Source organism: Scyliorhinus canicula, chromosome 18, assembly GCF_902713615.1.
Source record: "Scyliorhinus canicula chromosome 18, sScyCan1.1, whole genome shotgun sequence".
Taxonomy (NCBI): domain Eukaryota; kingdom Metazoa; phylum Chordata; class Chondrichthyes; order Carcharhiniformes; family Scyliorhinidae; genus Scyliorhinus; species Scyliorhinus canicula.
This window is the reverse complement of record NC_052163.1, coordinates 99,805,674-100,094,031: the sequence shown is the minus strand read 5'-3', so window position 1 is coordinate 100,094,031 and position 288,358 is coordinate 99,805,674. Positions and strand designations below refer to the sequence as shown.

General features: G+C 47.6%; 4 protein-coding genes and 1 pseudogene across 5 annotated transcripts; 2 read left to right on the top strand and 3 right to left on the bottom strand.

Annotated features, from left to right (window-relative positions):
• Window positions 1-16,157: 16,157 nt before the first annotated feature.
• On the bottom strand, window positions 16,158-29,662 carry ccl25a (chemokine (C-C motif) ligand 25a). Its single transcript, XM_038777973.1, has 5 exons — window positions 29,333-29,662; window positions 26,391-26,490; window positions 22,550-22,673; window positions 21,296-21,425; window positions 16,158-18,097 (listed from the first exon to the last, which is right to left on the bottom strand). The coding sequence occupies exons 2-5, from the start codon at window positions 26,452-26,454 to the stop codon at window positions 18,092-18,094; spliced, it is 324 nt and encodes a 107-aa protein (XP_038633901.1). The 5' UTR covers window positions 26,455-26,490; window positions 29,333-29,662; the 3' UTR covers window positions 16,158-18,091.
• A 112,410-nt stretch (window positions 29,663-142,072) lies between these two features.
• Window positions 142,073-155,383, bottom strand: ndufa7 (NADH:ubiquinone oxidoreductase subunit A7). 2 transcript variants are annotated; one of them, XM_038777247.1, is made up of 4 exons: window positions 155,274-155,383; window positions 153,619-153,668; window positions 144,082-144,231; window positions 142,073-142,387 (listed from the first exon to the last, which is right to left on the bottom strand). In XM_038777247.1, exons 1-4 carry the CDS (start codon window positions 155,322-155,324, stop codon window positions 142,291-142,293), a joined length of 348 nt encoding a protein of 115 aa, XP_038633175.1. In that variant the 5' UTR covers window positions 155,325-155,383; the 3' UTR covers window positions 142,073-142,290. The 2 variants fall into 2 exon arrangements, with proteins under 2 accessions (XP_038633175.1, XP_038633176.1); XM_038777248.1 differs by having other exon boundaries at window positions 142,073-142,384.
• A 220-nt stretch (window positions 155,384-155,603) lies between these two features.
• Window positions 155,604-164,498, top strand: LOC119953222 (40S ribosomal protein S28). Its single transcript, XM_038777250.1, has 4 exons — window positions 155,604-155,758; window positions 157,335-157,382; window positions 158,084-158,209; window positions 164,400-164,498. The coding sequence occupies exons 1-3, from the start codon at window positions 155,720-155,722 to the stop codon at window positions 158,204-158,206; spliced, it is 210 nt and encodes a 69-aa protein (XP_038633178.1). The 5' UTR covers window positions 155,604-155,719; the 3' UTR covers window positions 158,207-158,209; window positions 164,400-164,498.
• Window positions 164,499-174,181: 9,683 nt separating this feature from the next.
• On the top strand, window positions 174,182-174,309 carry LOC119953784 (annotated as a pseudogene).
• Window positions 174,310-175,108: 799 nt separating this feature from the next.
• Window positions 175,109-282,060, bottom strand: LOC119953217 (KN motif and ankyrin repeat domain-containing protein 1-like). The gene is made up of 11 exons (XM_038777241.1): window positions 281,862-282,060; window positions 206,653-206,756; window positions 203,703-205,646; window positions 202,993-203,092; window positions 199,117-199,371; window positions 191,551-191,638; window positions 188,496-188,715; window positions 185,643-185,785; window positions 181,929-182,129; window positions 177,015-177,110; window positions 175,109-175,375 (listed from the first exon to the last, which is right to left on the bottom strand). Exons 2-11 carry the CDS (start codon window positions 206,687-206,689, stop codon window positions 175,364-175,366), a joined length of 3,096 nt encoding a protein of 1,031 aa, XP_038633169.1. The 5' UTR covers window positions 206,690-206,756; window positions 281,862-282,060; the 3' UTR covers window positions 175,109-175,363.
• Window positions 282,061-288,358: the final 6,298 nt, after the last annotated feature.

The following is a 288,358-nucleotide window of genomic DNA, read 5'->3' as shown; positions in this document are numbered from 1 at the left end:
CAAAATGATATTTACAGAGATCAAATCGATGAAGTCACAAAATGTACAAAAGTTCAATCTATAGATTTAGTCATTGTGGTGGGCAATGAGTTCTTGTTGATCGCCGCAGAGGTGGATCAGGAGCCGCCTGCACATGGATAGGCGGGATCGCTGCCATCGCGGTGGTTGCGTGGGCCGGCAGGATTGCTGGTAGATCGGTGGCTATCAAGGTCTGGAACATGGATGGCTAGAGCTGTGGTCCTCAGACTGCGATTCATGAGCATCTGCGCTGGAGACAACCCAGTGGACAGTAGGGTTGCCCTGTATGCCAGCATTGCCAGGTTGAAGTCGGAGCCTGAGTCTGCAGCTTTGCACAGCAACCGCTTTACAATATGGACCCCTTTCTCGGCCTTCCCGTTTGACTGCGGGTAGTGGGGACTGGAGGTTACGTGACGGAAGTTGTAGGACTGTGCAAAATCAGACCATTCCTGGCTGTAAAAGCAAAGGCCGTTGTCGCTCATTACAGTGAGCGGTATCCCATGCCTGGCGAACGTTTCTTTGCAGGCTTTGATTACTGCATTCGACGTGACATCGGACAGTTTCACCACCTCTGGGTAACTGGAGAAGTAGTCGACCAGGAGTATGTAGTCACGCCTCTTGGCTTGCAAAGGTCTACACCGACTTTGGACCATGGAGAGGTCATGATTTTGTGCTGCTGCAACGTTTCTTTGGGTTGAGCTGGCTGAAACTTCTGACAAATAGGGCAGTTGAGGACAGTGTTGACAATGTCCTGGTTGATACCCGGCCAATAGACCGCCTCCCGAGCTCTGTGTCAGTATGTCCCGACCCCAGGTGACCCTCATGGAGTTGGCCCAGCACCATAGCCCGCATGCTCTGAGGAATTACGATCCTGTCAAGATTCAGAAGGATGCCTTCCACCACCGTCAGGTTGTCTTTTACGTTATAGAACTGGGGACATTATCCCTTCTGCCAGCCATTGGTAAGGTGCTGCATCACACGCTGCAGCAGAGGATCATTGGCTGTTTCCTCACGAATTAGGACCACCCGCTCGTCAGAGACCGGAAGGTTGGTGACACACAACTGCATTTGCACTTCTATGTGGCAGATTAAGTCAGTTTGTTCACACGGTGTGGTAATGGACCTGGATAGGGCACCTGCAACGATCAGCTCTTTGCCTGGCATGTAGACAAGTTCGAAGTCGTAGCGACGTAGCTTAAGAAGAATTCGCTGTAACCGAGGTGTCATGTCATGTCCTTCTGGATTATGTGGACTAGAGGCCTGTGGTCCGTTTCTACCGTGAATTTTGGCAGGCCGTAAACATAGTCGTGAAACTTGACTATCTCTGTCAGGAGGCCCAGACATTCCTTCTCAATCTGAGCGCACCGTTGCTCAGTGGGCGTCATGGCCCTGGAGGCATGCGCCACTGGAGCCCAGGACGAGGAGTCATTCCGCCGAAGGAGCACCACCCCAATACCGTCCTGGCTTGCATCAGTTGATATCTTGGTTTCCTTGGTTGGGTCGAAGAACGCTAGAACCGGGGCTGTGGTGAGCTTTGCTTTCAGCTCACGCCATTCCTCTTCATGAATGGTCAGCCACTGGAATTCCGTCGGCTTCTTGACGAGATGGCGGAGGGCCGTGGTGTGGGATGCCATATTGGGAATGAATTTCCCAAGGAAGTTGACCATCCCGAGAAAGTGGAGGACCACCTTCTTGTCCTCCGGGGTCTTCATGGCGTTGATCGTTGAGACCTTGTTTGTATCTGGCTGCATGCCCTGCTGCGAGATGTGGTCACCTAGGAATTGGATATCCGATTGACCAAATGAGCACTAGGCCCTGTTGAGCTGGAGACCATGTTCATGGATTCTCTGGAGTACCTTCTTGAGGCGAACAATGTGTTCCTGGGGCGTTGTGGACCAGATAATGACATCGTCAACATACACTCACACCCCCTCAATGCCCTCCATCATCTGTTCCATGATGCGGTGAAATACTTCGGAGGCAGATATGATGTCAAAAGGCATCCGGTTGTAGCTGTAGCAACCGAATGGGGTGTTGAACGTGCACAGCTTGTGACTGGACGCGTCCAGCTATATTTGCCAGAACCTCTTGGAGGCGTCCAGCTTCGTAAAGAATTTGGCATGAGCCATCTCACTGGTCAACTCTTCACGTTTTGGTATCGGGTAAAGCTACCGCATGATGTTGAGGTTTAGATCCTTGGGGTCAATGCAGATTCGAAGCTCCCCTGATGGCTTCTTGACCCAGACCATGGAGCTGACCCAGTCTGTTGGCTCTGTGACCTTCGATATGATGTCCTGGTCTTGAAGGTCCTGTAATTGCTGCTTCAGACGATCCTAGGGGGGTGCCGGCACCCGGCGTGGTGCATGAATTACAGGGGTGGCGTTCGGCTTGAGCAGGATTCTATATCGGTATGGGAGCGTGCCCATTCCATCGAATATACTGTGGTACTGTGTGATGATGTCACCTATGTTGGCTTGCAAGTTTCCATCAGGCGAGGCCGTCGCCGGTGATGATGACATGGTGTGGACTCACTGAACCAGGTTCAGGAGCTTGCAGGCCCGAGCACCGAGCAGGGATGCTCTGTCAGGCCTGGCGATTTCAAACCGCAGCGTCGCCTTGATCGCCTTATTGGATACCCCTTGTTGACACGAGCCACTGGCAGCTATGGCATTGCCATTGTAGTCAAGGAGCTGGCAGGCCGGTGGAAGAATACTTGGTCTGGCACGGATGGTGTCGAGGTCTGATTTTGAGATGAGGTTCACCGATGCGCCGGTATCCAGTTTGAACCGGATGCGAGCTTTGTTAACTGTGACCACTCGTCGTCGGGATCCACACTGAGGATCGAGAGGCGCTTTGCCGTCGTGGTGGAAGGCAGCGCATGCGTCGTTATGATGCCCACCCAGTATGGGGACTTGAGGCACTCAGCATCAGGGTCTGTTGGGCTGTCGGGATCGGAATCTGGCATGCCTTGCTGTATTGAACGGACACTTCTGCACCGTGGCTGGGATCGCTGGCTGCTGGGCGGTGGAGCAGATCTGCAAAGGGCTGCGTAGTGGCCAAGCTTGCCACACCTATACACCAGCGTCCTTTTGCCGGACATTGCCACTTTAAGTGGGCAGAGCCACAATTTGGACACGTCATGACGCTGACGTCAGCATGTTCCGTGCGCCATCGCGCATGCGCAGTGCGGTCGATCAACGTACGCACCTGCGCAGTCGGGTTGTTGGTCTCGTCGTCCACTCGGTCGTGGCGCGCATGCGCAGGGACCCGGGAAAAGTACGCGAAACGGCCGCTCTCCTTGATGCTCCGGCCCTGCATCTGTGCGATGGCCTGCACCCGTTCCGCCTCGTGGGAGGCCAGCTTTGCATTCTCTGCCGCCCTGATGTGGGAGTAATGATTCTTAGCATGCTCATGGACAACGCACGTCTCGATAACAACAAGGAGGGTCAACTGTTTGACTTTCAGGAGTTGCTGCCAAAGGGAGTCGGAGTGGACCTCGAAAACCATCTGATCCCGGATCATGGAATCAGCCGTCGAGTCATAGTTACATGACTGCGCGAGGATGCGGAGATGGGTCAAGAAGGATTGAAAAGGTTCATCCTTACCCTGAAGCCTCTGCTGGAAAACGTACCGTTCAAAGCTCTCATTCACCTCAATGTCGCAGTGGCTGTCGAACTACAGCAGGACTGTTTTGAATTTCGTTTTGTCTTCGCCTTCAGCGAACATAAGAGAGTTGTAGATGTGGATGGCGTGGTCCCCCGCGGGGGAGAGAAATAGCGCAATCTTCCTGGCATCCGATGTGGCCTCGAGGTCGGAGGTCTCGATGTACAAGAGGAACTTTTGCTTGAAGATCTTCCAATTGGTGCCGAGGTTGCCGGAGATGCGGAGCTGCGGAGGAGGCTGGATGTTTTCCATGTCACTGGATGCTGCTTGCTGGTCAATGCTGATTCACTCAAGGTAGGTCCGTCAATTTCAGTAACATTCTGGTACCATGATGTGTTTGGCAGGTTGATTCGATGTGGACTGCACTTGATGCAGTGAAGCTAGAAACAGTCCTCTAAATCTGGAGAAGATCCAACACGGTTTTATTCAACGATAGAACTAATATACATATTCAGCTGTGGGTCGACACTATACTGAACTGACTGGAGACCTAGTACTAGCCTGACCAGACTTACTAGCTACCGCATGGTGTTTGCACTGGCTAGCTCACGAGCTCTGACTGTCTCAGTGGCTGGGTCCAGAGAGAGCGGGAAACCTAGTGCCCTCTGGCTTTATAATGGTAGTGTCCTGTCTGGTGATTGGCTGCACTGTGCTGTGTGCTTATTGGTCACCCTGTGTGTCAATCACTGCCTGTCTGCACTTCATTATGTACATGAGTGGATATTGTAACAAACCTCACACACAGTGTATCCCTATTTAAACCTGGAAGGGAAAACTCAACACATTATATAACAGAGACAGTCAGATTATCAGCACAGGTTCTCATTCAGGCCAGAGTTCAATCCAAATCAGCGTTGCATAAAGTCTGAGGTCAGCATCAAGCACACAGCAAATTCTTCACTTCCCCCCTCACTTCACGTCCCCCTCACTTCGCCCCCCCCCCCCCCCAACTTCATTATTCATATTTGCTCTGTGGGTGCCTCCGAAAAGACTGGTATTTATTCCCATTCTTGAGAAACCAACGTCTTAAACCACTGCAACGTCAGGGCCTGGTAGTACGGAGGTGAGAAACAGGACGGTTCTTAGGAGTTGGCATCCACCCTCATGTCCAACAGGTACAAGCACCTCATGGACTTTTTGCCATGCTCTGCTGCCTCTGCTGTTTCCCTCTCTTTCTCCAGGCTAAGTGGCCTAATCTCCTCTATGGTACTCTCTGCCCTAATCCACACCTTTCTCAATTTCCTCCTCTTTCCAAGCTCATCTTACCCATGAGACCCTGCGTCCCTTCAACTGCTGAGCACCCCAACTTTCATTCCGGGCCCCCAAGTTAGCCGATATTATTGACATTTACCTCTTCTCATCAGCTAGCCCCCTCTCCATCAAATCCACTATCATCACATCACCCCTCTCCTTAAACAAAGAATCAACCCTTGGACCCTCAGTCTGTCATTATATGAACCCATGCACATCATGAAGTAAAAGCAGGCAGTGACAGACACCCAGGTGAGCCAATCAACTTACAGAACAGAACACGACCAATGACCAGACAGAACACCAGAGGGGGGCTTCCAACTATAAAACACACGAGGCATCAGCACTCCGCCTCTTTCCACTGGTGACAACTGTAGTGACAGTCAGGGTGTATGGATCATTCAACACCTTCTACACGTGGATCAGAGTTGGCCTGGTCTAGATAGCTAATGTTAGTTTACTTAGAGTAGTAGAGAGTCAACCCACAGGCAGCTGTGTGCTTTGTTACTGAAGTTCTATAAATCTTATATTGAACCAACGCCCACGTTTGGTGTATACTTGATCAGCTAACTGCATCATGTGCAATCCATGTTGCCCCAGGGTGAACAACACGACATGATACCAGAAGTGGCTACTGCTTCTAAGTAATTTACCTTCTAAAATTCACTGATGACCACCAACTGCCTTCCAGTGACATGGAAAAGATCCAGGCACCTCCGCAGCTCCGCATTTCCGGGAACCTTGGCGCCAACTGGCGGGTCTTCCAGCAGAAATTCAGTCTATGCATTGAGGCCTCGGGCCTCGAAAGTGCCTGCGATGCCCGAAAAATCGCACTGCTGCTGTCTACAGCGGGGGATCAGGCCATCCAAATCTTCAATTCACTCACTTTTGCCGACGGTGAGGACAAGACCAAGTTCCAGACCGTCTTAGCCAAATTCGACAGTCACTGTGAGGTCGAGACAAATGAAAGCTTCGAGCATTATGTCTTCCAGCAGCGTCTTCATGGTAAGGTCGAGCCTTTTCAGTCTTTTCTCACTCATCTTCGTATTCTAGCGCAATCCTGGAACTACGGTGACACCGCTGACTCCCTCATCAGGGATCAGATTGTGTTTGGCGTCCACTCCGACGCCCTGCGGGAGCAGCTCCTAAAAATAAAAAATATGACCCTGCTAGCGGCCATCGAGACATGCAAAGTCCACGAACAGGCAAAAAGTCGCTATTCCCGCCTTAAGTCGGCAGAGAAGGACCAACTTGCCCCCCATGAGGCTGAGAGTGTACAGGCCATCACCCGAATGCGGGGCCTGAGCTTCGATGAAGGTGGCCATTTTGCGTGCTTTTCCAGGGGTCCCACGCATGCACACCACGGTCGGGAAAATGAAGCAGCCGAAGACTACCCTGCGCAGGTGTGAGCAGCGGCTGACCGCACTGCACATGTGCCGACACGCCGGGCGTCACAACGTCGACGTGATGATGTGCCCCAACTGCGGCACCGCCCATTTAAAGCGGCAATGCCCTGCAAGAGGCAGGCGATGTCTCAACTGCAAGAAGCCTGGCCATTATGCAGCTTTGTGCAGGTCTTTCCAACAGGGGCCAGCTATACCAGTTCTAACGCAGACGGGTTTGAAGTGTGCAGCAAGGGCTGCTGGACCTGGAACTGGATCCCGTCACCAATCCAATGCCCGGAGTCCTCATATCGAGTGGGCATCATCACCATGCATGACAAGGCCTCCTCACATTCACCAACACACACACCCATCCTTAATGTGGATTATGCGGACGAGTGGCATGCCACAGTACACGTCAACAATTAGCATCCGGTTCAAGCTGGACACCGGTGCTTCGGCCAACCTAATATCCCAAGCAGATCATGCTCGTATCCAAAGGCAGCCTCCCATTCTTCCGCCGGCCTGTCAGTTGCTCGACTACAATGGAAATGCCATCACGGCGTTAGGGTCCTGTCACCTGCATATATCCAACAAAGCCATCAAGGCCACTTTGCAGTTTAACACCGTCAAGCCCTGCAAGGCTTCTCTGCTGGGTGCCCATGCATGCAAGCTACTCCATCTCATCTATCTTGTACATGCCATGTCCTCTGCCAACAGCACTCTTCGATCCGACATTGAGGAGCTACTATTGCAATACCCGGATGTGTTCAGTGGGATGGGTACGCTGCCCTTCAAGGACCGTCTAAAGGCGCAGCTGTAAGAGCTCCAGGATCAAGGAATAATATCCAAGGTGACGGATCCAACTGACTGGGTCAGCTCGATGGTCTGTGTGAAGAAGCCCTCTGGAGAACTGCGCATTTATATCGATCCCAAGGATCTGAACCGTAACATTATGAGGGAACACTACCCGATCCCGAAGTGGGAGGAGCTGACGGGTGAGATGGCACACGCCAAATTCTTTACAAAGCTGGATGCATCGCATTGTTTCTGGCAGATACAACTGGATGAGTCCAGCAGGAAGCTCTGCACGTTTAATAAACCCTTCGGAAGATATTGCTCCAACCGCGTGCCGTTTGGCATTGTTTCGGCCTGCAAAATCTTTCATCGAATAATGGAGCAAATGCTCGAGGGCATTGATGGTGTGCGGGTTTATGGTGACGACGTCATCATCTGGTCCACGACCCCGGAGCAACATATTTCTCGTCTGCAACAAGCCTTCAGGCGCATACATGCCAACGGCCTGAAGTTAAATAAAACCAAATGCTCCTTTGGTATGTCGTCAATTAAGTTTCTGGGTGATCAGATCTCCCAGCAGGGCCTGCAGCCAGACTCGGACAAAGTCAAGGCAATCAACACGATGAAGACCCCAGAGGACAAGAAGGTGGTCCTCCGCTTCCTGGGTATGGTAAATTTTCTGGGAAAGTTCATTCCCAACCTCGCGTCACACACTACAGCCCTCAGACACCTGGTGAAGAAGTCCACCACTTTTCAGTGGCTATCTGCACATCAAGCAGAGTGGCTTGAGTTGAAAGCAAAGCTAACCACCGCTCCTGTTTTAGCTTTCTTTGACCCAGCGAAGGAGACTAAAATCTCCACAGACGCTAGCCAGGACGACATTGGGGCGGTGCTCCTGCAGAAGGCCGACACCTCGTCCTGGGCTCCAGCGGCCTACGCATCAAGGGTCATGACCCCTACTGAGCAACGATATGCTCAAATAGAGAAAGACTGCCTGGATCTTCTCACTGGCATTGTGAAATTCCACGATTATGTCAATGGTCTCCCGATCTTTACAGTAGAGACGGACCACAGACCCCCTAGTGCACATTATACACAAGGACTTAAATGACATGGCACCCAGGCTCCAGTGCATTCTCCTTCGACTCCGCAGGTATGATTTTGAACTGGTTTACACGCCTGTAAAGGAGCTAATCATCGCGGATGCCCTGTCGAGTGCCATCACCTCGCCATGTGAGCAGGTAGACGTCACACACGACATTGAGGCGCAGGTGAAACTGTCTGCCAGCACCCTCCCGACATCCGACGAACGATTCATCATCATTTGAGAAGAGACCACCAAGAAACCTCTGCTGCAGCGGGTCATACATCACCTCACGAATGGCTGGCAGAAAGGGCAATGCCCCCAATACTATAATGTAAAGGATGACCTAACTGTTGTCGAGGGGATCCTCCTGAAATTGGGTTGCATCGTCATTCCGCGCAGCCTCCAGAGCTTGGCGCTCATGCAGATACACAAGGGACACCTCGGTATTGAGAAGTGCAGGTGCATACCCGGCAGGCTGTCTATTGGCCTGGCATCAACTAGGATATATCAAACATGGTCCTCAATTATGCGACCTGCCAGCACTTCCAGGCTGCTCAGCCCAAAGAAACGCACCACCAGCATGAGATCATGACCTCTCCATGGTCTAAGGTCAGAGTGGAACTTTTTCACACCAACGGGCGAGACTATGTCCTGATAATTGATTACTTTTCCAGTTACCCCGAGGTAGTGAAACCGTCCGACCTAACATCCAGGACTGTCATAAAGGCCTGCAAAGAGGCATTCGCCAAGCATGGAATCCCGCTCACGGTCATGAGCGACAATGGTCCCTGTTTCTATAGTCAATAATGGTCCAACTTCGTAAAGCAATACCACTTCCAGCACATCACCTCGAGCCCGCAATCCCCGCAATCTAATGGGAAGGTCGAAACAGGGGTCCACATCATGAAGCAGATGCTCTGTAAGGCTGCGGACTCAGCTTCGGACTTTAATCTTGCTCTTCTGGCGTACAGGGCAACCCCTCTGTCCAACGGTATGTCTCCGGCACAGCTCCTTATGAATCATAACCTGCGGACGACTGTATATCCATGTACCTGACCTGGATCACCTTCCAGTGCTGCAAAAGATGCAGCAGATCAGAACCCGGCAAAAGCTGACATATGATTCTCATGCTACTGATCTGCCCGCGCTCTCTCCGAAGGACGCTGTTCGAATCAAGTTGCCTGTTGGAGGCTGGTCAGCTCCAGCTGTTGTTGTTCGAGGCTGCTTCCAGGTCGTTCGTGGTTCGCATGGCTGATGGATCTATTGTAAGGCGCAACAGAAGGGCACTACACAAACTTGCCTGCCCACCACCGGATCTCACGTTCCCAGATGTTGTTCTGCCTTATCCGGACATCTCGCTCCACGAGGCCACCAATCTGGATGCATGCCAACCTGTTAAGACGCCATCATCCTCACCTCCACCTCTCAGGCGGTCCACAAGAATCCGACGACAGCCCCAACGGCTGGACTTATAAATAGTTCCTTTGTATATATGCCGTTATGTTTCTGAACGCTAGACACTTTACATGTACATATCCATTCACTCACCAATTGCTGTAAATATTTACTTTTGTAAATATGTCGTATATGCTCTAAGCAGCCGACAATTCTTTTTTAAAAAGGGGGATGTGATAATATGCACCCATGCACATCATGAGGTAAAAGCAGGCAGTGACAGACACCCAGGTGAGCCAATCAACTTACAGAACAGAACACGACCAATCACCAGACAGAACACCATAGGGGGGGCTCCCAACTATAAAACACACGAGGCATCAGCACTCCACCTCCTTCCATTGGTGTCAACTGTAGTGACAGTCAGGGTGTACAAATCATTCAGCACCTTCTACACGTGGATCAGAGCTGGCCTGGTCTAGATAGTTAATGTTAGTTTACTTAGAGTAGTAGAGAGTCAACCCACAGGCAGCTTTGTTACTGAAGTTCAATAAATCTTATATTGAACCTATGCCCACGTTTGGTGTATACTTGATCAGTTAACTGCATCGTGTTGCAGTCCGTGTTATCCCAGGGTGAACAACACGACACAGTCCTTTCAAACCACTGCCCTACCTCCAACCTCGCTCTTCTATCCAAAGGCCTCCCAAATCCGTGCCCATTTTCCCGAATTCCATGTTCAAATCCATCTTCAAATTTCCACCCCTGCCTCAAGACTAAATCAGCTTTTAGCAAAATCACAAATGACATCCTATGTGGCAGTGACTGTAGCAAGCTGCCCCTCCCCATCCTTCCTGTGCTGCGTCCAGCCTTTTACACCATTGTGCACACTAAACCAGGGGCTCGCTTGTAATGCAGAACAAGGCAGCATGGGTTCAATTCCCGTACCGGCCTCCCCGAACAGGTGCCGGAATGTGGCGACTGGGGGCTTTTCACAGTAACTTCATTGAAGCTGACTCGTGACAATAAGTTATTATTATTATTATCCCTTTTCCTGTGATCTTCAGTTTGGTGGAGCTGTACTTACCTGATTCCATTCTTTTCTATCTCAGCATAGTCAGAGAATCACCTGAAGCAGCTTCTCTTCACACTTTTGCATCATTATCTCCGGTTTATTGTGTAGCAGGATACAGTCATCAAGTTAAAAGGATGTTCTGCCTATCACAAAATTAATAATATGGTATATGAATTTTATTGCCAGTGTGATTCCAGGTATGTGGTGCTGTATGTCCCTTCTACTGTCATGGTGGGAACAAATACTGACCATGCCCAAACAGTCTGTGTTTGCAAAACACAAAACATAGTTTATATGTGATTCATGTGATTGGACAACACTTGCTGAACAATCCTGATTGTGCTAAGAATTACACTGAATAAATTTCGACTAGCTGGGGGGAACGAGCTATGGTACCTGCAACTTAAAAACTTCCTACGAAAGGAGACAAGGACATACCCACAACCGCCACGACAGACACTACTGGAAGACCTACTGGACGCAAGTATCCTAGAGAAAGGGAACTGTAGCGACATGTATGACCGACTGGTAGAAAGGGACGACACCGTACTGGACGCAACAAGAATGAAATGGGAGGACGACCTGGAGATGGAGATAGGGTGGGGACTCTGGAGCGAAGCACTGCATATGGTCAACTCCACCTCCACGTGCGCAAGGCTCGGCCTGACGCAACTAAAAGTGGTACATAGAACCCACTTAACAAGAAACCGTATGAGTAGGTTCTTCCCGGAGGTGGATGACAGATGTGAACGGTGCCAAAGAGGCCTGGCCAACCACGTCCACATGTTCTGGTCTTGCCCCAGACTTGTGGAGTACTGGACAGCCTTCTTCGAGGCTATGTGCAAAGTGGTGGGGGTGAGGGTGGAGCCATGCCCGATAGTGGCGGTCTTCGGGGTTTCAGACCAGCCAGATCTATTCCTGGGGAGGAGGGCGGACGCCCTTGCCTTTGCCTCCCTGATCGCCCGCCGTAGAATCCTGTTTGGCTGGCGGTCAGCAGCACCGCCCAGAGCTGCAGACTGGCTGTCCGACCTCTCGGAATCTCTCCAAATGGAGAAAATCAAATTCGCCATCAGAGGGTCAGACGACGGCTTCCACAGAACGTGGGAGCCATTCATGCAATTGTTCCGGGACCTGTTTGTGGCCAACGAACAAGAGGAAGAATAGTCGGGTGGCCAAGAATCAGGGGAAAATGGACGGGAATCGAGGGAAGGTAGCCGGGGGGGGGGGGGGGGGGGGGGGGGGGGGGGTTCGTTATGGGGGCTTGATGGCAAGCTAAGGCCCAAAACCAAACTATAAATAAATGCCTATAAACATGTGCCTCGGCCATATTGGGGAATGTAAAATATGTATGCCGGCTAAAGGGAGCGGCCACAATTGTTATTATGAAGATGCTTACCTGTAAATATACATGTTAATTTTTGCGTGTGTTTTTTTTTCTTCTCTAATGATTTGTAATATGTTGTATATAAAATATGAAAACTCAATAAAAAAACATTAAAAAAAAAGAATTACACTGAATATCACTTTAGGATTATCAGTCAGGCTCGCAGTATGGCCCACTTAAGCATGCAGGAAGCTACAAATATTCACAGGCAGGACCTTGTGGGCATGCAATAATAATCTCTATTAGTGTCACAAGTATGCTTACATTAACACTGCAATGAAGTTACTGTGAAAATCCCCAAGCCGCCACATTCCGACGTCTGTTCGGGTACACAGAGGGAGAATTCTGAATGTCCAATTCACCCAACAAGCACGTTTTTCGGGACACGTGGGAGGAAACCGGAGAGCCCAGAGGAAATCCACACAGACGTGGGGAGAACATGCAGACTCCACACAGACAGTGGTCCAAGCTTGGACTCCAACTGCGGTCCCTGTGAAGCAACAGTGCTAACCACTGTGCTACCATGCCGCCACACACTTGTCCCTGTTCTGCCAATAACACATTCTGATCTCCTAATATGCCACTATCAGTACCCTTCTTAGACATTATCAGAACCATTTACATTCCCTTTGGGCGTGCCTCACATTGAAAAATTTGCATATCTGGTTTCGGGCGTGTTTGTCGGCAGCTGCAGCATCGAGAAATATCTCCCTACTCAATGGTACTTTGCCATTTTTTTGGGCCTTGGGGAGATTTTCACAGCCGAGGCCACACTTCGAGAGATTTGCTGCTGGTGAACTTCAGGTCTCCAGCAGGAGAGGCTCCTCGCAGATCGGGGTGCCATTTTGGAAGGCTGTCCCAATTCCCCCCCCCCTCCCGGTTCCTCAATTCAGGCACCCCCCCGTATTCGACCCTTTCCTCCCCCCAATCTTGGGGAGGCCCCCAGGAATACCACCTCACACCCTTCTACCTGGTAAGGTCGCCCGTACCCAATCCCTGGCACCCTGACACTGCCAATCTGGAAGTGCCCCTACTAGCTTGGCAGTGCCACGCAGACACTATGGCAGAGGCACCTGGGTGGCACTGAAGGATGCCAGGCTGGTAGTGCCAAGGTGCCAGAGGGAGAGCCAGGGTGCCACGCTGCTCTTTCCACAACCATCTGGGGGTCTCCAATGGCCTGGGGGACCCCTAGGTGCCATTACACCTGGTCCACTTTTGTGTGGACCAGTACTAAACGGCGCCCTGACGAGTTCCTGCAGGCACGGTTGTTGAGTTTTGAGTGCTGGGAGAATCTAGCAAATGTATATTTAAATGGGCCACACCGAGTGAGGTCCATTGAATTTCATGAGGTGCTTTGAGCATTCCAAATCCCATGAGAGACCTCTTGCGAGATTCAATGGCCTTGACCCGAAAGCAAGTTGGGCATGGCGAGGCCGCTGAATCGCGCCTGTCCATGATATAGAACATATAAAACATAGAACATACAGTGCAGAAGGAGGCCATTCGGCCCATCGAGTCTGCACCGACCCACTTCCACCCTATCCCCGTAACCCAATAACCCCATCTAACCTTTTTGGTCACTAAGGGCAATTTATCATGTCCAAACCACCTAACCTGCATGTCTTTGGACTGTGGGAGGAAACCGGAGCACGCGGAGGAAACCCACGCAGACACGGGGAGAACATGCAGACTCCGCACAGACAGTGACCCAGTGGGGAATCGAACCTAGGACCCTGGCGCTGTGAAGCCACAGTGCTAGCCACTTGTGCTACCATGCTGCCCTTTGGCAATCTGGCCCTCTATCCAGCCCCACTGCTGTATGTCGCCGCAACAGTATAAATCTAATCCTATTTCCAGTTCTCTCCAGCTTTGACAAAGGGTCATCCAAACTCAAAACATTAGCTCCCTTCTCTCTCCATAGATGCTGTCAGACCTGCTGAGATTGTCCAGCATTTTCTGTTTTTGTTGCCTGTGTTCTATCTTTTACTTGCATAGTAGCTCAAGAACATACTTTTTTTTAAACCTCAAGAAAGCCTGGTTAAATTGGCTCCTTTTGAAACATAAATATTGAGACTGGGAAGAGCGATCCGTGAAGGGAAGGGATACTTTTCAAATTAATCTTGTTGTGACGAACTGAGGGGCTGAATAATCAAAAATAGCCAGTTCATCTCTCCTCACCTGGGGTATAATAAATCTCACCTGGGTGAACAAAATTTGGCGAACCTCACTAAGGGACCACTCGTAACAATGTGCTAGGCCACGCAAATAAAGAGGCCTCTGCACACCTCATAGCCAACACCCTTGACACCAGGCACCATCCTGGTCTCTTTGCACTCTCTCCAAAGCTTCCACGTTCTTTAGGTAATGTGGTGACCACTACTCCAAATGTGGCCTAACCAATATTTTATACAGCTGCAACATGATTTCCCAACTCCTGTACTCAATGCCCCGGGTGCTGAAGGCAAGCATGCCACATGCCTTCTTAATCATCATGGCCACCTGTGTTGCCACTTTTAGGGAATTGTGGACATGCAGGCCCAGATCCCTCTGTATGTTATTGTTCCTAAGGGTTCTGCCATTTAGTATAATTCATACCTAGATTTGATCGTCCAAAATGCATCACCTCGCATTTGTCCGGGTTAAACTCCATCTACCATTTCTGTGCCCAAGTCTCCTATCTATCTATATCCTGTTGTATCCTCTGCACTATCAGCAACTCCGCCAATCTTCATGTCATCCGCAAACTTACTAATCAGACCACCCACATTTTCCTGCAGATCATTTATATATACTACAAACAATAGAGGTCTCAGAATTGATCCCTGCGGAACACACTGGCTACAGATTTCCATTCTCTAAAACACCCTTCCACCGCTATTCTCTGACTTCTATAACCAAGCCAGTTCAGTATCCATCTAGCCAGCCCACCCCGAATCCCATGTGATTTTAGTTTTTGTACAAGTCTGCATGTGGGACCTTGTCAAATGCCTTACTAAAGTCCAAATAAACTACATCAACAAACCTTCCCTCATCAATTGTCTTTGTCACCTCTTCAAAAAACTCAATTAAGTTGGTGAGGCATGACTTGCCTTGTACAAAACTATGCTGCCTGACACTAACTAGTCCATTTTTCTCCAAATGTGTATATATCTTGTCTCTTAGTATCTTTTCCAAAATAATATAGCGGAAATTACAATAACCCCTTCCTACTATGCTTTCAATGTAATACCACGACACCCCACAACCCTGCCATGGCAATCTCTGCAAGACGTGCCAGATCATCGACATGGATACCACCATTACACGTGAGAACACCATCCACCAGGTACGCAGTACATATTCATGCGACTCGGCCAATGTTGTCTACCTCGTACGGTGCAGGAAAGGATGTCCCGAAGCATGGTACATTGGTACATGCAAACGCTACGACAACAGATGAACGGACATCATGCGACAATCGGCAGGCAGGAATGTTCCCTTCCAGTCAGGGAACACTTCAGCAGTCAAGGGCATTCAGCCTATGATCTCCGGGTAAGCGTTCTCCAAGGCGGCCTTCAGGACGCGCGACAACGCAAAAATCGCTGAGCAGAAACTGATAGCCAAGTTCCACACACGAGTACGGCCTCAACCGGGACCTTGGATTCATGTCACATTACATTCACCCCCCACCATCTGGCCTGGGCTTGCAAAATCCTACCAACTGTCGTGGCTTGAGACAATTCTCACCTCTTTAACCTGGGATTACCCCCTATCTCTGGATCTGTAAAGACTTAATTACCTGCAAATGATCACATTCAAAGTATCGTCTTGCATCTTTGATTTTGTCTAATATATATATATATATATGTTTCTGGAACATACCTCTTCATTCACCTGAGGAAGGAGCAGTGCTCCAAAAGCGAGCGATTTGAAACAAACCTGTTGGACTTTAACCTGGTGTTGTAAGACTTCTTACTATGCACACCCCAGTCCAACACCAGCATCTCCACATCATGATTTGTTTTGTCATGTCAAAAACCTATGCAGGCTAATTTTTGATTTGTCAGGCTTTCTGCGCTGTTAGCATTCAGCCCGAATGGAGACCGAAGGGAACACTGGATACAGTTTGATAAAATGATCAAAATTTATTGAAACGTAGAAGAAATCTCAACCATGTACATAATCAGGGTTATTCCAGCAGCTACAGTCTGTATAAAGCTATGCTAGATAATCAGAATCGATCAATAATTGTAATGCAGAAACTAGACAGGTTGGCCACGATTATACGTTATGTGCGGCCTACAGGCTAGGGTTCTGGCTCAGATTGCAGCTCAGTGAAAATTGCAGCAACAAACTTTGGCTCCTGTAATGTGACTGGAAAAGCTGAGGCTGTAATTGTTGTCACTGTTGTCATCAAGAAGACTTTCCTCTCGTGAAGTCCTGTCGCGCCAGTCCCCTCCAGCTCAAAGTACAAGCACTTAAAAATCTGAAAGGTTATGTGAGGACCATTTTCAGCACTGTGTTCTGATATTAACTATCCTTCAAGATGACCAGGTGATCGTCAAGGTCTTAAGTTGAAACACCAGTGTAGCCCATGTTTTTTTTTAAATTTAGAATACCCAATTATTTTTTTTCCAATTAAGGGGCAATTTAGCGTGGCCAACTCACCTACCCTGCACATCTTTGGGTTGTGGGGGTGAAACGCACACAGACACGGGGAAAATGTGCAAACTCCACACGGACAGTGACCCAGGGCCGGGATTCAAACCCAGGTCCTCAGCGCCGCAGTCCCAGTGCTAACCACTGCACTACTTGCTGTCCCCAGTGTAGCCCATATTGAACACAAGAAACCATCATGGTAAAACAGCTGAAATCTACACTCAGCTGGCCAGAGGTTCATCAGCTGGGGCTGTTTAGCACAGGGCTAAATCGCTGGGTTTGAAAGCAGACCAACAGCACGGTTCGATTCCCGTAACAGCCTCCCTGAACAGGTGCCAGAATGTGGCGACTAGGGGCTTTTCACAGTAACTTCATTTGAAGGCTACTTGTGACAATAAGCAATATTCATTTCATTCATTAAGGAGCAGATTGACACTTGAAATGCCTGCTATCACCCCTTAAAGAAGCTGCAAGGCCAGCGCTTCAATTATAATGCTCCCTCATAAACAGCAACCGGTTACTTAAAGGGATACTTACTCATGCTCTCTCTAAGCTGCATGGTTCCACAGAAACCTCAGAAGTTACCATGCAAGTTTTTCCCTTTCAGGTACCGCATTTCTCCGCAAAAACATTGTACCATGCACTTAGCTGGATAGGTCAAGCATAGCAAAATAAATTCATGAGGTGTTGACATTTCATGCTCACTGCTGCTGGAGCCTTGGGGGGGAACCTCAGAGGAACTTTGTCAAAACTCCACCAACACTCGTTTTAGAAATTATTTGAGGCGTTCAGATGCAAAACCACCTTAAAAGGAGTCGACAAGTCAGTGGGAGTGCATGGTCTTGATGGGGAATGGGAGGTAGGAATGTGTCCAGGCACAGCAGCAGCTCCTAGAGGGAAGGACACAAGGGCAAGTGGTGTTCTACCCATTGTGGGTACAGGGCATCCTCCTCCATTGGATTTTTTGATTTTGTATTTGTCTTAACTTGTCAAAAATATATTGATTCTTTTGAGTGAATTATACAGGTTAACAAGCTAACAAAAAACAACTATACAAGATAAACAACATGCAGCAGCCAAGAGGTCAGAGTGGAGCTGTTTTGCAGTTAAACATAATGATTGCGTTGCTGATTTAATAATTATGATTCAAATGTGTAATGCTTCAATGGTAACAGCATGTCTGGTGATGTGTTGTCCTCAACCCTCTTTAGTCGAGTTTGGCAGTGGGGGGTTGGTGATGTCTTTATTATGTTTTAGCTGGTGGAAGCATCGACTGCTCTTAGTGTAACCATATCCAATCACTTTGGTCTTTATTCAAAGACAAGTTGCAGAGAAGAAGTGGCCTCAGGTTGGGGAGGGTCTTGGATCAGCTCTCCTCTTCCCTGCTCCTCACAGCCTGGTTAATGCTGAAAAATGTAAAGCGAGTGGATTTTCAGAAACGTATTGTACCATCACCACACACAATGGTGGAGGGAACAGCAACACTCTTATTGGGACCTACCCCATATAAATAGAACAGTACAGTTAGAATAGGAACACGGTATTAGACGTAACACCATAAGAATGAGGCCATTCGACCCATAAGAGTCTGCTCCGCCATTCAATCATGGCTGATATGTTTCTCATCCCCATTCTCCTGCCTTCTCCCCATAACCTCTGATCCCCTTATTAATCAAGAACCTATCTATCTCTGTCTTAAAGACACTCAGTGATTTGGCCTCCACAGCCTTCTGCGGCAATAAGTTCCACAGATTCACCACGCTCTGGCTGAAGAAATTCCTCCTCATCCGTTTTAAAGGATCGTCCCTTCAGTCTGAGGCTGTGCCCTCAGGTTCTAGTTTCTCCTACAAGTGCAAACATCCTCTCCATGTTCACGCTATCAATCGGATATAAAACTACAATGGAATGCCAGGTTGTTTTATTTGTTACAAATTTATAAGAAGGTGAAGAATAGGACAGTCTGGCTCCCATACCACCCAGGGCTGATAGCACTACACGAGTTAGAGCACTACACAAGTTAGAGCACTACAAGCTCACTCATGATTTACACTTTACTATTCAGTCTGTTAAAGAGTTTTGTATTTAATTTGTACGCATGAATTATTAATTGCACACTCGGGGAATTGAGTGTGAGGAGTTGGGGAGGTTTACAGAATAAGATGACCATAAACGAATGGTGCACTGCAGCCAGAAATTCACAGCCCTTCCTGCCGCAAGTCTGCCAGGAATGGGCCAGAGATGGTGGGAAAATCAGAAATACCTGTCCCGCTGTTACCATGGCGAGCCCAGGACTTTCCCAGGGAGGTGGAATAAAATTCCCCCCACCCAAGTTTCCAGATTTAGATCAGGGATTTTATGGGGCCTAGTGTGGGACAGCAGCTTTGCCCATACCTTACAAAAGCTGGGGGCGAAAGGAGGGGACTTGACTGGCAGTGGCCTGGTGTCATCAGCATTGTCTGTTACTGCATGATGCATTTGACAATTACCTGGGGTTATGGCCTGGATATCCTGACGAGATTTCAACTTTTTTGTCATGTAATGAAGCAAGCGCAGAAGGGATAAGACCATAAGACATAGGAGCAGAATTGAGCCACTTGGCCCATCGAGTCTGCTCCGCCATTCAATCATGGCTGATATTTTCTCATCCCCATTCTCCTGCCTTCTCCCCATAACCCCTGATGCCCTTATTATTCAAGAACCTATCTATCTCTGTCTTAAAATCGGTCTTAGTGAATTGGCCTCCACAGCCTTCTGTGGCAAAGAGTTCCACAGATTCACCACCCTCTGGCTGAAGAAATCCCTCCTCATCTCGGTTATAAAGGATCGTCCCTTTAATCTGAGATGGTGTCCTCTGGTTCTAGTTTTTCCTGCAAGTGGAAACATCCTCTCCGCGTCCACTCTATCCAGGCCTCAGTGTCTTGTACGTTTCAAAAAGATCCCCTCTCATCCTTCTAAACTCTAACCAGTACAGACCCAGAGTCCTCAAATGTTCCTCATACGACAATTTCTTCATTCCAGGGATCATTCTTGTGAAACTCCGCTGGACCCTTTCCAAGGCCAGCACATCCGTCCTTCGATACGGGGCCCCAAACATTTCACAATACTCCATATGGGGTCTGACCAGAGCCTTATACAGCCTCAGAAGTACATCCCTGATCTTGTATTCTAGCCCTCGACATGAATGCTAACATTGCATTTGCCTTCTTAACTGCCGACTGAACCTGCATATTAAACGTTAAAAGAATCGTGAACAAGGACTCCCACGTCCCCTTGTCCTTCTGCTTTCCAAAGCATTTCCCCATTTAGAAAATAGTCTATGCCTAGATTCCTCCTTCCAAAGTGCATAACCTCACACTTTTCCACATTGTATTTCATTTACCACTTCATTGCCCACTCTCCTAGCTTGTCCATGTCCTTCTGCAGCCCCCTTGCTTCCTCAATGACCTGTCCCTCTACAGATCTCTGTATCATCTGCAAACTTAGCAACAGCGTCTTCAGTACATTCTTCCAGATCATTAATGTATATTGTAAAAGGTTGTGGTCCCAGTACAGACCCCTGAGGCACACCACTGGTCACACGCTGCCATCCTGAAAAAGATCCCTTTATCCCCACTCTTTGCCTTCTGCCAATCTAAATAAATCACGTCCAATGGTTCTCCATTGTCTAACTTGGTTGTTCCTCCTCGAAGAACTCTAACAGATTTGTTGGACACGACCTCCCTTTGATAAAGCCGCGCTGACTGTCCTATTTTACCATGCACTTTCAAGTGCTTCACGATCTCATCTTTAATAACAGACTCTAAAATCATACCAATGACCAAAGTCAGGCTATCCGGCCTATAATGTCCTGTCTTCTGCCTCCCTCCCTTCTTAAAGAGTGGTATCATATTAACCAGCTTCCAGTCCTCTGGGACCTTTCCTGCCTCCAGTGATTCCTGAACGATCATCACTAAATGCCTCCACAATTTCCTCAGCTATCTCTTTTAGGACCCCAGGGTGTAATCCATCCGGTCCAGGTGACTTATCCACTTTCAGACCTTTCAGTTTCCTGAAATTTGCTACCACATTCCCAGGTGGCAGATGAAGGGATTCCTGAACCTGCTTGCCCATTGCCCCCACAACAACATTCCCGCCGATGGATAGTGCAGCAGTCATTGGATTATCTGACATATTGGTGTTGGTGAGTGGCCTTGACATTCCCTTCCTGGCATGGTTCTGCAGTCAAGATATGGAAATGTGGTGACATCAGGCTGACCCACAGTTACAGCAACTGGTCCGAGAGATAGATAACCAGCAGCAATTTCTTGGCACTTGAATCAGAATAGGATCCCCCCCCCGGACCCTGCCTGATTTTAGCACAATATTCATTAACATATCCAGGTGGCTGCGGTGAGGATTGCCCATCTTGATGTTGGATTCCAAAATTTCTTGTCCCTAACCATTCCCTGGAATTTCTGCTGTTTTGAACTGGATTCTACAGACCGGAGCAGGTCCTGACACTGCATGCCCATTGTCAGCTTGTATCTCCCAGAGTCCCACAGTCGGTCAGTGAGCTGAACTCCTCACTCAATCTAACCAGACTCTTGTGCACTGTTTCCACTTACTGTGTTCCGATGTTTACATGGTCGATAAATATCCCGGCATTTTCTTCCGTGCTTTCTATCTCTTTTGATGTAGTCTTTGACCCACGGCACATTTGGATTCACACAAAGGGTCACACGCCTCAACTTTAGGCTGCAGAAATGGGGAAAGATTCATAGAATCACAACAGTGCAGAAGGAGACCATTTGGCCCATCAAGTCTGCACCAACCCGCTGAAAGAGCACCCAACCTAGACCCACACCCTCACCTTATCCCCGTAACCTCACCTAACCTTTTAGACACCAAGGGGTAATTTAGCATGGCCAATCCACCTAACCTGTGCATCTTTGGACTGTGGGAGGAAACTGGAGCACCCGGAGGAAACCCAGGCAGACACAGGGTGAACATGCACACAGACAGTCACCCACGGTTGCAATTCAACCCAGGTCCCTAGCATGGTGAGGCAGCAGTGCTCACCACCGTGTCGCCCTATTATAATATAGAAATACAGTCCGACACTGGGGAGGGGTGGAGACTCACAGTCTGACACTGGGGAGGTTGCCACAGTCTGACATGAGAGAGTGGGGGCCACTGTCATGACATTTCAGCTATAATCAGCTCAGCTGTCATGGGGCTTGTCATGTTTTCATATATTTACACTATTTTTCCACAAAAGAATTTTGCAGGAAGAGTTTTGGCAACACAGGTTTTGGGAAATAATGGCTAACTGTGATGAATAGACTTTTCTATGGGCACGAGGAGCCGGGCTCTGACACGCCGCGATTGTGTGAGAAGCCGGGCTCTGACACGCCGCGAGCGTGCGAGGAGCCGGGCTCTGACCGCCGCGAGCGTGCGAGGAGCCGGGCTCTGACACGCCGCGAGCGTGCGAGGAGCCGGGCTCTGACACGCCGCGATTGTGTGAGAAGCTGTGCGAGGAGCCGGGCTCCCTCACGCCGCGATTGTGTGAGAAACTGTGCGAGGAGCCGGGCTCTGACACGCCGCGAGCGTGCGAGGAGCCGGGCTCTGACACGGCGCGATTGTGTGAGAAACTGTGCGAGGAGCCGGGCTCTGACACGCCGCGAGCGTGCGAGGAGCCGGGCTCTGACACGCCGCGATTGTGTGAGAAGCTGTGCGAGGAGCCGGGCTCCGTCACGCCGCGATTGTGTGAGAAGCTGTGCAAGGAGCCGGGCTCCGACACGCCGCGAGCGTGCGAGGAGCCGGGCTCTGACACACAGCCAGTGTGCGCGGAGCCGGGCTCTATGTAGTTTTGTACTTACACGATTGCATGTAAATTGCAGCTTCCACCTGTGGTCTGCTCGTAGTAACTGACAATGCGCTTCTGGAGTCTACTGGTATGTGTTCCTTTGTAATAGTGCAAGCAGCAGTCTTCAAACGAGTTTGCTGTTAAGAGATAAATGATGTAATCTGGTCATGTAAAAGCAACAGCTCAGCGGTCAGTTTGAGTCTCCCTTCATGCTGTATTCCCAATGGCAGCACAGCAAGGTGGTTTTTGCTTAATGCATGATGTACCATCAATTGGACTCGAGACACGATGAAGATCCAAACTGTGGCTTTAATCAGCTAGTTGTTAGCCCGGTGGTCGACTACAGAGAAAGGCCGACTGCCAGGAACTCTGGGTACTTATACCCCGCCTCGGAGATGGGGTCTACTTGCCTCTCGACCAATTGGTGAGCAGTCAAATGACTAGTCCCAGCCAATCGGACGAGAGGCACATGACCAGCTAGAGCCAATGGGAAACCAATGCTCTGCACCAATGGCAGTGCTCACATTCATACCACCACAATGCAATTATACGTTTCTTAAAATTGTATTTATTTCTGATAATACAACACATTTTCCCTTTCTCCTGGTGAGGCTGAACCTTACTAGGATAGTTTTCATTGTCAATCACCTTCATGGTGCAATTGATGTTGGTGAATAATTACAAAGTGAGAGATTTTTGTTTAAATTTCCAAATGAATTGAAAATGTTGCTCTCTCACTGAAACCCCAGTAATTGCAATTTTTAAAAAACCCCAGAGCATTGAAGGCCATCAATCAGAGACGTAAAATGGTTCGAGAGATAGAGAGAAGAAGGGGGGTGCGTTGGGTACAGCTCTCAGGAAACAGTCCAGGTGCGTGCATCGAACTCACCCTGGAATGAGGCTCCCAGAGGGAGGGGGGGGGGGGGGGGGGGGGGGGGGGGGGGGGGGGAGTGATGGAGTGTTAAAGAGATTCCGCAGGTCACTAACGCAAGGGGTTCTCTCTGGGGCCTCCTATTTATACAAAGTGGGAGATTTTAATTATCCCGCTTTAAATCCCACATTGTCTCCGATTTAAGTGTCCAACCACTGCTCAAACCCTAACACTACACATCACAATAAAATTCAGCTCAAGGCCCAAGCAAACCACCGGCATTTTAACTAAGGCTTTCATCGTTCTCATAGCCAGACTTCCATTTTGAATTGGTTACAATGATTTTCTTTTAGAATACCAGAGTCAGAGATATGAGCCTGCAAGACAAACAATTGTAATAGTTTGGTCACACTTGAATCTGTCCCTTGGCTACTTGCAGTCATAAACAAAGTGTTAGAAATTGGACCATTATTAAAGCCACAGTCAGGCCTGATGGGAAGTCAAAAAGCCAAATGTGAATAGACTGGACAGCTGCGGCAAGTCTGGGCTTGCTCTGTAAATAAGACATTGGAAGTTTATTGGCCCCATTCAAATAGATCGATTGTTGTGGATTGCCCAGATGAAGTCAGACTTTCTGGCACCTGGATCACCTTATGTGGAATAAGGTTACATGCAGAAAATATGTCAGAGGGTGGTCTACTTGACTGGGGTGTGTGAGGGGGAGGAGGGTTCATGGTGCCCTGCGCAGTTGCAATCTGCAACTCCATTGGGTGTTGAGACTCCCACCCAGCGACCTCATTGTCTGAGGACCAGAGAAGCTTCTGGAAGGACGTGGAGGGGTATAAGAAAGAGGCATCCAGAGACCCTCCTAACAAAGATTCAATGCAGAGGCATTGGAGAAGACTCAACGGCAGACCAGAGCGCAGAAGGGAGCAGAATGTGAGACCCAGCTTCGCAGACGAAGGCCCCGAGACAACCGGGACTCAGAGGATTGGATCCACAGCTCGATCCAGCTCATCGGCACAGGTAGTATTAAGGATCTTGGGCATATTATAGTTGGGATAATTTGGGGGTTAAACTGTTTTATTGTGTTTGAAAATAAACAAGGGTTGAATTGTAAACTTGTGTCTGCCCATATCCCCTATGTCATCCCTTTTTAATTAATTTATTTTATTGATCATTATCTTTATTCAAAACAGCATATATGAACCAGTTTCACCTGGGTGAGAAATCTATGTGAAGAGGAAAAGTATAGTTTTCTCATGTTAGACTGAGTTTTATGAAGAAACCTATGTTGATGGCAGATTGGTGCCAGCTTCATTGCCAGACTGATTTCACCACATGAATAATTGTAGCCAGCACAATATTACTGGGATAAAGGGGAGAATCAGCCAGGAGTTTTGGTCCTGATTATTGTCCAGCCAGCTTTGCTGAAAGGTGGCTGTCATATGTGGACTTGCCGGAGCTCGAATCCTTTACCTGGTTAGATAACTTGCTCAATACTCATCTCTGCTCACACAAGAAGCTGGAGGTATTGAAAGGCTGTGGGCACAAGGTGCCATAGCACAGCGTTTTGGGAGACAGTAGGGCTGGCAACCCTCCAGGAATTTATCACTGAGCATTCAGGAGAAAAAACATTGGGACATTTTAAATCATTGTGTGTTGCTGTTCTTTCTCATTTCCAATGAACACTTCTGTTTATCAGTTATAAAATTGTTGGCAGTGGAAAGCAAAATGTTAATTGACCAGAGAGGGCAATCGGACGTGAAAGTTCATACGATGTGACGTCCAGGAATCTGTCCAACCAAAGTTGGTGACCCAGAGAAGAAAATTGCAAATTAAATGATTTTTAAAAAAGTTTGCATCATCACATTTCTTTCACCTTCACCATTGTAATGTAAACTGAAGGTGAGGATCACATTAGGAGCAATCTAGGTCCCACTGCTAGGTGCCAGGAAGCTGTAGCCCACACAGGGCTCGTTCAGCAACTGCTGGAGAACTGAGGTTGGGACTTCTGTCCTTGGAGGGAAGTGTAAAAGGTGTTCTTAATCAAGAGAGTGCTGGACAGAGTAGACAGAGAGAAGCAGTTCCTGCTTGTAAAAGGATCAAGAAAAAGTGATTTGCAAAAGCAGCAAATGTGATGCGACTTTTTCACACAGCGAGTGGTTCGGGTCTGGAATGCACAGCCAGGAGTGTGGTGGAGGCGGGTTCAATCGAGGCATTCAAGAAGGAATTAGATTCTTATTTGAATCGAAGCAATGTCTAGGAGTACAGAGAAAAGGTAGGGTGCCAAGTCATAATGCTCATTTGGAGAGCTGGTGCAGGCAGATGGGTCAAATGGGCTCCTACTGCAGCGTAACAATTCTGTGATTCTGATTCTGAGATCCAGCAGTGGCAAAGTTCCAGAGCCCAAAGATCGTGCGGTGAAAGACACGGAGAGGAATTTACTGACCTACAAATGGTCTTGGCTCTATGAGATGCCAAGACCAGCGCAGGTTCCAGCACCACTAGCTTCATGAGGCACACAGAAAAGTGAAAATAGAAGACTGTGAATATTTCCTCCTGCCTTATCTGTCTGTCAGCATTGGACATGAGAATGTCCAATGCTAACATTGCAGGATGTCCCCAGAAATCCTAGGCCAGTGCCAGTACCATACAGACTCCTGATACAAACCACAACAAATTTTTCATCGGCATCTCAACAGGATCCCAGGGACAGCAAACAAAAATATTTACCCTCCCATTGATTATAAGGAAAGTGAATTATCAAACCGCACTGCCCTTAACCGCAGAGTGTAACAAATCCCTTTGCTCCACTGAACATGTCAGCAGTCCAGGTGGAAAATCTTAGCGTCGTGTGTGAGGCCAGTGCTCTAGACACACAACAGCTGTGTCAGCTCCCTCACAGCACGAGTGTAGAAATAGTATCCTTCTCCCATTCGCAACGACAACGGAATCTTGCAGTTAGTATGTGTGCACTTACCTTGTGAAGTGCTCAGGTAGAAGCAGGCGGCCATCAGGGTGAAGGTGAATATCGGGAACCTCATTCTTCTCCCCGGCTATGAATCCCCAGTGACGAGATACTAGATGGGAGGGAGGCAATTCTCAGGTTCTGCAGCAAACAGCATTAACCGCAAATCTTATAAAGTAAAACCAGAAAATGTTGGATCGACTCGGCAGCACCTGTGGAGAGAGAAACAGAGTTAACGTTTCAAGTCCACGTGACCCACCTATAGAATTCTGTAGAAATGGACTTGAAACGATAACTCTTTGTTTCTCTCTCCACAGATGCTGCCAGACCTGTTGAGTTTATCCAGCATTTACTGTTCTGATTTCAGATTTCCAACATCTGCAGCATTTTGCTTTTCGCTAAATGCTTCCACACCTTATTGTCACTTCTATACACTCTATTGCTGTTGTGTCTCACAACCCTGTCGACAGGGTCTGTAATCTTTCTGAAACTGCACAGTGAACATTTTCCTCTCACTTTACTGTGTCTCAGCAGTATTATTAAGACTTCATGTGGTGTTTTTCAACCCACGTTCCCTGAGCATCCCTAAAGGAGTTCGCAAAATATCAGGTCTCTTGAAATTTGTACCAATTTTTTTTTGCACTATTTCATGATATATTTAATTATTGAATGTTATTTTGCTTTTTTAAAAAATGTTTGTTCTATAATATATACACACTGTGAGGGGAGAAGGGCTTCCACAGAATTTCACAATTTCTCTGGGGCAGCACAGTGGCACAGTTGTTAGCATGGCTGCATCACAGAGCCAGGGACCCGGGTTCAATTCTGGTCTTGGGAGACTGTGTGGAGTTTGCACTTTCTCCCCGTGTCTGCGTGAGTTTCCTCCGGGTGCACCAGATTCCTCCCCTCATATTATCAATAGGCAGCACGGTTTTGTGAAGGGGAGGTTGTGTCTCACTAACTTGATACAGTTTTTCGAGGAGGTCACAAAGATGATTGATGCAGGTAGGGCAGTGGATGTTGTCTATATGGACTTCAGCAAGGCCTTTGACAAGGTCCCTCATGGCAGACTGGTACAAAAGGTAAAGTCACACGGATCAGGTGTGAGCTGGCAAGATGGATACAGAACTGGCTAGGTCATAGAAGGCAGAGAGTAGCAATGGAAGGGTGCTCTTTTGATTGGAGGGCTGTGACTCATGGTGTTCCGGAGGGATCAGTGCTGGGACCTTTGCTGTTCGTAGTATACATAAATGATTTATAGGAAAATGTAAGTCTGATTAGTAAGTTTGCAGACGACACAAAAGTTGGTGGAATTGCGGATAGCGATGAGGACTGTCAAAGGATACAGCAGGATTTGGATCATTTGGCAGAGAGATGGTAGATGGAGTTTAATCCGGACAAATGTGAGTAAATGCATTTTGGAAGATCTAATACAGGTAGGGAATATACAGTGAATGGTAGAACCCTCAAGAGTATTGACAGTCAGAGATCTAGGTGTACTGGTCCACAGGTCACTTAAAGGGGCAACACAGGTGGAGAAGGTAGTCAAGAAGGCATACGGCATGCTTGCCTTCATTGGCCGGAGCATGGAGTATAAAAATTGGTAAGTCATGTTGCAGCTGTATAGAACCTTAGTTAGGCCACACTTGCCGTATATTGTTCAATTCTGGTCATCACACTACCAGAAGGATGTGGAGGCTTTAGAGAGGGTGCAGAAGAGATGTACCAGGATGCTGCCTGGTATGGAGGGCATTAGCTATGAGGAGCGGTTGAATAAACTCTGTTTGTTCTCACTAGAACGACAGAGGTTGACGGGCGATTTGATAGAGGTGTACAAAATTATGAGGGGCATAGACAGAGTGGATAGTCAGATATTCAGAGACTTTTTCCCAGGGTAGAGGGGTCAACTACTAGGGGGCATAGGTTCAAGGTATGAGGTGCAAGGTTTAGAGGAGATGTGTGAGGCAAGTTTTTTTTTTTTTACACAGAGGGTAGTGGGTGTTTGGAACTTGCTGGCGTAGGAGGTGATGGATGCAGGGATAATAGTGACATTTAAGGGGCATCTTGACAAATACATGAATAGGATGGGAATAGAGGGATACAGACCCAGGAAGTGTAGAAGATTGTAGTTTAGTCAGGCAGCATGGTCCCTGTGCTGTACTTTTCTTCGTTCTTTGTTCTCCCACAGTCAAAAGATGTGCAGGTTAGGTGGATTGGCCACACTAAATTGCCACTTAGTGTCCAGGGATTTGCAGGTTAGATGGGGGAGCGGGCCTGTTCTTTCAGAGGGTTGATAGTGACTGAATGGGCCGAATGGCCTCCTTCTGCATTGCAGGGCTCTAAGTCATAAGATAGGGTTCTTTAAGGTTGAAATCCACTGCCCTATGGTCATTTGTTGGGGGGTGCAGGGGAGGGTGCTGATGGACGTATTGTTCGGCCACTCGGTTTGTGTCACAATATCACTCACTACCTGTCATTTCTCTCAATGTCAACAGCATTGCTTTGTGATGCAGGTTCGGGCCACAACCTCCAGGGGGCAGGAGTAAGGAGCTGAAATCTCTGATCTCCCTTTCCTCCGCTGAGATCTGACTGGATCGGACTGTACAAAGGTGACTGGGTTGGGCATCTTGGCTGAGTTCTTCGCCCAGGCTGTGTCAAGAATAGTGCTGTGGTCATTACCCTCAAAGCTTTAACAGCACAGGGGAATGGCAAAAGCCGAATCAACAGCTCTTTGCCTATCGGGGGGGGGGGGGGGGGGGGGCTTATTTTGACACAGAAATAATAAATCAACTGAACACCTTGGAGGGAATAGAGCAGAATCCGTCAGAGTGTATGTCACATTAGAAAAAAAGACCAGTTGAATAGTTTCCTATTAAATCACTGACAAGTTGCTAACAATTGTGAGAACTTTTCTCTTCCCTTCCACAGACGGACATTTAAAAAGTTTCACTTACCTTACGGGGTGGTTGCCTCGTTCTCACAGGCTGTGGAAACACGTTTTGGACACAAGAAACTCTCTTTTTATAGATCTCGCTGGCCCCTCCCTTCCAGCTCTGTGAGAATCTGTCGGCTGGGATTTGTCAGTCGACACTCCTTTATGTAATCGGGGGTTTCGTTGCACGGTTTGCTGCAGAAAGGAGATTTTTTTTTGTTTTGCCAAGCGTGAGATTCAAAACAAAGCAGCGTTGTAAAGTATCCAAGCGAGGTTTGGATCAGTAACTGCACATGCTGAAATGTACACAGTGCATACATCCGACAGGTAGCCAAGTGTAGCAGCAAACAGACCCTCTCCCACTCATTACACAGACACCTGCTTCAATTGGCAACTTGCTATTTAATGCAATCACTGGAATCCAATTTTGGACTAAACTCCTTAACCTCTTCCCTCTCACCTCACTAATCTACCCCAAACCCACTCCAGCCCTTGATCGTCTAAGTTAATGAGTTGCTCATTTTGCACTATGATATTACTCATTTAGTGAGCATGTGCGAAAGTGCATCATTTTAAGTATTCCAACTTTCTGTGCTCATGTGTGTATCAGGTCTTACTGTCTGGAGTCCAGGCTGAACTTCATTCAGTCTTTCTGGCTGCTAAAAAGTGTCAAGCTGGACTGAGTTGCGCCAATGAAGAGTGAGTTACTCCTTTCAATCTCACAAAGAGCCGCTGGCACCAGAAAGTTTGTTGGCCAGTCCATTGGTTGCTCTCTTGTTTCTCCTCGGTGCACCAGCACACTCCCTGCCCTCTGTCACAGCTGTACACCAACCCTCCACAACCACCTCTGGTTAAAGTAACATGGCTCACTTTGCCTCCCCTGACAGCACAACCCTAAGACCTTTTTCTCAGGGCTAGATTATAATACCTCTCACTTTGCCTGCATTGTGTGTCTTGACAAACATTCCACAGCTGCATTCCCAATCTGAAACACCTCATACTCCACAAGAAGTGTGCTCAGTCCTCTACTGTACTCCCTATACACGCACAACTGCATGGCAAGATTTAACTCCAACTCAATCTACAAGTTTGCAGATGATACGACGGTGGTGGCCCATATCTCAAACAACGATGAATCAGACTACAGGAGGGAGATAAATCATGTCACACGGTGTACCAAAAACAACCTCTCTCTAAATGTTAGAAAGACCAAGGAACTGATCATCGACTTCAGGAGGCGTGGCACGACACACACTCCCATCTGCATCAATGGCACTGAAGTGGAGATGGTCAATAGCTTTAAGTTCCTGGGGGTCTCCATCACCAACAGTTTGCCCTGGTCCACTCACGTTGATGCAACAGTCAAGAAAGTGCAACAACGTCTCTACTTCCTACAGCAGCTAAAGAAATTTGGCATGTCTGCGTCGACTCTCACAAACTTCTACTGATGCGCGATAGAGAGCATCCTATCCAGCTGCATTACAGCCTGGTATGGCAACTGCTTGGTCCAAGATCGCAAGATACTGCAGAGTATGGTGAACTCAACCCAACGCATCACATAAGCTTGCCACCCACACATTGATTCTGTCTACATCTCCCGCTGCCTCAGGAAGGCAGACAGCATTATCAGAGACCCCACCCACCCAGACATTGCCTTCTTCCAGACCCTTCCATCAGGCAGAAGGTACAGAAGTCTGAAGACCCGCACATCCAGACATAGGAACAGCTTCTTCCCTACAGCTACAAGACTCCTTAACGACTCCTCTCTCGGACTGATCTGTTCCCTGTAAGAACACTATTCACGATGCTCTATGCTGCTCTTGCTCATGTATTTGCAATCACTGTTTGTCGATGTACCATTTGTCAATGTTCTCTGTTGATTATTCTTTTGTCTACTATGTACGTACTGTGTATGTTCCCTCGGCGGCAGAAAAATACTTTTCACTGTACTCCGGTCCATGTGACAATAAATCAAATCAATAAATCAAAAGTCATGGAGCTCATTGAGAGGGGCTTTCTCTATCGGAGTGGTGAATGCAGGCTCAGCATCTGCACTGTCATCTTTATTTTTCATGAAAGTTGGAATCATATCTGAGGACATCATGGGCGGCATGGTAGCACCATGGTTAGCACTGTTGCTTCAAGCGCCAGGGACCCGGGTTTGATTCCAAGCTTGTCTGTGCGGAGTCTGTACATTCCCCCTGTGTCTGCGTGGGTTTCATCCAGGTGCTCTGGTTTCCTCCCACAAGTCCCGAAAGACGTGCTGTTGGGTGAATTGAACATTCTGAATTCTCCCTCTGTGTACCTGAACAGACGCCGGAGTGTGGCGACGAACTGATTTTCACAGTAACTTCATTGCAGTGTTAATGTAAGCCTATTTGTGACACTACTAAAGATTATCATTGTAGCTCATTCATTTATGGATGTTCTATGAGACAATGGCTGATGGCATAGTCATATGAGAGGAAAGAGGTCTGATGTATATTCACATCCTAGACTTGGCGTTGACATCGACTGCCCCTCAGTTTGTGGATGACGTCTACTCCGGGACGTGAGTTTCTCCCTTGGGACTTCATGTGACTGGACAGTCAGATTCCCGACTTGCAGGTTTTTGGAAACATGGGGCAGCATGTCCCATGAGGTAGGGGGATCCAGAATTCAGGATTTGCTTCCTTTTCTTTCCTTCTCTGTTGCTGCTCCGTCTGAGCATTAAGATGTTGTCACTCAAAGTGTGTGATCCAGCTTGATTGACAAGTTGTTGCCATTCTCAATGATTGCTGGAAAACTCTTCTCAGTCTTTAATGTCAATGTTACTGTGGTCCACGGAGAGCTTCAAAGTGTCTTTGAAGAGGTTTCTTTGTCCTCCAATGATGGTTACCTGAGAGTTGATAAAACAGCACTAAAAAGGTGGGGAAGACGCTTTTCAGCCATTTGGACAGTATCCGGCCCATCAATGTTGATTTTGCAGGAGTTTTGCCTGAACTTTTGTGGAGCTGGCATCGAGAAGGGCATTCTTCCCATTGAATCTGGAAGATGCGACAGAGGCAATGCTGATGGAATTTCTCTAGCTCTGTCGGCTAGGTACCAGCTTAAAAGAATGGTCACTATTCCAAGGTGGGAAAGAAAGAACCGAGACACTTGTATTCAAGATTTTAAAAAATTCATTCATGGGTGTGGGTGTCACTGGCTAGGCCAGCATTTATTGTCCATCCCTAATTGCCCTTGAGAAGGTGGTGGTGCACCACAGTACTTGTGGTGTGGGTACTCCCAGTGCTGTCAGTCATACCATGTGTGTGCTCTGCCCATGAGGAAAGTTTTAAACCATTGTCTGCTGGTGCCCCATTCTCGCCATTTCCTTGGCAGTTTTTCAGTGGCTTGCCTTTGCCTTCCACTCTCAGGAGCAGGACAAGGAAGGGGTCCCAAATTTTCCTCAACCACAGTGGGAATTGAAACACGCATTAGCCATCTAGTCAGTTCCTCAGGGATCTTTACAAGGACCTCAGCTTTGCACCATATTTATCAATCCCTCCCTTTCTTATAACTAATGCAGATGTACAGCAATATGTTGTCTGTAAAACTCAGACGCTGCGACCAGTTTACTATTCAAACGCTTTACCCGGGGTACCCTTACTTGAGAGTTGAACAAAAGACCTACAGAAGTTCACAATTCAACCCTTGTTTATCTTCAAACACAATAAAAGTTTATCCCCCAAATTAGCCCAACTATAGTATGACTAAGATTCTTAATCCTACCCATGCTGATGAACTGGATTGAGCTGCAGGTCCAATCCTCTGAGTCTCAGTCATCTCAGGGCCTTTTTCTGCAAAGGTGGCTCTTGCATACTGCTTCCTTCTGTCCTCTGGTCAGCCATTGAGCCTTCTCTGATCCCTCTGCATTGAGTCTTCGCTGGTGAGGGATTCTGGGTGTCTGGTTCTTGCCCGCTCTGCGCACCCTTTGAGAAGCTTCTCTGGCCCTCAGTCAATGAGGTCATGGGGTGGAAGGTTCCAACACCCAATGGATTTGCCAATTGCAACTCTGCGGGACACCAGGTCCATCCCCTCAGGGATGCATCTTCGGATGCATTGTTTGCACGAAACCTTAGCACATGTACGGTAATAACGGGAAATCTAGCTGCCAGAAAGTTTAATTTCATCTGGGCAAGCCACAAGAATCGATCCATTTGAAGGGGACCGATTATCTTCCAATACCTCCTTTGCAGGTCAAGCCCACACTTGCCCCGGCTGCCTTTACCTGTCCAGTATATTCGAACTTGGCTGTTTGAATTCCAATCAGGCCTGTCTGTGGTTCAGACTGTGGTTTTAATTTAAAGTGTCCAATTCTTAATTTAACCTGTCCAATTTCATGTCAGGCCTAAAATTCAGGCCATTGCCCATTTTACCACAAATAACTATCATCGTGCCTTCTGGTGGTGTTAGGTGTAGCAGAGTACATCACTGTGATATCTTCTATATATCTGTGAATCAGCCATTGCCATTATATGTTCTATGGTCTGTTCTGAGTGAGCGCAGGCAGACACCAGAGAGGTTTTCATTTTTCATTTGTGTGGGTGAGGTTTGCCTATTAGCATTCTACAAGAACAACAGCAGCAATCTTCTGCACCAGCTCTTTCACGAGGTGCACTTATTTTCTGCATTTCGCTTCCAGCGTCAGCAGTGACTGGAAGTTGTTCAAACTGGTTTGGAACTAAATATGTTTCAGTTATAGCATCACTGGCTTATTGTTTGCATTGCCCGTACAGCTATAGATAGTTATTATAATTCGTAGGGAGATTAGATGATTCCAATTGTCCTCCAAGATAAGCAAGGAAAGGGGTTGGCATCTGTATAGCACTTTTCACAACTTTAAGACGTCCCAAAACACTTTACAGCCATTGAAATGCTTTGGAAGTATAGTGAAGTAGAAAAACGCAGGGCATCAGTTTTTGTGATGTTGCCAGAGAGATAAATATTGGACAAGGCACCAGAAGAACTCATCTGCTCTTCTTTCAATATGACCATGAGATCTTTTCCGTATTACTGGAACCAGTCAGCTCAACTGCCCCTAAAGGAAGTGGGAGGCTATTGGCCCAGTCTAATGAGCTGGGGTTGGGTTTGCCAAATTAAATTAAATTGGCTAAGGATCTTTCCAATTAACGAAGGAGATTTTCATGTCATCTTAAAAAAAATCAGGAGGTTTTCCAAAACAACTTTGGCAACATACAGGGCCTTAAAGCAAAGATTTCCGTGGGTCTGGAGGCTCAACCTGTCCCCTATGCCTTAAATAAGAAGGTTTTGGCTGAACTCAAGTGACGAGAAGAATTAGGCATCACCAAAACCAAAAATTGGAGATTTATATGATTAATTAGCAGGAGGTTAACTTACATCAAATTTGATACGGTTCATGCGTATCAACAATTAGAGTTAGATGAAACCTCCAAGGAATTTGTTCCCATAAATATCAACAAAGGCTTACATCAGTATACCCAGCTATCTTTCAGAATGTCACATGACTGTGCGATATTCCAGTGCACGATGGAAAGTATACTGCTGGACCTACCCAAGGTGATTGTCTATCTAGATGATGTTCTGATTACAGGAACATCTGAAGAGGAGCACCTAGCAAATATCAAAGAAGTCTTAGAAAGATTTAAGAAGGTCAGAGTAAGGCTGAAAATAAAAAAATGTGCGTTCCAAGCTCATGAAGAAATATACCTCGGATTCAGGGTAGTCACCAAGGACTGCACCCTATGGAGGAGAAGATGCACTGGACCCCAAAGGTACGTCGGAATTTAAATCCTTTTTAGGAATGGTGAACTATTAGGGCAGATTTATTCCTAATCTTTCCACATCGTTGGCATCCTTACACACACTACTCAAGAGATGGTTTTGGAAAAAGCATCAGAAAGAAGGTTTTGAACAGGTTAAACTAGCTGTCATCCAGTCATCCAGTCTCTTGCTGCATTCTGACCTATCAAAAGAGATGATTCTTACCTGAAATCCATCACCTTACGGAATAGGAACGGTTTTGGCCTATAAGATGGAAGATCGTGCAGAAAGGCCTATTACCTATGCCACGAGGACTTTGGCTAGTACTGAACAAGCTTGCTCCCAAATTGTAAAGGAGGGACTAGCCATAGCATTTGGAGTCAAAAACTTCCACCAATCCGTCTATGGACAACATTTCACCAACCACAAACCCCTGTTGGGGTTATTTAGGGAGGATCAGGCAAATCTTCCCCATGGCTTCAGTTGGGGTCCAACGCTGGGCCTACAAGTGTACATATCAATGTAGGCTGGGCACCCGCATTTCAAATGCGGACGCTTCGAGCTGCCTTGCCCTCCCTCCGAATATAGCGCTGCCATCAGCACTACAGGCGATCGTTCTTGCTTTGCACTTCCTTGGTACATTGCCAGTGTTCGTGAACAGGTCAAGCTTTGGTCCTTTATTATCTTGAGTCAAGCACATGGTCCTTCACAGCTACCATTATGATAATGGGCCTGAACTGCTACGACTCTTTCAGATAAACAAAAATTAGTTAAGTTGTGAAGGTGCCATATTATTGTGGGGAGCCAGGGTGGTTGTTTCCATCCCTGCAAGGAAGCTATTGTTACAGGAACTACACTGTGCTCATCCTGGGATGACAAAAATCAAGATGTTTGCCTAGCAGTTTCATGTGGTGGCCCGGGATGGGCATAGAGAATCTGGTCAAATAATGTGACCAGTGTCAAATGTAGCAACACTTACCATCTACGGCCCTCATGCACCCTTGGGAATGGCCAGGTTGCCACTGAGTGAGACTATATATCAACTTTGTGGCCTGTTTAAGGCCACCATGTTCTTACTTATTGTTAATGCTCGCTCCAAATGTTTGGAGATACACAAAATGAAGTCCATGACCCATCAGCAACAGTAATGAAATTGCAACAGACATTTGCCATATGGGTTGCCCAATGTTCTGGTCTCAGATACTGGGACTGCTTTTATGAGTGAAGAATTCCAACATTTTATGATGTTACAATGGCACTCAACATATTCGAACTGCCCCCTACCACCCTGTTTCAAATGGACTGGCTGACAAAGCCATCCAAGCATACAAGGCCACCATGAAAAAGGTTATCAGCCCCTTTACAACTCAGACTGGCCCGGTCCCTACTCACTTACCATACTACACCTCATACTATCGCAGGTGCTACACCCACCAAGTTACCAATGAAGCATATGCATTAGACGTGATTGGATCTTATATTTTCAAATTTGGCGGGGTGGGTGGAGGCTAAATGGACAGAAAATGCACCATGACTCAAAGAAAGTTGAAAGAAGATTTGTGGTGGATGATTTAGTTTATGTGAAGAATTTTGGTGCTGGCCCTAATTGGATCCCAGGGACGATCGTGGCCAAAACAAGTCCAGTGTAATAAGAGATAGAGGTTCAAGGGAGAAGGGTTAAAAAAAACAGCTGGACCACTTAAGAAGAGAACTGCACACCAAACTAGTGAGACAACCTGGCCCTTGTAGAATTGTCAGTGATATGGCTACAGATGAAAGTGATGCTGCAGCAAGCAACCCAGAGGACAAACCCAGTATTGTTCTCGGGGGAACTGAGGAAACCAGCTGCATGGATGCACCTTCGCAAAGCCAGAGCCAGCCCATTAAGGTTCAAATCCAAGTCACCTCTACTACTGAAGCACCCGTCAATGAGTTGCGTTGCTCTCAAAGGATTAAGAAGTCTCCTGGCTGACTGACCATATAAGAGACTGTTTTTTGAGCCACTCCATTTTTGCAAATAATTTTGTTGTTATTTGACGAATGTTAATCAGAAAGTTAAAGGGAGAGGAATGTGCTAGTGTGTCCCTTTAAGAGGGCGAGTTCCTGGAGGATCCTATCACCCGATCGGCCAATGGGGCCGGAGCGTGGGAACTCTGACAGCATAGCGCGGGCTCCCAGTCAATTAAACGTTTGGAGCCTTGGAACATGGTAGCTTTGATCTCATTCTCTGTATACAGTTTCTTACTTTAATAAACCATTCATTCGTTAATCTACCTGGTGGTCACCCGTCTGTCAGGATATTACAATATCCAAAACTACTTCTTAGTTCAGTGTGTTTCTAATCCAATAGGGAAAGACGATGGTTTGGGAAAACAAAGAGGACCAAAAGTAGTTGCTGTGAGATTGGAACATAACTCGACATTGATCCTAATACAGTTTACTGACAGAAAAACAGTGCGGTACATGAGACAGATGGATCCATCTATCTGGTCATACTCCCAAAGGACCATAGGCAACTCTCACCATTAGAGCTAGACATCTCGGCAACTTGTAGCTAGAGGGGCACCACTCTGCACGTACAATAAGGAGGCAGAGCCTCCATGAATTATCATAGCCAGGACTAGGATTGGACCTGTGCTGTTGATACCACTCGGCATCACACAATAGCCAACTAGCCAGCTGAGCTAACCGGCATCCACATGAAAGGGTTAAAGTCTATATACTTACAGAAGTAAAGGAAGCATCATAGTAAGCATTATAGTTTCATGGATTTACAGAGATTAAAATGAAAAGAGAACTTAAAAGGAACACAAACATTGCCAAGAAGAGTAAAGAAGTATTGTGAGGAAATGAACAAAAAGATCAAAAGTATTAAATAGCAATAATAAAAAGAGCTATGACTGGGAGATGATTCAAAGGAAATATTAAGCGCTTTTACAATCTCATTAAAAGTAAAGGGATAGAATTGTTTGTGGGGTTCTAGTTATGGAGGATGACAATACAGAGGAGAGATTAAATAAATGTTACACATTGATCTCTGGGAAATAATGGTTGAATTAGAATCTTAGATGTACTAATGGAGGATGTAAAAATATTGTTCGAGAAAACTGGATAAAAAAAAGAAAACAATCAGAGAGAATATCCTGATCCCCCAATCCTTGAACTAGACTGTTCCTGCCCAAGGCCAAAAACATTGGGATTTCCAATTTCAGGCTTTAATTTGACCTACATTTTCTCCATGTCTTCCAATGATTTAAAGATATTTGGTTCAAAATCCTCTCCCTATCTCTGTAATATTCTCCAGGCTCCAATCCTCCAAAATCCTTAACTGTTTCACTCCACCGTTACTGGCGGTGCCTTCAGCGGTCGAGGCAATAACCTCAGTAATAGACCTTTCCACCTCTCTACCCCTCACTCATCATTTAGGATGATGCTTAAAATCTACCTCTTTGACAAAAAACTGGCAAAACATCTCCTTTTGCGGGCGAGTGTAAAATTATGTTTGATATCACTCTTTTAAGCACCTTAAGATACGTTGCTACTTAAGTTATTACTTAAATATAAGTTGTTGCAGGCGAGCAGGCCCCAGCGCAGCCTTTCCTCGCCCTGGGGGAAGTCCTGGGCAGCCTTTCCTTCTGAGAAAATGCAGTCACCAGTGGATTAAATCATACAGAGGCCGGTAATGTTTTGGATTTTGTTAATAAGGATAGATCTAGGCGGGATGTTCCAGACAAATTCTCTGGCGAGATCTTCTGCTCCCGTCAACAGAGACCCCCCCCCTATTCCAAAAGTAATAGTTCCCCAGTGGCAGAGCTTTCAAAAAGCAGGAAAACCCGCCCAGAGAGTCCAAGAGTAAAGAAATAAAGATGTATTGTACAAAGCATTGGTTTGGGCTTACCCTGAAAAATCTGTGTAGCTCAATTAAACAAAGTATATTCAAGCCATTGTGGAGGTTTAGTGTAGAACCACTAGGCCGGTGCCAGGCGTCGGAAGCTGACGCAAAGCAAGAATTGGGAAAACAGGAATTGGAGTAGAGAAGATCTTTACAGATTGTACAGGGAAACACCACTTTATCTGGTTGGAGAATAGTGACTCAGGATTAAAGGAAAACTGAACAAGTATATGAAGCAGAGGAAGATATGGGGAGCGAGCAGAGTAGAGCAGGTCAATTTGTTTAGGATTATTCTGCCAAAGTCACAGTGGGTTGAATGGGCTGTGCTATGGATATCTATGGTTCTGTGATTCTTTCCAAAAAACTTTGAATTGTAAATGAGTATCCCCATATTGTCACATGACAGAAAGTCCAATTCTAAAATCCATATGACAACACATACAAACAGGTAAATGGTAGGAAATATACTGTCGGAGAAGGACGCATACCTCAGAAATAAAATGGAAGATTCTAACACGCTGCACCATCATCTCTTGATGAGAGATCCTATTCCAAAGGTAATAGTTCAGCTTCTAATAAACTGCACACCCCTATCGAAATCAGGGACCTTCATTTCAGAGGTGAAAGGACAGCGTCTAAGACATTACTCAGTGTCAGGGTTGAAGCACTTTACTTGAGCACCAAATACAGCTAAAAATTCGAAGCCGTTCTGGGTCACCGTCAAAGACCTAAGGCAAAGGTGGTTGAGTCTTCAGAGATGCAATGAAGCTTATAAAGTAAATATAAGGATGAGAGATAACCTGAAGCACAACTAATTGTTGCTGAGAAAGTCTTTTATCTGCAGCACCTGCGGTATTAGAACATCATGTTCTAATGGTTGCCTGTTTACATGGGAAATGCCTTGATTCCTTAAATACCTTTAGTTTCCTTAATACCCTTAGAATCCCTTGAGGGCAGGAGGAAGTCATTCGGCCCATTGAGTCTGCACCGATCCTCCGATAGAGTACCCTACTTATTCCCAATTCCCTGCCCTACCCCATTACCCAAGTTAACCTGCACATCTTTGGCCATGATGGGGCAATTTAGCATGGCCAATCCATCTAAGCTGCACACCTTTGGATCGTGGGAGGAAACCGGTGCACCCAGAGACACAGGCAGAACATGCAAGCTCCACAAAGACAGTCACCCATGGCCGGATTCAAACCTGGGTCCCTGGCATCGTGAGGCAGCAGTGCTAACCACTGTGACACCGTGCTGCCCTCTAATATCCTTAACTCCTTTAATACTCTTGATCTCAGCTTTAAAATGATTAATTCAGGATGGTACAGCTCTGACAGGAGAGAGTTCCACAATTCTACTGTCCTTGACGTGAAGAAGTCTTTCTTAATTTCTTTCCTGAACTTTAGTGGTTCCGATTTTAAGGTGATGTGCCCTTCTCTTCACTAGTGGAAAAGGGTTTCTCTATCCTATCGATTCCCTACAAAATATCACTAATCCATTCTAAGGTGCAGTGTGTAGTAGACTGTACTCCAAATGCATTCTAACCTCGGTTCTCAATGGCGTTAGCAAAACCTCCTACCCTTTGAATTCTAGCCCTCGAGATCTAAGGGATAACATTCCACTCACTCTTTTGATTGTTTTTTTGTACCCGACCGTTACATTTCAGTAATCTGTTTGTGTGGCCCCAAAAATCCCTTTGGAGTTCCACTGCTTTGAGATTTTAACCAGTCCATCTGCCACAGTGTATCCTACTCATTTAATCTATCCATGTGGTTTTGTAACTTTATGCTCCTCTCTACACTTGCTGATCCACCAAGCTTTATGTCATCGACAAACTTGTTTGTATAGCTCTCTATTGTGTTATCTAAGTCATTAATAAATATAGTGAATAGCTGAGGCCCCAGCACAAACACGTCTAATTAATTCCTTCTAACTGAAACACATAGCCATTACTCTGCCTATTTTCTATCTATTACTGCCTTAGCAATCTCTGAAGCAGGTCGATAATTTCCTTCCGTTCCATGTACTTTAATTTTAGGCAGTAGCATCTTATTGAATGCCTTCTGGAAGTCCATACAAAATACATCTATATATTCCTTTGCTGACTACTTTAGTCTTACGAGTATTGTTGAAAAAAGAGACATGCTGTCCAAGCTTTTCATCTTACATTCACCAGGACAGATGCAAGCATGCCAAATTTCAAAGGGAACAAACAACAAATAACTTTAGTTACTGCCACAAAAAAAATCATGTAGGTTCCTTAGACATGACCTACCCTTTACAAAAGGAGGATAAAATCAATCCAGCCAATTACCAGCCCCATCCATCTCCTTACAATCATCAGCAAAGTGATGGAAAGTGCCATCGACAGTGCTATCAAATGCCACTTACTTAACAACAACCTACTCATCAATGCTCAGTTTGGTTCTGCCAGGGCCACTGGGCTCATAACATTATTGGGCCAAACATCAATGAGAGCTGAATTCCTGAGGTGAGTTGTGAGTGTCAGCCCTTGATAGCAAGGCAACATTTGACTAAATGCAGCAATAAGGAGCCCTAGTAAAGCTGAAGTCAACAGGAATCCAGGGGGAAACTGTCCACTGGTTGGAATCATACATAGATCAAAGGATTGAGGTTGTTGGAGGATAATGATCTCAGGGTGACATGGTGACAGAATTGTTAGCCGTACTGTGTCAGAGTGTCAGGGACCTGGGATCAATCGGGCTTTCGGTGACTGTGTGGAATATTCCTGTTTTCCACGTGTCTGCGTGAGTTTCCTCCGGGTGCTCCGGTTTGCTCCCAAAGTCCAAAGATGTGCAGGTTAGGTTGATTTTCCATTATTGTCCAAGGATACACAGGTTATGTTACGGGGATAGGGAGGGGTGGGCTGGGGAGTTGGCCTAGGTAGAATATTCCCTTTCGGAAGGTTGGTGTAGATTTGATGGGCCAAATGGCCTTCTTCTGCACGATAGTGATTCTATGAGTTCCTCAGGACAGTATCTTGGGGCCAACCTATTAATTACATATTAGTTATGTTTACTTGTATGCAGGTGGTGGGTAATAACTTTATTTAGCACATATATAAAGGCACTTATTGACATTTTAGTGTGATTCAGTTAGTTGGTGATGTTTAACTCTGTAAATTAATGAAAAAAATTGACTCTGGCACTATCTTTCAACAATTAGCCATTCAAGCTACAACACAGCCATCTTGAGTTGTTTCGTCAATCGCCTTCCCGTCATCATGAGGTCAGATGTGGTATTTTCATTGATGATTGCACCAGTTTTAGTTCCTCAGATACGAAAGCTGTCTGTGTCTGCATTAAGCCCTGGACAACATTTAGGCTTGGACTGATAAGTATCAAGTAACATTTATGTCACACAAAAGCCCAGCATTGACTATCGTCAAAAATAGAGTATCCACCTCCCCTTGACATACAATGTTTTTGCCATCATGGAAGTTCCCATCATTAAGATCATAGGGAATCACCATTGACCAAAAACTTGACTAAACCAGCTAAATGAATGCAGTGGCTACAAGAACGGGTCAGAGGATGGATATTCTGTGATCACTGTCTCGTCTTCTGATGATCCAAATCCTGCCCACCATCTTCAGGACACAAGTGAGGAGTGTGATGGAATACCTGGATCAGTGTAGATCCAACAACACTTGAGAAGCTAAGTATCATCCAAGATAAAGCAGCCCACTTGATTGGCACCCACCCACCACCTTAAATATTCACTCCTCCATCCCTACTTCACCATGGCTGCACTGTGTGCCATCTACAGGATACATTACAGAAACATGCCAATGAATCTTTGACAGCACCTTCCAAACATGCAACCTCTACCACCTGTCATGTGAGTGTCCCTTTAAGAAAGGTTTTTGTCTTATCACATGGCTTCAGTGATGTAATTTTGTGGGTGGAGTAAGGCTGTGGCTGTGAGGTGAGAGGAGGGATTCCGTTTCAGTTTCAGTTTGACTGCTGTGGACTCAGAAGGAGAAAGAAGTGTATTTTCCTGTCTTTCTATGTTTTCATTTTAAGGAGCTGTTCCAGTAAAAGGCCCATTGGGTGCGGCTGACTGCCTTGTTAACTTTAAAGACATAGTTGGTTTCCGGAAGGAGTTTGAATCTTCTGTTTGGAATTGTATCAGAATTTGAGGAAAAGGACCAATCCCATTCAAATGAGAATACAGTGTGCTGGCCCACACCCTTGAAACGGGGTTTTGGTTTAATTGGATTTTGTTTTTGAATTGGAACAGCTAAGGAGGATTTCATTAAGTGTTTAACATAGATTAATGTAAATGTAGCTGTGTGGTGTCTTTATGTTTGTAACTGATATAAATTTTTGCTGTGTTTATATATATATATATCATAGAATCTAAGAATGTATGTTAACTACATTCTTAGAATAAACCTTGTTTGGATTAAAATGTCTAGGAAGGTTTTTGTGCCCATCCTAGCCAAATTCAACATAAAGGTCAGGTGAATTTCATAATACACTTTGGGGTTTCTAAGCCCTAGCCCACAACACACCTTAAAAGACAAAAGGAGGAGGCACTTGCAAACACCACTGTAGTGATCTCTGTATTCAATAATACATAATCAGACTATGTTAAGCAAGTACAGGCAATAAACACTAGATGGCCACACTTTGAGGACCTATATAAATATTTTCCCGCTCTTTCTAGAGGAGTGTGTGTCAGGATTGTAGAGAAAACAGAAGTGAAAAAGCTGGAGAGAAGAAATTATTAGTTATCAGAGCTTTATATCAACTTATTTAATAATTAATATTCGACAGTTGTTTATTTGTTTCCCTAGTTGAGTATTAAGTAAAAAGTACTCATGAGATTATTTTATTTTACTCAATAAATTACTTAATCATTGCTGTGGAAAATTACGGCTATCATTTAACAACTTGGCTTGCTTAAGAGAGTAATAAATAAAGTACATATCGTAATATAACAACCACCACTTCCAAATTTCCCTCCAAGTCACACATCATCCTGATTTGGAAGTATACCAGCGTTCCTGCATTGTCACCAGCTACTGAACCCATGATGTACCTCCATCACACGGCTTGAAGAAGATGACTCACCACCACCTTCTCAGGATAATTAAGGCTGGATTACAAAATCCTGCTTCACCAGTGATAGCTACATGGCACGTATGAATAAAAAAATCAATGTTGTTTCCCTTTAATCAGCTCAAATTTCTCCAATGCGCAGTCACTCTGTCCTTAATTGTAGATTCAACTATCTCTCCCACAATAGATGTTAGATTAACCATTTTATTATTTCCTGGTTACGTGTGAAATTTTCCAAGCAATTTAATACACCAAAGTGAAACTATCAGGTCCTGAGTGTTTGGCAATTTGCACTGCTGCCTTTTTACCTGATTGCTACAAGCAGGTAAGTGATGGGCAAACAGGGAGAAACTGGGAAAATACACATAAAACATCTCTGGATTCACTATACAGATCTCGAACCACTCTGCCTGCTTCCAGAAAAAGAAGAGTTGTTTTAGGGTGAAAGTTCAATCTTCTCAATGCCAGGCCCACTGCCCCCTTCAATAGTGAAACTGAGAGTGAAAAAGAAAGGCATTGTTAAGTTGTGGGTATGTAAGCTGTTGCATTTGAGGACTGCAAGAGTGCAGCTAGTGAGATACACACTGGCAGAATTGTGCATCCCATTCTTGCATCTCACACCTAAAGAATTGTGTGTCTCACAACTGCAGAATAGTACATCTCATACCTGCAGAATAGTGCATCTCACACCTGCAGAATAGTGCATCACACACCTGCAGAATAGTGTATCTCATACCTGCAGAATAGTGTATCTCATACCTGCAGAACTGGGCATCTCACACCTGCAGAATAGTGTATCTCATACCTGCAGAATAGTGTATCTCATACCTGCAGAACTGTGCATCTCATACCTGCAGAATAGTGCATCTCATACCTGCAGAATAGTGTATCTCATACCTGCAGAATAGTGTATCTCATACCTGCAGAATAGTGTATCACATACCTGCAGAATATTGCATCTCATACCTGCAGAATAGTGTATCTCATACCTGCAGAATAGTGTATCTCATACCTGCAGAATAGTGTATCTCATACCTGCAGAATAGTGCATCTCACACCGGCAGAATAGTGTATCTCATACCTGCAGAATAGTGTATCTCATACCTGCAGAATAGTGCATCTCACACCTGCAGAATAGTGCATCTCACACCTGCAGAATAGTACATCTCACACCTGCAGAATAGTGCATCACATACCTGCAGAATAGTGCATCACATACCTGCAGAATAGTACATCTCACACCTTCAGAATAGTACATCTCACACCTGCAGAATAGTGCATCTCATACCTGCAGAATAGTGCATCACATACCTGCAGAATAGTGCATCACATACCTGTAGAATAGTACATCTCACACCTGCAGAATAGAACATCTTACACCTGCAGAATAGTGCATCTCATACCTGCAGAATAGTGTATCTCATACCTGCAGAATTGTGCATCTCACACCTGCAGAATAGTGCATCACATACCTGCAGAATAGTGTATCTCATACCTGCAGAATAGTGCATCTCACACCTGCAGAATAGTGTATTTCACACCTGCAGAATAGTGTATCTCATACCTGCAGAATAGTGTATCTCACACCTGCAGAACTGTGCATCTCACACCTGCAGAATAGTGCATCACATACCCGCAGAATAGTATATCTCATACCTGCAGAATTGTGCATCTCATACCTGCAGAATAGTACATCTCACACCTGCAGAATAGTGCATCTCACACCTGCAGAATAGTGTATCTCACACCTGCAGAATAGTGTATCTCACACCTGCAGAACTGTGCATCTCATACCTACAGAATAGTGCACCACATACCCGCAGAATGGTGTATCTCATACCTGCAGAATTGTGCATCTCATACCTGCAGAATAGTAGGTCTCACACCTGCAGAATAGTGCATCTCACACCTGCAGCATAGTGCATCTCACACCTGCAGAATAGTGTATCTTACACCTGCAGAATAGTGCATCACATACCCGCAGAATAGTGTATCTCATACCTGCAGAATTGTGCATCTCATACCTGCAGAATTGTGCATCTCATACCTGCAGAATAGTGCATCTCATACCTGCAGAATAGTACATCTCACACCTGCAGAATAGTGTATCTCATACCTGCAGAATAGTGTATCTCATACCTGCAGAATTGTGCATCTCACAACTGCAGAATAGTACATTTCACACCTGCAGAATTGTGCATCATATACCTGCAGAATAGTGTATCTCATACCTGCAGAATTGTGCATCTCATACCTGCAGAATAGTGCATCTCACACCTGCGGAATAGTGCACCACATACCTGAAGAATAGTGGATTGTATTCTCTGATTCTGCGGCTATGTCCACAGGATCCGTCTGTTCTTACGACCAACAAGTCGGTATTGCCCCCGCACCGATGCTCTACCCGGTGCAGGGCTAGCAGCTGTACTACGTACCTGCCGATATGGATGCATAATTACTGGGTCCCGACTGTGTGGGCCGTACTCCTTGAGTACGCCATCTTTGATGGGGCAGGGCATCGGAAAAATGGCGCACACACTATTCCGGAGTAAAAATTGATTCTCCAGCCGATCACCGAACATGATTTCGGCGTCGGCGTTCGGAGAATCCCGCCAAATGTATCACATACCAGCAGAATGTTGCATCACATATCTGAAGAATAGTCATGATGTGGAGATGCCGGCGTTGGACTGGGGTGAGCACAGTAAGAAGTCTTACAACACCAGGTTAAAGTCCAACAGGTTTGTTTCAAACACGAGCTTTCGGAGCACGGCTCCTTCTTCAGGTGAATGGAAAGGCTTGTTCCAGAAATGTTTATATAGACACAGTCAGAGATGCCCCGGAATGCGAGCACCTGCAGGCAATCAAATCATCAAAGATGCAGAGAGAGAGGTAACTCCAGGTTAAAGAGGTGTGAATTGTCCCAAGCCAGTTCAGTCGGTAGGCCTCTGCAAGTCCAGGCTTGTTGGTGGGGGCCGAATGTAATGCGACATGAATCCCAGATCCCGGTTGAGTCCGCATTCATGCGTGCGGAACTTAGCTATAAGTTTTTGCTCAGCAATTTTGCGTTGTCGCGTCTCCTGAAGGCCTCCTTGTAGAATGCTGACCCGGAGATCAGAGGCTGAATGTCCTTGACTGCTGAAGTGTTCCCCAACTGGAAGGGAACAGTCCTGCCTGTTGATAGTCGCACGATGCCCGTTTATTCGTTGTCGCAGTGTCTGCATGGTCTCGCCAATGCACCACGCTTCGGGACATCCTTTCCTGCAGGGTATGAGGTAGACTACATTGGTCGAGTCGCACGAGTATGCGCCGCGTACCTGGTGGGTGGTGTTTCCACGTGTAATGGTGGTGTCCATGTCGATGATCTGGCATGTCTTGCAGAGATTACCCTGGCAGGGTTTTGTGGTGTTGTGGTTGCTGTTCTGAAGGCTGGGTAATTTGCTGCAAACAATGGTTTTTTTGAGGTTGCGCGGTTGTTTGAAGGCCAGTAGTGGGGGTGTGGGGATGACCTTGGCAAGATGTCCATCCTCGCTGATGATGTGTTGGAGGCTGCGAAGAAGATGTCGTAGTTTCTCCGCCCCAGGAAAGTACTGGACGATGTCTGAACACTGGACACTGCGACAACGAATAAACGGGCATCGTGCGACTATCAACAGGCAGGACTGTTCCCTTCCAGTTGGGGAACACTTCAGCAGTCAAGGACATTCAGCCTCTGATCTCCGGGTCAGCATTCTACAAGGAGGCCTTCAGGAGACGCGACAACGCAAAATTGCTGAGCAAAAACTTATAGCTAAGTTCTGCACGCATGAATGCGGACTCAACCGGGATCTGGGATTCATGTCGCATTACATTCGGCCCCCACCAACAAGCCTGGACTTGCAGAGGCCTACCGACTGAACTGGCTTGGGACAATTCACACCTCTTTAACCTGGAGTTACCTCTCTCTCTGCATCTTTGATGATTTGATTGCCTGCAGGTGCTCGCATTCCGGGGCATCTCTGACTGTGTCTATATAAACATTTCTGGAACAAGCCTTTCCATTCACCTGAAGAAGGAGCCGTGCTCCGAAAGCTCGTGTTTGAAACAAACCTGTTGGACTTTAACCTGGTGTTGTAAGACTTCTTACTGAAGAATAGTGGGTGGGATTCTTCACCGCGAGATTCTCCATTCCGCCAGCGGCGCACCCACGGCCGCGGGTTTCCCGGCAGCGTTGCGTGGCCACAATGGGAAATCTCATTGACAGGTGGCGGGGACGGAGATTCCAGCTGCTGGTGAGTGCGAGTCGCCGAGGAACATGCGGCTGGCGGAGTGGGGAAACCCGCCCAGTGTATCTCACACCAGCGGAAAGTGTATCTCACACCTGCACATTAAACCAAGGAACAGGGTCTGGGGCTGGATTCTCTGCCGGCAGGATGCACCGTTTTGCCGGCAGCCCGGGAGTTTCCCGATGGCTTGGGGCTGCCCCACAATGGGAAACCCCATTGACTAACCAGCGTAACGAAGCTCCAACCGGCGGGGTGAAATGGAAATGTGGCGGTGCGGAGAATCCAGCCCCTGGTCTTTTATAAGCAATCAACCTTTTCAAATCTCTCAGCTTTAACCCTTTGATGATGTGTTACATTCAATCTTTCTGCAAATGCTTTTGGGCTTTAAATCAAAAATATTTATATAAAGGGTGTGATTCCCTCGAAAAATTACTAAGTGTAATTTTAGGTGGGATTCGTGGGGTGATTTGCGCCGGCTGCAATGGCACGATCGAGATCGGTATTCATCCGCACTTAGTGCAACCTGCCATGCCAGAGTCTCCAGGTATCTGTTTGACTTGACTCACAGCTCAGCTGCACGTAGCTAACAAGGGGAGCATCGTTTAAACAGCCCCTCAGCACTCACTCCCAGTCAAGCCAGGAGGATGGTAGTGTGACGACCAGCTCCTTGATTTGGGGATGCCAGTCCTGGAAGCCCCCATTGTCTGCACCATGGTATCGAAGCCCTCAGCGATGGTCCTCTGTGACTGTGCCGAAATCTGGAGTACCCCCTGGATCTGTCGCATCTCAGCGATGATGGCAAGTCCTGCAGCACGGGCACCTCGGTGGGCCTGGTCCAGGTCGAAGGTGATTTAGTCGGATGCCCGGGCATACAGATCATCTGTCACCTCACAGGAATTGAAGAATTTGGATTGGGTGCGGCTGTTGGATAATAAATCAGCATCGGACATGTGGGAGTCTTTCAAGCGACAGTTAATTAGGATTCAGGAAAGTCACGTTCCTGAGAGACTGAAGGATAAGTATGGGAAGTTTAGGGAGCCTTGGATAATGAGGGATATTGTGAGCCTCGTCAAAAAGAAAAAGAAGACTTTTGTACGGTCCAGAAGGGTGGCAATAGTCAAAACCCTTGAGGAGTATAAAGAAAGTAGAAAGGTACTGATACAAGAAATTAGGAGGGCTAGGAAGGGTCATGAAAAGTCCTTGGCAAGTAGGATTAAGGTGAATCCCAAAGCTTTTTATTCATATGTAAAAAGCAAAAGGGTGGCCAGGGACAGGATTGGACCACTTAAGGACAATGGGGGGAATCTATGTGTTGAGCCAGAGGAAATGGGCGAGGTACTAAATGAATACTTTGCATCAGTGTTCACTAAAGAAAGGGACTTTGTGGAAGTTGAATCTTGGATAGGGTATGTGGACAGTCTGGATCATATTACCATCAAAAAGGAGGAGGTATTGGGTCTTTAAAAAGACATTAAGGTCGATACGTCTCCTGCGCCGGATGGGATTTACCCCAGAATACTGAGGGAAGCAAGGGAGGAACTAGCGGGGGCCTTGACTGACATCTTTGTATCCTCATTGGCTACTGGTGAGATCCCAGAGGACTGGAAAATAGCTAAAGTGGTACCGCTGTTTAAGAAAGGTGGCAGGGATAATCCACCAAACTATAGGCTGGTGAGCCTTATGTTGGTAGTAGGTAAATTATTGGAGAGAATTCTCAGGGACTGGATTTATACCCAGTTGGAAACAAATGGACTCATAAGCAATAGACAGCATGGTTTTGTGAAGGGGAGGTCATGCCTCACTAACTTGATCGAGTTTTTTGAGGAGGTGACAAAGATGATTGATGAGGGGAGGGCGGTGGATGTTGTTTACATGGACTTCAGTAAAGCCTTTGACAAGGTGCCTCGTGGCGGACTGGTTCAAAAGGTGAAGTCACATGGGATCAGAGGTGAGGTGGTAAGATGGATACAGAACTGGCTCGGTCACAGAAGGCAACGGGTAGGAGTAGAAGGGTGTTTTTCCGAATGGAAGGTTGCAACGAGTGGTGTTCCACAGGGATCGGTGCTGGGGCCTCTGTTGTTTATGGTGTATATAAACGATTTGGAGGAAAATGTAGCCGGTCTGATTAGTAAGTTTGCGGATGACACCAAGGTTGCTGAAGTGGCAGATAGTGTTGAGGATTGTCAGAGGATACAGCAGGCCATAGATCGGTTGGAGACTTGGGCAGAGAAATGACAAATGGAGTTTAATCTGGACAAATGTGAGGTAATGTATTTTGGTAGGTCTAACATAGAGGGGAAACATACCGTAAATGGTAAAATACTTAGGAATATAGAAAGTCAGAGAGATCTGGGCGTGCAGGTCCACAGATCTTTGAAGGTGGAAACACAAGTGGACAAGGTAGTCAATAAAACATATGGAATGTTTGCCTTCATTGGACGGGGCATCGAGTATAAAAACTGGCAAGTCACGCTACAGTTGTACAGAACCTTGGCAAGGCCACACTTGGGATATTGCGCACAATTCTGGTCACCACACAACCAGAAGGATGTGGAGGCTTTGGAGAGGGCGCAGAGGAGGTTTACCAGGATGTTGCCTGGTCTGGAGAGTGTTAGCTATGTGGAGAGGCTGAATAGACTCGAACTGTTTTCATTAGAAAGACGGAGATTGAGGGGTGACCTGATAGAGGTCTACAAGATTATGAGGGGCATGGATAGAGTGGATGGGCAGGCATTCTGTCAAAGGGTTGGGAGGAGGGGGGGGGGGTCAGTCACCAGGGGGCATAGGTTTAAGATCCATGGGCAAAGTTTAGAGGAGATGTGCAAGGCAGGTTCTTTACACAGAGGATGGTGAGTGCCTGGAACGGATTGCCAGGGGAGGTCGTAGAACCAGATACATTAACGCCGTTCAAAAGTCATATTGACAAACACGTGGATAGGATGGGTATAGAGGGATACGGCACAAGGAAGTGCTGTGGGTTTTGCAAAGGCTTGGTATCATGACCGGTACAGGCTTGAAGAGCCGAAGGGCCTGTTCCTGTGCTGTATTGTTCTTTGTTCTCACAGATGCACCTGACAATTGTGAGATGCCACACAGGTTCCCACTTGAGCCTTGGAATGCCCCGATGGTGTAGAAATTGAGGGCTACAGTGATTTTCGTGGCCACTGAGAACGAGTGTCCTCCTCCTCCACAGGCTGCCATGGCCACCATAATGTGGCATAGGTGCCACACTGTCTCCCTTTGAAGAAGCAGTCTTCTGTGGCATATGTTGTCCGGCAATTCGTAGTGCGACTATCGACTCATGTACACCATGGCACGTCTCCCCTTCTGGTCCCTTCCTCAGCCTGATGGGTGGCTGAGTCTTGAGGGCGTGTGGCAGCCCCCTGCAGATGTTGTGCCACCTCCAGCCTGCATTGGCCTTGATGCACTCAGCGAAGTCGGCCTGCCTTGGATACGACAAGCCATCGGGGTGGGCTGCGAGCTTGGCAAACTGGCGCCCAGCGCGAATTACGTTTTTGGCCTCGCCGTTATTCACCTGGTGTAATGGGATCAGTGCCCGGCACAACGTGGTACAAAAATCGCCTGCAACATCTTTATAATATTCTTTATAATACCTTTATAACCGCAAGATGTCCCAAGCGCTTTGCAGCCAATTAAGTATTTTTAGTATTTTAGTCACTGATAATGCAAGAAACGAGGCAGTCAATTTGTGCAAAGCAAGGTGCACAGACAATTAAATAAAGGAGCAGATCATCTGTTGTAGGTGTTGGCGGGATGGTGGGGGAGGGTGGGGGGGGGGGGGGGGGGGGGGGGGGGGGGGTTTAAAATTGGCAAGGACACCAGGAAACAAACCCCTCTGTTCTGGTTTTAGTTTGGCTTCCCTATCAGCACTTTAGCGAAGATCATTGTTTACTGAGAGCTCTCCCCTGAGGGAGCGATCTGTCATCAGCTAACTCATGTTAAATACTTGGATTGCCAAAAGTTTGGCTGCCGGTCAAACCCATTAATATTTGATGTTTGATTCAGGCTGAATGCTGTCACTGCCTAAAATGAGAATACAAACACTCTTGATCATGCAGCGCTGAGATGGTTGATAATTGCTCTAACTGCACCCCAATCCTTCTTACTGTTGAATTCTCATCCTCCACATACACGTGCTGCCTTTTCAGTGGCTCTACCTGGATTTTGTGGCTCTGCAGCACCTTCCCTCACAAAGAGATTGCTATAGCGTCTCATGACAACACAAAAAGGCTTATCCGCTTCAACAAAATTGGCAAAACAGCCCAGGGTTAGATTTATATTCAACAAGTTACAGGATGTAACAGAATATCTTGTTCACAGGCACTGGTTGACAATAATATTATTTACAAGGAGACGGGTTTTGACAGGATTGTACTCACACCCTCTGAAAGAAGAGTTTTTCAGGAAAATTCTGTAGTTTTGTGAGAAATGTTGAGAATTAGTCAAATGCCAAATAATACAGCAAAACATTTTGTTCAGATCAGTAAGGAAACATTTAATTTTCATTGAACCATGCCAACATTCATCCAGTTAACTCAAAAACTGTGGGCCGGGATTCTCTGAAACGGCGGCTAGGTGTTGACGCGGCGTAAACACCTAAGCGTTTCATGTTGGCGTCAACGGGCCCCTTGGCCAGCGATTCACTTACCTGAAGGGGGCCAGCAGGGAGCCGAGTGCTCTGCGTAGCTCCGGCTACAGATACAGGACCCTTCCGGCAGCGGGTCCGTGCACGCGTGCGGCAGCGGCCCCGCACAACATGGCAAACCCACACAGCAAGCCAGACCCCACAAAATAGTCCCCCCCCCCACAGATTGCATGCACCCACCGATCGGTGGCATCCGATCGGAACCCTGGCCGCCCTGGAGGACCCCTCCCCCCCCCCCAAGGTGACGGATCCCCCGCCCCCAACCAGGGCAGCCGCAGCAGCTGCCACTCCAAGTGCCCGCCGGGAGGAACTATGTTAGAACTACGCCAGCGGGAACTTGGCCAGCTGCTGGCGGAGAAATGCCGCGGGGGCCTCTTTCAATGGCCCCCGACCGGTGCCGCGTCGACCGCGTGCACACGACTGCCGGCGATTCTCCAGTCCGCGGAGAATCGTGGGAAGGCGCCGGACCCGATCACGGGTCTGACGCCCCATTCTCCGCCCTCGCACCGAGCGCGATTTCGGCACAGAGGCTCGGAGAATCCCAGCCGTGACTCCAGTCCAGCAGCCCTTATTCCTTGAACCTGACCAGGCTTGACAGCATAGATGGGACAATTTTATGATACTCAATCCTAGCAGCCCCTGATCATAAGTGTACGTTTAAATGTGCCATAGTTACCGTAACATAAAAAATATGGTCAGCATTGGGAAAGCGTCCTAGGCCCAACCACCTTTAGCTGCTTTATCAATGGCCTTTCTTCTGCCATCTGGTCAGAAGTAGGGACGTTTGCAAATGACTGCATGATGTTCAGCACCATTTGGGACCCCTTAGATCAGGCATTTTCAGAGTAGGGGTCACAACCCGCGGGTGGGTCGTGGGTGGGTATCGGGAGGGTCGTGGAGCCGTCCGTCGCGGCGCTCCCGATGGTGCAAATTTGCGTGCAACAGCTGCAGCAGCTGGATTTTAACAATGCCAGCTGCAAGCAGCCTTCAAAATGACGGCTGCAACCATGTACAAAAAATGCGGGCGCACTGCGCATGCGTGCCCACTCATTGGTCCGCATGCGCAGAACCGCGTGGCTCTTCCAAAGAACTTTCCAAAGTCAGAACCACAATCATCTAGAAGTAAAGGCAGCAGACACATGGGAACACTACCACCTGGAAGTTCCCCTCCAAGTCACTCACCAACCTGACTAGGAAAATATAGCCGTTCCTTCACTGTCACTGGGTCAAAATCCTGGAACTCCCTCCCTAACAGCACAGTACCTACATTATATGGATTGCAGTGGTTCAAGAAGGCGGCTCACCATCACATTCTCAAGGCAATTAGCAATGGGCAATAAATGCTGGTCTAACCAGCGATGCCCACATCCCATGAATGAATACAAAAAAGTAGTGGGGAGGACTTTGAATCCCGCAGTGTTTTTGTGTAATGTGTGATGGAGTTAACCGTTGAGGTTCCATAGCCTCTAGCTATGTCTTACTCAACCCAGTCAGTACTCATGCTTTTCAAGTATAATCACTGGAACAAAAGGTGTCACAACCGAATGTCCGCCAAACTAAACAGTGGATTGAAATAAATTCCATGGAAGTTCCCAGGTCCTTGGTGCTGCGAGGCACCAGTGCTAACCACTGTGACACCATGTCACCCGGAATGTTTAATAAGCTGTTCTAAGATGGGTCCTTCTATGTTGGATTCCAGGAGTGGTATTTGGTTCTTAGACAGATCGTAGACATACTCTGGTATCTGATGAACACTTGTTTTTTGCACGCCATCTAAACAGATGACAAAATAGGTATATTGCTCCTCGGCATGATTCCAAACTCTCTTTTTCGAGCATGTACGTGACTGACAGATGTCAGAAGTACATCATAGTTTACGTCGGTTTAGCTCAGTTGGTTGGACAGCTGGTTTGTGATGCAGAGAAAGGCCAACAGCACGGGTTCCATTCCCGTACTGGCTGAGGTTATTTATGAAGGCTCCGCCTTCTCAACTTTGCCCCTCGCCTGAGGTGCCGTGATCCTCAGGTTAAATCATCACCAGTCAGCTCTCCTCCTCAAAGGGAAAGCAGCCTATGGTCATCTGGGACTATAATAATGATAATTGCTTATTATCACAAGTAGGCTTCAATGAAGTTACTGTGAAAAGTCCCTAGTCGCCACATTCCGGCTTTGTTCGAGGAGGCTAGAAGGGGAATTGTACCCGCGCTGCTGGTCTTGTTCTGCATTACAAGCCAGCTGTCTTAGCCCACTGTGCTAAACCAGCCCCTGGCGACTTTAGACTACATAAGTAACTTTCCAAGAGACAGCAAATTCCATCAGTTTTCTAGCACATAGCTATATTTTTAAATCGACACATAGTGCTCCTTCTGCTTTAAGAACCTCAATATTCCACTTAGATTCCAAGTATAATATTAGCGGGCACCATATTTGCCCTCAACTATCTTGGTGAGTTCTCTGTGTCAGTGTTGTCTCTGATTGACTGTTCGGCGTTGAGGGCAGAAATCTGCATGCAGCTTCAGGTTTTAAAGAGCTGCAGTAGCTGAAAGGGAGTCAGCACAGCAGAAATTGTTGGCACAGCAAAATTGCAACTGAGGTTTAGCCTGCAGCAGTGATGTTGGCCACCTCAGTTTCAAGGTCGGAGAACCCCGCGGGGGACGGCGCCCCGCCAGTCCGACGCCGGCTGCTGTATTCTCCGACACCGGTTTTCGGGCGGGGGTGGTGTTCACGCCATGCCGGTCGGGGCCCGATGGGCCGAGCGGCCGTCCATTCTTGGCCAGTCCAGCCGGCGTGGGTTGCCGCATGGTCCCACACGGTGGGACCTGGCAGGTAAGTCGGTGGGACGGTCCTCGGGGGGGGCGCGGGGGGATCCGACCCCGGGAAGTGGCCTGGCCCGCAATCGGGGCTCACTGATCTGCGGGCAGGCCTATGCTGTCGCGGAGAAGAGAACCCCCCCCCGCACATGCGCCAAAACACGGCAGCGGTTCCGCGCATGCGCGAGATCACGCCGGCCCTTTGGCGTATGCGTAAACTCGCACAGTCCCTTTGTCGCCGGCTGGAGCGTCGCCAACCCCTCCTGCGTCCACTTAGCCCCCAAGAAAGGTGACAACTCCTTCACCTTGGGCCCGTTGACGCCGGCGTTGTTGGCACCAGTTTTACCGCCGGCGGGGGCACTTAGTCCCCGGAAAAGAGAATCCCGCCTGTTGACACACAATCTGGCCACTAGGGGTACTGTGGACTTGAGTCTGGGAAATCACATAGCAACTGGCAACACTGCAAAAAAATGTGGTAAGCACTCAGATAAAAAAAGATTAAAACTTTGGTTGCACGCATTTTATAGTGTGAACACTGCTCGTGGCCAAAGTTTGGAAATTGCTTGAATCAGGTGTAATGGCTGGAAACAGAATGATTTGCATTGTGCATGAAAATGTCAAGCGTAAGGTCTATGATCAGACATAAGAAGGATACAACGGTGATCGTGTTCATTTTCAACAGAGAACTGCACTGAAATGAATTACATTTTCAAATTAGAGAGCTGCTTTGCAGCAGACCAAGCACGGACATGTGGACATGAGAACATGAAGTTAAAATGCTGCAGTGCTCCAGTGAAGCCCAATGCAAGCTGGAGGAGCACCACCTCATCTTCCGATTAGGCACATTACAGCCCTCAGTACTCAACATTAAGTTCCACAACTTCAAACTGTGACCTTTCTCCTCCACCTTAAACCTTTAAAAAAAATATCCCATACATGTATTGTCTCAATTATGCACTCCATTCCTCTCCCATACCAAGCTTCATACGCTGGACCTCATCTTTCCTTGTACAACAACAACCCATATTTATATATCATTTAGTTACTGACCTGGCTATTACTACAACACTTCAAAAATCCTGAAGGCAATGCATAAGGTTAATAATTTCAAGTATTCATACAAAAGCAAAGTAACTCCAGACTGGAAAATCTGCAATAAAAACAGAAAATGCTGAAAATACTCTGCAGGTCAGGTAACATCTGTGAAGACGGAAATGGCTAGATTTTCATCCTCGAGGTAGGGTAGCAGAAGTCATGAAGATTCCCCGCTCAGCCCACCCAACACTTCTCTCTTTCCCCCCAAAAAACTTTGGAATTGGACAGTTTTTCACTGCCGTGATTTGTTCACCTTTCACTGCCCAGGTTGGCCATTTGGTCAGAATGCCCCGATTGGATACAACAAAGGATTTGTATGGGGCTGGTTTAGCACAGGGCTAAAGAGCTGGCTTTGAAAGCAAACCATGGCAGGCCAGCAGCATGGTTCAATTCCCGTACGAGCCTCCCCGAACAGGCGCTGGAATGTGGCGACTAGCGGCTTTTCACAGTAACTTCATTGAAGCCTACTTGTGACGATAAGCGATTTTCATTTAATTTCATTTTCATTTTTTCATTTTGTTGGATGAGTGCAGGCTCTAGCCACAGTAAAGGAAGTCTTTGATTAAACTAATCATTTTGAGAAGCACAACTTTACAGCTTCAATGCCAAAAAATGGAAGAATCGCTCGGGTGGAAAAGGAAACCTCAACTGACAAAATCATTCTATAAAGTGAGTTTCATGTATTCCCTTTTAGGGGAGAAATTACTGACTGATTTGTACGTAAGTAACGCAATTGCCCTTAAGGACCAGGTTGCAAAAAGAAAAAAAATACTGCAGGGATTTTAAGTGAAGACATTCTAATTAGTTAAAATTGCCCAGCGCCTAGGGCAAGGACAAAATAATCTTAGCAAATTACTGCGGATGCTGGACTTTGAAGCAAAAACAGAAAATGCTGGACAATCTCAGCAGGTCTGACAGCATCTGTGGAGAGAGAACTGAGCTGACATTTCAAATCTGGATGACTCTTTGTCAGAAATAATGTTCGTCAAATGCGAAACAGCAACACTCTAATCCAGCTAAGATTGGATAACTCATCAAAAATGAAAGGTTGCTTTTTCCCTATTGGTAACAGGGAAAGGGGATACGTTGCAATAAGGTAGACACAATTGGACCATGATTTAATGAGCAACATTTCTTCAATTGCATTTCTTATATTGTTATGGGCCAGGGTTTAGAGAACCCCAAAGTGTATCATGAAGTTTACCTGACCCACAACTTTTAATGGATTGTGGTATGGGAGTAGTACAGCAGAAATGGAAAAGTAATTTTTAAAGCAAAACAATGTTTATTCTATGAACTCAAGTTAACCTTTTTGAAACAAACAGTAGACATCTGAGCAACCATTTATTCAAATACAACCCCCAAAGAGTACAACACTAAGTAATGCTTACACTGTCTTTTTAACATCCAGAAGACTTAAAACACCTTTTAACAGATGCACATTATGTTTACATTCACTACTGAGAACATTTATAATTCTGAATTCACCAAATGATCAAGAGATAGTCTTTTGATGGCAGAGAGATCAACAGTGCACCTGCTTGGTTTGATTCAGCTCCAACACTGAAAACTAAACTAAAACACACCCTGCAGCAAACAGCTTAAAACGAAAGTAAAAATCTGACAGGTAGCCCAGCTCCACCCACACTCTGACATCACTGCAGTAAGAAACGCCCATTTCTTAAAGGTACTCTCACTACAGATATTTATATACACACACATTTATAAACACCCATTTCTTAAAGGTACTCTCACATTACTATATTCAACATCACAACATAAAATGGCATTTAGCTAACAGTGTCAGAGAGAGTGGGAAACATTTGTGTTGTGTCCTGTTAAAAATCAACCGGCCTCAAAGCAATGGTGCGACTCCAAATTTATCAATCGACTGATCCAATCACTTCCTTTCAAAGTGTTTCCACTATTTAATTTTCATGGACATTTTTGTCCTTTCCATTGTTTTAATAGGAGATTTATTTTGCTTTGACTTGAACCTAAACAAGTCTCCAGAATGCCAGATTGTCCAATCAGACCATTCTGACCATGTGGTCAATCTGGGCACTGAAGGGCGCACCAATCAAGGCAGTGAAAAGCTGTCCAACGCCAATGTCTTTTGGTGAATATGACGGTTGTGGTGCAGCTGCCTTAGGAGACAGTGTGGGAGCTGCGGGCTGCAGTCAGGCCAGCCCACCCAGGAAAACGTTCAGAGGGTTGCAGGATATGGGCTGTTTAAAAAGCACACCTTGGTGCAACGTCATGCCCCCACCCACCCTTTATGGTCCCTCATGCATTCCATTTCCAGCCATGTCCCGAAACAACCTCTGTGGATTCGCAAGTCTCTTTTCCAAGACATGCCCCCCCCAAACTATCCCTTAGACCCCTCATGTGCCCATGTCAATATATGTCCCGGCGGCACCTAATGTCCCCCATGTCAAGGAATGCCCCCAAACAACCTCATGCCTGCATATTAAGGCATGCCCTCCCTAACAATCCGTATGGCCTCTTATGTTCTGCCCCATGCCAAGGTATGCACCTTGTCCATTCGCTATGGCACCACATGCCCACAAGCCAAGCTATGTCACGACCCATTCCCTACCGGTTCCCTACAGCCCCTCCTGCCCCATCCCCATGCTAATCTATGACACTTCCTTACCCATTTATTCACTATACAGTGTGTAAAATCAATGAACAGTATAGTGACTGTGGGATATTTAAAATAAACAAAAAAGTTATTCATTGATAACTTTCAATTTCTTGTAAAAAATACCCTTTTACTACAGGCAAAGAATGTCAATTATCCAGATCATTTAAAATTCCAATAACTTTTCTTTTATTCCTTCATGGGATGTGGGGGTCACTGGCTAGGCCAGCATTTATTGCCCATCCCTGAGGACATTTAAGAGTCAACCACATTGCTGTGGATCTGGAGTCACATCTAGGCCAGACCAGGTAAAGATGACAGTTTCCCTTCCTGAAGGACATTAGTAAAGCAGACGGGTTTTTTAAGACAATCCAAAATAGCTTCATGGTCACCTTTTAGACTTCTAATTCCAGATTTATACTGATTTCAAATGTTACTATCTGCCATGGCGGGATTCGAACCCAGTTTGCCTGAATATGGCTTTGGGTGTCAGGATCATGAGTCCAGCGATAATACCACTGGATTATCACGCTACTGCCTCCCCGTGAAACTGCAAGCAGTGAAACTGCAAGCACTGGAAACATCTTTTTTTTTTATAAGAAGATGCAAGTGTTTCATCAGAATAATGGATTTCTGAGCTCTCAGCCAAGAATACCTAACGAAGCTTGACCTATTTTGAATTTTCCTTTCACAAGGTTCCCTAATTAGGAATATGGTCCATGAGGTGCCATGAAATATGACTCAGGAATGCTAGCCTGGCTCCATGTTATTTGCGGAGGACTAAGACATGCCAATTCCTGCAATGGAACTGGCGAGGTTGGGTGTGCAGTGCGTAGGCTTGTGACCCAAACCAGCCTGCACCTTTACAATGCATTCCCAAAAATTAAAAACCCTGGGAAATCTGAAATCCTAGAATTGGGACCCACTCGTTACTTTTTAAAGAATTCCTGAGTAATTTCGACTTGGGGAAAAAACCAGCCAATGTCAGGATGAGTTCCGATGAATTGCACTTTTCCCCAAAAATATGATTCATTCATAAAACTTGTCAAGGTACATTACATACAGTTCAAATTTGACATTACATAAAGTAAAATGTTGATCAGTTTCTTTAAATGACGTATTTGAGGCGCGTTGCTACACTTACTGCTGGCATGAGGCCTCATGTGTACCGGCAGCACCTGTCATTCGAGGACCTACCGGCCCTGGCATTCCCAAGACTCCAGCTGAGCAGGGAGAGAATGCGACATGTCGGCTAGAACATGGCAGACCTTGGAATCGCAGAGGTATGGGGGAGGATACTTGCTCCCGGTGGCCATCAAGGTGATGGTCACCCTGGACCTTTACGCCACGGGGTCCTTCTAGGTGCCGAGTGGGGACCTGTCCAGGATCTCACAGATCTCGGTGCACAGGTGCACGCGTTTCATCACAGAGGCCCTATGTGCCCAGTTGGCTCAATACATCCATTGCAATGTGGACCGAGCCCACCAAGGTGCCCAGGCAGCGGGGTTTGCCAACATTGCCAACTTGCCCAGGTCCAGGAGGGTGATCGACGGGATGCATGTTCGCCTACGAGCACCTGCAGATGACAGGCTGCTGTACACAATCCAAAAGGGGTTCCATTCGATGGAAGTGCAGCTCATATGTGACCATCAGATAACCGGGCAGTGTGCATGACGCCTTCATCCTGGCACATCGACGATTCCTGACCTGTTGGCTGGGTGGTTGGCTCCTGGTTGACAGGAGTTTTCCATTGCGATGGTGGCTGATGATGCATATCGGAGGCCATAGACCAACGCTGGGACCCGCTACAATGACGGACACACAGCAAGCATGAGTGTGATCTGTGTTGTTCCTTGTGTCTTAATAAAGCTCGTAGTCTTAAAGTTGAAGTAGATGCTTTATTGTCAGTTCGTTCTCTCTTCAGTGCTTAACTTAAAGTTACATCTGTGCTGCTAGTCTGTCTTGCTGCCAGCTCCCGTTCCTGTGACGTGTGTCCTGACTTCCTGTTCATGTGTATTTATATCTCTCCCGTGCTCCCTCTACTGCTTGCTCAGTTGTATTGCATCTACTCAGATATACAATCACCACATCCCCCCCTTTTTCTTTACATATTTTCTGTACATTGTTAAAGAAAATTGTACAAAACAGTTAGATTACTTATGATATGTTTATCTATACAAGTGATGATGATATTGGATATTTTACAAAGCCAATTAATATTTATGTGTCCAATCTTAATAAAAACATTTATGAGTCCAAACTTGATGAATTTGTTCGTTGAGTTTTTCCTTTTTTGTTGTTGACGTGGTGATATTGATATTGCAACTCCATTTTGAATGTTGTCGGTGTTCTTGTTTTTAAAGTAACCAATAAGTCACCCCGAAGTGTTTGAATGGTCGAACCACTGATGTTGACTGACATGGACTTTTTTCTCTGCTTGTGGTATCGATTTAGTGTGTCATCGGCCTTGAAAGCTGGCGTGCTTGCTTGTTCTGGAGCAGATGTGAATTTGTGAGATTCGTTGCCATGCCATGGCATGTTTGTAGTCTTCTCATTGTTTTGCAGTGTGCTGTGGTATTGTCCTTCATGTGCAGAGTTGTACCATTTTGTACAGGTCGTTGTTTCATTGTTGTTGTTTCTATCATTTCTCTTTGTTGTTTTCGTTGTCGTTCTTGTTGCTGTTTTTGTCGTTTCTGTCTTTGTTGTTTTCATTGTCGTTCTTGTTGCTTCTGTTTTTGCTGTTTTTGTCGTTGTTCTTGTCGTCCTTGTTGTTGTCTTTGTTATGCTTCTTGTTGTTTTTGTTGTTCTTCTTGTAGTTTTTGTTGTTGTGCTTGTAGTTTTTGTTGTTGCTGTTGTTGTTCTTGTTTCTGCAGTGCTTCTTGCGATTTTTGTTGTTCTTATTGCGCTTCATGTTGTTCTTGTTCTCACTGTTTGTTCTTATTTCTGCTGTGCTTCTTATGGTTTTTGTTTTTCTTGTTGCGCTCAATGAGTGTCCCGTGTGGATAATTTGAGTCATTGTCACAGTTATTGGTGCGAGTGTCCTTTGTGGTATCTGTTACATTGAACGTTTTGTCTAGAGAATGGTGAGAATGATCTGATGTTGCATTGATGTTGGTGACATCAGTCATTTGTGGTGGATTTGATTCCTCTTCTTTGCTTCCTTTGTACTCCTCTTCTGGAGTCATTTGTGGTGGATTTGATTCCTCTTCTTTGCTTTCTTGGTGCTCCTCTTCTGGAGTCAAAACCTTCACGATTTCATTTTCTTGTTGGTCTTGGTGCTCCTCTTCTGGAGTCAAAATATTCACGATTTCTATTGACATGGTCTCTCTGGACTCATGAGTAGCCCTACTCTGTGCTTCTGTATAGACGAGCTGAGATCTGTCAGTCTCGTTGTGATCCTGCACATCCTGTATGTTGAGTGTGATCACATTGTCACTGTTTTCGCATGCAGTGGGTAGATTTACATTGTCTTCTTCTTGATTATGTGAGCTTGGTAGACTTTCATAGTCTGCTTGCGGTTGCTCAGATACGGTGGGTTGACCTTCTTGGTCTTGTTCATGCATGGTGTTCGCTATGGAGTGTTTGTTTGCTTTCATTTTGGAGTCTTTCAACGAGCTGTTTGTGGAGGCTTGCGTCACTCTCTTTGTGGAGGCTTGCGTCGCTCTCTTTGTAGAGTCTTTCATCGCTCGCTCTGTGGAGTCCTTCATCGCTCTCTCTGTGGAGCCTGTCATCGCTCTCTCTGTGGAGTCTTTCTGTGCTCTCTGTGTGGTGTCATCTTCATCTTGGGTATTGCTGTCATCCAATGTATCGACGATCTGCCATGGCACCATGGTATTGAATTAATCTACCATGAGTAGAGTCGTGTTGAGCTTTGCGACCGTGTTGCTGATGCTGTGATCAGCATATCCGAATAACTCAACCAACTCAGCCATGTCTGAGTAGTATTGTTCGAAAAACAAATCATCTTTTTTTGTTTCGGATTTGGTATCGTTCTCTTCATCTTTTTTTGTTTTGGAATTGTTATTGTTCTCTTCACTTTAGGTGATGCAGACTGCTTGTTCCAGGGTGTTGTGAGAGTTATTTTCAACTGCTGGTATAAGTTCAGGTGTTGTTCTGTCTTTTGAGGTAAGAAAATTGGGTTTTACAGCTTTAAGTTTCTTGTTTTCAATTTCCGGGCATTTCCCTTTTAAGTAGGCGTGGTCCGGGTCCTCTGACATCATGACGCTCGTGACATCATGCGTAGGAATCGATTGCGCATGCGCAAATCGATCTTCCTTTACTGTGCGTTTTTTTGTCCACTGCGCATGCGCGGAACCATCTTCGAATGGTGTGATCTTTCCTTTCAACTGGGCATGCGCGGCTTGCGCATGTGCAGAACGATCCATTACCAAAACTTCTTCTACCTGCGCATGCATGGTTTGCGCATGCGCAGAACTCAAAATGGCTGATTTTACAGTCTCCGGGGAACAAAAGATGAAAATCTGCGTCTACGCATGCGCAGGAAACAGAAGCCACGCATGCACAGACGCAGATTTTCGTCTTTTGTTCCCCGGAGACTGTAAAACGTGCTCAGACGCCATTTTACAGTGGATTTCAGTGTTTTTACTTTGCAAAAAGTTCAAGTTACTTTTTCCTTTCGATCTGGACTTTTCACTCGCGATTTCTGGACTGAACCCTTTCTGTTCTGATGGTGATTGTTTGAGTTTTGCATCACTCAGTCCCTGTGCAGTTTGGTCTCTTAGCATACAGTACTGTTCAAATTCCATACAATGCTCTTCAAGTTTTTTTAGTATTACTTATAATTTGGTGCTGTCTTCACCTTTCAAGTATTTAAAGCAATTATATATTTCTCTAGCTTCATGTCCTGTGATGAGCAGTACTATTTTCATTTCTTCTGAGGCTGCTTTTAAATAATTAGCTATGATATATATATATCGAACGTTTATTTAAATATTTTCTATTCGTTACTTAAATTACCGGTTGTGTTCAGCTGAGGTGGTGTTCCAATCAATATCATCGAATTAGCGAAGTCTTCCCACGTCGAATGTCCGGTAGGAGTTTTCCTTGCCATTTTGGTCTTTCCGTGTCTGCAGCTTGCGTAATCTTATAGTAAGCATTCTGAAGCAAGTCCTGGTACCATGTGTTGTTCCTTGTGTCTTAATAAAGCTCGTAGTCTTAAAGTTGAAGTAGGTGCTTTATTGTGAGTTTATTCTCTCTTCAGTGCTTAACTTAAAGTTACATCTGTGCTGCTAGTCTGTCTTGCTGCCAGCTCCCGTTCCTGTGAAGTGTGTATTTATACCTCTCCCGTGCTCCGTCTAGTGCTTGCTCAGTTGTATTGCATCTACACAGATATACAATCACCACATGATCGAGCGGTGCTCAGACCTCCTGAAGTTGCAGTTCAGGTGCCTGGACCGCTCTGGAGGGGCCCTCCAGTATGATGCTGAGTGGGTCACCCGCATCATGGCAGCCTGCTGCGTCCTCCACAAAATCGCGCAGCAGCGGGGCGATGTGATGAAGGAGGAGGATGAGGAGGAACGGCAGGCTTCGTCCAACAAGAAGGATACGGGGGAGGGGGAGGATGGGCAGGACATGGGGCCCAGACAAGTACGGGAGGCCGCACGACGTGTGCGCCAGGGCCAACGCACACGGGACACTCTGATTGCCTCCAGGTTCATCGACTGGGGGTGGGGGAGACTGGCACCATCAGATTCCTGGGGTGACAGTGGTGGGGACAATTGGGGAGGGGGAGAGGGGAGGGGGGAGGGAGGGGGAGGGAGGGAGGGGTGGGAGCCCAGACCAAGCAAATGTCCACCCATTACACCTCCCCCTCCCACCTGCACCCCCTCTCTGGCCTGCCCAGACCAGTCCACCCCTCACACCGTTCTGACAGAGCACCAAGTCAGGTTGCAACACTGTGAACAGGTGACAACGTACATACAGAGTTGTGCTCAAGCCCCTACCACTAAACTGTATCTGCATCTGTGCCAACGTAATTGGTGTCAAACATTTTGGCAATACAAGCCTGAATGCTACGTCTTGGTGGATCCCCAAATGGTACATCAGGATTTGAGGTGGTGTGATGTGATTCCCGCCCTGTGACCAGTGTCCCTGTTGGCGGGTGTTTCTGGGGTGACCGGGCTGGATGGGCTGCTGTTCAGGCATCCCTGGTGGCATGGTGCCACCCTGTTCGCCCACTTCCCACCCGATGTGCCAGGGACAGGGAGGTTGGAGTCCGAGGTGCTGCGGTGTTTCGGTACCTCCCCTGTGTGAGTCACCGGCAAGGGCCTTAACACCACCTCCTCTTTCAGGGTGCCCGATGATCCCGGGGCTACTCCATGGGATGGGGATGGAAGCGGAGCTATCCACTGAGGCTCCCTGCCATCTTGCTCTGCCAGTCCTGGAGGCCCGCTCTGATCCCGACCAGGGTCTGTATGCTTGTGGCTATTGAGCACATGGAGTGGACCATCTCCGTCTGGGCCTGCGCCACATCACCCATTGACTGTGCAAGCACCTTCTGGGTCTGTGTCACATCTGCCAGTGACTGCGCCATTTTCCTCTGAGACTGGGCCACCTTCCTCTGTGTCTGCGCCACGTCAGCCTGCACTTGGGCAAACTCGCCGACGTTCCCAGCCATGGGCTGCTGTGACTGGGCCACACTCAGAAGCGCCGCTTCAATTTGCAGGTGGCTCTGGCACATGGCTGCCTGTGAGGTGGAAATCGTGTCCTGGGTCTCAGCCAGCGCCTGCACAGAATGCCCCAGGCCTTGGACATGGAGATCCATAGCCAAAACCTTCGCCCTAATGCCTCCACCGCGGACACCACCCGTGCAGTGTTGGTCATGGTGGCATGCATGGCCGGCTCCGCCTCCTGCTCCTGCAAGCAGTTCAACTCCTCCTCTTGTGCCTGCGAATGCTGGATGCCCGCCAACAACCCCTCATGCAGTCCCTGCCTCTGAGGCTGCATCTCCACAATGGATGGGACTCTCCATTCCAGAAAATGATTCTTGGGTAGGGTGTGTGGACAGTCTGGATCATGTTGGCATCGAAAAGGAGGAGATATTGTGTCTTTTAAAAGCTATTAAGGTAGCTAAGTCTCTTGGGCCGATTGGGATTTACCCCAGATTGCTGAGGGAAGCAAGGGAGGAAATTGCTGGTGCCTTGACTGACATCTTTGTATCCTCATTGGCTACAGGTTAGATCCCAGAGGACTGGAGAATAGCTATTGTGGTACCGCTGTTTAAGAAAGGTAGCAGGTGATGTGTTAGGCAGGTCGACGTGGACTGCACTTGATGCAGTGTGGCGAGAGACAGACCGCTAACACTGGAGAAGATCCAACATGATTTTATTCAACGATATAACTAATATACATGCTTAGCTGTGGGTCGACACTATACTGAACTGACTGGAGACCTAGTACTAGCCTGACCAGACTTACTAGCTACCGCATGGTGTTTGCCCTGGCTAGCTCGTGGACTCTGACTGTCTCAGAGGCTGGGTCCAGAGAGAGCGGGAAACCTAGTGCCCTCTGGCTTTACAGTGGTAGTGTCCTGTCTGGTGATTGGCTGCTCTGTTCTGTGTGCTTACTGGTCATCCTGTGTGTCAATCACTGCCTGTCTGCACTTCATTATATACATGAGTGGATATTATGTCATCTCCCCCCCTTTTGTTTTAGATCAATATATATTAAGGTGTGCGTGTGTATATATTTATATATATATATGCCTGACTATATACAAAAGGTGTGGAAATAAACATATATACATAGGAAGGTGTCGATAGTGCAGATACATGGCAAACAAAACAATATTTACAGAGGTCAAATCGATGAGGTCACAAAATGTACAAAAGTTCAGTCTACAGATTTAGTCTTTGTGGTGGGCAACAAATTCTTGTTGATCGCCTGCACTTGGATAAGTGGGATCGCTGCCATCGCGGCAGTCGCGGGGGCCGGCAGGATTCCTGGTAGATCGGTGGCCTCGTGGTAGGGTACATCCGGAGGAAGCATCATGGACGGTGGGGCACTTCGGTCAGGTAGCGAGCGCAGAACTCTTCGCAGTGCCCGTCTGTTGCGCCGTAGCAGGGAGCCATCAGCCATGTGGACAAGGAATGATCTTGGGGCCACTTGTTTGATCACCACAGCTGTGGATGATCAGCCGTCCTCAGGCAACTGGACACGAACATGATCAGTTGGGACCAGATCAGGTAGATCCGTGGCATGAGCATCGTATGTGGCCTTCTGTTGGGCCCGTGACTGCTGCATTTTCTGTACGACCGTGAGGTGGTCAAGGTCTGGAACATGGATGGCTAGAGCTGTGGTCCTCAGACTGCGATTCATGAGCATCTGCGCTGGAGACAACCCAGTGGACAGTAGGGTTGCTCTGTATGCCAGCATTGCCAGGTTGAAGTCGGAGCCTGAGTCTGCAGCTTTGCACAGCAACCGCTTTATAATGTGGACCCCTTTCTCGGCCTTCCCTTTTGACTGCAGGTAGTGGGGGCTGGAGGTTACGTGACGGAAGTTGTAGGACTGTGCAAAATCAGACCATTCCTGGCTGTACAAGCAAGGACCGTTGTCACGCATTACAGTGAGCGGTATCCCATGCCTGCCGAACATTTCTTTGCAGGCTTTGATCACCGCCTTTGAAGTGAGGTCGGACAGTTTCACCACTTCTGGGTAACTGGAGAAGTAGTCGACCAGGAGGACGTAGTCACGCCCCTTGGCGTGGAAAAGGTCTATACCGACTTTGGACCACGGAGAGGTCACTCACTGTCTTATGTTGCTGCAACGTTTCTTTGGGTTGAGCTGGCTGAAACTTCTGACATGTAGGGCAGTTGAGGACTGTATTGACAATGTCCTGGCTGATGCCCGGCTAATAGACTGCCTCCCGAGCTCTGCGTCGGCATTTCTTGACCCCAGGGTGACCCTCATGGAGTTGGCGGAGCACCATAGCTCGCATGCTCTGAGGAATTACGATCCTGTCGAGTTTCAGGAGGATGCCTTCCACCACCGTCAGGTCGTCCTTTACGTTGTAGAACTGGGGACATTGTCCCTTCTGCCAGCCATTTGTAAGGTGCTGCATCACACGCTGCAGCAGAGGATCCTTGGCCGTTTCCTCACAAATTTGGATCACCCGCTCATCAGAGACCGGAAGGTTGGTGGCACACAACTGCACTTGCACTTCTATGTGGCAGATGAAGTCAGTTTGCTCACACGGTGTGGTAATGGACCTGGATAGGGCATCTGCAATAATGAGCTCTTTGCCTGGCGTGTAGACAAGTTCAAAGTCATAGCGGCGTAGCTTAAGAAGAATTTGCTGTAACCGAGGCGCCATGTCGTTGAAATCCTTCTGGATAATGTGGACTAGAGGCCTGTGGTCCATTTCTACCGTGAATTTTGGCAGGCCGTAAACATAGTCGTGAAACTTGACTATCCCTGTCAGGAGGCCCAGACATTCCTTCTCAATCTGAGCGTACCGTTGCTCAGTGGGCGTCATGGCCCTGGAGGCATACGCCACTGGAGCCCAGGACGAGGAGTCATCCCGCTGAAGGAGCACCGTCCCAATGCCGTCCTGGCTTGCATCAGTGGATATCTTGGTTGGGTCGAAGAACTCCAGAACCGGGACTGTGGTGAGCTTCGCTTTCAGCTCACGACATTCCTCTTCGTGCGTCGGCAGCCTCTGGAATTCAGTCGACTTCTTGACGAGATGGCGGAGGGCCGTGGTGTGGGATGACATATTGGGAATGAATTTCCCGAGGAAGTTGACCATCCAGAGAAAGCGGAGGACCACCTTCTTGTCCTCTGGGGTCTTCATGGCATTGATCGCCAAAACCTTGCCGTCATCTGGTCGCACGCCCTGCTGCGAGATGTGGTCACCAAGGAATTTGATGTCCGATTGACCCTGTTGAGCTGGAGACCATGTTCACGGATTCTCTGGAATACCTTCTTGAGGCGAGCGATGGGTTCCTGGGGCATTGTGGACCAGATAATGACATCATCAACATACACTCGCACCTCCTCGATACCCTCCATCATCTGTTCCATGATGCGGTGAAATACTCCTGAGGCAGAGATGATGCCAAAAGGCATCCGGTTGTAGCTGTAGCGACCGAACGGGGTGTTGAACGTGCACAGCTTGCGACTGGACGCATCCAGCTATATTTGCCAAAAACCCTTGGAGGCAGCCAGCTTTGTAAAGAATTTGGCATGAGCCATCTCACTGGTCAACTCTTCACGTTTTGGTAATGGGTAATGCTCCCGCATGATGTTGCGGTTTAGATCCTTGGGGTCAATGCAGATTCGAAGCTCCCCTGACGGCTTCTTGACGCAGACCATGGAGCTGACCCAGTCTGTGGGCTCTGTGACCTTCGATATGATGCCCTGGTCTTGGAGGTCCTGTAATTGCAGCTTGAGGCGATCCTTGAGGGGTGCCGGCACCCGGCGTGGTGCATGAATTACAGGGGTGGCGTTCGGCTTGAGCAGGATTTTATATCGGTATGGGAGCGTGCCCATTCCATCGAATACGTTGTGGTACTGAGTGATGATGTCATCTATGTCAGCTTGGAAGTTTCCATCAGGCGAGGCCGTCGCTGTTGATGATGACATGGTGTGGACTCACTGAACCAGGTTCAGGGGCTTGCAGGCTCGAGCACCGAACAGGGATGCTCTGTCAGGTCTGCTGATTTCAAACCGCAGCGTCACCTTGATCGCCTTATTGGATACCCTTAGTTGACACGAGCCACTGGCAGCTATGGCATTGCCATTGTAGTCAAGGAGCTGGTAGGCCGGTGGGAGAATACTTGGTCTGACGCAAATGGTGTCGAGGTCGCATTTCGAGATGAGGTTCGCCAAAGCACCGGAATCCAGTTTAAACCGGATCTGAGCCTTGTCAACTGTGAGGACCGCATACCACTCGTCGTCGGGATCCACACTGAGGATCGAGAGGTGCTTCGCCGTCATGGTGGAGGGCAGCGCATGCGTTGTTATGATGCCCACCTGGTATGGGGACTTGAGGCAGTCAGCATCAGGGTCTGTTGGGCTGTCGGGATCGGAATCTGGCATGCCTTGTTGTATTGTGCGGACACTTCTGTGCCGCAGCTGGGATAGCTGGCTGCTGAGCGGTGGAGCAGATCTGAAAAGGGCTGCATAGTGGCCAAGCTTGCCACACTGTAGACACTGGCGTCCTTTTGCCGGACATTGCCGCTTTAAATGGGCAGACCACAATTCGGACACATCATGACGCCAACGTCAGTGCATTCCGTGCGCCATCGCGCATGCGTAGTGCGGTCGATCAATGTACGCACCTGTGCAGTCGGGTCGTCGGTCTCATTGTCCCCTCGGTCGTGGCGCGCATGCGCAGGGACCTGGGAAAAGTACGCGAAACGGCCGCTCTCCTTGATGCTCAGGCCCTGCATCTGTGCGATGGCCTGCACCCGTTCCGCCTCGTGGGAGGCCAGCTTTGCATTCTCTGCCGCCCTGATGTGGGAGTAACGATTGTTAGCATGCTCATGGACAACGCACGTCTCGATAGCAATGGTGAGGGTCAACTGCGTGACTTTCAGGAGCTGCTGGCGAAGGGAGTTGGAGTGGACGTCGAAAACGATCTGATCCCAGATCATGGAATCAGCCGTCGAGTCATAGTTGCAGGACTGCGCGAGGATGCGGAGATGGGTCAAGAAGGACTGAAAAGGTTCATCCTTACCCTGAAGCCTCTGCTGGAAAATGTACCATTCAAAGCTCTCATTCACCTCAATGTCGCAGTGGCAGTCGAACTTCAGCAGGACTGTTTTGAATTTCGTCTTGTCTTCGCCTTCAGCGAACGTGAGGAAGTTGTAGATGTGGATGGCGTGGTCCCCCGCTGTGGAGAGGAATAGCGCGATCTTCCTGGCATCCGATGCGGCCTCGAGGTCGGTGGCCTCGATGTACAAGAGGAACTTTTGCTTGAAGATCTTCCAATTGGCGCCAAGGTTGCCGGAGATGCGGAGCTGCGGAGGAGGGTGGACGTTTTCCATGTCACCGGATAGCTACTTGCTGGTCAATGCTGATTCACTCAAGGTAGATCCGTCAGATTTCAGCATCACTCACTGGTACCATGGTGTGATGGGCAGGTTGATTCGATGTGGACTGCACTTGATGCAGTGTGGCGAGAGACAGACCTCCAAAACTTGATAAGATGCAACACAATTTTATTCAACGATATAACTAATATACATGCTTAGCTGTGGGTCGACACTATACTGAATTGACTGGAGACCTGGTACTAGCCTGACCAAACTTACTAGCTACCGCATGGTGTTTGCACTGGCAACTAACAAACTCTGACTGTCTCAGAGGCTGCGTCCAGAGAGAGCGGGAAACCTAGTGCCCTCTGGCTTTATAGTGGTAGCGTCCTGTCTGGTGATTGGCTGCTCTGTGCTGTGTGCTTACTGGTCATCCTGTGTGTCAATCACTGCCTGTCTGCACTTCATTATATACATGAGTGGATATTATGACAGCAGGTATAATCCTGGAAATATAGGCTGGTTAGCCTCATGTTGGTAGTAGGTAAATTATTGGAGAGAATTCTCAGAGACTGGATTTATACGCGTTTGGAAACAAATGGACTGATTAGTGACAGACAGCATGGTTTTGTGAAGGGGAGGTCGTGCCTCACTAACATGATTGAGTTTTATGAGGAGGTGACAAAGATAATGGATGATGAGAGGGCGGTGGAAGTTGTGTACGTGGGCTTCAGTAAAGCCTTTGACAAAGTGCCTCATGGCAGACTGGTACAAAAGGTGAAGTCAAACAGGATCAGAGGTGAGGTGGTAAGATGGATACAGAACTGGCTCGGTCACAAAAGGCAAACGGTAGCAATAGAAGGGTGTTTTTCTGAATTGAAGGTTGTGACTAGTGATGTTCCACAGGGATCTGTGCTGGGACCTCTGTTGTTTGTAGTGCACATAAACGATTTGGAGGAAAATGTAGCTGACCCAATTGGTAAGTTCGTGGATGACACAAAGGTTGGTGGAGTGGCAGATAGTGTTGAGGATTGTCAGAGGATACAGCAGGACATAGATCCGTTGGATACTTGGGCAGAGAAATGGCAAATGGAGTTTAATCTGGACAAATGTGAGGTCATGCATTTTGGCACGCACTCAGATCTTTGAAGGTGGCAACACGAGTGGACAAGGAAGTCAAGAAAGCATACGGAATGCTTGCCTTCATTGGACGGGGCATAGAATATAAAAACTGCCGTCATGTTACAGTTCTATAGAACCTTGGTGAGGCCACACTTGGGATATTGCGCACAATTCTGGTCACCACACTACCAGAAGAATGTGGAGGCTTTGGAGAGGGTGCAGAGGAGGTTTGCTAGGATGTTTTAGGGGCTGGTTTAGCTCACTGGGCTAAATCGCTGGCTTTTAAAGCAGACCAAGCAGGCCGGCAGCACGGTTCAATTCCCGTACCAGCCTCCACGGACAGGCGCCAGAATGTGGCAACTAGGGGCTTTTCACAGTAACTTCATTGAAGCCTACTCGTGACAATAAGCTATTTTCATTTTCATTTCATGTTGCCTGGCCTGGAGCGTGTTAGCTATGCGGAGAGGCTGAATAGACTTGGACTGTTTTCATTAGAAAGACGAAGGTTGAGGTGTGATCTGATTGAGGTCTACAAGATTATGAGGGGCATGGATAGAATGGATGGGCAGGCACCTTTTCCCAGGGTGGAGGGGTCAGTCACCAGGGGGCATAGGTTTAAGGTCCATGTTTAGAATTTAGAGTTTAGAGGAGATATGCATGGCCGATTTTTTACACAGAGGGTGGTGAGTGCCTATCATGACCGGTACAGGCTGAGAGGGCCGATGGGCCTGTTCCATTACTGTATTATTCTTTGTTCTTTTGTTAAGCCCAAAACCCATTTGGACGGCAGCTAGTCCCTGGCCCGCCCTCCGACCATCCACCCCTTTGTGAGTTCCTACCAGCACCTGATGTATCAGAGCATGTGTGTGGTGTACACCAGATACTGTACCAGGAGCATCTTCTCTAAAGTGTCCACCCGAGGTGAGTGCCTCTGGGGTGGTGGTGAGTGTTGGAGACAGCTGTGACGGGAAGTCTGTGTCAGCATCCGATTTGAGTGTCCCGAATCTCGGGTTGAGGGCTGCAGTCCGAGCTGCTCTCCTCGTCAGTGCTCGGCTCACGGGGAGGGTGGGCGGGGGGGGGGGGGGCCTCCGGCACTGGCACTGGTTGAGCCGGGGAACACCGGATGGACCCACCCAATCACCAGCAGGTGCTGCAAGACACCAGACAAGCCACATGATTAGACCGAGGGCCGGGCGGAACAGTCTGTCCCTCAGCGAATAGTTTTACATTTGGAATGTGCCAATCTGTAGCACTCGGTTATTGGCAGCTATTACACTGGAAGACAAATAGGTTTTGGACAAAGTATTTTTCATCTAGTTGATGGCCCTCCAACAGCAGTTGATGCTTGTCTCTGCTAGGTCCCTGAGAGCAGCCCTGTGGAGCACAAAGTCCTGCTTCATGGAGACCTTCGGGATGCCAAAAACGACTGCATCGCTTTCCAGATGTGCTTTGCAAATCCCAGAACAAGTTGAGCAACATTCCTTTCCCCACAGCACCTGCCTCTGGGCACACAGAAAGGATCTGGCAGGGAGGGCCTTTCTCACCACAAACCAAGCTACAGCTTGGTACTTGTTTGGACGTTTTGACAACAAGGTGTTCTGTCAAATGACTTTGGCAGTCTGCCCGGAGAACTATCTCACAGGATCCACCACCTCCTTTTCCCACAGGACTTTGAGGATGTTATAGGTGCACGGCTTTGAGGATGTTACAGGTGGGCCACTGCCTGACAGACTTATTGAAGGCGTTTTTCAACAAAACTTTTCTACAAGGAATGGATCTGTGACAAAGTGGTCAGACCCATCCTTCACAACACTGGGGCCAAATAGAACCTCAGCACTTGGTGTTTGTGTACCCAGGGTCCATGCACACCTTGATATAGCTGCATACAAAAGTGGTCATCAGGAAGAGGGCAATGTTGGCTCAACGGTTCCTTGTGGATAAGGTCCGTTTCTGACCTCCAGATAAAGCGGAAGATGGCTCGGGGGAAAACCAGATGTTGCGGTGGGTTAGAATCAATGAATAATAGAATGGTGACTGCACAGATGGCCTGTCAGGTCTGTCCTTGGCCTCTGAAGGAATAATTCACCTAATTCCACTCTCCTGCCTTTTTCCCTGTAGCCCTGCAAATGTTTCTTTTTCAGATACTGATCCAATTCCTTTTTAAAAGCCTCAGTTCACCCAGCTTCCACCACATTCTCAGGCCATGCATTCCAGATCCTAACCACTCGCTGAGTAGAAATATTTGTCCCATGTGGCCATTGCTTCTTTTGCCAATTGCCTTCAATTTATACCCTCCAGTTCTCGATCCTGTTAGGCACCATTGGCTGTGTTCAGACCCCTCATGGTTTTGAATATCTGTATCAAATCTCCTCTTAACCTTCTCTTCTGCAAGAAGAAGAGTCCAAATTCTCCAACCGTTCTGCATAATTGAAGTTCCTCGTCCCTGGAGCTATTCTGCTTAATCGTTGCTGCACTCTCTCTAATTTCCTTGCTAGTGGTAGAGCATGCACATCCTCCCTGAAGTATGATGCCCAGACAAAGTATTCCAGTTGAAGCTGACTAAGTGCTTTATTGAGGTCGAACATGACCTATTAATACTCTGTTTGCCCTATTGATAAAACTCAAGGTGCCGTAGGTTTTGCTAACCATGCCTGTCAAGTTCAATGATTTGTGCACATATACACCCATTCCTTCTGCTCCTGCACTGCTTTTAGAATTTTCCCTTTATTTTATATTGCCTGGGGAGGAGAATCCTGTCCGAGGTCTTTAATATATATCAGGAAGTGCAGGGGTCGTAATATCGATCCCTGGGGAATTCTACTATGAAACATTCTCCAATCCGAAAAGCAACAGGTCACCACTACTATTTGTTTCCTGCCACTCAGCCAAAATTCACATCCATGTTGCTACTGTCCTATTTATTTCACGAGCTCTGACTTTGATCATAAGTCTGTTGTGCGGTATTTTTTCAAATAACTTTCCAGATCCATGGCCAGAATTTTACATTCCTTGAGTGGGCACGCCACCAACCTGGAAGCGGGCGCAATTGCGGGAGAAGGTGTCCGGCATGAATCCTAACATCACCGCGCACTCACACGGGTGAGATAGCGCCAGAGTCAGAATTGCGCCGCCGAGCCATCAAGCAGCCAACCTAACCCATTAAGGGGCCAATTGGAAGCAATTTTACGTGACCTGTCTGCTCTTGTGACCAGTCCGGCGGGCCGGCCAATTGGCCAGGCAGCTTTTATGTTTTAGCTGCTACCTCAGTCCAGGGGGCAATGGAAGGTCAGGGCTGAAATAAATTAAAAAGGTATCTGAGGACTGGGGTTTCTGCATGAATGTGCTGCCTTTACCCCCTTTGCAGCTTTTCTCCATTGCAATTTATTTTTCACAGGTCCGCAGCTGCCTGAGACAGCTCCGCAGCGGTTGTCTCCATGAGGGAGCACAGTAGAAGTGTCAGCCCACACCCTCCCTTTTCTTGGCGACCGCCCTCTCTGGCAGCAATGGGCCTTTCCCCAGGACATGATTTATGCTAGCTGCCCGTTAATTGGCCAGCCAACGTGAAATTCCTTTCTAGGGCCCGTCATGGCCAGAAGTGTGTTTTGCATCCACTTCCGGACCCATCAAGTGCACACACCTGATAGCTGGAAAATTCAGGCCCATGTGCATCATATCAACATCATTAACTTCAACAGCTCTCTCTGTTACCTCTTCAGAAAACTCAAGCAAAGTTAGTTAAATATGATTTTCCCTTAACTAAGCCTGTGATGGCTTCCCTTAATTAACCATATTTGCAATAGTTTTTTTTATTTTTATTTTTCCAATTGAGAGGCAATTTGGCCTGGCCAATTCTCCTACCCTGCATATCCACGGATTGTGGGGGTGAGACCCATGCAGACACGCAAGAATATGCAAACTCACACGGACAGCGACCCGGGGCTGTGATCGAACCCAGATCCTCGGCGCTGTGAGGCAGCGGTGCTAACCACTGCGCCCCATGCCACCCCTCGTATTTGCAATAGTGACTATTAATTTTGTTTCTGAAAGCTTCCCCACCACCAAAGTTAATCTGACTGACCTATAGTTGCTGCGCTTACCTTTACACCCTTTTCTGAAGAAAGGCGTATTATTTGCCATTCTCCAGTTCTCTGGTATCACTCCTCAGTTGAAGAAAGATTGGAAAATTCTGGACAGTTCTTCTGCAATTTCCACCCTCACTTCCTTCCGTATCCTCGTCTGCATCTCATCTGGTTTATCAATATTAAGTGCAGACAGCAGATCCAACACCCCCTCCTCGTCAATTTTGAACACTTCAAGTGTCTGGACTACCTCCCATGACCTAGGCAGCATCTTCTTCTTTGGTAAAGACGGATCCAAAGTATTTACTTATTATCCCAGTCATGCCCCTTTCTTCCCTGTATAAATCTCCTTTGATCTATAATTGGTCCTCCTCTTACCACCATTTTATTATTTATATGCTTGCGGAAGACTTTGGATTCCCCTTTATATTAGCTGCAAATCTCTACTCATACTGTCTTTATGTTTCTCTTGTCTGCTTTCTCGCTTCCCTCTGAACCTTCTACATTCGACCAGGTTCACCTGACATCTCTCAGAAGCACACTTTTTCTGTTTAATTTTAATCTCTACCTCTTGTTTGTCCTGCATTTCTCCTTTTTAGGAATATACTTTGGCTGTTTTTGAACTAACACTTCCTTAAAGGCAGCCCATTGTTTGGTTACAATTCTATCTGCTAAGCTTGGATTCCAATTTATCTGGGCCAGATCCATTCTTACCCAATCAAAGTTGGCTTTCCCTCAGATAATTAATCTTTACTCTCGATTGTTCCTCGTCATCTTCCCTAGCCAACCTAATCCTTATGATACAATGATCACTGTCCCCTAATTGTTCCCCTACTGACACTTCATCCACTTGGCCCTTCTCATTCGCAAGAACGTTTCCTTTCTTGTTGGACTGGAAACAGTCTGCTGCGGAAAATTGTACAGGTTTGGTGGGGTTACGGGGATCGAGTGGGGGAGTGGGCCTAGGGAGGATGCTCTTTCAGAGGGTCAGTGCAGACTTGATGGGTTGAATGCCCTCCGTCTGCACTGTAGGGTTTCTATGTTTCTATGGTTTGATGGCAGGAGCAGTTCTGTGGAGAAACCTCCATTGAAATTCAACTCTTGGACCACAATTTTGAAAACTGGTGCTGGGGGTGGCATCAAGGGAGCTTCAGCCTATGGGCTGTACTTTGGACAAGCCTGGTTTAAACCATCTACAATACCACTAGCAAGGAAATTAGTCCTGGCTCTGTGTAAGTGAAACCCATCTGGCCTATACAGGTTCCATCTCCCCCAAAGCTCAACCCAATGTCTGAAGAATCGAAAGCCTTCCCTACTGCACCATCTCTCCAGCCACACATTCATCCGCTCTATCCTTTTTCTATGCTCGCTCTTGGCATTGGGAGTAATCTTGAGGTTACTACTTTTGAGGTCCTGCTTACTAATTTCCAACCGAGCTCCCTAAATACAGACTGCAGGGCCACATCCATCTTCCTGCCTTTGTCCTTGGCATTCATGTGGACTATGACTGCTAGCTGTTCACCCTCCCCACTCAGGGTGCTCTGCAGCCGTTTACTGACATCATTGACTGGGGAACCATGAAGGCAACGCACCATCCTGGATTTACACCTGCAGCTGCAGAAATGCCTGTCTGTAGCCCTAACTATTGAATCTTTTATCACTATTGCTCATCCAGTCTTCTTTTTGCCTCCTTTAGAGACACCCATGGTGCCAAGGACCTGGTTCCTGCTGCACTCCCCAGATCACCCATCACTTTCATCGGTACTGGTTGGAATGTGAGGGAACTCCTGCACTACCTGCCTATTTCTTCTTGACTGCCTGGTGGTCACCCATTCCCTTCTTCCCTGCATGCTCTTCAGCTGGTTATCTGCATCAGCAACTCACCAATCTTATTTCCCACACATTCACGTGCATGCCACTGTAACCCTAATGTAGTCTTTATTGTTTTCCCTCTTACACTAAACCCATCCAACTATCTACTATTTTCAAATATTGTACCCAGCACAATGATCTCTGATAACCTAACACTACTAAGATACTTCATTGCCCACATGCAGGACAGGGAGTGGGCACCTGTACCATCTGCCTCTCTCAATAATGTATGGGATGATCACATCTATAAACATGCTGTCCATAGACCTGTACGGGTCAGTCCTGTGCTATGGAGAGCAACACTGAGAACACCTCACACCTCATGTTCACTTTATGCCCAATGGAGGGGGAGTGTCGCTCCTACATGCTCAGTTTATGTTCCAAAATGGCTGCATACTGTGTCCAGTTTAGGACACATACCCGGTCCTTCTGAACCATATCCCCAGCACCTTCAGCCCATCTGAGCTGAAGGTGAAGGGGAAAAAGGATCGGATGGCTCATTTCTCAAAGAACACTGCCTTGCTCTTGCCAGTTTATCCTTGCTCCTAAGGCCAGTGTGAACTGCTCACAGAAGTTCATCAGTCTGAACAGATACTGAATGTGAGCAGAAGATATCCAATGCACAGGGGGACTTTGGCCCACTGCTTGGGATTATTACCCTTTTTACACTTGCATCCTTCCTGCTGGACTCAGCAAAGGGATTGACACAACACATGAACAAGACAGGAGAGAGCAGAGCCCTGCACGCCACCAGATTTGATTGGAAAACTTTCTGATTCCCACCCATTGACTGAAATTGCGCCTCTGATGTTTCTGTAGGACAGTTGGATGCAATTGTGGATTCCTTCCCAAACCCCACATTGGAGAGAACATCCACTGCACACGTGTGTGATATTCGGTCAAAGGCCTACTCCTGGTCCAAGCTGATGAAGCAGGTGCCCACCCCATGTCCTGCACGTGGGCAATGAAATCCCTTAGTAGTGTTAGGTTATCAGAGATCATTGTGCTGGGTACAGTATATGTCAGATCAGAGTCAATCATTCTTATGTATTGTTCTTTGTTCTCTTTAGGGTTTTAGCCAAGGTTGATATCATGACCAGTACATGCTTGGAGGGCCAAAGGGCCTGTTCCTGTACTGTATTGTTCTTTGTTCTCTTTGTTCTTTGTAACAACCCCAGAGCAGAATTGATCTGATTGGTGAATACCTTGGACACAATTTGGTCGCCCATGTAAAGTCGTGAAATGGGCTGCCAATTCTGATTTCATCCCTCTACACTCTTCACTGGTAGACAAGGATGATGATACCTTTCCTCAGGGATTCTAACAAATTGCCTGCCAGGAGCACACTCTTGTGCACTTCCAGCAGGTCTGGGCTGAGTCAGTCCCACAGAATTGAATACAATGCGGCTGGTAAATCAACACTTCTAGGAGTTTTACTGATGTCAAGGATCTGAAGGCCTTTTTCAGTTCATCCAGGGTTCGTGGCTTGCTCAGGCTCACTCCTATATTGTCATCTAAAACCTCCTTGAGAGAGAATGAAGATTGACAAGCCGTTTGTCTGTATGCTGCATGTTGTACAGCAGAACATAAAAGGATTTTCTGATGAAATGAAAAAAAAATGAAAATCGCTTATTGTCACGAGTAGGCTTCAATTAAGTTTCTGTGAAACGCCCCTAGTCGCTACATTCCGGCGCCTCTTTGGGGAGGCTGGTACGGGAATGTGATGGTTGGTATGTCAGGCTGCAGTGACACCACTGGGCCTTCCTCTTCCTTCAGACTGAGGATCACAGAGCTCTCTCTCTCTTTCCATAAGATCATAGAACATACAGTGCAGAAGGAGGCCATTTGGCCCATCGAGTCTGCACCGACCCACTTAAGCCCTCACTTCCACCCTATCCCCGTAACCCAATAACCCCTCCTAACCCTTTTGGTCACTAAGGGCAATTTATCATGGTCAATCCACCCATCCTGCACGTTTTTGGACTGTGGGAGGAAACCGGAATACCCGGGGGAAACCCACGCAGACACGGGGAGAACATGCAGACTCCGCAGAGTGACCCAGCGGGGAATCAAACATGCGCCCCTGGTGCTGTGAAGCCACAGTGCTATCCACTTATGCTACCGTGCTGCCCATTAAATGTAGGAGCAGAAGTAGGCCATTTGGCCCATCCAGTCTGTTCCACCATTTAATGAGGTCATGGCTGATCTGCTATAATCCGCAACACCACTTTCCCACCTAATCCTCATGACCCTTGATTCTTTTACTAATTAAAAACCTGCATATCCCAGTTTTGAACATGCTTAATGGCCCAGCATCTACAGCTCTCTACGGTAAAATATTCTATAGATTCGCTACCCTCTGAGAGAAGAAATTCCTCCTCATCTCTGCTGCCTTAAATGGGTGACCTGTTACTCTGAGATTATGCCCTCTGGTTTTGGACTCTCCCACAAGAGGAAACTTCCTCTCAACATCTACCCTATCAAGCCTCCTGAGAATCAATAAGGTTGCCTCTCATTCTTCTAAACTCCACTGAGCACAGGCCCAACCTACTCAACTTCTCCTCATAATGAAAACCCCTCCATACTCGGGCTCAACCAAGTAAACCTTCTTTGGACTGCCTCCAATGCCAGTATAACTTTCCTTCGATAAAGGGATCAAAACTGTTCACTGTTCTCTCTCTATGCATTTAGGAAAAAGAAATGTGAACAGGCCAAATCCTGGTCCATGGTGGGAACTCTGGATTGGAACCTAATCTTGAAGAATTTTGTATCAAAGAGCGAGATCCTCCTTGACATCATCTCCCATCAACAGCATCAGGAGCGGATTTTGCCTACTTTCCCGGAGTCGGGACCTTTCTCATTGCCCCTCTCTCGTTTTCTAAACACCTTTGTGGAAAATGAACCTCATTTCTGAAAAATGCTTGGCTCTTTATTTCAGAGTCTCTACTAATAAATAACTACAAGTTTTTGCTGTTGTTGTTGCTATTTAGAACCTGGAGTCACAAAAGCGCACTCCTAGTACTGGAAATGCGCCAGAACACATTCATGATGTTGTGGGATCGAAGTAAATTTGTGTTCCCAAGCTTTAACATTACCTTGAGTCTTCACTTCTCAGGATTCAAAAGCCAAATGACTCATTTTCCAATTTGGATCACTTTGTACATACTATTTTGATCAACAAGTTTACATAACGAGTCTGGCTGTTGTCAATACACATTATCTTCCAGTATGCTTTAATACCGAGCCAGTTTTGTTTCAGATGATTAATACTTTCGCGGCACTTTTGAAATGCTTTTCGGTTGCCAATTCCCAAGTTTCAACCACTACCAGCTCTCAAACCCATTCTTAGCCTGGGTGCCAACTAAAGATCAGCCGGAGGACTCTTGGACAGTAGTGTGTGGTATTGCCACTATTACAGATCTGGCTGGATTTACTCATTCCTCCTCCATTAAATCTGAGCACAGCCTCCGACCAAAATACATACCTAAAGATGGGGATAATTAGATCAATGCTACTGTTCTGCTGCCACTTTATTCAGCTCACACTTATTGTCCATTCCTCACTGACACCACCTACCATTATGCCCTTGGACTTTACCAGCAAGTTGATCAATGTTCCTCACAACATTTCCCTCGATGACTCTATAACTATTCCTGACTCAGCATTGTGCAAAGATTTAAATTATTATTAGAACCAGGAGGTAACAAGAGTGTTGTATTTTATTGTTTGGCTTATTTGACTAGAAGATTGCTTCCTATTTTCAGGGATTTTTAAAAATTTGATTTAAAGGATGTGGGCCTCACTGGCTATGCCAGCATTTACTGCCCATCCCTAATTGCCCTTGAGAAGCTGATGGTGTGCTGCCGCCATCCATGTGGTGTAGGTACACCAACAGTATTGTGAGGGACGCAGTTCCAGGACTTAGACCCAGTAAGATGAAGATGAAGAAATAGCGATATATTTACAAGTCAGGATGGTGGGTGGTTTTGGGGAACTTCGAGGTTTTAGTGTTCCCATGTGTCTGCTGCCCTTGTCCTCTAGATGGTAGCAGTCGTGGATTTGGAAGAGGCAGACTAAGGAGGCTTGGTGAGTTCCTTCAGTGCATCTTGTAGGTGGTACAGACTGCTGTCACTGTGTGTCAATGATGGAGAGATTGACGGCTTCTGGATAGGATGGCAATCAACTGGGCTGCTTTGTCCTTTTGAAAATGAAATGAAATGAAAAATGCTTATTGTCACGAGTAAGCTTCAAATGAAGTTACTGTGAAAAGCCCCTAGTCACCACATTCCAGCGCCTGTTCGGGGAGGCTGTTACAGGAATCGAACCGTGCTGCTGTCCTGCCTTGGTCTGCTTTCAAAGCCAGCGATTTAGCCCCGTGCTAAACCAGCCCCTCTTGGTGCCAAGCTGCACTCATCCAGGCAAGTGGAGAATGCCCCATCACGCCCCTGACTTGTGCCTTGTCGATGATAGACAGGCATTTGGCGAGTTCAGAGGTGAGTTACATGCCACAGGGTTCCCAGCCTCTGACCTGCTCTTGTAGTCACAGTAATTATGTGGCTAGACCAGTTCAGCTTCTGGTCAATGATAACTCCCAGAATGTTGATATTGTGGAATTCAACAAAGTCAATGGGAGATGGTTTGATTCACTGTTGTTGGAGATGGCCATTGCCTGGCATTTATGTATCACAAATGTTACTTGCCACTTGTCAGCCCAAGCTTGGGTATTGCCCAGGTCTTGCTGCATTTGTTCATGGACTGCTTCACAAGGTAATCATGAACGATGCTGAACATCTCCACTTCTGACCTTAAGATGGAACGAAGCAGCTGAAGATTATTGGGCCTATTTTAAGAAAACAAAGGTAATTTTGAGGGATTTATATTTGTATTGGTAAATATTAGAAATAAGGCATTGTTTTAAGTGGGTTTAATTGAATGTTTCTGTGCCTATAAGTGTAAAACCTATAGTTAAATTCATGCTGGACAAAGGTGTTTGAATGGGGAAGGGTTGTTTTCAATTCCAACTGCGATTCTGTTGCGTTTAGAGAGGGTTATGGTGTGAAGCGTAAATAAAAGTAGCAGTGATTGCTCAGCAACTGGAGGCCTTTTGAGGTTGAAATGTTTTTAAGTTTTAGTTTTTTATTGAAATGTTTGTAGTTGGAGATAGGACACTGGGGAGTGAACAGCTCTCAACTCTGCCAGAAGAAAGACTGGACCGGACAAGGGAGCTGAAGATGCAGGCTTCCCAAAGAACCAGATACAGTCCAGAGAACCAGGGCATTAGGGCATTAAAAATGTCTGAAGAAGACTCAAATTAAAAGAACAGTGACAAGGTATTGTTCGGGAGAATTCAAGAGATAAATAAACAAAGTGCTTTGAGTTAAAGAGACTGTTGCAGTAACCAGATTTAAAGTGGGAAAGCAGACTTGAGAGATAAATGAAAAGTTTGATGCCACCTTAATAGAGTCTAGGAATCGATAGCTAAAGCAATTGTGAACAGTTTGCACTATATGCAAGACAAAGAAGTACTAAAGGGGAAGTGGTGAACCCAAGATACTAGATTTGTTGTTAAAAGTGAAGCCTTGTTTAAGACTCATTTGGAAAACCTGGACTGGATTTTGGAATGCAAACCACTAATAATAAAAGTAATCTTTATCATCACAAGTAGGCTTACATTAACACTGCAGTGAAGTTACTGTGACAAGACCCTAGCCACCACATTCCGGTACCTGTTCAGGTACACAGAGGGAGAATTCACAATATCCAATTCACCTAACAGCATGTCTTTCAGGACTTGCGGGAGGAAACTGGAGCACTTGGGGGAAACCCACGCAAACACAGGGAGAACGTGCAAACTCCACACAGACAGTGAGCCAAGCCGGGAATAGAACCTGGGAACCTGGAGCAGTGAAGCAACAGTGCAAACCACTGTGCTATCATGCTAGAAAGCATTATTATGAAAGAGGATTTTAAAGTGTTTGGCTGCTTTGGGTGTAGAATTTGGAAACTTTGATGAGACAAGCATCTGGGGAGATTTTGAGGAGAATCTACAGACATTCACTTGGGGTTCAGAGTGGAGAGTGCATTTGACCACAGCCACCTTATGTATTTAAAGGGACATTGTATTACTGAGACCATTGTAGCTTGAAATATACTTTGTAATCCCTGTTAATCTTAAACTCCGTATGTATTGGTTAAGATAAGGCGGAGAAATGGAATATTGTATCATAATTCAATTTTCTCATGTTAAAACTAATTAGCACTCCTCTGAAACTGTTTCTCCATGCTTTTTAAAAAAGTTAAAGTTATGGAGCCAGGGTTCCATTCTGGAATCTTCCTATCCAGTTATAACACCAACTGGGATTGTAACACATAGGATACTACCTTAAGGAACTCCTGCAGTGATGGCCTGGAACTGAGATGATTGCCTCCAACAATCACAACCTCCCTTTGTGCTGGGTATAATTCCAACCAGCAAAGGGTTTTCCTCCCGATTCCCATTGACTCCAGTTTTGCTAGTGTTCCTTGATGCCATACTCGGTCAAACCGGAAAATATTTCCTCTTGCCTAGATTTAACTTATAGCCAGAGAAGACGCCAAAGGTACCTTCATTATGCCATCAATGGAGTGGATTGGGTCTGCAATTTTTAACAGTTGGTCATCCGCATAAAGAGACACCTGATGTTCCACCCCATCTGGATTAATACTCCTCCGCCTGCACAATATCAAACATGGTGATGTCTAGTGTTGTTCCTTTTGTCACCATGCCAGGTTCGAATAATGTGCCACGTGAGTAGCCACCTGTATTATGTAAATGTTAATTAAAGTAGCAATTAAAGTCATTAAAGACCCAAAGGAGTGCCATATACGCTCTGAAGCCAAAAATACACTTTGAGAGTCAGAACCACACTATGTGAGAATTCCAATTTTTCAAGAGTCAGCTTGTTTGGGCAGGTTTAAGATCTGCAGTTGAGATCAAGGCCTCAGCTTAGCCATTAGTTCAAATGACCACAGGGAACACTCATTTGAATGAGCAGTCAATCCACTCGAAATGTCATTTGAGGTAGAGGTCTTTTCTCTGTTGTGGAGTGCTCTGTTCAGTGCTAGATTTTGTTCTTGTCCACATCCCCAGGCTCTAAAATCTCTGACAGATTAGCATTGTAGTCTAGGGGAGGCACAACCTCCAGCGAGGAGGGGAGAAGAATGAGGGGAAGGAGAGTGAGAGGAAAAAAGGCAGAGCGAGAGGCCCAGGATGCACTGCTTGAACGGACACAACAGTGCCGAACTTCATGGGTCAAGAGGCCCTTAGAGACCTTCAGCAGTGACAGTCTTATGTAGCCCCTAGAGTTTGCAGGCGGAGTTTGAGCCACCTGCAATTGTCAAGAATTCAGGCTCTCAAGAACCAACATCACATTCCTTTTTGAGATGCTCGCAGGGTGAAACATCTTTGTGACAGGTGTTTTTCCATTCATGGTATATGGGCATCGCTGGCTGGGTCAATATTTATTGCCCATTCCCGAGGTCATTTAAGAGTCAAATATATTGCTATGGGTTTGGAATCACATATAGGCCAGACCAAATAAAGGCAACAGATTTCCTTCTCTAAAGGACATTAGTGAACCAGATGGCATTTAACGACAATGGACAATGGTTTCATGGTCATCATTAGACTTATAATTCCAGATTTTTATTGAATTCAAATTTTGCCATCTGCCATGGAAGGATTTAAGAATAATAATCTTTATTGTCACAAGTAGGCTTACATTAACACTGCAATGAAGTTACTCTGAAAAGGCCCTAGTCACCACATTCTGGCACATGTTCGGGTACACAGAGGGCGAATTCAGAAGATCCAATGCAGCTAACAGCAGGTCTTTCGGGACATGTGGGAGGAAACCGGAGCACCCGGAGGAAACCCACGCAGACACAGGGAGAACGAGCAGACTCCACACAGACAGTGACCCAAACCGGGAATCGAACGTGGGACCCTGGAGCTGTGAAGCAACAGTGCTACAATCTTGTCCCTGTGTCTGCGTGGGTTTCCTCCAGGTGCTCTGGTTTTCTCCCACATGTCCCTAAAGACCTGCTGTTAGGTGCATTGGATCTTCTGAATTCTCCCTCTGTGTACCCGAACAGGTGCCAGAATGTGGTGACTAGGGCCTTTTCAGAGTAACTTCATTGCAGTGTTAATGTAAGCCTACTTGTGACAATAACTTCATTGCAGTGTTAATGTAAGCCTACTTGTGACAATAAAGATTATTATTCTTAAATCCTACCATGGCAGATGGCAAAATTTGAATTCAATAAAAATCTGGAATTATAAGTCTAATGATGACCATGAAACCAGAGCACAACCCTGGGTCTCTTAAGTTACCAGTTCAGCGACAGCACCACTACGTCACTGCCTCCCCTACCTTCTTCCAGGCAGCCTGTAGAGAGCTGAGTGGTATCATACACCACTGCATAAAGGTCTTCACTGATATGTGTTGTTCCAAAGAACAGAGAATCACATTTCCTTCACAGGATATTCAGAGTTAACTAGATAAAGCCAAGGATTTGCAGCAATTGCAGTTTTCCCGAAGGAGCAGGAGCTCTTTGACCATAAATGTTCCTGCTGGACAGCCGTGAATCTGCATCAACAGGAAAGGTTTCCATTTGCTGAACATCCAGGTGGTCTGCGATCATCATTGGCAGAAAGGGGCCAACATTCTCCGATATCGCGGCCAAGTGTTGACGCCGACGTCAAAACCGGCGTGATGATGCCAGTGTCAATGGGCCTCCAGGCCCAGTAATTCTCCTCTTCTTCGGGGGCTAGAACGGCGCTGGAGAGCTGTGCGCTGCTCCGGTGCCGAAAGCCAGCCCTGCACGGCCGCCACGGGTCGCACATGCGTGCGACGGCCGTCTCCGCGCCGGCACATGCGTGTGGTTGCCGTCTCCGTTCCGGTCCCTGTGCAACATAGCGGAGCCCCACAGGGACCCGGCACGGAGAAACATAGCCCCCCCCCCCCCCCCCGGAATGAGCAGGTTCGCCGATTGGTAGCCCCGATCGCGGGCCAGGCCACCGTGGAGGACCCCCCCCCCCCCGGAGTTGGACGGCCGCCGCAGCCAGAACGCCGAGGTCCCACCCGGTGGGGCCATATGTAAACCACGCCGGCGGGCACTCGTCCCATCGAGCGCGGAGAATCGTGGCTGGGGCTGCTTTCAACAGTCCCCGATCGGCGGCGAGGTGACCGGAGGGGCACGATTGCCGCCATTCTCCGGTCGCCGTAGAATCGGCGGCCTGGTGTCGGAGTGGCATGACAGGATTCCCGCACCCCCCCCCCCTTCCCCCCACCCCCCCCCCCCCCCCCCCCCCCCGGCGATTCTCTGACCTGGTGTGGGCTTGGAGAATACTGGCCCATGAGTCTAGAGATCACTAACAACATGGAAGGACCTAGAATAGAGTTCACCACATACCGACTAAATATGTATATAGTTCAGTATTGTTAATAAAGATTTCCATGTGGGACTTCCGGTGGTGGCATGTAGGAGATGGTCACACATTGGAAGGCTCCTGCTCGAGGCTTGATTTTTTTAGTTTAATGCCCGGTCCCAGGGGCAATTTTTGGTTAAATAAGTGCAGGAAGACATAAGGAAGAAAGATGTCCAAAACCCAAAGGAGAGCTGCTGTGAAGAAGGGGGCGAATGAAGGTTCGTCACGAGTGGAAGGGTCGGCTCGGCAACTGGAAGAATGGCTGAGGCTGGTTCGCTGGGCGAGGCTTCACTGTTCACGGCAGAAAAGATGACCGAGGTGATGGTTGTGGAACTTGAAAAACAGTTTGCAAAGCACATGGAGGTGATGATGAAGGAGATGAGGGCAGTATTGATGATGCTGATGGAAGAGGCAATTGCCCCGGTGGAGGCGGCGGTGTCGAGGGCATCGGCCGAGGTGCGGGAGCAGGGGGAGAAACTGAATGGAGTGGAAGAGGCATTGTTGCAACACAGCGATCAACTCACCTCGATGGGTGAGGAGCTGCAGAGGGGGGTGGAGGCCAACAAGGGTCAGCGATCCAAAGTGGAGCACCTGGAAAACAGATCTAGGTGGCAGAATCTGAGGATCGTGGACCTGCCCATAGGGGTGGAGGGCCCAAGGCTGACGGAGTATTTTGCCAAGATGTTGGCAGAGCTGTTGGGGGAGGGAGAAGATCCCTCTCAATACGAACTGGATCGAGCTCATAGGGCGTGGAGACCTAAACCAAAGGCGAATGAGCCACCAAGAGCAGTGATTATTTGTTTCCGTAGGTGCCGCGTGAAGGAGAAGGTCCTGTGTTGGGCAAAGTAGAAGCGGGAGGTGCAGTGGGCTGGAGTTCCTATGTATATACCAGGACTTTACTGTGGAATTGGCAAGGAGGTGGGCAACCTTCGGCCGAGTGAAGATGGCACTGTATAACAGCAGGATGGGGTTCGGCATGATGTACCCAGCTAAACTGAGGGTGACCTAAACTCCAAAGACTTTAATTTCAAGACCGTGGAAGCGGTGGAGGCGTTTGTGAAGGCAGAAGGACTGGGACAGAAGTGAGAATGGGACTGAGGATTGGCCTAGGACTGAGGGTAGGGGGGGGGGGGGGGGGGGGGGGCGGAGGAGTGTATGTAACTCTATTTTTCACCGCGTATTATATGTGCTAAATGAGTTGACATTGCCAATTTGGACAAGGCAAAAGTTGGGATTTTCTTTTGCAATAATGGTTCTTTGGGGTTTGCATGTTTACACTGGGGTTGTGTATTGAAGGGGATTTCTTTGTTTTCCAGGGACTGGGCAGGGAGGAGAGGATTGGAGGGGAGTGAAGCCTGGGAAGGAGCCTCCACACTGGCTAGCTCAAGCTGGCCAGTAAGCTGGAGTGTGGTGGGGGGGGGGGAGGGGCTGTGGCCATCAGAGCCTGGTAGAACAGGTTCTGATGGGCCTAGGAGGTGTGAACGTTTTGGGGAAGGGACCGATATTGGGTGAGGTGTTTTCGAGAGAAAGTGGGAAGCAGGATTCTGTGAGGGGGGGGGGGGGGGGGGGAGGAGCTCAATGGTAACAATGGGACAGGATGGGACCAGCCCAGTGGGCAGGGCTGGAGTTATATGATGGTGGATGAGAGGGGAGGGGGGGTTGAGAGACACCAGATGGGATAGCTACGTGGAATGTGAGGGGTTTGTTGGAGGGAGGTTTTTCAGGGTCATCTCAGGGGTAGTGCTCATGAACTTGGAACCAGGGACCCGAGAAGCCATTTTTGGGGGTTCGGACCAGCTCGGGTGGCGGGCGGGTGTGGGGCCAGATGTTAGCCTTTGCCTCGCTGATTGCCTGGAGGCAGGTCCTGTTGGGGTGGAGGTCAGCTTCTCCACCCAGTGCACAGCTTGGCAGGGGGACCAACTTGAATTCCTTTGACTCTCGGGATGAAGGGGATGAAGGAAGGGTTTCACAATTCATGGGGGCTGTTTATTGTGCACTTCCGAGAATGGTTGCCATTGAATATTAGGGAGGGGGGAAGGGGGGGTTGGCGGTATTATTGTGTTTGGTTACATTGTTTACGGATTGTTAATTTGTGGTTGTTTTTAACCTGGAATGTCTGGGTTGATGTTTGATCTATTTATTGAGCGGGGGTGGGGGTCAGTTTGTGTGTGGGGAATTGTTACTGTATTTGTTTTTGTTTGTTTTTTCTTTGGTTGTTTATTGATGAAAATGTTGAAAATGAGGAGAATAAAAAGATTTTTTAAAGAAAAATCATTGGCAGATCATGCCAGTGTGCGGCAGGTACCCGGGCAGCTGCTACCACTGTTTCAATTTTTGGAACCCACAGGTGCCAATGGCCCTGATTCGCTGGATAGAAGGGCATTCATTAAAGGGAGGGTGTCAATAGCCAGAACAAAGGTGGAAAGGAGGTACAATGAGAGCTACGCAAGTGCCAGGGCCCTGGTGGAAGAGAGTATTGCCCTCCTAAAGATAAGATTCAGATGCTGGACAAATCTGGAAAGGTATTGCTGTACTCCCGCCTCACATGTGTCCCTGATGGTCGGGGTTTGCTGTACAGTCCAGAATCTCGCAATCCAAAGAGGAGATACTCTGGAGGATAAAGGCACATCAGATAGGGGCTAATCTTCGGAGGATGAGCATGACGATGAGGTCAGGGAACATGGACATGCTCTTTGTTGCAGGCCCTGCCCATGATCGCACAGATGGCTGTGATGCCAAGGATGCTTTATTATGCCAGAGGTTTCCATGGTCTGTGATGTCACTGGATTAGAACTATTTCTGAGCCACGTGGACGATCCCTTGCCCATGTGTTATGAGCGCATCCTGCCACCATCCAAATCACGGTCAATCTACTGCTCTACATGGATACACAATTCCTCCCGCACACCCTCAAAGTTTGCAATCTTCCCTCAACTTCCAGATACTATTGACACAGCCACAGCAGATAATTAAAACTTCAGAATGAGGGAATGTGAGGTATGGTGTTATTTACAGAGTACAAACAGCAAAAAGCAAACGCTCATCCATGTGCCCCTCATGACGGATGTGGGTATTTCTTTTAAGCGTTCACCAGTCTTATTGCTTAATGTCTACCCTCCATCAGATTTCCACTAGCCCCGTTCCCCTTTTGTATCTGATTGAGTCTTTGCCATGTCAGCAGACCCAGGCTATCCTCCTAACTCGCCTCTGCCTATATTCCTGGATGGATCATGTTCCATGAACATTAGAACCTCCTCTTCAAAGAGATTCAGCATCTCCAGGTTTGGCAATTGCCCACCTGTACGAGCTGCTCTCACAAGTGATGTGTGCTCATTTCTTCTGAAAAGGATTTGTAAGTGTGCATTCATTAACAATTCCAATTAACATTATTGCAACCCATTCTCAGCTCAGTGTGTGCCAGCCTGGTTGACATTTTCATGTGCCATCTTCTCCCTACAAACCCCCTGCACGAGAATTGGACCACTGCTTGAAATGCTCAATGACGACATTGAAGTCAGCGGCGTCCTTGTTGAATCATACTGCCTTTGACGAGCAGCCATACTCATTTCCCTTCTGCTTTCAAGGGCATGCCCTGTAGTATACTGGCTCGAGACTGGTCTTACTGAGGCCATACTCATCATGGCCGGTCTCATTCAGTCATTGACCCTTTTCTGGTATAGGGACCAAGTCCTTCTGACCAAGCCCACACCATTAGCTATCTCGGCCACCTCCTCCCATGCTGCTCATGGTTGGCAGCAGCGATTCACTTTGGTCCGAGACTGCATGTAGGAGCGTTCTGAGTGTGTCCTCGCAGATTCTAGCGGCTAGTTTGGCCCTCCTAGCTCACCTCTCCCCTCACTCCAATGGCACTGACACCCATGCATGGAAACATGTAACAAGCATACTATCCCAACTGCAAAGGCATGAGATTTTCTGAAGTTTAAAAATCGTGGCAGCTATGAAGAGTGCTAGAGTTGCGAGACAGAAGTCCAAATTGGATTCTCTCACCTTACAGGCCTGCAACAGGCTTCACATTCTTCTGCATCAGCTCGGCCCCTGGACACCGTCCCCTGCCAGGAGGCCCTTTAAAGGGCTGTCCGTGACATTGCTCTGAGTCCCGCCAATGACCTCAGGGACTGGACATCCTGCCCTCCCAGCGCTCATTGAGCAGGATGGAGGCCTCAGATCCGCCCTTCAGCTTAATGAGACCCATTCTGTGTATTTATTGGGCACCTTCTGAAGGTAGGCCCGGAAATTGGAATGCCACCGACCTCTGGATGTAAAACCTGCCCTCGGCGTTCCAGGGTGTTATTCCTCCCGGAGTGTGAGAGCTTTGGAAGGAAACCAAAAAAAAACTTTCCAGATTGACAAGCAGGGCTACCAACTGTCATTAAATGTATCCTTCGAGGATTCATCACATGTCTTGTCCCACCCTCCAGCTACTAGTCGACCACCACATCCATCCTTGTGATGAACTGCCTTCTTACGGCAATTCAAAAGCAAAAGACTCATTACCCCAATTGGATGATGTTTAACTGTCAGCAAAATAGCAAACCCCCACCGCCCCCATTTTCACTATTTTCACCTATGATGAAGTGAAATGTTCAAAGAAAGTGACCAGAACACAAAAGTTGTTAATGTCTGATGCACGGTCAATTCCACAAAGACGAGAGTTGAATACAACTGAGGCTTTATTACACTAAGATGTGTGGCCTCCTACAGCAGCTGGCGAAATGGCTGCTGCACGGGGAGCACACATATTTATACTCTGCCTACTGAGCGGAGGCAGCAGGCAGTGACTACCCCCGTACCTGTAGTACAGGGCCTTACCATACATACCCTAATATATACAGCAGTGGTTACTACCACAATGTCCTTATGATTTCTCCAGGGCTGCACACAGCAGTGTCCCGGCGATTGACTTTCAATTCTTGGAGACTCCAGGCCAAGTCTGGGGTGTCGGCAACCTTATAATGATGATCGCTCCTGTTCCTTCAGTTGGAAAAACCTTGAACTTTGGCCTTAGAGTATGTGGCTGTGAATGGATAAACAATTAAAATTGCGATTTAAAAAAAACGACCCATTTAAATTCTGCAGAATAAAGGGAGAACAAGGATGAACATATAATTTGGAAACAGTTTAATGAGTGCCTGTAGGGAAAAATGTAGAGTCAGGCAAAGAAAAAACTGGCAAACACAGAGCCGGGCAAACACAGAGCCGGCCAAACACAGAGCCGGGCAAACACAGAGCCGGGCAAACACAGAGCATGACAAACACAGAGCAGGACAAACACAGAGCATGACAAACACAGAGCAGGACAAACACAGAGCAGGATAAACACAGAGCAGGATAAACACAGAGCAGGACAAACACAGAGCATGACAAACACAGAGCATGACAAACACAGAGCAGGATAAACACAGAGCAGGATAAACACAGAGCCGGGCAAACACAGAGCAGGACAAACACAGAGCAGGACAAACACAGAGCAGGATAAACACAGAGCAGGATAAACACAGAGCAGGACAAACACAGAGCAGGATAAACACAGAGCAGGATAAACACAGAGCAGGACAAACACAGAGCAGGACAAACACAGAGCAGGACAAACACAGAGCAGGATAAACACAGAGCAGGACAAACACAGAGCAGGACAAACACAGAGCAGGACAAACACAGAGCCGGGCAAACACAGAGCCGGGCAAACACAGAGCCGGGCAAACACAGAGCCGGGCAAACACTGAGCCGGGCAAACACAGAGCATGACAAACACAGAGCAGGACAAACACAGAGCAGGACAAACACAGAGCAGGGCAAACACAGAGCATGACAAACACAGAGCAGGGCAAGCACAGAGCTGGACAAGGAGCGAGCAGGATTAGGAGATAGCCAGGCAAAAAAAGTGCCGGCCAATGCAAAGCTGATCTGAGGCTGACATAGACTGAAATCTGGGAGAAGAAAGTGTCGAGAGAAGGCAAAGAATCAGCGGAGAAGCATTACAGTCAAAATGTATTTCTTATAATACACCAGCGAATGGATAGTCAGAGAAAGGTAAGAATAATAAAAGATGCAAATTGACGGGAAATTAAGGGTGAGCATAAAATAGAAACTATTCTGAATGGCAACTTCCTCCAAATATTCATAGAGACAAAAGCAATCATTTCCCTCATTGAATTTCTTCAGCACTGGATAGAAAAGCAGGCAGTTGGCAAAGTTACTGTCATCTGAACACTCGTGTGAAACAGGTCAATATTAGTGTCAAAACATTCACTCCGGATTTGACGGAAGGGCTCGAGGGGTAGCGGTACTGGTCAGCAAAAGGGTATGGTTCCAGATGGAGAAGGTGGTGGCACATCAGAGGGGTAGATATGTGACTGTGACAGGGGTGCTGGAGGGGAGATTAGTGGCGCTGTTAAGTGTATACGGTCCCAATTGGGACAATGTGGGATTCGCAAAGAAGGTGTTTGGAGCCTTACCCGACTCGGACATACACGAACTGATTGTAGGGGGGGGGGACTGGAACTTGGTGCAGGAGCCAAGGTTGGACAGATCACGGCCGCGCTCGCTGGTCCCGTCAGGGGGGGGGGGGGGGGGGGGGGGGGGTGCGAAGGCGCTGTCTGGGCTAATGGTGGAAATGGGAGGGGTGGACCCTTGGAGGTTCCTGCAGCCGAGGGAACGGGAGTACTCGTTTTTCTCAGCAGTCCATAAGGTATACTCGCGGATCAACTTTTTTGTGGTGGGGAAGGCTTTTCTGGCTGGGGTCAAGGGGTTGGAATACTCGGCAATTGCAGTGTCAGAGCACGCTCCGCATTGGGTGGATATGGTACTGGAGAGGGGGTAGTGTAGAGACCGGGGTGGGTACTGGATGTGGGGCTTCTGGGGAATTAAGTGTTCTGTGAGAAAATTGGAAAGGTAATTAAGAAATATGTAGGTTTCAACTGTACGGGTGAGGTGTCGAAGGCAGTTGTCTGGGAGGCTCTAAAGGCGGTGGTGAGGGGTGAGGTAATTTCATTTAAGGCCAGGGTGGGCAAAGAGGAGAGGTTGGAGTGGCAGAGGGTAATAGATGAGATGTTGGAGGTAGATAGGAGTTATGCAGAAGATGGGGACCCAGCAAAGCTGGAAAAGAGGAAGGAACTAGAGGCAAGCTTCGACCGACTGTCTACCAGGAAGGTGGTGCGCCAACTGAGACGAGAAAGGAGTGCAGTTTATGAACATGGAGATGTTAGCAGGTCAGCTCCGGAGGGAAGCAGCGGCAAGGGAAATTTTTCAGGTGAGGGATAGGGCAGGGAAGTTGGTGGTGGCTCCGGATCTGATTAACAAGGTCTTTGAGGAGTTTTATGAGAGGTTGTACAGATCAGAGCTACCTGGGGGAGACCGTGAGATGCAGGAATTTCTAGATGGGTTGGAGTACCTGAGGTTAGGAGAGGGGGACAGGGCTACATTAGAAGGAGCAATAGTGGAGCAGGGGAAAAAGGATATGATTGGGAGGATGCAGTCGGGGAAGGTGGCAGGGCCGGATGGGTTTCTGGTGGAATATTATAAAAAATTCAAGGATAAGTTGGCACCCCTGATGGTGGGGATGTTTGAAGAGGCAATAGGGAAGGAAGTGCTGCCGCAAACCTTGGGGCAGGCATTGATTTCACCATTGCTAAAAAAAGATAAGGATCCGATTGAGTGTGGGTCGTATAGGCCCATTTCACTTCTTAATGTGGACGCAAAAGTATTGGTGAAGGTACTGCCGGGTAGGCTGGAGGAGTGCTTCCCGAAGGTGATAGGTGAGGATAGATAGGGTTCGTGAGAAGGAGTCAGCTCTTTTCGAACATTAGGAGGGTATTGAACGCCGTTATGGCACTGGCAGAGGGGAAGGAAAAGAGGTGGTTGTGGCATTGGACACTGAGAAGGCATGTGACCGGGTAGAATGGCGGTACTTGATGGCAGTTCTGGAGCGGTTTGGGATTGGACCAAGATTTGTGAACTGGGTAAAGCTACTATATAAGGAGCCAAAGGCGAGTGTCCGCACAAACAACATCAGCTCGAAATACTTTTCTCTCCACCGTGGGATGAGGCAGGGATGTCCTATGCCCCCCTGCTGTTTGCACTTGCGATTGAGCTGTTGGCCATCGCATTAAGAAGTTCGGGAGCATGGAAAGGAATAGTGCGGGGAGAAATAGAGCATATGCCGACGATTTGCTGTTATACGTGTTGGAACCGAGTGTGTCGATAGGGGGAATATTGGAGCTGCTTCGAGTATTTGGGTCTTTCTCGGGGTACAAGCTGAATCTAGACAAGAGTGAGTATTTTGTGGTGTCCCGGCCAGGGGTGGGAGCAGGGCTGGGGGGTCTGCCATTCCGTAGGGCAGGGACTCACTTTAGGTACCTGGGGGTGCAGGTGGCCCGGGAGTGGGGGAGGCTTTGCAGGTACAACATCACTAGTTTGGTGGGGAGAGTGAAAGGCGATCTGGCAAGGTGGGATGGTCTCCCTCTGTCACTGGCGGGTCGGGTACAGGCGGCTAAAATGAATATGTTGCCGCGATTTCTGTTTATTTTTCAATGCCGACCGATTTTCCTGCCAAAGGCTTTTTTCAGAGAGATTGAGGGAAGGATTACTTTGTTCACATGGGGAGGGAAGGTGGCCAGAGTGAGAAAGGTGCTGCTACAGAGGGGAAGGCAGGCAGGGGGTTTGGGTCTCCCGAACCTGATGTACTACTACTGGGCGGCGAATGTGGAGAAGGTGCAGAGCTGGGTCAGAAGGGTTGATTCCCAGTGGGTCAGAATGGAGGAGAGTTTGTGCAGGGGGTCGGGGCTGAAAGCACTAGCAACAGCGCCGCTCCCGATAGCCCTGGAGAAATACTCAGGGAATCTGGTAATAATAGCTTCATTTAGAATTTGGAGGCAGTTTAGCCAACACTTCGGGTTGGGGGCAGGGTCAAGGGAAATGCCGATTCGGGGGAACCACAGATTTGAGCCAGGGAGGTGGGATGGAAATTTTCGGAAATGGGAGGAGAAGGGGATTAAGACGCTAAAAGATTTGTTTCTTAGGGGGAGGATTGCAGGACTGAAGGAGCTGGAAGCGAAGTATGGGCTGGAGCAGGGGGAAATGTTTAGATACATGCAGGTTCGAGATTTTGCCAGGAAGGAGATTCAGAACCTCCCGGAGGAGCTGGCCTCCACATTGCTGGAGGTGGTGATGACGACAGGGGGGACTGGAGAAGGGGGTAGTGTCAGCGGTTTACAGAGCTATTTTGGAAGAGGATAAGGCACCACTAGAAGGGATCAAACCAAAGTGGGAGGAAGAGTTGGGAGAGATTCTAGAGAAGGGGGTTTGATGTGAGGTGCTCCGGAGAGTGAATGCCTCCACCTTGTGTGCGAGGTTGGGGCTGATACAGCTCAAGGTGGTATACAGAGCACACCTCACGAGGGCGAGGATGAGCCGATTCTTTGAAGGAGTAGAAGATGTGTGTGAGCGTTGCATGGGGAGCAGGGGTGGGGGCAAATCACGTTCATATGTTTTGGTCCTGTCCAAAGCTAGATGATTACTGGAAGGAGGTTTTTAGGGTAATTTCCAAGGTGGTGCACATGAAACTGGACCCGGGCCCGGGAGGCCATATTCGGGGTGTCGGACCAGCCAGGGTTGGAAACGGGTCCGGTGGTAGATATTGTAGCCTTCGCCTCGTTGATCGCCCGAGGGCGGATCCTGTTGGGATGGAGAGCAGCCTCTCCACCCTGTGCCCTGGCGTGGCGGGGGGACCTGTTGGAATTCTTGATTCTTGAGAAGGTTAAGTTTAAACTGAGGGGAACGATGGAGGGGTTCTACAATTAATGGCAATTGTTCATCATGCACTTTCAAGAACTGGATAACATCGAACATTAGTTGGGGGGGATTGGTGGGAGGTTTGGGGGGAGGAAGGCTACATGTATTAATGGTGAATATGGGTGATTCCTGATTCCTTTTTGTCATTTGTTTATGTAAACATGCGGGCTAATGTTTAAGGTTTGGTGGGAGGATGGGATCGTTGTTATTGATATGAGGATTGACATATTTGTTACTGATTATTGTTTATTGTTGGTGGGTGTAAACCTGGGAGAAAATGTGAAGAAGGAGGAGAATAAAAAATTTTTTTAAAAAAAATTAGTGTCGAAACATGTAGATTGCATACCTACCGTTATGATCCACAGAATGATTCCACGTGATGAACATTTGGCACATTCCTTTCCACTGAATCCTCCCTCGTGTTCATATTTTCACAGTCTATAAATTATCCCTCAGTTATGCATCTTGTCTTGTATTGAAATTAACGTAACACCTCAGCTGACCTGGAGCACAGGAAACTAACAGGTGCGCACATGGGTATTACACAACAAAATAATGAACCCCACCGTCTAAAGTAGCAAGTTGTTGAAACACTCTACTATTGTGCAAATGTCATTATTTCCAAGAGGCTCTGAACAAAAGTGCCCAGATGTACAAGGCTCCCACTAACATATTCAGATGATTCCCCGATCCCAATATCTGTAATGTAGGAGCAGGGGTAGGCTGCACATTCCCTCGAGCATTTCAGTTTGCTGCATGAACCAATGCCAAATAGCAAATAAATCCTCCAAAGAGGATTTAGACCTACTGAAGAAAATGGTTTGAGTTTTCAAAAGGTTGATCACTTCTTTTTTGGCAATTTATTTCCTTAGGCCATAGAAAAACCCAAATTTTGAACCTTCACGGGTGGGCGGCGTCAGGGGGCTGCCCATACTGGCAGATTGAAGATTTTATTTTGTACTGAATGGAAGGAAGAAATTGTTTCTCCTGTAAAATAATTTTCTGGTGGCAAGCTAGAGAGCTCTGTGCTCAATGCTGACATTGTGAAGGGTGAGTTACTGGAACTCCTCCAGCTAATATTGTAACTGCACTGCGCTTCACCTCAATTAGGAGCAGGAGTAGACCACTCCGCCCATCGAGCCTGTTCTGCCATTCAATGCCATCATGGTAAATCTTCGGCTTCAAATCCGTTTTCCCGCCCAGTCTCGATATCTCTTAATTCTGTGAGGCATCAAAAATCTGTCCATCCCAGCCTTAAATGTATTCAACGATGGAGCATTCACAACTCTCTGAGGAAGATGATTCTGAATTACTCAAAGTCCATATGCGGCCACTGCTTTGAACCTAACCTCAATGTTTCTAAACATCTAGGTATGATTGACAGCTTCTGACCACATCAAATGCAGTTAAGTGCTTTATGCTGAGAAAAAGAGGAAGTGAAAGCACTTAACTCAGGGGTGGGCAAACTTTTCCGTGCAAGGGCCACATTCAGAAATTCACAATTTTAAAGGGCCGCATAGTATATTAAGTAAAATAATTAATATTTTAAATAGCCAAAATAAAAGGTCTTTAAAGAAAAAAAAGCACATTTATTTGAAAAACAAAGTAAATCAGTAAGTAACAGAACAATGTCAATGAGAATGATGCATCTGACTGCAGTAATTTACCAGTTTGTTGAAATCAGGTGTCAAGTTGCTTGTGCTGATCCTTAACACTGACAGAAGCACAGCCTAGCCGAGTCAACGATAAAAACGCGCGTAGTGGGGTGGATGAGTGGGGCTGCCTTATTGGTCGGTTTAGTTGGGTGTGCGACCAATAGGAGTCCAGGTTACAAACAATAATAAGGCTTATTGTTTGTAACCTGGACTCCTATTGGTCGCACACCCAACTAAACCGACCAATGAGACAGCCCCACTCATCCACCCCACTACGCGCGTTTTTATGCAGCCCGCCAATGAGGTGCCCGGAATCATAACCGGCATTTTTGAAAAGCCGCCGGGGAAAAGCCGCTGAAGTAAATGCGCTTATTGAATAAGCGCATTTACTTCAGCGGCTTTTCCCCGGCGGCTTTTCAAAAATGCCGGTTATGATTCCGGGCACCTCATTGGCCGGCCGCATAAAAACCTTTGTCGGGCCGCATGCGGCCCGCGGGCCGTAGTTTGCCCACCCCTGACTTAACTCCTAGATGTTTTTAAACATCGAGGTTAGGTTCAAAGCAGAGTACTTGACATGCATTCAAATATGAAGGGAAATGAAAATAAACAATCCTGACTCCTGACTGGAAGCTATTACTCTGTCAATTAAAGGCTACTAAAAGCTATATCTCTTTGAAAGTGAATAGAAGCATTGCAGCTCGAAGGATCTGAGGGAATTTAAAGCCTTTTTATGTGCTTTTGGCTGTCTATGAAGTAACAGCTGCTGTTTTCTACACATCTGTCTGAGACTGCAGGTGTAACGGACAGGTTAGTGAAAAAGCAATGATTCATCACTGTTTCTGCCAGGACTCCTTTTAGTTTCCAGGCAGGGATGAGTGATGAGGGTGGGGGGAGGGGGGGGGGGGGGTGAAGAGGTTGGCCTCTGATATGGGGGAGTCTCTGATGGGGGGGGGGAATCTCTGATGAATTGTCTGATGTGGGGTCTCTGATGGGGGGGTCTCTGATGAGGGGGTCTGATGGGGGTCAGGTCACCCTCATGCGTGCATGGTGTAGGGAGGGCTGACCTACCAATTGTGTGCTGGGGGGGGAGGATGCCCCTACTCATCAGTTGGGGGGGGGGGGGGGGGGACAGCATTCGCACTGTGGGGGGCAGGGGACCAACCTTCAGACTTCAATATCGGGCCACGCATTGAAAATGGTGGCACAATAATGGAATTTGCAATGGAATCCATTGCGTTCCCCGCCACGCATAAATTTGCATGGCAAGACAGAGGGACTCACTTCTGCCCTCTGCTCCTAGCGCTAGCGCAAACCAGAAGCGATTCAGTTCCAGCGGGAGAACATAGTCCCCCAAACAAAGAATCCGGCCCAGGATTTATTGTATTGGATGGAAACCAATATTGCAACTAGTAAGAGTGAATTAACTTTAAATTGTTTATATCAATTCGCTGAATAAATGCTTTGCAGAATCATTTGAAATCCTGATCAACCCTCCGTCACTTAAACAAGCTTTGACTCGCTCTAAGGTTATTGTGATTTAGCCCACATTCCACATACTCTTAAGCAATCATCACTTCTGACAGCACCTCATCAACAGTCATAAATTATGTTGTTCTAATGTAGGTCCAACCTGCTGCCTGTGTCTCAGTACATTTTAAGAATTCAACTTGATACCTGTATATTTCCATTTCAACTGCCCCACCCAATATCATACTTCATATTTGACAGTACTTTCAAACCATGCTTTATTATAGAGCTGTTCTGCATTTTGTTGCTAACTTTCAAATTAAACACAGGACAGTTCACTTGCATTATAGCCTACTTTTGCGATTCAAACCCTCTTTAAAGTGATAACCTTTGCCTTTAAAAAAATGGAATTGAAAGCTAGACTGAGTAATGATGGAATGAAGCTATTAAAAATTGACATAAAAATCCATTTGGTTTACTAATGTCCTTTAGGGAAGGAAATTTGCTGTCATAGAATCATAGAATCCTTGCAGTGTAGAAGGAGGCCATTTGGCCCATCAAGTCTGCACTGTCCCTTCAAATGAGCACTCCACCCATGTCCACACCTATCCACATCATCCTATCCCATTCCTGAAACCCCATAACCCACCCTACACATCCCTGGCAACACAAGAGGGAATTTAGCACGGCCAATCCACCTACCCCGTACATCTTTGGACTATGGGAGGAAACTGGAGCACCCAGAGGAAACCCATGTAGACACAGAGAGAATATACAAACTCCACACAGACAGTGACCAAGAGAGGAATTGAACTTGGGTCCCTGGCGCTGTGCCAGCCTGTCGCTCCAAAGAATAGCACCCAACATGGGGCTCAAACCCACGACCCTGATATTAAGAATCGCATGCTATGCCGACTAAGCTAGCTGGGCAGCCAAAAAGGGTACTATACTCAGCCCACTCCCTCGCCCTATTTCCGTAACCCCGCGCATTTATTATGGCCAGTTCCCCTAACCTGCACATCTTTGGACTGTGGGAGGAAACCGGAGCACCCAGAGGAAACCCACACGGACACGAGGAGAAAGTGCAAACTCCACACAGTCACACGAGGCTGGAATTGAACCAGGTCCCTGGCCCTGTGAGGAAGCCGTGCTAAGCACTGTGCCACCTCGCTGCCCGAAGCTTGTATTTTAGCTTTTGGTTTCCTGTGGTAGAAATGTCCTGTTCTACAAGGGAAAGGTCCATGCTCAATCATTGTTTAATTTATTCAGTATTTATTACCCATCCCTAATTGCACTTGATAGGGGAGGTTAAGAGTCAATGGCATTGCTGTGGATCTGGAGTCACATATAGGCCAGACCAGGTAACAATGTCAGATTTTCTTCCCTAAAGTACATTTGTGAACCAGATGGGGTTTTCTAACCATTGACAATGGTTTCATGGTCATCACTAGACTTTTTACTGAATTCAAATTTCACCATCTGCAGTGGCAGGATTTGAACCTGTGACCCCAGAGCGGTATTCTGGGTCACTGGATTACTACTCCACTGACAATACCACTACGCCACCGCCTCCCCTTAATGGTCAATCAGTAAGACGATGAGCTGAAGCAGCAGCACAAATCCTGTTCCTTCAGAGTCAAACAATTAATTTACTACACCCAAATGGAATGTCAAAAGAGCATAATCCCCCTACTTTTCTCTCATAAAACTCCTTCTCAAATCATTAAGGTACTGATGCCAGAGTCTGGATATAACTTAAGTTGCAGATAGATTGGAGAAGTTGGAATTATTGTGCTTGAAGAAAGTTGATAGGAATTTTGATAGAGATATTCAAAGTCAAGAGGGTCTGGGCAGAGTGGGAAAAGGTGACACCATTGAAAACTGCATGTGGGAGCAGATTGAAACCCTCCCGTAGCATTCAGCATAATTGGTTAGCCATGTCACAAAACTACCCAGACTCACAGGAACACAAAAGCAAACTATTGTGGATGTTGGAAATCCGAAATAAAAACATAAAATACTAAAATGCTAGAAATGCTCAGAAGGTCAGGCATTTGAGGAGAGAAACAAAGTTCATGTTTCAGGTTAATATGATCTTTGATCAGAACTGACAGAAAATCGAAATGTACGTTTATAAGCCAGTGATGGGGGAGGGGCTGTTTTGTTCTTGGTCTTGTTGCTTTCTTTATCCCATCATGTTCCATTCAGATGTTCTTTATGTAGCCAATCACCACTGCCTTTAGCTGTTGCATCAGGAAATCTGTCACAGACCTATTTTGTTCTTTCTGTCCCCTACCCTTCCATCATTCCCTGGTTCTGACGAAAGATCATTTCAACATGAAACGTAAACTCTGCAGACTCCTATCAAGATTGCTCACAGCAGTGAATTGACAATGCAAAGAATTCCTCATAAGTGCCTTCAGAAAAGGAAGAAAATGAGGTGAGAAAGGTATTTTGGATTGTAGTGACATTTGAAGCTTTAACTCCATTGCAGAACACACCAATAAATTTTTCAGCCGTGGCAAAATGCTGCTGCAATACATTTTCCCCACAACTGACTGGCGATGGAGTAAGTGCCACTTGGATAGTGATTTACAGCAATATTAATATTCAGACTTTATGTCACCCGACTGGAAGGCGTCTTCTTCTAAAGACAAAGTCTATTTAAATAAACCCTGGCAAGTTACCACAGGCAAAAAGTAAGGAGAAAAATAATTTGTATTTTATATAATGGCCTGAGATTCTAAAGCCAATACAGTATTTTTGAAGTGCAGTTACTAAGGTAATTTAACATGGCAGCCAATTTGTGTACGCACAATGACTAGATGTATCTGTTTTAGGGAAGTTGATTGGCACATACATATTGATAGAGATAAATATTGGCAAATACAGTGGGCGAATTCCTCTGTTTGAAAGTATCAGAGGATCCTTCAAGTGCACCTGAGAGCAGTCATGACGTAAACAGCAGCACCTCAAGATAGGCCTCCCTTACCTGCACTGGCCTACATGTGACTCCAGACTCACAGCGATGTGGTTGACTCTTAACATGCCCTCTGATATGGCCTTGCAAGCCACTCAGGCACATTCAATCACAACAAAGAAAATACAAAAGAATGAAACCTGGCGTCGACCTGGACACTGGATACAACAACGGCAAATCCAGTGCTGTCAACCCAGCAAATTCCCCCTTACTAACTCAACTAGAGCTGCCCCACAGACTAGTTGAGCAACAGTCTGACATAGTCATACTCGCAGAATCATACATTACAGATAGTGTCCCAGACATCACCATCACACTTCCTGGGTATGTCCTGTTTCACTCGCAGGACAGACTCAGCAGAGGCGGCGGGGCAGTGGTATACAGTCAAGAGGGAGTTGCCCTGGGAGTCCTCCTGGTTTCATGGAACCAGGTCAAACATGGACAAGGAAATCTCCTGCTGATTATCATGTACTCAGGGCCGGCTCAAGGCACCGGCAACTCGGGCTGTTGCCCGGGGCGCCATGTGCTAGGGGGCGCCAGACTCGGGTCCCGCGCATGCGCAGTTGGGCCGGCGCCAACCAGCGCATGCGCGGTGGCCGCACTCCCCCAGGGTGGCCGCACTCCCCCAGGGCGGCCGCACTCCCCCAGGGCGCCCCACCCCCCCCCCCCCCCCCCCCCCCCCCCCCCCGGTCCGTCCCCCCGCTCGGTCCGCTCGCCCGCTCGGTCCGCTCCCCCCCCCCCCCTCGGGTCCGCCCACCCCACCCCCCCTCGGGTCCGCCCGCCCCGCCCCCCCCTCGGGTCCGCCCGCCCCGCCCCCCCCTCGGGTCCGCCCCCCCCTCGGGTCCGCCTCCCCTCGGGTCCGCCCCCCCCTCGGGTCCGCCCCCCCGCGGGTCCGCCCCCCCCCCTCGGGTCCGCCCCGCCCCCCCTCGGGTCCGCCCCCCCGGGTCCGCCCCCCCTCAGCCCCGCCCCCCCTCTCGGCCCCCCCTCTCGGCCCCGCCCCCCCCCAAGGGCGCCGAAGTTCAGCTTGCCCGGGGCGCCAGCAACCCTAGGGTCGGCGCTGCATGTACTACCCCTTTCACCTGATGAATCAGTACTCTCCATGTTGAACACCACTTGGAGGAATCATTGAGGGTGGCAAGGGCACAGAATGTACTCAGGGTGGGGGACTTCAATATCCATCATTAAAAGTGGCTTGGTAGTACCACCACAGCCGGACTTGACGGTTCCTAAATGACATAGCTGCTGGACTGGGACGGTGGCAGGTGATGAGGGAACAAACAAGAGGGAAAAACATACTTGACCTTATCCTCAGCAACCTGCCTCCCCAGATGCATCTGTCTATGACAGTATTGGTCGGAGTGACCATTATATAATCATTATGGAGACAAAGTCATGCCTTCACATTGAGGATATTCATCACCATGCTGTGTGGCATTACCACAGTGCGAAACGGGAAATACTTCAAACAGATCGAGCAACTCAAGACTGGATATCCATGAGGCATTGTGAGCCATTAACAGCAGCAGAATTGTACTCAACCACAATCTGTAATGTCATGGCCTGGCATATCCTTCACTCTACCATTACCACCAAGTCAGGGATAAACCCTGGTTCAATGAAGAGTGCAGGAGGGTCTGCCAGGAGAAACACCAGGCATATCGAAAAATGAGGTGTCAACCGACTGAAGCTACATCACAGGACTATGTGCATGTCAAACAGCATAAGTTAAGTGATTCCACAACCATTGGATCAGATCTAAGCTCTGCAATCCTGCCAAATCCAACCTTGAATGGTGGTGGATAATTAACAACTCACTGGAGAAGGAGGCTCCAAAAATATCCCCATCCTCAATGATGGGAGGAGTACAGCACATCTGTGCAAAAGATAAGGCTAAGCATTCACAATAATCTTCAGCCAGAAGTGCTGAGTAGATGATCCATCTCGTTCTCCTCTGGAGGTCCCCAGCATTATAGATGTCAATCTCCAGCCTAGTCGATGCATTCTACAGGATATCAAGAAACGGCTGAAGGCACTGGATACTGTGAAAGCTACGGACCCTGATAATATTACGGCAATAGACCTGAAGACTTGTGCTCCACTAACCAAGCTGTTCCAGTATAATTACAAGATTGACATCTACCTGACAATGTGAAAAATTGCCCAGGTGTGTCCTGCACTTAAGATACAGGACAAATCCAATCCGGCCAATTACCACCCCATCAGTCTACTCTCATTCATCAGCAAAGTGGTGGAAGGAGTCATCAACAGTGCTATCAAGTGGCACTTACTCAGCAATAACCTGCTCATGGACACTCAGTTTGGGTTTCGCCAGATAGTGGCAATAGTTCAGCTCCTGACCTCATTACAGCCTTGATTCAAATATGGACAAAGAGCTGAATGCCAGAGGTGAGGTGAGAGCGTCTGCCCTTGACATCAAGGCAGCATTTGACCGAGTATGGCATCAAGCAGCCCTAGTAAAACTAGAGTAATTGGGAATCAAGGGGGAAACTCTCTGCTTGTTGGAGTCATATCTGACACAAAGGAAGATGGCTGTGGTGGTTGGAGGTCATTCATCTAATTTCTCGGACATCATTGCAGGAGTTCCATAGGGTAGTGTCCTAGGCTCAATCATCTTTGACTGCTTTATCAATAAGATCAGAAATGAGGATGATTGCACAATGTTCAGCACCATTTGTGACTCCTCAGATAATTTGCATTCATGCCAAATGCAGCAAGACCTGGGCATTATCCAAGCTAGGCTGACAAATAGAAATTAAGACACATGCCACACATGTGCCAGGCAATGACCATCTCCAACAACTGAGGATCTAACCATCGTTTCCTCACATTCAATGACATTACCACTGCTGAATCCCCCACAATCAACATCCTGGGGGTTACCATTGACCAGAAACTGAACTGAACTTGCCATATAGATACTGTGTCATACTGTGTCATGAAAAGGCATGTAAAAAAGGCAATATTACAATAATCATGGGGGACTTCAATATGCAGGTGGACTGGGAAAATCAGTTTGATAGTGGATCCCAAGAAAAGGAATTTGTGGAATGTCTAAGAGATTTTTTTTTTGGAGCAGCTTGTGGCAGAGCCTACTAGGGAACAGGCAATTCTGGATTTGGTGATATGTAATGAGGCAGACTTGATTAGGGAACTTAAGGTGAAGGAATCCTTCGGGAGCAGTGACCAGTATGATAGAATGTACCCTGCAGTTTGAGGGGGGAAAGCTGCAATCAGATGCGCAACAGTATTACAATTAAATAAGGGTAACTACAAAGACACGAGGGAGGAGCTGGCCAGAGTTGATTGGAAAAGGAGCCTAGCAGGGAAGACAGTGGAACAGCAATGGCAGGTATTTTTGGGGGTTATTCGGGAGGCACAACAGAAATTCATCCCAAGGAGGAGCAAACATGCCAACGGAAGGAGAAGGCATCCATGGCTGACGAGGGAAGTCAAGGACAGCATAAAAGCTAAAGAAAAAGCATACAAAATGGCGAGGAATAATGGGAAGCCAGAGGATTGGGAAGCCTTTAAAAGTGAGTAGAGGACAATTTAAAAAGCAATAAGGGGGGAGAAGATGAAGTATGAGTGCAAGCTAGCTAGTAATATAAAGGAAGATAGGGAGAGTTTTTTTTCAATATATAAAAGGTATGAGAGAGGCAAAAATAGACATTGGACCACTGGAAAATGTCGCTGGAGAAGTAATAATAGGAAACAAAGAAATGGCAGATGAACTGAATAGTTACTTTGCATCAATCTTCATGGTGGAAGACACCAGTGGGATGCCAGAGCTCTAGGAAAACCAGGGGGCAGAGGTAAGTGCAGTGACCATTACTAAGGAGAAGGTTCTGGGGAAACTGAAAGGTCTGAAGGTGGATAAACCATCTGGACCAGATGGACTACACCCCAGGGTTCTAAAAGAGATAGCTGAGGAAATTGTGGAGGCATTGGTGGTGATCTTTCAGGAATCACTGGAGGTAAGGAGGGGTCCCAGAGACCTGGAAAGTAGCTAATGTAACACCACTGTTTAAGTTATTGGATAACATCGAACATTAGGGGGGGGGTGGGGGGAGGAGGTGATTGGGAGGGTTGGGGGGAGAGGGACTGTATGTGTTAATGGTGACTGTGGGTGATTCCTGATTCCTTTTTGTTATTTGTTTATGTTAACATGCAGTTGTTTGGGGGTTCATGGGAGGATGGGATTGTTATTGTTTATATGGAGATTGACATTATATCCGTTACTGCTTATTGTTTATTGTTGGTGGGTGCAAATTTGGGAGAAAATGTGAAAAAGGAGAATAAAAATATTTTTATAAAAACAGAGATGAGGAGGAATTTCTTCAGCCAGAAGGTGCTGAATCTGTGGAACTCTTTGCTGCAGAAGGCTGTGGAGGCCAAATCACTGAGTGTCTTTAAGACAGAGACATGGATGTAGTCTAAAGGTTGGGGGGCGGGGGGGCGGGGTGCGCTGTCTGATAGCTAATGGTTATGAAGTCTTACCACAGGATGAAGGGGGCAAAGGAGCCCAAATGAGGCAAGGGGTGACAAAAGATCAGTATAAGGGGCCAGGGGATGCACTGGAAGAACCTTGAAATAGAGAAGTAGGAAGAGCTCATGCAAAGCAGGTCTGGGTTGATCAATTTGGGCTTGCACCATTTTCTCTTTGTGGGCACACATTCTGTGTTTCTGTTTAAGATATATCTTGGAGATAGGAACCATCTACAGCCTTTTCTACATCACACACTTAATTGAAACACAGCTATGTTCTGTTTTTGTTTACCTTGGAGTTATTTATGCAAATCAAATGAAGATTGCCTTCATGCTAGCTTTCCACTCTGGTTTTAAACCAGTGTGATACTGTTGAAAGAGGATAACCTACCCTCACATGCGACCTCATGCTAGGGTGTTGCCCTAAGTGCCCAACTTGTTACTTCACGGTTCTGTGACTCTTTTGAAAATGCTAGCTATTAAACAGAAAATATTCTTTAATGAAATTTAGAACATAGAATTGAGTACATAATGGTTTCCTGATTGGTGGCATCTTGAATTCTGCCTGTAGCTACTGTATGTTACATTTCATAGAATAGAAACATCGAACCATAGAATTCCTACAGTGCAGAGAGCTCTCTTTTATTACACTCCTGTATCATCTTTTTTTACACTTCTTTGTGTGTTTTGATATACTACGGAGTATAGAACATAGAACATAGAACATAGAACAGTACAGCACAGAACAGGCCCTTCGGCCCTCAATGTTGTGCCGAGCCATGACCACCCTACTCAAACCCATGTATCCACCCTATACCCGTAACCCAACAACCCCCCCTTAACCTTACTTTTTGTAGGACACTACGGGCAATTTAGCATGGCCAATCCACCTAACCCGCACATCTTTGGACTGTGGGAGGAAACCGGAGCACCCGGAGGAAACCCACGCACACAGGGGGAGGACATGCAGACTCCACACAGACAGTGACCCAGCCGGGAATCGAACCTGGGACCCTGGAGCTGTGAAGCATTTATGCTAACCACCATGCTACCCTGCTGCCCCATATGTGCCACTCAAACCTTGGTTGCTGATGAGGTTTTCTGAATCTCGATGAAGAAGACTCAAACTCGTCCAGTAGTAATAAAAGGTTTATTGAGTATCGGTAACAATAATTGCGTGATTTCTTTACTTTAATATTAATATTAGTGATAAGGTCAACAAGATCTAACTACAGTAACTATGCTCAACTATACTAACCATCTGAGCTAATCTTATACTCCTATCCTGGCCACCGTACACCCGAAAGAGAGAGAGAGGCACAATGCTGTTGCTTTAATACCCCTGTTAGTCCGGCCCCCTAGTGATCATCTGGTGCTACTGATTACACATTAACCTTATGTACACGCACATAGAGATCACTACAAGGTCATTCAGCCCATCGAGGCTGCACTGATCCTCTGAAAGAGCACTCTATCTACCCTAACCTGCACTATCCCCATAACCCCACCTAACCTACACATCTTTTGACACTAATGGGCAATTTAGCATTGCCTATCCACCTAACCTGCACATCTTTTGACTGTGGGAAGAAACCGGAGCACCCGGAGGAAACGCACGCAGAGACGGGGAGAAAGTGCAAACTCCACTCAGACAATGACTCAAGGCCAGAATTGAACCCGGGTCCCTGGTGCTGTGAGGCAGCAGTGCTAACCACTGTGCCACCATGTCACACCTAACCACTATGCCACCATGCCTTATGAATTGCAAATTCATAAATGGAAATAGTGCCAGTCATTCACATACCCTTCTGCTGTCATGAATTGTTCTATCTGTCTAGGTGTGATGGGCACCAGGGGCTGCTGTGATGGGTGCGCACATCACAGGCTAAAGTATCTCTTAGGCAGTGTCTTGGAGTTAAGATTTCTAGTGTGAGGAAAGGTATAAATTCTCCGCAGAGCATTGATTGTTAGCTGGATAAATAATGTGGCTTATAAGGAGTATTTCTTTTAAGTGTCTTCAACCTATGGATCAGATTACAAAAACATACATAGAAGGGCTGGCCTCTGTCCTTCAGAAAAGAGCTGGATGTATTCCTGGGAGTCACGTATCTGCCACATTACAGAAGGCAGATGGAAGGTGACTGCGATTGTTCGTGTAAATTATGCAGCCTCATTGAGCTTGGTTGATTGCCTTCAGAGATCAGAGAACAAATCCCCAGATTGTTTCCTACATTGGCCCAAGGCTTATTCTGTTTTTGTTGCATCTCCTAGGAGACATTGTGACTGGAGTAGGCTACACGTGGGCTGCACCCTTTATGCATGAGGTAGGATTGATGGACCAGTTGTCAAATAAAATATGTGCCGTACGGGAATCTGATGTTCCAGGTAAGACAAGACATTAATATCTTTAAGCTACCAGAAAAAGCCTTAAATAACCCAAGATATCAGGTTCAGAAAACTATTAATCAGTTAATTGCTGGCAGGATTAGCTTCCCCTTTTACGAAATGGCAGAAGAGCCACAGGATCTTAATCCCAGCCGTCTGCAAGATTGTCAGGAAAATTACAGACATTATACTTTCAATAACCCCCCACTACAATTGATCTCCCTCCGGGGTTCGTGGAATACGATTTTTTCCAGTAGTGGGCGGAAGCCCACCCAGTTGGGGCTCATATGATCGAGCATAAAAGCTGGTCCGAACAGGGATCGGCATGTTGGGTTGTCCCACTGGGAGCTGTGAAGTGTAAATACTTACAGCCATGGGCAGACTTTATGTTCTGTTAAATAAATCCTTTGTCATTCCTGCCACTGGCTTCCTGGTCATTAAACTGGCAATTTGGAAAAAGGAAACTCCGGACTCTACTTCAGGACGCCCAGCAACTCCGGAAGACTGCTGTGCAGCAGCATGAGGAACTAGGTTTCCAAAAGGCAGCTTTTTGGTAAATTAGAGGCCTTTGACACAGGCCTGGAAGATTGGACTCAATAAGCAGAGGGATGATGTACCTTTTCCAGGCCAATAGCATTTTTAGAGAAGAACAGCAAAACGTAATTAACAGCTTACGAGGCCCTGATCTTTGGTATTATAAAGAGCCTTATGGGTGGCACAGTCGTGCAGTGGTTAGCACTGCTGTCTCACGGCGTTGAGGGTCAGGGGTCAAATTTGGCTCCGGATCATGCCCATGTGGAGTTTGCACATTGTCCCCGTGTCTGCATGGGTCTCACCCTCACAGCTGAAAGATATGTAGGGTAGATGGATTGGCCGTGCTAAATTGCCCATTAATTGGGAAAAAAATTTCTAAGGAGCCTGACCCACCCAGCTGCTCCAATTCCAAGTCATTTGAGGAGTTAGTTGCAATGGTATCGAACCATTATGACCCAAAGCCAGTTATTAGGCAACGGTACCGGTTCAACACAGCTGTACAAACTCCAGGAGAGTCAGTGACTGATTTGTTGACCCTCCTCAGGCAGCTGGCAGATTACTGTGAGTGTAGGTCATCCCTATCTGAAATGTTGAGGCACCGGCATGTGTGTGGAATCAACAACATGACCACGCAAAGGAAGCTGTTGGCGAAGCAAACATTGGATTTAAAGGGGGCCATTGAGCTAGCACTGTGCCGCAAAAATGTGGAAAAAGGCGTCGAGGAACTTCAAGGTTCCACGGATTATGGGATGTAAAGTGTTACCCGTCCTCCATATCAGACTTCCCAGGGGAATGCTTGAATGGTCAGGTCACCTCCAAAATGACAACCTAAGGTACAATACTGAAGTCAGGTTCAGTATTCTGAAGTCGCTACAGACCTGCAGACACCAACCCTGTTGTCGTAATTAATATTTTCCCCGCTTCTGGACTGTGATAGAAAAATTCAACAACGCTCGTTAAGAAAACAAAACAAGGCTTTATTTACGAATTACAATTGCATGCAGAATTGGCTGAAACTTGGAGTCGGAGAGCAGTCAAATACAAACTGCTGGGTCCGTCCCAAGTCTGCGCTAGTACAGACAAATAGGACGATATTTATACATTATAGAATCAAGATAACATGAATACAGCTTGGTCAGGAATTTGATCAAAAGTAAAACATAAGTAATAATCATTAAATTGGTGTCACCTTGCTGACTTTTAGAGGACTCGGGGTCTCATATCATTATCTTGTCTTTTCGTCGCATGTTTAAGAAAAGGAGCAGATTTGTTTAAGTATCGAAAAGAAACTATTTCTAGCTTATCTTGTGTATTTAGACTGCTCTGGGTTATGAGGACTGAGTTTTATCCGAGTTTAGAGTCAGCAGGTTTTCGGGTCAAGTTGACCGTGGCTGCTTGTATTTGTGCCTTAGGTTATGCAAAGTCAGTTTAAATTTTATTGTACCAAGAAACTTGACTAGTTTTCCCATCATGCCATTATTTGCTTTGCACAATACCACACTGTGGTCGAAGGGGAATTCTGACAGCATAACCAGGCATTTGGAAGTAGAACACGCAGTAGTCAGGGCCACCAGAATCGGAAGAAAGAGCGCCACCCAGGGCAGGCAATTAGGTCACCACAAGCCAGGGCCTTGCACGTGGCCCCACCAGAGGAAGACAACATGATGCAACTAAACTGCATCATGACCCCGAAGGTGATGCCAATCCAGGTTACACTGCAGTTGAACAGACACTCCCTGGAGATGGAGATGGAAATGGACACAGGAACCACCGTCTCATCATTAGTCAGCAAACCTTCCGCCGACTCTTGGGGAATCTTGCCACCATTCCTGCGTGACACCAAGGCCAGATTGGCGACTTACACGGGTGAACTACTGAACAACATAGTAGCCACCATGACCCCGGTAACCCATGTTGATCATGGTGCAGGGGCCAGGACCTAACCTGCTTGGGCGTGATTGGCTACAAGTCCTCCATTTCGATTGACAGCAGACTTTCCGGATTGGCACTGGAAACCTGTATGAGGTCTTTGGCAAATATCCAGAGGTATTCCAGGAGGGACTGCGCAAGATCAAGGGAGCCAAGGTTCGTATCTATGCAGACCCAGAGGCACAGCCAGATACTTCAGGCACGGCCTGTTCCTTATGCCTTACTCGCTAAGGTAGATGCAGAGTTGCAGCACATGGAAGATCTGGGCATCATACGCCCAGTGAGATTTGCAGAGGGGGCCACATCCACAGTACCAGTGATGAAGCTGGACAAGTCTGTTTGCCTCTGCGGGGACTACAAAGTAACAGTGAACAGGACACCCCACCTGGACCATTACGCTATGCCTAGGGTAGAGAACTTAAATGCAAACTTGGCTGGATGGTGTCCCTTTACAAAATGTCCATGCCTATCTGCAATTGGAACTGGACTCCACATCTTGAAAGTATGTAACTATAAACACCCACAGGGGATTATTAGAATCCAGTCGCCTCCTGTTCGGGCTCTTCTTCCCTTGCGACCTTCCAAAGGGTGAAGGAAGGCATGCTTCAAGGACTGCCAAATGTAACAGTGTATTTGGATGATGTGCTCATTATGGGAGCTACCGACAAGGAGCGCATGGAAAATCTGGAGGAAGTTCTCAGACGATTCTCCCAGGCCTGCTGGAAAGAAGTAAATGCATTTTTAGAGAGAAAGCTGTGACATACTTGGGGTATAGGGTGCACAATGATGGCCTGCACCCTGTGGCGGAGAGGATCAATCCATAAAGGAGGACCTGACTCCAAGGAATGTCACAGAACTAGGATCATTTTTAGATCCTGTAAATTACTACAGAAAATTCATTCAGAACTTGGCATCCCTGCAAATCTTGTTAAAGAAGAACCAAAAGTGGGCCAAGGTACTCCACAGGAAGAGACATTCGCCAGGGTGAAGAGGTGATTGTCATCCTTTCAACTACTAATCCACTATGACCCATCCTGGCCGTTTGTCCTCACCTGCAATGCCTCACCCTCTGGCATCGGGGAAGTGCTGGCCTATAGGTGGGACAAAGAACAAAGAAAAGTACAGCACAGGAACAGGCCCTTCGGCCCTCCAAACCTGCGCCAACCATGCTGCCCATCTAAACTAAAATCTTCTACACTTCCGGGGTCCGTATCCCTCTATTACCATCCTATTCATGTATTTGTCAAGATGCCCCCTTAAACGTCACTATCGTCCCTGCTTCCACCACCTCCTCCGGCAGGGAGTTCCAGGCACCCACTACCCTTGTATACTTGCCTCGTACATCTCCTCTAAACTTATGCCCCCTAGTAATTGACCCCTCTACCCTGGGAAAAAGACTCTGGCTATCCATTCTGTCTATGCCCCTCATAATGGCAGAGAGCGCAGCATCAGATTCACATCCAGAACTCTGGCAGACGTGAAGCATCGCCATGCCCAGATAGAGAAGGAAGGCTTGGCGGTGGTATTTGCTGTAAAGAACCTTCATCGGTATGTTTACAGGCAACACTTCTTCATAATTACCGACAACAATCCTCTGTTGGGCCCCTTTAAGGAGAAGGATATACTCCCCATAGCCTCGGACTGAATTCAGCACTGGCCGCTCTTGCTCGCAGCATATAAGCAGAAGTTTCAGCATCGCCCAGGGGCCCGGAAGGCCAATGCTGTTGGCCTCAGTCATCTCCTGCTGTCCGTGAGTCCTCCATCTTCACCACTGGTGGATGACGTCGTGGTGACTTTGAACTTTTATGGACAAACTGCTGGTGATGGCCAGAACTGAGCATGGACACAAAAGGTTCCCAAATTGGTGATGCTCCACCACATGTTTTATGGCAGGTTACAGGGGAAACGCCAGCAGCCCTATGCCCAAACGTTACAGGAATTGAGTGTAGAAGATGGCATTCTCCTGTGGGAGCTCGGGTGGTGATCCGACCACCAGGTCTGGAATTAAACCTGAAGGACCTACACAGTGGTCACCTGGGAGCCTCAAAAATGAAAATGCCAGCTCTAAGTTATGTCTGGTGGCCTGGAATTGATAAGGGCATTGAGCAAGTTGTGCCTAGCCGCCCAGCATGTCATGTTATGATCCCAGACAAGACACCAACATTGTCTAGGATACTGGTCCAAAAGCCCAATATATAAGTTTATTTTGTAGAGGCGGCACGACGGTGCAGTGGTTAGCACTGCTGCCTCACAGCAGTGAGGACTCGAGTTCGATCCCTCACTGTCCGTGGAGTTTGCACATTCTCCCCGTGTCTGCGTGTGTCTCACCCCCACAACCCAAAAAGATGTGCAGTGCAGGTGAATTAGCCATGCTAAATTGCTTAATTGGAAAAAAAGAACTGGAAACTCTTAAAAAAAAATTTTTAATTGTTTATTTTGTAAGACTGTGCGGAAAGAATACTTCGCTCCAGGAGAGACTGCATAAAGAAATGGGGATTTAGCATTTTAAAACAAAACTTCATTATAAGTACAATATTAAACTCTTTAACGTCACACCCACAAATAATTGCTTAGAATTATTATTTTTAATTTTTAAATACTACTACTCAATTCCCCATTAAACAACAAGAAAAGAAACATACAGCTCTCAATCCAACTTAAAATCAGCATGGCATAGAATAATACTTGCTTTACAGAACCAATTCCCTTTGTAAGCCCTGCAGAGTTCAATATCTTCAAAAAACTGTTTCAATTTGTTTGTTTCAGCTTCTTCCTTGTCCTCAAACAAGACTACTCTGCTTTAAATATTGTTACTCTTTTTTAAACTATCCTACGAGAGAAAATTGCTTTTACTTGTGCTCAAAACAAGGGTTCCATATCAGACTTCAACTCCGCTCTCCAGAAGCTGTCTCAAAATGTCTCTCTGAATCCCTTAGCTCCACCCAGCACTGACATCATCTCCTCAAGCTGAAAAGCAAATGAACTCATCAGGCGAAAAGCATATTAACTCGCCAGGGACTTTCCTCAGTCATAACACAGTGCATTCCAGACTGAAAAGACATTCCCCATGTCAATTTCACCTTTTGGCTCCTAAAAGCTCCCAGGTCTTGCAAAACAAAATCCTTTTTAAAAACATGACCATTGCAGTCAAACACACTCTAACCACAGGCTTTTAACCCTTAATTGTCCAAATGTTTAGGATCCAATTTCATAAAATCCTCTCTCTGTGACAGTCAGGAGCACCTAAAACTCCCACCTGGGGCCTCTCTCCACCTCTGGGAATGGTCAGGGCGTTCCTTGGGTAAGACTGTACGCTGATTTCACCGAGCCTTTTATGAGATCCATGTTTCTCATCCTTGTGGATCCCCATTCCAAATGGCTCAATGTCTATAAGATGGGCTCTACCATATTGAGTACCACCACCGAGAAACTGAGGTGCACATTCAGTGCTCACGGGATCCCTGAAGTCCTGGTCACCGATAACAGGACACCATTCACAAGCGAAGAATTTTCGATGTTGGCATGGATGAACGGAACCAGACACATCCAAACCACCCATCATCTTATGGCCTGGCTGAACAGGCAGGTCAGACATTTAAGAGAGGCATGTGGAAACAGACCGCAGACTCCCTGAACACGCCACTGGCAGGATTCCTTTTTAACTATAAGATTATGCATGTTACAACAGGGTGCCTCAGAACCTGATTAAGCCTGACCTTCCCAAACCTAGGCAGGAAAGTAGAGCTGCAGCCGGACTCACAGCAACAGTATCATGCCATAGGATTCCAGGGTGGAATTACCCTGGAATGGTTGGTAACAACATAGCCACGGTTTATGCTCATAATTTCGGAAATGGTGCACTCTGGCTCCAAGGAATCACAGTGGAGAAAACAGTACCTGTCTCATACAACGTTAAGGTCCAGGGGAAGACCCTGTGAAAGCACCTAAAGTGACAGCCCACTCTAGACAACGCCCGGCCAGGGACGTTGATACTTCCACTTGGTCAAGAACCACTCCTTAGCCAGGGCATGCATCCAACTATGGCCCAACAGCCAGACAACCAGGACAAAGATGACTCTGACTCATAAGTGGACACAGAGGCGTCCACACAGAGGAACGATGCTGTGTACGGGATCGAGATCCCGACAATAGCCCTCCGTAGATCGTCGAGAAAAAGGCGGTCTACCAACCGTTACACACCACCCAGCCCAGACCCACCTCATGCAGAACAGCAGCCTCATACAAAGTGGTGCAGACGGCCTCCTCGGCTGGTTGCAGAGGGGGTACTTTCAATCTTGGCGGGGAAACCATAATTGATAGCCCCATGGGGTTCGTGGAACACGACATGCCTGGTTGTGGGAGGAGGCCTATTCAGCTGGGGCTGGTATGAGCGAGCATAAAAGCTGGCCCGAGCAGCGATTGGCATGTTGGTTGTCCCACTGAGGGCTGTGAAGCGTAAATAGTTACGGCCGTCGGCAGACTTATGTACTGTTAAATAAATCCTTTGTCAATCCTACCACTGGCGTCCTCGTCATTAAAATACTATTTTGGATTGAAACAATAGAACTAAATTGAACAATGTAAGAGTTCTTCCTGTTTATTTTGTACCCATTTCTTTTATCTTATTATTTTGGGCCTGTGGATCCATAATCAGAATGTGCCTTTAAGCAGAAGACTCAAGCTGAAGCGGCCTGCTTGTCAGGACATTGTGTTCCCAAGTTTTATGTTTGAAGAGGAGAGGCCAGACTCTTCGGTCCTGAGGGAATCCTAGGAAATGGTTTTGGAGGAAATTGATTTGATTGGCTAACAGGAAACCGATGAGTTGGCCAGGGAAAATGTTCTGCCTGACAACAGTCAGTGATTGGTTCCTGTGTGATGCTTCCCGAACTTGGCAGAAGTGTTTAGACCTTGGAAGGAGAAGCAATGTACTCTCTCTCACTCTCACTTTCTGAAGGAAGGACTTACCAGGGGTAAGCAATAGGGCACAGGTCTCTGGCACAGAGTCTGTCCCTGTTGCTCAGAAGGGAAGGGAGAAGAGGAACAGAGCACTTGTCATCGGGGACTCCATAGTTAGAGGAACAGACAGGAGGTTCTGTGGGAACGAAAGAGACTCACGGTTGGTGTGTTGCCTCCCAGGTGCCAGGGTTCGTGATGTCTCTGATCGTGTTTTTGGGATCCTTAAGGGGGAGGGGGAGCAGCCCCAAGTCGTGGTCCACATAGGTACCAACGACATAGGTAGGAAGAGAGATGGGGATTTGAGACAGAAATTCAGGGAGCTGGGGTGGAAGCTGAGAGCTAGAACAAACAGAGTTGTTATCTCTGGGTTGTTACCCGTGCCACGTGCTAGTGAAGTGAGAAATAAGGAGAGAGAGGAGTTGAACACGTGGCTACAGGGATGGTGCAGGAAGGAGGGTTTTGGTTTCCTGGATAATTGGGGCTCATTCTGGGGTAGGTGGGACCTCTACAAACAGGATGGTCTTCACCTGAACCAGAGAGGTACCAATATCCTGGGGGGGGAGATTTGCTAGTGCTCTTCGGGGGGGTTTAAACTAATTCAGCAGGGGGATGGGAACCTAAATTGTAGTCCCAGTGTACAGGATGTTGAGAGTAGTGAGGTCAGGGATAGGGTTAAAAGTTCAAAAGAGGGCACCGGCAAGCAAGACGCTGGTTTGAAGTGTGTCTACTTCAACGCCAGGAGCATCCGGAATAAGGTGGGTGAGCTTGCAGCATGGGTTGGTACCTGTGATCTCGATGTTGTGGCGATTTCGGAGACATGGGTAGAGCAGGGACAGGAATGGTTGTTGCAGGTTCCAGGATTTAGATGTTTCTGTAAGAACAGAGAAGATGGTAAAAGAGGGGGGGGGGGGGGTGGCATTGTTAATCAAGGAAGGTATTACGGCGGTAGAAAGGACGCTTGAGGACTCGTCTACTGAGGTAGTATGGGCCGAGGTTAGGAACAGTAGAGGAGAGGTCACCCTGTTGGGAGTTGTCTATAGACCTCCGAATAGTTCCAGAGATGTAGAGGAAAGGATTGCAAAGATGATTCTCGACAGGAGCGAGAGTAACAGGGTAGTTGTTATGGGGGACATTAACTTTCCAAATATTGACTGTAAATACTATAGTTCGAGTACTATAGATGGGTCAGTTTTTTTGCAGTGTGTGCAGGAGGGTTTTCTGACACAGTATGTAGACAGGCCAACAAGGGGCGAGGCCACATTGGATTTGGTACTAGGTAATGAACCCGGCCAGGTGTTAGATTTAGATGTAGGTGAGCACTTTGGTGATAGTGATCACAACTCGGTTATGTTTACTTTAGCAATGGGCAGGGATAGGTATATACCGCAAGGCAAGAATTATAGCTGGGGGAAAGGCAATTATGATGCTATTCGGCAAGATTTAGGATGTATAGGATGGGGAATGAAACTGCAGGGGATGGGTACAATCGAAATGTGGAGCTTTTTCAAGGAACAGCTACTGCGTGTCCTTGATAAGTATGTACCTGTCAGGCAGGGAGGAAGTTGTCGAGCAAGGGAACCGTGGTATACTAAGGAAGTTGAAGCACTTGTCAAGAGGAAGAAGAAGGCTTATGTTAGGATGAGACATGAAGGCTCAGTTAGGGCACTTGAGAGTTACAAGTTAGCCAGGAAGGACCTAAAGGGAGAGTTAAGAAGAGCGAGGAGAGGACACGAAAAGTCGTTGGCGGATAGGATCAAGGTAAACCCTAAGGCTTTCTATAGGTATATCAGGAACAAAAGAATGACTCGAGTAAGATTAGGGCCAATCAAGGATAGTAGTGGAAAGTTGTGTGTGGAATCAGAGGAGATAGGGGAAGCGTTAAATGGATATTTTTCGTCAGTGTTTACACTGGAGAAAGACAATGTTGTCGAGGAGAACACTCAGGTTCAGTCGACCAGGCTAGATGGAATTGAGGTTCAAAAGGAGGAGGTGTTAGCAATTTTGGAAAATGTCAAAATAGATAAGTCCCCTGGGCCAGATGGGATTTATCCTAGGATTCTCTGGGAAGCCAGGGAGGAGATTGCAGAGCCTTTGTCCTTGATCTTTATGTCGTCTTTGTCGACAGGAATAGTGCCGGAAGACTGGAGGATAGCAAATGTTGTCCCCTTGTTCAAGAAGGGGAGTAGAGACAACCCTGGTAATTATAGACCTGTGAGCCTTACTTCGGTTGTGGATAAAATGTTGGAAAATGTTATAAGAGATAGTGTTTATAATCATCTTGAAAAGAACAAGTTGATTAGCGATAGTCAACACGGTTTTGTGAAGGGTAGGTCATGCCTCACAAACCTTATTGAGTTTTTTGAGAAGGTGACCAAACAGGTGGATCAGGGTAAAGCTGTTGATGTGGTGTATATGGATTTCAGTAAGGCGTTTGATAAGGTTCCCCACGGTAGGCTATTGCAGAAAATAAGGAAGTATGGAATTGAAGGTGATTTAGCGGTTTGGATCAGTAATTGGCTAGCTGAAAGAAGACAGAGGGTGGTGGTTGATGGCAAATGTTCATCCTGGAGTTCAGTTACTCGTGGTGTACCGCAAGGATCTGTTTTGGGGCCACTGCTGTTTGTCATTTTTATAAATGACCTGGAAGAGGGTGTAGAAGGATGGGTTAGTAAATTTGCAGATGACACGAAGGTCGGTGGAGTTGTGGATAGTGCTGAAGGATGTTATAGGATACAGAGGGACATAGATAAGCTGCAGAGCTGGGCTGAGAGGTGGCAGATGGAGTTTAATGCGGAAAAGTGTGAGGTGGTTCACTTTGGAAGGAGTAACAGGAATGCAGAGTACTGGGCTAATGGCAAGATTCTTGGTAGTGTAGATGAACAGAGAGATCTCGGCATCCAGGTACATAAATCCCTGAAAGTTGCCACCCAGGTTAATAGGGCTGTTAAGAAGGCATATGGTGTGCTAGCCTTTATAAGCAGTGGGATTGAGTTTCGGAACCACAAGGTCATGCTGCAGCTGTACATAACTCTGGTGCGGCCGCACCTGGAGTACTGCGTGCAGTTCTGGTCACCACATTATAGGAAGGATGTGGAAGCTTTGGAAAGGGTTCAGAGGAGATTTACTAGGATGTTGCCTGGTATGGAGGGAAGGTCTTACGAGGAAAGGCTCAGGGAATTGAGGTTGTTTTCGTTAGAGAGGAGAAGGCTGAGAGGTGACTTAATAGAGACATATAAGATAGTCAGAGAGTTAGATAGGGTGGACAGTGAGAGTCTTTTTCCTCGGATGGTGATGACCAACACGAGGGGACATAGCTTTAAATTGAGGGGTGATAGATATAGGACAGATATCAGAGGCAGTTTCTTTACTCAGAGAGTAGTAGGGGTGTGGAATGCCCTGCCTGCAACAGTAGTAGATTCACCAACTTTAAGGGCATTTAAGTGGTCACTGGATAGACATATGGATGAAAATGGAATAGTGTAGGTCAGATAGGCTTCAGATGGTTTCACAGGTCGGCGCAACATCGAGGGCCAAAGGGCCCGTACTGCGCTGTAGTGTTCTATGTTCTATGTTCTATGGAAGAACTGCTGAATTATTCTAAAACCAGTGAGTGCTTGGCACATCTTTGCCGTGAACTTGAAATGGTTTGAAATGAAACAGGGGCTGGTTTAGCTCACCAGGCTAAATCGCTGGCTTTTAAAGCAGACCAAGCAGGCCAGCAGCACGGTTTGATTCCCGTACCAGCCTCCCCGGACAGGCGCCGGAATGTGGCGACTAGGGGCTTTTCACAGTCACTTCATTGAAGCCTACGCGTGACAATAAGCGATTTTCATTTCATTTTTTCATTTCAAATTCAAATTCATTTCAAATGCTCCCGAATCTGCAGAGGAAGTAGACAACCTTGCCAGAGAAAACCATCTCAAGCCTAGATGGAAGTACCACCAAAAAGAAAGCCTGAACTTCAGAAAGACATTAACCGGAAATCATCCCAGTGCATCAAAGACCCGTATTATTTTTATTAATATTTGCTTTACCTTTCTACCTTTCAACACCGTTTCCTCTCTGTGTATGTGTACAGAGAGTGGGGGTAGTTATGGGGGTGGGGGGGGTATTAGATGGTCAGTTATATTTTTCTGTCAGTTTAATTATTATACTGTTAACGAATAAAAAGTTACTTTTGTTAATGTTACAAATCTGGTGATTGCAGTTTATTGGGCTCAGCCAAGGACCTCGGGTATTTGAAATTAACATCTAATTTCACCTGTGCTATGACTCCGGGTCAAGTGGGGCTCGAATTGACCGCACACTAGCCCAGTGTGACATGGAAACAAACTCAAGAGAGCAGTCCCAGAAGACACTGCATCAAACAAAAACAAATTGTGAAGGAAACTTACAACATCAAACCAAACTGTGATTACCGGGGTCAATAATACACCCCACGGTGCCCACGAGGCATGGAAGGACTTGATGGTGCCGGCAGACAGTGTGTGCTCCCTCTCCAGGGGCACACGGCCATAAATATAGCCATGGTAGCAGGTCAGTCAGTCTGGCTGGAGTTATAGGTATTACAGTGGGCCAGCTGGTTGTTTCTGTTCTTTTCGTTTGTATGCCTGAACAAGAGGAGGAGCTTCAAGAAAGACACTGACATGGAATCCTCATGACTGCAGCCAACAACAACTTCAATATATTTTGCAGATACATTTACAACATGCCTCATAAAGAGACCTACTTGCACCTTATTCTTTCAAACTGCAGAGTGACTATCTCATGGTGGCAACAACACAAGACGGAGCAAGGTGTGGCTTCTCCTCCGCTTCAGCTCCAAAAGCCAGATACAGTATAACGAATACAAAGCAAAGGTTAGTAGAGAGGGCTAGGCACAGCAACCTGGTTAGAGAAAATGGAGAACTGATTGAAGTGAATAGCTTCAATCAGTTACGCCAGTGCATCCCTTTACAGCACCACTGTTACACTTACTGAATCAGACAGTACTCCTCTGGCAGTTCATGGATTGGTTCAGAACTGGGTTATTTATATGTGAATGTATAGAGAATAACAGTGTGTTTAACATTAGTTTTTGAAAGCCATTTTTCCTAGGCTCTGGTCCATGCTCCCTCCCGTGGGTTGATGGGGAATATTTTGCTCTTATTCAGATTGAGGTAGTAGCCCGAGAAGGCTCCAAAATCCCTTACGAGGTCCATTACTCCTCCCATGCTGCCTCGAGAGTTTGAGACAGAGAAGAGCATGTCATCTGCGTAGACCGATATTCTGTGCCGTCTCCCCTCCAGATGTCACTCCATCCCTTCACCGATCTGAGGGCAATGACCCGTGGCTCGATTGCCAAGGCAAATAGTAGTGTGGATAAGGGGCATCTCTGCCTTGTGCCTCGATGCAGCCAGAAATATCCAGAGCTGGTGGCATTTGTCCGTGCGCTCGCCCTGGGAGCGCTGTACAGCAGTTTCACCCAGGCGGTGAATGCTGGCCCAAACCCAAACCCTTCTGGTACCTCCAGGAGGTACTTCCATTCGACTCTGTCGAAGGCCTTCTCTGCATCCAGGGAAATGATCACTTCTGGTGTCTCTTCCCCAGGTGAGGTCATGATCATGTTCGGCAGGCGTCTGATGCTCATTAGTTGCCTGCCCTTGACAAAGCCCTTCTGATCCTCCATGACTACCTTTAGCATGCAACTTTCCAGTCACATTGCCAGGGACTTTGCAGTCTGTTTAGGAGTGAGATGGGTCGGACTTCCGGTGGCGGCAATGCGGAGCTAAGCCGCACGTTCGGCAGCTCCCGCTTGTTTTGGACTTTCGGGCTCTTTTAAGAGCCCGCAACGGTGCTGTTTCGACTTTTCCCCTGGGGGGGAAACACAGCCAGCGGGCCCAGCAGCCGGTGGATGGACTGGACTTGCAGCGGAGCGGTCCAAAAATCGGTTTTACCTCCGAGAACGGCGTGAGGCAGAAAAGGCAAGATGGCGGCGGGCAGGGAAGCAGAAGCGGCTTGGCAGTTGTGGGCGCGGGAGCAGCAGGAGCTGCTTCAGCGCTCCTTCAAGGAGCTCAAAGCTGAGATTTTGGAGCCGTTTAAGGCCTCACTGGGCAAGCTGGTGGTGACTCAGACGGCTCAGGCCGGGGAGATTCGGGAGCTGCGGCACAAGGCCTCGGAGAATGAGGATGAGCTTTTGGGCCTGGCAGTGAAAGTGGAGTCGCACGAGGCACTGCACAAGAAATGGCAGGCGAGGATGGAGGAGATGGAGAACCGCTCCCGCCGGAAGAATCTATGGATTTTGGGCTTCTCGGAGGAGCTGGAAGGTTTGGATTTGGCGGCCTATGTGGTCCTAATGTTAAATTCGCTGATGGGTGTGGGGTCGTTTCGTGGTCCCCTGGAGCTGGAGGGCGCCCATTGAGTGCTGCAGCGGAAGCCCAGGCCGAACGAACCGCCCAGGGTGGTGCTGGTCCGTTTTCACCGCTTGGTTGACCGGGAGTGCGTGTTGAGGTGGGCGAAGAAGGAGAGGAGCAGCAGGTGGGAGAACACGGATGTTCGGATTTTTCAGGACTGGAGCGCGGAGGTGGCGAGAAGAAGGGCTGGCTTCAATCGAGCGAAGGGAGTGCTCCACAGGAAGGGAATGAAGTTTGGCCTTCTACAGCCGGCTCGCCTCTGGGTCACGTACCAGCTCTATTTTGACTCTCCTGAGGAGGCCTGGGCTTTTGTCGAGGCTGAGAACTTGGATTCGGACTGAGGAGCTGGGGGGAAATATACTTTGCTTGGAGGCTTTGCCCTCTTGGGTATCCTTTCGCCTATATTGGCTGTGTTTGCTGATGGTTGTTTCCTGTTTGTTTTTGCCGATTTTGCTATTTGAGTTATGGTTATTTGGGTTCTTTTGGGGTTTCTTTGGGGCTGTTGGTTATTTATTGTGGTGGGTTTTTTTTTTCCCACTGGTGGGTTGGGGAGTAGTTTGGGGTCCCGATGGGTCATGGGTCCGTCTTTTTCCCGCGTGTTGGGTCGAGGGGCGGGGCTCGAGTTGGAAGCGCGGGCTTTCTTCCCGCACCGGAGGAATTGGGGGGCGGGACCGACGCTGGGAGGGAGGGATTGGCGGCTGTGTTGCATCCGGGTGGGGGGTCGTGGTTATGGCGGGAGGAGCCGGGGTCAGCAGAAGTCAGCTGACTCACGGAAGTATAATGTTGGGGGTAACGCAGCTGGGGGGGGGGCCCTAGCTTGGGGAGGGGGGGTGCCGGGTTGTTGCTGCAGGGAATTTGAGGGAATAGATGGTGAAGGGGGGGGGGTTGGGAGGGGGGTTTGCCACCGTGGGGAGCGGGCTTGGGGGGTTCCCTGGGCACGTAGTGGGTTGAGGAAGGGCTATGGCTGATCGGCGTAGAGGGAAGGGGACGGCCCCTCGGGTTCGGTTGGTCACATGGAACATGAGGGGGCTGAATGGTCCGGTGAAGCGATCCCGGGTCTTGGCTCACTTGAGGGGGCTGGGAGCGGATGTGGCTATGCTCCAGGAGATGCACCTCAGGGTTACGGATCAGGTGAGGCTAAGAAAGAGTTGGGTGGGACAGGTGTTTCACTCGGGGCTTGATGCAAAGAACCGTGGGGTGGCAATTTTGGTGGGTAAGAGCCTGTCGTTCGTCGTGTCCAAAGTGGTGGCGGATAGTGCAGGTCGATATGTGATGGTGAGTGGGAGACTTCAGGGGGAGCGGATGGTCTTGGTTAATGTTTGTGCCCCCAACTGGGATGATGCGGGCTTCATGCTGCGTATGCTGGGCCTGATCCCGGACCTGGAGACAGGGGGATTGATTCTGGGTGGGGACTTTAACACGGTGCTGGATCCGGCTCTGGACCGCTCGAAGTCTAGGACGGGCAGGAGGCCGGCAGCGGCCTCGGTGCTGAGGGGGTTCATGGATCAGATGGGAGGGGTGGACCCTTGGAGGTTTTTGAAGCCGTGGGGGTAGGGAGTTCTCCTTTTTCTCCCATGTTCATAAGGCGTACTCCCGGATTGACTTTTTTGTTCTCAGCAGGGCGCTGATCCCGAGAGTGGTGGGGGCGGAGTATTCGGCGATAGCCATTTCTGATCATGCTCCACATTTGGTGGACCTGGAGCTGGGAGAGGGGAAGGATCAACGCCCGCTGTGGAGGTTGGATGTGGGGCTTTTGGCAGAGGAGGAAGTGTGCGGTCGGATCCGTAGGGGTATAGAGGCGTATCTGGAAACCAATGACAACGGGGAGCTGCAGGTTGGGATGGTTTGGGAAGCGCTAAAGGCAGTAGTTAGAGGGGAGCTGATATCTATTCGGGCCCACAGGGAGAGGGGCGAGAGGGAGAGGCTGGTGGAGGAGATGGTATGGGTGGATAGGAGATATGCAGACACCTTGGAGGAGGGGCTTCTGAGGGAGCGGCGCAGTCTCCAGGCGGAGTTTGACATTTTAACCACCCGTAAGGCGGAGGTGCAATGGAGGAGGGCACAGGGCCAGTGTATGAGTATGGGGAGAAGGCAAGCCGGATCTTGGCTCACCAGCTCCGGAAGCGGGAGGCAGCTAGAGAAATTGGGGGAGCCACGGATGCGGGTGGGAACTTAGTGCGGGGTGGAAAGGACATCAATTGGGTGTTCAGATCCTTTTATGAGGGGCTATACCGGGCGGTACCCCCCCCCCCCCCTCCCCCCGGGGAAGCAGGCGGGATGGATCGCTTTTTGGATAAGCTGGAGTTCCCAAGAGTAGGGGACGAGCGGGTGGAGGGTTTAGGGGCCCCAATTGAGTTGGAGGAGTTGGTGGAGGCGCTGGGAAGCATGCAGACAGGGAAAGCGCTGGGGCCTGACGGGTTCCCGGTGGAATTTTATAAGAAATTTTCAGATTTTCTGGGCCCGCTGCTGGTGAGGACCCTGAATGAGGCCAGGGAGGGGGGGGGGGGCTTTGCCCCCGACGATGTCCAGGGCAATTATCTCTTTGCTCCTGAAGCGGAACAAGGACCCCCTTCAGTGTGGGTCTTATAGGCTGATCTCACTCCTTAACGTAGATGTCAAGTTGTTGGCAAAGGTGCTGTCCAGGAGGGTGGAGGATGTGGTCCCGACGGTGATTCATGAGGACCAAACGGGGTTTGTAAAGGGGAGACAATTGAATGCCAATGTGCGGAGGCTCCTGAATGTCATGATGATGGCGCCGGCGGCTGGGGAGTCAGAAATAGTGGCGTCTATGGATGCGGAGAAAGCTTTTGATAGGGTGGGGTGGAGTTACCTGTGGGAGGTGTTGCGGAGGTTTGAGTTTGGTGAGGGGTTCATTAGCTGGGTGAGGTTTTTGTACAGCTCCCCGGTGGCGAGTGTGGTGACGAATGGGAGGAGGTCAGAGGACTTTCAGCTCTCCAGAGGGACGAAGCAGGGGTGCCCCTTGTGTCTCCCCTGCTCTTCGCGTTAGAGGGGAGCTTTAGGTATCTTGGGATCCACATGGCTAGGACCTGGGGGACTATGCATAGGCTTAACTTTTCGAGGCTGGTGGGGCAGATGGAGGAAGAGTTTAGGAGGTGGGACGTGCTACCGCTTTCGTTGGCGGGCAGGGTCCAGTCGGTTAAAATGACGGTGCTCCCGAGGTTTTTGTTTCTTTTCCAGTGCCTCCCCATGTTGATCCCGAAGGCTTTTTTTAGTAGGGTGAATAAGTCGATTCTGGAGTTTGTGTGGGCGCGGAAGGCCCCGAGAGTAAGGAGGGTATTTTTGGAGCGAAGAAGGGAGGTAGGGGGCCTGGCGCTGTCCAACCTGTGTGGTTATTATTGGGCGGCGAACGTGGCGATGATTCGCAGGTGAGCGACGGAAGGGGAGGGTGACGCATGGAAGAGACTGGAGGTGGCATCCTGTGCGGGTACGAGTCTGGAGGCCTTGGTGACGGCCCCACTTCCACTCCCCCCGGCAAAGTACTCCACGAGTCCGGTGGTGGTTGCGTCACTCAAAATCTGGGGACAATGGAGGCGACATAGGGGGGAAGTGAAGGCCTCAGTTTGGGCCCCGATACGGGGCAATCACCGTTTTGCGCCAGGGAGAATGGGAGGGGGATTTGGGAGTTGGCACAGGGCAGGCATCAGACAGTTTGGGGACCTCTTCGTGGATGGGAAGTTCGTGACTCTGGAGGAGCTGGTGGGTAAGTGGAACCTACTCCCTGGGAACGCTTTTAGGTATATGCAGGTCAGGGACTTTGTTAAGAGGCAGGTGGAGGAGTTTTCGCGGCTGCCGCCAAGGGGGGTGCAGGACAGGCTGCTTTCGGGGACGTGGGTCAGGGAGGGGAAGATCTCGGCTATTTACCAACTGATGCAGGAGGAGGAGGAGGCCTCAGTAGATGAGCTCAAAGCGAAATGGGAGGAAGAGCTAGGGGAAGAGATTGAGGATGGAACGTGGTCGGACGCCCTGAAAAGGGTGAATTCTTCCTCCTCTTGCGCACGGCTCAGCCTAATTCAGCTGAAGGTGCTGCATAGGGCTCACATGACGGGGGCAAGGATGAGCAGGTTTTTCGGAGGGGAAGACAGGTGTGGGAGGAGTTCGGGTGGCCTGGCAAACCACAACCATATGTTTTGGGCATGTCCGGCTCTGGAGGGGTTTTGGAAGGGGGTGGCGGGGATTTTGTCGGAAGTGGTTGGGTCTAGGGTCAGGCCGGGCTGGGGGTTCGCGATCTGTGGGGTAGCTTCGGAGCCGGGAGTGCAGGAGGCGAGAGAGGCCGGCATTCTGGCCATTGCTTCTCTAGTAGCCCGGCGCAGGATTCTGTTACAGTGGAGGGATACGCGGCCCCTCGAGTTCGGAGACCTGGGTCAACGACATGGCTGGGTTCATCAAGTTGGAGAGGATGAAATTTGCCCTGAGGGGGTCGGTACAGGGGTTCCTTTGGCGGTGGCAGCCCTTTATCGATTTCCTGGCAAAGGGGTGGAGAGTGGTCGGTCTCTGCAGCAACCGGGGGGGGGGGTGGGGTTTGGTGATGGTTGGGGGGAGGGGGGGGGGGGGGTTTGGTGTTTGGGGATGGTTGAGGGGGTGTGTTTTTGCGGCGGTGGGTTTGTTATGTTATTTTCTTCTTTCTTGTATTGCTATCTGGTATTATTTATTTTGGGGGGAGAGTTCTTTTCTTGTTTTGGCGTGGAAACACGCCTTGTTTGTTTTAAATTGCGGGGAGAAAATTTGTTATTGTTATTGTTATTAAAAAACTTGAATAAAAATTATTTTTTTTAAAAAGGAGTGAGATGGGTCTGTATGACCTTCACTCCATTGGGTCTTTATCCTTTTTGGGGATATTGAGACCAGCGTGGGCAGCAGGGTCCCTCTCTGTAGTAACGGAACGTCTCTCGCTGGTGTGGGGCCAGTGCAGCCGCGGATTATTTTCCGTCCGGACATAGTGCCTTTCCCGACTGCATGGAGTTGACACACTGTGATCTCTCCCAGTGTTAGTGGTGCTTCCAGGTCCTGTTCTTTCCTCCCCCATGACTGGAATGTCCAGTCTGTCGTGAAATTCTCATCTTCGAGTCCCCTCTGGGGGTTTGGAGGTGTACAGCTCCCGGTAGTAGGTCGCAAAGGCCTCATTGATCTTTTCTTGGGCCTTAACTAGCTTGCGTTTTTAATCTTTCGCCTGCTCTATTTCCCTCGTGGCTGCCTGCTTTCTCAGCTGGTGAAGCAGCAAGTGTTGGCCTAGTCTCCATGCTCATAAAACATCCCCAGTGTCTGGTGGAGTTGGTGCACTGCTTTCCCAATGGAGAGCAGATCAAATTCCATTAGCAATTTTTTACTCTCCGCCAGTGGCCCCTATCAGGACCGTGGAGTATCGTTGATCCACATCCAGTTTGGAGTGGACCAACTGCTGTCTGACCACCCTCTCCTTTCTGTCCCTAAGTGCCCTATATGCGATTATTTCTCCCCTTATCACCGCTTTCAGTGCCTCCCAGAGTTTCCAGCCTCCATGGGGGGCGTTGGGCCTGGCCCGTTTCCAACCTCGGTAATGCGGAGCGTGGTCAGAGATTACAATTGCGGAATATTCGACCCCTACTATCCCTGGAAGCACCAATTTCCTTACCACAAAGAAGTCGATTCTGGAGTATATTGTTCCGATAGGCCAGTCCTCCCTTTCGGGAGTTGTGCCGCAGCCCTCCCTCTCCTCTTACCTCCGTGTGCTCAGATACTCGCTGGTTCCCCTCCCGGGAGCATTTCCTCCTATCTTTGGCCCATTTTGTTCCTCTCTCCCCCCCCCCCCCCCCCCCCCCCCCTCGCTTCAGTGTCTCTTCATCTCTTCCTTGGTGGTCATTCCAGTGGACATAGGCCAGGCATGAAAAGATAAATAATATCTTTCATGATCTCTTTGCATCCATTATCAGTTTTTCCTGATAAGGTATTCTACCCCGCTCGGCTTGTTGAAGTAGAACTCCCTACAAGTAGAACCGTTTATTCCTAGTTTTGCCAGGAAAAGCATCCCGAATCGTACTTTGTTCTTAAATAGGGCCACCTTGGCTCCGTTGAACTCGGCCTGGCGTTTGGCCAGGTCACCCCTGATGTCCTGGTATATCCAGAATCCATGGCCCTCCCATTTACAGGACCCCATACTCCTCGCCCAGTTTAAGATCCTCTTGTTGTCCTGGATTCGGTGGAGCTTTTGGTGGTTCCCCTGATTTGGGACTTTGCCGGAGTGATCTTTGAGCTCTGTTCACTTCTGGGGGTTTGGGGAAGCTTTCTCCCCTGACCAATTTCGCAAGTATCCATGCTACAAAGTCGGCTGAGTTCCTGCCCTTCTTACCCTCAGGCAGCCCAATGATCCTCAGATTCTGGCGGCGGGTTCTCATGGTCCTTGACCTTCCCTTTTTGTGTTCCCTGGGCCGCCACTAACCTCATCACCTCCATCTCATGTGTGGCGATCTGGTCACCCTGGTCAGTTGCAGTTCTCTCCAGATCCTGCACTGTCTCTTCCTGGGTATCCAACCGTTTGTCCGTCTTTTTCAGGGCCTCTTTGGAGGGGGCCAAAGCGATTACTACAGCCACCTTCATGGTCACCATGAGGTCCTCTTTGATGGAGTCCCTCAGCTTCAGGTGCTCCTGTGCCAGTTCTGCCCAGATGCCCATTGGTGGCTGGGTCAGTGCCAGCAATCCTTCCTGTTCTGCTCTGTTTGGCTTCACTCCTCGTGTCCGCCATCTGTATCCTTCTCTCCTGCTGTCTTTCCTGTTTCTTAGCGGATTTGAGGGCATTTTTCTTTTGGACAGCTGTTCATTTTGTTTCGGGCGAGTTTAGGGGTTGGGTTAGTGACCAATTTCTTGGTTTGAAGGGCCAAAGTTAAAGCTTCCCGAGGACAGCCATCTTTCGTACGACTGTTCAGCACATCACCACCACCGGAAGTCCGCCTTGAAGTACAATTGTCCAAAAACTTATCAAATGTTACATCACATCAAAATGTTAAGAACATTTACATTTAGTGGAGGGAGAGAACAGCTGAGCTACAAAGATGTGTGGTACCTGTGCACAGTGGGAAATATCAGGTGCACCAGATTTGCAGTAAGTGTTGCTGGTGCTTACAGTTCGAGTAGAATCTGATAACACAATATGTCGGAACAGGTAGAGGAGGTAGTCAGGTGTCTACTGACTGCGTTTAACTGAACAGGTAGGTATTTAGCGCTGCATAGATCAGTACACTCAAACGCAGAACCATGGCACTTTAGAGCAAATAGTTGCCTGGGAGGAGCCAATAGGCAGCCCATAATCTGGATAATATATAGGTGCTTTTGACCTCAAACAAGAGTCACAGATGTTGCATACCTGCTATTGTGCACTGTCTAATCGAGCAAGAGCCTGGCCTTGTTAGTATTTGCTGTCTGGGACAAGTGCAGGAGGCTTTTATTGTTATCAGAGGTTGTTCTCAACCCCTGCACTTTCGCACCACCTTCAACGAATAAAGTATATGTGGCCCTGGCTCCAGCAAATGTATTAAGGAGATCCAAGCATCTGGAATGACTCCGCCTGATCTTCACCCCAATCAGGGAGAATTTTTTATTGATGCAAGGCCCCAAAAACCCCCTCAGGAATCTCTGCTGCGCTGTGAGCCATTGCCGTAACATTTGGCTCTGCATTTGTACACTTTTCAATTCCTTGCCGTTAACGAACCAGACACTTTGTGATGCACCATTTTGCACTCCCTCATCGGTTTATTACTGACTCCCAACTTAAAACATAGAACAGTTCAGCACAGTTCAGGCCCTTCGGCCCACAATGTTGTGCCGACCATTTATCCTAATCTAAGGTCAACCTAACCTACACCCCTTCAATTTACTGCTGTCCATGTGCCTGTCCAAGAGTCGCTTCAATGTCCCTAATGACTCAGACTCCACCACCTCCGCTGGTAGTGCATTCCACGCACCTAGCACTCTCTGTGTAAAGAGCCTACCTCTGACATCTCCTCTATACTTTCCTCCAATCACCTTAAAACTATGTCCCCCTCGTGACAGCCATTTCCACCCTGGGGAAAAGTCTCTGGCTATCCACTCTATCCATGCCTCTCATCACCTTGTACACCTCTATCAAATCATCTCTTTTCCTTCTTCACTCCAGTGAGAAAAGCCCTAGCTCCCTCAATCTTTCTTCATAAGACATGCTCTCCATTCCAGGCAGCATCCTGGTAAATAGTGACATTTGAGGGGCATCTTGACAAATACATGAATAGGATGGGAATAGAGGGATACAGACCCAGGAAGTGTAGAAGATTGTAGCGTAGTCGGGCAGCATGGTCGGCATGGGCTTGGAGGGCCAAAGGCCCTGTTCCTGTGCTGTACTTTTCTTTGTTCTTTGTTCTAAATCTCCTCTGTACCCTCTGCAAAGCATCCACATCCTTCCTATAATGAGGCGACCAGAACTGGACACAATATTCCAAGTGTGGTCTAACTAGGCTTTTATAAAGCTGCAGTAAAGGCCCGCGGCTCTTAAACTCAATCTCGCTGTTAATGAAAGCCAACACACCATACGCCTTAACAACCCAATCAACCTGGGTGGCAACTTTGAGGGATCTATGTGCATGGGACCGAAGATCCCTCTGCACCTCCACACTTCCAAGAATCCTGCCTTTAACCCTGTATTCAGCATTCAAATTCGACCTTCCAAAATGAATCACTTCACATTTATCAAGGTTGAACTCCATCTGCCACTTCTCAGCCCAGCTCTGCATCCTATCAATGTCCTGTTGTAACCTGCAACACCCCTCAACACTATTACAACTCCCCCAACCTTCATGTCATCGGCAAACTTACTAACCCACCCTTCCACTTCCTCATCCAAGTCATTTATAAAAACCACAAAGAGCAGAGGTCCCAGAACAGATTCCTGCGGGACACCAATGATCACCTACCTCCAGGTGGAATACTTTGCATCCAGTACCACTCGCTGTCTTCGTTCGGCCAGCCAATTCTGTATCCAGACAGCCAAATTTCCCTGTATCCCATGCCCCCTAACTTTCTGAATGAGCCTACCATGGGGAATCTTATCAAATGCTTTACTGAAACCCATATACACCACATCCACTGCCCGACCTTCATCAATGTGTCTCGTCACATTCTCAAAGAATTCAATGAGGCTTGTGAGACATGACCTTCTCCTCACAAAGCCATGCTGACTATCTTTAATCAAACTATGTTTTTCTAAATAATCATAAATCCTGTCTCACATAATCTTTTCCAATATTTTGCTCACCACAGACGTAAGACTGATGGGTCTGTAATTCCCAGGGATTTCCTTATTCCCTTTCTTGAACAGGGGAACAACATTCGTCTCCCTCCAATCATCCGGTACTACTCCAGTGGAGAGTGAGGATGCAAAGATCATCGCCAACGGCACAGCAATTTCCTCCCTCACTTCCCGTAACAACCTTGGGTATATCCCGTCAGGCCCAGGATTTCTTATTTACTCTTGACATCCTCCTTCTTAATATCAACCTGTTTCAGTCCTGGTTCACACTGTTCTCATGAGCAACAAGTTCCCTCTCTCTAGCGAATACTGAAGCACAGTATTCATTTTGGGCCTCCCCTATTTCCTCAGACTCTAGGCACAAGTTCCCTCCACTGTGCTGTTCTATTGGAGGGAACTTGCCACGGAAAACGCATTTCTGAATCATAGGTGTTCTTTTGGTTCTTATTATATTGAGTAGATGAATGATTGATGTTGTAGCATCATCTGTTGGTAGCAGCACAGTACTGCATCCTATTTGCATTTCCACACCAGTGCTCATACATACCCTAAAATTACTATTTGCAATATTGGTCTGTCCTTTACTATATGAAGACATTAACACGTTTACTTTAAAAGATTTTGCAATTATGAACAGTGGAATTTCATAAGTGCATACAATCAAGGAAGAGTAGGCCATTCAGCCCCTCGTGCATGCTCCACACCATTTGATAGGATTGTGGTTGATCTGATTGCCCTTGTGGCCGCATCTCTACTGCCTACCCTCAATACCCTTGGACTCCCTTGTCAGTCAGAAATCTATCCATCTCACTGGAGAAGGGAATTCCACACACTCAAAAGCAGGAAAAAAAACCTCAACTCCATCTTAAAATGGAGACTCCTTGGACAGGATTCTCCCATCCGGGGCTAAGTGTTGATGCCGGCGTAAAAACGGGAGTGTTTTACTCCGGCGTCGGCGCCCATTCCAGGACCCCATTCTCCGGCCCACAAGGGACATGCCGCTCCTGCTGCCGATCCCGGCGTGAATCCAGCGCCTCAGGGTCCGCGCATGCGCAGGTGGGCCGGCGCCAACTAGTGCATGCACAGTGGCCTTCTTCCCCATGCCGGGCATCAAATGGCGCAGGGCGGCATGAGCCAGCGCAGAGAGGCCGGCCCGCCGATCAGTGGGCCCCGATCACGGGCCAGGCCACTACCGAGGCCCCTCCCTGGGGTCGGACCCTCCTACCCCCACCAGAGGCTGACCCCGGACCCTTCAACGCAGAGGTCCCGCAGGCTCAGAGGATGTTAGAACACCGCCGGCTCCGCTCTGCAGAGAATTGCGCCCCAGCGTCGGGGCGGCTTGGCGCTATTCGGGGGTTGGAGAATTCTGCCTCTTATTTTTAAAACTGTGATCCGTGCTTCCGGTCTCTCACGCAAAGGGAAACATCCTTCCAGCATCCACCTGGTCAAGTCCCTTCAGAATCTGATGCATTCAATAAGATCACAGTAGTGTACATTAATGATCATGCATGAATGTGTGTGGGGGGGGGGGGGTACATCAATAAGCTCGCTGATTACATGAAAATTGACGGTATGGTAAATAGCAAGGAGGCAAGCCTTAGGTTACAGGACAATATAGACGGGCTGGTCAGATGGGAAAAACAGCAGCAAATGGAATTAAATAACCCTCTAAATTGTGTGAGATGATGCATTTTGGGAGGACTAGCAATGCAAAGAAATACACAATGAACAGCCGGATGCGAAAGCACAGAGGACCAGAGGGACTTTGGGCTGCATAGCCAAAGATTCCTAAGCAACAGGACAGGTAGACATGATGGTTAAGAAAGTATATGGGATACTTGCCTTTAATAGCCACGACTAAAGAAAGAGCAGGGAGGTTCTGATGGGGCTCTAGAAAACACTCGCTAGTCCACAGCTAGAGTACTGTGTGCAGTTCAGTATTGTGGTTGCAACACTATAGGAAGGATATGATTGTACTAGAAAGGATGCTTCCTGGGCTGGAGCGTTTCAGCTATGATGAGGGGCTGGGGCTGTTTTCCTTAGAGCAAAGACTAGGGGGGTGGGGGGAGAACCTGATTGAGGTGTGCAAAATTATGAGGGAGATGGGAAGGAACTTTTCCCCTTAGTAGGAGGGGTCAATAACCTGGGGCATAGGTTTAAGGTAAGAGGCAGGAGATTTGAAGAAAAACGTTTTCACCCAGAGGGTGGTGGGAAGCTGGAACTCAAAGGGTGGGAGAGGCAGAAACCCTTAACATTTAAGAAGCATTTAGTTGAGCACTTGAAATACTGTGGCATACAAGTCTATGGACCAAGTGCTGAAAAAAGGATAGGTGCTTGATGGCTGGTACAGGCACGATGGGCGGAAGGGCCTCTTTCTGTGCTGTAAAACTCTCATGACTCTATAACCCCGTACTCTTGTAAACTCCAATTTATACAGGTCCAGTCTGCTAACCTTTCCTCACAAGATAACCCCCATCTGAGGTATCAGTTGCTTGGACCTTCTCTGAACTGATTTGAATGCAATTGTGTGATTTCTTTAATGAGCGCAAAACACTTTACTCCAGATGTTGTCTAACCAACACCATGTACAACTGTAGTGAATTTCCCTGTATCCCATGCCCCCTAACTTAGAATTCCCCCTATACCAAAAAAAAGGTTGATATTCTAAATGGTGAACAGGGATTCTCACTCCCTGACTCCAATGCAGGCTTCTGTGGGTGCTATTCAGGTCAAACTATCTTTTCAAGTTATCCCCCGGTATAACACATACCTTCACCGAAGAATTTTACCTACTTACCCCTTAATAGCATTGATGTCCTGGGTCCTGCGTTATTAAGGAAGTGAAGTAAGCTAATAACCACTTGTTCAGGTTAAGTTAAGTTATTTTATTATTATAATTTTTTCTTTTAAAAGCTGCAAACACTTTCTTTACAGAAAGGTAAAAAGATCTTGCTTCTGGATGCTGCTGCTGGATGCTTCAGGCCCACCTTGGCAATCGATCTTCTTAAAATCTGGTCTTCTTGAGTTGTATTTGCTGGTGAACTCGGTTGCTGTGTCCTGTTCTTCCCATGCACCGAGCTGTGAGAGCTGGCTCTGGCTCTACCCTTTCTTCCGGTGGTTTATATTCTCTTTCGAAGAGTTATTAAGTTTTAACGACTTTATTGTAAATGGGCTTGTTTCACTTTGATAGTTTAAAAGTATCTTTGATGTAAACATCTTACTACAACTAATTATTCATTTTGGGCATATCGTCTCCTCTCAGATCTGATTAAAAAATGCTTTGGTTTCAATAGTTAACTTTTATTTCTGTGATTCCGAATCGTTTAATTTTCCAATTGTCCCCAGCTCATAACTTTGCCTTTGATTTTGACTTAAATTATGTTTCTCGTAGACAGGTCGTCTCCAATTTTCTTTTAATTGACTTGATGTTCGTAGAATTTTACACTTTAAAATTGACACCAAATTCGACTGGGCATCTTCCATCCTTTCCAGCTGTTTACTAAGAGAGTTTATTTCAATTAAAGGTGTGAAACTTTGCTTTTAGCTGTATGCTAAAATTTAACTTGGTTATGACTTGAAAGACTTGCCTGTTTTAAACATTCGTCACTTAATGCAATTGAAACTCTCATCCATGCTTTTTCAGATGCTTCCTGAGATAGTTACATTCCATGAAGGTGTGAGCCATTGTTTTAGCTTACCACATGAAACCTGTGTGTTTGCTAAGCCTGTTTGTGAGCAAGAATCTGCATTTTACAACCCTGCTCTTTGCAGCCACTATTAACCTTTTGTGGGATCTTTCCCTGTACCCTCTCAAACCAGATATTGCCAGACTTCCATGTTTCAAATGACACATTTTTCTGTACTTTCAAGAACACACTCCTACTTCTATATTTCATTTTCCTTGTAATAAACAACATTCTGTTTGCCTTCTTGATCATTTTCTGTACCTGTGTACTAACCTTCTGTGATTCATGCACCAGGACACCCAGGTCCCTTTGTAGCTTCACAGCTCCAGGGTCAGAGGTTCGATTCCCAGCTTGGATCACTGTGTGCGGATTCTGCACGTTCTCCCCGTGTCTGCGTGGGTTTCCTCACACAAGTCCCGAAGGACATGCTGTTAGATAATTTGGACATTCTGAATTCTCCCAGGCGCAGGAATGTGGCAACTAGGGGCTTTTCACAGTATCTTCATTGCAGTGTTAATGTAAGCATACTTGTGACAATAAAGATTATTATTACCTTGGTGTTCTGAAATCTATCTCCATTTAAATATGCTACTTTTCTATTCTTCCTGCCAAAGTGGAATTTTCCCACATTAAACTCCATCTGCCAATTTTTTGCCCATTCACTTGACCCATCTATACCCTTTTTCAGACTTGTGTCCTTTTCACAAGTCCTATCAACCGTTGCAACATTAGCAAATTTAGCAATCAGTGGACAGCACGGTAGCATCGTGGTTAGCACTATGGCATGACAGCGCCAGGGTCCCAGTCTCGATTCCCGGCTTGGGTCACTGTCTGTGCGGAGTCTGCGCGTTCTCCCAGTGTTTGCGTGGGTTTCTTCCGGGTGCTCCGGCTCCCTCCCACAAGTCCTGAAAGACGCGCTATTAGATAATTTGGACATTCTGAATTCTCCCTCTGTACCCGGACAGGCACCGGAATGTGGTGCCTAGGGGATTTTTACAGTAACTTCATTGCAGTGTTAATGTCAGCATACTTCTGACAATAAAGATTATTATTCAATCCCATCATCCAAGTCATTGATATAATTGTAAATAATTCAGGCCCCAGCACCGATCCCTGTGGCACTCATTACATGTTGCCGAGCAAAAGATTACCCATTTATGCAAGCTTCCTGTGAGCTAACCCTTTAACCATGCTAACATTTTATCTCCTACACCCGATCCAGCTGGTTCCCTTTATCTAGCTTGATTGTTACTTTTTTATAAAAATTCATCAAACCCTATTTTCCTCTCACAAAATCACACGGACTCTGCTGGATTGCTTTGAGAATTCAGCATTTTACCGATGACATATGTTAAGCGAGCTGACCTGTGGCTTCCTACTTTCAGACTCCCTCCTTTCTGGAATAGAAGTGTTATGTTGGCTGTTTTCCAATGTGGTGGAACCTTTCCAGAATCTAGGAAATTTTTGAGAATTACAACGAATCCATCTACTATCTTAGCAACCACTTCTTTCAAAATCCTAGGATGAGGTCCATCATGACAAGTTCGATTCCGGCTCCAGATGACAGTGTGGAATTTGCATGTTCTCCCAGTGTCTGCGCGCGTTTCCTCCGGGTGCTCCGGTTTCCTCCCATAGTCCAACGGTGGCAGGATAGGTGGATTCGTCATACTAAATTGCCCCTTAGTGTCCAACCATGTGCAGGTTAGATAGTGGTGTGGGATTATGGGGATAGGGCGGAAAGTGGACCCAGATAGGCTGCTCTTTCAGAGGATTGGTGGAGACTGGATGGGCCGAATGGTCTCCTTCTGCATGGTAAGAATTCTACGGTTCCAAGACCTGGGGCTTTGTCAGCTTTGTGTTCTAATACATTTCTCCGTACCCTTCACCCAGTGATTGTAATTGCTTTAGTTTCTCCTTCCCTTTTGCCTCTTGCTTCACAATTATTTCTGGGGTGTTATTGTATCTGCTATAGTGAAGACTGATGCAAAGTACCTGTACAATTCATCTGCCATTTCGTTATTTTCCATTAATTCTCCAGACTCGCTCTCGAGGACTAATGCTCACTTTACTTCTCTTTTCCTTTTCAAATACTTGTAGAAACTCTTACTATGTTTTTATATTTCTAGCTAGCTTGCTCAGATACTCTAATTTCTCCCACTTTATACTTCAGTTATACTTTGCTGTTTTGTTTAACCTTTTTAACTGCCACTAATTTTCATAAAACTGCACACTTTTTCTTTCAATCTGAAACGATCTTTAACTTCCTTAGTGAACCTTGGATTGTGCGTCCACCCCTAGAGTTTTCTTTCTCACTGGAATGTATCTTTTCAGAGTGTAATGAAAAATCTCCTTAATGAACGGCATTTCTCCTGAACTATTCCTTAACCTAACTTCACAGATCACTTCAGCCAAATCAGTCCTCAAAACCTCAATTGCAAAAACATTTGTCTTAGTCCCACTCTTCACTCCTTCAAACTGAATGCAACATTCAATCATGCTATGATCACTACTACCTCGGGGTACCTTTACTAGGAGGTCATCAGGTTCACAGAGCTTGCTCTCTAGGTGGCTCTGGAACATGCATAGAACATAGAACAGTACAGCACAGAACAGGCCCTTCGGCCCTCGATGTTGTGCCGAGCAATGATCACCCCACTTAAACCCACGTAACCCGTATACCCGTAACCCAACAATCCCCCCATTAACCTTACACTACGGGCAATTTAGCATGGCCAATCCACCTAACCCGCACATCTTTGGACTGTGGGAGGAAACCGGAGCACCCGGAGGAAACCCACGCACACACGGGGAGGACGTGCAGACTCCACACAGACAGTGACCCAGCCGGGAATCGAACCTGGGACCCTGGAGCTGTGAAGCATTGATGCTAACCACCATGCTACCGTGAGGCCAGCACAAAGAAAATGTCTAAAAAACTCTTTAAACTCATCCTCCATGCTACCTCAGTCAATCTGATTTGTTCACTGCATATGCAGGTTAAAATACTCTTACCATCGTACCATAGTCACAAGGCCCCATTTTTTCTGTATACCCCATACCATATTCACAAGGCTCCATTATTTCTGTATACCCCATCCTACTGTTCAACGACCTATAAATTATTCCCACAGGTTACTTCCTATGTTACGGTTTCTTATCCGTACCGAAACTGATTGTACATCCTTATCTTTAGAATCAAGATCATGTCTCTCTATTCTACCAATGTTATCCTTCATCAACAGAGCTATCCCTGCAACTTTTCCTAACTTCCTGTACTCCTGAACTGCCATGTATCCTCAAATATTCAGGTCTCAGCCTTTGCAATCTTGTAGCCATGTCAATGTAATTGCTATCAGATCACACATCTTTATTTCTATTTGAGCTGTCAATTCATCCATTGCGTTGTGAGTACTACATGCAGACACAACCATTGATTCTGTCTTCTTGCTATCTTTGTAACTTCTAGTTGACCTGCTGATGCACTTATGTTTGTACATTCTCCCTTCCTGCCATGCTGATGATCATTTCCTTATTGCTACCCTATTCTCTTGCCTTGGCCTCTTTCTTTAATTTATCATATTTTCCCTCATTCTATGATTTAGTTTAAAGCCCTCGCTGGTGCCCCAGTTATATGACTCACCAGGACACATCCACCAAATTTCGGGGGAAGACCATCCCGATGGTGCAGCTCCCACTTTCTCTAGTATTAGCGGCAGTGCCCCATGAATGGAATCCCATTTCTCCTACTCCAATCTTTGAACCACGCGTTTAACTCCCCAATCTCATTAACCCATGCCAATTTGCTGAGGGCTCAGGTAATAATCCAGAGAAAATTACTTTCAGGTTTGGCTTTTTTCATTTAGCCCCTAGTTGCTTATCCTCCCTCAGTAAAAATTCTTCCCTAGTCCTCCCCATGTCATTGATGCCTATGTTGACCCCGACAGTTAAATCCTCCCCCTCCCACTGCCAAGTTCCTCTCCAGCCTTGAGCTTTATTCGACTGTGACAGAATGGACAGAAGAGGGAATTTTTCCTTTTGATTGTGAAAGGTCCCTTTCGTTTTGTGGATCCAGGAGTTGCTCCTGACAGACTTCAAAAACTTATTTTAAAAAAGATGACAACTTAACTAGAATATCCTGAAGTGAGTGCCTGCGGGTACAAAGTGTCCAGTGAATTTCAAGATGGAATAGCTGGTAATAACATCAGAATACTTAGCGGGAAAACTGAAAATGTTGAAAATTACAGATCCCAATGCTTCTGTTGTATGAAAGAAAAGCAGGTTAACATTGCAGGTATAAAGCTGGCAAAACTATCCCGCCACCTTTAAAAGGTTATAAAAAAAAAAATTGAGTAATTAGAATTCATGGACCTTTGGCTCCTAGATGCTGATGAAGAAAAGATACCTTTCAAAAAACGTGCACAAAACATCATGTTGCTTATTAACATGGATGTTTACTGAGTCGGTTTACATTAGAAGAGGAGCTCTTAAATTCCACAAAAGCAACAGAAGCTCCATGTGTTCAACTGGCTATCCAATGCTGCAAATCCAGGAGTTATTTATTTAGTCAGTCACCCAAACTCCTTGCCATAGATAACACAACACGTATAAGGGTCAGAGTTCAAAATAATCCCATCCAGCTTTCTTCCAGGTCACAGGTATGGCTGATCCGTAGAAAGTTTAAACTTGACTGGTTGTCCAGGCTGGACTGGTTTCTTAACGTGACCAGTAGCTTCAGTGTCTTGGCTGCTGGAACAAAGAGAGGGACTTCAGCTGACTGGTGGAGTTTGAAGCAATTCAGTTGATGGGGTATTGTATGACACGGGCAATAAATTACAAGCTTCCCAATTCCCATCTGTGTCACTTTGCATAAACTCCCAAGACTGATTTCTAAATCATTCAAAATTGACTGTGCTGTCTATGTGGACAAGAAAAAAATACAAGCTGTTTACATGTATGCAAGACTGCACTAATACTAGAGTATATACTGTAGCCTCTCTAATCCGGAAAGTTTGGGACAAAGGCACTTTTGGCATTATGGAATGATTTTAGAATCCCTCACCACAGGTATGAGGGCCAGATATTAATAAGCGCCTGAGACATAAAACAGTGACAGGACATTATAAAGCAATAATAAAAATTGTTTTATTTATCCATACTTTCCCATGTTTCCAAAATACCACACTCTTTAAATTTAACAATCACATTTACCAGCAAGTGCTGAGCGAACACGGGCTATTTATGCACCAACTTGGCACATGCGGGGAAAGTGTAATTCAGTGACTGACTAAATGCAGGAGAGAGAGATCATGTGGCTGCACTGGGAAGAGGAGTAGCAGCTTCAAACTTGATTATATTTCTGTTCCTGTCGGTCTGTGGTACAGTATCCATAGCGCATTTGGGTTAGTGACTCTGGGTTGCAGGCACTGGCAACGAGACCAAAAGGTGAGGAGAGAGGAGCTAATTGCACCATGCGTATGTACAAGCGTTTATGTGCACAGAGGGGCTGATTACATCTCAACATTTGCAGTTGTTGCCATCAGAAGATCTAGGCCATAATGGCATAAGTTTGAAAATGACACAGAGCGAGGAGGCACAGCAAGCCTTCTGGTTTGGAGCAGGAAGTTAAAGGGACACAGACTACATGAGTTTTAAAATTTTTTTGCAGATGAAGTACAAGTGTGAGATTATCTACTTTGAATCCGGGGGGGGGGGGGGGGGGGGGGGGGGGGATATTTTCTAAATGACGAGAAACTAGGCGCTGTGGAAGGGCAATGACTTGTGTATCCATATGCACAGATCATTAAAAAACTGGTACACAAAATTAATCAGAAAGGTTACTGTTGAAATGTTGGTCTTTATTTGAACGGGCTGCAATACAAAAGAAATGTTCATACAATTGTGCAAAACATTGGTCAGAACCCAAGTGGAGTACTGTGCTCAGGTTTTTGAGCACTGAACCTCAAGGAGGATAAATCAGCATTCAAGAGGGTAAAGTGCAGATTCACCAGAATACCAAGCTGAAAGGGTTAAATTGTTAAAGGTTGTGTAAATCTCTTCTGTATTCGGAGCTTGCATATAATTGGGGATAAAGTGCAGAAAACTTGCCTCCACTGGGTTATAATCTTAAAATTAGGGCTAGGCTCTTTAGGGGTGAAACAAGGAAAACACTTTTTCCATTCGGATATTCACTCCCCAAAAATCGGAGGATGCTGGCTTGCCTCAGATTTCAGATTGAACTGAATAGATTTTTGAATGGCAAGGTATGAAGTCAAATGAGTACAACAGGTATACGTTTAGATGCAGATTATTCATTAACTAACTGGCAAAAGGCTTGAGCATCAGAATGGTATAATTGTGTTCCCATGTTCTAACACTACTGACATTTCTAACCTCGCTCCCAATTTTAGGTTATGTTCCAAGCGTGTTTTCTGCTTACTAACCTGGCTGTCTGTGTTCCTGCTGCTAGCACTTTCTGCGATGACCAGATGACAGTAGGTGGAATTGATTCGCGACGACCATCTCGTAGACAGTAGTAGTTATCCGCAAATTTATGGCTGGGGCCAACAGGGAGGTTTGGTGGAGGCTGGGTTCTGAAACAGAGTATTCCAAAGTTCCATCTTCACAAAAATGGGGCACTTAAAAATGAACACAATATCCTATGAAAGGCTACACCATGAACACCCAATATACATTCACAGGAGGAGGGAATTCAAACAGAAGTCCCTGTAGATTAAACAACAGCACATCACTTGCTATCTTGAAAATAGGGAATGGTTTCTCAAAAATAAGGTGGATTGACCTCCTTTCCTCTGTCCCCATTTACCAAGGGTTGGTTTATTATCCAATTGCTGCTCCATAGCCTTCAGGGAAAAAAACAGCTATGGATAAAATGATGTAAATATGATTTAGTATGTTCTTAAATAATTCAAAATTAATCTACAAAATCTCATTTGATCACTGAACATCAGGGACGATATACTGGCATCCAAAGAGGTACAGCATAGATGCACTGTTCTTTTTAGTCTTTCATGTCGTTGGCGCGGCCAACATTTATTGCAGATCCCTAATTACACCAGAGGTGGTGGTGAACCACCTCCTTGAACCGCTGCAGGCCATGCTGTGTAGGTATACATGCAGTGTTGTTTGGGAGGGAATTCCAGGATTTTAACCCAACTACAGAAGATATAGCAAGTCAGGATGGTGTGTAGCTTGGAAGTGGTGGTGTTCCCATGCATCTGCTGCCCTTGTCCTTCTATGTGATAGAGGTTGTTGGGTTGGAAGGTTCTGACGAAGGAGTCTTGGTGAGTTATTGCAGAGCATCTTGTAGATGGTACACACTGCTGCCACTGTGCATCAGTGAATTTAAGGTGGTGGCTGAGGTGCCAAATCAAGCAGACTGTGTCAAACTTATTGAGTGTTGTTGGAGCTGTGCTCATCCAGGGAAGTGGAGAGTATTCCACCACGCTCCCGACTTGTGCCTTGTAGATGGTTGACAGACTTTGGGGAGTCAGGATGAGTTATTCTTAGCAGAATTCCCAACCGCTGACCTGCTCTTGTAACCACAATATTTGTGTGGTTGGTACAGTTGAATTTATCATCAATGGTTACCCCCAGGATGTTGATGTGTGGGATTCCGGTCATTGAATGTCAGGGGACATAGTTGGATTCTCTCATGTTGAATATGGACATTTCCTGGAACTGATGTAGCATGAATAAGATTTGCCACTTCTCAGTCAAAGCCCGAATATTGTGCAGGTCTTGCTGTATATGGACATGGACTGCTTCAGTATCGGAGTCGTCGTGAATGGCTGAACCTTGTGCAATCATCAGTGAATAAACCCACTTTTGACCTTTTGAAGGAAGGTAATTTATAAATTCATGAAACAGTCAAAGATGGTTGGGTTAGGACATGACCCCGAGGGATTCCTGCAGTGATGTCCTAGAACGGAGATTATTGACTTTCGCTAACCACACCCATGTTGTTTGGATGTTGCATCAAGTCTGTAATGAGGTCAGGAGCTGAGTGACCCTGGTGAAATCCAAACTGAGTGTCAGTGAGGAGGTTATTGCTGAGTAAGTGCCAATTGATACCACTTTGCTGATGATTGAGTGTAAAGAGATGGTACGATAATTGGTCAGGTTGGATTGATCTTGCTTTTTGTGGACAGGACACACCTGGGCAATTTCCACATTGCCGGGTAATGCCGATATTGTAGCCGTACTGGAACAGCTTGATCAGGATCACAGCTAGTTCTAGAACACAGGTTCAGTATTATTGCCACAATGCTGTCAGAGCACATATCCTTGCAGCATCTGGTACCAATTCTTGATATCATGACTGAAGACTGGACTTTTTTTTCCCACGGGCCGGTGCAGACTCGATGGGCCAAATGGCCTCCTTCTGCATTGTAAATTCTATGATGCCACGGTCCTCAGCCAGAGGCAAAGATAGATCATCCACAGGCAATTGCAGTTGAAAGGGGTTGCAAATGCTTCAGCCTTGTCTTTTGCATTGATGTGCTGGGCTCCCCCATCATTGAGAATGGGGATATTGATGGAGCCTCTTCCTCCGGTTATTGGTTTAATTGCTCACCACCATTCACAAATAGTCCCGTGTTATAGCTTTACCAACTTAACAGCTCACTTTGTGCATGACTGTTGCTGCACTTGGCATCTCCTCCTGCACTTTTAATTTAACAACGTTTGATTCCCTGGCTTTGTGGTAATGGCAGAATGGGGGAGATATGCCAGACCATGAAGTTACAGATTGTGGCCTAGCACCAATTTTATTGCTGATGACCTACACAGCTTCATGGATGCTCAGTTTTGAGTTGCTAGATCCATTCAAAATCTAGCCCATTTAGCTCAATGGTGGTGCCACACAGCACAATGGAGAGTATTGTCATGTGAGAGTACCTTTAAGAAATTGGTGTTTAAGAAATGTACCTTTAAGAAATGGGTGTTTTTTTCAATGATGTCAGAGTGTGGGTGGAGCTGGGCTGTCTGTCAGCTTTTTACTTTCATTTTAGGTTGTTTGCTGCAGGTGTGTTTTCGTTTCGTTTTCCGTGTTGGAGCTGAAGCCAGAAAAAGCAGGTGTACTGCTGTTCTCTCTGCCATGAAAAGACAATATCTTTGGTGAAGTCAGAATTATAAATATTCTCAGTAGTGAATGTAAACCTAATGTGCTTCTGCTGAAATGTTTTTTTATTAAAGTCTTCTGGATGTTAAAAGGGCAGCTTAAGAATTACTTAGTGTTATATTCTTTGGGGGGTTGTATTTGAATTAATGGTTGCTAAGATGTTCACTGTAACGTTTTAAAAAGGTTAACTTGAGTTCATAGAATAAACATTGTTTTGCTTTAAAAAATACCTTTCCATTTCAGCTGTACCACACCTATAGAGTGGGCCGTGTGCTTCCCATACCACAATCTAGTAAAGGTTGTGGGTCAGATGAACTCCATGATACACTTTGGGGTTCTCTAACCCAGGCCCATAACAAATTGGGGCTCATCCTGGATAAAAGTCTATCTATTGGATTGGCTTAGTGAACTTAAAGACAGCGAGTGGTATTCTAGTTTAAATAGGGAGTGTGTTGTGGACAATGGCTCTTTCAGAGGCTCAGAAATTTCTGGGGGTGGAGACGGTCACATGCAGTACCTTACAGACAGAGACTAAAAGCAGACTGTTAGATTTGGCAAAAACATTGCAGTTAACATTACCTGACAAAATGCGAAAAGATGAGGTAATTATGGCGGTGGCTAGGCATTTAAAGTTGCCCGAGATACCGTTTGACTCATTGGAAATGGCAAAAATTCAGTTACAAATTAAACAAATGGAACATGAGAAAGAATTAAAGCAGCTTGATAACGAAAGAGAGGAATAAGAAAGAGAGAGCGGCAAAAGAAAGAGAAAAAGATAGAGAGGAAGAAGAAAGAGAGGAAAAAGAAACGGTGAGAAGAAAGGAGGAAAGAAAGATTAGCCCAAAAAAGAAAGAGAAAGGGAGATATAGATCAGGGAAAAAAGATAAAGAGAGAATTTGAACTTCAGAAAATGGCTATGAAACATAAGTCAGTTAAAATTGGAAGACGTAAAGGGAAACGTACAGCTGGCGGATAGTGATGAGGATTGTGAGAAAGAGCGTCATGGTCGAAGGCTTGGTGGGGATCCATTTAAATATGTCCAAGCATTGCCAAGGTTTGATGAGAAGGAGGTGGAAGCCTTTTTCATTTAATTTGAGAAGGTAGCTAAACAAATGAAATGGTCACAGGACATGTGGTTATTACTGATTCAAACAAAGCTGATAGGTAGGGCTAGTGAAGTGTTTGCATCACTACCGGAGGAGGTATCTGGGACGTACGAGGTGAAAAATCCATCTTAAATGCACATGAACTAGTGCTTGAAGCCTACAGACAAAGGTTTAGAAATTTAAAGAAAGAATTTGGTCAAACATACATGGAGTTTGAAAGGCTCAAGAGTAATTTTGATAGGCGGAGAAGGGCTTTGAAAATAGACCAAACGCATGAAGCTCTCATGAGAAATTATGCTTTTGGAGAAGTTTAAAAATTAAATTCCTGATGTAGTGAGAAGTCATGTGGAAGAGCAGAGGGTTAAAACTGCAAGGTTAGCAGCAGAAATGGCAGATGATTATGAATTAGTTCATAAATTAAAGTTAGGTTTCCGACATAAGTTTCAGCTTGTGAGGGGACATGAGAAATACTCGTGGTAAAGGTGATCTGATGGAAGATAATAAGGAGAGAGTACCTCAGATTAAAAAAGAAATCCAGGAGGGTGGAAGAGGTTTATTTTCACTGTAATAAACTAGGCCATGTAAAGTCACAGTGTTGGTGGTTGAAGAAATGCACTGGAAAGGCTGATGTGGCAAAACAGGATAAGAAAGCGGGGTTTGTTAAAGTGGTAAAGGAAAGCCAGTGGAAAATCAGACAACTGAAGTGTTGAAGAACGAATATTCTGGGATTTTTCCGGATTGTGTAGTAACAAGGTCACAAAGTCACAGGTTAAGACAAAAGGAGAAATCAGAGAGTGAAGATGAAGTTCAAGTGCAATTATCAGAAATGATTTTGATCAGATGGTTGAAATGGAACAAGAACAGGTTGAGGATGAGGCGGATATTTTTAGTTCAGGAAAATTAGTAGAGTTACAACAGAAAGATGTAGAAATAAAACGGACGTATCAGAAAGCATACACGGAAGAGGAATCTGAGTGTATACCAGAGTGTTATTACCGTAAAAGGAATGTCTTGATGACAAAATGGAGACCTTTATATAAGCAGGCGGATGAAAAGTGGGCAGAAGTTCATCAAGGAGAAAGGAGGTGTTGCTAGTTGCACACGAGGTACCAGTAGGTGGTCATTTGGGAATAAGGAAAACTCAAGCTAAAATACAAAAACAATTTTATTGGCCTGGACTACATAAAGATGTAGTTAAATTTTGTCAATCATGTCACACATGTCAAGTGATAGGGAAACCTCAAGCAGTGATAAAACCAGCACCCTTGATACCCATTCCAGCATTTGAGAAACCTTTTACAAGGGTCCTAATTGATTGCGTAGGACCGCTTCCTAAAACAAAAAATGGGAATCAATATCTATTGACTATAATGGATATGTCTGCTAGGTTTCCAGAGGCCATTCTAGTATGTAATATTACAGTTAAAAAGATTGTGGAGGAATTACTTAAATTATTTACTGGATATGGACTACCCACAGAAATACAATCGGATCAAGGATCAAATTTTACCTCGAGGTTATTCAAAGAAGTTATGGATAGCTTAGGAATAAAACAATTTAAATCAACTACGTACCATCCAGAATCGCAGGGAGCGTTAGAAAGGTGGCAGCACACATTAAAGACAATGTTGAGGGCTTCTTGTCAAGATTATCCAAAGGATTGGGATAAAGGAATTCCATTCGTACGGTTTGCAATTAGGGATGCACCAAATGAGTCAACCAAATTCAGTCCTTTTGAACTAATTTTTGGTGATGAGGCAAGAGGACCACTTAAGTTGATTAAGGAAAAATTGGCCAATGTGAAGTCGGAAATTACATTATTGAATTACATGTCAAATTTTAGGGAACGATTAAATAGAGCCGGTGAATTGGCAAGACAACATTTAAAAGTTGCACAAAATGTAATGAAACGGGTAGCGGACAAGAAATCCAAAGTTCGTAGCTTTGCAAGTGGAGATAAAGCTTTAGTATTGTTACCACTGGTAGGTGAACCTTTAAAAGCTAGGTTTTTGAACCTTATCAGATTGAAAGAAAATTAAGTGATGTGAATTATGTGGTAAAAACGCTGGATAGAAGGAAAAGTCACTGAGTGCGTCATGTGAATATGCTTAAAAGGTACTTTGAAAGGGAAGGAGAGAAAAGGGAGGAGGTTTTAATGATTCTGACTCAAAGTGATGAACCAAATCCAGATGACTGTGAAATTGACAAACCTCAAATTTAATTGGAAAATGAGGATGTTCTTAAAAATTGGGATGAATTGTTAAGTTATCTTCCAGAAGAAAAACGAATTGACCTGAAAGAGTTATTGATATTACATGGGCAAGTTTGTGGAGATAAATTGGGAAGTACTACAATAGCTATAAATGTTATAGATGTGGGAAATGCTATTCCAATCAAACAATATCCATGTAGACTTAACCCTTTAAAATTGGCACAGGTTAACAAAGAGATTGAGTATGCTTAAAAATGGCAAATTGAAGTGGGTTGCAGCCAATGGAGCTCACCCATAGTGATGGTACCTAAACCAGACGGTACCCAACGGTTGTCTGTGGGCTATGGAAAGATTAATGCAGTTACAAGAACGGACTCTTATCCTATCCCATGTTTGGAGGATTACATTGAGAAAGTGGGACAGTCATCTTTTATTTCCTGGCATTAAAGGTTCCTGGCATGTACCTTTATCCGAAAAGGTGAAGGAGATTTCAGCTTTTGTGATTCTCGATGGTATATACCAATTCAAAGTTATGCCAGTTGGCATGAAAAACAACCCAGCCACATTTCAACGGTTAACTAACAAAGTTGTTTCCGGATTACCCAATTGTGCAGTATACATCGACGATCTGGTAATTTTCAGCCAGACATGGAAAGAACATTTAAAACATCTGATGGAGTTATTCAATCAACTTCAGGAGGAGGTGATAAACGTAGCCAAAAGTGAATTTGAAAACGCCCAAGTCGCTTTCTTCAGCCATACACTCGGACAGGGTCGAATGGTCACACGGGATGTCAAACCAACAGTTAATGAGGAGTTTTCAATACCCCCAAGACGAAGGGACATAATGCGATTTCTTAGCACAAGTGGATTTGGATCGAACATTTGTGCAAATGTTTTGTAGCATAATTGCTCCACTGATGGACTTGCTGAAGAAACGTCGAAAATGTCAATGGACAGCGGAGTTTCAACAGGCATTTGACTGCCTAAAAGCTGTGATAACCAATGCTCATGTATTGGAGAATTGCAAGGGACTCTGTGATCAGATTGAAGTAAAGTATCTGATTTTAAAGAGAAATGCCGAGACGTAGAGAAATAGATGGATCGTGCAGAGACCTTCTTGTTCAATGAGACTGTCAATCGAGAAGGATTTCAGTTGGAGGAAGAAGAATGAAAAGGAAATAGACTATTGTTATACCTGTTTGCGGGTGTTGTTTTTTGAAATGAAAAAGTATATTTACTGTGTGCATTTCTTAAAGGATAGTGAAAAGGTGAAAAATAAAACCATCTTGAAATTGATGGTTTATTTATTTTGTCTTGCGGGGAGGTGTCATGTGACAGTACCTTAAAGAAATGGGTGTTTAGGAAATGTACCTTTAAGAAATGGGTGTTTATCAGTGATGTCAGAGTGTGGGTGGAGCTGGGCTGTCAGCTTTTTACTTTTTGTTTTAGGCTGTTTGCTGCAGGGCGTGTTTTAGTTTTGTTTTCAGTGTTGGAGCTGAAGCCAGACGAAGCAGGTGTACTGCTGTTCTCTCTGCCATGGAAAGACTATCTCTTGATCATTCGGTGAATTCAGAATTATCAATGTTCTCAATAGAGAACGGAAACCTAATGTGCTTCTGCTGAAAGGTTTTTTTTTAAAGTCTGCTGGATGTTAAAAGGACAGCATAAGAATTACTTAGGGTTGTATTTGAATTAATGGTTGCTAAGATGTTCACTATGTTTTAAAAAGGTTAACTTGAGTTCATAGAATAAACATTGTTTTGCTTTAAAAAATACCTTTCCATTTCAGCTGTACCACACCTGTAGAGTGGGCCGTGTGCTCCCCATACCACAATCTATTTAAAGTTGTGGGTCAGGTGAAATCCATGATACAGGGTTCTCTAAACCCTGGTCCATAACAGTATTTTCAATGTGAAGATTGCAAGAACTGTGCAGTGCACCTAAATTTATCATCATGGAGCATCTGTAACAACAGGTAGATTTGGGAGGTCAAGTAGCTTTCCCCCCCTCTTGTTTGTTCCCTCACCATCTGTCACAGACCCTATGATGCCAGGGTCCTTAGCCAGAGGCAAAGATCGATCATCCACAGGCAATTCCAGTTAAAAGGCGTTGCAAATGCTTCAGCCTTGTCTTTTGCATTGATGTTCTGGGCAATTTGTTTTTTAGGGCTCGGCCACTTGTGGTGCTACACAGCTACACTTGGCAATGGACATTGAAGCTTCCCACCCAGAGTTCATGCTGTGTCCTTGCCACCCTCAGTGTTTATTCCAATTGTTGTTCAACATTGAATCGTCAGGTGAAGGGGGCAGTAAGTTCACATTTGATCAGAAGCCATGAGACTTCATGAAGTCCAGACTTAATGTTAAAGATTCCCAGAGCAATTTCCTCCTGACTGTAAACCACTCTGGTGGGTCTGTCCTGCAGTGGAACTGGGGTGACGGTGATGGTTTCTGGAACATTGTCTTAAGGTACAATTCTGTGACTATGACTATGTCAGACTGCTGCTTGACTACTCGGTGGGAAGGTTCTCCCAATTTTGGCACAAGGGCTCAGATGTTAGCACGGGCGACTTTGCAGAGTCGACAGGTCTGAGTTTGCCATTTAAGCTTCCGGTGCAGAGGTCGATGACTGGTGATCCGCCCGGTTTCATTCCATTTTTAAAAGGCTCTGTGGCAGTTTAACACAACCAAGTTGTTTGCTAGGACATTTCAGAGGGCATTAAGAGTCAACCACCTTGCTGTGTTGGAGTCACATGTCGAGACAGCAGATTTATTTCCCGATAGGATATTAGTGAATCAGATTACAGTGAAGCAGATTACAACAATGATTTCCTCGTCACCATTACTGAGACTAAATGGTAATTCCAGACTTATTAATTGAATTTAAATTCCATCAACTGCCTAAGCGGAATTTGATCCAATGTTCCCAGGGCATTAACTTGGGGTCTCTGCATTATTGTCCAGTGACATTACCACAGTACCACCACCTCCCCAAACTAGGAATAATGATAAGCGACACTGTGAAATGCTGATGGTCGCCCATTTCTAAATCAGGTATGGCCAATATTATAGGCAGAATGAAGATCTCTCTCCATTTGCTGGCAGTGATCGATGGGACAATGTACAAAGCTAGATAACATGGCACACAAAATGGTCAGATTAAATACGAAAGAGAAAATGCTGGAAAATCTCAGCAGGTCTGGCAGCATCTGTAGGGAAAGAAAAGAGCTAATGTTTTGAGCTTTGACAAAAAGTCATTGGACTCGAAACATTAGCTCTTTTCTTTCCCTACAGATGCTGCCAGACCGGAGATTTTCCAGCATTTTCTCTTTCATTTCAGATTCCAGAATCCGCATTAATTTGCTTTTATTTTGGTCAAATTAAATAGCCCCATATCAAATACAGCACAAAATACAAAATAAAACTCCCCATTTGCATGCTCAGGTCAAGTACAAGTAACTATAATTACCAGAAAGTTAGGTTTGAATCATTACAGCTCAATTTATTTTGTCCATTACCTGGGAGCTAGTTCAGTGTATCGAAGCTGCAACTTAGTTTGGAGATTTCTCTGCAGGAAAGAAAAGAAGAGTCAACTGCAAGACTATTTGCAATAAGGCCAGATTGGTCAATATGTATATCAAAGTTCCAAGTGACTATGAACTCAGATCCAGAAAGCCCAAGCAGGAAATAAGGAACAGCAGCTGTATGAATCCTGACGTGCATATTCAAAAGGCTTGAGAACTTAATATTCAGCTGGAATGTGGTCTCAATAATCTAACACACAATGGTCAATGTACCTTCTCCCTCAATTGTTTACTCCCATCTAAAATTGCTGACTTGTGCTGTGTAGGATTCCACAGGCCGCAATGCTAAAGTACCAGAGCTAGCCATCCTTGCATAAATTTAGAGATTATTAGTGGATCGCAAAACCCCAGCTTCTTGAGCTATTCAATTAGCCATGGTTGGCAACCTGTTTGAGGCCACCTTCCTGTTAAAAAAGTTCCACTAAAACACAGTAATTCTGCTGCAAGTTAGTTCTGCTGGCGCCCCAAATATTTACCATCCACATTAATGATTTGGATGAAAGGACCAAATGTATAACAGGTAAATTTGCTGATTACACCAAGATGGGAGGACAATAAACTGGGTTATTGACAGGTTAAGTGCGTGGGCAAAAAATTTGGCAGATGGAATACAATGTGGGAAATTGTGAAGGTGTTCACTTTGGCAGGAGGAATAGAAAGACAGTATACTATTTAAAAGAAAGAAATTGCAGAACCCAGGGTTGAGAGAGATCTGGGTGTCCTGGTACGTGATTCACAAAAATTTAGTACTCAAGTGATTAGGGAGAGGAATGGAGCGTTGACATTTATTGTAAGAGGAATGGAATATAAAAGTAGGGAAGTCTTACTGCAGCTGTACAGGGCCTTGCTGACAACATATCTGTACGACTACATGCAGTTTTAGTCTCATTATTTGAAAAAAGATAAAACACAGTAATTCTGCTGTAAATTAGTTCTGCTGGCACCCCAACTATTTACCATCCACATTAATGATTTGGATGAAAGGACCAAATGTATAACAGGTAAATTTGCCGATTACACCAAGATGGGCAGCACGGTAGCATGGTGGTTAGCATAAATGCTTCACAGCTCCAGGGTCCCAGGTTCGGTTCCCGGCTGGATCACTGTCTGTGCGGAGTCTGCACGTCCTCCCAGTGTGTGCGTGGGTTTCCTCCGGGTGCTCCGGTTTCCTCCCACAGTCCAAAGATGTGCGGGTTAGGTGGATTGGCTATGCTAAAATTGCCCGTAGTGTCCTAAAAAGTAAGGGGGGGGGGGGGGGGGGTTTGTTGGGTTACGGGTATAGGGTGGATACGTTGGCTTGAGAAGGGTGATCATTGCTCGGCACAACATCGAGGGCTCGAGGGCCGAAGGGCCTGTTCTGTGCTGTACTGTACTGTACTGTTCTATGTTCTATGTTCTATGTTCTATGTTCTATGTAGCCCAACAGCCAGTATTTCGTGTAAACATACATTGTGGACACATTGACACCAAGAGCTGGTGTTTTATATTGATGCCATCACCGCCTTGGATATTTCACATGAACATCCACCGTGACCCTGTCTCCCGGTTGCTATCCAGTGCTCATTGGTGTGTTTGACATACTCACTCACCCCAGCTAACCAGTTCCGCAGCCGCTGAATGATCTTGGTCGCCGACGCCATCTTTGTTGTGAAGGGCGGACGCGCGGAGCACGATGGGCACAAATAAAACTATTAAATTTTATTGTTTTAGCGATCGGGTGGGGATTTTATTTACTGTTTCTAAAGTCCGGTAAACTGATAGTAAATTAGATTTTTAAAAAAAATAATAAATTCACTTGTTATTGAGCAGAGGTGGTCGCGGGAATTCTGGGAAAACGGCCGATTTTTTTTTTATTTTAAATATTTAGTTTTGGGTCTAAGCGGAATTTAACTGCGGGCTCGGCCACTTTTGTTCAAATATAAAATATTGACGGGGGGGATTATTCTCCCCTCACCCCGGGTTCAATGGGCGGGTCTGGGGTTGTCTATAAATAGGGGGCGCGAGGCCCACGCGCTCCTTTTCCACCGCCGCCATCATGGAGGGTCCGCGGACTCAGACCGTCAAACTGGCCCGGGTAAGAGAGGTTAGGGCTGGGGGAGACAGCGTTTCAGGCCGCCCCGCAGGCTCATTGCAATTTCCGCGGGCCGAGCCTCGGACAGTCTGCACCGCCCGTCCAAACGGGCCACAGCCGGAGCACTAGGCCCCGGGCTGTGGAGAGCAGGGCCGCCTGTCGGCCCGGCCTCATGGGAGGCAGCTGAGGACTCCCGGTGCCGTCTCCGAGCCCCCGGTCTGTGGCTCCCGCTCCCGGGCTTTGGGTCACTGCCCTCCCTCATGTTGGGCCTGGTCCGTGTTCAGTTCCCAACTGCGCCATTTTGAGCGGAACAGTCCCAGGGTCGGCCCCGGGGCCACTGCAGCCCCTGAACGATTGGCTCCAAAGTGTCTGGCGGTAGCTATGAATTTATTTTATTCGAGTAATCCCCCTCGTTAAGCAATAAAAAAGACACTAGTTACAGCATCTTCATGGAAACTGCTGCATATATATTTTAAACCGACATTTTGAAGTATATGTTTGAAACTGCAAATGCCATGATATTATTGGGATCCATAAATGAAGCAATAGTTCTAAACACAGTCTACAAGAACTCGAGGCTAATAAAATTCTATACGTAAACCAGAAATTGGGAACTATTTAATACATTTCCTAGACTTCAAGGGCTGCATTGTCAGGACCAGTAGGCTGAAGTTGTATATCCTCCTTTATTACTTATAGAATAATCAACAATGGTGTTTGTTGTATAAAATATCATGGGAGTGGGTCATGGCCAAGTGATTTGAGTAGTCTTACAACACCAGGTTAAAGTCCAACACGTTTGAAACAAACCTTGAAATTGAGGTATTGAACAATTTGAAAGGGGATTTGAGCGGGTTTACAATGAATATAGTTTTATCCACTATTGTTGATGGAGTGAAGAAGGGTTTACTAAAGTTGAGGCTGGATTGTTTTTAAACAGATGAAATTGTTTCCATTAAATTCATTGAAAATGCTTATTATGGACTGTTATACAAAAGATACAGTTGGGCAGCAACAGGTTCCTTATATATACTAATGTGCATCTAATAATCTTTATTAGTGTCGCGGGTAGGCTTACAGAAACACTGCAATGAAGTTGCTGTGAACATTTTCAAGTCACCACACTCCGACACCTGTTGGCTACACAGAGGGAAGAATTCAGAATGCCCAATTCACTTAACAAACACGTCTTTCAGGCCCTGTGGGAAGAAACTGGAGCACCTGGAGGAAACCCACGCAGACACCTACAGAGAACGTGCAGACTCCGCACAGACAACGACCCGAGCCAGGAATCGAACCCAGGGCCCTGATGCTGTGAAGCAACAGTGCTAGCTACTGTGCTACCCAAAGGACCAAGATGAGGCGGGAGGGAGGCAAATACTGTAATGTTTGGGGTTTAACAGCTGCTCCGCAAACCACTTTCTGGAAGCACTGACTGTCAAATGCAAATCTTCCCCGTAACAGCCAATCAGCATCACCGCTTCTAAAGGGATTGCCTTGTACTGAACCTGTTGATTGTCCAAATGACGTGCACAGCTGGCTGCAAATTGCATTCTTAAATTAATTGTTTTGGTTTTAGGTTACCAAAGTTCTTGGAAGGACTGGTTCGCAGGGACAGTGCACTCAGGTAAGGAGTTTGTATTCTAATTAGTCAAATGGATCTTATGAAATTGGAATGTGAAAGTAGTGTATTGAAAAAAAACTTTGTATCCATCAAGTCGGTGCTCTCTGCTCGCATACACCGCCACCTTGGAAAATGCCTGAGTCAAATTAGACCGTTCGTGAGGGTCATGAACCTGACCAGTGTGTGTAGTGAACATGTCTGCTGTGGCTTTTGTTCGTAAAGGGTTAGGAGGTGCTTTTAGTTTTCATGATTGGGTTATTGGTTTTTGTTGGGTTGCTCAAGTTGTGATTACCCTGAGTTTCTTCTGAATTCGACAGGATGACGCACTCTCCAAACTCTGAACTGATTCTATTCCAACCCCAGATAAATGCACATTTGTTTCTCTATTATACCCCTGTTAATCTGTGCTTAAAGTACCCAATTTTTTTTTTCCAATTAAGGGGCTCTTTAGCATGGCTAATCCACCTACCCTGCACATCGTATTTGGGTTGTGGGGGTGAGACCCATGCAGACACGAATGTGCAAACTCCACGTGGACTGCGATTGAAGTTGGGTCCTCAACAAGTTAGGTAGCAGTGCTAACCACTGCGCACCCCTAAAGGCTGGAACCTTGCTCTGTGCTGTACCATTCATTGTTGAAAACAACCACAGGAGTGAAAATTTAAGCCAGAAATGAGTTATAATACAGTTCGATTTGCCTGTAGGTCCGTGTAGAATTTATGGATGACAGCAACCGCTCCATCATTCGGAATGTGAAAGGGCCAGTTCGTGAGGGAGATGTGCTCACACTTTTGGAATCTGAGCGAGAAGCAAGAAGATTACGATGACAGGTAATTATCTGCATTTTAATGAAGGTGATTACTACAGCCGTCTCTGGGTTATTTCACTGTTATAAAATGAAGTTTGGAAGGTTAAGTTATGATAGTGTCTGCAATTAATTCCCAACCCTTCCTGGGCGACAAGATGGTCCTCTCTTGATGGTGTGTTCTGGAGCGGATCTTTTAGCTACTTCATTATTCAGCATCCAGTATTAATGCTTCTGATTCTTGAAATTCAGATCATGAACTGCTGGGATTTCTAAGACTGGGTGTGGGATTACCTTTTAACTGAGACTTTAATTGTCTGCAGCAATCAAGTGTGCACTTTGGAAACTGGCAATACTAGTGTGAAACTTGCACAATTTAAAAGCAAGTGTTCATGGTTAGGTGGTGAACATGCAGACTCCACACAGACAGTGATCCAAGCCGGGAATAAAAACCGTTCCAACCAAGTGTCAGCTTAGTTTGATGGTGGCACATTTCTCTTCTTTTTTTAAAAAATAATTTTTATTGGAATTTTTTTACAGAAAATATAAAAATATAACAACAAGTATAGCAACAAGCAGTAATATGCAACTAACAGCCCCATAACACCCACAATTCATCTACAATGGAAGGACGCGAGGCCCCCAAGCGTGGAGACCTGGATCAATGACATGGCGGGCTTCATTAAGCTTGAGAAGGTCAAATTCGCCCCGAGAGGATCGGTGCAAGGGTTCTTTAAACGGTGGCAACCTTTCCTCTACTTTCTGGCTCAACGATAGGATACTGGGACAGTAGCAGCAGCAACCCGGGGGGGGGGGGGGGGGGGGGGAACGTTGATTATGTTTGCTTATTTTATTTAAATTTGATTTATTTAATTTTAATTTATGGTTACGTTTTCTTGTTTGGGGGGGGGGGGGGGGGGAGAGAGAGGGGGCTGAACGGGCCGGTTAAGCGAACCAGGGTGTTCTCCCATCTAAGGGGGTTGAAGGCGGACGTGGCTATGCTCCAGGAGACCCACCTGAAGGTGGCGGACCAGGTCCGTCTGAGGAAGGGGTGGGTGGGGCAGGTTTATCATTCAGGATTGGACGCGAAGAACCGGGGAGTGGTGATTCTAGTGGGGAAGAGGGTGGCGTTTGAGGCGGCTGAGGTGGTGTCGGACAAGGAGGGCAGATATATCATGGTGAGGAGTAGGCTGCAGGGAGAGAAGGTGGTGCTGGTGAACGTAAATGCCCCGAATTGGGATGATGCTGGCTTCATGAGGCGATTGCTGGGCCGCATCCCGGACCTGGAGGCAGGGGGCCTGATCATGGGGGGAGATTTTAACACAGTGCTGGATCCCACACTGGACCGGTCCAGTTCAAGGACGGGTAGGAGACCGGCGGCGGCCAAAGTGCTGAGGGGATCCATGGACCAGATGGGAGGGGTGGATCCCTGGAGGTTTGGGAGACTGAGAGCACGGGAGTATTCCTTTTTCTCTCTCGTCCATAGGGTTTATTCCCGGATAGACTTTTTTGTCCTGAGCAGGGGATTGATTCCGAGGGTGCAGGATGCCGAGTACTCGGCCATAGCGATTTCGGACCATGCCCCGCACTGGGTTGATCTGGAGATGGGAGAGGCGCGGGACCAGGGCCCGCTTTGGCGCCTGGATGTGGGAATGCTGGCGGAGGAGGAGGTGTGTAAGAGGGTTCGGAGAAGCATTGAGGGGTATCTGGATACCAATGATACGGGGGAGGTCCAGGTGGGGATGGTCTGGGAGGCTCTGAAAGCAGTGATCCGGGGGGAGCTGATCTCCATCCAGACCCACAGGGAAAGGAGGGAGAGACTGGTGGGAGAGCTTCTGGAGGTGGACAGGAGATATGCGGAGGCACCGGAGGAAGGGTTGCTGGGAGAACGGCGCAGGTTGCAAGCCAATTTTGACTTTTTGACCACCAGAAAGGCGGAGACACAGTGGAGGAGGGCGCAGTATATGAGTATGGAGAGAAGGCGAGCAGAATGTTGGCGCATCAGCTCCGTAGGCGAGATGCGGCTAGGGAAATTGGGGGAGTGAAGGATGGGGGTGGAAATGTAGTGCAGAAGGGGACAGAAGTAAACGGGGTCTTTAGGGACTTTTACGAGGGATTGTACCGGTCGGAACCTCCGAGGGGGAGAGAGGGGATGGAGAGCTTCATGAACAGGCTATGTTTCCCAAGGGTTCAAGAGGCTGGTAGAGGAGCTGGGGACGCCGATAGAGTTGGAGGAGCTAGTCGGGGGATCGGGCAAATGCAGTCAGGTAAGGCCCCGGGGCCGGATGGGTTCCCGGCAGAATTTTACAAAAAATATGCGGACCTGGTGGGTCCCCTGCTGGTGCGAACTTTCAATGAGGCGTGGGAGGGGGGGGCTTTGCCCCCGACGATGTCGCGGGCACTGATCTCTTTGATCCTAAAACGGGATAAGGACCCCTTGCAGTGCGGATCATATAGGCCTATCTCGCTCCTTAACGTAGACGCTAAATTGCTGGCGAAGATCCTGGCTACCAGGATAGAGGATTGTGTGCCAGAGGTAATTCATGGTGGCACATTTCTAAGCCTAGACTTCTGTGGGTTCAAACCTCAACCACTTGAGCCATGCTTGGAAGGTGCTGTATTCTTTTTAAAACACACAAAGCCAGTGTGTTTGGATGAAGAGCTGGTGTCCTGTTTTCAGTGGAGAAATTTAACTTAGTTTGTGAGGTTCTCTGTGTGCGAATAGACTGCAAAATATCAGCTACATTTCATAGAATCGCTAAGTGCAGCTGGAGGCCATTTGGCCCATCGGGTCTACACTGAGCCTCTGAAAGAGCACTACTCAGGTGCGGTTGTGGGAGAAAACGAGAGGACCTGGAACAAACCCACGCAGACATGTGAAGAATGTGCAAACTCCAAATGGAGAGTCATCCAAGGTTGGAATCAAATCTGGGTCCCTGCTGCTGTGAGGCAGCAGTGCTAACCACCGTGGCATCCATCCCTGCAAAATATTTTGGAACAACCAGAGGTTGTAAATATGAAAAATAATGCAAATTAATTATCTTGGGGATTTATTTGCTTGAGGCTCGGTGGTGCAGTGGTTAGCAGTGTTGCTTCACAGCGCCAGGTTCGATTCCCGCTTGAGTCACTGTCTGCACCTTCTCCCTGTTTCTGCATGGGTTTCCTCCCACAAGTCCTGAATATCGTGCTGTTAGTTAATTTGGACATTCTGAATTCTCCCTCTGTATACCTGAACAAACGCCGGAATGTGGCGACTGGGGGCTTTTCACGGTAACCTCATTGCAATATTAATGTAAGCCTACTTGGGACAATAAAGATTATTATTTGTGTATTGGATCTTCAGGAAGGGTACAGAGGGGAAACGTGGTGTAACTGCTGAAGGATAAGAGTAACTAATCATCCTGAAATTTTCAGCTGATTGGAGAGACCCAGTATTATTTACAGAAGTGAAAATCTGAAACAAATTGAATTTTTTGAAGAGGTTACTGAAGTAATAGACAGGGAATGTCTACAGGTGTTATAGAGACTTTGATGAAGCCCTCAAGAGACTATTAAATAAAATTGAAGCAGAAGACAAATGATTGAGTTTGTTAGGAAAAGAGACCGGGATAGTGGGAAAATACACTCAGTTGGCAGGATGTGACTAGTGGTGCCCTGCAAGCCTCTGTTTGGGACCTTGATCCTTTATTCAGAACTTGGATGGGAGATAGAAAGCCACATATACAAACTTTCTGATTTCACACAAGAAGCATTGTTGATGGAAGCGTAAAATCAAAAATATATGTGTAGTTTAAGTAAATGGGCAGATCCGGTGAATGGATTTCTGTAAAAGCAAAATACTGTGGCTGATGGAAATCTGAAAAAATACTGGAAATACTCCGGTCTTGCAGGACCTGTGGAGAGAGAAAGTGAATGTTTCAAGTTGAATATAACTACAGAACGGAGTGCCTTTCAGTGTAGGCAAATGTGAGTACGTGAACTCGAAAGGGCTAGAGAAGGGTGTTTTGTAAATAGTGAAATGCTAAAAGCGGTGGAAGTCCGAAGAGACCTGTGGCTCGTGATACACAGCATTAAAATTCCATGAACAGGTAGAGAACATCAAAGGCTAATGGCGTGCTGACCTTCCTAGGTAGAGGAATGGAATACATGGGATTTGATGGCATACTATACAAAGCCTTGGTTAGATCCTGTCTCGAGGTACTGTGTAGTTCTGGGCAGCACACTTTAGGGAGGAATTTTAGATCTTGGGGTGTAGATTACTGGAATGACATCTGGACACCCAGGCTAAGCTAGAAGGTGCAATTGAACTAACTAGGTTTATAAGCCCTGGAATTTGGATGATTATGGAGTGGTTATCATGGAAGGAGGCCATTTGGCTCATCGAGCCATCACTGATCCTCTGAAGGAGCGCCCTACTTAGGCCCATTCCTCGACCCATCTACATAGCCCCACCTAACCTGCTATAAGTACAGTTTAAATGGTACATGACTCTTGACACAGGATACCAAGAATAATACATTCCATATGATGGCACAGTGGTTTGCACTGCTGCCTCAACACCTGGAACCCGAGTTTGAGCCTGCCCTTGGGTGACTAGAGCTCCCCCCCCCCCCCCCCCCCCCCCCCCCGGTGTCTGTATGGGTTTCCTCCCACAGAGCAAAGATGTGCAGATTAGGTGGATTGCTAAATTGCCCCTTGGTGTCCAGGGGTATGTAGTTGGGGCAGGGGAATGGGGCTGCGTGGAGTGCTCTTTGGGAGGGTCAGTGTAGACTCGATGGGCCAAATGGTGGCCTCCTGCACTAGAGGGGACTCTATGATATGCATTACACCTTGAGTAATTTAAAAGGACATTCTCCTACATTTGAGTCCAGAATCCTAGTGGTGCGCTTGCTGACTTCTACAGTTCATCTCATTGCTGAGGGGAGAGATAGTAAAGTTAATGATTCCTGAGATTTCGGTTTCCTGAATAGTTCTTTTAACATATTCCCTTTGATTGCTAATTCTTTATAAACTTTGATTCCTATGTTTGTTTTTCATACATCCTGCAAAATTAGGGCATATTATTAAACTCTTGCTGTGATAAACTCCAAGTCTTAAAAGTAAAACTGTCAATTCTTGGGTTCTGTTTACTTGCACTTGTTAGATGTTTCTGGTTGTTGTGGCACCTTGGTTTTCAAATACTGCATCCAGTGATCCAAGAGCCTTCTAGCAAACTGACCTCAATTTGCACTCTCAAGTTTAGAATTCTTCCCCACTGTATACCCCTCAGTGCTGCATCTGATTGGAAGCTGGTTTACGAACACGGCTTGTTATACTTGAACACAGCTTTCGATTTCAGACAAGAGGTACATGCAGCCAAGTTGCCATTCTGACATGTAGGAAATATGATTTTTAACAATTGTGAAGCTGAATAAATAAAGTAAAGAATTTTTACTCAAATTATATATAGGGCAGCACAGTAGCATTGTGGATAGCACAATTGCTTCACAGCTCTAGGGTCCCAGGTTGAATTCCCGGCTTGGGTCACTGTCTCGGAGTCTGCCCATTCTCCCTGTGTGTGCGTGGGTTTCTTCCGGGTGCTCCGGTTTCCTCCCACAGTCCAAAGATGTGCAGTTTAGGTGGATTGGCCATGCTAAATTGCCCTTAGTGTCCAAAATTGTCCTTAGTGTTAGGTGGGGTTACTGGGTTATGGGGATAGGGTGGAGGTATGGGCTTGGGTAGGGTGTTCTTTCCAAGTGCCGGTGCAGACACGATGGGCCTCTTAGCCTATCCTTGTGGTGATAAATTGCACATTCTAATGGACCTTTCACCTGAATTTACCATTGGATTTGTTAGTGTCGACTTGTATTTAAAACCTCTAGTTCCAAACTCTTTCTTCCTCTCCCCCCCCCCCCCCCCCCCCCCCCCCGACTATGTTAGAATCTGCAATCTCTGCTTATCAAGCCCTTCTGTCACCCCTCATTCTTCTCTTCTAGAGAGAAGGATGCTAAGCTATGTTCAGTCTTTGTTGAAAGTTATTTGCTCTTCATTTTCCTACCTTCTAGTTAGTTATCTTTTACACTTAATGTGGAGACCAAACTGCAATATTCAAGTGTGGCCTAATCAAAGTTAACATACCTTTTTGTTTTTCAATTCTACCCCTGTCCTAGAACTCTGGTGCCTGTTATTTTGTGACATCATCCTCCATCTTTAACTTTTTCAATTTTGTTTTGTAGATCGACAAAACTATCGCAAGTTGAAGCCGCTATCAAAACAATTGGTTATGGACATTTTTACTTTATTGACAAAATGGGACAATAAACATTAATAATTAATGTGGAGTCTGAGCCTAATTTTTTCTTTAACTCATTGAAATTTCTACTTGTTGGAGGAAACTTGTTTTTTTAATAATATTTTATTTTGGTATTTGAAAATGTTTATAATAATGTAAACAATGACATCTACATGGTAAAATAAAAATTTCCCCACCCAGCCCAACCTTCACGCACCTCAACCATACAACAATTCCCCCCACCCCCCTTTGGAATACTGCATATGCAGACATTTTAATTTTCCCTGAGAAAATCTACGAACGGCTACCAACTCCGGGAGAACCCTAACATTGACCCTCTTAAGGCAAACTTTATTTTCTCGAGGCTGCAAAATCCAGCCCTGTCAATAACCCAGGTCGAGGGGCTTTGAGTCCCTCTGCATTAACAAGATCCTTCTCCAGGCTACCAGGGAGGCCAAGACGTCGACCTCTTTTGCCCCCCAGAACTCCCGGATCTTCCAACACACCAAAGATCGCTACTCAAGACTCTGCAACACCCATGTTTTTAGTACCGTGGACATTGCCTTAGCAAAATCCTGCCAAAACCCTCTAAGCTTCTGGCATGCCCAAAACATGTCGACATGATTTGCTGTGTTTCCTGTGCACCTCGCACATGATGAGGTGGTATTAACCCTACTTAGAGCATTCGCCCATAGACTCTCCTCCTAGTTCGTCCTTGCACATGCCCTTAAGCTCTTCCACTGGAGTTTCCTCCGCCTCCGAAAGCTCCTGGTAAATATCTGATACCTTCCCCCTCTCCCACCCAGGTACTGGAAACGACTCAATCGTGTATCCCCTGTGGCGGCAGCAGAGGAAAGGCCGGCACCTGTTTTCTCAGGAAGTTTCACACCTGCAAATTCTAAAACCATTCCCTGCTGACAATTTAAATTTATCCTCCAAAGCTTTCAAGCTGGGAAAACTCCTGTCCATAAATAGATCCCCCATCTTTCCAATTTCTGCTAACTCCGGAGCCTGCCTTTTAGCCTACCCAGTACAAATGTGGTTATAAATCTGGGTCCAAATCAATGCTCCCTCCACTCTTATCTCCTCCATTGCCCTCAGCCGCCACTACCACTGGACTTGTGAAGTATCGGACCAGTGAGAACGGCAGAGGTGCCGTTATCAGTGCTCCCAAACTGGTGTTTTTACATGACCCCGCCTCCATCTGCTCCCATGCTGCCCCCTCCCCTGCTACCAACTTCCTAATCATAGCTATATTAGCTGCCAGTAGTAATTGCAGACATTTGGCAGTGCCAACCCCCCCCCCCCCCCCCCCCCGACTGCTCCAGCAACACTTTCTTCACTCGTGGGGTTTCACTCGCCCACACAAAGCCCAAAATAATCTTATTCACCCGCTTCAAAAAGGCCTTGGGGATGAAGATGGGGAGGCACTGAAAGGCAAACCGAAATCTGGGGAGGACTGTCATTTTCATGGTCTACCCTCCCCGCCAGTGATAGTGGGAGCATGTCCCATCTCTTGAAGTCCCCTTCCATTTGTTCTACCAACCAGGATAGGTTTAAACTTGTGTGGTACCTCCAATTTCCGGGCCATGTGGATTCCCAGATATTGAAAGCTCTTCCCTACCATTCTAAGCGGCAGCTCTCCCAGTCTCTTGTCTGGATCGCAAACATCTCTCTTCCCCATGTTAAAGTTATACCCTGAAAAATTGCCTACTTCCCCCATCCCCTCCCAACAAGTCCAAAATGTACAAGAGCAGGTCATCTGCGCAGAGCGAGACCCGGTGCTCCACTCCGCCCCCCGAACCAGCCCTTTCCAGTTCCTAGAGGCCAATGGCCAGCGCAAACAGTAACGGGGAGAGTTGCCGCGTCCCTCCGTGCAGTTCAAAATACCCCGACCTCAGCCGGTTCGTACGCACGCTCGTTACTGGTGCCTGATAGAGCAACCACACCTGTTCAATAAAGCCCTCGCCAAACCCAAACCTTCCCAGCGCCTCCTACAGGTAATTCCACTCCACCCGATCAAAAGCCTTCTCCGCATCCATCACTACCACCACCTCCTGAGGGCATCACAATAACATTTAGAAGCCTTCGAACATTGGCCTTGAGTTGCCTACCCTTAACAAATCCCATCTGGTCTTCCCCTATCACCCCCGAGACAGTCTTCTATCCTTGTGGCCAGTATCTTAGCCAGCAGTTTGGCATCCACATTTAGTTGAGAAATCAGCCTGCATGACTCGCATTGCTCCGGATCCTTCTCCCGTTTCGGGATCAGTGAAATCGAGGCCTGCGACAATGTTGGGGAGAGGACTCCCTTCTCTTGCTTCGTTAAACGACCTCACCAGCAGTGGGCTCAATATCTCTGAAAACTTCTTGTAGAATTCCACCAAGTAGCCGTCAGGCCCCGGGGCCTTACCCGACTGCATGCTCTCCAGCCCCTTGATTATTTCCTCAATCTCAACTGGGGCTCCCAGGTCGTCCTCCACCCTTGGGAACCTCAACTGATCCAGAAATTGCTTCATTCCCTCCACCCCAGTCGGGGGTTCCGATTCATATAATTTACTATAAAAGCTCTGAAACACCTCGTTCACCCCTGCTGGGTCCAGGACAGTTATACCGTCTCTACTCTTTACCTAGCTCCCTGGCCCCCCCTCTTTTCCTGAGCTGGTGCGCCAACATGCTGCTTGCCTTTTCCCTGTACTCCTAGATTGCCCCCCTTGCCTTCCTCAACTGTTTTCCCTGTGGTCAACAGCCCAAACTCCACCTGTAACCTCCGCCGGGCCCTCCGAGTATCTCCTGTCCACCTGAGTATCTCCTCCACTAATCTATCCTCAGCCCGTTCTATCTTTTCTCTGTGAGCCCGTATCGAGATTAATTCCCCTCTGACTACTGCCTTCAAAGCTACCCAGACCGTCACTGCAGAGACCTCCCCCGTATCATTTGTTTCTAGTTAGTTCTGGGTGGACTTAACCCGCCCACAGATTGCATCATCTGCTTTCAGCCCCACAACCAGTCTCCACAGCGGGCATTGCCCTCTCTCCACACCAACCCGTAGATCCACCCAGTGTGGGGCATGATCTGACACTGCAATTGCCGAATACTCAGTATCCACCACCTTTGGTATTAGCGCCCTGCTCAGAACAAAAAGATGCGAGAACATACCTTGTGGAAATGTGAAAAAAGGAAAATTCCTTCGTCCTCGGCCGTGCAAACCTTCATGGGTCTACTCCCCCCAATCTGTTCCATAAAACCCTTCAATTCCTTTGCTGCAGCCGGCCTCCTTCCTGTCCTGGATTTTGACCGGTCCAATTCTGCATCAATGACTGTGTTGGAAGTCTCCTCCCATGATCAGGTTATGTGACTCTTAAGTCTGGGATCTTACCTAACGCCCGCCTCATAAATTCCATGTCGTCCCAATTCAGAGCATATTTGTTCGCAAGTGCCACTTGCACCCCCTCCAGCTTCCCACTCACCATTATGTACCTACCACCCCTTGTCTGACACGATTCTCCCTGGCTCAAATGCCACTCGTTTGCTGATCAAGATGGCTACGCCCCTGGTCTTTGAGTCCAGTCCTGAGTGGAATACTTGGCTGACCCACCCCTTCCTCAATCTTGTCTGGTCTGTAACCTTTAGGTGGGTCTCTTGTATCATTGCCAAGTCCACCTTCAGTTCCCTCAAATGCACGAACACGCGAATCCTCTTGACCGGCCCAGTCAGTCCTCTCACGTTCCATCTGATCAGCCTGGACGGGGGGGCTTGCAACACCCCCCCTGCCCCCGCTGACTCCTTTTCCTCAAGTCCCCACTCGTGCTGTCGCTATTCCCGACCTCCCATTTGTCCCCTAGTAACAGTTCTTCCTTTGTCAGCAAAGCAGCTCCTCTTCCCCCCCCCCCCCCCCCCCGCCCCCAGCAACACCAGAAACCCAATCCTCCACGTCAAGATCCAACTTAACACCTGCTCACCCCCCACTGCGCTTCCGAGAGTCAGCTGACCCAAAGAAGAACAAAGACCATGCTGACTCGATAGCTCCCGCCCCTGGCACCGAGCAGTCTGTCTCCCTATTGTACTCTCCTCTCTTTCCCGCCTGCCCCCCACATGAATAAACATTTTATAAGCATCACATTCCCCAGTAAACAAACAACAGAAGAAAGTCACTTTAGAAAAATAGAGACCCAAAAAGCAGAACTAAATTCAAAGCCCATTCCCCCCCCCCCCCCCCCAACAAGGTCTCTGCAAGACAGATCAACCATTAACCATCCACATAGCCCATTACTTCACACAGCTACTTAAATTTATACAATCCAGCACTACAAATCGCTGCCACAGTACTTCTCCAAGGCTTAAGTGTATTTTAATACGCCTCCAGCCTCTTCTTTAATAAAAGTCCATACTTCGTCTGGCGTTTCAAAGTAGAAGTCCCGTTCTTCATGTGTGACCCACAGACGGGCTGTGTACAGCATCCCGAACTTCATCCCCTTCTTAAAGAGGGTCGTTTTTGCCCGATTGAACCCAGCTCGCCTCTTGGCCAAATCTGCTCCCAGGTCCTGATAGAAACGCAACTCACAGTTCTGCCACTTGCTGCTCCGTTCTCTCTTGGCCCACTGCAAAATGTGTTCCTTGTCCATTAAACGGTGAAAACGTACCACCATTGCCCTCGGCGACTTGTTCGCTCTGGGCTTCCTTGCGAGGGCTCTGTGCACTCTGTCCAATTCCAGGGGCCGAGGGAACGCCCCAGCCCCCATCAACTTCTCCAACATGTCCGTCACATAGGTCCTCGCATCCGATCCCTCACTGCCTTCAGGGAGGACAACAATTATGAGATTCTGCCTCCTGGACCTGTTCTCCAGCTTCTCCTGCATTCTTTGCTGGCGGTCGTTCATCACCCCACCTTATTTTCAGCACGGTTATGTACTCTTCGTGCTCGGACAAATTTTGTTCCACCTCCTGGATCGCTCTTCCGTGGGTTTCCTGATTCTGAGCCACTTGATCAATCGAAGCCTTAACTGGGTCCAGCGTGTCCTTCTTCAGCTTGGCGAAGCAATCCTCGAAAAACTCCTCCAGCTGCTCCGTCAACCACTGTGCCCTCTCCCCGCGGCCCTTGCTCTCCGCCATGCTGTCCCGTGTTACCAGCTCTGCTTGCGTCTCCCTTATAGGACTTTGTCGTCTCACACGGCCAATTCTCCATATACCGGAGATGGATTTCTCCTCACCCTTCACTGATTTATCCCATAAAATCCGAAACAAAACGGGGAAAGGGTCCAAAAGTCCATTACAGCAATGTTCTGACACCAAGATGATCTTTTGTGCTGATTATGACCAATGGAGAGTTTTACTTGTGATGGATATCACACTGACCACAGAGTCAGATAAAATAAAAAGCTTTTGTAAGAATTAAATTCATCGCCAGGAGTTGAAACGAGCACATTGTGTGTAACAGAAGTAAAATCAACATAATACAAGTGTCTTTCAGAATCCCAGATACCCATTGGGATAGAAGCATAAATAAAATTCTGAATAAGACTTAACAACAAATGTAACAAATAAAATAAATTGTACTCCAGGATCTTGAGTTGATGAACATAAAATTCTTTCCATCATTGGTAAAAGTTTAAGCGAGAGGCCTACAGAAATAAGATGATGCTTGAACCTATTAGGCCATATTTCAAGATTTATTAACCCCCAGCACCACAATTAGACACGGATAAGTCCTGTGACGGTCTCCATCCTTAAAAAAACAATCCTGTAGCTATGAATGCAGTCCTTAAAAATGGCCACTAGTTCCTTTAACATAGAACATACAGCGCCGGCCCTAGGGTTGCTGGCGCCCCGGGCAAGCTGACCTTCGGTGCCCTTGGGGGGGCCGAGAGGGGGAGGGGGCGAGAGGGGGGGAGGGGGGCCGAGAGGGGGGCCGAGAGGGGGGGCCGAGAGGAGGGGGGCCGAGAGGGGGGGCCGAGAGGGGGGGACCGAGAGGGGGGGGCCGAGAGGGGGGGGGGGCCGAGAGGGGGGGGGGGCCGAGGGGGGGGGTGGCCGAGAGGGGGGGGGGCCGAGAGGAGGGGGGGGGCCGAGAGGAGGGGGGGGGGCCGAGAGGAGGGGGGGGCCGAGAGGAGGGGGGGGGCCGAGAGGAGGGGGGGGCCGAGAGGGGGGGGGGGGCCGAGAGGGGGGGGGGCGAGAGGGGGGGGCCGAGAGGGGGGACGGACCCGAGGGGGGGGCGGGGGGGAGCGGACCGAGCGGGGGCCGCCCTGGGGGAGGGCGGCCACCGCGCATGCGCTGGTTGGCACCGGCCCAACTGCGCATGCGCGGGACCCGAGTCTCTGGCGCCCCCTAGCACATGGCGCCCCGGGCAACTGCCCGAGTTGCCGGTGCCTTGAGCCGGCCCTGAAAAATACAGCACAGAACAGGCCCTTCGGCCCACGATGTTGTGACGAACTTTTGTCCTAGATTAAGAACAAATTAATCTACACCCCATCATTCTACTGTAATCCATGTACCTATCCAATAGCCACTTGAAGGTAAGGTTAAAAGCTGTCACCAAGAGAAAAAATATATAAATCTACAGATAAAGGAAAATGTATACAAAGACAGATTTAACAGAACCAGCAGTCCCTTTTCCCTCCTGCAAAGAGGGTGGAATCACTCCTGTTTTGTCAAACAAGTCATTCTGAACTTTTACGTATAACTTTGTTACTCTTAAAAGTTTTTTTATTAAAAATTTAAAGTTTTTTTTTCCAATTAAGGGTCAATTTTAGCAAGGCCAATCCACCTATCTTGTGCATCGTTGGGTTGTGAGGGTGAGACCCATGTAGACATGGGGAGAATGTGAAAACTCCACACGGACAGTGACCCGGGTCCTCAGTGCCATGAGTCAGCAGTTCTAACCACTGTGCCACCTTGCCATCCTAAACCTTTTGTAGAGAAACGTTTAGATATCCATGTTTAAGCATGTTTCTCTCGAAGAAAAATCAATATCTCTTAGAAATTACAGACTTGCATTAATGACAAACTTAGCAAGCTTACATGTTGTCGACTTTAAATCTGTTTTATATTTTAAAATGTAATAAAATCCCACTAATAATATAAACTGTTACATTGAGTAAGTTCAAATTCCTAGAATTTTGAAGCTAGTTCGGAAAAGTTCTAAGAGACAAGAATCTTCGTTGAAAATGTAATGGTTTCGTATGAGCGACTTACCTGGGGAATCCCCCACCAGAAAGTAACTAGTGAGAGCTAATCCCCGTTTTGACTGGAAAAATAACCCTCTTTTGGTGGCTTGGCCAGAAGCAGACTATTAGGAGTAATGATCCAGATCAGAAATCCAAAATGAGCCACATCCTCCTGATTTCCTTTGACTTCAATTTTCCTGGGGCTCCTTGATGCTATGCTTTGTTAATCGCTGCCTTGATGTCGAGGGCAGCCACTCTCCTCTGGAAATCGGATTTTTAACCCATGTTTGGGACCAAAGTTACAATGAATTCTGGAGCCGAGAACCCAAACTGAGAATGAATGAGTGCTGCTTGACAGCACTGTCAAAGGACCCAATCACTTTGTTAACGATTGTGAAGAGACTGATTGGCTGGATGTATTTGTCTTTTATGGACATATCTGCAATTATCCCACATTTGAGTAGGTGTCAGTGTGGTCATTTTACTGGAAGTTACCTGAGGGCACAGCTAGTTTCAGAGCACAAGTCTTCAGTACCAATGCCAGGAAGTTGTCAGGGCCCATAGCGCCAGGGCCCTGGGTTCAATTCCAGAGTTGGGTGACTGTGGAGTTTCTACGTTCTCCCTGTGTGTGCGTGGGTTTCCTCCCACAGTGCGGGTTAGGTGGATTGGCCATAGCGTTTAGAGTATCCAGGGCCTTCAGCCATTTGTCTCATCTGTTTCTCATTTATTGTGAGTAATATCACCCAACTCAGCCCCCTTCCCCCACTCTGTCCCCGTAACCCCAACAAACCTGCACATCTTTGGACTGCGGGAGAAAACCCACAGACACAGGGAAAGAGTGCAAACTCTGCACAGTCAGCCAAGGCTGGAATTGGACCCAGGTCCCTGGTGCTGTGAGGCCACAGTGCTATCCACTGTGCTACCGTACAGCCCTCAGAGGTTGTTTCCTCTGATTGGGAGAACCTGGAGAGACAGCCATAGAATAAGGAAGTGGATCATGGGGCGGCACAGTGGTTAGCACTGCTGCCTCACAGGGCCCTGGGTTCAATTCCAGAGTTGGGTGACTGTGGAGTTTCTACGTTCTCCCTGTGTCTGCGTGGGTTTCCTCCCACAGTCCAAGGATGTATGGGTTAGGTGGATTGGCTATGCTAAATTGCCCCTAAATATCCAGGGATGTGCAGGTTAGTTTATGGGATTACAGGAATAGGGCGAGGTGGACACTCGTAAATGGGCAGTGCGCTCATTTGAAGGGTTGGTGTAGACTCGATGGGCTGAATGGCCTCCTCCACTGTGGGGATTCTATGATTTAGGCCTGTGATGAGGAGAAATGTCTTCACTCAGCATTGTGAAAATTTGAAAACATCTACCTCAGAGGGTTATGGAAGCTCCCTTGTTGAGTTAAGGTTGAGATGGATTTCTCTTGGAATCGGGGTTGATAGTGAGCAGCTTCGAAAATGGGGTTGAAGTAGAATGGCAGAGCAGGCCAGAGGGGCTGTTTGAACTACACCCGCCTCTGGTAAATGTTTATTTTGTTTTGAAGTCTTCATGAGTCTCAGAAATTTCAGTTACTGAATGAAACATTCAGAAATATTTTGTGATTTGGTTGGTTCATCGCTGGCAATAGCGACAATTGAGGTTTCACATTAATATAGGAATTTCCATTAATCTTCCTGTGTCAATACTATTATAATGTGTACCGATCAAGATCAATATACACTTGTATAGGTAATTTGAACAATGGACAGATTGTTAGATTTTGGTCGTATTAGTAAAATGTAAATAGAGTAATCACATGCTGTTGCAAACACAATGGCCTCCTGCACCGTAACAATTCTGTGAGATGACCAACCTCTTAAAGGTAGGATGTCCTTGGCATGCCTTATTAATAGCAGTGAGATGTGGTGCTAGCAATCAAGACACTTGTCTGCAAGCAAGGTCAAGACCCCAAGGAAGGTAGATAATCACAATAGGAATGCTTCCCAGCACAGACTACACAAATTGCAACGAGGAGCTGTCCATGCCTCAGGTGTTGAGGATAGAAGGGAGAGTAACCTCTGCTTTTTATAAAAGATTATGCAAGCAGGATCAGAATCTTTGAATAGGGTTAAGGCCAAATGGGAGGAGGAATTAGTGATGTTGGAAGAAGGGCTTTGGTGCAAAGTTTTACGGACGATGAATGCATTGACCCTCGTACGCGAGGTTGGCACTAGTTCGGTAGGTAGTTCAAAGAACACATTTTAAAAATAAATTTAGAGTACCCAATTCATTTTTTCCAACCAAGGGACGATTTAGCGTGTCCAATGCACCTACCTTGCACGTCGTTGTGTTGTGAGGGTGAAACCCACGGAAAAATAGGGATAATGTGCAAACTACACGGACAGTGACCCAGAGCCAGGATCGAACCTGAGACCTCGGCGCCCGTGAGACTGCAGTGCTAGCCACTGCGCCACCGTACTGCCCCCAAGGAACACATTTGATGAGGTTGAGAATGAGTTGGATGTTCGAAGGGATTAAAGATATTTGTGACAGATGCGGGAGAGTCTGAGAGTCATATATGGGACGCTGGATCGCTTCTCGGCCTTATGGCTCAGATCAACTGTATCTGTTCTTTTCGGTTTAATATTTGGGATTTTGGACTTGCCGGAGCTCCAGACAGGGGCTCTGGAATTTGAAAGCTAATGACGGTGACCATTCAGTACAACGCCAATCCCACTAAAAATGACCATTGTTGTCAAAACCTGTCTTTTTAAAAAATAAATTTAGAGTACCCAATTATTTTTTTTCCCAATTAAGGGGCACTTTTAGTGTGGCCTATCCACCTAACCTGCACATCTTTAGGTTGTGGGGGTGAAGCCCATGCAGACACGGGGAGAATGTGCAAACTCCACACCGACAGTGACCCAGGGCCGGGATTCGAACCCGAGTCCTCAGCGCTGTAGTCCCAGTGCTAACACTGCGCCACGTGCTGCACTCAAAACCTGTCGTGTTCACTAATGTCCTTTGGGGAGTGAAATCTGCCACCCTTACGCAGTCTGGCCTACATGTGACTCCGCAGCAACGTGGCTGACTCAACTATCCTCTGAAATAGTCCAGCAGGCCACTCAGTTCCAGGGCAATTAGGGATGGGCAACAAATGTTAAAGAATGGGGGGAGAAATAAATGCAATCCCAAACAAATTTACAATTTTTTTTTTTGCACCCCCATCATTTTTGAAATACGTTTGTGACTAGGGCCTGGGTAAGATGCTGTCTTCTGAAATCTCAGCCAGCCACTTTTTAATTGGATGTGTTCCCTCTGACTGAGGAGGCCTCACTAATCTGGTTCGGATTACGCAAAGGAGCAGATCAGTTGAAAGTGTTCATTTAAGAGATGTAGATGGGTGACAGACAACCTTGGGCCAGCAATATCTGCAGCGACTTGCACAGAAGTGTAAAGTAAAACAAGACATTGGGGAAGAATTTAAAAAGAATTCTGATTTCACAACAATCGCAGGAAAGGTTTAAAAATGTTTTATGTAAAATACAATTTTTGCTTCCCATACAATGGATTTATTGTTTTTAAAAAGCAGGATTCTGGCAATAGAGTGACAGAGAGTGGCTGAGTAACACCTTGTGTATAATCAACTGTCACTGCACATACTAAAAGAAATTATCTGTTAAAAAAATAATTTGTAAAGGAAGAATACTGCAGGATAGGAATGATGATCATGGCTCCGAGCTCGCTGTCCTGGGCTGCAGCCGGCACGAGGCTATGGGGTGTCCTGAAAATAGAAAATATCTTGGTTAAAACAGCTTACCCTACAAAGGGCACTGAAGCAATTGTGCATTAAACAGCCCCAATGAAACTGATGGATTAATGACTGATGAAACTAAAACAACAAAGGTCTTTCCAGTTATTTAAGTACTTTTGCAATTTTGTAGGAAATGTGGCAACCAATTTGTGCCCATTAAGGTCCGGAAAAACAGCAAGTGCTGTAAGTAAATGACCAGATCGTCTGCCCATTGAGTGATAAGTTCATAGAATTTACAGTGCAGAAGGAGGCCATTCAGCCCATCGAGTCTGCACCGGTTCTTGGAAAGAGCACCCTACCCAAGGTCAACAACTCCACCCTATCCCCATAACCCAGTAACCCCACCCAACACGAAGGGTAATTTTGGACACTAAGGGCAATTTATCATGGCCAATCCACCTAACCTGCACATCTTTGGACTGTGGGAAGAAACCGGAGCACCCGGAGGAAACCCACGCACACACGGGGAGGATGTGCAGACTCCGCACAGACAGTGACCCAAGCCGGAATCGAACCTGGGACCCTGGAGCTGTGAAGCGATTGTGCTATCCACAATGCTACCGTGCTGCCCCTCAAATAAGTATTGGTCCTGCCACAAAGGGCCACCTCCAGATTTCCATTCGTGGCTTTTACTGCCCTCAGTGGGCAGTCACCTCACCTGAAATATGGTGTCCCTGATGTCATGCTGCACTCCTGCAGTACTGCATTGGAGTGTCTGCCTATTATATGGTACATAATACCACATCATCTCTAAAATGGGACTTGAGCCCACAATCTCCCAACCCGGGGGGGGGGGGGGGGGGGGGGGGGGGGGCGGGGGGGAAAGAGTGCGACCGACTGAACCATGGCTACCACCCCATTGCCCCTTGGGCAGGTTAACTATGGCCGCTGGGAGCCTGGTGTGAATCAGGTCACAGCCCTGTGTCACAAATGCTCCAAACACTGCAGTACAAAACTCAATTACTGAGACGAGAAAGACACTGGCCGGTGCCTCTCACAGGGAAGCCATAGCCACTCTGGGGCTACATTGGCACAGCCAGGAGCACAGTAAACATTGTTCAGTAGGAGATGGGTGTGTGGATTAGGGACGAAGCCAAAAGGCGGGAGGCAAATGTTTAAAAATCAGATTTAAAGCATTGACTGTATTTGATATCCAGAATGTCAGATGTGGAAACAAGTAATTTAACATCAAAACACAGAAAATATTGGAAGTATGAGTTCTGGTGGTATCTGTGGAGATAGAAACAATTCCAGGTCAATAATCTTGGAAAGGTTGTTTCTCTATTTTTATTTCCAATTTCCAGCATCCACAGTATTTTGCTTTTATATTAGTGATGAATTAAGGTTTTTGGTATCCAGTGTTTGTTGACTTGAGTAGGACACAGCTGAGGTTCTCTCTGCGACTTCCGGCTGTCAAGCACAAATCCCTCCCAGGTAAGTTGGTTGTTACAAGGACAGTATTTGTTGAAGTCCAGGTACAGGGTTCAGTCGGGCAAAGTAGACCTTCTCCCCAGGGTTACATGATTAAACATTAATAGACAAAATTGGAACAAGTGCCCCCCTGCCCCCAGGTAGTGTTAAAGTGCTGATTAACAATATTTGTACTGACCGGTGTTGGTGACTTGAAGTTCATGTGTGCATAGAGTAAGACAGCAATGTCTTTGTTACTGGCTTCCAGGGCTACAGACAGCGCATTACTGCCATCCTGTGGGGGCACAAGAGAACAGCAGCTATAATTACCACTTTGCCCAGAAATACAAACTGCAAATATTGGAACTGTACATCAGGCCCTGTTGGCATCTACAAGACAGCTAAACATATCAGCTCCAGAGGACTGGAAACTGAAGATGAGTGAAAGGAGGGCAGGAGCAGTAGGTGAAAGCCAGGCATGATTTGAAACCATTTTCACAAAGTGTTTTAACCTTATTAAGTCAGTGATAAGCATCGACATTCCTGACTCAACTAAGAATCTATTAATGTGCCCATTTTTCCCACGGTGTTGATGAACCTGATGTATTTTTGCTTTTAAGCCCTTTCCATAAGTTAAAATAGCTGCAAATTTCAGGAGGGCCGAGGTGTGAATGATAATAGAAGGCAGAGATACCTTACAGTCCAGAAGGAGGCCATTTGGCCCATCGCCCCAAACCTCCTAAAGAGTAACCCACTCCCCCACTATCCTTGTAACATTTGCACACTAAGGGCAGTTTAGCATGACCAATCCACCTAACCTGCCCATCTTTGGACTGCGGGAGGAAACCGGAGCAAAGCATGTCGGCCTCTTTCACCCCTCGGCTCCCGGATCTTCCGACACACCAAAGATGGCCATCTCTTGGCTCGGAGCCACCCTCAGCTTTAATACTTCTGACGTGACGTCAGCAAACCCCTGCCAAAAGCCCCTCTGCCTCAGAAAAGCCAAAAACATATGGACACGGTTTGCAGGACCCCCAGCACAGCGCCCACAAATATACTCCACCTCCTCAAAGAACCTGGTCATCCAGGCCACAGTCATGTGCGCCCTGTGGACCACCTTAAACTGTATCGGGGTGAGTCTGGCGCACAATGAGGATGCATTGACTCACCTCAGGGCCTTCTCCCATAATCCAGCCTCCAACACACAACTCTTCTTCCCACTTTCTCTTCACCTCCCCTGTTGGGGTTCCCTCCCACTCCATCAGTTCCCTGTAGATCTCTGAAACCTTCCTCTCTCCTACTCCTGTTCTCGACACCATCTTATCCTGCAGTCCCTGGTGCGGCAGGTTCAGGAAGTCGAAACCTGCCTCCACACAAAATCCCTCACTTGCGGATACCAGAACCCATTTCCACCTGGCAACTCCAACTCCTCGAAGTTCGGGAAGCCCCCAATAAAAAGATCTCCAAATCGATCTCGATCCCCGCCGCTGCCACCTCCAGAACCCTCCATCCAGCCCCCCGGAGCGAACAGGTGATTACCACATATCAGTGCCCACACCGACGCCCCCCTCCAAACCCATATACGGCCTCCACTGCCCCAGACCCTCAGGGCTGCCACTACCAACGGGCTTGTTGAGTTCCGAGCCGGCGAGAACGGCAGAGGTGCCATTAACAGTGCCCCCAAACACATGTTTTCAGATGAGACCGCCTCCACCAGCTCCACACCGACCCCGCCACACTAGTACCCACTTCCTGACTATCGCAATATTCACCGCCCAATAATAATTTATAAAATTCGGAAGAGCCAGCCCCACCACCACGCCCCCGCTCCAGCAGCACCTTCTTCACCCTCGGGGTTTCACCCGCCCAAACAAATCCCAAGATCACTGCATTTACTTTATTAAGGAACGCCTTGGGGATAAAAATTGGAAGGCTCTGAAAGATGAACAAAAACTTCGGGGTGACAGTCATTTTCACTGTCTGTACCCGACCCGCCAATGACAACAGGCGTGCATCCCGCCTCCAAAAGTCCCCCCTCATCTGTTATACCAACCGACCCAGATTTAGCTCATGCAGCTGCTCCCACTCCGGCGCCATCTGGATACCCAAATACCGAAAGCTCCCCCCACCACCTTGACATGGATTGAAAGTTAACAAATAGAACCCCACTATTAACAAAGGAGGAAGTGAGATAACAGAGAATTAAAGATCTAGTTAACCTGATGTCAGTAGTATGCAAAGTGCTAGAATCTGCGAATAGGGATTTGGTAACAGCTCTTTGAAAATCATAACACGATTGGGCAGAATCAAAGGAATTTGTGTCTGACAACTCTTTCTATTGAATATTTTTTGAATTTGAAAGCCAGATTAGATGAGGGGAGCCAGTGGATGTAGCGTGTTTGAATTTGCACAAGACATTCAATGAGGTGCCACACAAGAGGCTGCAACACAAGATTAGGGTCCACGTGTTTGAGGAAAATATATGCCACCTATCATATTGTCATCGACTGAGGATTGGTAAACGGACAAAAAGCAAAGTGTAGGAATAAACGGGACCTTTTCCAAATGGTGGAGTATAGCCAGTGGACTCCCGCAAGGATCTCTGCTGGGGCTCTGCCATTTACAATCCACCTTCGTAACTCAGATGCACAAAGTGCAACATAACCTCAGGTTGATGTCAGTACAAAGTTAGATGGGAAAGTAAGCTGCGAGGTGGACACAAAGAGGCTACAAAGTGGTAAAGATACATTAACTGAGTGGGCAAGATCACAGAAGGTGGAATGTAATGTGGAGAAGCGTGAAGTTATCCAGTTTGGTAGGAAACATTGAACAGCAGAGTAATATTTCAATGGTAAGAGAGAGGGAAATGTTGGTATTCAGAAGGATCTGATTGTCCTTATATGTGAATTACAGAAAGTTAACATTTAGGTACACCAAGCAATTTGGAAAGAAAGTGGTATGTTCGCCTTTATTACAGAAGGACTGGAGTTTAAGAGTTGAGTCTTATAGAATCTTGGTGAGACCAAAGGCAGTTGTCCTCTTGGTGTAGAGGTATCATTCTTGCTTCGGGGTTTTCATTGTGTTAAAACGTGAGGGGCCCCAGGTTCAAATCCTAGACAAGTCCTAAAAAAACACGTTTTAGGGGGGTGGCTTGCTCAGTTGGCTGGACAGCTGGACAGTTCGCCATGCGGAGCGATGCCAACAGCACGGGTTCAATCCCCGTGCCTGCTGAGGATATTCACGCCTTTGCAACATTGCCCCTCGCCTTAGGTGTGCTGACGCTCAGGTTAAATCACCAGTCAGCTCTCAAAAGGGGGAAAGCATCCTCTGGGTCTGTGGCAAAATTTAACATTTATTTGTGGTGAGACCAGACCTCGAATACTGCTTACTGCTTAGTTAAGGGCAGATAGATTTTCTTTGGAAAGAGTGAAACACTGATCCACTGGACTAGGGGGATTGCTCAATGAGGACGGATTGAGTAAACTAGGCTGACATTCCTCAGGCTTGAGAAGAACAGCAGGTGACTGCATTGAAACACAAAATTCTTAAGGGGCATAAGAGGCGAGATACGGATTCGGATATTTCCCTCCAGTCGGGAGCACAGCCTCGGAATAAAAGGCCGATCATTCAGGACTGTCTAGAGGAGTCAACAGGATTGTGAATCTTTGGAATTCTCTATCCCAGAAGGGTGTGGAAATTCAGTCATTTAGTAAATTATAAACCGAGATCGATAGAGTTTCAGGTGGGTGCAGGAAGGTGGAGTTGAAATAGACGATCAGCATTATCTCAAAGGACAGACTGACCTGCTCCTACTTCTCATGAAATACATGAATCATTTATTTACTTCTATTTTAAAGACGCCAACGTTCAGATGAGATTGTGAACATAGATGGGTTACTATAGGCACGTCCGTACATTCAAAGTAAAAAGTGTCAGTCCTAAAAACGAAGTTGCTAATGTTTAACAGATTGTTTTGCGTGTTAAAGGGTTAATGCAACCGTATGACAGATACTCTGCCTGATTGAGACTGAAACGTTGTGTGATTCCATCTGTGGAATTACATCAAGTGCATGCAGCTCCTGGCACTGTACATTCTTTGCATTGTAAGCTTTTACTAATGGGCCATCATGAGAAGCAATTCCATCTCAGGCCACCAGCAGCTGCAGTGTTGCCAAAGGCCTGCAGGTGTCCCCACTATGCCAGCATCGACCACCACTTCAGCAGGGACACCAGCCAGCCAAGGGGTAGGGTTTCACGTTAGGACACAGCTAAAGTTCATTTGTATATGGACCCGGGCAACAAATTAGATGGAAAATGCATATTTAAGAGTGGTAACCTTGACACAATTTTATGAATGCAGTGGACTCGAACCCGTGAGTAACCTCTAAGTTTAAATCACTGAAAGTGACTTTGGAAAAGTTTTACTGAACCATCTACTAGCTTTGTACAGGAGTCTCACCGACACTGGATCCCTGGGGAGAGGGTAGGGTAGGTGGGGAGAGGGTAGGGTAAGTGGAGGGGTGGGGGGGGGAGTAGCAAGAGTCTGGGGGGGGGGCGGGGAGGATGCCGGCGAGGGAGCTGTGGGTGAGATAGAAGGAGTGCAGGGCTGGACAAACAGGGATGTGGGGGGAACCTGGGAGGGTTCCAATTGAACCAGGGGGGCTATTAAGGAGGGACCCCCCCCCCCCCGTCCCGTCCCCCCCCCCCCCCCCCCCCCCCCCCGTCCCCCCCCCCCCCCCCCCCCCCACCCCCCTCCTCCCTCCCACCTGTAACCAACCCATGCAGAAAACCAGCCAGCTGGGCACTTGGCCTCTCTTGCTCCTGGTTAAATCCTGCAAGCCCGCTGGATTAAAAGTGGCTCCTCACCTTCAAGCCCCCTGCAGGGAAGTGTTAAATCCCACCTCGTCACCCTCCTCAATTTCCCATATCACTGCCTGTCAGCAATTGTTAAATTTGCCGAAACTATGCAGATGAGACACGCCCATTGCTGGCAACCGAGGAGTCACATTTTTACACATCGAGGATTTTTCAGTCAATTGGTTTTTTTTTTGTTTGTTTTCGCTTCAGGAACAATAAGGCGCAAATCTGCCCGAAGGTCACAGCTGAAACCTACATTGTCGTTCAGGGTGATGTCACAGTTCGGCTGCTCCAGGAGCACTTTCACAATCTCCGCACGTCCATGCTCGCAGGCGCACATCAGCGCTGTGGAGCCCTCGTTGTCTTGACTGTTCACATCTGCTCCACAGTCCAGCAAGGCTTTCACCATCTCAACCCGTCCGTGGCTGACTGCCAGCATCAAGGCTGTCTGACCCGCCTAGGGGAGAAGACAGGACACGTTTCAGTTTTGTTTTACGTGTTTGGATTTTACCTCAGTAACCCCCCCCCCCCCCCCCCTTTGAACCTGGCCTCAAATCAGTCTATCAAGTCAGAGTTCCCTCCCTACAAGTGCAAGGTTATCTTCAAAATAATGACGCGGTGGGGGGGCATATGTAATCAGTTATTGTATTTAGTCATAGTGGGACAGGCAGCATCTATGGAGAGAGAAACAGAGATAGCATTTCAGGATAAAGGCCTGAACTCTAATGAACAGTCATCATCCCCAAATTAAAATTCTCGTTTTTTAATAATCTATACCACACGGTCTTCTCCACAGATCCTGCCTGTGGAATATTTCCAGCATTTTCTGTTTTCGTTTCAATTCTCTGCAGAATTTAGCTTACTGGATGGGGCATAGATCCTCTGTTATCTCTTATACTTGAGGAAAATGGTAACCTGAACAGCCAGACCATAGCTCAGGCTGTGAACCATGGAATGGATGGCAAGTGGCAATGCTTACTTACACCTCACAAATCCCAAAATGTACATCTCACATCAAAGCAAAATACGGCTGGAAATCGGGGGGGGGGGAGAATGCTGTCAGAACTCGGGTCAGACAGAATCTGTGGAGAGGGAAAATAGAGTTAACGTTTCGAGGCCGTATGATTCTTCATCAGAACCCAAAATGGTAACACTGTTTCGCTCTCTACAGATGCTGAACTTTGCTGGCATGTCTTGTTTTTACCTCAATTTATTGAGTGCGTATCAGGATCTACTGCTGCCTGTTTTAAACCTTTGCTGAACTTGAGTTTCAAATCCGACAAATGTTAGAATCTTTATTCCTATTCTAGATAAATCAAATATCCAATTAAAACTTATTAATGCGGAACCAAAGAGAAATTGCTGGAAAACCTCAGCAGGTCTGGCAGCATCTGTAGGGAGAGAAAAGAGCTAACGTTTCGAGTCCAGATGACCCTTTGTCAAAGCTCATCTGGACTCGAAACGTGAGCTCTTTTCTCTCCCTACAGATGCTGCCAGACCTGCTGAGATTTTCCAGCATTTTCTCTTTGGTTTCAGATTCCAGCATCCGCAGTAATTTGCTTTTATCCAGTTATTTATACGGAACTTGGATCGGTAAGAATCTGTAAGTGTTACATGAGATTGTGTTGCAGTCTCCAACTCCTGTCTCGATGGCCTCAAATGAACTGATAAACTCGGAGATTTGCTTCCTTTGAAGTTCAACAAGGAACAATGTAAATCAGTTGCATCTCCAACAATCACAACCGGCTGTCAATGGTTCACATGATTTCAAAACATGAGATATTTGTTGACTGGAGCTGTACCTATTGCACCCTTTGAATTTAAAACTGGTGATAGAGGAAGAGTAAAGGTTTCATTCTTTGGGAGAAAGTTCATCAACACAACACAATAGCTATTGATAATGGGATCCATCACTTACTGTAATTTAATAGGGTCCAGGACAAAGTCTCCGGTTCGTGTTTTCTACTCATTTGCAGCCAAGTTGTGTTTGAGACAGGATAGCACATTGTAAAGTATATTCTCTGTCATCCAGAGAAAAGTTACCACGCAGAAGCTAGAAATCAAGCTGACCAGGTATTAACAATAAACTTTTCTAGGGGTCGAGCTGTGATTGAATGTTTGCTTGGTTTATAAGACATCAAGATCAATGGTACACCATCTCCAAATATTAAAACCCAGGGCGTCATATTGATATTTTAAATTATTCTCGGGATGTGGCCATTTCTGGCAATGCTGCTGTTTATTGCCTATGTCTGGAGAACCGCCTTCTTGAACCACAGCGGACTGTGGTATAGATTATTTAAGCACACCAGACTGTGTGGTATAGATTATTGAAGCACACCAGACTGTGGTATAGATTATAGAACCACACCAGACTGTGTGGTATAGATTATAGAACCACACCAAACTGTGGTATAGATGATAGAACCACACCAGACTGTGTGGTATAGATTACTTAACCACACCAGACTGTGTGGTATAGATTACTGAACCACAGCAGACAGTGTGGTATAGATTATAGAACCACAGCAGACTGTGTGGTATAGATTATAGAACCACAGCAGACTGTGTGGTATACAGTCAGAAGGGTTGAGTGTGCTCCATGGAGACCAGGGTCTGTGTGCTCCATGGAGACCAGGGTCTGTGTGCTCCATGGAGACCAGGGTCTGTGTGTGCTCCATGGAGACCAGGGGCTGTGTGCTCCATGGAGACCAGGGGCTGTGTCTGCTCCATGGAGAGACCAGGGAGACGTTGTACTCCAAGGAGACCAGGGGCACCGTGTGCTCCATGGTGAGACCAGGGGTTGTGTGTTCTCCATGGAAATACCAGGGGCTGTGCGCTCCATGGAGAGACCAGGGTCTGTGTGCTCCATGGAGAGACCAGGGGTTGTGTATACTCCATGGAGACTAGTGGCTGTGTGTGCTCCATGGAGAGACCAGGGGCTGTGTGTGCTCCATGGAGAGACCAGGGGCTGTGTGTGCTCCATGGAGAGACCAGGGGCTGTGTGTGCTCCATGGAGAGACCAGGGGCTGTGTGTGCTACATGGTGAGACCAGGGTCTGTGTGCTCCATGGAGACCAGGGCCTGTGTGTGTTTCATGGGACCAGGGCTGCCTGTGCTCCATGGAGACCAGGGGCTGTGTGCTCCATGGAGACCAGGTGTTGTGTCTGCTCCATGGTGAGACCCGGGCCTGTGTGTCAGCTCCATGGAGACCAGGTGTTGTGTCTGCTCCATGGTGAGACCAGGGGCTGTGGTTGCTCCATGGTGAGACCAGGGGCTATGTGTCAGCTCCATGGAGACCAGGGGCTGTGGGTGCTCCATGGTGAGACCCGGGCCTGTGTGTCAGCTCCATGGTGAGACCAGGGGCTATGTGTCAGCTCCATGGTGAGACCCGGGCCTGTGTGTCAGCTCCATGGAGACCAGGGGCTGTGGGTGCTCCATGGTGAGACCAGGTGTTGCATGTGCTCCATGGAGAGACCAGGGCCAGTACTCAAACCCCACGAATATCCTCCCTCTAAATATGATGGTGGTCACTCTACTGTGCGTGGGGACTGGTGTATTTGTGCACCAGATAGCTCACACTTTCACGTGTATCCATGCAGGTTTGTATCTACAAGTGTATATGTAGGTTGGTGTCTATGTATGAAGTCTGCACACGTATTTATGTTTATGCACGTAGAATGGTTTGTGGATGTGTGGGTTATATTTGTTAGAAGCTGTGGCAACAATTTACAAAGAATCAAGACTCTCATTTCATCACTTACCCAACCCAAGTGGTTTCAACTGAGCATGGGATGTTGCAGACACAGAAACATGAGACAGTGAGAACACAATTGAACAATGGAGTAAACTGCTGGACTTTTCCAATGCCTGTAGATTTCTCTGCAGGAACCAGCTCCTGTTTTATGTTTTGTGTTCGTTTCATGTGTATTCACTTGGTGAAAATGTTCATTTCCACCATCGATATTCACCTGACTGGCTCTGGCATTGACGCTTCCCAAACTGAATAACTGCCTCACGACATTCATCTCTGCATCGGTCTCCATGGCAGCCAGCGCGGCGAGCATGATAGCCGTGTAGCCTGCCTTGTTCTGCCAGTCAACATTACAGACACCTGAAAAACAAAGAGATCTGAAACCAGAAGAAAACCACTGGCACATCACACCCACCCACTGGGCACAGTGCGACTACTCACTGGCTGTACACTGGCACATCACACCCACCCACTGGGCACAGTGCAACTACTCACTGGCTGTACACTGGCACATCACACCCACCCACTGGGCACAGTGCGACTACTCACTGGCTGCACACTGGCACATCACACCCACCCACTGGGCACAGTGCGACTACTCACTGGCTGTGCACACGGGCACATCACACCCACCCACTGAGCACAGTGCGACTACTCACTGGCTGTACACTGGCACATCACACCCACCCACTGGGCACAGTGCGACTACTCACTGGCTGTACACTGGCACATCACACCCACCCACTGGGCACAGTGCGACTACTCACTGGCTGTACACTGGCATATCACACCCACCCACTGAGCACAGTGCGACTACTCACTGGCTGTACACTGGCACATCACACCCACCCACTGGGCACAGTGCGACTACTCACTGGCTGTACACTGGCACATCACACCCACCCACTGGGCACAGTGCGACTACTCACTGGCTGTACACTGGCACATCACACCCACCCACTGGGCACAGTGCGACTACTCACTGGCTGTACACTGGCACATCACACCCACCCACTGGGCACAGTACGACTACTCACTGGCTGTACACTGGCACATCACACCCACCCACTGGGCACAGTGCGACTACTCACTGGCTGTACACTGGCACATCACACCCACCCACTGGGCACAGTGCGACTACTCACTGGCTGTACACTGGCACATCACACCCACCCACTGGGCACAGTGCGACTACTCACTGGCTGTACACTGGCACATCACACCCACCCACTGGGCACAGTGCGACTACTCACTGGCTCTACACTGGCACATCACACCCACCCACTGGGCACAGTGCGACTACTCACTGGCTGTACACTGGCACATCACACCCACCCACTGGGCACAGTGCGACTACTCACTGGCTGTACACTGGCATATCACACCCACCCACTGAGCACAGTGCGACTACTCACTGGCTGTACACTGGCACATCACACCCACCCACTGGGCACAGTGCGACTACTCACTGGCTGTACACTGGCACATCACACCCACCCACTGGGCACAGTACGACTACTCACTGGCTGTACACTGGCACATCACACCCACCCACTGGGCACAGTGCGACTACTCACTGGCTGTACACTGGCACATCACACCCACCCACTGGGCACAGTGCGACTACTCACTGGCTGTACACTGGCACATCACACCCACCCACTTGGCACAGTGCGACTACTCACTGGCTGTACACTGGCACATCACACCCACCCACTGGGCACAGTGCGACTACTCACTGGCTCTACACTGGCACATCACACCCACCCACTGGGCACAGTGCGACTACTCACTGGCTGTACACTGGCACATCACACCCACCCACTGGGCACAGTGCGACTACTCACTGGCTGTACACTGGCATATCACACCCACCCACTGAGCACAGTGCGACTACTCACTGGCTGTACACTGGCACATCACACCCACCCACTGGGCACAGTGCGACTACTCACTGGCTGTACACTGGCACATCACACCCACCCACTGGGCACAGTGCGACTACTCACTGGCTGTACACTGGCACATCACACCCACCCACTGGGCACAGTGCGACTACTCACTGGCTGTACACTGGCACATCACACCCACCCACTGGGCACAGTACGACTACTCACTGGCTGTACACTGGCACATCACACCCACCCACTGGGCACAGTGCGACTACTCACTGGCTGTACACTGGCACATCACACCCACCCACTGGGCACAGTGCGACTACTCACTGGCTGTACACTGGCACATCACACCCACCCACTGGGCACAGTGCGACTACTCACTGGCTCTACACTGGCACATCACACCCACCCACTGGGCACAGTGCGACTACTCACTGGCTGTACACTGGCACATCACACCCACCCACTGGGCACAGTGCGACTACTCACTGGCTGTACACTGGCATATCACACCCACCCACTGAGCACAGTGCGACTACTCACTGGCTGTGCACACGGGCACATCACACCCACCCACTGGGCACAGTGCGACTACTCACTGGCTGTACACTGGCACATCACACCCACCCACTGAGCACAGTACGACTGTACACTGGCACATCACACCCACCCAGTGGGCACAGTGCGACTACTCACTGGCACATCACACCCACCCACTGGGACATCACAGTCGCCCACTGTAGCCAAGTATCAAGCAATTTACAGCAACTGCGTCCTTCTAAATAAAGTATCTGACACAATGTGATTGCTATGTGACATGTGCTTCACCTACAGAGATGAAGGGGGATTGAAAATTAAATGAGCTTGATGCTCGCTCATCGTTTATTGTGCCACACGTTGACCTCATGGGACTGGTGGTTTACCAGCGTCTGCTCCGAAAACAAACCTTTTTACTTCTACCCATAACTTAATAACATGACAAATGTTCAGGAGAGGGCCACGTTGGAAAGTATTTTAAATGGCAGCTGGGAACTTTGTCACCACCACCACCACATGCTCATGCCCTGCACTGCCACCCAACCCACGCCGTCCCCATACCACCACCCACACTGTGCCTGCATGCCTCTAACCCAGGCTCTTAACCCTGAGCAAAGGGGAGACTCTGAACTCACCAGTGTCCAGCAGCAGCTTCACAATCTGAAAGTTGGAGTGAGAGACACAGTAGTGGAGCGCTGTGTTACCATTTCCGTCAGACAGGTTGACGACATATTTCAGGATTGCTGGTGACATCTCCGCAAAGGCCATGAGGTGGTCAGCTACAGTCTGGGGAGTGGCGGACTTCTGGCTGGAGACTCGGAACCACTCCTGCTGGATCGCGTTCAAACTGGACATCTGCAAACACACAGCAAGAGCACTCAGCGAGCCTCAAGGGGCTGTTTCTGCTTTTGACTTTCAGCCCATCTTACTCTTGAGCGCCTCCACCCAAAGCTAATTACCCAATGCTGGGAGCTGGCCACACATTCTTGTATCTTCTCCAAATGAACCCACCCTAAATACAGGCCAGTATCAGATAGAGTCAGTGTCAATCTTCAGTGTAGCTAATAACCGGCACCATAACATCGCGGATTCATCTTGACCCGACATTTGAACAGCTCGGAAACAGAAGGCGGAACGTTAAAAACAGAAAGCGGAGAGAGGTTGAGGAGTTATTGAAACTGGTGGAAGTGTCAGTGTGTTCACAGGCCGTCTTCACCGCTCCGACGTCTGGCTTTAATGCAGAATGTTTCGATGTGTGTGTTAAACCCCTCACAAGAGGCAGGGTGTTACTCTCCATATTTAAATATCATTGAAACATTTACTGGGACTTAACATGAATGCAGGCGGCTTTCCTGGGATACCCGATCTTCACCATTAAAACAAAGGCGGGGAGAGTTTACAGTAATTCACTGGGCTCAGGAAAATACTGGCCAGCAGACATCAATAGCCTGAAATCTCAGCTACTTGCTTACCTCCCACTGCCAAAGACAGCATTTGCACAGAGCCTAGATTGCACATTTTGGAGGCTTTGACAGTTGGCTCAAAATGATCGTAGCTGATGCCATGCCTGCCTGAGATTGTGCCAAGGATGAGGAACAAGCTGACCATCACGGCTGGAGAAAACTGCAGCTCGTCCACACCCAGAGAGAGGAGCAGAGAAGTAAAGGGAGAGAAGCAGAGAAAGAGAGAGTGGCAGGAGAGCAGAGAGAACGGCAACAGGAGAGAAAAAGTGAGAGTCAAGGAGAGCAGAAAGAGAGAGAGAGGAGGACAGAGAGAGAGAGGAGAGCAGAGAGAGAGGTGCGAGCTCAGAGTGCGGGGTGGTGAGCAGAGAGAATGAGAGGGAGCAGAGAGAAGCGAGACCAAGGCAGAGGGAGGACCAGAGAGAGAGAGATACAAAGACAGAGGGTGGCAGCAGCAGAGAGGGGAGGAGAGAGAGAGAAGGGAGCCACAGAAAAGAGATGGAGCAAAGAGATAGCCAGAGAGAGAGAGAGGGAACAGCAGCAGAGAGAGGAAAAAGAGTAGGCCCTCTAGTCCTTAGCCTCACACACTTCCCAGGTCCCATCCATGCCACCTCATTCCTCCCACCCACCCACAATGGCCCTCCAAGCCAAGAGAAATCCCCCATTCACCCCAATTGGGCCCTCATGCCCCTCTGTCAAGCTGTGGCACGTCCATGCCCTTCATCCATTACGCACTGTACAAAAGTAATGAACCACACAGTCAGAGAGTCATACAGGACAGAAAGAGGCACTTCGGCCCATCATATCTGTGACCATCAAGCACATATCTATTCTAATCCCATTTTCCAGCACTTAGTCCATAGTCTTGTCTGCTATGGAATTTCAAGTGCTCATCTAAATGTTTCTTAAATGTTCTAAGGGTTCCAACCACTACCACCCTTTCATACAGTGAGTTCCAGATTCCCACCGCCCTCTGGGTGAAAATGTTTTTCCTCAAATCCCCTCAAAATCTCTTGCCCCTTACCTTAAATCTATGCTCCCTGGTTATTGACCCCTCTACTAAAGGGAAAGGTTCCTTCCCATCTACCCTATCCATATCCCTCATAATTTTGTACACCTCAATGAGGTCCCTCCTTAGCCTTCTCCACAATGGAAAACGATCCCTGCATTATCCAACCTCTTCATAGCTTCAAAACTGAAGTGACAATAGGATGTGTAAAACAAAAATATGAAAAAGTCAGCATTAATCACTTTCCACTTTAAAAAACACCTTTTTTGCTCCAACCCAATAAAAATGTCAACCCTTTGAAGTATCAATCAACAGCTGAAACTGCAAGCGTTTGAAACTTCTTCATCTTGTATAAATAAACATTGTGCAATTGAAAGAACAGATTTGAGAACCCAAGCTGTCAATCAAACAATATTTTTCCTGGGGCACAGCTGTTTCAGCACTCTAATGGATGTCTGGGCACTCAGTCAAGAATACATAATGAGGCCTGGCATGGGGCATATCTTGGCATTGGAGCCATGAGGAATATTTTTTGAACTTAGCTTTCAAAAGGTTCGCTCATGCAGACAATGGTTTACGATCACTCCGAGGGATCTTTGAAAAGTTGACTCACTCCATGAAAATTACAGAGGGTTAGGAGGTGCCTTTCGCCGCAATGGAGCCGGCCAGGTTGGGAGTGCAGAGCCTGGGCTCGTGACCTGAACCAGTTCACACTCGATTAAAGGCCCTCCTGAAAAATCAGAAACATTGGGAATGAGGTTGGGAATCCTGTAATCGGGTCCTGGCCACCATTTTCCACCCTCCAAGGAGCCTCCCTGATTCCAGAGAGCCTCCTGATTCCATGAAAATCCAGTCGGAATCATGGCAGCCAACATGATCCCACAAAGGGCCAATCAGATAATGATCCGATAATCTGTTTCCGTAATGCAGTTTGAGGGATGAATATGGAAGGGGATACCAGGGAGAACGCCGCTGCTCTTTGACATTGTGCCACGTGATCTTTTACAAACGTTTCACATCATATCAGCGTGAGGCATTCCCTCAGTACTGGATTTATCAGCCTAGATCTTTGTCTCCAAGTCTCTGGAGTGGGATTTGAACCCACAATCTCCTGACTCAGAGGTGTGCTTGTTACCCCAGCCGCAAAGATGCAGACACAACCCGCTAACCCCTCTTCACCATGGCATCGCTATCACAGTCAAGGCACAGGGGGACGCTCACCACTTCCTTACTCTTCACTGGATTCGGATCATTGAAATAATTCTTCAGGATCAGACAGACTTCCCGCATCTTCAGAGTCAACTCAAATCTGCGGCAAAAAGGAGCAACACAAGAATCAGGACAGTAAACAAACCCTCAAAACCTGAACATGCTCAGGGGGAGAAGCGTCTAACAAACACAGGATACAATGCAGCCTGTAAACTGGTGCTGAAACACTCCTCAAAATCGTTGGCTGTCTAACTCGGGGGCACAGACTACAAAAGCAAGGGACTTAAGCTAAAAATACATAAACACCGGCTGGGGTTTTGTGGTCAATTTTGAGTCCAACACTTTAGCAAAGCCTTGGCGAGAGACAAAGGAGAAAAACTGCAACAGCAACCGGATGAAAGACCTTAGTTACATGAAGGACCAGGGAAACGGGGGCCATTTGCCAAGAGAAGATTTGATAGAGGTGTTCAAAGTCATGAAGAATACTGATGTTTCTCCTTGGCAGCTGGATCAGTAACCAGAGGATTGGTGAAATAACTAGAGGTGATACGAGTGAACATTTCTTTCAGCAGCAAACATCTGCAGCGTTACCTGCAAAGGCAGTGGAAGCTGATGCAATAATAACTTTCAAAGGGGAACAAGAGAGACATTTGAAAGGGAGGGCTACAGGGAAAAAGCAGGGAAGTGAGGCTAATTGGATAGCTCATTCAAAGAGATGACACAGGAACAGTGGGCCGAATGGTCTCCATTTGTGCTGGATTGTTCGATTGCTTTTTTTTTACACACTGCCAGGGGCATTAGGCAGAAAGCAGGATCAACGCATGAAGCTGACCAGAGGACCAGTAAATATTCAGGCTTTTCAAGATAGGTGGCTAGGGCCAGAGGAGGTGGGGAATAGGGAACGAGGTGACTGGGGTGATGAGCGGGTGATAGGAGGGAGATTGGAGAATCGGGGAAAGGGTGGATGAGGCGGTAATAGTGGTGAAAGCATAGGGGGAGGGGTGGCTTGGGGATTGATGGGGTTATAGGAGGAGAGATGGGAGTATGGGGGGGAGGGGTGGATGGGGGGATTATGGGGTCATAGGGAGAGAGATGGGAGTATAGGGGGAGGGGTGGCTGGGGGGCTAGTGTGGAGGTGTTAGGGAGAAAGGTGGCTTAGATTGGGCACTATATGTTGAGAATAATAAACCCTCCTATTTGCTGTGAAGGGGCCATAGTTTGGTTTGGGGACTTCAACACAGTGATGGAAGGGGTCTTCAACATCACTCAAAAGCGGCATTTACTTACCAATAACCTGCTCACGGACGCTCAGTTTGGGTTCCGTCAGGGTCACTCAACTCCTGACCTCATTACAAACTTAGTTCAAACATCGATAAAGGAGCTGAACTCCAGAAGGGAGGTGAAAGTCACTGCCCTTGACATCAAAGCAGCATTTGATCAAGTATGGCATCAAGGAGCCCCAGCAAACTGGAGTCAATGGGAATCAGGAGGAAAGCTGTCCACTGGTTGGAGTCGTACCTGGCACAAAGGGAAATGGTTGTGGTTGTTGGAGTTCAGTCATCTCAGTCCCAGGACATCATTGCAGGAGTTCCTCAGGGTATTGGTCTAGGCCCAACCATCTTCAGCTGCTTTATCAATGACCTCCCTTCTGACATAAGGTCAGATGTGGGGATGTTTGCTGATGATTGCACAATGTTCAGCACCAGTCGTGATTCCTCAGACACTGATGCAGTGCACACACAAATGCAGCACGGCCTGGACAATATCCGGACTTGGGCTGACAAGTGGCAAGTAACATTTGTACCACAGAAGTGCCAGGCAGTGACCATCTCCAATTAAGAGAGAATCAAACCATCGGCCCTTGAAATTCAATGACATTGTCATCACTAAATCCCTATCAACATCCTGGGGGTTATCATTGATCAGAAACGGAACTGGGCTAGTTATATAAATACTGTGGCTACAAGAGCAGGTCAGAAGCTAGGATTCTTGCGGTGAGTAACTCATCTCCTGACTCCCCAAAGCTTATCCGCCATCTACAAGGCACAAAGTGTGATGGAATACTCCCCTATTGCCTGGTTGAGTGCAGCTTCAACAGCACTCCAAGAAGCTCGACACCATCCAGGTCAAAGCAGCCCACCTGCTTTGTGATTGGCACTCCTTCCACAAACATTCACTCCCTCCACCACCGATGCACAGTAGCAGCCGTGTGTACCATGTACAAGATGCACTGCAGGAACTCACCGAGTCTCCTCAGGCAGCACTTTCCAAGCCCATGACCACTATTATCTAGAAGGACAAGGGCAGCAGATACATGGGAACACCACCACTTGGAAGTTCCCCTCCAAGTCATTCACCAACCTGACTTGGAAATACATTGCCGTTCCTCACTGTCATTGGGACAAAATCCTGGTACCCCCCCCCCCCCCCATAGCACAGTGGGTGTACCTATACCTCAGGGACTGCAGCGGTTCAAGAAGGCAGCTCACCACCACTTTCTCAAGGGCGATTAGGGATGGGCAACAAATGTTGGCCTGGCACTCAGCTCACCAAACCAGTTGTCATGGCAATGGCAGGTTTGTGGTCTGAGTAATGCAGTTCTGTAGGCCTTGATTGATATACTGCAAATGGAGCATTGGTTTTCATAGCGTCATAGAATCCCTACAGAGCAGAAGGCAGCCATTTGGCCCATCGAGTCTGCACCGACCCTCCGAAAGAAAGCCCTACCCAGGCCCACACCCTCTATCCCCGCAGCCCCACCTAACCTTTTGGACAAGGGGCAATTTAGCACGGCCAATCCAGCTAACCTGCACATCTTTGGACTGTGGGAGGAGACCGGAGCTTTTGTCTGAGAAAGCTAGCTCTGCTCATCCAGCATTGAGCTATGGGTTAAATCAGGAAAATCTTTACAAACTCTTAATACCATTACAAACTTAGATATTTAGGGTCAATAGATATTTAGAAATCTATAATGCAACCTAAAAATGAAAATATAAGTGCAGAAAATGCAGCCAGGACCCAGCTTGTGGTTTAACTGCAGCTAATTCCAACCCAAACAGAATGAAGAACATCCAGGTTCAGACCACAGAATTAGAATAGAATTTTATAGAATCCCTGGAGTGTGGAAGGAGGCCATTTGGCCTATCTCACCAAGCCAGTTGTCATGGCAATGGCAGATGTGTGGTCTGAGTAATGCAGTTCTGTGGGTCTTGGTTGACATACTGCAAATGGTGCATTGGTTTTCAGTATCCCTACAGAGCTGAAGGAGGCTATTTGGCCCATCAAGTCTGCACCAACTCTCTGACAGAGCACCCTACCTAGGCCCACTCCTCTGCCCTATTCCCGTAACCCCACATAACCTGCACATCTCTGGACACTAAGGGGGCAATTTAGCCCAGCCAATCCACCTAATCTGCACATTTTTGGCATTTGGAAGGAAACAGGAACACCCAGTGGAAACCTACGCAGACACAGGGAGAGCTTGCAACCTCCACATGTATAGTCACCCAATGCCGGAATCGAACCCAGGTCCCTGGTGCTGTGAGGCAGCAGTGCTAACCACTGTGCCACTGAGCCCCCCCCCCCCCCCCCCCCCCCCCCCCCAATCGGGAACAGTCTGAGCAACTCCAAACCGCGGCACTGGATTTCAGCGAGATCAGGAGTTCTGGTTCACTGAGGTTGAGTCTAACTGCGGACATGGAAGGTTCATACCAGCCAACAGAAGCAGCAAATCACTGATGTCAGGAAGGAAATGGTGCGTCAGAGGCATGCTGAAGCAACAACACTTTGTAGAGCAGGAAACAAGGGAATGGGAAGATAAGGAAAGTTCTGCCCCACAAGCGGGACATGTGTCAATTAATGAATGACCAACATAACTGGACACAACGCCAGGAATGTTGTTAAGCAGCCAGTTATGTTAAAACAACACGTGAGAAAACAATGAACGCAATGTTTTAAATTTTAAAAAATCTACTTTTATAAATTTCGAGGATCTGGAACGGTAAGGTTCCAAAAAGAAAGCAGCGCAGTTATCACCAGATATGCTCAGCTCATGAACTCATTCCTAAAAATAAAGGCAGGCCAGACAATAACCTGTAGCAAAACTCTATCTAAATCCACAGCTAGAGAGTGATGTACATCAGGAAGAATTTAAGTGTTGTAGATTGGTTCCATCCTAATCTAGTCACTTTACAGGCAAACATTGAAAGCTTGGACGTATGATCTTTTTCTTTTATTCGTTCGGGTTGTGGGCATTGCTGGTTGGTCCAGCATTTATTGCCCATCTCTAATTGCCCATGAACTGAGAGGACATTTAAGAGTTAACCACATTGTTGTGGATTTGGAGTCACACGTAGGCCAGATTAATGAGTCAGAGTCAAAAATTTCCAATCGAGCCGCCACGTGCTGAAAGCCTAACGCCCCGCATTCTCACTCCATCCATCTCCGTGTCCATCCTGACCTCATGGTTCTTTTTCTTCATTGTAAATTTGCTTGTCGCCCACAGTCAGGGGCAGATTTACGACGAAACATATCGTACCGCGGCACAGGAGCCGGAGCGGGGGTGAGGGGGGCTGACCTCGAACACTGCTGGCCTGACCAGCATTTGAAAAATGTGGTAAAGCTGCTCGTCCGATCACAGGCTGATTCCTTCCTGCATTTTCTGCAGATAGGCTCAAAGTGAACCTTTCAGCAGCAAATGAAGAGGAAAACTGTACTCGTTGGAATTTAGCAGGATGAGGGGGGATCTTATAGAAACATAAAATTATGAAGGGAATAGATAGGATAGATGCGGGCAGGTTGTTTCTATTGGGGGGTGAAAGCAGAACTAGGGGGCATAGCCTCAAAATAAGGGGAAGTAGATTTAGGACTGAGTTTAGGAGGAACTTCTTCACTCAAAGGGTTGTGAATCTATGGAATTCCCTGCCCAGTGAAGCAGTTGAGGCTCCTTCATTAAATGTTTTCAAGATAAAGATAGATAGTGTTTTGGAGAATAAAGGAATAAAGGGTTATGGTGTTTGGGCGGGAAAGTGGAGCGGAGTCCACAAAAGATCAGTTATGTCTCATTGAATGACGGAGCAGGCTCGAAGGGCCAAATGGCCTACTCCTGCTCCTAGTTCTTATGTTATGTTCATATGTTATAAAACCAGACTGTGATTGGATGAGAGTGAAACCAGACTGTAATTGGATGAGAGCGAAACCAGACTCTGATTGGATGAGAGCGAAAGCAGACTGTGATTGGATGAGAGTGAAACCAGACTGTGATTGGATGAGAGTGAAACCAGACTGTGATTGGATGAGAGCGCAGACTGTGATTGGATGAGAGTGAAACCAGACTGTGATTGGATGAGAGCGCAGACTGTAATTGGATGAGAGTGAAACCAGACTGTGATTGGATGAGATGCAAAGGATGGGAGGGAAGGTAAGAGTGGGAGGGTAGGTAAGTTATGGTTACCAAGAAGGAAAATTCAAATGGTTGGACCGCAGCAATAGGTGAAGCCTCGAGGTGTGGGTGGGGCAGCGGACACCAGCCCAGCAGCAGGCAAAGGCCACAGTGACTATTAGTTTCCAGCTTCCTCCCTGGCGCATGTTCCAACTACTAAAATAAAAACGGAAAATACTGGATAAACCCAGCAGCTCATTCACATGACTTCTTTCTCCACAGATGCTGCCAGACCTGCTGAGTTCATCCAGCATTTTCTGTTTTTATTACAGATTTCAACATCCACAATGTTTTGGTTTTTATTTGTTCTAACCACACCGTCCCCTGCAGTTTCCAGCTGTTGGACTGTCATAGTTTCCAGAGCACAATTACCAGCCTGTGGTTCAGTCTCCATGGGGATCAGCTACCTCATTGATATGGTAATTGTTAACCCGGCTGCACTCTTTCAAGCTGTCTTGTGGACAGTATTAACACATCTGCTGCGTATTCCCAGCAATTCCCACCTTTCTGTCCATTCTCTGGCAGCATCTACTTTTGCTGCTCTTTCATTGATTTAGAACATAGAACATAGAACAGTACAGCACAGAACAGGCCCTTCGGCCCTCGATGTTGTGCCGAGCAATGATCACCCTACTCAAACCCACGTATCCACCCTATACCCATAACCCAACAACCCCCCCCTTAACCTTACTTTTTAATTAGGACACTACGGGCAATTTAGCATGGCCAATCCACCTAACCCGCACATCTTTGGACTGTGGGAGGAAACCGGAGCACCCGGAGGAAACCCACGCACACACGGGGAGGACGTGCAGACTCCGCACAGACAGTGACCCAGCCGGGAATCGAACCTGGGACCCTGGAGCTGTGAAGCATTTATGCTAACCACCATGCTACCGTGTTGCCCCCATTTATTCTGACGATGCATGTTCCCGTTTTGCTGCACATTCCAGATTCTAGTCTCCTGTTAATCTATTCTTATCAGTTTATTTTTGTTCCTTCTGTGTTAAGTAGCTCCATTTACAAACACATCTACGGAGTCCAGGAATTAATCAGAGTGACAGCGTAAGTGATTCTTTCTGCAGGCAGAATGGTTGGAGGTGATTGTCCTGCTTTCAACTTCATGGCTGACATCTAAAACACAAAGTGGAAGTGCTCGAGATCTCTTCACCAGAATGGGGCCGATTATAACAATATTTCCCAGCTGAAGATGTAACGGAGATTAACGCGTTCCTCTTTTGCCCCAATTACCAGTAGAATGGCTATTGGTGAGCTTTGACCTGACTGAAATGAGGTATGTTCACTCATTTATCCCCCAGTCACTTCATTCAACAGTTTCGACTATACGCCACGATTGCGGTCAGTCAGATTAGTTTTATTAAAATAAATTTAAGAGTACCCAATTCTTGTTTTCCAATTAAGGGTCAATTTAGCGTGGCCAGTCCACCTACTCAGCACATCCTTTTGGGTTTGGGTTATGGGGGTGAGACCCACGCAGACATGGGGAGAATGTGCAAGCTCCACACAGACAGTGACCCGGGGCCGGGATCAAACCCGGGCCTTCAGCGCCTTGAGGCAGCAGTGCTAACCACTGCGCTACCGTACAGTTCCTGGCTAAACATTGAGAAACAGGTTCCAGGTCCAAATGCATTTTTGAACTGCAATTCTGAAGGTCTTCATAGTTTTGAGTATAAAGGGAGATATAAATGAATAATATTTCCTTTTGCCCAAACCACAAAAGAGTATAAGATTAAATCCCAGGATTTTATTCTTCTGGGAAAAAAAGTCACATGCTATCAAAGTTTTTCACCTTGCAGTCATCAGGCTAGCTTGGACGTGTTTTCCAACCATAACGGGGGAACAACAATTTATATTGCATGAGAGGAGAGGTTGTTGGCAAATGATCAGCACTCTTTTCACACAGTATAAATTGTTGCTCCCCCGTTACGGTTGGAAAATTCTTACGAGCTAACCTGATGAGTGCAAGATGAAAAGCTTTGATAGCATGTCTTTTTTTCCCCAGCAATATTCAAGTTCTGTATTACCAAACAATTCCTTGGTTTGTTATTGCATTGGACAAAAATTCCAATTGTTTTCATGGTATAGGTATTAGGACAACTGAATAAACTTATTCTCACTTTTCCTTGACTTCCTCTTCTTCGTTTCTCATCTCTTCTCCCTTCTGTTTACTCTGCTCAAATGTTTTCTCTTTCTCTTTGTCTCTGCATTCTTCAGCACATTCGCAGTTGTCACTGCCACTGCCGTCTAGCTTTGCAACGCCATCATCATCTGAACTGTCGCAGCAATTTCCCAGCTCACTCTCCGAACTGTCTCCAGCCACCGTGTCCGAGTTCTCCTCACCACTCGATTCCTCGCTCGAAGTTGTCTCATATCTGCAATTTTAAATGCAACAAGATTTTACTTGTAGCTATTGCCAGAAAGGGTGGCAAAAGCAGTTATGTTGCTGGACTAGTGACCCAGAGGCCTGAACTCAGAACCTGGAAATGTGAATTCAAATCCCATCTGGGATATTTAAATTCAGTTCATTAAGAGAATCTGAAATGAAGGGTTATTCTCAGTAATGGTGACCGAGAAACTACTGGATTGTTATAAAAAGAAACATCTGGTTCACTAATGTCATTAGGAAGGGCGTCTGTTGTGCTTAACTGACTTCTGACATGGCTGAGGAAGCCATTCAGTTGTCAAGAAGGTGATTCAGCCAACAGGTGTGTTGCCTCTTTTTGGAAAGACCTGCTCAAACGATGTGCCAATCAGGCACCTAGCTGGGCAGTGGTGGGCCTTCCTTGCAATCAAGGAGCCCTGAGGTGGAAATTCCCCCACGGCCCCATCCTGAGAGCTGCTGGCCAATCAGAGGCCAATAGCTCTTCCATTAATCGACAGTGTCACTGTGGAGATAGTGGGGATGCACCCACTTAAGGCCGAGGATCGCTGATGGACCCAGGCCACAGATATGTGATGGCAGGAGGAGGATCACAGCGTGGGGATTGCGAGGAAGGAAAGTGTCAGCAGCATGGGCAGGGTGTGGCTCTCGACAGGCCCCACCCCCTTCCTAATGTCAGGTCCTTTGATCAGGCACTGAATGTCTTTGACTGAGGGCTCACGAGGTTCACCATTGACCCCAAGATTTGCTTTTTGGGCTTCCTGCATGGTGAATACCAATAGTGATGTGGCCCTGAAATGGACATGGTAAGAGCTTTCTAGTTGATTCCCTTCTTTCCTATTTCTTTGTGGTTATCATTTTTGATCCATGGATATTTAATGGACATTAAGTTGAGCAGAGGAAGTGAGGAACTCTAAAGTTGCAAATTGGTACATTCTGCTTTGGAGTTTTAGTTTCTGAACAGAAGAAACTAAGTCTTTTTGGCACCCGAGAGATCGGAGGGATTTGGTTTGATTGGTTGGCTGGTGGCCAATGAATTGGCCAAAGGCCGTATTCTGCCCGGCGACAGGCTGTGATTGAGTCCTACCTGAGTGAGATGGTTTTCAGAGGACGCGGGAAGTGAGAGTCAGATCTTAGACACTGAGAGGAGCAGCAGTGAATGTCTGTCTCTCTCTCTCTCTCTCTCTCCAGAAATACTGCCTATCTGCTGTTTCTCTGAACCTGCAGAGACGTTCTTGGGACCTGGAAGAATCTGCAGTGAAAACTACAGACTGAAAACAAAAAGCTCCAAGTGAAGGCCTAGTTTGAAGAAAGCGGAACTGGAAGAAGTCCATCTGAAACGAAGACTCTTAGCCTGTTATTTACATCATTATTTTACAGCGGTGAACATGCACAGGTGGAATTCCCTCTAGGATCAATTCTGCCCCAACCTGGTGGTGATTGTACACTGGGACGAGCAGACCCGGGAAGCCCACCCTTACCCCAGTTAAGACCCTTGCCACTTGGTCATTACCCACCTAGCCACAACCTTCCAACTGGCGAGATGATGACAGCTCAGAGGGGGTGGCGGGGGCGAAGAAGTGTAAATGAGGATAGTTTGATCTTGGGTGGGAGGTGGGGGGAGGGGGGGGGGGGAGAACGACCTCCATCAGAAGTCCCCTTCTAACGGAGGGTGCCCTCCCATTATGGGCCAGTGACCTCCAGATCTCCCCACCCCAGCCTACTCCCCCCCCCACCCCCTCCCACAGCCCCAATCTCCCCACTTGCAGCCGCCCCCACCACCTACAATGTGTTGCCTACCCTCCCCGCCAAAGGGCCTCTGCCACTTACCTTGTCCGCTGGTTCTCAAGACTTAGTGCCGGCAGCTCTCCGAGCAGGATTTCCTCCCAAAGGGCGGGGGTTTAGCTCACATGGGGCTGGTTTAGCTTACTGGGCTAAATCGCTGGCTTTTAAAGCAGACCAAGCAGGCCAGCAGCACGGTTCGATTCCCGTACCAGCCTCCCCGGACAGGCGCCGGAATGTGGCGACTAAGGGCTTTTCACAGTAACTTCATTGAAGCCTACTCGTGACAATAAGCGATTTTCATTTTCATTTCATTTTTTCAAATGAGGGGTGCAAGTCCGTCCCAATGCCAATCAATGCTCGTTCGAGTGTAACATGGCATCAGTGCTGCTGGAGTCGGCGGGATGTGTTCCCCGCTGATTCTTCAGGCAGCCGGTCAGAGCCACCTGAGAATTCAGGCCTTAGCTTTAAGGAGTGTTTTAAAGGAGGAAAGTTAGGTTGAGAAATGGAGAGATGTAGCGAGGGTATTCCAGAGCTTGGGACCGAGGCAACTGAAGGCATGTTGTTCAATTAAAGTTAAGGATGATCAAAAGATCAGAATTAGAGGAGTGCAGATAACTTGGCGGGCGGTTGTGGGACTGGAGGAGATTACAGAGATAGGGGGCGGGATTCTACGAGCCCCACGTCGGGCCGGAAAATCGGCGCAACCGCGCCACGCCATTCCGCGCAGGCACACGATTCTCCAAGGAGCGGAAAATCGGCACCATTTGTGCTGGCGCGTTTGGCGTGGCGCCGGTCGCTGGCCGCTATCCGCGGCCGGGCTGCCGATTCTCCGGCCTGGATGGGCCGAGCGGCTGCTCGGAAACGGCAAAGTCCCGCTGGCGCCGTTCACACTTGCTCGCAGCCGGTGGGAACTCTGCACACAGGGTTGGTGGGTGCCTATGTGGGAGGGAGGGGGGCTCCTTCACCGGGGCAGGGGCCTCCGATGGGATCTGGCCCACGACCGGGGCCCACTGATCGGCGGGCCGGCCTCTCCAGCCCCGGCCCTATTTTGTTACGCGACCAACCCCTGAACCCCCACGCCATGTTGCATCGTGGCCGGCGCATTGAGGAGGTCCCCCGCGCATGCGCGGGTTGGCATGGCGCCACTGCACATGCGCCCAGTTGGCGCCGGGAAGGGAGGCTGGAGTGGCGTGAACCGCTCCAGCGCCGTGCTGGGGGCCAGAATGGGGGCCAGAATCGGTAGTGCCCGCGCTCATTTCACGCCGTCGTGAAGCGTGACGGCATTCACGACGGCACGGACACTCTGCCTCCATTTCGGAGAATCCCGCCCAGCAAGGGGCAAGGCCACGGAGAGACAAAGATGAGAATGTCAAAATCAAGGCTTTCCTTAATTGGTAGCCAACATGGGTCAGAGACAGGGGTGACGGGTGAAATGGTCTTGCTGTGAGCTGGAAGGTGGGCAGCAGGTTTTTGGCTGATTTCAGTGTTATGGAGGGTAGAATATGGGACAGCAGCCAGGAGTGCTTTTGAATGAGGGTTTCAGTAGGAAATGAGCCGAGACAGGGATAGTCGGCAATGTTTTGGAGGTGGAAATAGGCAGCCTTCGCTGATGTGGCGATCAGCTCATCTGGGGTCAAATTTGATACATGTTGACCTCCGAGAGTTGCTTGGGAGAGGGATGGAGTCGATGGCTAGAGAATGGCATCTGTGACATGCACCGAAAACAATGGCTTCGGTCTTCCGAATATTTAATATAAACCACAGTTAAATGTACAAGTAATCCACAGCAATATAACAATACGTTGGACTAATAATTGCAATTACTTACTCGCCATTCAAAAGACCAACAAATTGTAGGTTTTTTTTGCTGACGTTTGATTCTGTTTTATTTGACCCATCCTTCTTTTTCATGATTGATTTCAGCACCCCTGTTAGAAACAGACTGGTATAATGAAAGTGGTTACAATAGGTCAACATACCTAATTCAAGACAGCCAGACAGTAGCAGCATAGAAGGGCTCTGTCTGAAACATACCCAAAATGGTTATTGGGCATTTAAACAGCGGAACCTGAACAAGTTTTACTACCAAAATGCACCACCACGGCAATCAATAGCGCAGAACAGAACACTGCAGCACTACCTAATATGCGGGTTCCCCATTAGCTCCATGACTCCACTTCCGTTAACAACCCTGAGATGCATTTATTAATCAACATGTAACCGGTGTGCAAAATAGCTGCTTGAGGTTTGGAAGTTTGAGCTGTGACCTTTGAAATTAAAATTGTGACGGTTGACGTCATAACAGTTGCAAGTCCTCTTCCTCCACCTTGGGGAATAATCACTCTGCGAACTATACTGAGACTGTTTAATGTGTGAGCTTCAAAGGCCTTGAATTGACATTGGGTCGAAAGAAGGTGTGGAGGAAATATTTCTTCTAGTTTGAATCTTCAAAGTGCAAAATGATCAATCAACGTTTTCTGAATAGATTTTTACCCAATGTATATTATGTCATATTAAATTATTAAATCACAGACTCACCTTTGGTAGGACTGACCGTGTGTTGCTGTTCCAGGGACCGTTCCATATTTTCCTCAGTAATTGCATTTCCCTCATGCACAACCTGCAAAGTTGTGCTACAGAGCTTGATTGCAACATGATTCTTTTGGACCATGTCCTTTGCCAAGCTCACCCTAGTCACCTCGTCCTTAACTGTATGCTTAATGTCACAATCTTTTATTTCAGCACTCTGACTGTCCTCTAATATTTCATCGCCATCAATGGTAACATATTCAATAGTTTCCATTTTCATATCTCCCTTCAGTATTGCTCTGGTGATCTCTGGTCTAAGTCCACTCTTACGCAGACTGTAAGTATATAAATGTGCATCATCAGTGTCCTCTTGTGTAAGTGGAGTATCTGAACCGACACAGACCTCCTGTACTTGTAAACTGCAGTTAACCCCTACACTGGACATCTGAGGTGTGCAATCCACAGACACATCTGCAATGTCCAAGTGGTCACCTACTGCTCGACTCATGACTGGAACTCTGGCTTCCTCACTTGCATGGACCATAGTTGGCTGGGCCATCACACTGGCATCGACCATCGTCCTGCAAGTGACAAGTGGTACCTTCAGCTTTAAGTTGTTCAGTTCGTTGTTTGTATCTTCCAGTTCTGCCGCAATCATGGAGACATTTGCTTTCTGACCATCAATAATTTCTTGCAGAAATTCTATTTCCTCCTGGGCCTCAGTGGTGAGTCCCAACATTGACTCAATGACTCCAACACCCACGTGCCTCATTTCCATTTCTGTTCCAACCGCTACCTCTCGGGTGGGCCGCTCTGACTTGTAGTAAAAAACAATCTCATTCATGTCATTCTTCTCGCCCACACCCACTGACTTCAGCAGCACATGTTTGCTCGGAGGAGTTGGAGAACCTCCCAGAGATGGGCCTTTAGAGCAGGCCCTGCCCCTTTCAGCAATTGTCAACTTCTCAGTTAGTCGTCGGAGTTCTTTAATTTTACTGGACCTCTTCTCTTCATTGTCACCAAAAAAATCAAAATGAAGCTCCACCACCTTCTTGGTTTCTGGTTGGTACTGTGCCACGTTCCCAGTGCTGTATGACCGCTGCCTGAGGGGGAGAGCTTCAGACAGACTACTGACTTTTCTTTTTTTCAGCTCCGCTATGAGCTGCCTCTTCTCCTCATGGACTGCGGAAAGTTTCCTCTCCAGATATGGAATCATTTTCACTTGTTCTTCCAGCTCCTTCAGCCTCCTCAGGCCAGCCGCCATCTGCTCGCGGATGTGTTGAAGGTGAGCCGGTGTGATAGTTGTGACCGGTGAGCTTCTTCCCGAATTCATAGGACTAAAGCTGAAGAAGCCAGTGAATGATGGGCTGGGGACTGGGTTAACATTGCCATTTCCCATAGAAGGGTTTTGTTGAGCCGAGGGGGACGTTTGACTTTGACTACATGAATTTAGGCCTGATCTGGATCCAGTATTCAACAACCTGTGTTTCGGTACGTCTGCAGTGGTCAACTGTTCCTGCTGCAGCCTCCGACTGGTCTCCAGCAAGGTATTTTCAACACGAAGGTTCCTCAGTGAAGATCTTGGAGACGGTGGTGGAAGAAGACTGATGGCTGGTGGTGGTGACGTCGCATTTAAGTGCTGGCTACAAACAGGATGCTTCATGTCATAAGCAACCGTGTAAGTTCTGAACTTTGGTGTTGTGGGCAATGTTTTAATGTCCTCACTGGTTGAGGAGGACAGCGACTCTGTGGAGGTCCATCCGCTAGTGTTTGTTGTTGGTTTTGTTTTCGGTTTACGATGAATGGTCAGCTTCTTCAAAGTGTTCCCACTCTGAATGTCATCAACATACTTGAGGAAATCCAGATCTAACTGGAAACCATATGGTGTCTCCACAGCGTATGGGCTCTTCTCACTGTCCTCCAACTCATTATACAGAGCATGACTTCCCAGATCTAGGGAAAAATAGAACATTGTTACTAGGTTTGCAAAAATAAAGATAGATTGAGCTGCTCTCAGAGAGCACCTTTTTGCTTTTAATCTGATTTATCTGGGTAATTCAGTCAGTTAAAAGCATAGAAGAATTTAATCCAGTGTTTTGCTTTAAGTAAAACAGTAGAAGGACTGATGCGAGACACTAAATCAAATGAGTAAGAGGTCATTTTAGAACAGTTTGAAGAAAATTCTTCTTCCCACAAAGAGCGATTGAGGGTTGTTGGTCTCTGGAATTCTATTCCCCAGAGAGCAGTGCGGGCAGGGTCAGTGAATATATTCAAGGCTGACTTAGACAAGAGTTTTGTTCTACTAGAGGAGTCAAGGGCACAAACAAATCATTCAATCTCACTGATTGGCAGTGCAGGCTCGTTGGACCGAATAGCCGACTGCTGCTCCTAGTTCTTATGATCTCATGGCATGTGGAATCAACTTCCAGACAGAATGCCGGAGGCAAAACCTCCGGAATAATTTAAGAAACAGTTGGACGCTATGTTAGGGTTCTCTCTTGTTGGGTCAATGCACCAAATGGCCTTCCTCATCTGTAATGATTTTGAGGTGATGCCATCGTGGGAAAAAAAATACCGAGTGTATCAGAAGTTTAACCTGGAACGCCTTTGCTCCGAATTTGTCAAATGAGAAATCCCAGTTATCCGCATGATTTATGGTGGTACACATGCACTGATTTGAGCTCTAGGTGGAGAATCTATACAACTATGTGCTGTATCCAAGGATTTAAATAGAAGCTCAGGATAATGGAAATGTCAGGGGTGTTGGAAGCTCACAATCGGGATGCTGCAGCTAATTAAGGGAGTTGCAGGTTGGGTGGATTCATGAGGATTCGTAGAATGAAAATGATTCCTGTAAAGGAACGATGGACGTCATCTCCCAGTCCTGGCTACAAAAATGTGCGATTTTGATGAGGAGAAGCCGGTTCATGGCTACAACTGTTGATGACCGGGCGCCTACCTGGGATACTTAGGTTCATTTGTGCCGGGCGTGCCATTTTTCCTCAAACGTTCAGAGTGTCCATGATATCCACAGATAATCGTGCTTCCAGCCAATCACGCAGCCTGGAATAAAACACAATGGAAACATCATTCTGCTACCCTGTATCTCGACACAGTTGCAGACGTTGATGCTCAGATGAGGGGCCTCACGGTAGCATGGTGGTTAGCATCAATGCTTCACAGCTCCAGTGGTCCCAGGTTCGATTCCCGGCTGGGTCACTGTCTGTGTGGAGTCTGCACGTCCTCCCCGTGTGTGCGTGGGTTTCCTCCGGGTCCTCCGGTTTCCTCCCACAGTCCAAAGATGTGCGGTTTAGGTGGATTGGCCATGCTAAATTGCCCGTAGTGTAAGGTTAATGGGGGGATTGTTGGGTTTCGGGTATACGGGTTACGTGGGTTTAAGTAGGGTGATCATTGCTCGGCACAACATCGAGGACCGAAGGGCCTGTTCTGTGCTGTACTGTTCTATGTTCTATGAGTGGAGGTGAGTCTCGCACTCCACTCAGTTCCTGGTCTGACAGTGGAGGCTATCCAAACGAGGGGGTAGAGTCCTATCTTGCTGGCCAGCGACAGGGTTCACGAGCAGGATAAGCAGGATCACTCTGGTTATCTACTAGCGGGAGATACTAGGCGGGGGGGGGGGGGGGGGTCATGCCGATTTTACACTTTTACTCTGAAGTGAATTGGGCACCACGGTGGTGCAGTGGTTAGCACTGCTGTCTCATGGCACCGCGGACCCAGGTTCAAACTGTGCATGTGGTGGTTTGCGCATTCTCTCCGTGTATGCGCTGGTCTCACCCCCACAACCCAAAGATGTTCAGGGGAGGTGGATTGGCCACACTAAATTGCCCCTTAATTGGAAAAAAAAACCCTGAAGTGAATGTAGTAATATTGGTAATATTGGAGAGATCTTAAAACTGACATTCCACCCAATCCTGTGGGTTTTCTGCCTTGTTTAGTGAATCTCGCACTCCACTCAGTTCCTGATCCTGGCAAATTATTCTCAATGGCTGAATGGATAAATTCTATTTTGTTACATTGCATTTTGGAATTTCCTTTTTATATTTGTTATTCAAATTTGGGGTTCAAATTCTGTGGTATTGCTCATTAATTTATTAAAGCTGAAAATCCGTGGCCTTAGTTTTAAAGGATAATGGGATCATGTGAAAAGATTTTCACAAACAGACATTAAATCCAGTTCAAGAAAGATTCCAGCTTCCTCCTCTCCCAGGATATCAGCTCCCTGCACTCCAACCAAGATGCAGAAGGCAGGGAATGGAGATGAGCCGGGAAGAGAACAGAAAGGAGCTGAAATCCATTCAGAGCCACAACGTGGAGTGAGGGGGAGCCACCATTGTGATGACTGTAGAATCTCCTCTGACAGAGGGCGGCACAGTAGCACAGTGGTTAGCATTGTTGCCTCACAGCGCCAGGGTCCCAGGTTCGATTCCCGGCTTGGGTCACTGACTGTGAGGAGTCTGCACGTTCTTCCCATGTCTGCGTGGGTTTCCTCCGGGTGCTCCGATTTCCTCCCACAATTCCCGAACGACATGCTGTTAGGTGAATTGGGCATTCTGAATTCTCCCTCTATGTACCCGAACAGGCGCCGGAATGTGGCGACTAGGGGCTTTTTACAGTAACTTAATTGCAGTGTTAATGTAAGCCTACTTGTGACAATAAAGATTATTATAAAATTATTACAAAGCATATCATTTAAGGGTGCAGGGGTATATATGTTGGGGAAGGGGGGGTTGTTTGGGGGAGGGAGGCAGGGAAGAGCAGGAATTCATAGAATCCCTACATTTGGCCCATCAAGTCAGCACCAACCCGCCAAAAGAGCAATCTACCCAGGTCCACTCCCCCCTGCCCACCCTGCCCTATCCCCGTAAGATAACCTGCACATCCTTGGACATTATAGGGGCAATTTAACATGGCCAATTCACCTAACCTGCACATCTTTGGACTGTGGGAGGAAACTGGAGCACCCGGAGAAAACCCACGCAGACATGGGGAGAACGTGCAAACTCCACACAGACAGTCACCCAAGGCTGGAATCGAACCTGGGTCCCTGACGCTGTGAGGCAGCAATACTAACCACTGTGCCACCGTGCACATAAGTGGTACATGTGTGGGAAAGAAATTCAGGCCAACAATGTGCAATTAAGAATGGCAATGCTCCGATTGAGCTGGAGGAGCTAGTTAAGGGGATCGGGCAGATGCAGTCAGGGAAGGCACCGGGGCCGGATGGGTTCCCGGTGGAATTTTATAAAAAGTTTGTGGACCTAGTGGGCCCCTTGCTGGTGCGGACACTCAATGAAGCGTGGGAAGGGGGGACTTTGCCCCCGACGATGTCGCGGGCGCTGATCTCATTAATTTTAAAGAGGGACAAGGACCCCCAGCAGTGTGGTTCATACAGGCCCATATCTCTCCTCAACGTGGATGCTAAGGTGCTGGCAAAAATCCTGGCCACCAGGATAGAGGACTGTGTGCCAGGGGTTGTGCACGAGGACCAGACAGGTTTTGTGAAGGGAAGGCAGCTGAACACGAATGTGCGGAGATTGTTGAATGTCATCATGATGCCGGCGATTGAGGGGGAGGCAGAGATAGTGGTGGCGCTGGATGCGGAGAAGGCCTTCGATAGAGTGGAGTGAGGGTACCTATGGGAGGTGTTGGGGAGGTTTGGATTTGGTGAAGGGTTCATTAGATGGGTAAGGCTGCTATATGAGGCCCTGATGTCGTGCGTGGCCACGAATGGGAGGAGGTCGGAGTACTTCCGGCTTTACCGAGGGACCAGGCAGGGTTGCCCCCTGTCCCCCTTGTTGTTTGCACTGGCAATCGAGCCGCTGGCGATGGCGTTGAGAGATTCAGAGAGGTGGAGAGGCTTGGTGCGAGGTGGGGAAGAACATAGGATGTCGTTGTATGCCGATGACCTGTTACTGTATGTGGCGGACCCGGTGGGAGGGATGCCGGGGGTGATGGAGCTGCTAGCTGAGTTTGGGACCTTTTCAGGTTATAAATTAAATTTAGGCAAGAGTGAGGTATTAGTGGTGCACCCTGGAGACCTGGAGGAAGGAATTGGTAGGCGCCCGCTTAGGCAGGCAGGGGAGAGCTTTAGGTACCTGGGGGTGCAGGTGGCCAGGGACTGGGGGACTCTTCACAAACATAATTTCACCAGACTTGTACATCAGATGGCGGAGGGGTTCAAGAGGTGGGACATGCTGCCATTGTCGTTGGCAGGGAGGTTACAGTCCGTCAAAATGACGGTGCTTCCGAGGTTCTTGTTCCTCTTTCAGTGCCTGCCCATCTTTATCCCCAGGGCCTTCTTTAGGAGAGTGACTAGCAGTATTTTGAGCTTTGTGTGGGCACATGGGACTCCGAGAGTGAAGAGGGTTTTCCTGGAGCGAGGGAGGGATAGAGGCGGGCTGGCGCTGCCCAACCTTCTGGGGTACTATTGGGCGGCCAATGTGTCAATGGTGCGTAAATGGGTGATGGAGGGGGGAGGGGCGGCGTGGAAAAGAATGGAGATGGCGTCATGTAGAGGTACGAGCCTGGGTGCCATGGTAACGCCGCCGTTTCCGCTCTCCCCTAAGAGGTTTACCACGAGCCCGGTGGTGGCGGCGACCCTAAGAATCTGGGAACAGTGGAGACGGCATCGGGGGGAAACAGGGGGCTCGATGGAGGCTCCACTGGGTGGCAATCTTCGGTTCATCCCGGGGAACAAAGATGGGGCGTTTAGGGGGTGGCAAAGGGCGGGCATCAGTAAATTGAGGGACCTGTTTATTGGCGGGAGGTTTCCGGGCCTGGGGGAACTGGAAGATAAATTTGGGCTTCCCCAAGGGAACATGTTCAGATACTTGCAGGTAAAGGCGTTTGCTAGGCGACAGGTAGAGGGATTCCCTCTGCTGCCCTCGCGGGGGACAATGGACAGAGTGCTTCCGGGGGTGTGGGTCAGAGAGGGGAAGGTGTCTGACATCTATAAGGTAATGCAGGAGGTGGAGGAGACGTCAGTGGAGGAGCTGAAGGCTAAATGGGAGGAGGAACTCGGGAGCAGATAGAGGACGGGACTTGGGCGGATGCCCTGGAGAGATTCAACTTTTCCTCCTCATGTGCGAGGCTTAGTCTCATCCAATTTAAGGTGCTGCACCGGGCCCACATGTCCGGGACTAGGATGAGTAGGTTCTGTGGGGGTGAGGACAGGTGCACCAGATGTTCGGGGAGTCCAGCGAACCACACCCATATGTTCTGGGCATGCCCAGCACTGGAAGAATTCTGGAAGGGGGTGGCGGGGACGGTGTTGAGGGTGGTTGGATCCAGGGTCAAACCAGGGTGGGCACTCGCGATTTTCAGAGTTGCGGTAGAGCCGGGAGTGCAGGAGGCGAAAGAGGCCGGTGTCCTGGCCTTTGCGTCCCTAGTAGCCCGACGAAGGATCTTGCTACAGTGGAAGGATGCGAGGCCCCCAAGTGTGGAGACCTGGATCAGTGACATGGCGGGATTTATAAAATTGGAAAGGGTCAAATTTGCCCTGAGAGGATCAGTACAAGGGTTCTATAAACGATGGCAGCCTTTTCTGGACTTCCTGGCTCAAAGATAGGTATCTTGGTCAATAACATTAGCAACCCGGGGGGTGGGGGGTGGGGGGGGGAGGGGTGTTCCTTATTGTAGTTTCTATTCTGTAACTTTATATTATGTTAATTTGTGTTGTTAAAATGCTGTGTTGTTCATGGAGGTGGGGCGAATGTTTATGATTGCTAATATTATTGTTATTTCTGGTATTTTACTATGGTGCGTTATTGTTGTATAAATTCAAAATTTTTCAATAAAAACTATTTCAAAAAAAGAATGGCAATGCTCTAGAATTCTGTGATGTAATATATTCCTGGAATGATAGCAGACAATAAAGCAATTCTAGGGAGGGAAGTAAAGGTCTCAGGTGATGTGCTTGGGGTACAATGAACTACAACGTTCTGTAAAATACTCAGGAATATTAATCTAAAAATATTGTAATCTCATTGACTAGCAGCCTATTATCAACTGACAATCCACTTAATAACGCAACCATCCAGCTATGTGAAAACATGAGTATTGGTTTAAATTCCAAACAATTCCACACAATACTCTGTTCACTTTCGCATCTGGCACTCCACCTCCACATCTGGCAGTCAAGGACCTTTGTTGCTGTTTTGTCATCGACCATGATGGTTTGTTCCGACCCTGTAATTGGCAGTTCGTCCATCTGCTTCCCAATGAGTACAGTGGATTTTACACAGCCCAGTCCCTCCAACTGTACCACAGTTCCCCAGTCATTGGCAGAAGTAAAATCCCAGAACAAAAATGCCCCTTTCGCCCACCCGGGTTGCGCCTTGCGAACCAGTCAGTAATGAAAGTTGTTCTCAATATGAGGGATTCTCAATGCACTGGCCAGTCGTCCAGGGCCCGAGGAAGCAGAGCAGTACAGGTGTTTACATTGCCTTGTGCTGAGTGTGCTTTGGGAGAGAATGCTGGGGAGATTCAATGCATCCCAGAATCTAAAGATCATATAAGTACCAGAGGAAACATCAGTGAGAGAGAGAGAGAGAGAGATTCAAGGAGGACCAGGTGCAAATCAGAGAGAGAGAGATGAATGAAAGGGATTTGTGGAATTTTAAAAATAATATAATAAGGAATTTGATTTCTGTGTAATGTTGTTGCTCCATAACCGTGTAATTCTTTAGTTACTCTATTCTACAGCCATTTTCCAGGTGGCTGTGGTCATACTAATAGGCGCCTGCCGGCTTTATTCACTTCACACCCCATTTTGTTTAATTAGAAACATATTAGTTCTCATTCCCTATAGATCTGTATTACAAATTTCTGGCTGGTGTCAAAAAATATGCCTCACTGAGCAGAGTGGGGAAAATTTGATACTCCGATTAATCTCCAGGAATGTTAACAGTGATTACATGTAATTAAGCTGCATTCATTTCAAATGGTTGGGAAATACATCGTGCTGACAGGAAATTTCTATACATGCACTTGTTGTCAATTTACAGTATGTCCTTAACCTTCAAAAGCTCATTCTTATCCAGATCTTTTAAATTTGTTTTACTTTGTCTCTGGGATGTGGGAAACACCAAGAAGGGAACAGTCATTGCCCATCCCAGGCTGGATTAGTGCAACTCTCCTGGTTTGCCTCCACCTCCACTCTCCATAAACTTTGATCCACTTTCTGAACAGACTTTGGAGAAGTGAATCACTCACTACTGAATATCCATCTTGTAACCTGCTGTTGTACCCTCAGTATTTATATGGCTGGTCCAGTTCAGTTTCTGGTCAATGGTAACCCCAGGATTTGATGATGGCGGAGGTTCAATGCTGATAATGCTATTGAATATCAAGAGGAGATTGTCATGTTCTGTAGACAAGTTCTTGACAAGTTCTTGACAACCCTAACCCTAATTTATTATGAACAACTGCGTGGTAAAGATAACTGGAATAAATATACAACAAACTGTTAACACTTAACTAACAATCCTAGAGCTAGTGGGGGGGGGGGGGGGGGTGGGGGGCACGGTGGCATAGTGGTTAGCACAGTTGCTTCAGAGCTCCAGGGTCCCAGGTTCAATTCCCGGATTGGGTCACTGTGCAAAGTCTGCACGTTCTCCCAGTGTGTGTGTGGGTTTCCTCCAGGTGCTCTGGTTTCCTCCCACAGTCCAAAGATGTGCAGGTTAGGTGGATTGGCCACGCTAAATTCCCCTTCATGTCCAAAAAGGCTGAGTGTGGTTACAGGGATAGGGTGGAGGTGGGCTTAGGTAGGGTGCTGTTTCCAAGGGCTGGTGCAGACCCGATGGGCCGAATGGCCTCCTTCTGCACTGTAAATTCTATGATTCCATGATACTGAAAAATATGTCTATCCACCAATACGACTTACCCCAATTCCCTGAGGCACAAAGTCACATGATAGGTTTACACTGCCACCTGCTGGTCGGAGATCATGTACATTATTAAATAGAAGATGGCTTATGCATATCATCACAGAGATGATCAGATTCTTCCTAGTTGCGGATGGCCATTGCCTGTCACTTGTATAGTTTGAATGTTACTTTCTACTTATGAGCCAGAGCTTGGCTGTTGTCCAGGGCTTGTAGCACATCTCAGTACAACCTCAAGGATAATGTCAGGGCACATAGCCTTTTTACTGTATCTGATACAAACAGCCTTGATATCACTTGAGGAAGTGAAGTTGACAAAAGACTGACATCGTGATGATGGGGAATGCAGGAGAAGGCCTGGATGCATCGTCCACTCAGCACTTCTAGCTGAAGATGGTTACAAAAGTAGCCATCAAGACTTGGCCAGCTCAGTCAGTACTAGTGGTTTTGACTTACTCTTCGTGGTGGACATTGAAATCATCCACCCAGAGTCCATTCTGTGCCTTTGCTCCTCTCAATGCTTGTTCCAAGTGTTCTTCAACATGGAGAAGTACAGAGTCATCTACTAATGGAAGGTAGTAACCAGCAGAACATTTCCTTGTCCATGTTTGACCTGGGACTATGGGAGGAAACCAGAGAACCTGGAGAAAATCCACACAGACACAAGGAGAACGTGCAAATTCCTAACAGTCACCCAAGGTTGGAATTGAACCCGGGTCCCCAGTGCTTGGAGGCAGCAGTGCTAACCATTGTGCCACCATGCCACCCTTCTCTAATTTCTTTGCCTAATGAACAGTTAGTGACACAGTTGGATTGTTACAGTAGCTTTGTGCTCCATCCTTGATACGGATTTATTTAATTAACTGAACTCAAAACCCTCAAACTGTCGTGATTTGCCTCTGGAAGATTAGCTCAGGCCTTTTGGGCTGCTTGTCCACTAAAAAAACACTATTCTGGGGGAGCAGGGAGGTGAGCGGATGGTGAAGATCAAGGAGAAATGGGAAGCGGAGTTGGATGGGGAGATCAATTAGGGAGTATGGAGTGAGGCACTGCGAAGGGTAAACGGGACCTGCTCTTCTGCAAGGATGAGCCTGATACAGTTTAAGGTGGTGCACAGGGTGCATATGACTCGGGCGAGAATGAGTGGGTTCTTTCAGTGGGTAGCAGATGAGCGTGAGAGGTGTGGACGGGGGCTAGCGAATCACGCGCACATGTTTTGGGGTTGCGAAAAATTGGGAAGATTCTGGGCGGGAGTGTTCGCGATCTTAGCCAGGATAGTGGAGGAGGGAGTGGACCCGGACACTTTGGTGGCGATATTTGGGGTTTCAGAGAAGCCGGAGCTCATGGAGAGGAGGAAGGCCGATGTCGTGGCCTTCGCCTCTCTGATTGCACGGAGGCAAATTTTGCTGGAGTTAAGGTCGGCTACGCCACCGGGGGTAGCGGCTTGGTTGGGTGACCTGTACGACTACCTGCGGTTAGAGAAGATAAAATATGAGTTAAGAGGCTCAGCAGGGAAGTTTCAGAAAAGGTGGGGGATGTTTGTGACCGTGTTTAAGGAACTGTTCGCCGCGGGGGGGGGGGGGGGGGGGGGTGAAAAAGGAGAAAAATCTGTACAGACTGTATAGTTGATTGTTGGAAAGTATGTTTCCTGGGGTGTTTATTTGCTGTAACCTGTTTTGATACATGTTTGTAATAAAATACATTTTTTTTTAAAATTAACTATTGTACCGTGACCAGCACTGGGAAGACAGGCGTTCCTCACCCACATTGTTCCATCAGAATGTGTGTAATTCATATATTTTTCTCCCACGTCTATTTCATGAAGGAAACACCATACATCGCCCAGAATGTGCACGGAATCAATTCCCACAGCTGGATAACGACATTCCACATTGTAATGAACAGGGCCAGCTGTGAGTCAGACTGCCGAAGCCAGCAGTACAAGGTTCAAAGGCACAGGCTTGACACTGCAGTGGTGTCAAGGAACAGCACAGCAGAGTTGGAGATAGATCAACTGTTTTGCAAAGCATCGGGGAAGCAGGCACCCTAATGAACACCAAAACAAAAACTGTCCCTGCTGAAAACTACATTCAAAGCCTTCCACCTTCATTGTGCTGTCTGTCTCCAGACAACGGGTGAGCGAGATAAAAAAGCCAGGGAGCTTTGGCGACACAGGGCAGGAAACTACATTTCCCACTTATCACTCAACCTTTCCCAGTCAACTGATTTCTTAGAAACCAACCCCGTGACCTTTTTTGCCCAGAATTTGCTACCCGTTTATCGAATGGTTAAAAGCGAGCTGAATCTAAACTAACACCAGCTGCCACAGTCAGATACTGATCAGGGAGGTGCTTCCTCCAACCTCGCCAACAGAAGTATTGACTGTTTCTGCAGGCGTGAATTACTGCAAGTAAACATCTAGTCAGCTCCAAAGTAAATTTCCTGACGCCAAAGCCTCTGAGCTCCAGGATAACCCCAGCCTTGGGGAAGCTATTGTGTTCAGGCCGCTTTCCTTCACTTGCCCTGGTTCCAATGCCTCGCTTTAAAGGGTCTGCCCCACCACCACAAGCTGTCTGGCAGCCCAGGGACAGACAGATGTCCAGTGAATTCCAGACCAAAATGCACTGTATCACCATCTCTTTTAAAGGGGTTCCATTCCAACATTACTGAAGTATTAAATGCTGGAGAGTGGGCCCCACAAATGTAAACGAGCCCACGAAAGTTAGAGGGAAATGTTCATTTCCCCTGGTCTGCCTGACCTGCAGGAAATCTGCATTCCCAAAATTCGGAGAAGCCAGGGGTCAAATGCTGGCCAATCTCAGCAGGTCCGGCAGCGTCTGTGGAGAGAAGGGAGCTAATGTTGCGAGTTGATCTAGAGTTGAAACGTTAGCTCCCTTCTCTCTCCACAGATGCTGTTATATATGCTGAGATTGGCCAGTATTTTCAACTTTATGTATTGTGTCAACTGTGTCAGCGAAAGGGTCTCCTGCTTCGTAAACAATATCATGCGTGTGGGCTAACAGTACAGTAACGGACAATAATTAAATAATGGCAAATTAATCAGGTCAGTAACAAACTAATCAGGTTGGCTGAGATGTGGTTTCACCTTACTCCGGGATAAGCGAATCAGTCACCAAACGGTGCAAAGTAGCATGCAAAAAGGTATAAGGCGAGTCTTGTGACCCGCGACACACAAAACAAGAGAAGAGACACTGTGGTCAATTTAATAAGGATACGGGGTGTCCACACCGAGTAAATGAGAGAAACTGAGTTTTTATTTACACACAATATAGACACTGCCCAATAGATCCCTACCGGGTTACTGGTCCCATCGGGGCCTTACTGGCCGACCTTTTATACACAGGTTAATAGAGATCCCTGCCCCTAGCGGGGGAGCTCATACTCTTCAAGGGCCACAGGGAAGATTATCATTCCCACCCCATGTGGATTATTACAGTCAACAAGAACAGAGCAGGAGGCGGACACTCTGTTCCTAAAAACACATTGTGACTTTTGCCCTGCTAATTATCATTTTGTTGTACTTAATAAACCTACTACTGCTTATTATAAATGCCTCATACCCGGACTGGCACCAAACGAGGCGGCAGCGAAAAGTGGGGAGAAACGTTCAGCCAGCGGAGAACCTTTCACTGACGGTGAGAGGGAGTGTCAGTTCTTACTCTTCTGATGGTGTCACTTCAATGTCCGAAATGTCCAGAAAGACAGATCGAAGGGGGGGCCCGTGGCAAGAATTCCAGGCCCGAGCGGCTGCACCAAGATGGTTCGGGTGCTGATGACTGAATGTCTCCGGAAGAACAGCCGGGTCGCTATGGAGGACATGGTGAGGTTTACATTGGGGCCTCAGGAAGGTTGAGGGTTTGAAGGTGGGGGATCTGGAAGGGGCGGGCAGAAAGGGGGCATAGGGTGTGAGGGACCCTCAACTCGCTGAGAGATTGGGCACCCTTTCAATATGATGGCCCGATCTATGAGGAGCCAGTCTGCCCAACGGGTTTAACTCCTCAGTGTGGGCTTGAGAGGGAAGATACTTTCTAGGGCCCAATAAAGTGCTTAAGAGTGGTTAGACAGCGGTGGGGAACTTGCCAACAGAGTTTCGGGCCAGGGCGTGGCGGGGGGTGACACCCAGCAAAACCCACCACAATGACACTTAGAAACCTTTCCATTTGATCACACCCTACATATTTCACATCATCCACATTGGTCAGGAATTGTGGAAGGGAGTAATCGAACACTGAAGATGATGCTAATCGAGCTGTGTACAGATCATCCCACTCAGTGGACAGGCATACTTCCCTATGTTTCATGGCAATAAAATGTCCAGCTCACAGGACCACAGGAGTTAGTCCGTACAAGGCAATGACTTGGAGGCAGGTGGGGGTACCAAGACATAGAGGGAAAATACCACTTACCCTCCAACCATATAGTCAGAAATGGCTGCAAGAGTTAATTAATCATGTGAGGAAAGTCAATGGCCAGAAATATTGGGACATCCCAAAACCAAATCAAGAAAATATTTTGATCAAAGGGTCAAACCACTTGAGTATAAGGTAGAAGATTGGGTGATGTTGCAGACTTTTACACCAAAGGAACACTTATTTAATATCAAAGGTCAAGATCATACAGTATATTGGAAAAATTAAGTCCTGCTGTGTATTTGTTGCAAATTCCTGAGGGACATGAACAGGAATCAAAGATGTACTGGTTCCACATAAATCAATTAAAAACATTAAAGAATGAATGCTAAACTTGATCTCTATCTTGCAGGGATTAAACATGAAGATGCTATATTTACTTTACCTCAGGCTAACGGGAATATGCAGAGCAGAGATCCATCTATTCCTTTGAGATCATATGGGATCTCACCAAACACGAGTTCACAGTTTAATTGGATGAAAGCAGATGACATATTCTTCACAGATGAACAGGGGTGGGCAATAAATGCTGGCCTAGCCAGCGACGTCCACATCCATGAAATAAATGTCTTCAAAACCCCGAGTAACACCAGCCAAAGACAAAACTGGAAGTCAGAACATTGGAGCTCAAAGCATAGGTTTGTGAAATATATTTGTCATGGGTTTTGGTAGCGTAGCAGTGTAGTTATATGTATCAAGTGTGCTGTTATTATTTATAGTAATTTGTGAAGGTGATCAGCCGCACTTTACCCTCAAGGTGAGGAATATGTAGGTTAGTAAGGGAATATTGATACAGAAAATGCCAGGGAGCAATGGGGATGGTGGAAAGAAATATCAAGCTGTTGTTAAAGCTGAGGTCAGAGGGTATTCTGACCTTTGGTTGATTGGAAGCTTGGATAAGCATTTTTGTCTGCTGAACTCTGTAAAAAGGCATTAGCAAAGATAAAGAAGTAAGTCATGTTATCTATGTTAGCTAAAAGGTCGCCATGCTTAATAAACAAAGATGTCATGCTTGAGGGGCATGTAAAGTAATGGATGATAATGAAAGTGGTAAACTAATCAGGTCAATAATAAAATGATAATAAATTAATCAGGTTGGCTTAGATGTGGTTTCACCCATGACCAAGAGAAGATAGACTATGGTCAACAAGAATAGAGCAGGAGACAGCATCCCAATCAACTGACGAGTCCAGAGCCGGTGTTCCCAAGATCAAATTCTGACTTGCAAAGTACTATTTTGTTATACTAATTGTGCTTCCACTTAATAAACTGACTACTGCTCAGACCAAATGCATTATACCCAGAGTGGTCAGCAATTAAATGTCCCAAACATTGGTTCAAACTTGCAACTCCTGTTGGCCTGTTTATCACACTGGCCATTCAGTACGTCACTGTTTTTGTGTCATGATAGGATACAGAGATATGGGGGGAAAGGATCAGCAGCAAATTGTTTCCCCTTATCCATCTTTTACATGAAACATCCAATGGACGCCTCATCTTCCTGCTCAGGAGGACCTGCAAGATCCTGTGAGACTCATTAAAGAGCCGGAATGTTCTCCCATTGTCCTGGCCAACATTTATTTATCCCTCGACCGACACAGATTAACTGATCATTTATCTCATTATGGTTTGTGGTGGTTTGATGTGCTCAGTACCACCTAGAAGGACAAGGGCAGCAGACGAATGGGAACACCTCTCCATCCTGGTTTAGAACTATATCGCCATTCTTTCACTGTTACTAGTTCAGAGTCCTGGAGCTCCCTTGCAACACTGTAGGTGTACCTACGGCAGATAGACTGCAGCATTTCAAGAAGGCGGCTCACCACCACCTTCTCAAGGGCAATTAGGTATGGATAATAAATGCTGACCTTACTAGCAATGCCCACATCCCAAAACATGGCTGCCATTGCTCTCATAACAATAGTGACTGAACTTCAAAAATAATCAATTGGCTGGAAAACTCTTTAGGATGTCCAGAGAAGGTATATTTGCCAATACTTTCTTTACCATCTCACAATGTGATGTACAGACCTGCCTTCAGTGCCCATGTACAGAGACTGGTGCCAGGTGCCATTATGAAGATGAGACCCCAATGGATCAGTGGCTCTTATGGTTTTCCACCTGCTCTAGGCGAATGAGCTTCTCATTTTACTTCCAACATGCTGTGCTTCCCAACCACAGGGTGAAAATGTTTTTTTTTTTTAATTTGTTCATGGGACGTTACCCATTGTTTATTGTCCATCCATAATTGCCCTTCAGCAAAGGGTTTTTACAATAATCTTTGAAGTCCGAACAAAGAGTTTTTACAACAGACGGCAATTATTTCACTGTCAACATTAGACTTTTCGTGAATTCAAATGTCACCGTCTGTAATGGCGTGATTTGAACCTGGGCCCCCAGAGCATTGCCCTGGGTCTCTGGATTACTAGGCCAGTGACAATACCACTCTGCCATCACCTCCCCCAATGTTGAACACAACTCCAGTCAAACTATTCCAACTTAGCTCAAATGCAATTGAACAGTTAGTTCAGACTCAGCAAGTGAACCACATACAGTAAACCCAGACTGAGCTGGGTCATAGACATACTGGTGTAGAGGGACCTTTGCTCTGCATTCAACCCGTGCAATATATGATTTGGAATATTTCATGGGTTAGTGTCAATGGAGTTTTACTCTACATGTAACCCTCGTTTCACAAAGCCAGTTCTAAGCAGAGGTTGAACACCATTTGTTCCATAATGGGTTTATAGGGTTCACCCCTTGATCTGTGTACCATAGATGATATAGATGTGTATGGGTAGACATGTTGCCTGTGTACCCACCATAGACACCACCCCATCCTCCCCAAACCATCGGGCAATAAAACCCCATGAAGCAAGTAAAGCAATAATAAAATTGAACTCATGCTGACGACTTCCAGAGCACATAAAGCTCTTAGAAAATGTGACAAATAATCAAATAACCTCTTGCCCACAAACTCCAGATCAATCCCCTGTAAACACTTTCAGGACAAGGCAACTTGCACAGACAAGTGCAGTTTAACCGGACAAATTGCTCACTGAACAATAAACTGTGATTAGATATAATACACAACAGCAGACCCACTCCCTGGAATGTAGCTACAGTGGGCTGCTGGCTACTGACATGTAACTGACACAATCAGAAATTCCAATCTCTGTACTGCTGCTATTCCAGCAAGTGACAACGTGTCACTAAGAGCATAGAGTCCAAATAATGTTCGTTCAAAGAAGTGATTTTCTGCATTTGCCCTCCTGAAATGCACTGCCTGCTTCCTGGGGTACTGATACCTGAGCCATCTTTCCAAGAGTGAGCCTAGGCATTGAGTGCAAATTGGCTATTCGACTGTGAAGCCATCACAGCAGAGCCTCATTCAGTTCTCTCCTGACACCCATGTAACAATGGGCCCCGTCTGTGGGAAGGATGAGAGAGTTCAGCAGATTTCAGAGCATCTGACTCACTGAGCCTCCTTGTATGTTCTTCCTCATAGTCAGCCAAAGGGTGAGTGGAGTTAGAATGTCCACAGGGTTACCAGTCATTCCATTTCACTTGGCAGAGAAAATGTTTTAAAAAATAATTTCTAGCTGGAAAGTTGCTGCATGGTAACCCGCGGCAATCTGGTTTTCCTCACCCTTTGGCTAACTTCAAAAACAAGAACATTTAAGGAGGCCCAGTTAGACACTAGACATTCTGTTTAACTCATTGATCTCCCCGCTCCCGCAGATGTGAGCCTAGTCCTGTTATACAGCCAGAATACCCAGTTCTAACACAGAAACTCACTTAATTGCAGGAGAATATTGCTTCTCCTTAAGGCTCAGGAGAGGTGCCACCAACACCATCTAAGATGGATTCTCCGCATTAGCTGGGAGAACAGGGGCACTAATATCAGCGTCCTTGAAAGAGGCAAGAGCACCAGCATTGAGGCCATGATCATTCCAAACCAACACCGCTGGGCCAGCCATAGGCTTAGGATGTCAGAGTACCAACTTCCAAAGCAAACCTTCTTTGCCCAGCTCAAGGAAGGCTTCTAAACAAGAGGAGGACAAAGGAAGCACTACAAAGACACCCGTAAGACTTACCGCAAGAAATGCAACATAGACACCAACGCCTGGGAGACACTTGCTCAGAAGAGACCTACTTGGAGGAACCTCCCGACTGAAGGGACACAATTCTTTGAGGACACCCGACGGCAATAGGAGGCCCGAAAAAGGAGCCTGAGAAAGAGACAGCAGCGATCTAGAGTCCAAGGACCAATCCCACCTCCTGGAAACACCTGCCAAGAATACAGTCGAAGAAGAGGCTCTAGGATCGAATTCATCGGCCATGCAAGAACCCACAGAACCCATGACCAGACTAGGTGGACAATCAGATTCGTTAGCGTGTGATCGTCGAAGATTGCATTTCCTTCGCTGGATTATGGACTTTTCCTCTTCTCTTTGTGATGTTCCATCAACCTCTCTGCTTTGTGGTTTGAGATAATGCCAGAATCAAGTTGTCTTTGATGAACAAGTTGGGCGTGAGCAATCTGTCAGGTGGACATTACCTTATTTTACATCAAATTTTCTCCACTTATCTTCGCTCAGGCGCTGGTTCCTTTTGCCATTTGGTCCAGGGAGCCTTGATGGAATGGGGTCCTACAGGGCCTCAATTAGGGAGGGGGGTCTCAGGGGACTTTGGGTATCATCCCTACGCACTTGCCCAGGGCCATTTTTCATGCATAAGCTTGCTTTTCCAAATAAAGAGGGTATAACAGGTGAGTCGGATCCTCTCCTCATCCAAGATTCACATACATCCCAGCCGGAGTCAGTGGATGCTGATCAGGAACAGAAACACTTGCTGACTTTGTCCTCCTTAGTCAGGGCCATAGTGGGACAAGTGAAGGGTTGTGGTAACTTCTGATTTGGATCATTTTATTCCCAGTTATTATTAAATACATTGCGCTCTATACACACAAACTGTGTCTGGATTTACTCTGCCTGATGCTTTCATGGGCCTCAAACAAAACACCAGATCATAAACTTAGGTCTGTCTCTGTGCCTCATTCACACAGCGCAGATATAAGCATAACGTTAATAAGATTACTCATTGCAGAAGATTTTTAACTACTAAAGATGCAGATATCTCTGATCTTTCCTTTCAGAGGTACGCACAAATATTCAGAACGGGGCAGAGTTTTTTTCAGCTGCACGGAGCTGGGAGGGAGAGAAATTTGTGGAAATGATGTCACCTGCCTCTGCTCCTGTGTGGTGTGTCAGAGGCAGGTTGAGGATGGAAACGGCTACTCACCCAGCAGGCACAGGGAGGCAATTAGATGTTCAATTGGGGGAAGAATGGCACACTGCTTGGATCTTCCCGATAACAGATGGAAGCCCTGGCAGTTGCCTGAAGGCAGCCTCCCAGCCATAGGCCACAGGCCAGGGGTCATGGTTCCAGCGAGTCTGCTTCAATTCTCACCTTCTCCCAGAGCTACATATCCTCCCTTCTCCAAATGTAGGTAAGCATGCCTACGTTTTTATGTGTCCAATATTTTTTAATTCTTCAGGGGATGCCTCCATCTTAAGGTGCCCTTGCCACCTCTTTCCTATATGAGGATTGCCCACCTCTCTTGCTGGGATTTCAGGCTGTCCACAGCCTCAGACATCCTGATTGGCTCTCGCACCTCATGAGCATGCTCGCCGTCTCTAACTGGATGGGGATCACGGGAGCGGGCAATTAATTGGTCCCCTCCAGGCATTTAAGACTTGGGACACAAGTAGGGGTTAGGGCTTGATCCCGCATCCAATAATCTTCGAAGGGGTTAAGATTCCAATGGCTGGAATAGCAAGAACTTGCCCATTAGCTGGTTACTGTCAAGTCACTGATGCCCCACCTCCGAGGAAGCAAGATGGCACAGCGGTTAGCGCTGCTGCCTCACAGCACCAGGGACCCGGGTTCAATCCCTACCTTGGGTGACTGTATGGAATTTGCACATTCTCCTCGTGACTGCGTGGGTGTCCAACGGCTGGTCCAGTTTCCTCGCACAGTCCGAAGATTATTCGGTGGATTGGCCATGCTAAATTTCCCCTTGGGGGTCCAACGGTTAGGTGGGGTTACGGGGATGGGGCAGGGTGGTGGGTCTGGGTCTTTTGGAGGGTTTGTACAGACTCAGTGAGTTGAATGGCCTCCTTCTGCACACATTCAAAAGCTGATCTGAAGATAAAAATTAAAAATAGCCCAGCTAAGAAGGATGTTGAGTGAGACTGCTGTCTCAACAAGCCTTGCTCCTTTCCTGTGGCTCCGCACTCCATATCCTGTACACGACCTGAAATGTTATTTCTACAACTTGAAACAACTAGTCAGTCTGACCACCCCTGTGCTTAATGGAAACAAAAGTGATGTTTCCAATGCTGGATTGCCAGTGTGTAGAGGAACAGGGAGCTGGTGTGCAGCCCCGTACCAGCATAATTACCTACGATGCTTCATATCTGCTGCTTGATGTCACTGGCTGTAACTCAATCTGGATGTTGAAGGACATGAAGAGGAATTGCTCCTATAAAATTAATTAACTCCTAAACAAGGTCTGAAAATCCACGCGGTCTCGTTTAGACCCATACACAGATTAGAAAGTCCCACTCGTCTAATTTACTGAGGATGGAGTTCCCACTTCCAATGAGGCAGGCGATTTCCCGGGAATGTCAATGTGCTCATTGTATCCGTCTTTCATTGCTTTCCTTGGCCCTGCTCTTCAAGGCTCTCGTATCCAATTGTGACTCAAGAGCATGGCGCTCCTGCACTGATTCATAATTCACCTCCTGATGATTTTCCACCACAACCCCACATGGAATGACTGGATTAATAGTCTTTGAAATATTGTTGTAGATTTCTACAGAGATTTAATTGCTCCCCCTTTGCTTCTTTTCTTTTGAGCCATTTTCACCTCGAGAATCTGCAGATTCTGAGAGCTATGCCCCATCACTGCTGGGTGCAGTGAACATGATCTGTGTACTGCCAGGGGTCGACCCAAAGTCCTGCTATGGGGAGCACATTTGGAAAAGGCTCCAGGTGTTGAGCTTCAAGAAAAAGTGAAACATTTTTTGGGAGACCTGTGTCGAGAGATCAGCTTTGTGGCGAGACCACCTGTGCAGAGCCACCAGCACAACAGACCACCTGCATGCAATAAACCCCCTGTCCATCAATTATCAATGACTTGGTGATAAGCCAGCATAAGAACAGCTGCCTAATAACAGCACCCGAAGCCAGTTCCAAAGGTTCTCATTATAGACAGAATTCCTGTCCCAGCAGAAACTGTTAACGGAGTTTGTACAGGTTAGAACATTGCTTCGTCCTCCCCCATCTCTCTCCCCCCACCACCAGAAATCAAAACAGCATTTTCCCAGTAATACTGGGGATATTTGTCTCCATGGATCAAGCAAACAAAATGGGCTGGATTCGTCCGCCTCGCCCGCCGCAAGATCGCCACGGGCAAGGCACCGACAATGGAAAAATCCATTGACCTCGGGCGGGTTTCTCCAGACGCCGGGCGAACGTGGCCGGAAAATCCTGCCCAATATCAATAATGAGGGCAAATTCTAGAATGAGGCAAATAAACTTCAGCCCTGTTTGCTCTCACATTGGCGAAACCATGCAGACGCGGCGACAACGGTTAACGGACATCGCACGGCAATCGGCAGGCAGGAACACTTCAGCAGTCAAGGGCATTCAGCTTCTGATCTTTGGGTGTGTTCTCCAAGGTGGCCTTCAGGACGTGCGACAACGCAGAATCGCCGAACAGAAACTGATAGCCAAGTTCTGCACGCACGAGTATGGCCTCAACTGGGACCTTGGATTCATGTCGTATTACATTCACCCCCCACCATCTGGCCTGGGCTTGCGAAATCTTACCAACTGTCCTGGCTAGAGACAATTCACACCTCTGTAACCTGTGATTATCCCACTCTCCAGTTGCACCGTCTGGACCTGTAAAGACTTAATTACCTGCAAAGACTCGCATTCGAAGTATCGTCTTGCATCATTGAATTTGTCTATACACGTGTTTGTGGAACTCACCTCTTCATTCACCTGAGGAAGGATCTGCGCTCCAAAGGCTAGTGGTTCCAAATAAACCTGTTGGACTTTAACCTGGTATTGTAAGACATCTTACTGTGCTCTCACATTGTAGTTGTTTAATAATGCAGTAAGGGTTAACACTACAGACTGGGGTGTGGGTCAGCGATACGGACTGGGGTATGGGTCAGTGTTACGGTCTGGGGTACGGGTCAGTGTTACGGTCTGGGATACGGGTCAACGTTACGGTCTGGGGTACAGATCAGTGCTACATACTGGGTACAGGTCAACTTTATGGTCTGGGGTACAGGTCAGTGCTACATCCTTGGGTACGAGTCAGTGTTACGGTCTGAGGTACGGATCAGTGCTACATACTGAGGTACGAGGCATCGTTACGGTCTGGGGTACGGGTCAATGTTACGGGTCTGGGGTACAGGTCAGTGCTACAGACTGGGGTAAGGGTCAGCGTTATGGTCTGGGGTACGAGTCAGCATTACGGACTGGGGTATGAGTCAGCATTACTGTCTGGGGTACGAGTCAGCATTACGGTCTCGGGTATGTGTCAGCATTATGATCTGGGATACGGGTCATCATTACGGTCTGGGGTACGGATCAGCGTTACAGACTGGGGTACGGGTCAGCACTATGGACTGGAGTATGGGTCAGTGTTACAGACTGGAGTATGGGTTAATGCTAAATACTAGGGTATGGGTTAGCGCCACAGACTGCATTTGTCTGCGTCTGAGCATGTAGACTAGAGGCGTGATTTGATGGTCATGCTGTGCCCGAAAAGCAGCGCGTCGTGGTGCAGTGTAGCCGAGAAAAGCCGAGAGGCCCTGTTTCCGGAATCTACCTGGCTCGCAATGCCTCGTGAGATCTAGTGCAATCTCGCGAGACGTTGCGATGTGAATCCCACCCATTTTGGGCGGGATCACTTTTTAGCAAATCTGCATATTAAAGCAAGACAGCTAGTCTCACTTTTTATATAAATTTAGAATACCCAATTTATTTTTGTTTTTCCAATTAAGGGGCAATTTAGCGTGGCCAATCCACCTACCCTGCAGATCTTTGGCTTGTGGGGGCGAAACTCGCGCAAACACGGGGAGAATGTGCAAACTCCACACAGACAGTGGCCCAGAGCCGGGAGCGAACCTGCGACCTCGGCGGCGTAAGGCAGAAGTGCTAACCACTGCGCCACCGTGCTGCCCATAGCTAGTCTCACTTTAATGTGCAGATTTCCGAGGTACCCGAGGGTTGGGATCAATCCTCTTCACCTCGGAGACTTTGCGTGAGCACCGTTCAATATTGGTCTCCACAAACGGGAACCAAACGGAACAGCACTCGTGGGGGGGGTCTCCCAGCGGATTACAGACGTCGCCTTGGCTGCTACCCTCAACCAGGCGAGCAGACCAGTAGTGTTCTCCCGAACCCTCAACGCCTCGGAAATTCGGCACTCTGCAGTCGAGAAGGAGGCACAAACCATAGTGGAGGCCGTGCGGCACTGAAGGCACTACCTAGCCGGTAGGAGGTTCACCCTCATCACCGACCAACAGTCGGTCGCCTTTATGTTCGATAACGCACAACGGGGCAAAATAAAGAACGACAAAATTCTGAGGTGGAGAATAGAGCTCGCCACCTATACGTACGATATTAAATATCGCCCAGGGAAGCTCAATGAGTCCCCGGATGCCCTGTCTCACGGCACGTGCGCCAACACGCAATTGGACCGCCTGAGATCCATCCACGATGACCTCTGCCACCCGGGGGTCACCTGGCTTGCCTACTTCATCAAGTCCCGCAACCTACCCTACTCCACAGAGGAGGCCAAGGCCATGACTAAGGCATGCCAGATCTTTGCGGAGTGCAAACCGCAATTCTGTCGACCACACAGGGCCCGCCTGATAAAGGCCTCTGGGCCCTGTGAGCGACTAAGCGTGGACTTCAAAGGGCCCCTCCCGTCCACCAACCGCAACATCTATTTCCTCACCGTCATCAACGAATTCTCCCGTTTCCCTTTTTCTGTCCACTGCCCCGATACGACCTCGGCCTCTATGATCAAGGCACTGCACAGCATCTTCACACTGTTTGGTTTCCCCGCTTATATCCACAGCGACCAGGGGTACATTGTTCATGAGCGATGAGCTGCGTCGATATCTGCTCAGCAAGGGCATCGCCTCGAGCAGGACGACGAGCTATAACCCGCGGGGAAACGGGCAAGTGGAGAGGGAGAACGCGACAGTTTGGAAGGCTGTCCTCCTAGCCCTACGGTCAAGGAGTCTCCCTATCACCCGCTGGCAGGAGGTCCTACCCGATGCCCTACATTCCATTAGGGTCGCTCCTCTATACGGCCACGAACGAGACCCCTCACAATCGTTTGTTTGTCTTCCCCAGGAAGTCCACCTCTGGGGTCTCACTTCCACTCTGGCTGATGACTCCAGGTCCAGTCCTACTCCGGAGGCACGTGAGGAGCCATAAAACGGATCCAATAGTCGAGAGGGTCCACCTGCTGCACGCAAACCCTCAATATGCCTACGTCGAGCACCCCGATGGCAGGCAGGATACTGTCTCCCTGCGAGACCTGGCACCCGCTGGCTCTCCCACCGACCCCGACGTTTTCCTCACCGACCCCCCCCCCCTTCTACCGACGCTCCCCGCCCCGCACCGAACCGCCGACTCCGACAGCGCCCCCCCCCCCCCCCATAGCGCCCCCTGCCCCCCAGCCGGCGCCGGCACCGACCACCCTAATCACCCCTGATACCACCCCCCCTCCAAGGCGGGCTAAGGCTCAGTCAACCGTGCTCCCGGATAGACCACCATCGGAACCGACCGCATCCACGGCGCCGCCACCGGAGCAGCGAAAGTCAGCACGGACGATCAGACAGCCACAAAGACTGAACTTATAATTTAAAACACTTAGTCTATGTGTTTTTTTTTTAAAAACAGGGGGTGAATGTGATGAACGGTATTAATAACTGTCGTAAACGGTACCTGACCTTTAATACCTTGCCCCTTTAAGAGGCTTGGAACCCTGGGGGACTCCGCCTCTGGCTACGCCCCCAGGAAACAGTATATAGGATAAGGCTCCATGTGGCGAGCACACTTCTCTCGAATGCTGTCCTGTTCTTTGTATATTAAAGCCTTTGATTACCGACCTCGCTCTCGCGTCGTAATTGAGAGTGCCTCACAGAGTAAACTCTCTCCACGCTGTCCCCATCAAACAATCCCAGAACAGGTACATTGGAGAGTTAGATACAGAGTGAACCTCCTTTATAATGTCCACATCAAACTCTCCCAGCACTGGTACCTTCTGGCTTACAGACAGGAAATAACTCACTCTACAATGTCTGCTCAAAACACTCCCAGGACAGGTACAGCGCAGCATTAGATACAGAATAAAGCTCCCTCTGCACTGTTCCCATCAAACACTTCCAGGACAGTTATATAGTAAAGGAGTAGGCCATTCAGCCCATTGAGCATGCTCTGCTATACAGTACAATCATGGCTGATATCGACTTCAATGCCATTTCCCCCAACATTATCCCCATATGCCTTTATGTCATTGGGATTTAGAAATCTGTCTAAATTTCTGCTTTAAATTTAGTCAATATCTTGAGCATCTTTGAGGATGGAAAAATCTCCAGGAATGTGAGATTCGATCTCCAGGGTTAGGTAGGAGATACAGGGCTTGTTCCCTTGACGGAGGATTTGGTAAGTGTGCAAGGTTAGATTACAGCCCGTCGGACCAGTATCAACACGTTTTAAGAGCATTTTCACTATTCCCATTCCTTCACCCTCTTCCCTTAACCCTGTAAATATTTTCCCTTCGGTTTGTTAATGTCACAAAACTTGGTTCAGGTGTGAGTGGTGAGGAGTTGATTTCGACAAGTTCAGTGAGTGGGCAAATACATGGCAGAGGCAGTATAATGTGGAAATCATCATCCCTGCATATAGTCTGTCAGAATGCAATACATGTCAGTCAGATTGCTTCTCATCCCTCTAAACTCGAGTGAACACAGGCACAGTCCAACCAATCTCCCCTTGTGGGACAGTCCGTCAATCTAGCTATCAGCTGATTGAACCTCCGCTGCACTTCCTCAATTGCAAGATAACACAGAAAACATCTGAAATTCAGATGAAAATGGGCAGTGGCAGTTATCACGATGAGCATTACCAAATGGGCTGAGCTCAGGACATTGCGTCTTCACAAAGTTGTTGAAACCACCATTTGATTTGATTTGATTTGATTTATTATTGTCACATGTATTAGTATACAGTGAAAAGTACTGTTTCTTGCCTGCTGTACAAACAATGTATACAGTACATAGGGAAGGAAGGAGAGACTGCAGAATATAATGTTACAGTTATACCAAGGTGTAGAGAAAATATTAACTTAATACGAGCTAGGTCCATTCAAAAGTCTGATGGCAGTAGGGAAGAAGCTGTTCTTGAGTCGGTTGGTACGTGACCACAAACTTTGGTATCTTTTTCCTGGCGGAAGAAGGTGGAAGAGAGTATGTCCGGGGTGCGTGGGGTCCTTAATTATGCTGGCTGCCTTTCTGAGGCAGCGGGAATTATAGATAGAGTCAATGGATGGGAGGCTGGTTTGCATGATGGATTGGGCTTCATTCACGACCTTTTGTAATTTCCTGCGGTCTTGGGTAGAGCAGGATCCATACCAAGCTGTGATACACCAGAAAGAATGTTTTCTATGGTGCATCTGTGGAAGTTGGTGAGAGTCGTTGGTGACATGCCAAATTTCCTTAGTCTTCTGAGAAAGTAGAGTCGTTGGTGGGTTTTCTTAACTATAGTGTCAGCATGGGGGGGACAAGGACAGGTTCTGGTGATCTGGACACCTAAAAACTTGAATCTCTCGACCCTTTCTACTTCGTTCCCATTGATGTAGACAGGGGCATGTTCTCCACTACACTTCCTGAAGTCGACGATAATCCCCTTCGTTTTCTTGACATTGAAGGAGAGATTATTGTCGTCGCACCAGTTTACCAGATTCTCTATCTCATTCCTGTACTCTATCTCGTCATTGTTTGAAATCCGACCCACTACTGTGATGTCATCAGCAAATTTGAAAATCGAGTTGGAGGGGAATTTGGCCACACAATATATAAGGCGTATAGTAGGGGGCTGAGGACACAGCCTTGTGGGGCACCGGTGTTGAGGATGATCGTAGAGGAGGTGTTGCCTCTCCTTACTGATTGTGGCCTGTGGGTTAGAAAGTTCAGGATTCAGTCGCAGAGGGAGGAGTCGAGGCCAAGGCCACGGAGTTTGGAGATGAGTTTGATAGGAATAATGGTGTTGAAGGCTGAGCTGTAGTCGATAAATAGGAGTCTCTCATAGGTGTCTTTGTTATGTAGGTGTCCCAGGGTAGAGCGCAGGGTCATGGAGATGGCATCTGCTGTGGAACTGTTGTAGTGATAGGCAAACTGTTGTGGATCAAGGCAATCTGGGAGGCTGGAGTTGATTCGTGCCATGACTAACCTTTCGAAGCACTTCATGATGATGGATGTCAGAGCCACTGGACGATAGTCATTAAGACACGCTGCTTGGCTTCTTTTTGGTACAGGGATGATGGTCGTCTTCTTGAAGCAAAAAAGGACCTCAGATTGTTGTAAAGAGAGGTTGAAGATGTCTGCAAATATCCCGCCAGCTGATCCGCGCAAGACCTGAGTGCTCATCCGGGTACCCCATCCGGGCCAGTGGCTTTCCGAGGATTGACCTTCGAGAAGGCTTCTCTGACGTCTGGAATGGTGATCTCAGATACAAGTTCGCCCGAGGTTTCTGGAGTGGAGGACTTGCTCTCGCTGACCTCTTGTTCAAATTGGGCATAGAATGCATTGAGCTCATCAGGGACCATTTGCAACTATGAGGAGCAACGGTCATATTGTAGTAGTATAAATAGGTGACACCTTACTGGTCGCCACAATTAAACGGGGAACAATGGATACAGTAGGAGAAACTGCCCAAATACTGTCTGACCTTGGTTTTGTCATATGCCCACACAAATTCATTCTTCACTCAGTACACAAAATTACTTTGCCAACATTTAGACTGAACTCCTCCACAACGCAAGACAGCTTGAGTGAAGCAAAATCAGAGAAAATATGTTGCCTCTGCAAATGTTTGTGGGTCTCGCATTCAACATGAATGAAATCAGTTTCTTCTGTGATTGGAAATTAGTGATTGCCTTCTCTGGTGTACAATATGGGCCCAGACCACTCGAAACGCAAAGGGCTTTAAAAGAGGAGAAATGACATTTTGACAGAAAAAGTATCCTTACGTCTGCAGATCGTGAAGTTGGTGGATTGTCAATGTGTCAACCGTAGTTAATAACATTGATAAGGGAACACCAAAGTACACAATGCAAGTGATGACTCAGGATTAGGATGTGCTGCAGCCAATGGTAGCACACACATTGGTGGAAGATGGAATTCTGAAGAAGCAGCATGAGCAGGAAGAAATTAAATTAATTATTTTGAATTGAAAATGTATTTCTTTGCCTTACATAACTGTGAAAGCACGGCCCCTTTAAGGGGGCACGCCTGGCGGCCCATGTGATTGGCTCAGAGCAAATCATGCAGGAGCATGCAATTTCCAGCCAATAGCGAGGTAGCGTGGGAACCTGGGAGTAGAGACTAACGCAGTGTGGACCCCAAAGGGGAAGAGACAAGACCTATTCCAGTGTGTTCTGTACCTGTACATATACCAGCCTTTGTCTTTTGTTAATAACCCACTTTGTTACTACTGGAAGCCTCTGGAGTGTTGTCTCGAGCCCCCACATTGGCGATGAGGTAAAACGTCCAATCACAGCCTGCACAGTACTTTGTGATTCATGGGGAGAAGGAACGATCAATTGGAAAGGAAGAAGTGCCATCAAGTGTAGGGAATCATCGATGGACAGAGTGCTTTTGGGGGTGTGGGTCGGAGAGGGGAAGGTGTCTGACATCTATAAGGTAATGCAGGAGGTGGAAGAGTCGTCAGTGGAGGATCTGAAGGCTAAATGGGAGAGGGAACTTGGGGAGCAGATAGAGGACGGGACTTGGGCAGATGTCTTGGAGAGAGTCAACTCTTCCTCTTCATGTGCGAGGCTTAGCCTCATCCAATTTAAGGTGCTGCACCGGGCCCACATGTCCAGGACTAGGATGAGTAGGTTCTTTGGGGGTGAGGACAGGTGCACCAGGTGTTCGGGGAGTCCAGCGAATCATGCCCATATGTTCTGGGCATGCCCGGCACTGGAAGAATTCTGGAAGGGGGTGGGGGGGACGGTGTCGAGGGTGGTTGGATCCAGGGTCAAACCAGGGTGAGGACTCGCGATTTTTGGAGTTGCGGTGGAGCCGGGAGTGCAGGAGGCGAAAGAGGCCGGTGTCCTGGCCTTTGCATCCCTAGTAGCCCGGCGGAGGATCTTGCTCCAGTGGAAGGATGCAAGGCCCCCAAGTGTGGAGACCTGGGTCAATGACATGGCGGGATTTATAAAGTTGGAAAGGGTTAAATTTGCCCTGAGAGGATCAGTACAAGGGTTCTATAAACGGTGGCAGCCTTTTCTGGACTTCCTGGCTCAAAGATAGGTGTCTTGGTCAATAGCAGCAGCACCCGGGGGGGGGGGGGGGGGGGGGGGGGTGTTCCTAACTATAGTTTCTATATTGTTTTTTTGCTACGGTTGTGTAACTTAACAATGGGTTAACTTAAGTTGTTGTTAATATGTTGGGTTGTTCATTGAGGTGGGGCGAAGGTTTATGATTGTTGTTATTACTGTTATCGTTGGTATTTTAGTATGGTTTGATTTTGTTGTGTAAATTAAAAAATTTTCAATAAAAATTATTTTTAAAAAAGGTGTAGGGAATCATAAAAATGGCCATAATAAGTAAACTATACCATTTGACCAAGGGGTTGAAGATTGGAGCCAGTACATCGCTATTTCCTCACCGTGAACGAGATCATGGGGAAGACAAGCAAAAGATGATACTTCTGACAGTTACAATTTAGTAAGGAACTTACAATTTAGTAAGGAACCTCACATCCCTGGAGGCATCCAACTCAAAGTCCTTTGATCAGATAGTTGAGCCAGTCAAAGTACATTTGATTATCCTTCAACATTATAAATTCAACTTCGCAGTCAGAGACCCCAATGAGTCCATCTCAACCTTCATAGCCAGGCTTTGTCAACTTGCTAAGCACTGCGAATTCGAGACCGTGATTAGCGATATGCTGTGTGATTGTCTGGTTTGTGGTAACCATAATCTCAATATCCAAAAGAAACTCCTTGCTGTAATTTCCAGAACGTTGGAAAAAGCGATTGCGACAGCTCAGGCGGCAGAGTGCACCTGAAAAGATGCCACTGAGCTCCAAAGATGAAGGGGAAGTCAGACAAGGTATGAAGTGGTATGGCCGCAAGTTGTGTGGCAGGGACAGCAGAGAGCCAGACCTGATTCTCGGGACTGGAGTCAAAGGACCGGGAAAAGAACAGTACGTCAACCTAAGACAGAGGTGGACTATTATTGTTGTGGGGAGGGGGACATCCCCATGAGAGGATTAAAATGATCCTAAGTGTGAACCCTTGAAAATGGAAGTTGATACCAGCGCCTTGGTGACAGATATAGGAGAGCAGACGTTCAAGTAGATTCGCGACGGAGCTCAAACTTTAAATTTGAGCCGCACCACAGCCAAGCTTTCTCCTTACACTGGGGAAACCGTGAAAATCCTTGGGACCAATAACACACCAGTGATGTACAAAGAGCAAGAGACCCATCTGTCTCTGGTCGTCCTGGAAGGGCACAGACCTAGCCTAGTGGGAAGGGACTGGTTACGGTGAATCAAACTTAATTAGCTGGAGTTTTTAAATATTTCCAACAAGCGTCGTTCAAGGTGTCCTAAGAAGATACAAGGACATTTTTTACTGTGACTGGGCCAGATTAAAGGACTCGAAGCCACAATTTATGTCAATCCAGATTCAACACCCATGTTTTTAGAGCCAAGCCAGTTCCCTATGCCTTGAATCAAAAGACGGAACCTGAATTTATGAGATTAGAAGAGCTCAACAGAATCAGGCCGGTCCAGTTCTCTGAGTGGGAAGCCCCCATAGACCTTGCCCTCAAATTGGATTGGTCCATAACAATCTATGGGGTCTACAAATGATCCATAAATCAGGCTGCCCAGATGGATAGGCACCTGATCCCCAGGATCAAAGACCTCGACGCCAAGCTGTGGAAGGCCTTATCTACCTTGAATTAGATCTCAGCCGTGCATACCTACAATTAGAATTGGACAAAGAATCCTTTTTTAAATTCATTTACGGGATGTGGGCGTCGCTGGTCAGGTCAGCACTTATTGCCCATCCCTAGTTGCCCTTCAGAAGGCCGTGGTGAGTTGCCTCCCAGAAATTCACCACAATAAATACACTAAGAGCCTACTTCAGTACACGAGATTGCCATTCAGAATAGCGCCAGTCTGCACTATTTTACAAGGTACGAACGAAAACCCCCTTCAAGGGTCTCTCAAGGTGATGGTCTACCTTGACGATGTTTTATTTACTGGCACTAATAGCCTGCGGGAGATGTTAAAAAGGTTTTGGGTTACAGGTGTCTGCCTCAAATTCGAACAATGTACATTCCAGGCCTCAGAAGTGGCATATTTCGGATTTTGTGCAGATGCAACAAGGTTACATCACCTCAAGGAGAAAGTCAAAGCTATCCGTGACATTCCAGCATCCAAGAATGTAACTGAGTTCAAATCATTCCTCGGCACGGTAAATTATTGTGGAAGGTTCATTCCAAATTTAGTCACAACATTAGCACCATTACACAAGCTACTAAAGAAACATCAATGGTGGCAATGGAGGGAGCCTCAAGAGGAAGCTTTTCACTTAGTGAAGCAAGCATTACAATCCTCGGACCTTTTAGTTCACTTCGACCCTGTGAAACCTATTATTCTCACATGTGCTGCATCGCCTGACAAAATAGGCCCACCGCCTTTGCCTCAAGGATCCTTTCAGAAGCTGAGAAAAACTATGCTGAAATTGAGAAAGAGGGTTCAGCAGTCATATATGGTGTGAAGAAATTCCACCAATATGTGTACGGATGGTAGTTCGCCATTATCATCGACTATCAGCTGCCACTGGGCCTCTTGCCAGAGGACAAACCAATACCACCAATAGCCTCTGCAAGGTACAGTGTTGGGCTATGCTGCTAGTGGCTGTCAATTATGCATTCCAGCACAGACCGGGCACCCAGGTGCACTGAGCCGACCCAAAACCGTACCACCTCCACCAGTGCTCCAGGAGATCATATTGGCCTTGAACAACTTATACAGCTTGCTAGTGTCGGCTGGCCAGATTGGTAACTGGACCCAGAGGAATACCATATTATTGAAAGTCAAGCGAATGGTACAGACCAGATGACACTATAAGAAATCCAAGCACTTGAGACCCTATTTTACCCAGCAAGATGAACTGCCCTGTGAGGGTGGCGAGATCCTGTGGTGCTCACAAGTCATCGTTCCACCACCAGCCAGAGGACCTACCCAGTGCCTACCCAGGACAAACAAAGATGAACATGCAGTTATATATGGTGGTCAGACATTGATAAAGCTATCAAAGAAATGGTATAACAGTATCACCCTTGCCAGACTCAGCAATCCCTGCCCCCATTGGCCAATGTCCACCTTTGAGAATGGCCAGACTGCCCTTGGACCTGGGCACACGTTGACTATGCGGGCCCATTCGTGGGCAGGATGTTTTTAGTTTTGGTGGATGCCCTCTCCAGGTGGCTATCGATACAGGGTGTGGGGACCACCATCTTGGCAGCCACGGTAGATGCCTTATGCCGTGTGTTTTGCTATTCATGGACTGCTGGAATCAGTTGTGTTGTGATATCATGGCTGTGTTGTAATTCATTAACTGACCACTAGGTGTCTCACTAGTATATACGTGAATGTTGGAGTAAGGTGACCCCCTCAGACTGGCTGGAGGGAGCTGGAGAGTGAGGTTGCTTGTGCATGATCATATTGTTATTCGTCTGTTGTTTTGTATACGGTGTACCCACAGTTAATGTTATTAAATCATTTATAGCTTTAACTACAAGTGTTCTTCTAATATAAATCAGGCCATCTGACAAGAACATTACAAGTTGTATCTGAAAACGCCACCCATTTTATGGGGGAACGACTTTCAGAATTTTGTTCTTGTTAATGGCATGCACCACACTAGGATGGCCTCTGCATCCAATGGCTTGGCTGAGAGGGCTGTTCAAATCTTTGAAAATGGCATGAGGAGACAGTCTGACAGACCACTGCACCAACGACTTGCACATTTTTTGTTGTCGTCCAACTCTACTCCACACAAGTCCTGTGGGGGAACTCAGGAGGTCTGGAGGACTTGAAGGTCCCCAGACCGATTGACATTTTGATGAACTCTTTCTCCCCTGGTGTCTTTTGCACTGTATATTGAACCTGTACATTGTTTTGTGTCAGTTGTAATAAGGGACTTAAGGGGGGGGGGGGGGGGGGGTAGGGATATGGTAGCAAAACCTCTTTAAAGGGGTGGGCCTAGTGGCCTTTGTGACCAGCTCAGGGCTAATTCCGCGGAGGCGCTCAAATCCCGACCAACAGCGAGTTTTCACTGGACCTTGGGAGCTGAGGCCAGTGCAGTGTGGACCCAAGAGCCGTATAGACAAGACCCATTCTGGTACGTTCTGTACCTGTATATATACCAGCCTTTGCCTTTTGTTAATAAATCCATTTCTAATTACAACTGGATGCCTCCAGAGTGTTATTCGAGCCAACACAATAACAGCTATGTACATATTGCTGTGCATCTAGACAACACAAACGCAGTGGCATAAATAAACAATATGGGAGAAACAAAATCATCGGCGTGTCATGAATCTGTAAAGATTTTCTGGAAATGGTGCATATCTAGAGACATTCGAGTTCACGAAACATTTTCTTGGTGTCTTGAAACAAGTAACTGAACATAAATCAAAGAAATTCAATGACCAGTTTGAATGGAAGCTACATAAGACTAGAAGCTACAGCTGTGCATGTTGTTTGGGAAACTAGATGTCGATCTTTTTGCGTCAAGTTTAAATGCACAGATAGAAAACCGTTTCTTGGCTTCTAGCCCGGGGCGCCATGGCAACAGATGCTTTTTCAGTCACCTGGTAAAAGCTATTTTTCCTATGTATTTGCCGCTTTCTGTCTGATAAGCAGATGCTTACAGAATGTTGAAAAGAAGGAAGCTGATGGTTTCATGATAGTACCAAGATCTCCAACACAACCATGATTTGCAAGGTTGTTAAAATTCTAGTGTAAGGAGAACAAGGGATATTCCCATCAAAGCATTTCATTTCTCAATGTACTTCAACAATATGTCACCCGCTTCATTGTCTCAACCTTATGTCCTAAAGGTTATCAGGAAAAAACTTACAACGAGAGGATCCTTCAGCACAAACTGCTGACACCATCCTATCTACCTTCTGGCCATTGACCAGGAAGCATTGCACTACTTACATCGAGCACTAGATAGGTTTTTGCCATGGGCGACAAATAATCCACTGCAATCATTTGTGGAGGCTGTTTTAGAACTTCTAACCTCATTATTTCACAGGCTGGGCTCCAGTGAACACAGCAAAAATCAACTTGGTCTACGTTACGTTGTATTGCCAGATGGACACACCTTGGGCGCTCAACCACTGGTCACTTGTTTTGTGAAAGGTGGGTATAACCTCAAATAGTGCCAAGATCTAATATTGCATTGAATGTTAAACCAGTGCAAGACTACTTCTGAGATCTTTTACCTGTTTCGGCACTTGAAGGTTTGTCAATGAAGGTATGCATGCAAATTATTTGCTGTCTGTAAAACAACAGCAGACCATACATCTACTACAGACAAACAATATGCAAAAAAAAATTCAGTGTCCTTTATTTTTCAAGTGAATGATCTTTTTAAGCAAAGCAAAGCAGGGAAAACTGGTTATAAACTTTTGTGCTGAGAGCATATCCATCAGACCCATGTTTGTGTGTCTATGAACTTTTGTGAGAATACTTGTTCCATACTGAACAGAGAAATACCTTTCTGTGAGTTTTAAATGAGCACACAACAGGGAGACCATGGACACTGCATTCAGATGGATCGTGTCATAATCAAATCTGGAATCGACATCAATGTGTTCAAATCCCATTGTACAAGTTAGCCAGTAGTGGACTGTTGGAACCAACAATTCTACGGACACGTGCTTATAGGATTAGAATAGCGGTTTTAATACACTCACAACAGAGCCAGCCTATTAGCCATTGAACTTTCGGTGAACTGGCCGGTTGACCATGTGGCACTGATCTTTTATACAGCAGCTTCCGGGGGAGGAGTCCTGGGCAGAGCCAAGGGAGAAGCCCCGTATAACTCGAGCATTCCCAGAGCTACTCCCCATGGAGGACAGGTAGTGCAACTGCACTTACAATACAGACACATCTATATACAGATTATAATCCGGTGTGAATCACATTCACCACATTCACCCCCTGTGAAAAAATAGAGTCCAGCGGGGGAGGTGGCTCACAGAGTTAGTCTGTCCGGTGGATGAATTGTTCTTTTCGATCTGCGGAGCACCGGGGTTGCAGCCTCTTGCGGTGGCTGTGTGGGTGTTAAGAGCTGGGGTACGATGGCAGACTCCAGGGAGGGTCTCGTCCGAACTTTATACACCTCTGGCTCGACCGGAGACTGGGGGCGGGCTGGTTCTGGCGCGTGGAACCGGTGGGGAGAGCTTGCGGAATCGGGGGCACAAGGGGGCGGCAGCATAGGGAACGGGGTAAGGGGTTCCTCAGCGGGGGTGGGGGGGGCTGCATCCAGTGGGTGCCAGGTCCCGAAGGGATACTGTGTCCTGGCGACCGTCCGGGAACTCCACAAATGCGTACTGGGGGTTGGAATGGATGAGGTGCACCTTTTCAACAAGGGGGTCAGTTTTGTGCCCCCGACGTGCTTCCTCAGGAGGACCGGGCCTGGTGTCCTCAGCCACGCCGGAAGTGAGACTCCCGTGGTAGTGCCCCTAGAAAAAATGAAGAGTCGCTCGTGAGGGGTTTGATTTGTAGCTGTACAGAGGAGGGATCTGATTGCGTGGAGCGCGTCTGGGAGGACTTCTTGCCATTGGGAGACTTGGAGTTTTCTAGACCAGAGGGTCAGTAGGATGGTCTTCCAGACCGTCGCGTTCTCCCTCTCCACCTGCCCGTTCCCGCTGGGGTTGTAACTGGTAGTCCTGCTCAAGGCGATGCCCTTGTCGAGCAGGTACTGACACAGCTCGTCGCTCATAAAGGACGAACCCCGGTCGCTGTGCACGTAGCTGGGGAAACCGAACAGGGTGAAGACACTATGCAGGGCCCTAATGACTGTGTGGGAGGTCATATCAGGGCATGGAATGGCAAAAGGGAATGGGGAGAACTCGTCGATGATGTTGAGGAAATAAATGTTCTTGTTAGTTGAGGGGAGTGGCCCTTTGAAATCGATCGCGAGGCGTTCAAAGGGCCTAGAAGCCTTGACCAGGTGGGCCCTGTCTGGTCTATAGAAGTGCGGTTTGCACTCTGCACAGATTGGGCAGTCCCTGGTGACCGCTTTTACCTCCTCTTTGGAGAAAGGCAGGTTTCGGGCTCTGATGTAGTGGGTGAGCCGGGTGACCCCTGGATGGCAGAGATCAGCGTGGATGGCTTTCAGACGGCTGATCTGCGCGCTGGCGCATGTCCCGCGGGATAGGGCATCCGAGGGCTCGTTGAGCTTCCCCGGTCGATATTTAATATCGTAACTATAGGTGGAGAGTTCGATCCTCCACCTAAGGATTTTATCATTTTTTATTTTGCCCCTTTGCGAGTTGTCAAACATAAAGGCAACCGATTGTTGGTCGGTGATGAGGGTGAACCTCCTACCTGCGAGGTAGTGCCTCCAGTGACGAACAGCCTCCACGATGGCTTGTGCTTCCTTCTCGACTGAGGAGTGTCGGAGTTCTGAAGCGGAAAGGGTATGGGAGAAAAATGCAACATGCCTCCCTGCCTGATTTAAAGTGGCTGCTAGAGCTACCTCTGAGGCGTCGCTCTCAACCTGAAAGGGAGTGGATTCATCCACCGCCCGCATGGCTGCTTTGGCGATGTCCTCCTTGATGCAGCTGAATGTCTGGCGCGCCTCAGCTGACAGGGGAAATCGTGTGGCCTTAAAGAGTGGGCGGGCTTTGTCCGCATATTGAGGGACCCACTGGGCGTAGTATGAGAAGAACCCCAAGCACCGTTTGAGGGCCTTGGGGCAATGAGGGAGGGGGAGTTCTAAGAGGGGGCGCATGCGGTCCGGGTCTGGGCCCAGGACTCCGTTCTCCACAACGTAGCCGAGGATGGCCAGTCTGTTTCTGCGGAAAACGCATTTCTCCTTGTTATAAGTGAGATTTAATTTCTGTGCCGTTTGGAGAAAACGGTGGAGGTTGGCGTCATGGTCCTGCTGGTCATAGCCGCAGATGGTAACATTGTCCAGATACGGAAACGTGGCCCGCAGCCCGTACTGGTCTACCATTCGGTCCATTGCTCGTTGGAACACCGAAACCCCGTTAGTGACGCCGAAAGGGACCCGGAGGAAATGGAAGAGGCGGCCATCGGCCTCGAATGCCGTGTAGTGGCGGTCCTCAGGGCGGATTGGGAGCTGGTGGTATGCAGACTTCAGATCCACCGTGGAAAATAGCCGATATTGGGCGATCTGATTAACCATGTCTGCAATTCTGGGGAGGGGATACGCATCTAGGAGCGTAAAGCGATTTATGGTCTGGCTGTAGTCGACGGCCATGCAAAATCTTTCCCCGGTCTTGACGACCACCACCTGAGCTCTCCAGGGACTATTACTGGCCTCTATGATCCCCTCACTGAGCAGCCGTCGGACCTCCGATCGGATAAAGACCCTATCCTGTAGGCTGTATCGCCTGCTGCGAGTAGCTACTGGCTTGCAATCTGGAGTGAGATTGGCGAAGAGCGGAGGGGGGAAGATGCGCAGCGTGGTTAGGCTGCAGATAGTGAGTGGGGGCAGGGGCCGGCCGAAGCTGAGGGTGAGGCTCTTGAGGTTGCACTGGAAATCCAGGCCTAATAAGAGTGGCGCGCAGAGGTCGGGCAGGACATAATGTTTAAATTTAGAATAACTAGCGCCTCGAATTGTGAGCGTAGCAACGGCGCGTCCTTGGATTTGGACTGAGTGAGAGCCGGAAGCGAGGGCGATAGTTTGTCTCACCGGAAAAATAGAAAGCGAACAGCATCTTACCAGCTCTGGATGTATAAAGCTCTCGGTGCTCCCGGAATCAAAGAGGCATGGCGTGCTGTACCCGTTGATCTGGACTTCCGCCATCGAACTTCGTAGGTGCTTGGGGCGGGATTGATCCAGGGTGACTGCGCTGAGTTGCGGGTAGTCAGCGGCTCGATCAGCTGTGCTGAAGTGGCCCCGTGATGACTGCCCTCTGAGTTCGTAGTCGTCGAGGTGAGTTTCAGAGTTTGAAGGGGATGGATCCCAAGATGGCCGCCCCCATGAGTCGCCCATGGCGGGCCGCATGGAGGAGGATTGCCAAGATGACCGCCCCCATGAGTCGCACATGTCGGGTGGGGGCGGAGTCGGCATACAGGCTGCAGCATTTCGGGGCCTGCAGGCCTGTGAATTCAGGGAACGAGTGCTTTGAGCCATGGGAGGGTTAGAGGCTGGGGCTTTCTTCGCCAGACACACTCTGGCATAGTGTCCTTTTCGCCCGCAGCTGCTGCAGGTCGCGTTACGGGCCGGGCATTGCTGCCGCGGGTGCTGGCTTTGGCCACAGAAATGGCAGGCTGAAGCAGCCGAGTAGCTGGCTGGGGCAGCAGAGTAACTGGCTGGGGCAGCAGAGTAACTGGCTGGGGCAGCAGAGTAACTGGCTGGGGCAGCAGAGTAACTGGCTGGGGCAGCAGAGTAACTGGCTTTGGCAGCGCGGTAGCTGGGGGGGCCGTGCGGCACAGGCTTGGGGGGACTGTTGCTCGGGGGTCCACGATGAGGTCGCGGGGTCCGCGGGAAACGAGGTGAGGCTGCGGAAGGAAACTTCCATAGTGGTAGCAGCCTCCACAGTAGTGTCTAAGTCCTGGGCCCCCTTTTCTAGCAGTCTTTGGCGCACATAGTTAGACCTAACGCCCGCCACGGAAACGTCCCGCACAGCAAGCTCCCTATGTTCCGCTGCGGTAACGGCTTGATAATTACAGTCATTGGAAAGGTTGTTCAATTCCCTTACAAACTGGGCTAGCGTTTCTGTAGGCCGCTGACGGCGGGTCGTAAACACGTGGCGTGCGTAAACCTCGTTAATGGGCCTAACGTACATTTTGTCCAATATTGCCAGTGCTGCGGTGTAAGAACCGGCCGGATTTAGCTGTGTGGATATTCTGTGGCTTACCCTCGCGTGCAGTAGGCTGAGTTTTTGTTCCTCCGTTGTTCCGGCGGTGCTGGCTTCTGCCAGGTAGGCTTTAAAACATCTCAGCCAGTGGGAAGAAATTTCCTTAGCCTCTGCATCCTGTGGGTCGAGTTCTAGGCATCCGGGCTTGAGGGCTGCTTCCATGATTTCTTCGACTGTTTCCTGAGTATATTAAATTGTTGGAACCAACAATTCTACGGACACGTGCTTGTGGGATTAGAATCGCGGTTTTAATATACTCACAACAGCCAGCCTATTAGCCATTGAACTTTCGGTGAACTGGCCGGCTGACCATGTGGCACTTATCTTTTATACAGCAGCTTCCGGGGAAGAGTCCTGGGCAGAGCCAAGGGAGAAGCCCCGTACAACTCGAACATTCCCAGAGCTACTCCCCCTGGAGGTCAGGTAGTGCAACTGCACTTACAATACAGACACATCTATATACAGATTATAATCCGGTGTGAATCACATTCACCACATGGACATTACCCAACACCTGGGATGGAGCGATGAAAGAACCTCTCCAACATTCTACAACAAACATATTGAAGACAGTGCAAATATCTTTGCAATGGCACTCTTGCAGGATTAGAAAGTGCACTCATGTCTCAGGGACATGCTTGTAAGAATAGTGTTTTTTGAATTGGAAGCAACTTGATCCACAGGAGGGGGAAGAGACTATGACCTGTAGCTTCTGAGCTCGGGGTACCAGAACTGGGAAGGAATGCCAAAGACGTGCGGAAGGATCACCTGCCTCTGCCCCGCCCCCACCCCGAAGTCCCCAGTTAAGGAATGCAAGGCAATTGCCTGAGAAATTCAAACTTCCATTGGGCAAGTGCCCTGGAATGAAAACCATCCAAAAGTACACTATAAATCACAAACTTCAGATGGCTCCAACTGTAATAGTTACCCAGAAAAAGTTAGAACTAAAACCACTTCTAAATTCTGGATAACTATAATACTCATCTCCCCCTCCCAAGACCGCCCCCCCCCCCCATCCCACGGGGTTTCCCCACCCTCACCACAGGATCACCCATGGACCACCAGACTTTCCCCACTGACTACCCCCCACACTGACCAGTTGACCCCCTACCCACTCATTACCCAACCGACCGCACCCCTACCCACCAACACCCTACCCAATTAGCCTATAAATGTACCTTCTCCTGGCTTCTCAAAGTGGCTGGGCCATTAAACGGATCTACTTTACTTCAGTTTGTGCCTTAAAAATAGGGGCGGTGGTGTCCTTACCTCGGCACAAGGTTTTGGGAACCTCGCTGCACCACAGTGTTCTCACCCGGCCCGAGTCGGAAGGTCAGGCAAGAAAGGAGCAGTATCATTTCCAGGTAAGTAAATCGAAGCAGAGCGACAATCCAATTGGATTTCCACCCCACGGTACTTGAATTATACAAGGCATAAAACGGTTAAACACAATAGAAAATAGGAGCAGGAGGAGACCATTCGGCCCTTCGAGCCTGCACCACTATTCAATTTGATCATGGCTGATCATCCAACTCAGTAACCTGTTCCCGCTTTCCCCCATATCCTTTGATCCCTTTAGCCCCAAGAGCTATATCTAATTCCTTTTTGAAACATATAGAGCTGGAGTCTCTGCTGCACCAGCAGCATCCCCACGTCCGCGGGTTTCCCTGCGGTGTGTGGTGGCCACAATGTGAAATCCCATTAGCAGGTGGTGGGAACGGAAAATCCCGCTGCCAGCCGAACAGGAAAAGGTGGCTGGTGGACCGGAGGAACCTGCCCATAATGTTTTAGCCTCAACTGCTTCCTGTTGTAGTGAATTCCACACACCGACCACTCTCTGGGTGAAGAAATTTCTCCTCACCTCAGTCCTAAAAGGTTTACCCCATATTCTTAGACCATGACCCCTGGTTCTGGACACCCCCACCATCAGGAACATCCTTCCTGCATCGAATCTGTCTCGTCCTGTTAGAAGTTTATAGGCTTCTCTGAGATAGAAGGCATATGGCAAGGTTGCCTTCATCGACTGGGGTATTAGAGTATAAAAATTGGCAAGTCATCTGCCACTGTATAGAACTTTAGTTAGGCCCACTTGGAATATAGATTTCTGGAGCAAGCCGGGGCCCCGGGATTCTCCGTCTCACTCTGACAAGCCAATGGGGTTTCCCATTGTGGGCAGCCCCATGCTGTCAGGAAATCCCCGGACTGCCGGCGAAACGGAGAATCCCAACAGCGGAGAATCCAGCCCATAGTGTTCAATTCTTTTCACCGCACAACGAGAGAGATGCGGAGCTTTGGAGAGGGTACAGAAGATGTTTACCAGAATGTTGTTTGGAAGGAGGGCATTAACTATGAGGAGAGGTTGGTAATAAACTCGGTTTGTTCGCATTGGAACAACGGAGGTTGAGGGGCGACCTGATAGAAGTCTACAAATTATGAGAGGCATGGAACAGTGGATTAGTCAAGGCAGCTTTTTCCCAGGGTGGAAGAGTCAATTACTCGGGAACATAGGTTAAGGTGCAAGGGGCAAAGTTTCAAGCAGATGTGCAAGGGACGTTTTTTTTTACACAGAGGATAAGTGGATGTCCGGAAGAGGTGGTGGAAGCAGGTACGATAGTGACGTCTAAGTGGCGTCTTGACAAATACATGAATAGGATGGAAATAGAGGGACACACACAACGGAAGTGTCGAACGTTTTAGGTTAGCATGGTCAGTGCAGGCCTGGAGGACCGAAGGGTCTGTTCCTGTGCTGTACGTTTCTTCTGTACGGTGTGTTAGCTTTTATTGGTAGAGGAATTGAGTTTCAGAGCCATGAGGTCATGTTGCAGCTGTACAAAACTCTGGTGCGGCCGTATTTGGAGTATTGCGTGCAATTCTGGTCGCCGCATTAGAGGAAGGACGTGGAAGCATTGGAAAGGGTGCAGAGGAGATTTACCAGGATGTTGCCTGGTATGGAGGGAAGATCTTATGAGGGAAGGCTGAGGGATTGAGGCTGTTTTCGTTAGAGAGAAGAAGGTTAAGAGGTGACTTAATTGAGGCATACAAAACGATCAGAGGATTAGATAGGGTGGACAGTGAGAGCCTTTTTCCTTGGATGGTGATGGCTAGCAGGAGGGGGACATAGTTTTAAATTGAGGGGAGATAGATATAGGACAGATGTCAGAGGTAGGTTCTTTACTCAGAGAGTAGTAAGGCCGTGGAATGCCCTGCCTGCAACAGTAGTGGACTCGCCAACATTAAGGGCATTCAAATGGTCATTGGATAGACATATGGACAATAAGGGAATAGTGTAGATGGGCTTTAGATTGGTTTCACAGGTCGGCGCAACATCAAGGGCTGAAGGGCCTTGCTGTACTGTGCTGTACTGTGCTGTAATGTTCTATGTTGTATGTTGCACATCATGTATGTTTCTTTGTTCTTTTTGTTCTTTGAGATCCCCATCATTCTTCTGAACTCCAGTGTGATTTCTCTACTGATACTGATTTCCTTCAGTTCCTCTCTCTCACTAAACCCTGTGATCCCCAACATTTCTGGTATGTTATTTGATTCCTCCTTTTTGAAGACAGAACCAAAGTATATATTTGGTTGGCATATTCACCCGATATATCCTGCTGTTTCTACTCTGACTAGTGGTACTGGCACTGGTAATAATCCTGAGATCACTACATTTGAGGACCAATTTTTCAATTTACTTCTCGACTCCCTATATTCTACATTTAGCACCTCATCTCTTTTCCTACCTATGTTATTTGCACCAATGTGCACCACGACCACTGGCTGTTCACCTTCCCCCTCTAGAATGTGCTGTAACCACTCTGAGACATCCTTGACCCTAACATCACAGAAGCAACATACCATCCTGGAGACTTGTTTGCGGCCACAGAAACACCAATCTATTCCCCTTACAATTGAGTCCCCTATAACCATTGCATTCCCACACTTTTCATTTCTCCCCTGTGCAGCAGAGCCAACCGGGGTGCCACGAATTTGGTCATTGCTGCTTTGCCCTGAGATGCCATTCCCCTCAATAATATCCAAAGTAGTATATCTGCTTTACAGGGCAATGGCCACAGGAGATTCCTGCACTGCCTCGTCCTCTTGCTCTGCTTGGTGGTCACCTATTCCCTTCCTTCCTGTCAAGTTGAGCCTGCAGTGTGACCACCTTTCTATACGTGCTATCCACAATACTCCCCGCCTCGTGGATGCTCCACTTCATCCGAAACCGCTGCTGCAGCTCCAAACCCCGGGCATCCAGGAGCTGCAGCTGGAGACACGTCCTGCACACATACTGACCCCAGGCACTGGAAATGTTCCTGGCTTTGTTGGGTATTATTGCCTCTGTCTGGGTGGCACGGTGGCGCAGTAGCTAGCACTACTGCCTCATGGCACCGAAGACCCGGGTTCGATCCCGGCCCCGGGTCACTGTCCATGTGGAGTTTGCATTCTTCCCCTGTCTGCGAGCGTCTCACCCCACAACCCAAAGATGTGCTCGGTAGGTGGATTGACCACGCTAATTTGCCCCTTAATTTAAAAAAAATTATTGCTCTGAAGTCCCACATGTTCAACGGGCAATGGATTGCATTAAAAGCGTCATAGAGACCATGACTGGAATTCTCCAGCTGTTCGTTGGTGGCGGGATTCTCTAGTCTGCCTCCATCCATGGGTTTCCCGTCGATGCAGGGTGGTTTCAATGGGAGTTCCCTTGGCACCTAGGGATCAATGTTGTGTTGGACAGAGCTGTGTGTAGAAGCAAGCATGGAGACAGCTCCCAGATTTGACCTTTACTGTACCTATGTATAGAGTTTCTAGAAGTTGATAAATACTTAAAAGACTACAAAAATCTAAATAAGGTTTACCAAACTAAGCCCAACACTTTACTTGCTCGACGTTTGCTGTAATTTTAGGAGGTGAGTGGAATGCAAAGTAATGTGTCCTCCACCCTCTCTTATAACTTTAAGTTGGCATGGAACTGCATAGCAGGTCAATATGTTTCCCATATACTTGGTTACTAATCAAATGTGCCACTCCTCACTGCCAAGTGCAAAATGAAATTCAATAATTGCACTATAAGATTTATTAACTAATTTTTAAGTCTGGCTGCACATGCGTGACCAAGATTTCATATTATTTCTCATTTCTCCCTCCGACATCATAATATCAAGATCAAACTTTGTTTAATCTTTCCATTTGCAATCATCTCTGGCTACAAGTATGGTGCAGGATGACAGCTAACATTGTAGTCTTGTTTAATAAGGGAGAAAGGGATAGAATGAGTAATTACAGTCAGCTTAACCTTGGTGATGGGTATATTGGAAACAATTCTGAGGGACATCATTTGGAAAGGCACATCAAAGACAGTTACCATAGATTTGTTAAGGTGAGGTCATGTCAACCTAATTTGACTGAATAGCTTGATACTTCAAGGCGGGTCAAGAGGGTAGTACGTTTGATGTAGCACACCGTCCACTCCCTGGTGTGCAGCCAAGTTAGACTGCAGCCAATGAAGATATATCATTCCAAGCAAAATGGTCGCCCGCGTATCAACATTATGAGAATTTCACACCCACCGCTCTTACAGGAATTTCTCAATTCCCTTGAACAAGCCCTTCAAAACACTCCGGTAGGGGATGCAGAGGCCAAGTGGGCCCATATTGGAGTCGCCATCTATAACGCAGCAATGGCCACCTTTGGCAAACATGAGAAGCCGAATGTAGACTGGTTTCAAGCCCACTTTGAAGAGATGGAACCAGTCATAGTCGCCAAGCGTACTGCACTGCTGAACTAGCAATCCCCTTCCCCCCCCGCATTTAGCATTTAGTGGGCAGCACGGTAGCATTGTGGGCAACACGGTAGCATAGTGGGCAGCACGGTAGCATGGTGGTTAGCACAAATGCTTCACAGCTCCAGGGTCCCAGGTTCGATTCCCGGCTGGGTCACTGTCTGTGCGGAGTCTGCACGTCCTCCCCGTGTGTGCGTGGGTTTCCTCCGGGTGCTCCGGCTTCCTCCCACAGTCCAAAGATGTGCGGGTTAGGTGGATTGGCCATGCTAAATTGCCCGTAGTGTCCTAAAAAAAAGTAAGGTTAAGGTTAAGGGGGGAGTTGTTGGGTTACGGGTATAGGGTGGATACGTGGGTTTGAGTAGGGTGATCATGGCTCGGCACAACATCGAGGGCCGAAGGGCCTGTTCTGTGCTGTACTGTTCTATGTTCTATTTAAGGCTGCCAGAAGCACCACAACAAAGAACAGCTAGGGCGCTGTGCAAACGACTACTGGCAACATCTAAGAAATTGTACTCAGTTGGCCTCTGAGACCGGAAACAACAGAGAAATGTATGAGCATATAAAGAAAGCTTTTGGACCAACCATCAAGAAGCCCCCGCCCCGCCCCACCGCCCCGGCCAAGCCTAAATCGGGGGGGGGGGGAATCATTGACCAAAGCAAGCAAATGAACCGCTGTAGGAAAATGTTGTCACGGAAGCCGTCCTTAATGCAGTTCAGCCTCTGCAAGTGATGGGCGAGTTGGATGAACAGCCAATGGAACCAGAGCTCAGCAACGCCATTCATTCTCTGGCCAGCAGAAAGACACCTGGAAAGGACAGCATTACCCCTGAAATAATCAAGTGTGCCAAGACAGCTATACTCTCAAAACTCCACAAACTGCTTTGCCAGTGCTGAGATCAGCGAGCACTACCACAGGACATTTGCGATGCCAACATAATCACCCTCCATAAGAATTAGGGTGACTGCGGTGACTGCAACAATGCCCCTGCTCAGCATAGTAGTAAACTTTTCCCAGAGTTGTTTTGAACAGACTTTAGAAGCTGGCCGACTACCCTGAGGCACAGCGCGGCTTTCATGCAGAGATCCACCATCAGCATGTTGCTCTCCCATGGCCAGCCACAGGGTAAGTGCCGTGAACAATGGATGCCTCTCTATGTCGTCTTCATAGATCTGACCAAAACCTCTGACCTTGGCAGCAGATGTGGTCTTTTCAATTTATTCACAAAGATGGGATGTCTGCCAAAGCTACTCAGCATCATAACTTTGTTCCATGGCACTATGAAAGGTACAGTCCAGCACAATGGTGTCTCATTAGTCCCTTCGCCCATCTTAAGCAGCGTGAAACAGGGTCGTTTGGAACTTTCTTCTCACTGCTGCTCTCTCATGCGTTCAAGCCTCCAGTAGAAGGAATTTTCCTTCACACAAGATCAGGTGACAGCCTATTCAACCTTGCGTGTCTGAGAGCGAAGCCAAAAAGTACGGAAAATTCCCATCGGGAAATTCCTCTTTGCTGACGATACTACACTGACATCCCATATGGAGGAGTACCTGTGGGTACAGGCTTGTGGCTGTTTGTAACGAATTCGGCTTAACCATCAGTCTCAAGAAAATGAACATTATTGGACAGGACGTCAGAAATGCTCCATCTACTAACATTACTCTGGAAGTGGTCCAAGAGTTTAACTACTTGGACTCAACCATACCGGTAACCTGTCTCTCGACACAGAATCAACAGGTGTGTTGGAAAGGCGTCTGCTGTTAGGTGCATATTGACCAAGAGGGTGTGGAAAAATGGCGTACTCACACAGAGCACAAAGATTTGAGTGTTTCAAGCTCGTGTCCTCAGTATCCTGCTTTACGACAGTGAGGCCTGGACAATGCCTGCCAGCCAAGAAGGACACTTCAATGTATTCTATCTTTGCAGCCTCCGACGAATCTTTGGCATCAGGTGACAGGACGGCATCTCCAACATTGAAGTCCTCGAGGTAGCTAACATCCCCAGCATGTACGTCATACTGAGCCAGCAGCGTTTGAGATGGCTTGGACATGTGAGCGGCCTGGAGGATGGCAGGTCCCCTAGGACCAATTTTACAGCGAGCTTGCCACCAACACCAGACCAACTTGCTGCCCATCCCTTCACTTCAAATATGTCTGCAAACATGACAGGAAGTCCTGTGACATAGGCCACAAGCATTGGGAGCAAGTTACCAGCGATAACCAGAGCTGGTGGACAGCGGTGAAGTGGGGAGTGAAAAGAGGTGAAAAGAGAAGCGGTAGCTGGCAAGATATGAGACAACACTGCAAAGAGAGCCAGACCCTGCCAAACCATTTTCCCCGATTTTTTGTCGGATCTGAAGTGGAAAATTGATGTTGGACGCAATTGTGAAGAGGAATCCTACATCAGTGCATGAAGAAGCGGACCAGGAGTCCTTGGAAAGGAAGAAATACGCGAACGGAGAAGGCTTGGGCTGAAGCTGCAACGGAAGAAAGCATGGCAGACAACCGGGGTCCTGGCTTGACGACCCAGCGGTTGACAGAGCAGTTGATACAGGAGGGCTTCGCCAAGCAGAAACAGGAATGCTTGGACCCGATTAAGGAGTCAATTGTGCGACTGGAACTCAGACTGGATGCTCAAGATTGGACGATCCAGAAAGTTGAGAAGGCACTGGCTGAGCATGAGGAACACCAAGCTGCGGTGGAGTTGGAGGTGGGGATGTTGAGAGACCAACAGAAAAGGCTCCAGGAGAAGGTGGAATATCTAGAGAACAGGTCCCGCCGGCAGAACCTGAGAATCATGGGTCTCCCGGAGGGATCCGAAGGAACGGACATAGGGTCATACATAGCGGCTATATTTGAGAAGCTACTGGGGGAGGGGATGTTCACCCGACCCTTAGAGGTGATCAGGGCGCACAGAGCGCTAACGAGGAAGCCACGTGTGGGTGACCCCCCCCCCCAAAGAGCAATGGTGGTGACATTCCACAGGTATCTGGACAAGGAGTGCATTCTACGGTGGGCCAGGCAGACGCGGAGCTGCAAATGGGAGAACAGTGTCCTGCGTATATATCAGAATCTGAGCGCGGACGTGGCCAGGAGAAGAGCAGGGTTCAACCAGATAAAATCGACCCTTTTTAAGAAGGTAAAGTTTGGACTACTGTACCCAGCCCGTCTTTGGGTTACTCATGAAGAGCAACATTTGTACTTGGAGTCGCCCGAGGAAGCGATGGACTTCGCTAGAAGAAAAGGGCTGGTATCGGACTGAGGTGTTTGGACTGAACTTGCTGCAGTGCTCATGTTTTGTTTTCTCTTCTCTTCAGTTTTTTTTTGAAAAAATAAAAGATTTTGTCTTTGGATGTTACTTGTAATGCCTTTTGTATTGAGCTGGGGTCGGCAGACGAGCTGCTTGAGTTAAAATTTGTATTTGCACTGATGGGGAATGGAGGTGGGAATGTTAGATGTTTGATCTTTTTGATTTTCTTTGCATGTTTCTTTTGGGCAATTGGGTTGGGATTGTTTATGTTTGCATATGTGTGGCCGAGCGGGGTGGTGGGGTGAGGGAACAGTAGGTGGAAAATGTCTGGGGCCATGGGCGGGGGCCACCAAGCTATCTGGGTGGGCTAGCTCACAGAAGCACATTGGGGGTGAGCAGATGGTATGCTTGTTGGAGGGGACTGTGTGTATAGTGCTGTTAGTAGGAGGTGAGGGGGGAAATGTTCTGCTGATGGGAGAGGTACTTTTGCTGTGTCGAGGCAGGGTGCCAGCAATGGCAAAGGAGCTAAAGGGATTTATGGAGCAAATGGGGGGGGTGGACCCATGGAGATTTGGGCGGCTGAGAGTGAAGGAGTTCTCCTTCTACTCGCACGTGCATAACGTGCACTCCCGGATTGACTTTTTTATCCTGAACAGGGTTTTACTGACGGGGGTAGTGGACACTGAGTACTCAGCGATCACAATCTCAGATCATGCCCCGCACTGAGTTGACCTACAGATGAGCAAGGATAGTAGCCAGCTCCCGCACTGGAGGCTGGATGTGGGACTTTTAGCTGATGAAGAGGTGTGTGGTCGGCTGACGAAATGTATCCAGAACTATCTGGAAGTCAACCACACGGTGGAAGTTTCGGCTGTGGTGGTCTGCGAGACGCTGAAGGTGGTGGTTAGAGGGGAGCTGATCTCGATACAGGCACATAGGGAGAAGACAGAGAGTAGAGACGGACCGACTGATAAGGAAATACTACAGGTCGACAGGAGGTATGCAGAGACCCCAGAGGCAGGGTTTCTAAGGGAATGACGGAGGCTACAGGCAGAGTTTGGCTTGTTAACTACAGGGAAGGCGGTAGAGCAGCTGAGGAAGGTGAGGTGGACGATCTATGAATATGGGGAGAAGGCCAGTAGAATGCTTATGCAGCAGCTCAGAAAGCGGGAGGCGGCCAGGGAGATTGGGAAAGTAAGGGACAGAGATGGGAACCTGGTCGGAGATTCAGCTGGGGTCAATAAGGCGTTTGAGGAATTCTACATCAGGCTGTATGAGTCGGAACCCCCAGCTGGGCCGGAGGGGATGAGGCAATTTTTAGGGGGGCTGAAGTTCCCAAAGGTTGATGAAGACTTGGTAGAAGGGCTAGGGGCCCCAATTGGAAGAGATAGCGGATGGGCTGAAGGCCATGCAGCCAGGTAAAGCCCCGAGACCGGATGGGTACCCCGTGGAGTTTTACAAAAAGTTATCTGGGATGCTGGGATCACTGCTGATGAGGATATTCAGTGAGGCAAGGGAGAGAGGGGGGGGGGAGGGGGGGGGGGGGGGGTTGCCCCCGACAATATCACAGGCCACTATCTCATTGATCCTGAAGTGGGATAAGGACTCGGAGTTATGCGGGTCCGAGAGACCGATCTCCCTACTAAATGTAGATGCCAAATTGTTGGCTAAGATCTTGTCCTCAAGGATTGAGGACTGCGTCCCGGACATGATTGGGGAGGACCAGACGGGATTTGTTAAGGGGAGGCAGTTGGCGGCCAACGTAAGAAGGCTGTTGAATGTTATCATGATGCCCCCAGAGGGTAGGGACGTCGAGGTGGTGGTCGCAATGGACGCAGAGAAGGCATTTGACCGGGTGGAATGGGGTTATCTGTGGGAGGTACTGGGGCGGTTTGAATGTGGACGGAGCTTCATTGACTGGGTCAGGCTGCTGTATCAGGGGCCCATGGCAAGTGTTCAGATGAATAGGCTGACATCGGGTTCTTTTAGGCTGCACTGGGGAACGAGGTGGGGATGCCCCCTCTCCCGGCTGTTGTTCGCACTGGCCATAGAACCGCTGGCAATTGTGTTAAGAGTCTCAAAGGACTGGTCCAGGGAGGAGTGGAACACAAAGTCTCGCTATACGCGGATGATCTGCTCTTGTATGTGTCGGACCCATTGGAAGGGGTGGAAGAAATTATGTGGCTGCTGAGGGATTTTGGCCGGTTTTCGGATTATAAATTGAACATGGGGAAAAGCGAGATGTTCGTGATCCAGGCAAGGAGGCAGGAGATGCGATTGGGGGAGCTGCCATTTACAGTGGTAGGGGGAAGCGTTCAGTACTTCGGTATCCAGGTGGTGCGGGAATGAGAATGGCTGCACAAGCTTAATCTGGCCCGACGAGTAGACCAACTGAAGGAGGATTTTCGGAGGTGGGACGTGCTCCTGTTGTCACTGGCTGGGAGGGTACAGGCAGTGAAAATGACGGTACTCCCAAGATTCCTGTTTGTGTTTCAGTGTCTCCCGATCTTTATTCCTCGGTCCTTTTTCAAACGGGTCATCAAAGTGTTCTTGGGCTTTGTATGGGCGGGTAAGACCCCGCGAGTTAAAAAGGGGATGTTGGAGCAGAGCCGGGGGAGGGTAGACAGGCACTTTAGTAATTATTACTGGGTGGCGAATATAGCCATGATTAGGAAGTGGATGGTGGGGGTAGGGTCGGTGTGGGAGCGAGTAGAGGCGGCATCTTGTTAGGGTATTAGTTTGGGGGCATTGGTAATGGCGCCTCTGCCGTTCCCGCCGGCAAGCTAGTCCACCAGCCCCGTTGTGGTCGCGGCCCTGAGAGTCTGGGGGCAATGGAGGAGACATGTGGGAGCAGAGGGAGCATCGGTCTGGTCCCCAATTTGCAATAATCACCGATTTGCCCAGGGAGGTTAGATGGAGGGTTCCGGAGATGGCAGAGAGCAGGGATCGAGAGGATGGGCGATATGTTCATGGAGGGGAGCTTTCCCAGCCTGAGGGAGTTGGAGGAGAAATTTGAACTGACGGGAGGGAATGAATTTAGGTACCTGCAGGCGCGAGACCCTACACAGGCAGGTCTCAACCTTCCCGCTCCTATCACCAAGTGGGATACAGGATAGGGTAGTTTCCAGAGTCTGGGTGGGAGAAGGCAGGGTTTCGGCCATCTATAAGGAGCTTATGGGGTCAGAGGAAACCTAGACCGAGGAGCTGAAACACAAACGGGAAGAGGAGTTAGGTGGAGAGATCGAGGACGGTCTCTGGGCGGATGCGTTGAGTAGAGTCAATGCATCCACAACATAGGGTGGAAGACAGGTGCGCAAGGTGTGCGGGAGGACCAGTGAACCATGTTCATATGTTCTGGACATGCCCGAAGCTTCGGGGATTCTGACAGGGGTTTGCGGATGTCATGTCCAAGGTATTGAAAACAAGAGTGGCGCCGAGTCCAGAGGTGGCGATTTTCGGAGTGTCGGAAGACCCGGGAATCCAGGAGGAGAAAGAGGCAGACGTTCTGGCCTTTGCTTCCCTGGTAGCCATGAGACGGATATTATTAGCTTGGAGGGACTCACAGCCCCCAAAGTCGGAGACCTACCTGACTGACATGGCTAGCTTTCCCTGTTTGGAGAAAATCCAAGTTCGCTCTGAGAGGGTCAATGCCAGGTTTCGCCCGGAGGTGGCAGCCGTTCGTCGACTTCTTTCGGGAAAATGAACCGTCAGCAGAAGGGGGGGGGGGGGGGGGGGGGGGGGGGTTGTTTAGTTTAGAGTAGGTGGTTAGAAAAGGTGGGACCTGTGAGAGAGGAAGACAGTTTTTGCACTAAGTTTCTAATTGTATGTACACTGTGTCTTAAGTTACTGTAACAAAACCATCAATGCCTCTATAAAATGTTTATTAAAAAAAAGTTTGCAGATGACACAAAAATAGGTTATATGGTTGATAGTGAGGAAGGAGGATGTAGACTGCAGGAAAGTTATCAAGTGGGCAGAAAAGCGTCAAATGGAATCTCCATAAATGTGAGGTAACGGATTTGTGAAGGACAAACAAGGCAATGGAATTGACAATAAATGTCAGGATTCTAAAACGTGTAAAGGAACACATGTCCACATATGCCTGAAGATGGCAGGACAGATAGATACAATGGCTCAGGAGGCTGTCATTGGCTGAGACACAGAACACAGGGAGGTTACCCTGGAACTATGTAAAACACCAGTTAGAGTACTGTCTTCGGCTCTGGTCTCCAAATTACAGGAGGGATGTGATCGTATTAGAAAGGATACAGAGGAGATTCATGAGGATGTTGGCAGGAATGGAGGATGTTAGCTATGTTAGCTACATGAAACAACTGGAAGCAAGGGTGTGGCCAGGCAATTGAATTGAGGAGTACAAAATGATGACAGGCTGAGATAGAGCACACAAGGATCTATTTCCTTTAGCGGAGAGGTCAGCAGCCAAGAGGCATAAATTTAAAGTCATTGGCAGAAGAGTTAGGAAGTATATTCTTCACAGAGGACAGTGAGAGTCTGGATCTCAATGTGTTAAAGCTGGTGGGGGAGGGAGGGTGTGGGGTGTAAAGGCAGAAACCCTGATCACATTTGAAAACTACCTGGATATGCACTTGAGGCGCCGTAACCTAGAGGACAATGGAGGAAGAGCTGGAAAGCAGGAGGCTCTTTTTCCTTCAGTAGGAACACAATGGGCTGTGTTTTGTTATGCTCTTGATGTAGCATAAGCTGCTTCCTTGATGTGCACTCTGACAAAGGAAGGTTCAGACTTGGAGATAGCTTTAACACGTTTATTAAACTGTTAACGATTCTCCTACTTGGATTCGACTCTCCTGTTAATCCTGCGATAGCTACTCAGACTGACGAACCAGTCTGCTACAATCCAGGTGGTGGGTGTGATGTGTTCAATCAACCCTGTGTACTCATTGAGTGTCTCCACTGGAAAGAGGAAGATCATGTGTGCTTTGTCCTTATATATGGGTTGGTGTAATGCCCACCTGTGGTAGTGTCACCTCTGTGTGTGTCTTGACTGCCCATTGGTCGTGTCCTATCTTACTGACCTATTGGTTGACTATCTGTGTGTTATGATTCCTCTGGTGCTTCCTCTAGTGTTTATCTAGTCTACGTGTATTTACATTAACCCCTTGTGTATTTACAGTGATGCATATCACCACAGGCTGAATTGCTTCCTTTCGTGCTGTAGGATTTCTAGGTTTGTACATTTTCTTTTCCCCCCTTACAGTTTTCCTCCCTCTTGCTAATTGACCTTTATATGGCAGGACTGTGAGGCTTCGGCCAGGAAACACAGAGATGTACAGGAAGCAGATCCAAATAGGAAAGTGACACTGCGTGAAAGTGCCATTGGTACGAACATTAAATGAACACTTCACAGTTAAACGTATGCAAACTGCAAAGATTCACAAATTATGCACAATCTCAGCCAAATTGCTGGGGGCGGGGGTGCTGTGTTGTCAGTGATTAGTGGGTGCATCATACAGGATAAAGCGTCTGCAGAATGAAAGACAACTTCATGCCCTGAGAAAGTGAACCATTGGAAAAGTGTGTCAGAGTCCGGGAGTGGGGGGGGTTTCCAGATTCCACCCAGAGTCAGCTGGACTGGCAGCAGGATTCTAGACTGGACTGGACTGGACTGGCAGCAGGATTCTAGACTGGACTGGACTGGACTGGCAGCAGGATTCTAGACTGGACTGGACTGGACTGGCAGCAGGATTCTAGACTGGACTGGACTGGACTGGCAGCAGGATTCTGGACTGGACTAGCAGCAGGATTCTAGACTGGACTGGACTGGACTGGCAGCAGGATTCTAGACTGGACTGGACTGGACTGGCAGCAGGATTCTAGAATTGGCTGCCAGCCCCTTGGGAGTGGAGCGAAAACAAACAACCAGGGTTCCTGTTTCCGGTTATTATCCAGACATTCCTACTGGACGGAATTCTCCTGCAGCCATGTTTCGAAAATTCATTCATGTCGTCGCTGGCTGAGCCAGCATTTAACGGCCATCCCGAATTGCCCTTGAACTGTGGGGCCTCACGGTAGCATGGTGGTTAGCATCAATGCTTCACAGCTCCAGGGTCCCAGGTTCGATTCCCGGCTGGGTCACTGTCTGTGTGGAGTCTGCACGTCCTCCCCGTGTTTGCGTGGGTTTCCTCCGGGTGCTCCGGTTTCCTCCCACAGTCCAAAGATGTGCGGGTTAGGTGGATTGGCCATGCTAAATTGCCCGTAGTGTAAGGTTAATGGGGGGATTGTTGGGTTACGGGTATACGGGTTACGTGGGTTTAAGTGGGGTGATCATTGCTCGACACAACATCGAGGGCCGAAGGGCCTGTTCTGTGCTGTACTGTTCTATGTTCTAACTGAGTGGTTTGCTCGGCTATTTGAGAGAGTATGTAAAAGTCAAACACATTGCTGTGGGTCTGGAGTTACATGTGGGCCAGACCAGGTAAGAATGACAGATTTCCTTCCCTAGAAGTGATGGTTTCTCGCAACAATCGACAATGATCATCATTAGACTTTTAATTCCTGATTTTATTGGATTCCAGTTTCATTATATCTGCCGTGGTGGGATTTGAACTCAGGGGCAGGATTCTCCGACCCCCCTCCGTGTCCCGAATTCTCTGGCACCGGAGATTCGGCGGGGGCGGGAATCGCGCTGCGCCGGTCGGCGTGCCCCTCCGGCAATTCTCCGGCCCACGATGGGCCGAAGTCAGCTGGACTGGACCACGTAGCCTAGCAAAACACGTAGACTAGATAGACACTAGAAGGAGCACCAGAGACATCATAACACAAGCCTCTCCCGCCGGCGTGGATCAAACCACCTACCTTACCGGCGGGAGCAGGCGGGGCGGGCGGCCTCCGGGCTCCTGGGGGGGGCGCGGGGAAATCTGACCCCGGGGGGTGCCCCCATGGTGGCTTGGCCCGCGATCGGCCGGCGGGCCTGTGCCATGGGGCACTCTTTTCCTTCCGCCTTCGCCATAGTCTTCACCATGGCAGAGGCGGAAGTGACACCCTCCCCATGCTCGGGGATGGCGTCAACAGCTGCTGACCCTCCGGCGCATGCGCGGACTTCCGCTGGCCGGCGAAGTCCCTTCGTCCCCGGCTGGCATGGCGCCAAAGGCCGTCCACGCCAGCCGGCGGAGCGCCAGCCATTCCGGCACGGGCCTAGCCCCTCAATGTTAGGGCTTGGCCCCTACCTCCACACCTTTGGGGCGGCCCGACGCCGGAGTGGTTCACGCGACTCCATCACGCCGGGACCCCCTCGCCCCGCCGGGTAGGGAAGAATCCCGGTCCAGGTCTCTGGTTTACGAGTCCAGTGACCATGGGAGGTGGGGGTCACGATCAGACCTGCCTGTGATACTCTTCATAGTTGAATGTTCCACTGCCCCTCTATCTGATTTTGATTAGGTTCCCACAAGCCACTTGGCAGCGGCAAGAGCTCAGAATGAGCATCACCTTCATTGTCTAAACAGAGTGGAAGAGACTTTGAAGGGGTGAAATCTGGCCTACAATAATGCATAGAAACCTGTGGACATTTGAAACATGGCTTAGAAGCTGGAGTAGTAACATCCTGCATCTAAAGATGGAAATTATATGTCACCATTTTCTGCAGTGTGGATACACTATTTCACTGAAATCAGTAAAGCAGCAAACTTTCTTTAATGCACTCTGTGTTCAATTGCTCCAATGTGGAAATTGTGATTTAAAAACTCTGGTGAAAACAATGCTGTCTATGCACATGGCAACTGGACAGAAGTGTTCACAACGTCTGGCTCTTCACCCTCTACACTGAATCAAATTGCACTCTCGGCCACAGATAGGTCCCTTTGTTAATGAGCTGCAGCTCTTCCCAGTCACAAGCACAGGGTCACCGATTCCAATTGTTTTCAGTTCCGCCCTCTAAAGGAAACATCTGGGATTAAAACAATGCAGCAGCTCTCACACATCCTTCTGTCAGTCACTTTGCAAAGTTCCCACAGACAAAAGGGTGGAAATGATATGCCAAATTAACCTTCAGTTTTTCCAAGTTGCTTGTGTGAAAGACAAAGCTTTTCAATGCCACATGGATTTTTATTTAAAACAAATACACGTACACACATGGGGCTGATTTAAAGCTAACCCACTGGCGGGCTTGACACAGTGGGGGGGGGGGGGGGCACGTTAAATACAGCAGCAACCATGCCCGCTGATTACTCACCTGCCCCTACCCCATTCACCAGTGGGTCAACTCAGGACCTTAAGAAGGCAATCAATGTCCACTTGTGGGTCACTCCCTGCACGGTCAGTATTTAACCGGCAATGGGAGAGGCCTGCACCAAGTAACCAGGTGGGTAGGTTTCCCTGCTTGGGCTGGTGGTGAGCAGGAGGAAGGTCCCTCCTTAACGAACCCGTGAGAGGGCTCCCCAACCCCAAGAAGTAACACCACCACCTCTGCCCCTTCAACCACCACCCTCCCACAAGTGTTCCTCCTGCTGTGGCCTTTCGCCACATTGCCTCGTCAGGTTCTGCCAGCCTGCCCTGGCGAGACCCGAGACTCACCCAGTGCTGCACGCCTCCTCTCAACCTGGCTGCAGTACTGGCAGTGGCCACCACTCTCCAGTGGCACTGAAGAGATGCTGACCTCTGATTGGGAAGCAGCTCTCTGAAGCAGGAGTTTCCCATATATATGAAGGGTGGAAGACCTGGCTGTAGCGAGGCGGGCTCCCCCTCGATTTTTGGGGGTGGTGTGGAACAGGTACAGGGAGGTGGGGCAGCTGTTAATCCAGTCCATGAAGATAAAGCCGTTCATTAATTACTGGCAGAAAGGGGTCAGCTGGATTGCGGACAACTCTAGAATCAAAATTCAGAAATACAGATGAGAAAAACAATTTGACTGATCTTCACTCATCCATGCAAATTATCGTGCAGGCCCGAAAGACCATCCAATCAAATCTTAATCATAGTAACAGAAAATAATAACAGAAAAAACCAGGAGCTGAAGTAGGCCATTCAGCTCCTTGAGCCTGCCCTTAATTCAATAAGATCATGGCTGATCTGATCTTGGCCCTAGCTCCATCTCCCTGCCTGTTCCCCATCCTTGACCTCCTATTGATTGGGGGTTTGTCGATTCCAGCCTCGGATTTATTCAATGACTCAACCTCTAGCTTTCTGTGTGATGGACATCAATTCAGTCGAGACGCTGAGTAGTAGTGAACCGATGCTTTAATAGACTAAAAGTGTGCCAACCTGTAGCTCCTCCCGCAGTGCAAGACTGCCCCAGATCGTGGGCTTTATACCTCCTCAGAGGGGCGGAGCCACAGGCGGAGCCAACAGCAGCACCAATAACAACATTGCAACAGTATAACAGCAACAACCAATAACAGATCAGCAATAACAGTAAGTATATACAACAGGGGAGATAATGATAGTAATAGAACAGTAGAACAATAGTGAACATATATACAACAGCCTTACGTAGCCATACGTGGCTCACCACTCTGTGGATGACAACTCCAGAGATTTACAAACCTCTGACAGAATAAATTATTTCTCGCCTCCGACTTAAATGCTTGGTCCCTTATTCTCAAACTGTGCCCCCTTGTTCTACCTTCAGCACCTACCCTTATCAACTCCCCTCATAATCTCCTATCTTTCAATAAGATCAGCCCTCATTCTTTTGAACTCCGATGTACACAGGCCCAATCTGCTCAAGCTTTCCTCATAGGATAACCCCTCCATCCCAGGAATCAACCGAGTGAACTGTCTCTGAATGGATTCCAAGTATGTCCCTCCTTAAATAAGGAGACCAAAACTGTACTCTAGGTTTGATGTCGCTAACCCCCTGTACAGTTGTAACAAGGCATTCCTAGTTTTACACTCCGTCTTCCTTGCAATAAAGGCCATCATTCCAATTTGCCGACCTAATTAATTAGAGTGCCTGCATGTTGGCCTTTTGTATTTCATGCCAGGAGTTTGGCCTCTATTACTCTACTAGAATCCATCCCACAGGTCGGTCAATTTTCATGTGACTGGCATTCTGCTAACTGTCCTAAATTTGACTTTAATTTGTTTGTGCACCCCACCAATTTGCTCACGGTCTAACTCGAAGCAGTTTTCCAGATTCACCTTTCCTAAACTGTTTAATATCTTCTATACTTCTATGAGGGTCCCTCTCCATCACTTTGGTTCAAGCGTGGAATGTTTTTTTTATCTCAAGTCTTTCTTCGTAACTCAGCTATCCACGATATGGATCAGTTTTGATGCTTCCCAAGCACAGCCTCCAGGCACACATTTCTGCTCCTTATCTCAGTGACTGGAACATTACTGAAGGTACGGCCTGAGCAGAGAGTGATATAGTTTGAGCGTCAATTCCCCTTACTGCCCGCCACAATATTGTGTGAAGTAGGACATCTATTAATACCCCTAAATCTGTTTTGACTTAACCACCCAGTTTTATCATGCCGCGCATTTTAATTCTTAAATGCGGCATAACCTTTCCAGAATGCACCAGTGATATTATTTTTTACGCTTAAATGATGTCGTCGTGCTAGATTTACATCCACGGTTCTAGTCAATTGGTGACTCAGTGAGAATGAAAAACGTTCCAATGTACCTGAATGTTTATTTTAAACCAAGCAATGCCTTGTGTTAGATTGGCACTGGTCCAAATTCCTTTTGAGCCATTAGTGATTTTCTTTGTGTTGCCCTCTCAATGCCTAACAGTCAAAGATGGATAATCTACAAAATAAGGGGCGGGAGCATTATTATCAAGGATAAAGGAGGTTTCAAGAGTAACATTTCAGAATCTAATCGTAAGCAAGCTGCGGGGTGCAACTATTAATAGCAGGTTGATGTGACATAAACCACACACTACCTCATGCCACAGTTTGTCAGTACATTGTTCTGGACCGATCCTACTATCAAACACTTCACAGCCGAGTACAATATCTCAGAATGCGAAAAGCAAGGTTGACAATATTGAGCAGGCCTTACAGGCTCAGCAGACAAGTGAACAGAATGTATGAATTTGGAATGGAATTCCTATCATCGATGGCACATAGACAACGATAAAATGAACAAATCACAAGGATGTCCCAAGGATTCTGGAAGGAAAATGCCGAAGATTCCTCTCAGGATCGTTCCAGAGGTTTTCGTTTCAAATCTTGATCCAACTATTCAGGGTCTCAACCAAAGAAGATTTCAATTTGACCAATTGGAACTTCAAGTTTAAGGTTTGCCTACCCATCAGGCCCGAGGCAGGCTCGCACTTTTGGGGACCTCTGCACTCTCCCTCTATGCGGGGGCCCCACATAAAACCCCGCCCCCTGGTGACGTGGCTGCCCCAGTGACGTCGAGTCCCACCCCAATGATGTCAAGCTCCACCCCAAAGGCCTCATGCCCTGCCCCCAATTATGTCGAGCCCAGCCCCCAATGGTGCAAGCCCCGCCCCCAATTATGTCACTGCTCACCTCAGCACTTGCTCAGGTGGCCGGGCCGCGAGCCTTGCTGACCGTGTGTGCTCCTGGCTGGCTGCCTGGCTGCTGTTGCTGCTGGCTATCTGGCCTGCTGCACTCTGTTCTATTTGGTTGGTTGCCCACCCACCCTCCTCAGTCCCAGACTGGAGATCAAGAGTCGCTCTGCTACTTCCTCAACAGCCGTTGCTTAGTGCCTTCTCCTCACCTCGCTGAAGGCTTTGCGGGCTCGCTTCCCAATGTTAGGTCAGTGATCTCACTTTTGGCTGCCCGCCAGACCGAATACCAGGAACCTGGCTACTGCTTTGCAATTTTACTTCATGAAAGTTCAGAAACTTCACACCAATTCAAGAGATCTGGGTCTGAACTGCTCTAAGTCTCCACGACCTCTCAACGTCCGACAGACTGTTTTCCCGCTCTAAAGGGGAGTCCACCAATCAGAGCCCGATGTTGTTCTGAATTGTCTGCTGCTAGATTGAGCCTATCAGCAACTTTAGAGCCACCAAGGCCGTGATTGAGTTCTCATGATATTCCGACCACGAAAGTCACCTCTCCGTATGGGGCCCATCCAATGGTCGGGGCTCTGCACTGCAGCGTTGTGTATTTCATCGAAAGTTTGCGTCTGTATTAGGCAACAGGTCAGTGTTACATCAGATGAACCACGGTCTCATCAGATGTCCTCAGGGTTAAGTGAAGCAGTGAAGAACTCTCTCACATTGCATAAAACTGTAAGACCATAACACGTAGGAGCAGAAGTTGGCCATCCGGCCTATCGAGTCTGCTTTGCCATTTAACAAGATCATGACCTTTTTTTATTAAATTTAGAGTACCCAATTCATTTTTACCAATTAAAGGGCAATTTAGTGTGGCCAATCCACCTACCCTGCACATCTTTGGGTTGTGGGGGCGAAACCCACGCAGACACGGGGAGAATGTGCAAACTCAACATGGACAGTGACCCAGAGCCGGGATCGAACTTGGGACCTCGGCGCCATGAGGCTGCAATGCTACCACTGCACCACTCTGAATGAGATCATGACTGATATGGTGATAATTTTCAACTCCACTTTCCTTGCATAACTCTGGATTCCCTTACTGATTAACAATCTGCCTACCTCAGCCTTGAACATCCTTGACAACCCAGCCTCTACAGCTATCTGCAGTGAAGAATTCTGCAGATTTACTGCCCTCTGAGAGAAGACATTTTTCCTCATCTCTGTCTTAAATGGGTGACCCCTTACACTGAGATTATGCCCTCTGGTCCGAGACTCTCCCACAAGAGGATACTTCCTCTCAGCATCTACCCTGTCAAGCCCCCTGAGAATCCTATATACCTCAATAAGGTTGCCTCTTATTTTTCTAAACTCCAATGAGTAGAGTTCCAACCGACTCAACCTTTCCTCATTAGAAAATCCCTCCATACCCAGGATCAACCTAGTGAAACGTCTTTGGACTGCTCCCAATGCCAGTTTACAAGGTTCAGTTGGGTTGCTTGAGGGTTACAAGGTAGCAAGGAATGAGCTTAAAAAAAGGATTTAGGAGAGCTGGGCGGGGGCATGAGAAGTCCTTGGTGGGTCGGATCAAGGAAAACCCCAAGGATTTTTACTCTTATGTGAGAAATAAAAGAATGACCAGGGTGAGGTTAGGACAGGTCAAAGACAGTAGTGGGAACTTGTGCATGGAGTCAGAAGAAATAGGTGGCGTTGAATGAATACTTTTCTTCAGTGTTCACCAAGGAGAGGGGCATGTTTTTGAGGATGAGAATGTGATAGGCTGGAGGAGGTAGATGTTCTGAGGAAGGATGTATTAGCAATTTTGAAAAAACCTGAGGGACGACAAGTCCCCTGGGCCAGATGGGATATATCCAAGGATTCTTTTGTAGGCAAGGGATGAGATTGCGGAGGCTTTGGTTTTGATCTTTGGGTCCTCACTGTCCACGTGGATAGTGCCAGAGGACTGGAGAGTGGTGAATGTTGTTCCTCTGTTCAAGAAAGGGAATAGGAATGTTCCTGGTAATTATAGGCTGGTTAGTCTTACTTCGGTAAGTTAATGAAAAGGTCCTGAAGGATAGGATTTATGACCATTTGGAAAGATGCAGCTTAATCCGGGATAGTCAACACGGATTCATGAAGGGTAAGTCTTGCCTCACAAATTTGATTGAATTCTTTGAGGAGGTAACTAAGCGTGTAGATGAAGGTAGAGCAGTTGATGTCGCATACATGAATTTTAGTAAGGCGTTTGATCAGGTTCCCCATGGTCGGCTCATGAAGAAAGTAAGGAGGTGTGGGATAGAGGGAAATTTGGCCAATTGGATAAGTAACTGGCTATCACATAGAAGACAGAGGGTGGTGGTGGATGGAAAATTTTCAGACTGGAGACCAGTTACCAGCGGTGTACCACAGGGATCAGTGCTGGGTCCTCTGCTATTTGTGATTTTTATCAATGACTTGGAGGAGAGGGCTGAAGGGTGGGTCAGTAAATTTGCTGATGACACCAAAATTGGTGGAGTAGTGGATGAGGTGAAGGGCTGTTGTAGGCTGCAAAGAGACATTGATAGGATGCAGAGCGGCGGCGAAAAATGACAGATGGAGTTTAAGTGATAAGTGCGAGGTGATTCATTTTGGTAGAAAAAATTTGAATGTGGATTACAGGATCAACGGCAGGGTTCTGAGGAATGTGGAGGAACAGAGAGATCTTGGGGTTCATGTCCACAGATCTCTGAAGGTTGCCACTCAAGTGGTTAGAGGCGTGAAGAAGGCTTACAGTGTGTTAGCGTTTATTAACAGGGGGCTTGAGTTTAAGAGCCGCGGGGTTATGCTGCAACTGTACATGACCCTGGAGAGACCACATTTGGAGTATTGTGTGCAGTTCTGGTCACTTCATTATCGGAAGGATGTGGAAGCATTGGAAAGGGTGCAAAGGAGATTTACCAGGATGCTGCCTTGTTTGCAGGATAGGTCTTATGAGGAAAGGTTGAGGGAGCTAGGGCTTTTCTCTTTGGAGTGGAGGAGGATGAGAGGCGACTTAATAGAAGTTTATAAGATGATGAGGGGTATAGATAGAGTGGACGTTCAGAGACTATTTCCTCAGGTGGATGTAGCTGTTACAAGAGGGCATAACTATAACATTCAGAGTGGGAGATATAGGAGGGATGTCCGAGGTAGGTTCTTTACTCAGAGAGTGGTTAGTGTGTGGAATGGACTGCCTGCTGTGATAGTGGAGTTGGACACTTTAGGAACTTTCAAGCGGTTATTGGATAGGCACATGGAGCACACCAGAATGACAGGGAGTGGGATAGCTTGATCTTGGTTTCGGACAATGCTCAGCGCAACATCGAGGACTGTAGGGCCTGTGCTGTGCTGTACTATTCTATGTTCTATGTTCTATCTTGCGTTAGACAAGGGGACCAAAATTGTTCACAGTATTCCAGGTGTGGTTTAACTTATGCCTTGTATAACTTTAGCAGAACTTCCCTAATTTTATACTCCATTCCCTTTGAAATAAAGGCCAACATTCCATTTGCCTTCACAAGTACCTGCTGAACATGCATACTCGATTTTTGTGATTTATGCATGAGGACCCCCAAATCTCTTTGTGCTTCAATTTTCTGCAGTCTTCCTCCATTTAAATAATATTCAGCTCCTTTAATCTTCCTACCAAGTGCATAACTTCACATTTGCTATATTGTATTCTGTCTGCCAAGTTTTTGCCCACTCAATTAACCTGTCTATATCCCTCTGCAGACTCCTCACCACCTGCCTTCCACCTATTTTGTGTCATCTGCAAACTTGGCAATAGTACATTCACTTCCCTCATCCAAGTCATTAATGTATATTGTAAATAATGGTGGCCCCAGCACTGATTCCTGTGGCATTCCACTAGTTACAGGTTGCCATCCTGAAAATGTCCCTCTTATCCAAACTCTTTGTCTTCTATTATTTAGCCAATCCTCTATCCATGCTAATATACTGTCCCCCAAACCATGGGTTCTTATCTTATTAAGTAGCCTTCTGTGCTGTACGTTATCAAACATTTTTTGGAAATCTAAGCATATTACACCCACTGGTTCCCATTTATCTATCCTGCTCATTACCACCTCAAAGAATTATAATACATTTTTCAAGCATTATTTCTCCTTCATGAAGTCACGCTGACCCTGCTTCATTATATTATGTATTTTTATGTGATTTCCTCTCAGGAGTAAGAATCTTTGAAAGAAACACTCTCCACTCCTCGTGATGTTTAACCACCACCTCTGGTATTCTTATACCTTTGAGCCATTCCCACTGCTAACCTTGAGGGAGCCAGATCTCAACATCAATTCCTCATTGTTCTTTTTTGTAGACCTTCATGAACAGTTACCCTACAGGGATCTCCTGCACATTTCTACCCTCACTCTCTCAGTCTAGTCACCCCAGTCAAGTCTTACGGTGATTACTTGTGGTATAAGGGTATTCAGCAGACCAAGGTTTAATGTGGGACTGGAGAACAGTACTGATGGTATGATGTAGCGAGTCACATGGTGGTGGACTGTGTGTAGCAGAGTCTGGAAAGAGCCAACACGGTGACAGCATCACTGCAGAGCTGTACCGTGGAATTGTATATAGTTATGGGTTACTGATCAACAGTTTATGTTAAAAAATACAAGACTTTTAATGAGACACCAAACAACCTGACAACATTACCCATCACCAGCTCACCTCCAATTCCCACAATGCCTGTCCCTTCTTTCGGAGGTGGTCCTCTTTTCCCAGGGAATTAGGAAGTATTCCACAAATAGATCCTGCCACAAAACTTTGACCAAATATATGCATTGTAGCATGGCCACTTACTGAAAATGGAGACAATGAGGAGTTGACTTTTCCCCAAAAATCGCGAACTGTCATTTTGCGTGAAAATCACGCCGGCTGTTCTGGTGCAATTCCGATCACGATCCTCCAGCACTTTGTCATCTTTTGGGGAGGGGGGCCATTATTTACACCGGCATTGAGAGGCGCAGTGATTAAATACACCATATCTGGCTGCAGAGATATCAAGGTGCCATTTTTATAGGGCACTGCAATCTCAGAATAACGCTACAGACCCCCTTCTCGCTGGCAAAAGTCCTCCTCTCAATCGTTGGCGTCAGGTTCCCTTCCTCCCCCACCATAATCGCTGCTGTCAGGCACACCCTCCACCACAATCGCTGGTAACACCGCCCCCTCAATGTGAGCGACACCCTGCTTGGGCTTGCCAAATGCCCCACCCTCCTCATGCCCCGTCCCTTAGCAGTGCACCTGGGGCGACAATGGCCTCTGAGACCCTCCCCTCAGCATGGTCATTACCCCCGGTCTCAGTTCGTAGTGATTCGCGCAGTCTTCACGCCGTGCTGGCGAGTGGGAGAATTGCAGGAGCTGGGAGAATCCGCCAGATCCTGGTTGCATGAGCCTGATTATGTCTGCTGGGAGTGACTGGGAGCATTGCAACATGTTTAGCGCCCGGCGCAAATCCCATTTCAGGGATCATCCAGCATTTTCCCGACATTGCAGGATTTGCGCCGGGCACAACACAGCCGGAAAATCACCCAGAGACATTTGAGGAGTGGATAGGCAACTCCATACATGGGACACATACACCACACACACGCTCTGAATAACTTTCTTCCTTTTCCCAATAAATCTGTAACAACTTTTAAAAGAGGAGATTTTTCTACTTCCGATACAAACCTGATCCCAATCGGAATTTTTCAATCAGTATTGTGATCATTTAATTGCACTGCTGGAAAATAAGTTGAAATGTGCGCCAATTAGAGATCCCAGAGACTGATAACTATTTCAACCAGCAGTCAACATAGCGGTCAGCTCACAATACTTTACAGCCAGTCCATTCTTTGGCTTCTTGTGCTGTTTCTGGCTACATAGGCTGGCTGTCGACACAGAGTTCTGCATTTGTCTCTCTCACAAGTCACCACTGTGGGCTGGATGAAGGCAACTATTGATTCTCTGCCACTTTGGGAACTTTCACTGTTAAAAATCTGGCATCCTCTCTAATTGCCCCATTGTTGCCTGCCTTGCTAGTCTCAGATTAAAGTTCACATTCCCAAATGTTACATCTTGTAACAGCTGCAGTGGATCGCCCACAACATTCCCAACAACAACAAAAAAAGCAGCAGAAAACTACATGAGGGACAAATTTCTCAAGGAAAGATTCAAATACAGGGTGAGGCCGAACACTAAAGGTTCCATCATGCAGATGGAATGCTTTCACTAGGCAACACGAGCAAGACTTGAGTGTCAGCATCGCCCCCTCACAACTTCTTAATGTCTCTTTTACTCACTGACCTGCTGTGCATTTCCAGCGTTGTCTCTTTGTGTGGGCCAGACGCGGCAACAGATCTTAGCTAACCAAGCAAGTGAGATACCAGTCTTGTTCTTTGTCGATTACTGCTTTCATCAGTTATCCAAAGCACCACCTTCTCAGGATAGCTTAGGTAAAATCAAGACTTGGCATCAATATGCAATTGGATATTACTGGCACTCACCCAGTGACAAAGCACTAACCACAAGAAAAATGGTGAACAAAGCTTTTGTCCATTTCTATGACACATGTTACGTGGGTGATCAGAACATGACAAATATCTCCATCAGTCAAATAAATCAGGATCCTTCAAAACTCTGACGTTCTTGTCCAGTGTAAACCTTGCTTTGTCAGGTGTCATAAGTGCAATATGCTTCTTCCTGCATGTGCAGCAGTGACCACAATAAAATGTTATATCCTGCAGGAGCCAGGGACCGTCAAAAGGTCTTCAGGGACACGGCCAAGCTGGAGACTGAGGGACAGGGCTGAGCTAGGGATAGAGGAACAGAGCTTGGGACTGAGTGACAGGACTGAGCTAGGGACTGAGGGGCTGAGCTTGGGACTGAGGGGCTCAGCTAGGGACTGAGGGACAGAGCTTGGGGCTGAGGGACAGAGCTTGGGGCTGAGGGACAGAGCTTGGGACTGAGGGACAGAGCTTGGGACTGAGGGACAGAGCTTGGGACTGAGGGACAGAGCTTGGGACTGAGGGACAGAGCTTGGCACTGAGGGACAGAGCTTGGCACTGAGGGACAGAGCTTGGGACTGAGGGACAGGGCTTGGGACTGAGGGACAGAGCTTGGGACTGAGGGGCAGAGCTTGGGACTGAGGGGCAGAGCTTGGGACTGAGGGGCAGAGCTTGGGACTGAGGGACAGGGCTTGGGACTGAGGGACAGGGCTTGGGACTGAGGGACAGGGCTTGGGACTGAGGGACAGGGCTTGGGACTGAGTGACAGGGCTTGGGACTGAGTGACAGGACTGAGCTAGGGACTGAGGGGCAGAGCTTGGGACTGAGGGGCAGAGCTTGGGACTGAGGGGCAGGGCTTGGGACTGAGGGACAGGGCTTGGGACTGAGGGACAGGGCTTGGGACTGAGGGACAGGGCTTGGGACTGAGGGACAGGGCTTGGGACTGAGGGACAGGGCTTGGGACTGAGGGACAGGGCTTGGGACTGAGCTAGGGACTGAGGGGCTGAGCTAGGGACTGAGGGGCTGAGCTAGGGACTGAGGGACAGGGCCGAGCTAGGGACAGAGGGACAGAGCTTGGGACTGAGGGACAGGACTTGGGGCTGAGGGACAGGACTTGGGGCTGAGGGACAGGACTTGGGGCTGAGGGACAGGACTTGGGGCTGAGGGACAGGACTTGGGGCTGAGGGACAGAACTTGGGGCTGAGGGACAGGACTTGGGGCTGAGGGACAGGACTTGGGGCTGAGGGACAGGACTTGGGGCTGAGGGACAGGACTTGGGGCTGAGGGACAGGACTTGGGGCTGAGGGACAGGGCTTGGGACTGAGGGACAGGACTTGGGGCTGAGGGACAGGACTTGGGGCTGAGGGACAGGACTTGGGGCTGAGGGACAGGGTGGGGCTAGGTACTGAGGGACAGGACTTGGGGCTGAGGGACAGGACTTGGGGCTGAGGGACAGGACTTGGGGCTGAGGGACAGGACTTGGGGCTGAAGGACAGGACTTGGGGCTGAGGGACAGGACTTGGGACTGAGGGACAGAGCTTGGGGCTGAAGGACAGGGTGGGGCTAGGTACTGAGGGACAGAGCTAGGGATTGAGGGACAGAGCTTGGGGCTGAGGGACAGTGCTTGGGGCTGAGGGACAGAGATAGGGATTGAGGGACAGAGCTTGGGGCTGAGGGACAGAGCTAGGGATTGAGGGACAGAGCTTGGGGCTGAGGGACAGAGCTTGGTGCTGAGGGACAGAGCTAGGGATTGAGGGACAGAGCTTGGGGCTGAGGGACAGAGCTAGGGGCTGAAGGACAGAGCTTGGGGCTGAGGGACAGAGCTTGGGGCTGAGGGACAGAGCTTGGGGCTGAGGGACAGAGCTTGGGGCTGAGGGACAGAGCTTGGGACTCAGGGGCAGCGCTTGAGGCTGAGGGACAGAGCTTTGGGCTGAGGGACAGAGCTTGGGACTGAGGAACAGAGCTTGGGGCTGAGGGACAGAGCTTGGGGCTGAGGGACAGAGCTTGGGGCTGAGGGACAGAGCTAGGGACTAAGGGACAGAATTTGAGGCTGAGGGTCAGGGCCGACTAGAGACTGAAGGGCAGAGCTTGGGGCTGAGGGACAGGGCCGAGCTAAGGATTGAGGGACAGGACAGAGCTAGGGACTGAGGGACAGGATGGAGCTAGGGACTGAGGGACAGGGACAAGCTAGGGACTGAGAGACAGGGCTGAGGTAGGTACTGAGGGGCAGAGCTTCGGACTGAGGGACAGGGCCGAGCTAAGGACTGTGGGTCAGGGCCAAGCTGGAGACTGAGGGACAGGCTGAACTACGGACTGAAGGTCAGGACTTTGGACTGAGGGACAGGGCTTGGGACTGAGGGACAGGGCAAGCTGGAGACTGAGGGACAGGGCAAGCTGGAGACTGAGGGACAGGGCAAGCTGGAGACTGAGGGACAGGGCAAGCTGGAGGCTGAGGGACAGGGCAAGCTGGAGACTGAGGGACAGGGCACGCTGGAGACTGAGGGACAGGGCAAGCTGGAGACTGAGGGACAGGGCAAGCTGGAGACTGAGGGACAGGGTAAGCTGGAGGCTGAGGGATAGGGCAAGCTGGAGACTGAGGGACAGGGCCAAGCTAAGCATTGACGGGCATTGTTTGGGATGGAGGGACAAAACCTGGGACTGATGACAGGACCGAACGAGAGACTGAAGGACGGGATGGAGCTAGGGAATGAGGGACGGGCTGAGCTAGGTACTGAGGGACAGAACTTGGGACTGAGCGACAAGGACACGCTAGGGATTGAGGGACAGGGCTGAGCTAGGGACTGAGGGACAGGGCTGAGCTAGGGACTGAAGGACAGGACTTGGGACTGAGGGACAGGGACAAGCTAGGGATTGAGGGACAGAGTCTGGGACTGAGCGACAGGGACAAGCTAGGGATTGAGGGACAGAGTCTGGGACTGAGCGACAGGGACAAGCTAGGGATTGAGGGACAGAGTCTGGGACTGAGCGACAGGGACAAGCTAGGGATTGAGGGACAGGGTCTGGGACTGAGGGAGAAGTTGAACCACAGGCTGAAGGCCTGAGACTGAGGAACAGGATCGAGCCGGGGACAGAAGGACATGGCGAAGCCTGGGATTGAATTTTATTTGCAATGATTGAAAATCAGTAGCTCACCCAGACTCCCTGTTGTGTGCTAGTCACTATTTTTCAATCTAAAAGCCAAGAAGACCTAATAGAGTAAAACACTGGCAGAGTCTCAGCAGTTGTTATGAACACATTGTCCTGCCAAGAGTCCTGTGAGTGTGCAGCCAAAGGGTGCGGTGTCCGACAGTCTTTCCCCCTGATAGGAGCAGGAAGGAGAGTTGTTCTTTCTAACATGAATGCTGCCATGTTGCTGTGCACCTCTGCAACTGAGAGTGGAAAGAGCCACCATTTCTCTTGCACACTGATAAAACCGGAGGCTTGAGTTTATTCCACCAGTGTGCTGTGTCAGTGCACCACACAACAGTCAACAACCTGAATTTCAGCCACGGCTACAGCCAACGCAAGCTTCTCCTCAGTCAGAGAGCTGACTGCGGCCCTGAATGGAGCCGGAAGAGCAGTCGTTGGCATGAGGATTCCATCTGTTGCTCTTCCTGCAAATTCACTTTATAGAACAGGCAGAAGCTGGGCACAGAGCCACCTGCACCCACTGAACTCTACCCCAGTCTAAAGCCCAGCAGGAGTGTTCTGGGGGGGGGGGGGGGGGGGGGGGGGGGGGGGGGGGGGGGGGGGGGGGGGGGGGGGGGGGGGGGGGGGGGCAACAATGAGACAAAAACAAGCGGAATAAAGCAGACTCTCTCAGCAATTTATCCAACATTAAATCTCACAGCCCTCTGTAACTGGAAACAGTCAAAGTAATATTTCGACACCAGCTCATTGTGATCGAGTGAAGCTGGAGTGGGTGGAAGTGCATAGTAACCATTCCTGTATACCCTCAGGGTATCTTTCCTATCTTGCCCCTACCTTTCTGCTGACATTTGCACTAACATTTCTCACTCTATTTAGCCTGGAGGAGATAACGTCATATCTTGCCATTCTTAAAGTGGCACCGCACAGTCTTAAAGGGACACTGTGCTGGTTTAAAGGGAATGTACTATTCATATGGAAATTTATTTAGCAAACCCATGACTTCATTTGTTCCATCTGAAGCTTAAGTTACACCCGACCAGTTTCACAAGAAAGCTCAAATAGTCCCTATTAAACAATTACTTGAATTTATAAAGTGCCTTGAACATAGAATACATCCCGAAGAGAAAAATGCATTTGAAGATCTAAATAAGCAGACATGGCGGGGAAGGTGATGAAAGCTTGGTGGGTTCTCGAGAGCAGCTGAAGGCTCCATTACCAATGGTGGGGTGATGGGTGTGGGGCTCAATAGACAGGGTCAGAGGACTGGTGGGGCATCAGGTGGACGGATTCACAGAGATAGAGTGGGCAAGACCATGGAGGGTTTGGACTTGTGGTTGATGGAGATGCACTGAGAGAACCTGGGCAACGGTGTCCTGACTAAAATCAAGGTTATGAAAGGAGGAGGCTAACAAGGAACTTCTAAAATCAAGTCATATAAGTTTCAGCAGAGGAAGGATACACTACGCTGGAGCTTTGGGTAAAATAGTCACGATGGAGGTAGGCGGTCCAGGCAAAGGTAGTTTAATTAATACCAAGGATATTTTTTAAAAATCTTTATGGTCACAAGTAGGCTTACATTAACACTGCAATGAAGTTACTGTGAAAAGCCCCTAGTCGCCAAATTCCAGCGCCTGTTTGGGTACACAGAGGGAGAATTCAGAATGTCCAAATTACCGAACCGCACGTCTTTCGGGGCTTGTGATAGGAAACCGGAGCGCCCGGAGGAAACCCACGCAGACATAGAGAGAACGTGCAGACTCCGCACAGTGACCCAAGCCGGGAATCGAACCTGGGACCCTGGAGCTGTGAAGCAACATGCTAACCACGGTGGGACTTCAGGCACGTAGAGAAAAGGGTGCGCTGCTTCATAAAGGAGAGAAGGGATTTAATAGAGGTATTAAAAATTATGAGGTATTTTGATAGAGTAAATAAGGAGAAACTGTTTCCATTGGCAGGTGGTTCAAACTGAGCCAAGGATTAAGGGTACAGCCAGGTTTTACACAGCGAGTTGTTATGTTCTGGAATGCTCAATTTGAAAGGAGGGCGAGGCAGATTCAATAGTAATATTCAAAAAGGAATTGGGGCAAAAAGAGACTCATTGGCCAACTCTTTCACAAAGAGCCAACATGTGCTGAATAACTCCCTGCTGCCCTGTTTCATTCTATGAAGCTCATATCTGGTTCGGATGGGACGCTGGAGGTCAAATGTTGAAAAAAATAGTGGAAACTAAAACCATTCAAACAAATCATCATAAAAATGTCAACCAAACTCCTTTTAGACCCAGATTCCGGCCTCAGTCCAGCCAATCACAGGGCAAGTCCTTGACTTCAACTCCACTTCCTGTTTTTACAGAACAGATATAAGAGACCAGAAGCCACCTCTGACCCCCTGCGTAATGGCCCACTCGATGAAAGGTGGAAGGTGCAGAGCAGGGGAACAAAAAATGTTCGTTGGAGTTCTGCTCACCAGGCTACAGCTTCACAATTGGACAAGCTCACACTATGTTTGGCTCCCCCTGCACATTGTCCCTCACTGTTTCATGCTTGTTTTTAATAAATTGCTCTATTCATTCCACAGAGAGCTGTTTTGTGCTGTTGCATTGTGCACCGGGCCCAGGGGTCACCCCCCCTATGCTGAATGCATAGGCCTCTTGTGCTTCTCCTCAAACCTCACTATTGTTTTTTGTATTCACGAACCTCAGTGAAGGGCTCGCATGCACCAACTTTATCTTCTTGTACCACATTACCCTCTGTGCCAACATACTCAACGTCGGTGACACCATTCCCAGGCCAAAAAAAGGCCAGGGACACAAGGTTAAGTAGCCGCTAATTGATGGCAACCATCAGTTTTACAAGCCTATAGATTATGTGGGGAAGGTTAGAGGGAAAAGCTTGAGGTGGCCTAGAGAAGGAATGAACCTAGTCTTGGGCGCGATTTTATGGCCACGCTGTGCCCGAAAAGCAGTTCGCTGTAGCGCAGCCTGGCCAATGGAAGCCGGGCGACCCCGCTCCCAGGATCTACTCCGCTTGCAACACCTCGTGGGATCTAGCGAGATATTGCGATGTAAATCCTGCCCAGTGTGGGTGGCATCACTTTTTGACAAATCTGCATATTAAAGCGAGACAGCTCGGCTCACTCTAATGTGAAAATTCCCAAGTTACCCGAGGCGTGGGATCAATCACAGAAACATAGAGTCATAGAATCACCACATTGCAGAAGAAGATATTCGGCCTATCGACAGTGCACCAGCCCCTTTGCAAGAGCCTCCACGCACTCCCCCTATCCCCATAACCCAGTAACCACACCTAGGGGAAAGTAGCATGACCAATCCGCCGAACCTGCACATCTTTCGACTGTGGGAGGAAACCGGAGCACCCGGAGGAAACCCACACAGACACAAGTAGAATGTACAAACTCCACACAGACAGTGACCCAAGGCTGGAATTGAACCCTGGTCCCTGCCGCTGTGAGGCAGCAGTGCTCACCACTGTGTCACCGTGCCACCTTGGGTGCTACGGGGCTCCCGAGGACCCTCTCATAGTGCATTGGGGCTTGTGGGGGGTTGGGGTCACATCAGGTGCCTCAGAGATCGGGCATCTCCCACCACACTAATGAGTTCCAGCGAGCAGAGCTCCTCGGTGTACAAAACGAGCCTCTGTGCTGCCCCAGCCATGGGTTCCCCGCTGAGGCCCCCTATCAAACGCAAGTGGAGTTTTATTGCCTTGTGTTTCTCAGTGCTATGGGACTTTGTAATGTTTTAGTAAAATCATGCCCTTTATGAACACACAAGCATAAAAATTAGGATTAGGCCATTCAGCCCCTTCAAACCTGCTCTGACATTCAATAAGATCATGGCTGATCTGACAGTGTGCACAACTCCACATTCCACCTACCTCCGATGATCCTTGACTCCCTTATTCAAGAATCTATCTACCCCTGCCTTAAAAAATATTAATTGACCCTGCTTCCACAGCTCTCTGGGGAAGAGAGTTCCAAAGATTCCTGGCCCTCTCTTTTTTAAATTATGTCCCCTAGTTCTGGTGTCTTCCCACAAGGGGAAATATCCTATCAGCATCCACCCTGTCAAACCCCCTCAGGATCTTATACATTTCAATAAGATCACCTCTTAATCTTCTAAACTCCAATGGATTCAAGCCTAGTCTGCCCAAACTTTCCTCCATAAGATAATGCCCCCATCCCAAGTAGCAGTCAAGCGAACCTTCTCTGAACTGCTTCTACCCATTTATATAGTTTCTGAAATAAGGAGGCCACACAGTACTCCAGATGTGGTTTCACCAATACCCGATACAGTAGAAAAACGTCCCTACTTTTATATTCCATTCTCCTTGCAATAAAAAACATTCCATTTGTTTTCCTGCACCCACATACTAACTTTTCCTTATACATGTACCAGGAAAACTGGATCTGTCTGTATCTCAGAGCGCTGTGACCTCCTATGCTGCTTTTTTATTCTCCCTGCCAAAGTGGACCAGTTCACATTTTCCAAACTATACTCCATCTGCCAAATGTTTTGCCAATCACTTAAACCACCTTGTCACTTTGCAGATTCATAACGTCCTCTAGTCTACACAATTTATTTTCCTACCTATCTTTGTATCATCAGCAAATTTAGTAAGCACACATTTGATCCCATCATCCAAGTTATTAATATAGATTGTAGTTCAGATCCCCGTGAAACTCCACCCCTCACATCTTGCTAACCTGAAAAATACCCATTTAACTCTACTCTCTGCTTCCTGTTGCTAACCAATCTTCTATCCATGTTAAATATGTTACTCCGAGACCATGAGCTCTTATTTAGCATAGTATCTTTATTGAAACCAGTGACACAAATGTGTCAGGTGAGGCTATGTCAAGTAAAATTGGGAATGCTAATGGATGCACCATGTAAAAGTAAAGCCGGTGGTCAATACACACACACCAGGACTACCATTTACACTACCTTCACCAGCTCACACACACCAGGGCTACCATTTACACTACCTTCACCAGCTCACACACACCAGGGCTACCATTTACACTACCTTCACCAGCTCACACACACCAGGACTACCATTTACACTACCTTCACCAGCTCACACACAAGAGGGCTACCATTTACACTACCTTCACCAGCTCACACACACACCAGGGCTACCATTTACACTACCTTCACCAGCTCACACACACACCAGGGCTACCATTTACACTACCTTCACCAGCTCACACACACACCAGGGCTACCATTTACACTACCTTCACCAGCACACACACACCAGGGCTACAGTTTACACTACCTTCACCAGCTCACACACACCAGGGCTACAGTTTACACTACCTTCACCAGCTCACACACACCAGGGCTACCATTTACACTACCTTCACCAGCTCACACACACCAGGGCTACAGTTTACACTACCTTCACCAGCTCACACACACCAGGGCTACCATTTACACTACCTTCACCAGCTCACACACACCAGGGCTACCATTTACACTACCTTCACCAGCTCACACACACCAGGGCTACAGTTTACACTACCTTCACCAGCTCACACACACCAGGGCTACCATTTACACTACCTTCACCAGCTCACACACACCAGGGCTACCATTTACACTACCTTCACCAGCACACACACACCAGGGCTACCATTTACACTACCTTCACCAGCTCACACACACCAGGGCTACCATTTACACTACCTTCACCAGCTCACACACACATCAGGGCTACAGTTTACACTACCTTCACCAGCTCACACACATCAGGGCTACCATTTACACTACCTTCACCAGCTCACACACACCAGGGCTACCATTTACACTACCTTCACCAGCACACACACACACACCAGGGCTACCATTTACACTACCTTCACCAGCTCACACACACCAGGGCTACAATTTACACTACCTTCACCAGCTCACACACACCAGGGCTACCATTTACACTACCTTCACCAGCACACACACACCAGGGCTACAGTTTACACTACCTTCACCAGCACACACACATAGAATTTACAGTGCAGAAGGAGGCCATTCGGCCCATTGAGTCTGCCCAGGCTCTTGGAAAGAGCACCCTACCCAAGGTCAACACCTCCACCCTATCCCCATAGGCAACCACACCCAACACTCAGGGCAATTTTGGACACTAAGGGCAATTTATCATGGCTCATCCACCTAACCTGCACATCTTTGGGCTGTGGGAGAAATCCAGAGCACCCGGAGGAAACCCACGCAGACACGGGGAGAATGTGCAGACTCCGCACAGACATTGACCCAGCTGGGAATCGAAACTTGGACCCTGGAGTCGTGAAGTAACTGTGCTACCCTGCCTTCCCCTTTATTTTGTAAATAAAATATAAGCAGCATTTTAAATGTCGGCCCGATCTCTCGGCTCTCCCACTGCGGTCTCCCTGTAACCCCTGCTCCTTCCCCTGCCGCCAAAATTACTTGCTGGGGGTCCTTGAGCCCCCTCACCACACCTCATAAGGGTAGGGCACCCCGGGGCTCGATCCTTGGTATGGGTACCATGGCAGTGCCCCCGCAAGCCTGGTAGTGCCACCAGGGCACTACCAGGGTGCCTGGGTGGCTGTACCAAGGTGCCAAGCTGGAAGTGCCAAGGTGCCCAGGTGATAGTGGAAGAGCCAGGGTGCCACCTGGCCCAGAGCCCAGCCGCCCGAGAGACTCCGATGGCCTGGGAGATAAGCGAGGTAACATTTGTGTCAACCAGTGCTAAATGACATTCACCAGCACACACACCCACACACCAGGGCTACAGTTTACACTACCTTCACCAGCACACACACACACACACACACACAACACAACACACACACACACACCAAGGCTACAGTTTACACTACCCTCACCAGCACACACACACACAACACACACACACACACACACCAGGGGTAGTTTGCACTACCTTTACACGCGTACACACACCAGGACTACAGTTTACACTACCTTTACACACATACACACACCAGGGGTACAGTTTGCACTACCTTTACACACATACACACACCAGGGGTACAGTTTGCACTACCTTTACACACGTACACACACCAGGGGTACAGTTTGCACTACCTTTACACGTGTACACACACCAGGGGTACAGTTTGCACTACCTTTACACACGTACACACACCAGGGGTACAGTTTACACTACCTTTACACACATACACACACCAGGGGTACAGTTTGCACTACCTTTACATGCGTACACACACCAGGGGTACAGTCTGCACTACCTTTACACGCGTACACACACTAGGGGTAGTTTGCACTACCTTTACACACGTACACACACCAGGGGTACAGTTTGCACTACCTTTACACGCGTACACACACCAGGGGTACAGTTTACACTACCTTCACTAGCACACACACACCAGGGGTACAGTTTGCACTACCTTTACACGCGTACACACACCAGGGGTACAGTTTACATTACCTTCACCAGCACACACACACACAGGGCTACAGTTTACACTACCTTCACCAGCACACACACCAGGGCTACAGTTTACACTACCTTCACCAGCTCACACACACACACCAGGGCTACAGTTTACACTCCTTCACCAGCACACACACACCAGGGCTACCATTTACACTACCTTCACCAGCACACACAGGGCTACAGTTTACACTACCTTCACCAGCACACACACACACCAGGGCTGCAGTTTACACTACCTTCACCAGCACACACACACACACAGGGCTACAGTTTACACTACCTTCACCAGCACACACACACCAGGGCGACAGTTGCAATGCTCCCAGACGCGCACCAACAGTTTATATCTCGGTTATTTTGCATTTTGTTCGGGGATTTTACATATTTGGAATTTGTATCAGTTTAGAGGAACCTTACTGATCTCAGTAACCCCGGACACCCTTTCGCCATCCCACCGTTCCCTCCTCTCCATGTCTGGGGGGTTTAGTGAAACCTGTGTATGTTTAAAACTCAGGACACCTCCGGGACGAGCTGTCAGGTCGTCGTTCCCCCCCCCCCCCCCAAGCTCGCTGATTGTTGCTCTTTTGATTCATACAGTAGGTGTCTCAGAAGCCGGGTCCCAGCCACATCCCAGGAAAAGGTTAATGAATTCACTCTCACTCCTTCACCCAAATAATTCGAGCCAGCCCCTGTTCCCTAACGGAAAGAATGGTCAGGGTTCAGTTTACCTTCATCCAGGGACGCTGGTGTTCCTGAACTTGCAGCAGCTGTCGGTGTGAAGTGAGAGTTAAAGGCGCAGCTTGGGGGAGAGCAGATGTCCCGGGGAGGGAGGAGCCCTCTCTTAGCTCAAGGAGAACTGCAACGCCCCGATGATTCTGTTTGTTGATCCCTGCAACATGTGGCCGCGATTGCAAAGCAGTCGGCTTCTGACTTAAACTCCTCACCATTGTTATGAATTGTCATTCCAAACTCTCCGGAAGCTCTGGATAAGTCTAGCTGGCAGAGTAAGCCAGGTTGCTGGGCTCATCACCATATTCTTTGCAAACTGGGTTGGCCAGTGTTGAATGACATTGGTCCTTTGATGGATGGGTGGTGAGATTTGCCTGCTGTACGGGGGGGGGGGGGGGGTATCTGATGTGGGCTGGTCCAAAAATGCAGTGGGAACACCCCCCCCCCCCCCTCCCAAATGCAGTGGGAACACCCCCCCCCCCCCCCCCCCCAACCTGGAGGTTCCCCTCCAAGTCACTCACTGTCCTGACTTGGAAATAGATTGTTGATTCCTTCACCTTTGCTGGGTCAAAATTCTGGAATTCCCTCCACCGTGTGGGCATACCTACACCGGTTCAGGAAGGCAGCTCACTACCACCTTCCCAAGGGCAATTAGGGATGGGCAATAAATGCTGGCCTGGCCAGCGATGCCCGCATCCCGTAAATGAATTTAACGGCAGAAGCCTTATCCTCACCGCTCATATGAGGGTCATGCAAACAGACCAGCCACCTTGGTACAAGTCATCATAAACATCACGAGCACCAGCAGCAACAATGTTGTATTGTAAATCTCGCGAATATATGGTTCATGTGTTTTCAAATGTACTTTTTAGCTTTCGAATATGTTTTGAGCCTGGACCAAACCGCCATGTTTTTGATGAGATCCGGTCAGGAACCAGTAATATTTTGTTTGAAGGAGACAAAGAGAGGGATGTTCTAGTTATGCCTGCCCGGAGACCAGAAATTCACACCTGAGGTCAATGGAGCTTTAAATGATTTGTCAAATTGTCCGTCCTGTCCTTGATGATTCCAAGGGTGGGACCAGAAAATGTAGCTCAAAGTTACAGGTCCAAGACACTTAATAAGTGAGTAAAGCCACAATATTCCATAGTTTCTGAACAAACATTATTATACAGTTAGAAAGTAAGACAATTTTCAATATCTATCTTATACTCTAACATTCAGAATTAATAAGTGAAAAACAGGCAAACTATGGTGGAATACTCCACACCACTATAAATGGCAAATGAAACCAAGACAGATACCTTGGATTTCTTAACAACCCACCCAGACATCATAGACATCGTAGAATTATTAGAACTCAGAACCTACCTTTTCTCCTTTACTCTTCCTTTAAACTCTGGACTGAACATCAACTATCCATGTTTTTTTCCCCATAATCCTTTCATGGTCAACCAAAAGTAGTGAAGATACATTAAAGTTTTCTTTAGAAATATCTTTTCTTTTAATTCATTCTTGGGATGTGGCCGTCATTGGCTGGGCCAGCATTTGTTGCACATCCCTAATTACCCTCGAATGGAGTGGCTTGCTAGGCCATTTCAGTGGGGGGTTAAGAGTCAACCACTTCACTGCATGGGTCTGGAATCACATGAAGGCCAGATCAGGTAAGGATGGCAGATTTCCTTCCCTGAAGGACATTAGTGAACCAGATGGGTTTTTACAACAATCGGCAATGGTTTCATGGTCATCATTAGAGTTCTAATTCCACATTTTTATTGAATTCAAATTTCACCATCTGCAGTAGAAACATGGAAATAGGAGCAGGAAGAGGCCATTCGGCCCTTCTCCACCATTCATTATGATCTTGGCTGATCATCCAACTCAATAGTTGAATCCCACTTTGCCCCCATATCCTTTGATCCCCTTCGCCCTAAGTACTATATCTAACTGTTTCTTGAAAATATTCATGTTTTGGCCTCAACTACTTCCTGTGGTAATGAATTCCACTGAGTGAAGATATTTCTCCTCATCCCTGTTCTAAATGGTCTACCCTGTGTCCTCAGACTGTGACCCCTGTTTCTGGACACACCCACCATTGGGAACATCCTTCCTGCATCTACCCTGTCTAGCCCAGTTAGAATTTTGTAGGTTTCTGTGAGACTCCCCCCTCATTCTTCTGCATGGCGGGATTTGAACCCTGGACCCCAGAGCATTACTCTGGGTCTCTGGATTACTGGTCCAGTGACAATACCACTACACCACCACCTCCCCATATTCTTTGGTTCTATTTTGTTCCATGGGTTTTCAACCTTTCTGGTGTAACTGCCAACCAACATGGTTGTGGTTTTCTCCTCTTCAAGTATTGATGCATATTGGCCATGCTTTGCAATACAAATTACTTTCACGTAGGTTTAACTTTAACACAGAAGAATGCAGGATTTTTCCTACTCTTCTCTTTTTATGGAAACACACCTTCAAGGGTCTGTTGGGTTTGCTGCCAAAAATGTGTATGTCTGATTGACAGCCGACTTCCAAATGATCATTTGCACTCAGTCACTTACTCCCTAGCAGAATTGACCTGCACCGCGGGAGATTTCCTCTCTTTATTCAAGTTATTTTCTAACTTACCTGAGAGATATGCCACAGCCTTCTGCACATGTTCACATTTTTCTCATTGACACCTGAAAGATAGAACCTTCAGCTCCACTTCTTTCACATTTTCATTGAGATATTTGTTTTCCCTTATTTTCCTATTCTTTCTCAAGTTTAATATTTTGTTTTTGTTCAGCTTAACAACTGATCTGTTGAACTCAGTTACCTTGGTTTCAGAATCATCCGTAGAACCTTTATATTTGCTTAACAACTTCAGGTGAGCATTCCGTTCATTTTGGAATCCTCCTTCCATTGTCACTGACTCTTCCTTAGACTCTTTAAATATATCCGTTCAATCCTCAGTCAAAATATTTCCTTGTTTGCGAACTTTTACGAGCTTTATTTATTTTTTTACAAAAAAGGTACATCGTAAAATACAAGCAAGAGAAAAGTTAGAAGAAAAGGAGGTGAAAAAAGAAACAAAGAGAAAAATAAGTGGAAGAGGTTTATTCAACTCATCAAGGAAAAAGAAAGGTTGTCAAGATAACAAATAAAGGTTGCCAGACTGAATCATTATTTAAAATTGATCTGCGTAAGGTCTTTTTATTTTTTCAAGTTTAAGAAGTGCCCTCACCCCCTTGACCCATTGCAAGTGGGAGGGTGGAGCTGCAGACTTTCAATTGAATAAGATAAGTTGACGTACAAGCAATGAAGCAAAGGCCAAGGCGTCTGACTGGTGATGATCCAGCTATCTCATCAGGGTGTCACCCCCCAAATGCTAATAATATGGTTAATATGCCACACATGTCGGAAAAAATTGAGAACCCAGACGGCCAGAAAGTAGCCAGCCTTGGCCATGACCAAAACATCTGAAGCAGTGCTACTGGAAACAAGACATCTCGCACAGGAAGGATACAGTCCAGAGTACATCCTGGCAAGTCTAGCTCTAGAAAGATAGAACCGATGAAGAACATTAAACTGATGCAAACCAGATCTAATAGACAGCGATGAAGAAGACGGAGCGGCACAGTGGTGAGAACCGCTGCCTCACAGCGGCAGGGACCCAGGTTCAATTCCTGCCTTGGGTGATTGTTTGTGCGGAGTTTGTACTTTTTCTCCGTGTCTGCGTGGGTTTCCTCCGAGTGATCTGGTTTCCTCCCACAGTCCAAAGATGTGCAGGCTAGGTGGATTGGCCATGCTAAATTGCGTCTTGGTGTCCAAAACGTTAGATGGGGTTACTGGGTTACAAGGATAGAGTGGGGGCGTGTGCCAGAGGGTTGGTGCAGACATGATGGGCCAAATGGCCTCCTTCTGCACTGTAAGATTCTGTGAATGCACTCTGAAAATAATTGATTGCCATAGACGGTGAGAAAGCTCTCTATTCAAGCCCTACCTCACGTTAGCTAAAAATGGACCAAAGAGTTTTTGAACAATGTGATAAGCGTGTGAAACAGAGCCCTCTAAAATGGGATTAACCAAGATCAATGTGACTGTCAGGAAATAGAGAAGGAAAAGGAAGGAAAATGTTTACCAGTAAAACTGCAAACATACAGTTATCTAAAAATATCGATTTGGGAACACCATGCTGCCTTACTAGATAATCAAAGGAAGCAAACGTACCCTCAGAGAAAAGATGTTTAAATGATGTCAAACCAAATCTGGACCAAAGGTGGAAGGCTGAATCAATTAGAGTGGGGGGGACAAAACTGATTGAAATGGATAGGAATAGAGGGAAGACCAGATTTAAATCCAAAGTGGTTTCTGAATTGGGACCCTATTGTCAGGGAACTCAACACAATGCTATTTTGTATGTAGCGATTCATACAAGCCGGTAACTGTGAACATAATAAGGAAACAGGAGAGATCGGAAGCAAGAGTAACATTCCATTGTTGTCCAAACAGGATTGTCATGGCCTAAAAATAAGTGAACCCAATAGATAAGCTTTTGAATTTTGGCAGACTTATAACAATGCAAACGATTTGGCAAAGCAAGACCTCCTTGAAGTTTTGGTTTTTCAAAAAGGATTTTATGAATTAAAGGATGTCTTCTTATTTCAAATTAAAGAGGAACTCAATTGGCCAAGCGATTTTAAGAAAATATTTTTTTAAATAAAAATATGAGTGGCCTGAAATTAATATAAAAACTTTGGTTAAATTATCATTTTGACAGAATTGATATGATCAGCAAATGATAAGGATGTTGTTCAATGGGCAAAGTTCCAACAAAGGTCTGAAGTTAAACTTAAAAAGGTTGTTGAAATTGCGTGTCACTGACATTCCGAAGTAAAATTATCAGAAGCCAAATTAAAAGCGAATAAGCCAAAAGATAGGATGAATGCAGAAGAATTAATTGGAAACTGAAAACGTCTTTCAAGATTTAATTGTAGCCTGAAAACTTTCCAGGCTGGAGCAGAATGCCAAGTACATTGGCCATTGATACAAATGGGTTAAATATGTACAACAAAAGATCATCGGCATAAAGAGAGACCTTATGTCATAAACCACCCCATATAATTCTAATAACATCCTTATTAGATCAAAGGGACACAGCAAGTAGTTCAATAGCAATATCAAAAAGATAGAGGATTGCCCTATTTGGTGCCTCAGTGGAGGGGAAAATAAGCAGAACATGAAAGATTAGTACGGATTGAAGCTAAAGCGATGAATTTAAAATTTTAATCCACGAGATAAAAACTGGACCAAAACCAATTTTTTTAAAACTTTGAATAAATAGTCCCATTCTGCACAGTTGAATGCTTTTTCAGCATCTAAGGAAATTATAAGTGGAGAAGGACTCTTGGAGTAAACAATATTAAATAGCCACCTTAGATTAGAGAATGACTGAAAACTCTTAATAAAGTCAGATTGATCAACAGAGATTACAGTTAGCAAAATGATCTCCAAACAGGGACCATCGTTTTGGCTAGTATCTTGTAATCCGTGTTTATCAGAGAAATAGGATGAAAGGAGCCACCCTTGCCCTTTTTCAGCAATAATGAGATGCTTCCCTGATTGAAGACTAAGCTAAGCGAGGAAGATAAATAGAAGGAAAATGTTTGATAAAAATCAACAGAAAAGCCATAAGGTCCTGGAGCCTTCTGACTTTGTGATGCATGATGGTTTGATTTGTTTCTAGAGTTGAACGGGGATGATCTAACGTGGACCTATTAACAGGGTTCAAGGTTGAAATATCGAGCTTGTCAAAATATAAGTAAAAACCAGAATTATCTGCAGCCTCAGAAGAATACAGCGTGGAATAGAAAGTTTAAAATTGACCATTTACACACTTTGGTTGTGATTCTCCCGCCTCGTTGCGCTCTCGCTCAAGAGAAACGAGGCTGGTGAATAGTGTGAGAGGCAAAAATCGAGAATTGCGCCAGACGCCAAACAATTTCCGATGCAACTGGCTCGCTCTCCATAGGGAAAATCGGAATCTCGCCGTAGCGTGGCAAGAAACCAATTATTAACCACTTAAGTCCTCTTTCCATACAATTATCAGAAGCAACCCCATATCCAACGGCCTCCAGTGATTCAGCGGCTGCCCCAGCAAGTGGTCATGCTGGCGCCAATTAGAGCTCCTTTTTAAAAACATGAACCTGGCAGCGTGATTTCTGTGGGGAGCCCAGGAGGAATAGCCATCTTTGTTCACAGCCAAATAGCCCGGGGGCGCTGGGCTTGCCTCCCCAGTGCTCGGGGTGGAGGGCCCTTGGCTGGGGGTGGGGGACCCTCAGCTGAGTGTGGGGGCCCCTCCGTAGGGGTGGGCCGCTATGGGAGGGTGGGGGGAGGAGCTGGGGGGGCAACCGGGGCCAATCAGACGCGGCACCACCATACCAACCCCTGGATCGTGTGTACCCGTTACAGGGGCAACCCTTGTCCCTGCCTGTCTGTCCCACCAAACACTCAT

Excerpts from the sequence above, each read along its gene's own strand:
- ndufa7 (XM_038777247.1), bottom strand. The coding sequence starts at position 155,324 with ATGGCGTCGGCGACCAAGATCATTCAGCGGCTGCGGAACTGGTTAGCT. Across the intron at positions 153,669-155,273 it reads TGCGGAACTGGTTAGCTGGG|AGAAATCTCCAAACTAAGTT; the intron begins GTGAGTGAGTAT and ends TCTTTCCTGCAG. Across the intron at positions 142,388-144,081 it reads GCAGGAACACAGACAGCCAG|CAGCCAAGACACTGAAGCTA; the intron begins GTTAGTAAGCAG and ends TCTTTGTTCCAG.
- LOC119953217 (XM_038777241.1), bottom strand. The coding sequence starts at position 206,689 with ATGGCACGCCCGGCACAAATGAACCTAAGTATCCCAG. Across the intron at positions 203,093-203,702 it reads CACGGTCAGTCCTACCAAAG|GGGTGCTGAAATCAATCATG; the intron begins GTGAGTCTGTGA and ends TGTTTCTAACAG. Across the intron at positions 185,786-188,495 it reads GAAGCTGCTGCTGGACACTG|GTGTCTGTAATGTTGACTGG; the intron begins GTGAGTTCAGAG and ends TTTGTTTTTCAG.
- ccl25a (XM_038777973.1), bottom strand. The coding sequence starts at position 26,454 with ATGAGGTTCCCGATATTCACCTTCACCCTGATGGCCGCCTGCTTCTAC. Across the intron at positions 22,674-26,390 it reads CTACCTGAGCACTTCACAAG|CAAACTCGTTTGAAGACTGC; the intron begins GTAAGTGCACAC and ends ATCTCTTAACAG. Across the intron at positions 21,426-22,549 it reads TGCAATTTACATGCAATCGT|CCTAAAGTTGAGGCGTGTGA; the intron begins GTAAGTACAAAA and ends CCATTTCTGCAG.
- LOC119953222 (XM_038777250.1), top strand. The coding sequence starts at position 155,720 with ATGGAGGGTCCGCGGACTCAGACCGTCAAACTGGCCCGG. Across the intron at positions 155,759-157,334 it reads AGACCGTCAAACTGGCCCGG|GTTACCAAAGTTCTTGGAAG; the intron begins GTAAGAGAGGTT and ends TTTTGGTTTTAG. Across the intron at positions 157,383-158,083 it reads CGCAGGGACAGTGCACTCAG|GTCCGTGTAGAATTTATGGA; the intron begins GTAAGGAGTTTG and ends ATTTGCCTGTAG.